At 51.3% G+C, this 249,941-nt stretch overlaps 11 protein-coding genes across 20 annotated transcripts; 5 read left to right on the top strand and 6 right to left on the bottom strand.

Moving 5' to 3' along the window:
• Positions 1-5,085: 5,085 nt before the first annotated feature.
• MRPL4 (mitochondrial ribosomal protein L4) lies at positions 5,086-12,821 on the bottom strand. Its single transcript, XM_082623933.1, has 9 exons — positions 12,488-12,821; positions 12,336-12,402; positions 12,099-12,249; positions 9,731-9,782; positions 8,480-8,597; positions 7,569-7,675; positions 7,368-7,477; positions 7,196-7,272; positions 5,086-5,920 (listed from the first exon to the last, which is right to left on the bottom strand). Exons 1-9 carry the CDS (start codon positions 12,542-12,544, stop codon positions 5,775-5,777), a joined length of 885 nt encoding a protein of 294 aa, XP_082480059.1. The 5' UTR covers positions 12,545-12,821; the 3' UTR covers positions 5,086-5,774.
• A 10,836-nt stretch (positions 12,822-23,657) lies between these two features.
• S1PR2 (sphingosine-1-phosphate receptor 2) lies at positions 23,658-32,532 on the top strand. The gene is made up of 2 exons (XM_082623932.1): positions 23,658-25,039; positions 30,069-32,532. Exon 2 carries the CDS (start codon positions 30,111-30,113, stop codon positions 31,167-31,169), a length of 1,059 nt encoding a protein of 352 aa, XP_082480058.1. The 5' UTR covers positions 23,658-25,039; positions 30,069-30,110; the 3' UTR covers positions 31,170-32,532.
• A 16,262-nt stretch (positions 32,533-48,794) lies between these two features.
• Positions 48,795-92,818, top strand: DNMT1 (DNA methyltransferase 1). 4 transcript variants are annotated; one of them, XM_082623916.1, is made up of 40 exons: positions 48,795-49,017; positions 56,811-56,847; positions 57,371-57,478; positions 57,668-57,887; positions 58,709-58,787; positions 59,920-59,998; positions 62,418-62,452; positions 62,842-62,944; positions 64,575-64,609; positions 65,532-65,619; positions 67,386-67,420; positions 67,930-68,011; positions 70,335-70,369; positions 70,691-70,739; positions 70,836-70,916; positions 70,999-71,108; positions 75,019-75,137; positions 75,419-75,511; positions 76,360-76,511; positions 76,672-76,859; positions 76,960-77,143; positions 78,629-78,726; positions 79,073-79,220; positions 80,638-80,753; positions 80,945-81,149; positions 81,226-81,359; positions 82,352-82,525; positions 84,568-84,789; positions 85,677-85,869; positions 86,801-86,885; positions 87,087-87,215; positions 87,365-87,647; positions 87,945-88,086; positions 88,674-88,840; positions 89,294-89,471; positions 90,160-90,355; positions 90,665-90,828; positions 90,969-91,085; positions 91,909-92,004; positions 92,461-92,818. In XM_082623916.1, the coding sequence occupies exons 1-40, from the start codon at positions 48,839-48,841 to the stop codon at positions 92,545-92,547; spliced, it is 5,025 nt and encodes a 1,674-aa protein (XP_082480042.1). In that variant the 5' UTR covers positions 48,795-48,838; the 3' UTR covers positions 92,548-92,818. The 4 variants fall into 4 exon arrangements, with proteins under 4 accessions (XP_082480042.1, XP_082480040.1, XP_082480039.1 ...); XM_082623914.1 differs by having other exon boundaries at positions 48,796-49,017; positions 58,712-58,787; positions 91,909-91,999; XM_082623913.1 differs by having other exon boundaries at positions 48,796-49,017; positions 91,909-91,999.
• A 16,927-nt stretch (positions 92,819-109,745) lies between these two features.
• On the top strand, positions 109,746-114,175 carry EIF3G (eukaryotic translation initiation factor 3 subunit G; the record flags this gene model as incomplete). 2 transcript variants are annotated; one of them, XM_082621825.1, is made up of 11 exons in its annotated part: positions 109,747-109,850; positions 109,990-110,036; positions 110,548-110,631; positions 110,743-110,831; positions 110,982-111,041; positions 112,039-112,143; positions 112,243-112,432; positions 113,158-113,265; positions 113,381-113,517; positions 113,604-113,710; positions 114,060-114,175. In XM_082621825.1, the coding sequence occupies exons 1-11, from the start codon at positions 109,831-109,833 to the stop codon at positions 114,073-114,075; spliced, it is 963 nt and encodes a 320-aa protein (XP_082477951.1). In that variant the 5' UTR covers positions 109,747-109,830. The 2 variants fall into 2 exon arrangements, with proteins under 2 accessions (XP_082477952.1, XP_082477951.1); XM_082621826.1 differs by lacking the exon at positions 114,060-114,175 and having other exon boundaries at positions 109,746-109,850; positions 113,604-113,714.
• A 304-nt stretch (positions 114,176-114,479) lies between these two features.
• P2RY11 (purinergic receptor P2Y11) lies at positions 114,480-117,254 on the bottom strand (the record flags this gene model as incomplete). Its single annotated transcript, XM_082622970.1, has 2 exons — positions 117,215-117,254; positions 114,480-115,585 (listed from the first exon to the last, which is right to left on the bottom strand). The coding sequence occupies exons 1-2, from the start codon at positions 117,240-117,242 to the stop codon at positions 114,480-114,482; spliced, it is 1,134 nt and encodes a 377-aa protein (XP_082479096.1). The 5' UTR covers positions 117,243-117,254.
• A 365-nt stretch (positions 117,255-117,619) lies between these two features.
• On the bottom strand, positions 117,620-121,514 carry LOC309805141 (suppressor of SWI4 1 homolog). Its single transcript, XM_082622969.1, has 12 exons — positions 121,438-121,514; positions 121,179-121,349; positions 120,589-120,690; positions 120,346-120,396; positions 120,068-120,238; positions 119,299-119,375; positions 118,976-119,083; positions 118,743-118,866; positions 118,567-118,645; positions 118,318-118,447; positions 118,082-118,245; positions 117,620-117,991 (listed from the first exon to the last, which is right to left on the bottom strand). The coding sequence occupies exons 1-12, from the start codon at positions 121,453-121,455 to the stop codon at positions 117,780-117,782; spliced, it is 1,407 nt and encodes a 468-aa protein (XP_082479095.1). The 5' UTR covers positions 121,456-121,514; the 3' UTR covers positions 117,620-117,779.
• Positions 121,515-122,468: 954 nt separating this feature from the next.
• ANGPTL6 (angiopoietin like 6) lies at positions 122,469-131,443 on the top strand. Of its 2 annotated transcripts, XM_082621557.1 has the most exons (7): positions 122,469-122,742; positions 124,641-124,750; positions 127,961-128,543; positions 129,365-129,542; positions 130,101-130,288; positions 130,368-130,638; positions 131,137-131,443. In XM_082621557.1, exons 3-7 carry the CDS (start codon positions 127,968-127,970, stop codon positions 131,325-131,327), a joined length of 1,404 nt encoding a protein of 467 aa, XP_082477683.1. In that variant the 5' UTR covers positions 122,469-122,742; positions 124,641-124,750; positions 127,961-127,967; the 3' UTR covers positions 131,328-131,443. The 2 variants fall into 2 exon arrangements, with proteins under 2 accessions (XP_082477683.1, XP_082477684.1); XM_082621558.1 differs by lacking the exon at positions 124,641-124,750.
• A 95-nt stretch (positions 131,444-131,538) lies between these two features.
• Positions 131,539-136,139, bottom strand: SHFL (shiftless antiviral inhibitor of ribosomal frameshifting). Its single transcript, XM_082621559.1, has 8 exons — positions 135,788-136,139; positions 135,198-135,321; positions 134,961-135,010; positions 133,543-133,581; positions 133,264-133,413; positions 132,677-132,780; positions 132,394-132,548; positions 131,539-131,833 (listed from the first exon to the last, which is right to left on the bottom strand). The coding sequence occupies exons 1-8, from the start codon at positions 135,806-135,808 to the stop codon at positions 131,616-131,618; spliced, it is 861 nt and encodes a 286-aa protein (XP_082477685.1). The 5' UTR covers positions 135,809-136,139; the 3' UTR covers positions 131,539-131,615.
• Positions 136,140-154,347: 18,208 nt separating this feature from the next.
• LOC309804069 (complement C3-like) lies at positions 154,348-182,335 on the bottom strand. Of its 5 annotated transcripts, XM_082621122.1 has the most exons (41): positions 182,203-182,335; positions 181,879-182,086; positions 180,233-180,407; positions 179,974-180,044; positions 179,787-179,875; positions 179,622-179,704; positions 179,310-179,397; positions 178,120-178,222; positions 177,861-177,981; positions 177,480-177,595; positions 176,672-176,812; positions 176,372-176,581; positions 175,986-176,195; positions 175,293-175,454; positions 174,897-175,026; positions 173,313-173,390; positions 171,425-171,622; positions 171,131-171,242; positions 170,726-170,811; positions 170,481-170,620; positions 169,873-170,079; positions 169,165-169,216; positions 168,901-168,987; positions 168,552-168,755; positions 167,343-167,418; positions 166,945-167,113; positions 165,185-165,280; positions 164,869-165,022; positions 163,826-163,998; positions 163,502-163,660; positions 162,204-162,263; positions 161,116-161,206; positions 159,027-159,072; positions 157,882-157,969; positions 157,476-157,562; positions 157,149-157,254; positions 156,606-156,695; positions 156,085-156,171; positions 155,911-156,000; positions 155,666-155,801; positions 154,348-155,238 (listed from the first exon to the last, which is right to left on the bottom strand). In XM_082621122.1, exons 1-41 carry the CDS (start codon positions 182,271-182,273, stop codon positions 155,106-155,108), a joined length of 4,983 nt encoding a protein of 1,660 aa, XP_082477248.1. In that variant the 5' UTR covers positions 182,274-182,335; the 3' UTR covers positions 154,348-155,105. The 5 variants fall into 5 exon arrangements, with proteins under 5 accessions (XP_082477248.1, XP_082477249.1, XP_082477251.1 ...); XM_082621123.1 differs by lacking the exon at positions 157,476-157,562; XM_082621124.1 differs by lacking the exon at positions 169,873-170,079 and having other exon boundaries at positions 154,349-155,238.
• A 9,043-nt stretch (positions 182,336-191,378) lies between these two features.
• Positions 191,379-196,635, bottom strand: RDH8 (retinol dehydrogenase 8; the record flags this gene model as incomplete). Its single annotated transcript, XM_082621689.1, has 6 exons — positions 191,379-191,594; positions 191,704-191,887; positions 192,100-192,193; positions 193,196-193,375; positions 194,015-194,176; positions 196,533-196,635. 6 exons carry the CDS (start codon positions 196,633-196,635, stop codon positions 191,379-191,381), a joined length of 939 nt encoding a protein of 312 aa, XP_082477815.1.
• A 1,969-nt stretch (positions 196,636-198,604) lies between these two features.
• Positions 198,605-237,010, top strand: COL5A3 (collagen type V alpha 3 chain). The gene is made up of 67 exons (XM_082622117.1): positions 198,605-198,723; positions 202,551-202,712; positions 202,804-202,993; positions 203,069-203,225; positions 203,901-204,005; positions 204,333-204,485; positions 206,265-206,378; positions 206,483-206,629; positions 207,862-207,909; positions 207,982-208,023; positions 208,343-208,405; positions 208,914-208,988; positions 209,089-209,172; positions 209,313-209,369; positions 209,468-209,521; positions 209,672-209,725; positions 210,657-210,710; positions 211,009-211,062; positions 211,248-211,301; positions 211,649-211,693; positions 211,801-211,854; positions 212,037-212,081; positions 212,233-212,286; positions 212,430-212,474; positions 213,443-213,496; positions 213,599-213,643; positions 213,791-213,844; positions 215,438-215,482; positions 215,590-215,643; positions 215,770-215,877; positions 216,530-216,583; positions 218,854-218,907; positions 220,272-220,316; positions 220,486-220,539; positions 220,663-220,707; positions 221,118-221,171; positions 221,266-221,319; positions 221,437-221,490; positions 221,621-221,728; positions 221,902-221,991; positions 222,225-222,278; positions 223,129-223,236; positions 223,346-223,453; positions 223,542-223,595; positions 224,045-224,098; positions 224,749-224,856; positions 224,933-224,986; positions 225,178-225,231; positions 225,342-225,395; positions 225,508-225,561; positions 226,092-226,199; positions 226,841-226,894; positions 227,079-227,132; positions 227,529-227,582; positions 227,740-227,793; positions 227,992-228,099; positions 228,271-228,324; positions 228,856-228,909; positions 229,340-229,447; positions 229,737-229,790; positions 229,871-229,906; positions 230,352-230,405; positions 230,996-231,203; positions 231,284-231,396; positions 233,161-233,229; positions 235,519-235,758; positions 235,853-237,010. The coding sequence occupies exons 1-67, from the start codon at positions 198,636-198,638 to the stop codon at positions 235,997-235,999; spliced, it is 5,241 nt and encodes a 1,746-aa protein (XP_082478243.1). The 5' UTR covers positions 198,605-198,635; the 3' UTR covers positions 236,000-237,010.
• The last annotated feature ends 12,931 nt before the right edge of the window (positions 237,011-249,941 follow it).

The following is a 249,941-nucleotide window of genomic DNA, read 5'->3' as shown; positions in this document are numbered from 1 at the left end:
GTCACCTCCATTTGTGTGAGCTCCAGAACACCAGGGACCCTCTCAGCCCCAGCAACTGAATCAATGTCTGGTCATTATAGGCAGATGGTCAATACATATATGTTGAATGAATGAACTTCTCTTATTCTCTGAACATTCTGCACATGCTGTTCCTCCAGCCCAGGATTCCCTTCCTACTGCTTTTACAAAAGGTTACCAGAGGATTTCATCTACCAGGTTGTAACAGGGCTAGGAGCACAAGGTCCAGATATCTTTTTTTTCTTTCTTTTTTTTTTTTTCCCACACAGCTTGTGGGATCTTAGTTCCCCAACCAGGGATTGAACCTGGCCCCTGCAGTGAAAGTGCCAAGTCCTAACCACTGGACCACCAGGGAATTCCCAGATGTCTTTTCAAGAGAACAACTTTGTTTCCTTCAGATAAATACCCAGAAGTGGAATTCCTGGATCATATGGTAGTTCTATTTTTATTTTTTGTTTTTAGAAATTTTTTGTTGAAATATAGTTGATTTATAATGTTATAGGTAGTTCTATTTTTAATTTTCTGAGGAACTGCCATACTGTTCAGGCCATAGTCTGAGTAATATTCCATTGTAAGGCTATATCAGTTTGTTTATCCATTCGTCAATGGATAGACATTTGGGTTGTTTCCACATTTTGGCTCTTATGAATAATGCTGCCATGAGCATTCAGGTACAAGTTGTTGTATGAACATGCTTTCATTTCTTTTGGGTGTATACCTTGGAGTGGAGTTGTTGAGTCCCATGGTAATTCCATGTTCAACTTTTTGAGGAATTGTCAGACTGTTTTCCATGGCAGCTACACCTTTTTTTTTTTTTTTTTTTGTAGTACATGGGCCTCTCACTGTTGTGGCCTCTCCCGTTGTGGAGCACAGGCTCCAGACGCGCAGGCCCAGCAGCCATGGCTCACGGGCTCAGCCGCTCCGCGGCATGTGGGATCTTCCCAGACTGGGGCACGAACCCGTGTCCCCTGCATCGGCAGGCGGACTCTCAACCACTGCGCCACCAGGGAAGCCCAGCTGCACCATTTTATCAATACATTCCCACCAGCAATGTACAAAGGTTCCAGGTTTCCAATTTCTCCACATCCTTGCCAATATTTATTTTGTTTTATTATTATGGTGATTGCCATCCTAATGTGTGGAAAGTGGTATCTCATTGTGGCTTCCCAGTCCTTCTGATCTGTCCAGTGGACAAGTCAAGCACAATCCTGCAGCAAAGGCAACTGGGGGTGTGCACGGACCAGCAAGTACCAAGGGGATGTGGCCAAAGTGCACCTGCCACCAGCTGTGACCTTGAGCAAGCCACTTCCCCTGGTGGTACCTAGATGGCTTCAGCTGTAGAAAGGGATGGTAATGCATCCCTCAAAGGGTGGGTCTAAGATTTTTCTTCTTTTTTTTAACATTATTTACTTACTTTGGTTGCACCAGTTCTTAGTTGCATCAGGTGGGCTCCTTAGTTGTGACTCGCAAGCTCCTTAGTTATGGCATGTGAACTCTTAGTTGTGGCATGCATGTGGGATCTAGTTCCCCGACCACAGATCGAACCCAGGCCCCCTGCACTGGGAGGGCGGAGTCTTATCCACTGCCTCACCAGGGAAGTCCTGAGATTTCAGTAAGACCATTCGTGTGCAGGGAGAACAGATAACAGGAGTTACAAGTTGTCTGTTTCCATAGGACCCAGCTCTGAGAATCCCCCCTCAAACTTCCTAGGCAGAAATACAGACTTCCTCCTCTGTTCCCACAGGTTAGTTCATTCTAGCATCACGGTTCCTCATCAGAGCCCCAGGGTGTAAAGCAAAAATGCATGACGTTTGGATGTTGATCAAAACATAACTTTACCTTCTCCTTTCACTCTTTGAAAGTTTATTCTGTGGTGGACTCTGCCTTGCCTCTGGCTGAGAATCCTGCCCCGGACTCAGGCCCTGATCAGCATCACGTTTAAATCTTGGGACTTGGTGTTGGATGGGAGCCCCAGGTCAGGCTTCTCCAGGCTGGAAGCCTTGGTAGAGAAGAAGGGCCTGGTCCCCCTGCTGTTGACCCTCTTTCTGTCCCCCTCACCTCCTCTCACCAGCCTGTGGGTCCCTCCTGCCCAGGTGCAAGGAGGAGGGGACAGGGCATTTCCTCTTTGGCTGGTGGCTTTGCCCTTTTGGGTACCCCAGCAGTGTGTTAAAGTGTTCTGGGGGGGCTCTCTGAGGCCTCCTCTTCCTGGAGACCCCTTCGCTGGCATGGAGGCATCTTTGATATGGGTTGTGGCTCTTCCCTCAGCCCTTGGGGTCTGGTCCTACCCTCTCATCTCTCCTGGTGGGCCTCCATGCTGACCACCAAGAAGCAGACACCCTGACTCCACCATGAGAACCGCCTACCTCTTGCCCCCTGGATATCCTGGGGGTCAGATCCCAGCCCCGTTGACTCACTTGAGCTTTCTTAAGCCACGGTCAGGCTGAGTCTTTTTGGTGTCCTGCCTTCAGGGATATTTTTCAGAGGCTGTGAAGTCACCTTCCTCCCTCTCTAGACTCTGAGTTAACCCATGTCCCAGGAGGGTGTGATAGGGCTTTTTTGTTTGTTTTGGCCGTGTCGCGCAGCATGTGGGATCTTATTTCCCCCAACAGGGATGGATGTGCCGGTAGCAACAGCTCCCCTGAAAAAATGTCATCACCCATTTCTGTCTTTCTCAAAAAAAAAAAAAAATTATACAGAATTTCAAAATAGACATCAGCAAAGAGGACATGTGATGAAGCCACATGTGCCAACTTCCACAGTCCTCATGGCCAATCTTGTTCCTTCCTTCCCCTTACACCCTGTCATGGGTTCAACTACCTCTCTTCCCCAGGGTAAAAAAAAAGTGCTAACCCCCAGGTTGTGATCTTATTTAGAAATAGGGTCTGTGCAGATGATCAAATTCAGGTGAGGTCATTAGGGTGGGCCCTCACCCAACATGACTGTTGCTCTTATAAAAAGGGGAAATTTGAACACAGACACACAGGGACAATGCCATTTGAAGATGAGGACAGAGATCAGGGTGACGTATCAAGCCAAGAAATACCAAGGATGCCAGCAAACCACCAGAATCTCGGGGAGAGGGATGGGACAGAGCCTGCCTCACAGCCTCAGAAGGAATGACATCTTGATCTTGGTCTTCTGGTTCCAAGAACCATGAGACAGTACTTTTCTGTAGTTGAAGCCCTAGTCTGTGGTACTTTGTTAAGGTGGCCTAGGAAACTAATACACATACTATGCCCTGATTATTAGCACATTCTAGACCCCGGATCATTTTTTTCTGATGTCTTTTTCCATCCTTGATCTGGCAGAGGGATCCCAGTGTCAGCAACAGGTTCTGACCTCTTCCTTCACCCTATTTCCTGACGGCTGCAGTGTGGACAACTGAGCCTGATTATGCATAGCTACGACTAGGCTGGTCACTGTCAGGACAACAGATGGGTCTTACTTGGGGCCTCAGTGTCCCTGCGGGGCTGGTGAGAGGCACAGGGAGAGGTAGGTAATGGTTTGGGTTTAGCCCAGCATTTCCCACCCGGCCTCTGCACCCCTTTTTATTTTTTTTTTTATTTTATTTTTTTTTTTGAGGAAATTTTCCTTTAAATTTATTTATTTATTCTTGTCTGTGTTGGGTCTTCATTTCTGTGTGAGGGCTTTCTCTAGTTGTGGCAAGCGGAGGCCACTCTTCATCGCGGTGCGCGGGCCTCTCACTATTGCGGCCTCTCTTGTTGTGGAGCATAGGCTCCAGATGCGCAGGCTCAGTAGTTGTGGCTCATAGGCCCAGTTGCTCTGCAGCATGTGGGATCTTCCCATACCAGGGCTCAAACCTGTGTCCCCTGCATTAGCAGGCAGGTTCTCAACCACTGCGCCACCAGGGAAGCCCTGCACCCCTTTTTAAAAAAAATAAATTTATTTATTTAGGCTGCATTGGGTCTTCGTTGCTGCGTGCGGGCTTTCTCTAGTTGTGGCGAGCGGGGGCTACTCTTCGTTGCGGTACATGGACTTCTCATTACGGTGGCTTCTCTTGTTGCAGAGCACGCACTCTAGGCGGGCGGGCTTCAGTAGTTGTAGCTCATGGGCTCTAGAGCGCAGGCTCAGTAGTTGTGGTGCACAGGCTTAGTTGCTCCGCGGCATGTGGGATCTTCCCGGACCAGGGCTCGAACCCATGTCCTCTGCATTGGCAGGTGGGTTCTTAACCACTGAGCCACCAGGGAAGTCCCTGCACCCCCTTTTTACTACTGGTTCCAAATAGCTTTCTCTTAATTAATTAATTAATTAGGCTGTGCTGGGTCTTAGTTGCCGCATGCAGGATCTTCACCGCGGCATGCGGGACCTAGTTCCCCGACCAGGGATTGAACCCGGGTCCCCTGCATTGGGAGTGCAGTCTTACCCACTGGACCACCAGGGAAGTCCTAGCTTTTTCTTTTTTACTCAGTCAAATCTGATGCTTTAAGGATCACAATTTATGTTCATTGAGGACTTCCAAAGAACGTGTTGTAAGCTCTGAAGGGACTCCCAAAACATTCCAGAGATGTTTTCAGCGAGGAGCAGCCCAGTCGATGGGTCACTGTGGCTGCCTGGTTGGGCCTGCATACCAAATGGCAGTTCTGTTTTTTTGTTTTTTTTTTTTGCATTCATACTTTTATTTTTTAAGATTTTTAAAATAAATTTTATTTATTTTTGGCTGCGTTTGGTCTTCGTTGCTGCCCGCGGGCTTTCTCTAGTTGCGGTGAGCGGGGGCTACTCTTCGTTGCGGTGGGCGGGCTTCTCGTTGCAGTGGCTTCTCTTGTTGTGGAGCACGGGCTCTAGGCGCACAGGCTTCAGTAGTGGCACGTGGGCTCAGTAGCTGTGGCGCGTGGGCTTTGTTGCTCCGTGGCGTGTGGGATCTTCCCGGACCAGGGCTCAAACCTGTGTTCCCTGCACTGGCTGCCAGATTCCTAACCGCTGAACCAGCAAGGAAGCTCCTGGCTGACTTTAAAGAAACTGACCACGTTACTTTATAGTCTGTATTGTGACAATTAGTAACAACTTGGGGGCAAATAACACCAGCAGACTCAAGGATCAGGATACCGGTTTGGTGTTTTTAAAAAATGTTTATTCACTCATTTACTGACCACGTTGATACTGACTCTGTGCTTAGGGAAAATCACTGTGATGAAAGCTCAGGTTTCCACACTGTACCCACTTGGGGAATCAGGTCCACACTTGGACTGAAGGACCATAATAAATGGGACCACAAGCCCCGTCAGGGATGCAAGCGCTCGGTGAGAGTGCTTGGGATTGGGAGACACCACGAGTGGGTTCCTAGCGACGGCTGGTTCTCTGCGTGCTCCGAGGCTGAAAAGTTGATGGTGGGTCATTTCTATAAACAGTGCCTTGAGGCAGCCGGGTACCCAGCTGTGCCCCGCACCGGGGGAAGAGCCTAACTTGCCAAATGGAATTATTCACAAAACGGCAATGAGCTGTTGTTGTGTTTCTCCTCTTTGATTAAAAAGTAAAATTTATCTTACACAAAAGAGACTTGGGGCAGAAGCTGCCCCAAGCTCCTGTCAGCGGCCCCTTCCCGGTAGTGACGCCTGCTTGGCTGCTCTGCGAGTGGCCTCAGCTTCCCACCGGGATGAGGGGTTCTGGCCGCCCTTGCAGGATGAGCGGGAGGCTCCCAAGCCCACCAGGGGCTCGGCCTAGCTCGGAGCAGGCGCACCGCATGGACAGCGAGCAAGGAGGAGGGTGGCCGATGGGCCCTGGGGGGTGCAGCGTGGGGCTCAGGGGAAGTCGCGGTAGGGCAGGCGGAAGGGGTAGAGGGGCGTGTAGCGCGAGTCGTGCCAGAGCAGCTTCTCCTCCAGCAAGGCGACGGTTGGCAGGGTCAGGACCAGGGTCTGGTGCTTGAGCATGCTGTGCACATTCAGGCCTGGGGGGTGGGGTGGAGGCACAGTCAGGGCGGGTCCCCCCTGCCCCCGACAGAAACACCAGGGTCTGGTGTAGGGTCCTGAGCCCCGTAGCCTGGGTTCAAACCCTGGCTCAGTCGCTCACCCCCAGCAAGACCCTGGGCAAGAGACTGCCCTTAGCTCATCAACTTCCAACCGAGAGCATCCTGAGTACCCAACTCTGCCCTGCGCTTGGGCACGGTTCCCACCACACCCCAGGGGGAGGCTGACGATAAACAGAGCAGATAAACACGATGTACTGAGGGAGGCCCATGGGGCTGCAGTGAGTGATGAGGGGAAGGAAGGGGAGGGCGGGGCAGGGCAGGGCATGCAGGGTCTGTGGTCCTCCGGGGAAGACTTGGGCTTTTACCCCGAGTGACGAGGGAGCCCTGGAGGGTGGTGGGCAGAGGAGGGACAGGACCTGACTCAGGTGCTCAGGCGCCCTCTGGTGGCCGTAGTGGGAGCGGGGGTGGGGAGACGGGAGTGCAGGACAGACTGTGGGGAGGAGTCGGTCAGCAGGAGCCTGGGACCAGGGCAGAGGCCACTGTGCCCTAACTGTGCCGGTCCAGGCAGATGGTGGGAGCTGGCCCAGGGTGGTGAAAAGCGGTTGGATTGTGGATGTTTAGAGACAGCGCTGACAGGGTGAGCTAACAGGCTGGAGTGGAGGGGGACAGTGTGGTTTGGGGCCGGAGCTGCTGGGAGGAAGGTCTCGTGTGCCAGGATGACTAGCAGACCCCATGTGCCGCTGTCCAGGAGGCAGCCGGGCACACAAACAGGAGACCAGGAGAGAGCCCTGGGCATTAGTCACCACAGCCACTGGTGTGACGTACTCAGGACAGCCCTGATCCTGTGTCTCCGAGCAAGGAGCCGGGTGGGGACAGCCAGTGGGCCCTCAAACTCACTCCACGCCTGGCCCTGTGGCCCAAGCTTGGACAGGTGTGACCTCAGAGTGTTTTGTGTTTTTTGGCTGCACCGTGCTGCCTGTGGGATCTTAGTTCCCAGACCAGGGATCAAACCCGGGCCACAGCAGTGAAAGCGTGGAGTTCTAACTACTGGACCACCAGGGAATTCCCCTCAGAAGTTTTCTTTAAGAAACACATCATTCTCCCAATGCTCCGTCTGGGCAAACTGAGGGTTGAGTGGGGGAGGGTGGTCACTGCCCAAGGCCACTCTGTGACCAAGTTGCAGATACAGGATTTGAGCTGGCCCATGCTGCACTCTCCGGGGGTCTGAGAGACAGAGCGGGGCCCCTGGCTCACCAATAGCAGGGATTAGGTTGAAGGTCTTCAGCCCAGAGGCAGCTGCCACAATGTTCTGGGGCATGTCCTCGTGTTCTCTGAAACAGAGGCCAAGAGGTGAGCCCCTGCCGAGGACGGACCGCCCACCCTGCCCCCCTGCCCCAGCCGCCCCTGCTCTGCCCGGCACCCTCACAAGTCCACAAGGAGGACTGAGTCGCCCCAGCGGCGGTAGCGGGCCAGCTCCATCAGGTACTGGGGGTCTGCGGTTGGCAGTTCCAGGGAGTCCACGATGTGCAGGTCGTCCTGGTGGGAGGAAAGGACAGTCTGAGACCACCCTGCACCCACAGCCCACACCCCAGGACTCCCGTGGCTCCCGGCAGGACTGCTGCTGTACCTGGGCCAGCTTGACGGTCAGCGCCACCTTGAGGCCCTGCACCCGCACTTTCATGGGCAACATGTAGTAGTAGCTTGTGGGGCCCCGGGGGCCATGTGCAATGCCTCCTGCGGGGGCAGAGGTACGTAAATAGGTGAAGGCCCCAGCTGGGCTTGGAGGTCAGAAATCTGCCCCAGTGGCTGGCACAGGGGAGGTAGGAGGGAGGCTGCCCTCGGCCAGGCAGAACCCCAGCAAAGAGGGCAGGGCCTCAGGTAGGGATGGAGAGGGGAGGTTGCATCAGGTATCACCTGGGACAGGTAAATTCACCTCACTGGGGCTTGGTGTCTTCAGCCGTCAAACCTGGGGTGAGGACAGGTCTACCCGTGTGTCCTCCCTCTGCTGGACGCTGGAAGTGCAGCAGGGAACATGCGGGAGAGGATCCCTGCCCCCACACCATTCATATTCAGCCAGAGACTTGATGCCAGAGGGAACCAGGGCCGTGCCAGGCAGCACAGGGGGTTGCAGGGGGTGGGGAGACTCAAAGAGGGTCAGGGAGGGCTTCCTGGAGGAGGCATGGCCCAAACACATCAGAAGGATGAGAGGGATTGGCCAGACAAATGGGAGATGACTCTGAGTCAGCTGTTTGGTCAGAGAGGGTGTGCAAGGGACAAGGGGGTGCGGTCTGCAGCCACCAGGGCCTGGAGGCCAAGACGAGGGGCTCAGACTTCACGCAAAGGCCGCAGGAGCTGGGAGGTTTAGGAAGAGCCCTCTGGGTGCTGTGTGAAGTGTGGGCCAGGAGAGGTGAGATGGGAAGTGGGGCAAAAGGGGCTGTGGCCATGGCCTGATGAGAGGCCAAGGCCAGAACTGCGGGGAAATGGGGCGAAGTGGACGGACTCTCCAACCTCTGACCGCACGTGGGCAGACCTGCTTACCTCCTCGCCAGATTGGGGAGCGGATGCTGCCATGCCTGGCGCGCCCACTGCCTTTCTGTGGCCAGGGCTTCCGGCCACCGCCTCGCACCTCGGCCCTGGTCTTGGTCTTGGCATAGCTCTGTGGGCGCAGAGTGAGGAAAGAGTCAGGTTCACAAGGGAGGTGCCATTGCAGACGAAAGGTGCCAGGCCCAGGAACACAGCAGTGAGCTGGGCGGACCGGCCTGCCGCTGGGGAGCCGGACAGGAGACACAGAGACTGGGGCTCCATCGGGACAAGCACAGAGTGCTCTGGGAGGAAGGGAGGGAGGGATAAAGGAATCAAGAGTTCCCTCCTGCACTCCAGAACGTCAGCCTCAGAGAGGCAGGGGCTCTGCTGCCTGACACACAGTAGGTACTTAGTATTTTTTGAATGATTTCCATGTGGTTGTAACTAAAAGGAAGCTAGGGGAATTCCCTGGTGGTCCAGTGGTTAGGACTCTGAGCTTCCACTGCATGGCGCAGGGGTTCGATCCCTTGATCCCTGGTCAGCGAACTAAGATCCTGCAAGCCGCGTGGCCACAAATAAATAAATTAAATTAAATTAAAAAATAAAAGGAAGGTGGGGCATGGGGAAAGACGCGGGGGTTAGGGAGAATCACGGAGAGGTGCAGGGTAGGGGATCATGCAAGGCTTCCAATGCCAGGCTGATGACTTCATTTCCAGGGCCACGGCGAGCCAGGGAGGGGAGGACTCGCCAGACTTGAGGTGGGCAGATGGAAGGCGGGGACTCTGATTGATAACAGCGTCATCAATGCTCTTGGCTTAAGGTCCAAACACCTCCCGTTGCCCCTGCTGACCTCCATGGCCACACTGGGCCCCTTCTGATCTCTGCCAGAGGATATGCCTGTGTTGCTCCGACGCCCTCCACCCCAGCCCCACTGCCCGCTTCACCTGGTTAGCGCCTGTCACGCACCTGAGGTTAAACGCCCCTTTCTCTGAGACAACTTCCCTAATTATACATTCACAGGCGTGACTACTTGATTCATGTTCTCCTCACCAACTAGACTGGCAGCTTGAAAAGGACAGGGACCTTGCCTGTCTTGTCCCCCAGCACAATGTTCAGGGCACAGTGGCAGTTCACAAAATGCCTGGCAAATGGCCCATCGGTGAATGGGTCAGGAAAGAGAAGATGGGGCCTGAGCCCCACAGTCCAGAGAAGACACAGCAGGGGCATCCTCTGCTCCCCTACCCCCACCCCACTCTGGGCACTCACAATTCTCTTGAAGTTCTTCTGCCAGATGGCAACCTGGTGCAGGATATCCAGCCTGTGGAGGAAGGAGACACGACAGGCTCACTTCCACTTAAAAGCCTCTCCGCCCGACTAGATGAAAACTCCAGGGCTTCCCTGGTGGCGCAGTGCTTGAGAGTCCGCCTGCCGATGCAGGGGACACGGGTTCGTGCCCCGGTCCGGGAAGATCCCACATGCCGCGGAGTGGCTGGGCCCGTGAGCCATGGCCGCTGAGCCTGTGCGTCCGGAGCCTGTGCTCCGCAACAGAAGAGGCCACAGCAGTGAGAGGCCCGCGTACCACAAAAACAAAACAAAACAAAAAAAACTCCGGCTCGTCCCCATCCACTTCCGGGGCCCTGTGTGACCTGCCCCGGTCCCTCTCTCAGCCCATCTCGCACCACCCCCAGCTCCACTCTGTGTCCGTTCTGTGGAGTCCAGCCTCCAAGCCTCCAAGCATCTGCACTTGCCGTTCCCTCTGCCTGAAATGCTCTTCCCATGGCTGGTTCCTTTTCTGCCTACCGGTCTTAGCCCAGATGGTATCTCCAAGAGGAATCCCCTTGCTAGAGGGCTTTACCTTACTCCTTTCCTACCATTACCACTTCCTCACTGCCACTTCTTTACAGACTGGTTTGCCTCTCTACCCCCGTGCTGTTCCATACAGTAGACACTGGCCACATGTGTGGCTACTAAACCCCTGAAAGGTGGCCAGTGCCACATGTTGAAATGACAAGATTTTAGATTTATCAGGCTAAACGAAATATATTATTGAAATCAATCTCATTTGTTTCTCGCTATTTGAAAGAAAACTTGGCTATTGGAAGAATTTCAATTACATGTGTGGCTCGCATTGGACAGCGCTGCCAGGCTGGTTTGCCAGGGGTTGGCAAACTATGGCTAGTAAGGCCAAATCTGGCCTGCTGCCTGTTCTTGTAAATATGTTTTACTGGAACACAGCCACGCTCATTCACTTACACACTGCCTATGGCTGCTTTTGTACTACATCAACAAAGATGAGTAGTTGCCATGGAGACGTTACAGCCTGCAAAGCCCAAAACATTTACTCTCTGGCTCTTTACAGAAAAAGTTTGCTGATCCTGGCTTAGACTGGGAGCAACATCAGCAACCTCGGTGCTCATTCACTGCTGTATCCCTGACACCTAGAATGGAATCTGGCACATAGTAAGTGCTTCATAAGTATTTACAGAATAAACAAAATATGTCGTTTTCATCTTTTTTTGTCACCATCTAGCAGACTGGGACTCTGTAAAGACAGAGAGCAAACCATACAAATAAGTAATAGTAATAGATTAATAGCACTTATGTGCCAGACACATACACGTAAGAGACATCACACACCTTGGCAAGCGAAAGCTTGGTCCTGGGAGTTGGCCCATATAGGGTTGAGGTCTGGCTCTAAAGTTTATAAGCTGTGTGACCTTGGGCAAATTTCTTAACTTGTCTGTGCTCAGTTTCCTTACCTACGAAACAAGAATAATAGAATCCATTCCTAGGGTTGCTATGAGGATCTAGTTAACTAAACTGCAAGTAGGGTGACTTTCCTGGTGGTCCAGTGGCTAAGACTGCGATCTCAATGCAGGGGGCCCGGGTTTGATCCCTGGTCAGGGAACTAGACCTCACATGCCGCAACTAAAAAGGTTCTGCATGCCGCAACTAAGGATCCTGCATGCTGCAACGAAGATCCCTCACGCGGCAACGAAGATCCTGCCTGCGGCAACTAAGACCCGACACGGCTAAATAAATATGTATCTTTTAAATGCAAATACGCCCCCCCCCCGAAAAAAAGGGAATTCCCTGGCAGTCCAGTGGTTAGGACTCTGTGCTTTCACTGCTGAGGGCTGAGGTTCAATCCCTGGTCGGGGAACTAAGATCCTGCAAGCCACGTGGCCAAAAATAAAATAAAATAAAATACAAATAGACTGTCCCAGGCACACAGTAAGGACTTAACCACAGTTAATGCTCATTTTTGCAAAAACCAATAACAGCAACAATAACCAACATTTCTACAGACCATATTATGGGCCAGAATTATCTCATTTAATCGTTTGAGGTTTGACACAATAGAGACACTGAAGCTCAAGGGGGAAGGCAGGATTTGAATCCAGTCACTCGGGTTCCAGAGCTCTGCGTCCCTAACCCTCAGAGGATGTTACCTCTCGGCCCTCACCTTCACACAACTCTGCAGCAAGAAAAACCATCATTCTCTCTCTTTTTTTTTTCATCACTCTCTTCTAACAGGTGGAGAAACTGAGGCTCCAGTCCAGGTCATCCTGATTCCTAAATCCCCGCTCCTCGTCCCTCTGCCACCCAGTTCACCATTTCGGCTCCCACTTACCTGGGCGTCGCGGAGAAAACGTCTGGGTGCAGCTCGGTCAGACCCAAGCGCTCCTGCTCGTAGCCCCGCAAGGACTCGACCCAGGCCTGCACGGGACGCCGGTGCGCGAGCACCGGGAGCTCGCACCTGCGCAGCACGGGCAGCCGGGGACCTGGAGGGATTGAGAGGTCAGGGGTCAGGAGCAAGGGTCAGAGTTTCCGGTTGCCACCCCTCCTGGGGCAACCCCAGCAACCTCACCCGCGCTCGCCACCGGTTCTGGTTTCTCCGCCGGCTGCACTGCCTCTTCTGCCAGCGCCTTCAGGCCCTGTAAACGGTGAGCAAGAGTGAGAGACGATCCCCGGACCCTCCAACCTTTGTCCTCCGACCCCGCCCTCAGTCCCCGGCCTCACCCGGCAGCCCTTGGGCCGAAGCCAGGCCCGCGCCCCAGCCCGGACTAGCTGCAGCATTGTCGCGCAGCTCCCCACGCTTAGAGAGGTCAAGGCTTCCTCTACTGGACTCTCTCGACGCCTCGCGATGACGTCACGCCCGCGCCGCCGCCGGCCGGGCTTGTATTCGGCGTTAGAAAGCTGGGCGAGCAAGAGCAAAGACGGCGGGGCCCGCTAACGCCGTCCCCACCTCCGCCCCAAGACTAACCCCAGAAGCTAATTTTCACTGCTGGCTTAAAGAACCCTCTGCAACACCTGGGAGCGCGACCCCACAGCAAGAAACCCCGCCCCCTCTTCGGTCCCGCCCCCAAAGAGCCGGTGCGGTAATCCAGCCAATGAAACCTCCCTCCTCAAAGGGCACGCTCCTTGTTCAGCCAATGAGCTCGTTCAGTCTGGAAAAGTGGCTGGGCGGTGCTAGGGCGGGCACCTAAGGGAATATGGCCAATAACAGTTACGCTTTTTTGTCAGCCACGTCCCCAGGGCCCGCCCGCTTTGGGCCTCCAAAACCCTAGCCGTTGGTTTCTCCAGGAACGTGGTTTTGTTTGCTTGTTTGTTTAAATGCAGGGCGTTATCTCTCACAGAAGGCCCTCAGGGTAGGGCCTGGCGGATCGTGCTTCTCCTCTTAAATTCCCCCAGGGCATGTCCCCCTCAAATGCGTCAGGTTAGGAGATGTGTCTCCCCCCATCTCCTAGACCAAGGTCGTGTCGCATCTCAGACTGCCAGGGCTCTCCGAGAGCAAACTGGGGAGTCCACAGATCCTGCGTTGCCTCCCTCGTCCACTCTCACCAACAGAAATCCCAACGCTCATTTTTTAGGTTCTTTGCTGCGTTCCCCGTCAGGCCTCCAGGCGGCGCCACGAGCCCATAGCAGCCTGCCCTGGCGGGCCAGACCTGAGCACTGGATTGCCAGTGAGAAATGGACCGAGTTTAGCCGCGGAGAACGTGGCCTGGGAGCCAACCTCAGTGTCCTCATCTGGAAAATGGGGAGGTGTGAGATTCGATGAAATGATGGAGGCAAAGCATGCCATGTGTAGAACATACGTAGCTTTATTATTATTATTATTATTACTTTTATTTTGAAGGTGAGTTTTATCATCAAAGCAAGGCAAGAGCCAAGGTGGGGGACTTCCCTGGTGGTCCAGTTGTTAGGAATCCGCCTTCCAATGCAGGGGACGGGAGTTAGATCCCTGGTGGGGGGAACTAAGATCCCACATGCTGCGGTGCAAGTAAGCCCGGGCGCTGCAACTGGAAAGAAGACTGCATGCTGCAATGAAGAGCCTGCGTGCCACAACTAAGACCCAATGCAGCCAAATAAAAATAAATAATAAAAGGTCAAAAAGGAAAAAAAAAAAAGCCAAGGCAGGGATGGGGGTGGACCGTGGAAGACTTGAAGGCTTTTGTTTTGTTTTTTTGCATCTGATATATAACATATGGATATTTTTGTGAAGTATTAATGAAAACTTATAATGTATTTCATTGTTCATTCTATCCTTGCAAGAACTGTGGATATGTGTTTCAAACTCCACACACTTTGCAATTTTAAAAAGTCTTTTAATTTTGTACAATTTTGTTTATTCATTTTATGTTTGCATAAGTAATTCACACACCTAGTAAAGAAAATTCCAAAAACTACAAAAAGAAAGCTAGAGTGAAAAGTCTGTCTCCACCCTCTGTTCCCTGCCCTGCCCCACCCACCTCTTTCCCTTCCCAGAAGCCACCACCACAACCAGCTGTGTGTCTTCTCCCAGAACCAGTTTATTATTTTACAGACAGATTTACATGTCTGTCCTGTGCAAGAGAATTTAGATTTTATGTGGTGAAGGATGGAACAGCACTTAGCTGCTTAATGATTTATTGGGCACCTACTGTGTACTGCTGGGGTAAATCCAGCAGACACCCTTGAGATACTCACAGCCCAGTGCAGAAGGTTGAAAGATCAGAATGGGGGAGGGGAGGTCTACAGGGTCTGTGGGAGCACAGGGAAAGAACTGCTAATCTGTGGCGGCGGGGGTCTCAGAGGCAACTTTTCTGAAGCTGCAACCAGAGAGCTAAGGCTTGAGGGTCCATCAGGAGTTTGTCCAAAGGAAAAAATGTGATCCAGGCTGAGGAAACAGCAGTTGCAAAAGCCAGAAGTGGGGACTGGAGGAGGGGGTGACTGGACTTTCCTGATGGCCACAAGCTTTGTTCATTGACTCAGTCATTTATGTTGAACCCACCTCTGGGCCTTTAGTACTGTTGTTCCTTCTGCCTGGATCATACTTTTCCCAGAGCGACACATGGCTTGATCCCTCATCTCCAATTCTTTGCTCAAATGTCACCTCCTCCTGTCCTGACCACCCTATTTCAAATTGCAATCCCCACCCTTGGCCCTTCTGACCACCTTATCCCGCCCTATTTTTTTCCATCAGTACTTATCTTCTAACATCCTATATAATTTCCTGGGTGTTTTTTTTTTAAGGATCTTTATCTTTTTAAAAATATTTATTTATTTATTTGGCTGCATCGGGTCTTAGTTGTGGCGTATGGGCTTCTCTAATTGCGGCACTCGGGCTTCTCTCTAGTTGTGGCACGTGGGCTCTAGAGCGTGGGGTCTTAGTAGTTGCGGCATGCGGGCTTAGTTGCCCTGCGGCATTTGGGCTCTTAGTTCCCCGACCAGGGATCCAAGGCAGGCATTGGAAGGCAGATTCTTTTTTTTTTTTTTTTTTTCCTTTTGAAAAATTTTATTAAAGAAAAAAATCAGCCAATGTGAGGTTGACTCAACTTTCACTCTAGGGAAAGTCACTAGGATAGCCTGCTTCAACTCGTTGGTTTTGTTCCTCATGCTATTTTGCCAAATTACTGCCATGGTCCCTTTATAATATATTTCTTTTTTTTTTTTTTTAGTTTCTGCTTTATAACAAAGTGAATCAGTTATACATATACATCTGTTCCCATATCCCTTCCCTCTTGCGTCTCCCTTCCTCCCACCCTCCCTATCCCACCCCTCCAGGCGGTCACAAAGCACCAAGCTGATCTCCCTGTGCTATGCGGCTGCTTCCCACTAGCTATCTACCTTACGTTTGGTAGTGTATATATGTCCATGCCTCTCTCTCGCTTTGTCACAGCTTACTGAAGGCAGATTCTTAACCACTGGACCACCAGGGAAGTCCCTCCTGGGTTTTTTTTTTTTTAATGCTTTTTGTCTGTCTCCCTTACTAGAGGAGAAATTCTGTCTCGCCCTCTTGGCAGAAATTTTGCTCTGTCTTGTTCCCTGCAGCCAGCACAGTGCCTGTAACACAGTGGGTGATCAATACATGTTTCTTGAGTGAATTCCTTTGTTCATCATCCTAATGCAGGGGTATTACCAGAAACAGAGCCCCCCTCTCTGTCTCTTGGGTCTCAAGATCTGTAACCCCCTGAGGTCACAGGCACATAAGGTACCCAATGAATGATTATTTACCCAATGGCACTGGAGTCACATGGACAGGTTCAAATCCAGGGGCTGCTGCTAATTGGTTGGGTGTCCCTGGGCAAGTGGTTAGCACTTTCAGAGTTTGGCCCTAGTGGGTAGGTGGGACACACACAAACTCTCCCCTACTGAGCTGTGTGGAGGATGAGTTCTCTTTCCTTCCATCCTCAATCTCCACAGTGTTTCCCACCACCCCCACAAAGGGAGCCTGTAAATATCTGAGTCAGATCCATCCCTTCTCTGCTCAGAACCCTCCATGCCTCCTACAGCAAAAGCCAAAGTCCTTAGAAAAAAAGCCGAAGTCCTCACTGCAGCTCACAATGCCCTGCAGGACCTGTCCTCACTTCCTCTCAGTGTCCCCCTCTGTCTCTCTGTGGTTTCCGCCACACTGGTCTTCTCACCAGAACCTGTCAATCTCACACCAACCTCAGGGCCTTTGCACTGGCTGTCCCTTCTACATGGACCACTCTCCCCTAAATATCTGCATGGTTCACTCCCTCATCTCCTTCAGGTCTTTACTCAAATGTCACCTTCTCAGGTGACACTGGGTCTAAAAATCACAGTCCCTTCCTACCCCGCATATCTAATCTGCATTCCCAGTATCATTGTTTCCAGAACTTACACCACATTCTAACAGATGACATCATGTTCTTATTTATCCTGCTTCTTGTCTTTCTCCTCCACTAGAGCATCAACGCTTGGAGGACAGAGATCTTTGTTTCTTTCACTGCTGGGCCCCCATGGTAAGAAGGAGAAGGGTGCCAGGCACCCAGAAGGTTCTCAATACATAGTAATTGAACAAATGGAATGTAGAGAAAGCAGTTTGCACACGGTTCCCCCACTGGCATTATTGATTGTGAGCCTTAATGAAAGGGAGGTAATGACCTCGAGACCTTCACACTGCCGAGGCTCAAAGTTTGACCGTTTTGGCCCAAGCCTGGGTGGAGTCAAAGGTCGAGGTGCCCAGCCCATTCCTGTGGATCAAAGGCTCAGTTGTAGGTGACCTCTGTCCCCAATGGGCCAGCATCAGCCTTGCAGCCCGGCGAGGGTCTTTGCTGGCCACGGGCATGATAGCAATTTAGGGAGCATATATTGGAAGCTGGAGGGCCCCCCAACATCTGGCCATTCCTAGCCCCCCATCACTGTGCCAGGGTTTTCAAAGGCCAGAGTCGAGGCTGGAATACTGGGGGGCAACCTTCAGATAGAAGATGCAGGGTATGAGTGCAGGATAGATAGGGGAGCGGTCTGACCTCTTTGGGGGAGCTGTTTAAAGTACATCCCCATCAACTGCCAAAACATCTGCTGTGTGTTTGTCTGCAGCTCAGTTTGTGGGTAACTGCCAAGCGTGTGAGGAGGAGGAGGAGTCCCCATTGAGGCATTCTCCCCCAACCCCTAGGGATGGGCCTGATTTGCATAGATGTTTCCATTCCCTTCAGTTCAGCGTCAAAGCGGGTCCATGGAGCAGAAAAAAAGGCGCAGAAACAGCCCCCTGGGTTTTGGCAGAGAGTCAGACCCCCTCAGGGCTTGAACCTCTGGGTAGGTCACATGGGCTGTCTGGGCCTCAGTCTCCCCCTCTGTAAAATGGGGGTATAATCACCCCTTCCTCATATGTTTTGTGTCAGCCTTGCACCTGTGTACCCTCAGGTCACCCATTCCCTGCTCTGTCCCTGCCCCATGGCTAAGGGCTGACCCCTGCACAGGATAGCCCCCTTGTTCTCTGCCTTCTGTGCCCAGATTTAGCCAATGGCAGGCACTGAGGGTAGATTGGAGGGCGAGAAGATGGGAGAAGCCAGGGTAGTTCTCCTCATCTGCTTCTGACAGCATCTCCCACTGGACATGGCCTCCCTATTTGTTAATTTGCAAGTTGTCTCACCTGCCCCCCCCTCCTTTGGTTTCTCATCTAGGTCACCAACCCCTGTATTAAAACCCCTCTGTTTGAGATATGTCTATTTTCCTAAGTGGACTTTTACTGATGGAAGACAGTTGTGAGGGGTTTTTGTTTAAGATACAATTAAAAATAAATAAAGTCTTCCCTTTTCAGTGTACAGTTCCACAAGTTTCCGCAAACATATACAGTCATATAAACACCACCACAGTCAAGATACAGAATTGTTCCATCACCGAAAAATTCCCCCACGCCTTTTTGTAGTCAACCCCTCCCTCCACCCTCAGGCCCTACGAATCACTGGTTGCTCACTGTCCCTATAGTTTGCCTTTTCTAGAATGGCATAGAAATTGAATCATGTAGTATATAGCCTTTTGTGTCTGCCTTCTTTCCCTCATCATAATGCATGTGAGATTCATCCATGTTGTTCTATATCGCTTGTTCCTTTCAGAACTTGAGGTTTCAAATATGCCTGAGTGGTCTTCCATGTGAAGATAAACTGCAGTGTATCTATTCATCCTTTAGTTAAAGGAGCTGTTGTGAGGGCTTCCCTGGTGGGGCAGTGGTTGTGTCCGCCTGCCGATGCAGGGGACACGGGTTCGTGCCCCAGTCTGGGAAGATCCCACATGCCGCGGAGCGGCTGGGCCCGAGAGCCATGGCCACTGAGCCTGCTCATCCGGAGCCTGTGCTCCGCAATGGGAGAAGCCACAACAGTGAGAGGCCCGCGTACCGCAAAAAAAAAAAAAAAAAAAAAGGAGCTGTTGTGAGCTTTTGATGGGCTGATATTTGCAAAGAGCTTAGGACAGTAACTGGCACATGATATATGTGTCAGCTGTTATTATTATGCTGGAGGGGGGCTGAAGTGGGCCTTTGGGGTTCCTCTCTCCCCTAACTATGTATGTCTCCCTCATCTGGAAGAGACAGCCCACCCTTCCCAGGCTCAATGGGCTAAAACTGCATCTGGTGCAGACGTGGCAGGGACTGGCCTCCACCGGCAGCCTCCCCACCCCATTCCTGAAGCTGAAAGTGGGCCTCAAGCCCATGGATGGATGAAACAAGGCCGCTGCAGCTCCGCTGCCTGCCAAGATCAGCATCTGGAAAGCTTCTCTGCAGCTGGGCCCCTCCCCCGAGCCCTAGGGTGATGTTGAGAAAGTTGGGACCTGTCTCAGACACTTCTCCTCGTGCGGTTCCTCCTGCCAAAACCTGAGAGCTGGGGGTGGGGGGAGAGTGGAGGCCCACAGTGGATGGAGGACAGTCCCAGACCTCATCAACTGGGGGGAGTTCACAAAGTTTTGGGGGGGTGTGGGACCAGAGGTCAGAGGGTTTCCTTCACCTCTGGACTACAGAGAAGAACATTCTACATCTCACCAATGACCGACGTGGTCCTCAGTGATAACCACTTCCCTTCTATTCCAAATCAATGGGGGAGGAATGGGGACGGGCGTCACTACAGCCAGACTGGGTCTGGGACTTGGGATGAAAAAGAGGGCAGAGAGCTCTAGTTCAAATCCTACCACGACTGTGTGCCTCACTTTCCTCATCTTTATTTTTTTATTTTTATTTTTGGGGTACGCGGGCCTCTCACTGTTGTGGCCTCTCCCGCTGCGGAGCACAGGCTCCGGACGCACAGGCTCAGCGGCCACGGCTCACGGGCCCAGCTGCTCCGCAGCATGTGGGATCTTCCTGGACTGGGGCACGAAGCCGTGTCCCCTGCATCGGCAGGCGGACTCTCAACCACTGCACCACCAGGGAAGCCCCACTTTCCTCATCTTTAAAATGGGGTGAGGAAAAGGCAAAACTATGGGGACAGAAAAAGATCAATGACTGCCAATGATTAAGGACGGGTGTGGGGGGGTAATGAATAGGCAGAGCACAGAGGCTTTCTGGGCCAGCGAAACTACTCTGTATGATACTATTGATGTAATGGTGGATATGTGTCATTATACATTCTTCCAAACCCACAGACTGTACAACACCAAGAGTGAACCCTCATGTAAACCATGGACTTGGGGTGATAATGTGTCTGTGTAGGTTCATCAATAGTAACAAATGTGGGCTTCCCTGGTGGCACAGTGGTTAAGAATCTGCCTGCCAATGAAGGGGACACGGGTTCGAGCCCTGGTCCGGGAAGATCCCACATGCCACGGAGCAACTAAGCCCGTGCGCCACAACCACTGAAGCCTGTGTGCCTAGAGCCCGTGCTCCGCAACGAGAAGCCACGAAAATGAGAAGGCCGCGCACTGCAACGAAGACTGGCCCCCGCTCACTGCAACTAGAGAAAACCCGTGTGCAGCAACGAAGACCCAATGCAGCCAATAAATAAATAAATTAATTAATTAATTTTTAAAAAAAGGTAACAAATGTGCCACTCTGGTAGGGGCTGTTGATGGTGGGGAGGCTATGTGTGTGGGGGGCAAGGGACATATGTGACATCTCTGTACTTTCTGCTCAATTTTGTTTTGGGGTTTTTTTGCTTTTCTCTTCTTTTTTTTTTTTTTTTCTTTTTGCGGTATGCGGGCCTCTCACTGTTGCGGCCTCTCCCGTTGCGGAGCACAGGCTCCGGACGCGCAGGCCCAGCGGCCATGGCTCACGGGCCCAGCCGCTCCGCGGCATATGGGATCCTCCCAGACCGGGGCACGAACCCGTATCCCCTGCATCGGCAGGCGGACTCTCAACCACTGCGCCACCAGGGAGGCCCTCTCTTCTTTTTCGTTTTCTTTTTTTGGCCATGCCACGTGGCATGCAGGATCTTAGTTCCCCGACCAGGGATTGAACCTGTGCCCCTGCAGTGGAAGCATGAGATCCTAACCACTGGACCACCAGGGAATTAGCTCTGCTCAGTTTTGCTGTGATCTTGAAACTGTTCTAAAAAATAACGTCTATTTAAAAAAATGGGATGATGATGATAATCATAATACCCACCTCCTAGGGTTGGAGGATTCATAGAGCCGCACCCAGCACAGTCTGTCCGTGTGAGTGTTAGCCATTATTGCCAGCGGCCCTGTAATTAGTGGAGGCTGCTCCAAGCCTCTTCCTTTTCTTCTTTTTCCCCTGCTTGGGAGCTCCCCGAGGAAAGGGCCCCATTTCCTTCCTCTTCTGCTGTTCTCTCACTCAGGGATCCCCCCTAGGGAGGGTTCACCTTTCCCCTTGACCCCCTGGACCATCAGGGCGTCTATGCCAGTGTTTCCCAATTCTCTAGCCCATTCCCTCAGCTGACCTAGTGGAGATCTCATGTTACCCCAGAAGTGGGAGGTGACGGGGGGAGGCAGAAGTGGCTTGCTGGTGTATCTGTGTATCCCTGGGGACATCACCTTTGTCTAGGAGCCATGGTCCCCCTAACAGACGGCCGGATATGTCTGCAGCCTTGATAGTACCCCCCCACCCACAGGTCCCTGAGGGGATAGCAAACTGCTGAGCCAGCCAAGGCAAGCTGGGGGGGCCACTTCCTCCCCAGCTCTCAGATCCTCACAGAGGGCTTAGATTTCCGCTCTGATAGCTCTCCGGCGAGGAGAGGACCCAGTTTTTTTAGTACTTTATCCTCTGTGGGTTGAACACCTGGTTTCTAGAGGTTGTACAGCCGCACTTCATTTGGGCAGAGGATTCGGTAAGCTTGTGCTGAGGTCTGAGTGGAACCCAAGATCTGGCCTGGAGCTGAGTGGACACTGAAATCTGGCTCAGGAAAAGGAGTGAATTCACTCTCTGGCTTTTCTTACCTTCCCATCAAAGCCCTGCTACCCTGTGTTAGAATGGTCTGGTTTCTTCGGTCTCCTCCATTGGACTGTCAGTTTTGGATGGCAGAAACCAGCGAGGTATCACCAGAGCTGGCACAGAGCATTCTATGTTGCATTATATAAATATATATGCTCTATACTTGTATGTAACATTAATATATTGATTCTTAATATTCATTTCCTTATTCATAACTTAAATATGTTTATTCTTTTTTTTTGCGGTACGCGGGCCTCTCACTGTTGTGGCCTCTCCCGTGGCGGAGCACAGGTTCCGGACACGCAGGCTCAGCGGCCATGGCTCACGAGCCCAGCCGCTCCGCGGCATGTGGGATCTTCCCGGACCGGGGCACGAACCCGTGTCCACTGCATCGGCAGGCGGGCTCTCAACCACTGCGCCACCAGGGAAGCCCAATATGTTCCTTCTTAATATAAATTTATTTCATAGCGACACGTTGAATAATAGCATAGATGTTTATTAACAATGTTATTGTTTATTTATATTATTGATACTATTTGTTATTATTATTATTACAGGAACAATTTTACATTAGAAGTCTGGCGATTTGTTACCTTCGATTTGATTTTTCATGTCTTTGTAAATTTTTTGAATTGGTAATATGAGCTACAAATTTCAGACAGTCCCCCCCCACCCCCAGGGTACACCATGAAAAGTCTGATCCCCTCTCACCTGTTCCCCTGCCCCCCCGTCCCCCTCCCTGGGGGTAACTGCTGTGACGATGTCTTGTGCCCTTCTCCTGGAGATGGCCTGTATGTCCACAGGCAAATGTGTGTGTATTTATACAGCCCTTATAAATATACCCAGAAATGCAGGCAGGCAAGCAAGCAACTGGTTTACATTGTGCTTTTTTCATCTTAACGTGTTGAATACTGTTTCATATCAAAACTACTCCAATTTTACTTGTAATTGGCATAAACGGATCAACTTTAATTTCCTTTTTCAAAGTTTTGCTTTTCAACACTGCTTATGGAGTATAATATGCATACAGAAGGGTGTGCTGAACTTTTCCCTTTTTTTAAATTGGTTGCATTGTCTGGGATTTAAGCATCCACAATTTTTTTAAATTTTCAGCTGTTCTGAGGTATCCCTGACATGTAAAATTGTAAGATATTTCAAGTGTACATCCAGGTGATTGGATATATGTATACATTGTGAAAGGATTCCCCCCATCTAGTTAATGTACACATCCTTCACCTCACATATTTACCTTTTTATTGTGGATGTGAGAGCATTTAAGTTCTAGTCTCTCAGAAGTTCCAATTGTTTGATACAGTATTACCAACTGTAGTCACCATGCTGTAAATTAGATCCCCAGACCTCATTATAACTGAAAGTTTGCACCCTTTTACTAATCTCTCCCTATTTCCCACCCCCCCACACACAGCCCCAGCAACCACTTTTCCTACTCTCTGTTTCTGTAAGTTTGACTTTTTCTTTTTTGATTCCACATAAAAGTGGTACCATGTGGTATTTGTTTTTCTCTGTCTGGCTCTTTTCACTTAGCATAAGGCCCTCAAGTTTCATCCATGTTGTTGAAAATGACAGGACTTCCTTTCTCATGGCTGAATAATATTTCATTGTGTGTGTGTATATGTGTGTGTATATATATATATATATATATCACATCTTGATCCATTCATCTGTTGACAGACACTTAGGTTCCATACCTTGGCTATTGTGAATAATGCTGCAATGAACATGGCAGTGCAGATACACTTTTTTGTCATTTTGCTTTTCAACACTCTTTACTGAAGTATCATATACATATAGGGAATTCCCTGGTGGTCCAGTGGTTAGGACTCCACGCTTTCACTGCTGAGGGCCTGGGTTCAATCCCTGGTTGGGGAACTAAGATCCCACAAGCCACGTGGTGCCACACACACACACACACACAAAAATAGATAGATAGAGAGAAGATAGATAATACCCTCTCCCTCCTTTTTCTTGCACTGTCTGGGTATCAAGCAGTCTAACTTTCAATTTAATTTATTGTTGGAATAGGGCACATGTTACAAAAGTCAAAAGGTACAAAAGGATTCACAGAGTGAAAGTTACCTCCCTCCTGTCCCCTGTCCCCTATCTTTCAGTTCCTCGCCCAGGAAATTTATCAGTTTCTTCTTCTTGCAATATTCTGGATATTCTGAGCATATACAGTAGAACATCAACTCCATTGGAACAGGGAGTTTTATCTGTTTTGTTTCCTGATCTATCTCCAGCCTTTTAGTATGGTATCTGGCACATAGCAGGTGCTTACTGTATGTGGTAAGTAAACATATAAGCAGATTATGTATTCATCTTCACAAATAGTACCCTCCTGAACATAAGTTCCATGAAGGCAAGGGCTTTTTTTCCTGTTCTGTTCACCGCTGTGCCCAGCAGGTACACCAAAAACATTTGTTGAAGGAGTGAGGGGCATATTGTCTAGTCACTGATTTCACACACACGCATCAGTAAATGAAGGTGTGCTTCATCTCTGCAGCCAGGCACCCAGATATGCCCAGGAAAAGCTGAATGAGGAAAAGAGGGAAACTAAAGAACTGGATAGGACTTCCCTGGCGGTCCAGTGATTAAGACTCCACGCTTCCATTTCAGGGGGCACGGTTTCCGTCCCAGTCGGGGAACTAAGATCCCTCGTGCCACGGCAAAAAAAGAAAAAAAAAGGGAGTGGATAGAAGATTGGGCCTCAAAACTTGAAAGGCAGGACTCAACCTGCCTAGCAATCGATTGACAGAGGCAGTGGAAGCTTCCGGGTGCTCCCAGTCTTCTAGGGCAGAGGGGCCAGCGCCTGAATTCTGGGGCCTTATCAAGGCAAAAACCAACCCATTCTTTGAGGCAGGGCCTGGCACATAGTAGGAACTTGCTTATTTGTTGGATGAACACACAATGGGCACTTAATGCCTATTTGTTGTGTTGACACTTAGTAGGTGCTTCGTGGCTCCTCGCTGAGTAAATAAAGGGGATTCCGCGCGCTCCTCCAGTTCCAGGCTCCCAGGGATGGGCCAAGAGTACATCTGCAATCCAAGACAGTCGTTTCAGGTTGAGGTCACCTGGCCAGGAGCGACTGGACAGCACGGGGCTGCGTGACGTCATGCGCCGACCGCTTCTCACGGGTGGGGGCTGGGAGGGGCAGGGCTGGAGGTGGGGGTGCGGACAAAGGGACCCCGCGCGCCTCCTCCCCACCCGCCCTCGCGCGCGCCCCGCTGGGCAGGCCACATCTGGAATTCATTGCTGCTGCCGCCGGAAAGGAGGCGGAGATAGGGCGGGGCAAGTGGGGGCCGAGGCGGCGCCTCTCCCGGTCCCCCTCCGTCCCCGGTCCCCAGCCCCGGGACGCAGAGGAGCCCGGCGGGCAGTCCCAGCCCTAGCCGCGGCCGTCCCGGGGACGCAGACGCCAAAGCCCCTCCGGCCAGGGCAAGGACCCGGGTCGGCCTAGCCAGGTGAGCGTGCGTGGCGAGGGGGAAGCAGAAAGGGCGGGCCCTGGTCCCCGGAGGTCGCGGGATCGGAGCTAGGGGCGCCGGCCAGGGGTCGGGGGCGTCGCGGGCGCGCACGCGCCGCCCGTGCTCCTGCTGCACCGAGGGAGTGGTCATCGTGCGCCCTCTCCACGACCCCAGGAGGCCCCACTGCCTCAGCCGCGAACCCCCAGACTGAGCTCCCCGCCTTCTCCAGCGGCAGGAAGTTGGCCCCGAGGAGAAGGCGGAATCCGAGCGCTTTCGGCCGGAGACTGGGAGGCTGGATGGCGTGCCCCCGGACCGGGGGTTTGGGGAGTGTGTATGGGGGAGGGGAGGACTCCCCTCTTTGCTGACTCCGGCTGGTTGAAGGCGAAAGGTGCCGCGCGCCGCAGTACCTCCAGGCCAAGGGGCGGGGCCCCAGAGGAAGGCAGTTGCCCACCTCCTCCACATCTGGTCCTCTGCCTCAGTTTCCCCGAGTGGTTCGTCTCTTCCAGTCCCCCCGCGGGGTCGTGGCTTTGTTCTGGAAGGAAAGTGAACCTGACTGCGTGGCTCCGGCGTCTCTTCTTTCCCCTGGGACCCGGGGATGGGGCGTGGGTGACGGCACCCGTGGCGCGGACCCCGCGTGGTTCCGGGCCCAGCCAAGCGTGGGAAGCTCGCCCACTCCTCTGGCACGAGTTGACTCATCCGGGGATTTCCATCCCCTCTCCCGACTGTGCCCTAATCGGACGCTCCGGGCGCCACGCGCTGAGCCCACGGCCCCCCTCGTGGTGCGACACGCGTGCGGCATTCACGGTGCAGTTGCTGCTGGGATGTCTCCCCACCTCTCCCCAGTCCTCTGGGAATATCGAGGCTGGGACCCTGGCTGGACGCAGAGGAGCCCCCCACCCCCACTTGGAGATGTGTGGGTCACCCGCGTGTGGCTGTCGCGGGAGAGAGGAGGCGCGGCCCCAGAGGCAGCGAGTGTGGATACCGTGCATTCCACCGCCAGATAAGGAGGCCGAGACTGCAGCCCGAGGGCGGGGGCGGGTCGTGGTGCCGTCTCCAAGGAGACGCCCAGCTGGGCTTCGCCTGGTGGGGGTGGCCTCCCAGCGGACCAGGGGCGTCTCCAACCTCCCTTGCTGTTGTTTGGGCCTGGGCTGAGTTTAGGAGCCTCCGCCCTTGGGGGCCCACTGGGGCCTCGTTCGTTTGGTCATCCATCTACCCATCCATCCGTCCATCCATCCATCCATCCATCCATCCATCCTACACGTTTTCTGAGCGCTTTCTGTATGCCAGGCATCATTCCAGGGAGTGAAAACAGACTTAGTTGCTGTCCTCTGACGCACATTCTACCCTGGAAACAGACAGAAAACAAGAAATACAATCATTATTGCTGAAATTGGCAAGTGCTGTGAATATAATAAAAAGATGCTGTGGTAGAAAGGGCCTAGGGAAGGCGGCTAGGATGCCTGGTGGTTAGAGGAAGCCACCAAACAGAAACCTGAAAGATGGGGAGACAGTCATTCAGGGCTTTGTGGGAAGGCCATGCCAGGTGGAGAAACAGCAGAGGCAAAAGCTCTGAGGTAAGAACGGGGCTGACACGTCAGAGGCCAGTGTGGTTGGAGTGGACTGACCCTGGGGGAGAATGGGAGGAGGGGAGGTGGGCAGGGGCCAGGCCATTTTAGGTAGTGGGGAGCCATGGAAGAATCTGGAGCTGAGGAGTGACATATTGGAGCTATAAATTTAAAAGCTCCCCCTGGATGCTGCATGGAGAATGCCAGTGTAGAGGGCAACTGAGGGGAAACCAAGCCTAGGGGGCTGCCCTAGGGCATGGGGCATGGGACCAGTGAGTGCCCAGGGGAGCAGTAACCACAGGGCCTGCCTCCATGGAACTTGGGGGAGGGGCTCCTGGAAGCCACTGAGGCTTCCTCTTGCCTTCTACTCTCCTAATCTCTCCCTGAACAGTCTTGGTCTGTCTCGCTTCCCTTCCCTCCAAACCCTGTCACTTGTCCCTCTTGCTCCATTTCAGGCCTGGCCATTCCCCAGTGCTGAGCCTAGGGATGTCTTACTGAGCATCTGGGAGGGAGTCAGGCCCTATGTTAGCCAGGCCTGGGAGCCTGACACAGGGAGGGGAAGCAGGAAAGGCCTGGGGGTGACTGTGCCAGCCCCAACCTCCAGACCCTGCTTCCTCTTTCTGGGAAGCATGAACCTGCCTTAAGCAAGGTCCTAGTGGAGAAGACGGAGGCATTGTGGGCCTCAGATTCCCCTTCTCTAATGAACCACCCACCCTGAGGCTGCCCGAAGTGAGGATCTTCCCCTCAGGGAAGAAGACAGACATTTTGGTCAGTCCCTGGGGTACGAGGACTGAAACCATTTCTTTCTTTCTTTTTTTTATAAATTTATCTATTTATTTAATTTTTGGCTGCGTTGGGTCTTTGTTGCTGCGCGCGGGCTTTCTCTAGTTGCGGCGAGCGGGGCTACTCTTCGCTGGGGTGCGCAGGCTTCTCATTGTGGTGGCTTCTCTTGTTGGGGAGCACGGGCTCTAGGCGCACGGGCTTCAGTAGTTGTGGCACACGGGCTCCGTAGTTGTGGCTCGCGGGCTCTAGAGTGCAGGCTCAGTAGTTGCTCCGCGGCATGTGGGATCTTCCTGGACCACGGCTCAAACCTGTGTCCCCTGCATTGGCAGGCGGATTCTTAACCACTGTGCCACCAGGGAAGTCCTGAAACCATTTCTTATTTCCCTAGGAAGCGGCCATAAATCTTTCTCTTGGCTGCCAGACAAGAGAGGGGTCTGAGCGGCGGTGGAGGGGGCGGCCTTGGGACACACCCTGGGCTTCTAGCCTACCAGCAAGTGTGCTTCCCAGACCTGCGATGGGTCCTTGATTCTCAATTATGATCCCCAGGAGGGGCAGTAGGCCAGGGCAGCCTGGGGGCGTCTGGTCGGGGTGACCCAGCGGTCAGGCCGTGGTTCAAACCCTCCCCGGGGACATCCACACAGTCTTAATAATGTCCTGGAAAGAAGTGAGCTCCAACCGCCTGTAAAGGACCAGATCAGTAGTGCTAGCCATAGAGCGCCCCCAACTGGGCCAATCGAATGTCGAGGATGGAAGCTCAGGCCAATAGGCGAATTGCTCAATGCCCTGGAATTGAAAATGAGCCAATCAGGGCGCGGGCTGTTTCTGGCCCGACGGCCGGTCTGGTAAGGCCCAGACTTGGGCCAAGCCGGCTGCAACGGGCAGAGGGCATCGGGGCGACCGGGGCCCGTCCGGCCGGGGAACAAGGAGCCTCTGTGTGGCGATCTGGGCGGGGCGACAGTCCCTGGGGATGTGCACAAGCCCTTCTCTGTTCCCAAACTAGGACGGATGTCCCTTCGCCCAGGGGGAGCAGCTGTCTCTATCGGGCCAGGAGCCAGGGCACCCCCTCTGAGGGGGTGTCCGGGACTGAGATGGCTGGACGACCCCGGAAGCTCCTCATCACTCCCAGGCTCACTGGGAACTGGCCTAACCAGCCTTTTCTGGAACGGTGCTCCTGGCACTCCTGGCGTGCACGTGGTCCTTGCTAGGCGTGTTTCCAGGGACCTGGGGAGGTCTCTTCCCACGGCCTCCCCCATTGAACTAAAGGCTGGTCTGGAGCTTCCTCCTGGCTCCCCTGTGCCCCTCGTGAAAGGCGGACACTGCACCAGCTCCTCTGAGACCCCGCCCCCCAACTACCAAGCTGGGGGGAGGCCATGAAGTCGGCCTCTCACCCTCTCTGCCCACGCGCATCTTCCCGCCCCTTCCCCCTACGGCTCAGTTTTCCTTGAGAGAGGGGTGACTCAGGCTTTCATGAAAGCGAATACCGTTCCCCCCTCCCCGCGGGGCTTCACGCCCCCTCACCACTCACATGGCTTCGCACAGCTGCCCCATCCTCCCAGCCAGGACCTCCCAGACGGGTCTCCTGTGGCTCCCCCACCCCATCACCCCCTCCCAGCCTCCCTGCACCGGATGTAACTGGGGAGCCGGGACTCAACCCTGTTTGTTCCAAGGGCCTCACATCTGGATTTCATCTTGGCTGGGGAGGGGGTGGTGCCAGCGCCCTGCCCACCCTGCTAGGACCCTCTGTCCCAGGGCAGGGCTAGATGGTGCTGATGAGAACAGGCTGTTGGGAATCTTGCCTGGCTGGCTCACTCAACATCCCTTACCAAAAGATTGGGAGGAGGGCACCTAGTCCCTAGCTGTGGGTGTGGCAGGAAGAGGGAAGCTAATAATATTCACTAATACTTATTGAGTGCCTGCTGTATGCTAAGGGTGCCTCGTGTATCGTTCAACGGGATTTTCCCATCACCCCTCTGAAGTGGGCTTTCTTCTCCCCACTGCACAGATGAGGCCATTGAGACTTAGAGGCCAAGTGTTGAGTGACTTGGCACAATATCCCACAGCGTGTCAGAGGTGGAGTGGGGTTGAACCTTGGATTGCCTGCAAGGTCTGAGTCCTTGAAAATGACATGACCTCTGTGATGCTCAAACTTGAGGTGTCTCCCCAAGACCTTATCTTGGGAACACGTATGGCCTCTAGGCTTAGACCCAGCCTGAAATCCAGGGCAGTGGGTGGTAATGAGCAGAGGATGCTGCTATTGGCGAGAGCATCTTACTGACCCAGGTTGGCAGGCAGCATGAGACCTGAGGCTCCAGTGTTTTCAAGAAATGAGACAATCCCTCCAGGTCCTCGCTAAGACTCCCACTCTGGGTAGGTGGGTAGGGCTTCCGGAAGTCCGTTTTGTGTCTTTCATGCCCAACCTTTGGGGGAGCTTCTGTTCCTTTGAAAGACACTGTAGCCTAGAGGTTATAGAGGCTTTGGAGTGGGTCTCTGAGGCTCTTGCCCTGACTAGCTTTGAGGCTTTGGGAAAGTGAATTGAGCGCTCCGGTTTCCCATTTGCAAAGCAGAGATGATGATCATTCTGACTTCATGTGACAGAGTTGGGACTTGAACCACAGCCGTCCAGAGTCAGCCCAGGCAGCAGCCACGGCACTGACCTGTCTATCTGTCTTTTCTCTCTGCAGCTCTGACAGCCCCATGGCCCCAGCCGGCTACTAAGCCCCACCATGGGCAACGTGTACTCAGAGTACCTAAGCTCCAGCAAGGTCAAGGAACACTATAATTACACCAAGGAGAATCTGGACACGAAGGAGACACCCTCCCGCCAGGTGGCCTCAGCCCTCATCATCATCCTCTGTTGTGCCATCGTGGTGGAAAACCTGCTGGTGCTCATCGCGGTTGCCCGCAACAGCAAGTTCCACTCGGCCATGTACCTGTTCCTGGGCAATCTGGCTGCCTCAGACCTGCTGGCGGGCGTGGCCTTCATAGCCAATACTTTGCTCTCGGGCTCTGTCACGCTGGGGCTGACACCTGTGCAGTGGTTCGCCCGTGAGGGCTCTGCCTTCATCACGCTCTCCGCCTCTGTCTTCAGCCTCCTGGCCATCGCCATCGAGCGGCACGTGGCCATCGCCAAGGTCAAGCTCTACGGCAGCGACAAGAGCTGCCGCATGCTGCTGCTCATTGCGGCCTCGTGGCTCATCTCGCTGGTTCTCGGCGGCCTGCCCATCCTTGGCTGGAACTGCCTGGGCCACCTGGAGGCCTGCTCCACCGTCCTGCCGCTCTACGCCAAGCCCTACGTCCTCTGCGTGGTGACCATCTTCTCGGTCATCTTATCAGCCATCGTAGCCCTGTACATCCGCATCTACTGTGTGGTCCGCTCCAGCCAGGCCGATGTGGCTGGCCCGCAGACACTGGCTCTGCTCAAGACAGTTACCATCGTGCTGGGCGTCTTCATCTTCTGCTGGCTGCCCGCCTTTAGCATCCTCCTCCTGGACTATGCCTGTCCTGTCCGGGCCTGCCCTGTCCTCTACCAGGCCCATTACTTCTTTGCCTTTGCCACCCTCAACTCACTGCTCAACCCCGTCATCTACACATGGCGCAGCCGGGACCTGAGGCGGGAGGTATTACGGCCGCTGCAGTGCTGGCGGCGGGCAGCAGGGGTGCAAGGGGGGCGAGACGGGACCCCGGGCCACCGCCTCCTGCCTCTCCGCAGCTCCAGCTCCCTGGAGAGGGGCACACACATGCCCACATCGCCCACGTTTCTGGAGGGCAACACAGTGGTCTGAGGGGGTGGGCTGACAACCAGGCCACCACAGCAGAGGGCTCCATGGAGAGGCACCAGGTGCCCTGGGACAGAGACATGGGGCTGCCAAGCAAGATGCCCCCATTCCACAGACCTGGGTGATGCTGAAGATATTTCACACCTGGGCTGGCTGACTGAGGCACTGACCAGTTGGATGGCACAACTGCAGCCGGGTCCTGGAGGCCAGCGAGGTGGCTGGAGTGACCTCTTCGGAACTGGATCGTGGGGAGGGCCGGGCGGGGGGCAGACCTGGAAAGAGCCCAGGTGACAGCAGGCAGGTGCTCGAGAGGAGCACAGCGCAGGGGCAGTCTGAGCCTCCGCCCTGTGCCTGACTCCCTTCTCTGAATTTAGCCCCCTTGCCACCTTCTCTTGTGGTTCCACTTCCCTAGAACCACTGTCCTGAGGGGCTGGAGACCTCCTCCCTGACCGTACTGGGCGGCCCTGGCTAACAGTTCCCGGGCTCAAATCCACAGCTTCCCCAAATTTCACCAGCTGCCACTTTGGCAACTTCTTCCCTTTCTTCTGACTCTGTGAGTAAGATGCCAGGAAAGCACATGGCGGTGGGGAACTAACACCCATTCTCAGACCTCATTGGCCAATTGCACTATTTGGGCACAGAGGAATCACCCAGGGCTGGAAAAACCGGTCTGGGGGCCTGAAGAGGGCTCTGGGCCTCCCAGTGGGGCAGGGTGGAATTGGAGAAAGTTCTAGGGGAGCTGTTGGTACAGGGCCCCAGACCCCCGAAAAACAACCACCCCCAAACTCTCTCACCTCCAGACCCAGCTGAGGTACCAGATCTCATAAGGCAGGGCAGCCTTGAGCCCGCTGTGCCTCCTTTCAGGTTGTATTGAACGGAGCATGGGGGTAGGGGTGCCAGGGACAATTATGGGATGCCCTCCTATTGCCCGCTTCAGCAGGACTTTGCTAAATTCTGTGGACAGATGGAAGGGACATTGCGGTACAAATGTATATTTATGTGTGTCTGTCAGTGTCTGTGTGTGTCTGTGTGTGTGATGTCTGTGATCCCTTCTGCTCACCCTGTTTCCCCAGAATGGATGCTATTTTGTCTCCTCACGTCTGTGTTGAAGCTGCCAAAGAGGGGTCTGGTCCCCTCACAGACTCCTTTGTAATTCCTTGCTTATATCCCCACTTGAGAGCTGGGGTGCAGCTCACCTGGGGGAAGGAAACTTCACACCTCAAAGTGATTTCTCATGACTGCAAAGGCTGGGAGAGCGGATCTCTGGGGGGGCAAGGAGCCAGTTGGGGGCTTGTCTCCCCTCATACAGCTCCCCGGATGCCCCTCATGCCTGAGACCCAGGCCCAGGCCAATAAACGGTTCAATGTCTCTTTCTGGTGGTTGTTGTCTTTTTAGGCTTAAGGTGGCAGTTCCCCCATTAGCATCCTGTGGCTGGGGGTGGATGGGACAGGGGAGGGTGGTTACTGCTCAGACAATTCATCCTTTGCCAGCCTTTCCTCGGTGCCCCCAGCCCTGGCCCAGCCAGAGACAGGATTGCAGAGAAAACAGGGTCAACACTGACTTTCTCCCTAGGGCAGTTATCTGGCCCCTCCCAGTGATTAATTAGGCCCAGGACCTCCATGCTATCCTTCAAAGAGAGAGCCTGGTGGTCGGTGGGGGCCCCCCTTCTTCATCCCCAGTACACATCCCTCCTGGAGAGCTGGAGAGATGGTCTTGGGAGACACGGGCCCAGACACCCCTCTGAAGCACAGTGTTCCCAAAAGGAATGGCCCACCTTCTTCAAGCACTTTCCAAGCAGGAAGACAGAATCCTCAGGAGGCTGGAGTTACTATAAACTGCTGTTATGGAGATGTGGGTTCAGAGAAGTTAAGTGAGCTGCTCAGGGTCACACAGCCGGTTGGGGTAGTGCCTGTCTGGATTTGAACTCAGGCAGGCTGACTCTAGATCCTGCCAGCTCCACCACTGGGTCAGAGAAAAGATCCTCAAGCCCCTCTTTGCCATGGAAGGAGTGAGGAATGTGGGCTGCCAGCCTCCACAGCATCAGCAGGATCCAGGATATGCCCAGCTGGGAAGCAGCTGAAAGGTGGGTCCCTAGCTCGGCACCAGAGTGACACTCCCTCCTTTGCCCACAGGCACAGGGCCCAGCGGCTCCTTTGAAGATAGATCTGGAGCTTTGATGGGGAACCCAGGCCCTCAAGCTGAAGCTCCGCCCAGCAACACCAGCGCAAAGCTAGGGCAGCCAGCTGAAGCGAGGAGTGGGGCAGAAGGTGGCCAGAAGCTGAGACCCACACCCCCCATCGGAATTCCCCTTCCTCCAGCAATTCAAAGACAACCTCTGGAAACCTGAGCCCTCGCTGGGACTGGGAGGAGGAAGAAGCACAGGCCAAGCCAGAGTCAATAAATTTCCCCCAAATACCCACATGCTTCCTTCACCTGCTCCTTCAGGCATCCGCTCAAATGCCATCTCCTCAGAGAAGCCTGCCCTGACCACCTTCTTCCCTCTATCTAGCCCCTCACCTTCTTACCACCTGGCGGTGTAATATACATCGGTCTACTTCTCCCTAATTAAAATATTTACTTTTTTTTTTTGGCTGCACCACACAACATGTGGGGTCTTAGTTCCCCGACCAGGGATTGAACCTGCGTCCCCTGCATTGGAAGCACAGTCTTAACCACTGGACCGTCAGGGAAGTCCCTTTTTTATTTAATTTTTTTCCTAATTAAAATATGAACACCTTGCAGATAGGACTGCATCCTATTCACCACCGTCTCTAGCATCTTTCATAGTACTTGACACGTTCCCACCAAAGGACCTTAGCACCTGCTGTTCCTTCTGCTGGGAATGATCTTCCTGCAGACATCTTTGTGACTCTTCTCTCCTCCTTCAAGTCTGTATTCAAATATCACACCCTGGGTGAGGCCTCTGGCCATGAACACAATTTTTATTTTATCCTATCTACCTCCCTTGCTACTCGCTAATACGCAACACATTTCGCTTCTTTATTTTATTCATTTTATTATTATTATTATTATTATTATTATTATATTTTTGGCCGTGCTGCACAGCATGTGGGACCTTAGTTCCCCAACCAGGGATCAAACGCGTGCCCCCCGCATTGGAAACGCAGAGTCTTAACCACTGGACTGCCAGGGAAGTACCTGTCTTGTTTATTTTCTATTTCCCCTTTAGAATGCCAGTCCCATTCTAAATGCCAGACAGCAGGAGTTTTTGTCTATCTTGCTCACTGAATGGCCTCAGTGCTCAGAGCAGTGGCCAGCTCACAGTAGGTGCTCAATAAATGTTGAATGAATGAAAGCCAAAGCGAATGGGTGAATGTTAAGTGCTGTGAAGAAAATAAAATAGGAGAAGCAACAATTTTGGGGTACTGTATTCTGTAGGGAAGGCATTATTATAGGCACTCTGACCGAGAAAGAAACTGAGGCACAGAGAGGTCAAGTAATGTGCCCAAGGTCACGGAGCATGTGAGTGAAGGGGCCTGGATTTGAACCCAGGCAGTCCTTTTATTTGGCTGCACCACTCAGCTTGTGGATCTTAGTTCCCCAACCAGAGATCGAACCTGGGCCCCCTGCAGTGGTAGCATGGAGTCCTAACCACTGGACCGCCAGGGAATTCCCCCCCTTTTTTTTTTCTTTTTCTTTTTTTCAGGCAGTCCTTGATTGAATACCAAATCACATCTCATTCTCCTCAGTATGGCGGTCTGAAGAACTGATTTGCTAATATCTCTCAAATCTCAGAGCCTAGAATGGAATGGACCAACCTGTAGGGATGCAAGGTGACTTTCACCTCCTTTTTCCCTACAGAGGCTGTTGGCTATTAGGGAGCATCAGAATCACCTGGAAGAACCTGTTAACATGCAGATTCTTACGCTCCCCAGTCAGAGATTCTGATTAAATAGGTCTGGAGTGACCCTAGTGATGCATGTTTTTCATTAAGCCCTGCCAGTGATTAGAAAAAGCATCATCTTGGGACTTCCCTGGTGGTCCAGTGGGTAAGACTCCGAGCTCCCAATGCAGGGAGCCCGAGTTCGACCCCTGGTTGGGGAACTGGATCCCACATGCATGCCGCAACCAAAAGATCCTGCATGCCACAGTGAAGATCCCATGTGCTGCAACTAAGACCTGGCACAGCCAAAATGAATAATAAATAAATATTAAAGAAAAAGCATCACCTTGGGACCATATTCTGAGAAACATCCTAGACTCCTTAATCTAGAGCAGTGCTGTCTAGTAGAACTTTCTGTGGCCATTTAGCACGTGAAATGTGGCCAGTGTGAAGCTGAATTTTAACTTTAATTAATTTCAGTGTAGTTGGCCACATGTAGCCATTGGCTACAGTACTGACTGCACAATTCTAGATTCCATATCTGTAGTTTCTGCAGCATCTGAGCAGCTGAACTCACTTAGCGTGAAGCTGCCATTTCAACAAAAATTCCTGTCTTCCACTACTATCATTGTGAATGACATTGTAGCTTCCATACATCACTTTATGATTTTTGGACTATTTCTTTTAATAATGATATCAATGATATTCTGCTGCTAATGACAGAAAACACAAAATATTCGTAACTTAAATAAGAGAAATTAATTTCTCTCTCATATATAAGCGTTTCAGAGAAAATTGATCCTGGGTAAGAAGGACGATGCCCACTTACCCGCAGTCCAGGCTCCTGTCTGTCTGTCTGTTTATCTATCTATCTATCTATCTATTCACACATACATCTACCTAAATACTTCACTGTGTTTCCTAAGGAGAAGGCATTCTCTAACATAACCTCAGTAAAATTATCATAATCAGCAAATCTACAAACCTTAATCAGATTTCACCAATTGTCCCATTACCAACCTTTATAGCAGAAGAAAATCCCAGCTCACTTTTTGCATTCAGTTGTCTTTTTAGTTTCCTTCAATCAGAGCAGTTTCTGAACCTTTCTTTGTCTTTCATGACCTTGACATTTTGGAAGAATATAGGTCAGTAATTTGGTAGAATGTCCTTCAACATGGGTTTGTCTGATGTTTCCTCATGATTAAATTCAGGTTATGCAATTTTGGCAGAAATGCCAAAGAAGTGATGCGTCTTTCTCAATTAGTTCCATCACTAGCAATGTTAACTGACCCCTTGGAAGTACCTGCCAAGTTTCTCCACTTTATTTTTTTAAATTAATTAATTAATTAATTTTTGGCTGCGCTGGGTCTTCGTTGCTGTGCGCAGGCTTCTCATTGCGGTAGCTTCTTTTGTTGCGGAGCACGGGCTCTAGGTGCACGGGCTTCAGTAGTTGTGGCTCGCAGGCTCTAGACCACAGGCTCAGTAGTTGTGGTGCACAGGCTTAGTTGCTCCTCAGCATGTGGGATCTTCCTTGACCAGCGCTCGAACCCGTGTCCCCTGCATTGGCACACGGATTCTCAACCACTGCGCCACCGGGGAAGCCCCTTTTAAAAATAATTAATTAATTAATTAATTTTTGGCTGCGTTGGGTCTTCATTGTTGTGCAAGGGCTTTCTCTAGCTGCAGTGAGTGGGGGCTACTCTTCGTTGCGGTGCGCAGGCTTCTCATTGTCGTGGCTTCTCTTGTTGGCGGAGCACGGGCTCTAGGCGCGCAGGCTTCAGTATTTGTGGCTCATGGGCTCAGTAGTTGTGGCTCGCGGGCTCTAGAGCGCAGGCTCAGTAGTTGTGGTGCATGGGCTTAGTTGCTGCGCGGCATGTGGGATCTTCCCGGACCAGGGCTCGAACCTGTGTCCCCTTCATTGGCAGGTGGATTCTTAACCACTGTGCCAACAGGGCAGCCCACATTTGTTACTATTGATGAACCTGCACGGACACACTGCAGTTTCCCATAATTTGGTACTGGCTGATGGCATCCCCTTATGTCATTTAACATGTTCCTTTGTCCCCAAATTCAATAATTGAAAGATATTCAATTCTTTCTAGGTGGTGTTGGAAACTCACCAGGAGGACATGATGTCTGGCTGTCTCTCTCTTTTACTGAGGACTAAGACTGATCAAGGGGTTCACGTGCCATCAGCCTGATCCTGTGTGTGTAAATTCCCCATCCGACTGTCCCCTGACGGTTTGATCACCCGTGGACTGTCGCTTGGACCTATCATTTCATTAGTCATCTTCAAAGGTTTTCTAATCCATCTCCCCATCCTCACATTCTAGCCTCTTTCTCATTTGTCTACAAAGCAAATGTACTTCCCCGAAGTCAGACATCCGACATCCACCACCTTTCCCTAAATGTCTTGTCCGAGAATAGTTAAATCTGTCACGAAAGGGAAGTGAATTTGGGTAGGTATGACTCATTGTCAGCGGCATTTGTGGTGTTAGTTTCAAGAGTGCATACTCTAAAGTTAAAAAAAAACCGAAAGGGCTTCCCTGGTGGCACAGTGGTTAAGAATCTGCCTGCCGATGCAGGGGACACGGGTTAGAGCCCTGGTCTGGGAAGATCCCACATGCCGCGGAGCAACTAAGCCCATGTGCCACAACTACCGAGCCTGTGCTCTAGAGCCCGCGAGCCACAACTACTGAAGCCTGCACACCTAGAGCCCGTGCTCCACAACAAGAGAAGCCACCGCGATGAGAAGCCCGCGCACCGCAACGAAGAGTAGCCCCCACTTGCCGCAGCTAGAGAAAGCCTGCGTGCAGCAACGAAGACCCAATGCAGCCAAAAATTTAAAAAATAAGTCAATAAATTTATATTTTTAAAAAATCCAAAACAATAAACAGATTTGAATCTCAAATCCAACACTTGACAACCCAAGTAGACTTTTGGCAAATCACCTGACAAGTCTAAGCTAGTTTCATCATCTGTAAAATGGTATGTTCATAATCCCAACCTCAAATGCAAAATGGCACTGCCACTTTGGAAAACAGTTTGGCAGTTTCTTAGAAAGCCAAACATAAACTTACCACGCGACCTAGAAATTGACTATAGGTATCTACCCAAGAGAAATGAACACGTATGTCCACACAGAGACTTGTCTGTGAATACTCATAGCAACATTTTTCATAATAGTCCCAAAGCGGAAACAGCTCAAATGTCCATCAACTTATGAATGGATCAACAAAATGTGGTTCATCCATATGATGGAATATAACTCAACAATAAAAATGAACGAAATACTGACACACATAATAACATGATGAAACTCAAAATAATTATGCTGGGCTTCCCTGGTGGTGCAGTGGTTGAGAGTCCGCCTGCCGATGCAGGGGATGCGGGTTTGTGCCCCGGTCCGGGAAGATCCCACGTGCCGCGGAGTGGCTGGGCCCGTGAGCCATGGCCGCTGCGCCTGTGCGTCCGGAGCCTGTGCTCCGCAACGGGAGAGGCCACAACAGTGAGAGGCCCGCATACCGAAAACAAGAATTATGCTAAGTGAAAGAAGTCAGACACAAAATATCATAAATTGTATGGTCCATTATATGAAATGTCCATAAGAGGCAAGTCTATGGAGACAGAAAGTAGATTGGTAGTTGCCTGGGGTTGAAGGTAGGAATGGGGATTAACTGGAAACAGGCATGAGGATTCTTATTGGAGTGACAGAAATATTCTAAAACTGGATTGTGATGATAATTGCACAACTTGGAAAATTTACTAAGAAAACATTGATTTCTACATTTTAAAATGGGTCAAAATTTTGTGATATATAAATTTTACTTCAATAAGCTTACTAAAAAATAATTCCAACCTCTCAAAATACTTATTGAACACTCTATTTTATTCCTACCCTCAGAGATCTTACATCCTAGTGGGGGAGACAGGCCATAAAAGTAAATATATAAAACAATGTTAGGAAGTTTCCATTATGGAAAACAGTATGGAGGTTCCTCAAAGGATTAAAAATAAAACTATCATATGATCCATCAATCCCACTTCTGGGTGTATATCCAAAGGAAATGAAATCAGTATCCTAAAGAATATCTGCACTCCCATGTTTACTGCATCATTACTCACAGTAGGCAAGATATGGAAACAACCTAAGTGTTTGTCAATGGATGAATGAATAAAGAAAACATGGTACACACATACACATATACACACAGGGAATATTATTCGGCCATAAAAAAGGAAATCCTGCCACTTGCAACAATATAGATGAACCTGGAGGACATCATGCTAATTGAAGTAAGCCAGAAACAGGAAGACAAATACTGTGTGATTTCATTTACATGTAAAATCTAAAAAAATCAAACTCACAGAAGCAGAGAGTAGGATGGTGGTTCCCTGGGGCTGGGGGATGAGGGAAAGGAGGAAATGTTGCTCAAAAGATTCAAACTTTCAATTATAAGATGAATAAGTTTTGAGAATCTAAAGTACAGCATAGTGATTATAGTTAATAAAATTGTATTGTACTTTTGAAATTTGCTAAGACAGTAATGTTCTCACTACACACAAAAAATGGTAACTAACTGAGGTGATGGATGTGTTAATTAGCTTAATTGTAGCAATCATTTCACAATGTATACATAAGTCAAATCATCTCATTGTACACCTTAAATATATGCAATTTTTATTTGTCAATTATACCTTAATAAAGCTGGGGGGAAATGCTTCTTAAACTTCCCAAGTGGGGAGGGTGTGAAAAAAAATACAGCTACCTGGGCCCTACCAGGGCCTGGAGAATCTGACTCCAGGGCCCAGGACTCTGCATTTTTTTTTTCCTGGTACGCGGGCCTCTCACTGCTGTGGTCTCTCCTGTTGCGGAGCACAGGCTCCGGTTGCGCAGGCTCAGCGGCCATGGCTCACGGGCCTAGCCGCTCCGCAGCATGTGGGATCTTCCTGGACCAGGGCACGAACCCGTGTCCCCTGCATCGGCAGGCGGACTCTCAACCACTGCGCCACCAGGGAAGCCCCGGACTCTGCATTTTTATACTGTACCCCTCCTGATGTGAACCATCCTTGACTTACAGTTTTCAAAATGCTGATTTGGGGCTGGTTTTAGGCTGTAAGATATTGCCCAGAGGAAATATGGCTGGGACGAGACCACTGCTTTGTCACTTCCATGGGTCTAAATCAGTCCTTCTCATCCAGGGTGATTCCACGCACCCAGGGGACCTTTGGCAATGTCTGGAGACATTTTTGATGGTCCCGCCTGGGGGTAGGGGTGCTACTGGCATCTAGTGGGTAGAGGTCAGGGATGTCACTAATAATCCTGCAATGCACAAGACAGTCTCACATGACAAAGGCTCATTTGGCTCCAAGTATCCTAAAGTGGTGTCCAGGCAGTGGTGCCTGTCCTTCCGGGTCCTTCCAGCTGGTCAGCTGGTTCACCTGGGAGAGTGGAGATGCCCTGACTGGAGTCTCTCTTTGCCAGATAGTTGTAATAACTTGGTGATTGCTTTTGGAGAGGCAGTTTTGGCTAGTTAGCGGTCATCTCTGGGAAGGGGGGGTTTCATGTGAAGTTCTTCGATTCAATGGCTAGGGCAGGCCCCATTCTCATCCCTGCTTAGTGTGGTGAGGACGATTTTCTTTGTAGCTCAGGAGTGGACACGGTGTGTTTTCACTTAGTGTGCCAGGAGGTGAGTGATGCCTGGAGGGCTGACCACTGTTTTTCTCTAGGGACAGGTGGCTGCAAATGGGCAGTGGCCATGGGACCCAGGTCAGTTGAAGATGGCTGGGGTGGGCTGAGGGAGGCAAGGTGGGACCTATGTGTCTTAGAAGGAAGAAAGGAACGAGGCCCAAGCTTGAAGTGGGTGACAGAACTGGGGAGAAGTACCCTGGACCAAAGCACTCATTCCAGGAGTGGAATTACTGGGTCAGAGGGCAGAAATACATTTAGCCTTAGTAGATATTGCCAAATCATTTTCCAAAGTGGCTGTACCATTTGGGGCTCTTCCAGCAACACAGGAGAGTTCTGGTCTTACTAAAACTTGTGAGCATTTCTTCTTTCATTTTAGTCATCCTGGCTTGGATGGGTGTATGTGGGAACTGTTAATCAAATTGAGGTTTCATTTTGCATTTCCCTGATGACTGATGAAATTGAGCAGCTTCCCATTTGAGTCTTGGCCATTCGGATATCCTCTTTTATGAAGTGCCTGTTCAACTCTTTTGTCTACTTAATATAAAAGAGATTGCCTGTCTTTTTCTTATTGAACTCTCTGTGTATTGTAGATACAAGTCCTTGGTTGGCAGACATATGTCTGTGGCTTGTCTTTTAGTGGTATCTTTTGATGAACAAATTCATTTTAATACAGCCTGGCATATTTTCCTTTATGATTAAAGTGCTTTGTGTCCTGTTGAAGAAACACTCACCTACTCCAAAGTCACAAAGAAGTTCTATGTCTTATTTGAAAAGCTTTCTTGACTTTGCTTTCCTATTTAGATCCGCAAGATCTGGAATTGAGTTTTGTATGTGGTGTGAGGTAGGGATCAGAGTTCGCTTTCTTCCATAGGGCCATCCAGTGGGTCCAGCACCATTTACCAAAAAGACCATCCATTCACCAATGCTTTGCCAGTTGTTTTTGTTTGACATAAATAATATGGCCACATGGTCCAGCATTCCAAAAGGGCAAAAAGATTCAGAAAAATTCCTTTGCCAATAGATTTAACCCTGCTAATTAACATTCCTTATCTCCAGGAATTTATCCATTTCTTGTTTCTTTCCCAAGATTTTATGTGTAAATAAGTAAATATACATAATTCCTTCCATCCCTCCCTTTTTTACATAAACAGTAGCACACTATGCATTCCATCCTACGTCTTTTTTTACACCCACTTACAGATAGGAAACAAGCTCTAGGATATTATATAGAAAAATATCCTTTTATTTTTTGTTGTTGTGGAGTTTGTCACCATATGAATGGTAAACAATTCCTTAATCTAATCCCCACTGATGGGGAACTAGGTTCTTCCCAGTATTTTGCTACAGACAAGGCTCAGTGAATGGCTGTGTCCTCTTCTCTCTCTCTCTCTTTTTTTTTTGGCCACACTGCCCGGCTTGTGGGATCTTAGTCCCCCAGACCAGGGATTAAACCCCAGGCCCTGGCAGTGAAAGGGCTGAGTCCTAACCACTGGACCACCACGTGCAGTCCTAACCACTGCACGTGTTTGTGAGTACATCTTAGGGGCAATTCCTGGAAGTAGAATAGCTGAATTAAAGGGTGTGTGCATTTGTTGTTTTGATGGATGTTTGCAGACTGAGCATTTTATGTGGGGGAAGAGGCATCACACGCTCACTCATGCAGGGCTACATGAGTCTTTGCTGTGTGCCAACTACATCGTAGGTACTTTGCTAGGTGCTGGCATAAAGTTATCACCTCAAAATGTGTGATCACCAGCTGAGGCAAAGGCTCTAAAAGAAAGATCTGTGGTTTTAAGAGCCTACCGAGACAACTGATCATGTTGGGGGAGGTCAGAAAAGGCTCCTTGAAGGAGGTGATGGGTGAGCTAAAATAGGAAGAATGACTAGCGACTCTCCAAGTAGGAGAAGTAGACATATGGAGCAGCAGGGCTTTCCAGTTTAAAGGAACAGCAAGTGCTAAAACCTTGCAATAATTATTTATGGCTGAATAACAAAAAGCCCCACAGTCTAGTGGCTTAGAACACTACCACCCATGTATTCTGCAAGATGCTATGGAAAAACCCAAACGAACTTTTTGGCCAACCCAACATTATCATTCAGTGGTTTCTATAGGCTGGGAAATGGGGAGCAGCAAAGTGAGCAGTTCCAGCTTGAGAGGTCTCATGAGGTTACAGTCAGATATAGGCTGGGGCTACAGTCATCTGAAGGCTTGACTGGAGCTGGAGGAACCACTTCCAAAGCAGCTCACTCACATGGCTGACAAAATGGTTCCTCTTCCCATGGGCATCCCCATGGGGCTCCTTGAGCATCCTTACAACATGATGGCTGGCTTCCCCCATGAGAACAAGGTGGTGCTGTGATGGCTTTTATGGCCTAGCCTCAGAAGTCCTGCACCTTTACTTCCACCATATTCCCTTGGCCACAGAGACTGGCCCTGATTCACTGTTGGAGAGGACTCCACCAAGGCATGAATACTGAGGCAAGGAATGTTGGAGGCACTCTAGTAGGCTGGCTTCCACAGCCCTGAGGCAGGAAGCGGTAGGGAGTGTCCAGGATGTAGCTCAGCTGGGGTGAGCCAAGGGATGAGTGGCAAAAGCTGATGTGGGCAGAGCTAGGAGTTGGCTGCAGGGGTAGGGGTTGGCTTTACCCTAAGAGCACTGAGAAGCCATTCAGGTACCTCCAGTGGGGCAGGGAGGAGGTGATACGGTCAGATCTGGATTCTAAGAAGATCCTTCCCAGTTCCTTGCAGAGAATAGGTGGTGAGAGGACTGAGTGACAGCCCAGGAAGGAGGCCGGGCAGGCATCCAGGACAGAGGGGAGGATGACCTGAGCTGGGGTGGTAGGTAGCCCTGGAGGGGCAGATCAGCTAATGGACTCAAGGGCTGTTTGAAGGAAAACCCCTCCAGGCTTGGCAGTAAGCCTCCTTTGATCCCAAACAGAAAGCTCTTCGCCCGCTCAAGGGCCCTGCAAAGGAGCAGGCGGGTTTGCCCAGCATACTCCAGAGTTGGTTTCCCCAGGTCCGCTTTCCGGTCACTTGAGCCTGGAGAGAGAGCTTGCGAGGCCTGCCCTGGTGGTCTTCCCGCCGGGCCGCCTGCCTAGAGTGAGAGTGGCAAAGTGTTCCTGTTGAACCCTTGGGTGCTGCTGTCACCGCCCGGGGCCTCTGCTGGGCTGGCACCAAGCGAGAGCTCAGACTAATTCCCCAGCATGTGGCGTGACTCAGCTGCAGCCTTCTGACTGACTGTGGCTCAGGACACGTGACCATCCCTCCACCAGCCCTGTGCTCTGGGCTGCCTGGACCTTGGTGGTGCTGACCCCTGGTCTTTCCTGGCCTCTTGAGTATGGCCCTCTAGCTAGAGGCAGGAACGTGGCCTGGGAAGCAGGGAGCTGGGGCAGATCTTCTGAGGGGTTTGTGAACACTACCGAGAGATGGGGTCGGAGTGAATGCCCACAGGAGCTGAATCTAACTTTCTGGAAGTTCCAGTTGCTTCTCTCAAGGGATGAGCCCATTTCTAGGTGGGGAAGGAGTCTCTGGTGGTCCAGCCAGTCACTCTGGAGCCTCCTGGAAGCCATCGATATCCCTTCCCCATGACCTTGACTGATATTTTACTGGTCAGGTGAGTCAAGTGAGGCAGGTGATTCAGGGATTAAAGACAGAACCTGGGTTTGCAACTGAGTTGATTTGGGCCTCAGTCTCCCTGTTTGTGAACTGGAAATCATTTTGTTGTGGGGCAGAAAACAGCTCTATACCTACCAACATTTGCATCAGGCGCCTCCCAGGTGCGATCTCCCATGTCCTATATATTTATTTAACTGATATTTGGATTCCTACTGAGTGAGCCTTTAGAGGTCAGCTGTGAACGAGGCAGACCACCAAGTCCTTGCCCTCTGGAGCTCAGTCTTTGTAGGGGTCGGCACACTAAGGCCCATGGTCTAAATCTAGCCAGCCAAGTTTTTTTTTTTTTTGTCTGTGCCACACAGTTTGCAGGATCTTAGTTTCCCCACCAGGGGTTGAACCTGGGCCCACGGCAGTGAAAGCACCGAGTCCTAATCACTGGACAACCAGAGAATTCCTTGGCTTGTCAAGTTTTTATAAATAAAGTCTTATTGGAATACAGCCATACCTATTCATCTGTGTATTGTCCATGGCTGTTTTTATGCTACAAGGGCAGCACTGAGTAGTTAAAACCGAACGTGTGGCCCACAAAACCTAAAATATTTACTATCTGATCCTTCATAGAAAAACTGCTGACCTCTCCTCTACTCTAGTGGAACAGAAGGACTACAACAGACAGAAATGAGTCTGTGACAGAGGTAAATGCTATGAAGCAACAGGATAATAGGAGAGAGAGACTGGGGGTGAGGGGTTGCTTCCAGGTGGGCAGGGGGAAGCCTCTGGGTAGTAGCAATCCTTGAACTGTGAATCTCCCAGAACAGTGGCCTGGGCAGAATTGACGGCAAAGGCAAAGCCCTGTGGCACTTAAGAGCTTGAAAGACTGAAAGTGGGTCAACGAAGCTGGAGCTCAATGAGAGGGAAATGAGCTGCATCCAGGCGGGACCCTGTAAATGGAGTTAAAGGCTTACATTTTATTTCAAGGGCATTAAAATTTTTTTAATTAATTAATTTATTTTTGGCTGCATTGGGTTTTCGTTGCTGCGCATGGGCTTTCTCTAGTTGCAGCGAGAGGGGGCTACTCTACGTTGCGGTGCGCAGGCTTTCCATTGCGGTGGCTTCTCCTGTTGCAGAGCACGGGCTCTAGGCATGTGGGTTTCAGTAGTTGTGGCACGTGGGCTCAGTAGTTGTGGTGCATGGGCTTAGTTGCTCCGCGGCACGTGAGATCTTCCTGGACCAGGACTTGAACCAATGTCCCGTGCATTGGCAGGCAGATTCTTAACCACTCTGCCACCAGGGAAGTCCCACATTTTTTTTTAAATGCCCTCTGGATGCAATGGTCTGGGAGACTGGGGAAGAGGCTGTTACAATAGTCCAGGTGAGAGATGATGGCAGTCTGGGTTGGAGCGGCAGCCCAGTCAAAAAGCAGAAAGATCTGGGTGTATTTCAGAGGAAGAACAAACAAAGATTGCCCACCTCCTGCATATGAGGGAAGGAGAGGAATTAGAGGTGGCGCCTGGCTTTTTGTCTCTGAGCAACTTGAGAGCAGAGCAGCTGGGCTTTTGGCACCAACTTGCTGGGGGCCCTTAGGCAAATCTTTTTCCCTGAGCTCTTGCTCCATCTGTAAAATGGGTCAAATCATCCCTTGGCAAAGGGATTAAAAAGAGAACCTACCTGAGAGGGAGGCTCCAGTAAGTGCAGCTGCTCTCCTGTGAGCTGAGGCCCCTGAAGAGCAGGTCAGCTCATCTATCTCCTCTTCCTTCCCTGTCCTGTGAGCGCCCCCTTTCCTAAGGTGGGTTAGGAACCCACATGCTGGCTTCTGACAGGTCTACAGGGCTTGACAGCTGGGTCACTGTTTTACATTCAGGCTTTGGAACTAAAAGCACCTGGATTCATTGTCCCTGCTGCTTACTGAGCCTGTGATCTTGGGTAAGCAGCTTCCTTTGTGACAAATATCCTAGGCCATGGGAAATGGGGGTCCTGATATCTCCCTTTATGGCGGTTAAGGATTAAATTGAATAACTCCTAGATTCTGGTACAGTAAGTACAGAAGTGTGGATTAAATATTAAATTAATAGCTATTAGTTCTTTTCCTAATATTTCAGTCCTCCTGGATCCTGCCCTGTGTGGGTAATGCATGGCGACCAGAGGGTCTGAGGTCCACTTCTAGAAGTTCTCCACCAGCTGTTGGAGGAACCTAGTTTGTGTGTGTTTACAAACATGTTCACTTGTAAATCTTAATACAAAAATGTAAATATATGCCATAACTTCTAACTCCATTCTGATGCTTTTTTTGTTGTTGTGGCAGTTAAGTACTTTTTTTTTCAACTCAACCCTATCCTATTAATGGTTTATTTCTTCTTTATTGTGGTAAAAAACACATAGCATTTACATCTTAACCTTTAAGTGTATAGTACAGTAGTGTTAACTACATGCACATTATTTTGCAGCAGATCTCTGAAACTTTCATCTTGTAAAACTGAAACTCCATTCCCATTGAACAAATCCCCTTCCTCCCCCCACCCCACTCCCAGCCCTAGGTAACAACCATTGTTCTTTCTCTGTCTACAAGGCGACTAAATTAGATACCTCAAATAAGTGGAATCATGCAGTGTGTCTTTTGATGACTGGTTTATTGCACTTAGCATAATGACCTCAAGGTTAATCCAGGTTGTCGCAAAAGGGCAGGATTTGCTGAATAATCCACTGTATGTATACGCCACATTTTCTTTATCCATTCATCTATCCAAAGACACTTGGGTTGCGTCCACCTCTTGGCTCTTGTGAATAGTGCTGCTATGAAGATGGGTATGCAAGTATCTCTTTGAGATACTGTTTTCTACTCTTTTGAATATATATCCAGAAGTGGGATTGCTGTATCATATGATAATTCTATTTTTAATTTTTTGAGGAACCTCCACACTTTTTTCTTTCTTTTTTTTAACGTTTGGCTGTGCTGAGCGGCATGCGGGTTCTTAGCTCCCTGACCAGGGATCAAACTCGTGCCACCTGAAGTGGAAGCATGGAGTCTTAGCCACTGGACTGCCAGGGAAGTCCCTACACTTTTCTATAGCAGCTGCACTATTCTAAATCCCTACCAACAGTGTACGTGGGTCCTAATCTCCGTGTTCTCCCCCATACTTTTTGTTCTGATGGTGGCCATCCTAATGCCTGTGAAGTGATCTCATTGTGTTTTGTTTTGTTTTTTAAATAAATAAATTAATTAATTGGCTGCATTGGGTCTTTGTTGCTGCAAGCGGGCTTTCTCTAGTTGCAGCGAGCAGGGGCTACTCTTCGTTGTGGTGCACGGGCTTCTCATTGCGGTAGTTTTTCTTGTTGCGGAGCACAAGCTCTAGAGTGCAGCCTCAGTAGTTGTGGCGCACGGGCTTAGTTGCTCCGCGGCATGTGGGATCTTCCCGGACCAGGGATCGAACCCATATTCCCTGCATTGGCAGGCGGATTCTCAACCACTGTGCTACCAGGGAAGTCCCCTCATTGTGGTTTCGATTTGCATTTCCCCGATTGGTCATGTTGAACTTCTTTTCATATGCTTGTTGTCCATTTGTACCTACTTTGTGGAACTGTCTATTCAAATCCCCTGCCTGCTTTTTAATTGAGTTGTCTTTGCATTGTAGGAATTCTTTATACATTCTGGATATTAAGTCCTTATCAGATATACGATTTGCAAACATTTTTCTCCCATTCTATTGGTTTCCTTTTCACTTTGATTCTTTTGCTGTGCATGAGTTGGGGTTAGGATTATTTTAATGTAGTCCCATTTGTCTATTCTAGCTTCTGTGACCTGTGTTTTTGGTGTCATATTCAAGAAATCATTGCCAAGTCCAATGTTGCGAAGCTTCCCCCCCACCCCCACATTTTCTTCTAGGAGTGCCATAGTTTGAGGTTTAGGTTTAGGTCTTTAATCCATTTTGAGTTAACTTGTATATACGGTGTAAGGTAAGGGTCCAATTTCATTCTTTTGCATGTAGATATCCGGTTTTCTCAGCACCATGTGTTGAAGAGATTATCCTTGCTCAAGTTCTGGTGTTTTTTAAAGCACACAGACTGTGGAAGTGGCCCAGGTCTCCCTACCAGTGAGATCTTTGGTGCTACCTGCGTATTTTGTGCATCCTCAACATTTTCTGGAGTAAGTGCTATTAGCCCCTTTTCACAGATGAGGAAACTAAAGCTGGGTCCAATTGACCTGCCCAGGGTCGACACAGTGAGCGAATAGGTGTAGGTGGAATTGGAACTGAGGACTTGAACTCTAGTGCCCACACCCTGGAACACCCTGAGGATCTTCCCCATTTTATCCCTAGCATGCGGGGAAAGAATGAATGAATGAATGTCGCAGGCAAAGCTCCCAGCAAACGGAGGAGCTTGGACAAGCCCACTGCTTCACGCGGGGGTGCGCTCCCGTCCCGCGCATGCGCGGCCCCTACGCACGGCCAGCCTCACTGCGTCTACCCACACATGGTACGGCCTCCCTCCGTGTGGTACGGCCCGCTTTCCCCCACGCCCGGGCCGGGATGGTACGCGCTGCCTCCGCTCGCCGCCCCTCCCCATCGGTTTCCGCGCGAAAAGCCAGGGCTGCCTGTGCTGCCGCCGCCTCTGCTGCACCTTCCAAGATGCCTGCCCGTACCGCCCCAGCCCGGGTGCCCGCGCTGGCCTCCCGGGCCTTCTCACTGCCCGACGATGTCCGCAGGCGGTAGGTGCTGCGGGGGACTGCGAACCCGGGGTGGGTTGCACGGCGTTGGGGGTGGGGGTGGGGGTCGTTTCCCCTCCGGGTAGCCCGTGGCCGCCGCTGACAGGCGGGCGCGCATGCGTGGGATGGCGCGGCGCGCGGCGGCAGTTGGCGCGGGCAGGGTGGCACTTCCGGTCGCGCGCGCCCCTGGCCGTTTGGCGCCAAAATGGGCCGAGGCCCTCTCACAGCTCCCTGGTGACTGGAACTTGGGGGTCTCTTCTGACCTCAAAGTAGAACAAGCCTTGGGTTCGCCTTGGGGATCCCCTTCCTGGAGCAGCCTCAGGCCCAGCCCCTGCCGCCAGCTTGGTCGCGCAGGAAGTGGGCAGCCCGCGGCCTCAGAATACCCCTCGGCCCGGGCACTAAGGCCTCCACTTCCGGTGCCCGGTCCTCTCGAGGGGGTCGGGCCGGCCTGGTCCCCGGGGGTATTTTGGGGGTCCCCTCGGTGCCCCCACGCCACGCATCCCGATGGCAGCCTCCAGAGACAGATATCGCCGGTCGGGGGACGGGCGCGGCCGGCTCAGGTTTGCGAGCCCCGTCTTCCTCTGGGGGCTCCCTCCATCACCTCATACGGCTAGGGTAGGCGCATTCTGCAAGGAACTCTTCACATACCATGAGGGCTAGGGCTCGGACGCCGTGAAAGCTGAGTGGTTTCTTCTAGTAAATCGGTGCCTGTGAGCCGTGGGCATCAAGGAAGCCTTGCTAGGGAGAACTGGCTGCAGTTTCGCGTGTGTGTGTGTGTGTGTGTGTGTGTGTGTGTGTGTGTGTAGTGAGGGGGCAGCAGCTAATATCGGGGACTTAGCCAGTCTTAGCTAATCTGTGCACAGGGATTGGCGGCAAGACCGTTGGGCCCAGGCTTCTTGTTCCTGAAGGGCATCAGTTTCACTCCTGGAAACTTGCAAACCTCACTTGGAGCCCTAGTCACGGGAGCCTCGACCAGCCCTGAACACTTCCAGCCAGATTTGTGAACCTGATTTTGCCATTTCCCTGTTTCCCTGTGCTTGTTTCCTAAAGTTGTGCCAGTCCAGTTCTGATTTGGGCTTTTGGGGGTGGAGAGTAGGTGTTGGAGGTATTTGGGTCTCCCTCCCAGGCGTCAGACCACTTCTTAACTACAGTTAGAGGGTGCTGTGCCTTGCTGAAGAATCCCTATCTGTCCCCCTAAGACATAACGTAACTTAAAAATGGAAATGGCATCATGGAAGTATCTGGCTTCACTTTAGACCCAGGACAGAGATGTTTGGGCCCAGCCTTCTTTAACTTGATGGTGGGAACGCTACCTCCACTGGCTCATCTAACCTTGGGCAAGTTTCATAAACAAGTTACATCTGTGGACTAGGACAGTGAACATGGGCTTTAAACTGGTATTGGATTAAATGAGAATATGCCTGGCACATAAAGGCCCCCCCCCGCGCCGTGTTAGCATTATTGACTAATCTAGCTTGCTTTTTTTCCCGTTCTGCTAATTGTATAAAACACTTTACATTGTCTCATTTAATCCTCAAGTGTTCTCAAGAGTGGTTGCCACAGGAGTTAACAGCAAGGAAGCAAAGATTCCTGCGGAAGTTTGCTTCTTGCCAAAACCTTTCCCTTCAGCTAGGGCTTTTATTGGGCCAGAGCAAGTGTTTTGTTTGGCTGAATTTGAATGTTCTTAGGTGAGTGTTACAATCCGCCATTCACCCTAGGTTCCATATTACTTTGAATGAGAATTGCTTACTGTGGGTATAGAGTCTTGGGTTTCTGCCTCAGACCATTGACGTTGTCAGCTTATGTGACCCTCTCAAGAGCTTTTCTTAAATTTTGAATTTCAGCGTATAAAATACACACATAAACATGGCATTCAATACTCCTTTTAAAATACTCCCTTACACCTCCTTGTAAACGGAGGTATAACTTTTTGATTCATGAAAATTAGGTACCTCATATTATGGATTATACTACTAAGTTCAGTAGAATGCTCTAGGAACAAAATTTAGGCCTAGTCCTCACTCAGGCATTTCTGTCACTTATGCTAACTTGTGTTTATATGGCAGCTTTTTTTTTTTTTTTTTTTGCGGTACGTGGGCCTCTCACCTATGTGGCCTCTCCCGTTGCGGAGCACAGGCTCTGGACGCGCAGGCTCAGCGGCCGTGGCTCACGGGCCCAGCTGCTCCGCAGCATGTGGGATCTTCCCGGACCGGGGCACGAACCTGTGTCCCCTGCATCGGCAGGCGGACTCTCAACCACTGCGCCACCAGGGAAGCCCTATGTGGTGGCTTCTTTTAAAACTCATACAGTTACATTAGCTATGTAACACTACTAGAAAGTATTCTTAACATTTGGGTTTTTAAGTTTAACTTTTTTTGAAGTATTTTATGTCCTAAGTCTTCTAAAAATAATGCCTTTCAGGACAAGCCACATTTTTCCATTTGAATTTTCTTACTCTGTCCAAGCCACCATCTTTTGTATAGAAAAAGCAATAGTCTTCCTACTCGTCTTTCTGTTGCCACTCAGGTCTGCTTTCTGTAAGTGGAAACTGTGATCCTCTTTCAATATAAGTTGGAGACAGAGATTTTCCTGCCCCTTACACTGCCTAATGCACTTGGCCTCAAGTCCGGGATCCCCGTCCACTTGCCTGACTCATCTTGTGCTCTTTTCCTCACAAACCACACAGGCTGCCTTTTAGGTTCTCAGGGCCTGAGAGCATGCAGAGCAACCAGTGTGAGGCTGGGTTCCACCTACCCCTTCACCATGCTGGGTATTGTCTGTTCATCCGTAAGACTGCTCAGAAAGACAGTCCCCTTTCCCTGCGATGAGGTGTTGAATTCTGTCAGCGCATCCTGCATGCTGCCTTTGCAGCTTGGGAGTTGATGATGACTTGTTGTCTGAGCATGTTTGCCTCATTCATTGTACATGCAGCTCGGTGTCCACTAGACTCGAATGCTTACATGCCAGACTTTCCCCTTCACCGAGGCCTGGATTTACATATTGATTCTAGCAACCTCCTTGCACAACTCATTTAGCCTTTGTAATTATGACAGCTTTCTTATCTGCTAGCCACTCTGATTAGATTAGGTTGGGTCATGAAGTTCTTAACTAGTCCCATGGCTCCTGAGTAGGTATGGAGGGCAAAACTGAGTTACCTTTTCTGGTTCTCCCCTGCACTAGGATTCTGGAGGTGCAGACTACTGGAGTTCAGATCCCACCCCACCACTTGCCAGCTGTATGACCAAGTCATCTAACCTCCTGGTGCTTTATCTGTAAAATGGGATGGAGGTGCCTGCTCCACTGGGGCATTGTGAGGGCTGAGCTGATAGGTGTAAATGTGGTAGAACAGCACCTGCACAGAAACCTCCTTCACTGCTTATCACGTGGCAGCTGTATGTTTCACTTCTATTATTGGGGTGGGGGGCGGTGCATAACTTAAAGTACCAACATGCAGACCTGATACTAAGGCAGATACTAATATAGCAGTGTATGTCTGCTTATCATTCCAACCTTCCCGTTTGCCTGGTTTCTTGTATTATCGTCTGGACTTGCTCTTTTTAATTTTATTTATTTATTTTTGGCTGCATTGGGTCTTCATTGTTAGGGTTTTTTCTAGTTGCAGCGAGCGGGGGCTACTCTTCGTGGCAGCGCGCAGCCTTCTCATTGCAGTGGTATGGAGCACGGGCTCTAGGTGCGTGGGCTTCAGTAGTTGTGGCTCGCGGGCTCTGGAGCGCAGGCTCAGTAGTTGTGGCGCATGGGCTTAGTTGCTCTGTGGCATGTGGGATCTTCCCAGACCAGGGCTCGAACCTGTGTCCCCTGCATTGGCAGGTGGATTCTTAACCACTGCGCCACCAGGGAAGTCCCTGGTCTTGCTCTTTTTGCTGCCACCTTAGCTTAGCTTTTGTGCCGGGTGTCCAGTCATTCTGCAGTTAAGGTGGTTTTCTATCCTTAATTCTTTGTATCCTTGGCTTTTGTGATGCTGTTTGCCAGCAGGGGACCTCTTCCCTGATTTCTGCCATATTCCTTTTCAATTTCTGGACCCTTATTTTCTTCCAGTCTTAAGATTTCTGCTTTCAGCAGTTGGGGGTGCAGCTGGAAAAGCCTCTATGGAGAGCCCGTTCTAATTTCTAGCTGCCGAATAGCCATCTAGATGGCTATTCACTGAAATGTCACTCCTAAAATTCATGGTCTGCTTACTTTCTCCCACCGAAAAGTTCAGAATTTCTGGTACTGTATTAGTTTTCAATTGCTGCCGTAACAAACTAGTCTTAGTAGCTTAAATAAAACAAATTTGCTGTCTTCTGATTCTGTAGGTCAGAAATGTGGTGTGGGTCTCACTGGATTAAAATTAAAGTGTCAGCAGGCTACATTCCGTTCTGGAGGCTCTAGGGGAGGACCTGTTTCTTACTCTTTCAGGTTGTTGGCAGAATTTGGTCCCTTGTGGTTATAAGACCGAGGTCCCTCTTCTCTTGCTGGCTGTAAGGCGAGAGCCATTCCCAGCTACTGGAGGTGATGACATCTGTTGGCTTGTGGCCTCCTTCCTCCATCTTTAAAGCCAGCAAAGCCAGTTCTCGCATCACATCTTTTTGACCTTTCTGTAGTCACATCGCTTGAAATTCAGCTGGGAAGTTTCTCTGCTCCTAGGATTTAAGTGACTCGATTGGGACCACCTGGGTAATCCAAGAAACCCTCCCCATCTCAGGGGCTGTAACCTTAATCACATCTGCAAAGTCCCTTTTGCCATGTAAGGTAACATATTCACAGGTTCTGGGGAATTAGGGCATGGAAATCTTTGCGGGGGGTGGTCCGTTATCCTTCCTACCACAAATATTATCTCTGGTAGCCCTATACCAACCACCATGCAGCCAATTACAAAAGGCAGAGTAGACGGAGCTTTGTAACTTCTCTAGCATGTTCTCAGCTCCTGCTGCTAAACCATATTACAGACCAGCATTTCTAGTTTAGGATGTTAGAGTGATTTAACATCTTATCTCTTCATGTCTAATATATTGTTTATTTCTGCAAGATTGACTTTATTTTTTCCTACTAAAAGATGACTGATACCTTGGGTTCTACCACCCCCATGACTTCCGATGGTTTGTTAACTATGGAGCAAAGTCAATGATTTTGAGCCTGACATTGCTGACCTCCCTCAGACTGGCACCCACCTCCTCTCTCTGGACTTGCCTTTCTTCCCCTGTGTCAGCTCGACTTGTGTGGGTTCCTTGGGTGAACTCTAAGCCAGCGCCTCTGCTGTGCTGCTCCTGTTTCGGACAGCTCCCTCTGCCCAGTTCCCGCTGAGCTCTCAATGTCTCTGGATCCCTCCTTCCTGATGCTGTTTATACCCTTTTGCTTCAGAAGCCTCAGATTTGAACTCTATTTGTCCACACAGTGGTTTATGTATATCTTTTTCTCCTTTAAAGAACTGCTCTGAGGGAAGCAACTAGGAATGAATTGTGGGATCTTAGACTGGAAGGGAGCTACTGTTTCCTTTTACAAGGTGGTTGCTGTTCTCTGTGACTCCTCTACCTGGTCCTTCATGTCTGCTTCTAATCCTCCTGGCTATGAACGTAAAGCAGATGTGAGGTAGTGTCACCAGTTTTACTGGGAAGGGGATGGACTCTCCAGTGAAAGCCTGGGTGTCCGGAGCGGCACACTGGCCAGCCTTCTTCCTGCCACACCTCTGGCTCCTTGGTGCCTGCCCTGGGCTCCAACCTTCTACTCTGGGGCCAAGCAGGTCAAATCCAGTCTTCACAGGGCAAGACACTTCAGATATTCTGAAGATTTGTTTCTCCCTGCCAGGCTAAATATCCCACTTCATAGGAAAGCTTCAAAGAATTCAGACCCACAGATCTGTCTCCTGGCCAGATGTAGGAGTTGTCAGCATTGTGGAAAGGGCCCTTTGATGGGCTTCAGTCTAAGTGTTATCCTTGACACCTGAGGTAACCTGGTCGAGGTAGGAGCTGTGTCCTGCCAGGGTTTTGTGGGGACAATAACTGAAGACAGGTAGGTGTGATGCTCCTGCAGCAGCATGTGAGTACCGAGTTATGCAGTTGTCCTCATCTAAGGCTCTCCCAGGACCTGAGTTGCTTTGAGGGTAGAATGACTTTTGCCTGGAAGGGGCTTCACGTGCTTCTGGAAAGCTTGACTCTGAATCTTGAGTCCAAGTTACACAACATATGTGACGTATAGTATATTACCACTGTATCTGGAGGCTGCTAAGTATTTTTTTGGCCGTACCATGTGGCATATGGGATCTTCATTCCCCGACCAGGGATCGAACCGGCGCCCCCTGCCTTGGAAGCACGGAGTCTTAACCACTGGACTGCCAGGGAAGTCCCTGCTAAGTCTTTTCTATAGAAAGACCTTTCCTGACCATCCAGCAAGTCATGTGGTCCCTGCCTGGTAGTGCCTACATCCCATCACTCAGCTTGTTGCCTGGAACAGGGCCTGGCGTAGAGTAGGCGCCCACAGATGGGAGTGGTGGTTGAAGCTAGAAGCAGGATCCACGTGCACTCGGAGTAGCCACTGTCTGTCATTAGTCCAGCAAAGCCTGTCGCTCAATTCCTGGCTGTGCTGCTTACACTTGCCCTCTGGGAAGGCCAGCCTGGCAGAGCTCTGTTCCTGCCCTCTGGGCTGCTGGTAACTGAGTACCTAACCTGGGTGCTGGAGGGGAGGATCTATAGATGGTGGAGACCCAGGCTAGGAACAGCAGCCTCCCCATTTCCTCGGTGTCTTCTAGTTTTGTTCCTTTATTCTTTTTGCTCCCTTCCTCCCCAAAGAGACAAGATACTAATCTTCAATAGTCAAATCAGGCCATGATTTTCCAGCTAAACTCATGACAGTTCTGCACTTCTGAATGACCAGGTACAAACATTTGCAAGGACGAGCTCTTGGGGGAGGCGCCAGCCAACTTTTCTAGCTTCATCTGTCTTGTGTGTGGGCACCCCCTGCTGCCTCAGATGCCTTGACTCCTCCATTTTCCTATATTTCTCATCAGAATGCTGCCACCACCCCATCCTGGCCTTTGGGAATGTTAGCTGGCTGTTCCCCACAGCATCCTGTCACCCTGGTCCACTCTTTCTAACCTCTGTATGCCCTCCTATGAAATCTTGTCAGGTCCAACTGGAGGAAGACCACCTATAGGTCAGTTAACTTGGGAAGGACCCCAACCGTGTGACCTGCTTCCCCTTTCCCAGTGTCTTTAAAATAACGTTAAAAAAAAAAAAAAGAATGTTGTTCTAGAGCTCCTATATCATCTCTTACCACCATCAGAAAACCACCCCCCAAAAGGGGGACCTCATTCATATTGAAAATAACTTTTTTTAATTAATTTATTTTAGTTTTGGCTGTGTTGGGTCTTTGTTTCTGTGCGACGGCTTTCTCTAGTTGCAGCGAGCGGGGACCACTCTTCATCACAGTGCGCGGGCCTCTCACTGTCACGGCCTCTCTTGTTGCGGGGCACAGGCTCCAGACGCGCAGGCTCAGTAGTTGTGGCTTACAGGCCCAGTTGCTCCGCGGCATGTGGGATCTTCCCAGACCAGGGCTCGAACCCGTGTCCCCTGCATTGACAGGCAGATTCTCAACCACTGCGCCACCAGGGAAGCCCGAAAATAATTTCTTAACGTGTAGGCATTACAGTAGGGCATTCTAGACACTGGGGGAGGGAAAAACCATTGTATTTTTTTCTAACATTCATGTTAAACTTATTTCCAAAGTTCTTTAAACTGTGGTATTCTTACAGGTAGACAGTGTTGCTTAACAAGTGTTTGTTTCTTCCCTTTTTCTTCCCCCAGGCTCAAAGATCTGGAAAGAGACAGTTTAACAGAAAAGGTAAGGTAATCTTCACCTTAACAAAATTTATGATCAAATGTGGCCATTTGACAGATACTGTGTAGTTCATAAAAACAAATTTAAGTGGAATTGGCTCTCTTTTCCCTAAAGTTGAGGATACCTTGGATGTTTTTGTCTAATGTGCTGTACTAATAGGCTATTATTGGTTAGCTTTTTGGTAACTCATCGAGTTTCCCAGTCTGGGTTCCGTAGCCTCAAGTCTGGATTATAACTTGTCCTGGTCACACTGTTTTTCAAAATCAGTTTTGTTCTAGTACACTGTTATGTGTCTGTTTCACCTCTAATCTTTCCATTTTTCACCACTCTGGAGATGGTGTGATATGATCTTAGTGGAAACATCACGAACATGTCTTATGAATATTTAGTTTTCTTTTTAGCTGACTCAGCATTGCCTGCTATTCAGTCATTGTTAGGTGACCAGGCAGTGTAACTATTTGTGTATTAGTCCATTAGTTCATAGCTTGGGAGTGTGGAGACTTCTAAACCTATATCCTTCCCTTAGGAATGCGTGAAGGAGAAATTGAATCTCTTGCATGAATTTCTGCAGACAGAAATAAAGAATCAGTTATGTGACTTGGAAACCAAATTACATAAAGAAGAATTATCAGAGGTAAGTCCTCAGCATCCCAGTGGCTAGAAAACGTTTCCTCCCATGTAACTTGTCTGTGACCAGGGAGGCAGAATAATCCCACCTCTCCCTGTTACCTGATAGTTACAGAGGAAGCACGTGTGTTTCCTTATTCTCTCATTGCCACTTGTTTACATTCACTACTACTTAAATTATCCTTTCCTGCTGTAGGAGGGCTACCTGGCTAAAGTCAAATCCCTTTTAAATAAAGATTTGTCCTTGGAGAATGGAGCTCATGCTTTCAGTCGGGAAGTGAATGGATGTCTAGAAAACGGGAGCCAGTCAAGTGGTGAGGACCGCAGAGTGGAAATAGCAGAGAAAAAGAAGTCCCCCAAACCTGTTTCCAAACTTTGCATGCCCAGGAGAAGCAAGTCCGATGCAGAAACAAAATGTAAGAGCGCTTGACTCATTTGACCTCGTTGGAGTCTGGTACCACCTAAGGGGAGGACAGACTTGGCGCCACAGGGTCTGTCTGTTCCCCCCACACACACAACCCCTCCACCGGCAGTACTTGTTTTTTGTGTATCTTTTTGGTTTTTTTTGGTGTTTTTTTGGGGGGGTGGGGGGTGGCTGTGTTGCTCGGCTTGTACGATCTTAGTTCTCCAACCAGGGATCGAACCCAGGTCCTCAGCAGTGAGAGTGCCGAGTCTTAACCACTGGACTGCCATGGAATTCCCTCTTGTGTATACTTCTAACTAGCTTAGATATATACTTGCAATTTGTGTCTTCAACCAAGTTATAGAGCAATAGATCCCCAAATGTGGTTGAATTTATGAGGTATAAGATAACAGGAGCTACTGATGTTTATTACGTCTAAGTTACATGCCTGTTTAAGCTGAACATTTATTCTTAGACTCCTTCCCCGCTTGTAGTCAGAGTAACTCTTCTGGAATTTTTAAAAATAAGAGCATGGGACTTGAGCTCAGGTCAGGTGCTTGGCCACTTCATCTTTTGACGAAATAAGCGGAGGTTCTGTTTCCTTGTCCGTCTCAGGGTTGGGCCCCTCATACAAGAGCTTGTGTTAAAATGGCCCAGCAGACTGGCAGGTGCTAATCTGATGACTTTATCAAGATGGTGGTTGCTTAGAATAAGAAGAGAAAGATACTTAATCCTCAGAACCTGGTCTCTGCACCAGCTTGGTAATGCTGAAGAACTGTACCTTCGCTGTGAACTCTTTATTCATAGTGGCTTTTTTGTTTCTTTTTCTTTAAGCAGCTGAAGTCTCATCTAGCCCCAGGATTACAAGGCAAACTACCAGGCAGACCACCATCACATCTCATTTCACAAGGGGGTCAGTATATAATGAATGGACAGCCCCCATTTTAGGGGCCAACTGTTTTTGGTAAAACACGTATAGAATTAGTAGGATGTAACTTAGTAATTCTGACTTCCACATTGCTTAGGTTTTCCTTTTGATATTCTGTAATTAGACATTCATGAACAGCATTTCTGAAGACCTCATCCATTTTTACTCTTAACATAGGAAACTTCAAATGTACATACACAAAATTACCAAGGATAGTAAAATGAACCCCTGTGTACCTATCACCCAGTGTGAACAACAGTTAACAGCTCCTGGCTGTTGTTTCATCTATACCCCCATATGCTCCAAGTGAATTATTCCAAATGGATTACAACTCCATACACACCCATGTCCCCCCAGTTGGATTACTTTGAAACAAATCGGACATGTCATCTTATCCACAAATACGATATTTCTAGATGACAAGGTCTCTTTCTCTGACAAGTTTTTTATTCATATTTTGCTATAATTGCTAACATCTAGCAAACAGTCTTTTGAAGAAGACAAAACATGCTTTATAAAGTGTAACAGTTCCTTACTAACAAATATATAGCAGTGTTCATACTTCCCCTTGTGTAACAGAGTTTGGTTGATTTGCTCCTTAAGCCTTTCAAGTGATAGATTCCTTAGTTTCTTGCCATTTATTTAAAGAAAATAGGTCTTTTGTCTAATAGCTTCTAGGTCTGGCTGACTGCATCGTTTTGGTGGTTAATGTGTTCCCTTGTCTCCAGTTTTCTGTAAACTGGTAGTTAGGTCTAGAGTCTTGATCAGATTCCAGCTTTATTTTGTGAGACTTCATTGACGGCATGGGGCTGTCCATCAGAGGCATGTAATGTCTCTTCGGTGATTCTAGCAGCCATTGATCAAAGTCTAGATCCATTATTTCTTAAGGTTTGCAAAATGGTGGTATTCTAAACCTGTCATCCAAAGAAACATTAAGCTCGAAGCTTCTTTTAATGTCCTGGCAGAAAGGGCTTCTCCTTGGAGGGAAGAGGGTGTCCATGCCCTGAATCTTTCCAAACAGAGGATACTCTTGGTAGGGAGGAATATGAGTTGTTTCGTGCCCACTGGAGGACTAGGGTCTAGCTGAGCTAACAGTTGGCTTTACTGTGTGTGACAGCCCTGCCAAACGGAAACCTGAGGAAGACGCTGAAAAAGCAAAATCAGATGATTCTGTCGATGAAGAAGAAAAAGACCAGGTAGGGCTCGTGTTTAAGTTTCTTAACTCTGCCTTATTTTGGTACACTTGCTGGTAGTTGTGAATTTATACTTGGTCTGCCTATGGACCGGAAGTGACTGAGAGGGTGTTAGAACACATCCCTGGACCCAGGGCAGTATGAGGTGTATTATGGTTAGACCCGAGGACTCAGCAGGCCCGTAACTTTGGTCTGTTCTCTCCTGTCTACCTTCCTACCTCTCCAGCTGTCAAGATTTGACAGTCAAACCAGCAGATGTGATGCGTTTAAAGCATTTGCTTCTGATGTCAGATAAGCTCCTTTCCCACATCTCATTTCTCTATAAAAGCAGAATTGTCGTGTTATTATGTGTATTGTAATAATGCTGCTTAGGCTTTTTAGGTTAGAAAACTGGTGGCTTGCCAAAGGCCTCCAATATAGAAAATGTCAGTCTCCAGCACTGTCCCATGTGACTTGAGGGGCAAACCTAGATAATACCAGATGGTCACATGCTATCTATTTCAGTCCTGCCATAGGATTAGCTGTGTAAGTGGGGAAGTCTGTAGGTTTACAGGTGGGTGGTAAATGCCCTGTTACCTGCTAAAGATGAGTATCCGTGGTTTGCTCTAAGGCAGGGTTTCTCAACCAAGGCATTGACTTTTGGGGCCAGATAAACCTTTGCTGTGGGGGTGAGTCCTGTGCATCGTAGAGTGTTTAACAAGGTCCCGACCTCTACTCCCTAGATGCCCGTAACATTCCCTCTCTCTCCTCCCAGTTGTGACAACCAAAATCACCTTCAGACTTTCCCAGATGTCCCCTGGGGGGCACAGTTGCACTGAGCGAGAAGCATTGGACTCAAGGCTACCAATATCATTGAGGTGGACTTGACGTCCTGTTGTAAAAGACACACTCATTCTCCTGTTTAGTCAGACTACCCACTCACAGGTGGGACACTGAGACAGAGGGAAACAGCTTGTCCAAGTCACATGGCCACATCCCTTGCCTCCTAAGAAAACATGTCACAGGTGAAAGCAAGCTGGCTCTTGTAATATTGGCAAGTCTTTTTTTTTTTAACAAGTATGCCAGTTTTAGAGTTGTTCTTTGCCCTCTAACCTTTTGGAGGGCTTACATAGCCTTCTACCTTCTAAAGAAACGAACTGGGGTACTCTTTCCCAAGCAGGAAGCAGTTTCACTGGCAGTGTGTGTGAGACCTTGGGGACTTGGAGGATGAACACTTGTCGAAACAGGGTTTATCCCGATATGCTAAAGTAAGGCTCAGTGCACCACACCAGTGTTATCAGGTGGTGGTGGTCAAATAAGTAGTACTACAGAGAGAATCTTTCTTTTGTCAATTTAAAGTTTTGAGATCTCACTATGTTTTTTAAAACAGGTATTAAATACATGCATTTGGTAAAACAGTACAAAAGGCTGTTTGGTACGTAGGGGTGGTACTCCCCCCTCTCCATCCTGTCCTTCCTTTGAGAGGCGAGCATTCATCAGTTTCTTCTATATTGTTTCAGATTATATGTATGTATATATTACTGTAGTATATTAGTATAAAATCTATCTTAGGGTTCTCCAGAGAAACAGACCCAGTGATGTCTGTGTATATGAGATTAATTTAAGCAACTGAGTCACACGACTTCAGGCTGGCGAGTCTGAAATATGCAGGACAGGCCACCAGGCTGCAGACCCAGGGAAGAGTTGATGTTGTAGCTCAAGTCTAAAGGCAGTCTGGAGGCAGAATTTTATATATGCACATACAGATTAATTCCGTATAATATAGTACAGGGGTTCTGTGTAGTTTACCCAACTTTCTCCAATGGTGACATCTCACATAACTGTAATAGCAAAACCAGAACATGGACATCGGCGTAATCTACAGACTTTATTCACTGTGCATGTATGGTCACGTGTACGCACGCATGCATTCTTGTAACCTCCACCTCAAACAAGACAGATCGGTTTCATCACCACAATATTTTTATCCCTCTTAAATACATAAATACAGATATCCTGAAGATGGCAAGTGTTGTGAACTTAGGGAAGTAGTGTACTAAGGTATTCATCAGAGAAGAGCTGGTGTCCAGTTTAGGTTGTCATCATCACTTCCTGATGTGAATCCCAAATTACTCCTTTGGTTTTTTTCTAGTATTAACAAATTCCTGACATGAGGTGGATCTTTGACTTTACATAGCGTCACTAGATGACTTCTAGTACCCAGATGTGTGCCGGGCCAGCTCCTGGGCCTCCCTTTGTTTTGAGGGTGGTGGGACATCAACACCAGGCTGAAGGGTGCCCAGATCTCCCCCAAACCCAGATTACCCCTCAACCCCTGTTTTTAACCACATCAAATGTGTTTATTTAATAGTTTGACTCATGCTTTTGGTTTTGATCTTCTTTTGAAATATTGTTTTTCTCTTTTTCCCTTCTCTCCACATAGGAGGAAAAGAGACGTAGAGTTACATCCAGAGAACGGTAAGAATAATAAATCTTTTCTGTGCAATATGTAATCTTGATGACTGAAATTACTTTTCTGAAATCTTCTAAAAAGAAGAACGTTATAGTGAGTTGCCAGGGTGACCATAGATAGCTTAAGGATGCCGAGTTTGCAGTCAGATTATTAACCTTGTGATTCAGGTAGAATTGTCTTGCAAAGAGTGAATTGGGGGCAACTGGCCGTTATCAGTACTAGATCTAAAGGTTGTATTAAATATTAAATGTTGAGGTAATATGTGCCTTTCAGGGCTCCTGAGATGAAGATTGATTTTGGGGGGTGGTGGGTAGGAAGGAAGACCTTTTGAAAATTGCTTCCATGGGAGGAGTCTGTGAAAGTCACCCTTAGGGTGTGTGATTTTGCTTGACAGAGTTGCTGGACCTCTCCCTGCAGAAGAACCGGGAAGAGTAAGACCAGGAACACACGTGGAAGAAGAAGAAAGAGATGATAAAGTAAAGCCTGGTCACCTCCAGGTTTGTCACTTCCACCTTAATCTTAGAACCCATTTGGTTCTAGGAGGGGGTGGTGGTCAGGGTGTGGGGAGCGTGTAGGAACAGAATAACTTTCACTAACGATCAAAATGACCTTGGATTTAGCTAAAATGCTCTTCAAACTCATTTTTCTGCTGGTTCTGTATGTGGAAGGTGTGTTACGTGGCTCTAATGATAGTAAATCAGCAGTAGGCCTGGAAGTCAGCTGGACCTCTGCCACTTGATCAGTCAGTCACAGAGCTTCAGTCTGTCCCCTTGCCTGCCTGCCTCTCCTGCCCATGAGGTCCTTGTGAAGGTCTCATTTTCAAACACATGAGGTGCTAAAGTGCTCTAGTATCGTCCAGGTATAAAGTTACATTCTTAACTGAGATCAGATGAGTTCTTTCCCCAGACCTCCAGCTCCTTTGTAAAATCAGAGTTTCAGATTCTGTGAAATACAGCTGTACCCACTGAACCCCCATGGGAGGGAGTAGGAATTGGGGGTCTGATACTGGAAGCTTTACCATTAGACAGCACTGCCCCATATGACAAAGGGCTGACATTGGTCAGTCACAGGTGGCAGAACAATATCAGGTCCCTTTTGGTTTTATTAAGACATTGATTAGAAGTTTCTTAGAAACTCAAATGGGTGGTGTGTGCCCTTATTGAGAGCCTGTTAAAGGATGGGTGTCTGTTATTTTGTCCTAATGGGGAATTAACTAAGATGTATAATTCTTGAATCATTTGGTACTTGAAACTAGTCTTTAACTGATCTCTTCCCTACCCTGATCCTAGCTAAAGTTAGCAGCAGTTACAGTTGGGACACATGTTGGATTGTTTGAGAAGAAGCGGTTCTAGTGGGCTAGCTTGACCACCACCCTCCAAAGAAGGATTTTAGGGCAAGATTGAAATCCGTTGTCTGTGACCAGACCCCCAGGATCTCTTCTTCCAGTAGGAAGGTCTGCAATGTGTTTCTTCTGTTAACATCACCAACCTTTGTGATCTCCTTACAAAGTGTGTGGGGTTCCTGAGGCTGAATTCTGCTCTCTGGAGAGGAATGTTTAGCTCTCTAAATTCAGGCTCAAAACAATTTGTTGTCCATGTTTGAGATGGAGCTCTTTTCCAGATTGGGTCATTCTACTTTATTTCTTCATTAGATTCCTAGTTTTGATAAAGTTTTCTATGAGACTGTCAACACTTAATAATAACAAGTGATAGTATTTTGCCCCCAAATCCCTCTTAAACATCAGGATCTGTCTAAGAGTTCTTTAACTTCCTGCCTACCTACCCCACCCAAAAAAGTGCCTTTTTTTTTTTTTTTTTAATTTATTTCGGCATTCGGGATCTTTAGTTGTGGCATGCAAACTCTTAGTTGTGGCATGTGGATCCAGTTCTCCGACCAGGGATTGAACCTGGGCCCCCAGCATTAGGAACACGGAGTCTTAGCCACTGGACCACCAGGAAAGTCCCAAAAATGTGCTGTCTTGAAAGAAGAGAATCTTTATTCCAACTAGACTGCAGGATCAGTTTAGGTATTTTATTTCCGTAAAACTCTTTAGTAGAAAGATTCAAATCAAATGGAAAAATTAACTAGTCTTTTTTTTTTCTTTGTCTCCCCCTCCCCTCCACTTAGGAAGAAAAGAGACTCAGAAGTCAAACCAAAGAACTGTAAGTATAGTTAACATGTCTTTGTACTTTGTGAAGCTTACTTGCTCAAATAAGCATTCTGGTAAAAATAACGGATTGGACAGAGCATTAAGTGCACTGATCATACATGTAATGTGTGGATGACTTCTGCTCGTGGAAGGTCAGGCCACCACAGTGAAGGCTGAGGTCAGGCGAGATTTAGCTGACCTTGACCCCAGGCCTGTTCTTAGTGGTGCTCATACAGCAAGCAGTTAGTCAGGTGGTGGTTAAAGGGCACTGAGCAGCTCTGTCTCTTCCCCACAGCTGTGCAGACGCTGTATGACAAACTGCCCCAAAGCTCAGTGGCTTACGAGAGTAAGCGTGTTTTGAGCTTACATGTTTGCAGCTCAGTGGCCATTGGCTGATCTTGGTCAGGTGGACCCGCTTCAGCCCCAAGACTTGGCCAGCCTGGGTGTGCTCTCATGGCAGTGGCAGCACCTGAGGGCAGAAAGCAGCCTCGGACAGACAGTGGGCTGAAGCAAATGTTGAGACTGGGCCTGAGTCTGGGATGGGCAGAACACCTGAACTGAGTGGCCGGGCCCTGGCGGAAGGAGAGGTGAGGACTTTCCGGACGGCACCTCAGGCCAGCTAGCAAACCTGCACAGGAATCCACCACAGGCAGGATTCCCATCAGGTTACCAGAGATCAGTGGAGCCCTGTTGTCTCTTTTGTTTTTAAACTACTGTGTGTCTCAGCAACCGTGAGGTGTAGATGGTGCTTCCAAGGTCATACTTTCTGAAGTAATAAATGCCTTTTGGGTTTCTTGCTCTGAAAACTTGCCCTTCAGATAAGAAATACAATCCATGCTCTAACTTAGGGGAGGAGACTGTGTAAACCCCTCACTGGGGTTGCTTGAAAGGGCAGTGGGCGCCCTGAGCTGACTGTGTGTTTCGTTCTGCGGCAGAACACCTAAACAGAAAGCTAAGGAGGAGCCAGACAGAGATGCGAGGCCCGGAGGAGCTCAGGCTGAAATGAATGAAGGAGAAGACAAAGTAAAGACTGACTCTGTCACTTACCTCTACCTGATCCTTACGTTCCCAGTTGGTGGGGAGAAATGGCGTGGGGTAGGGCTCTGTGTTCAGCTCCAGCCCTCCCTGCCTGTGGGGTGGCACTGGGCAGGTCAGCTGCTACCCTTCCTGGGGGTGGGTGGCTGTCACTTCATGTCAGCGCCTGATACATAGTGTTCAGTTGTCTGTGTATCATAACGGTGGGCAGGGCCTCTGTGTGTGCTGGACTAAGGTGTTTGTGGAGCCAGCTTCTCTTCAGAGCTTCTGCCCTGAGAAGGCTTGACGTGTCACCCCAGCTACATGGTGTCATCACACTTGTGCTGCTTTACCAACCAGTCAGTCTCCTGAATTCTTCTGAGCCTAGCTCCTCCCTTCCCAGCCAGCTTCCCCAGTTCAGCTAAGCGAGCACATTTAAACCCTAAAACACTACATTGATCCAGGGGTGGGCCTCTGTAAACATCCTGGGCAGCAAGGTTATCCACAGGGCTGTGAACTCCAGGGGAGGGGGATACACCTGCTGGGGGCTGCAGCACAGGACTCCTAAGCTCCTTAGCAGTTTGATCCCTGTCTAAGAGAAGCCAAACGAGGGTGGTCCCAGGATTGTCTCTGGTTTTCTGTCTGAGATCTAGAGAGCAGAGCCAGAGGTCAGACTTACTGGGTTGTGAGCATTCTCGCTTCCAGCGGGCACCCCTTGTTCTATAGCAGATGATCCTTTCAGTGTTTCCTCCAGCTTGTTCTATCTAACATCTTATTGTCTCTCGTCTTTTCGTTTCCTCCAGCTTGTTCTATCTAACATCTTATTGCTTCTCGTCTTTTCTGTCTGGATATTCATTACCTTACTGTCAGCACTCGCCTGGCACCCCTTCAGATCTAGAGAGATCTTAGCAGTGTTGTCAAACCACCAATTTTCCTCACACGGCAACTGGCAGGAGCTTTAGACCACACAGCCAGCACTTTTGCCTCACGGCAGAAAAGGACAAAAGGATCAAACATTTGACTTTGTCTAATATTGTTGACTTTTCTTCTGTTTTAATCTATGTGTACATTTCTCGCTTTATAGAGGTGAGCTGTATATCAGAAAGGTAATTTTCGTACAGAGGCTTAGCTGTTTTTAATGAGTTGGTGACCAAGTCAGGAATTCCTACTTCTACTTCTTTCCCATACTAGATTCCGAAGTTTAGTGTTGTCACCCCCTACCCCACTCCTACTGTCCCAATGCCTGTCTATATGACATCTTCACCCCTGACCAAACGACAGATGGAGCTATAGGCATTTTGGCCGACATAAGCAAAATGGCTATAATATTCCCTTTTACTTTGAGCTATCCTAGGACAGGGGTTGGTAAACTATGATCCATAGGCCAAATCTGGCCCTCTGCCTGTTTTCATAAAGTTTTATTGGGACACAGTCATACCATTTCACTTATGTATTGTTTCTGGCTGCTTTTGTGCTACAGTGGCAGAACTGAGTAGCTGTGACACAGGTCTGTGGCTTGTAAATCTGAAAATGTCTATTTTTTTGCCCTTTACAGGAAGTTTGCCAACTACCGGTCAACTCTTGTTTGTAGGCATTAGGGAACTGAGTTAACATTTTTGAAGCCTCATCTCTACCCTATAGACCTGCCCAGATTTTCCTGTTCTCTCATTCCACAGTGCTGCAATCATTAACTGATACTTCGGGGTTTTGTCTCGCTCTTGCTCAGAAATTAATTTTCCCCCCTTTATTTCTCCACCCACACTTTCCTCTCTCAGGATGAAAAGAGGCACAGAAGTCAACCCAAAGATCTGTAAGTGGTTAAAATGCTTGTGCTTTTGTGCTGTGCTTTGTGTAATTTAAATTAGCGAAATAACTGTTGGAGATCTGTGATGTAGAGGTTTACAGGGAATTGCTGGTGCTATTGGAAGATTGGATCAGTTTGGGCGGGGCTGGATAAGAAGTCAAACTCTGGGCCCCATCTTACCTGATACCCTCTGCCACGTGGGTAGCGCTCCCGTCACTGCACTGTCACGTGTCTCTTAGTTTCCAGCACCTCTCATCAGGCCCCACGTCTGAGGGTCACATGGGGCTTCTGAAGGCTTCCTTTCAGGATCACGAGTTAGTGACACACCTTGGGAGCTACTGTGACAAGGGGACTTTCTTCTTTGGATGGGAAGAAAGTGTCTTTTTGTTTGCCAGATCTATTCGGAATAGTTTGCTTTTCTGTAGGAAGGCATTAGTTTGTCATTTTTTATGTGAATTGGCAATATAGTTTTTTTTTTTTTAAGCTAACATCTGACTTATTTGTTTATCCAATAGAGCTAGCAAACGGAGACCAGAAGAAAAAGAACCTGAAAGAGTAAAACCACAAGTTTCTGATGAGAAAGATGAGGATGAAAAGGTAAGGCCTAGTTTTTTCAATTCTACTGTGTTTCATAATATCCCATTGGCTGGAATATGTTAAAGTGATTTTTAAACAATTTTTCTTATGGAAACATTCAAACATACCCCAAGGTAGGCAGAAAAGGGTAGCAAACCCTCACATTCTCATCAGCCTTCAGCAGTTATCAACCCATGATTAGGCATGTTTCACCCTAGCCTTACTCATTCTCCTTACCCTCCCTCACTCTGAAGATAAACAGATCCCAGATGTATTGCTGAAATATCTACAGAAGTCCTTCTAAAAGGAGAGGAGTCTCTTCTTAAACACCACCACTGGGCTTCCCTGGTGGCGCAGTGGTTAAGAATCCACCTGCCAATGCAGGGGACACAGGTTCGAGCCCTGGTCCGAGAAGAACCTACATGCCGCGGAGCAGCTAAGCCCGTGCGCCACAACTACTGAGCCTGTGCTCTAGAGCTCGCGAGCCACAACTACTGAGCCCGCGTGCCACATCTAATGAAGCCTGCACGCGTAGAGCCCATGCTCTGCAACAAGAGAAGCAACCGCAATGAGAAGCCTGTGCACCACAACGAAGAGCAGCCCCCACTCAGTGCAACTAGAGAAAAGCCCGTGCGCAGTAACAAAGACCCAACTCAGCCAAAAATTAAAAAAATAAATTAATTAATTAAAAAAAAATCACCACTATACCATTATCATAGCACAATAATATAAAAACCTAATCTCCGTTCAGATTTCCCTGATGGTCTCCATTGTGTGTTTTACAGTTGGGTTCAAGACCCCAGCAAAGTCTATATAATACACTTGGTTCCTGTTTGTCCTCAATGTGTCATCTGCAGTTTCACCCTGTCCTCTTACTTGCACTTGGTGGAACTAGCCAGCTTACCTGTAGTGTCTGTGGGTTCTCAGACTTGACATATCCCTCCAGCCCTGTCCACCTGCAGACCAGTAGTTAGGACCAGAGGCTTGACCAGAGGCAGGTCTCTTGTTTCCCAGAGTACTTCTGAGGTGATGCTGTGTACTTCCTGTTACATCATACCATAAGGCATGGTTATATTTTTAAGGTGTTAGGATTGATCATTGAGCTCAGGTGCCATCTGCCTGATCCATCCATTATAAAGTTCCCCATAGCTTTTCACCTAATGTTTTTAACAGTCATTGCTTAAATCCATTGTTTCACTGGGAGTTACAGATTGTGATAGTTGTGTTCTGTCATTCCTTCATTTACCCAAAATAATTCTAGAAATAAATTTTCTCTTATATTAGTCAGCAGGGGCCGCCATAACAAAATATGACAGTCTGGGTGACTTAACCAACTTAACTTATTTTCTTACAGTTCTGGAGACTGGAAGTAAAAGTTCAAAGTGCCAGCAGGGTTAATTTCTGGAGAAGTCTTTCTTCCTGGCTTGTGGACGACTGTCTTGCTGGTTCCTTACATGGTCTTTCCCTGTGCAAACACGTAGGGAGAAAGAGAGCTCTGGTGTCCCTTCCTCTTTATAAGGTCCCCGGTCCTATTGGATTAGGTCTACACCCTTGTGACCTCATTTAACCATAGTCACTTCCTTAAAAGCCTCATCTCCAAATACAGTCACATTTGGTGTTAGGGCTTCAATGTAGGAATTGGGTGGGGGGCCAGGGACACAACTCAGTCCATAGTACCCCTCTTCAATTATATACTTACTCTGAGGTACCACTTATACAGTAAAGCTGTGGTTTTTTTTGTTTGTTTTTTTAAAGTGGTCTTATGAGTCTTTTAAGGAAGGCTGGTTATAAGAATTTTGTTTAGGGGCTTCCCTGGTGGCACAGTGGTTAAGAATCTGCCTGCAAATGCAGGGGACAGAGGTTCGAGCCCTGGTCCGGGAAAATCCCACATGCCACGGAGCAATTAAGTGTATGCGCCACAACTACTGAGCCTGTACTCTAGAGCCCGCAAACCACAACTACTGAGCCCACATGCCACAACTACTGCGTGCCTAGAGCCCGTGCTCCACATCGAGAGAAGCCACCGCAATGAGAAGCCCGCGCACCACAATGAAGAGTAGCCCCCGCTCGCTGCAACTAGAGAAAAACCTGTGCGCAGCCACAAAGACCCAACACAGCCAAAAATAAATAAAATCAATAAATTTATTTTTTTTAAAAGGAATTTTGTTTATAAGACTAGACACTGGAGATGGCTTGGGTCTCACTGGTTCTCTGACTCTCTTCCTGCCTCTGACTTTTGTGATAGCCATGTACATTTTGTGATAACGTTGTACATTAAATTCTTAAGCATTATCCAGATGGAAAATACTTTTTTACCCTACACTCTCTTGTTTTCTCCATTTAGGAGGAGAAGAGACGCAGAACTACATGCAAAGAACCGTAAGAACTTATTTTTGTCTTTATACAAAGCAGATCATAATATTAAAGTGGTTGTCCTAGAAAGAAAGATAAAGGGGCTTTTAGTGAATGCTGGAGCAGCCTTAGCTTTGTATGTGATGGAGTGTGAGCACAGGACCGGGATGTTCCAATTCTGCCGTGTGAGGCAGATCCCCTCCTCGTGGTAAAGATGCTCGTAGCCTCACACCTTGCCCCTTATGCAGCATCTGGTGCTCATCTGTGTCTGGTGGATCAGGTATAACTTTGATGGCAGATTCTGATATGTTGTGAAATGACTAAAACAATCTTCTGCTTGGTTCCCAGAACTGAGAAGAAAATGGCTCGAACCAAAATGGCAGTCCTGTCCTCCAAGGTAAACATACATGTGGGAGTAAAACCAGTTGTGCACCACCAGTGCGATGGCTTGGGGCTGGCTCTCTGAGCGCCGTCTGTGTTCGTGCTTCCACAGACTGATCCTCTGAAGTGCATTGAGTGCGGACAGTACCTGGATGACCCCGAGCTAAGATATGAACAGCATCCCCCTGATGCAGTAAGTTCCAGCTGTTGTTTTCAGCCTTATGTTGATAGTTTCCTGTCTCTTGTGTCTCTAGTTAATGGTCAATGTCTCTCAGGTGGAAGAGATACAGTTGTTGACAAATGAGAGACTGTCCATCTTTGATGCCAATGAATCTGGCTTTGAGAGTTACGAGGATTTTCCCCAACACAAACTGACCTGCTTCAGGTAACTGATACGCCTCTGCTTTATCGTAACGGGGCATTTTCCTAAAGACACCTAAGTTCTTAATATCCTAGTGAAGTTTTTAACACCTAACCTGCGACATTTTAAGCTGCTCACACAAGATACGGGCCAGCAAGCTGGTAGACGTCTGGTAGACAATTGCTGGTGGTGGTGGCGGTGGCAGTGGCGCGGGTGGTGGTGGTGGTGGTGCGGGTGGTGGTGGTGGTGGCGGTGGTGGCGGTGGTGGCGGTGGTGCGGGTGGTGGCGGTGGTGGTGCGGGTGGTGGCGGTGGCGGTGGTGCGGGTGGTGGCGGTGGCGGTGGCGGTGGTGCGGGTGGTGGCGGTGGCGGTGGTGCGGGTGGTGGCGGTGGCGGCGGTGGCGGTGGCGGCGGTGGCGGCGGTGGCGGTGGCGGTGGTGGTGGTGCAGGTGGTGGCGGTGCAGGTGGTGGCGGTGGCGGTGGTGGTGCTGCGGGTGGTGGTGCAGGTGGTGGTGGTGGTGGCGGTGGTGGTGGTGGTGGCGGTGGTGGTGGCGGTGGTGGTGGTGGTGGCGGTGGTGGTGGCGGTGGTGGTGGTGGTGGCAGTGGTGGTGGCGGTGGTGGTGGTGCGGGTGGTGGCGGTGGCGGTGGCGGTGGTGGTGGTGCTGGTGGTGGTGCGGGTGGTGGTGGTGCTGGTGGTGGTGGTGGTGGTGCGGGTGGTGGTGGTGGTGGTGGTGGTGGCGGTGGTGGTGGCGGTGGCGGTGGCGGTGGTGGTGCGGGTGGTGGTGGTGGTGGTGGTGGTGGCGGTGGTGGCGGTGGCGGTGGTGCGGGTGGTGGTGGTGGTGGTGCGGGTGGTGGTGGTGGTGGTGGTGGTGGTGGTGGCGGTGGTGCGGGTGGTGGCGGTGGTGCGGGTGGTGGTGGTGCTGGTGGTGGTGGTGGTGGTGCGGGTGGTGGTGGTGGTGGTGGTGGTGGTGCGGGTGGTGGTGGTGGTGGTGGTGCGGGTGGTGGTGGTGGTACGGGTGGTGGTGGTGGTGGTGGCGGTGGCGGTGGTGGTGGCGGTGGTGGTGGTGGTGGTGGTGCGGGTGGTGGTGGTGGTGGTGGTGGCGGCAGTGGCGGCGGTGGCGGTGGCGGCGGTGGTGGCGGTGGCGGTGGTGCGGGTGGTGGTGGTGGTGGTGCGGGTGGTGGTGGTGGTGGTGGTGGTGGTGGTGGCGGTGGTGCGGGTGGTGGTGGTGGTGGCGGTGGTGCGGGTGGTGGTGGTGGGGCGGGTGGTGCGGGTGGTGGTGGTGGGGCGGGTGGGCGGGTGGTTACAGCTCTACCTGTTAGCTCTTCAGCAGGTGAGCATCCTGGAGCTCATTCAGGTGAGGGCCAGCTATTTGCTAGGTCCTGCCCGAGGTGCTACAGATGCAGCACCTCAGCTCCCTGGTCTCATGGAGGCAGAACAAAAGTTAGGCCTGTCGGGTAGTGACACTGTGACAGATGTGAAAAGCATGGGGAGCAGAGAGTGGGTGGGGGTAAGTTGTTTAGAATGGAGAGGAAGGGACTGAGCAAAGACCTCGGTGGCTTAAGAACAAGCCGAGGGGATAGTGAGGGAAAGACACCAGGAGAAGGGAGCAGCACGTGGAGGCTGGGAGGTGGGCACGTTGGCCAGGGAAGACTAGGTGAGAGGCTGTGTGGCTAGGGTAGAGGGACTGGGGTGAGTGGTAGGGGAACAGGGCTCTGGGGAGGGGCCTGGATCCTGCAGGGCTTTTTGCAGGCCGTGGCAGTGATGCCGGGCTCTTCGGCCTAGAGGTCCATGGCGTCTGGACTGTACCTTTGGAAGGGCTCAGACGAGCCTGTGAGTGAGCAGAGTCCCCGTGCTCTCCAGCCCCCTTGGTTCTGTTCTGTCCCCCTCACTGGAGGTGCTTCACTTTGCTTCTTGTGGGAAATGGCTTGGCTCCAGGACCAGCCCATGTCTTCTTTCAAGCTTTGGCATGTGCTTTTCCGCTCCTTGGACCAGAGAATAGTAGGAGGGGTGGGTGGGCCGCCTGTTGTAGCCTCAGGTGGAGTCATTTCTGGGCAGCCTTTCCGACGCTCCTGCCCCACAGTGGGTTGGGGGGCTCTGGGCCCAGGGAAACCCCAGTATGTTTCTCCTGCAGTACTCTGTACACTCGCTGTGGTTGGTGGTGTCTCCCACGCTCCACGATCAGGATGCTGATCTGTAGTGGAATGCTGGCCATCTACCAGCGATCCCCTGGCTCAACCTCTGCCTGACAGCACAGGGGAAACATGCTGTTGGCATGGCTGACATTCATGGCCTCATGCTTCCCTGTGGCATTCCTGGGGCAGAGGCTCAGGAGAACTAGGGGCCGGGGCCACTGTAGTCGGGAGTGTCAGGGCTTGGGGTCTCCTGGCCACTCCTCAAGAATAGGAGGTTGGGAAGGGGGCAGTAAGAACACACTTCCTAGGAATGACATGCCTTTGCAGCATCAGGCCATTGGAGCGAGACCACCTGGGTTAACTAGGAACTCTGTTTACCTCTGGTACTTGGGCTGAAAGTGGCAGCTGGAAACAAGTCCTTCCTGTGAACCAGTGGGTCCTGCCCCTGCCTGGGACTTGGCACTTCTCCCTGATGTCACCTCTACTGAGGGAGCGTGTGGACAGCCCGACAGGCTGGGTGCTGAATCCTCCTCTTCTGTGCATCTGCGGTGTCCTGCCCTCCCTTGGTCCATCTTTCCCACATCTTCGGGTCCTGATGGCAAGGCTGTGACCCGTGTCTGCCTACCATGCCTGGTAGGGGAACTCCAGTCAAAGTGGTCATGTTTTAATTTTTTTTAATTGTGTGAGAGTCCAAGATGTGGATTTTTGGCTTCCAAGGGCCTAGGTGGTGGGAGCGTGGTGGTGCTCTCAGACCTGCACGGATTCCATGTGACCCGCCTGGACTCTGAGGGGTAGCACGGCACTCTGGCCTCGAGACCAGCATGAGCAGGTTCATAAGCAGAACCCACCCCAAACCCGTGATTTTCTCAAGTTTGGCATTCTGCTTAATGATGCACATTCTCTCAGATGTCAAGGAGCATCTCTAGGCAGTAGATGCCCTTAAACTTGAGGCTGAACCCCCAGAGGGAGGTGGAAGTCCTTCCTTCCAATGTCCTTGATGTACCTCACCTTTTTTTTTTTCTTTTTTTTTTGTGGTACGCGGGCCTCTCACTGCTGTGGCCTCTCCCGCTGCGGAGCACAGGCTCCGGACGCGCAGGCTCAGCGGCCATGGCTCACAGGCCCAGCCGCTCCGCGGCATGTGGGATCCTCCCGGACCAGGGCATGAACCCGTGTCCCCTGCATCGGCAGGCGGACCCCCAACCACTGCGCCACCAGGGAAGCCGTGTACCTCACCTTTTATGCTGTTGTATAATGTGCTTCATTTTAATTTTTTTTAATGAGGTGAAAGTCACATAGCACAAAATTAACCATATATGAAATGTTATGAAGCAGTAAATCCACAGGAACAAAGCAGATTAGCAGTTGCCAGGGGTGGGGAGGGGATAGGGAGTGACAGCTCAGTGGGTGTGAGGTTTCATTTTCAGCAACAAGAACATTTTGGAGCTAGAGGGGATGGCTGTACAGCTGTGGGTAGGATGTGTTTGAGAAGCCATTGCTTCTCCACTAGCAGCTCACAGAGGGAGGTGTAGCAGGTGGTGCCCTTGTGAGATTTCCCGCCATCCCACTATCAGTCTCGCTGACCTCTCCACGTTGCCTTTTCAGACACTTATACTCTTGATACCCAGGTGGGCGAATCAGGTAGAAGCTGTTTGGGTGAAAGAACACTGTACTGAGCCAGTGTTCTGGCAACCAAGGAGACAACTGAGTCTAGGGACTGCACGTAGTCCACCTCGTGTCTGAGCTTGACTCTGTACTTCAACCTGCCTTTGGTCAGCTGGTAAATCCACTCTGTCGCCTGTCTAGCGTGTACTGTAAACGAGGTCACCTGTGCCCGATCGACACCGGCCTCATTGAGAAGGATGTCGAGCTCCTCTTTTCTGGTTCAGCAAAGCCAATATATGAGGATGACCCGTCTCCCGAAGGTAAGTGGCACGTTCCAGGTTGTTTGGGACAGTTTACAAACAAAACTTTGAGATGAGAGCAATATTCAACTGGAACTATTGCCTCTTAAAGTTAGGGCTTGAGACTGGGCTGTGAGCAGCTACGAGCAGACTCTCTGATGGCTCCAGTAAGGACTGCCCGGCTTGGCTGATAAGAGGTGTCGGCTCAGGTGGGCACTCAGTGCCACTTCACCCTCCTCAGTTTTTGAGAGGCGTATTCTTAGTCTACTTTCCTTTCAGGAAACTTTTTTCCCCCCTTTTAGGTGGTGTTAATGGCAAAAATCTTGGTCCAATAAATGAATGGTGGATTGCTGGCTTTGATGGAGGTGAAAAGGCTCTCCTTGGCTTTAGCACCTGTAAGTATGTGACCAATCGTGGACTCTTCTGGGAGCTGAAAGGGCCCTTCGCTCCTGTCTTTCATAGGGCTTGGTTGGGCTCTGGGAAGTGTCAGGCTCATGTGACCATGTGGAAAGCATGTCAGGTTTGAATGGAATGGGCCCTTTTTTTTTTTTAAGATTTATCATTTACTTATTTTATTTACTTTGGCTGCATTGGGTCTTTGTTGAGGCATGCGGGCTCTTCGTTGTGATGCGCGGGCTTCTATCTAGCTGTGGTGTGTGGGTTTTTTCTTCTTTAGTTGTGGCATGTGGGCTCCAGGGCATGTGGGCTCTGTAGTTGTGGCATGGGTTCCAGAGCACGTGGGCTCTGTAGTTTGCGGCATGTGGGCTCTAGTTGAGGCGCGCGAGATCAGTAGTTGTGGCATGTGGGCTTAGTTGCTCCGTGGCATGTGGGATCTTCGTTCCCTGCCCAGGGGTCGAACCTGCATCCCCTCCATTGTAAGGCGGATTCTTAACCACTGCACCACCAGGGAGGTCCCTGGAATGACCTTATATTAGCTACAACTGGCCCTGGAACTGACCCTCTGGTATAAAAGCAGGTCATGTTCTTGCAGGAAACCCAAACTGAATTCCAAAAACCAGAATCGAGCCAAAGGAAAGCCACTTGGCCAGTCTCCGTCCTCCAGCTGGCTCAGACAGGCCCCTTCTGAATGAGCTAACTCTGGACTGTACTTCATGTTTTTTGACATTTGGGTACAGAATGACTCTTAGCCTGTTATGTACGCCTCGTAGCCTCATCCCTGCCCTTTGGCCACTGTAGCTGCCATCAGGTTCAAACTGCTCTCTTAAACATCTATTCACTGCAGCATTTGCCGAATACATTTTGATGGATCCCAGCCCAGAGTATGCACCACTGTTCAGCGTGATGCAAGAGAAGATCTACATAAGTAAGATAGTAGTTGAGTTCCTGCAGAACAACACTGACTCAACATACGAAGACCTGATCAATAAGATTGAGGTAAGAGGTTAAGGTTATTCACAATATGGGATTCACACCTATTTATATGAGATGTGCTAGAAAACATGTTCAGAGTCAGCAGAAATTGTTTATTTGATTTAGACCAGTTTTGCTTAAGCCTAAGGGAAACCTCTGGTTTTTTTTTTTTTTTTCCTAAAAGACCACTGTTCCTCCTTCTATGCTGAACCTGAATCGATTCACAGAGGATTCTCTCCTTCGACACGCCCAGTTTGTGGTGGAACAAGTAGAGAGTTATGATCGGGCTGGGGACAGTGACGAGCAGCCCATCTTCCTGACCCCCTGCATGAGAGACCTGATCAAGTTGGCCGGGGTCACCTTGGGAAAAAGGTAAGGATGCAGCAGGAATGAGACTGAAGACGTGAGACAGAAGGCAGAGCATCCTGTGCGCTCTTCCCAGCCTGCTAACACCATGGAAACTCTCTCCCAGGCGAGCTGAAAGGCGGCAGACCATCCGGCATCCTGCCAGGGAGAAGGACAGAGGCCCCACCAAAGCCACCACTACGAAGCTGGTCTATCAGATCTTCGACACTTTCTTTGCGGAGCAAATTGAAAAGGATGACAAAGAAGACAAGGAGAATGCCTTTAAACGCCGGCGGTGTGGCGTCTGTGAGGTAACCTTGCCTGCTCCCCTTGTAAATCTCTGAGGAACTCACTTCTTTCTCTTTCTGGCTTGAGATTTTCACTGCTCAAATGTGACCCCTAAAACAGAAGCTAGAAGAAAGAGTTAGTGATCTGGGGGGACTTGCATTTCTTCTGGGACGGCTGTCAAAAGAGGCGTGCTCGGGCACTTTGCCGTCAGCACCACCGTTGTTGCAGAGGAGCCTGGCCTTCTGGGTGCCTTTGCTCTGGCTGCGTCCCACTGTGTCCTCAGGCCCTGGTGTAAGGGCAGAGGGAGTGACTGCCCCACAGAGGCGCTGCTTCCTCCAAGTAGGGACATCCACCCAGGAGCCTGCCTTGTCTCATGGCATCAATTCCCTGGGAAAGTGGGGACTTTGTCCAGCTTAGCTTTGAGGCCTGAAAAGACCTCTCTTACTGAATTTTTTAATATATATTTACTTCACTCTAGAGGAATTAATCCACCTAATTCCATGACCCAGGGATCAGGTCTGTTGGGTAGGCCATAAAGTTCGTTTGGGTTTCTCTATCCAATCTTTTGGAAAACCCGAACGAACTTTTTGGCCAACCCAGTGTTTTGGTATCTGTTTGACTTAATTTGGATGAAAACTTAAATACAAAAATACAGCAGCTGCCTTCAGAACTGCCCTGCATTCACACTGGCCACTGACTTCAGAGTGTCTCCTTTGTCTTCAGTGGCTGCCCTTAAATAGGAATTTGCATGTCCTCACCATTCTTGTTGTGGTTTTACTTTATTTCATCTAGCACATATGTATCCAAGCTTTAAAAAAATTTTTTAAGAAAGTATACGTAAACTGGAATCTTTCACAGCTGTTATGTGTGTTTGTTTGTTTCTTTTTCAAATTGTATTCATGCACATTTTTAATTGAATTCTCACAATACCCCAGTAGGTGAGTCAGATATCTCCCAGAGACAATGTTAACATGACATATTCAAAGACATGCAGAAGCCAGGAGTAGAAGTGAGCTGGAACACTCCTTACTGCGGTGCCCCCAATTCCGGGACTAATCTGTGTCTGCCACGTGACCTTCAGTATCTCCGCGGGAGCTGTTTGGAGGTCACACTAGTTAACACTTTAACTATTCCATAATATTTCATTGTGACTCTTCCAGCTTATCCCTCAGTGATGGGCAACCTGATACTCTAACGAGGCTTCCTGTGACTCTTCTCTACTTAGAAGCAGAATTGCTGGGGTGTAGGTCACATACTTAACTTTGATCTGGAACAGTGTTCTCCAGAGTGGGGTCACCAAATTATCCTTTGAGCAGTGCGAGTTCTCATTTCCCCACACCTGTCCCAGCACCATGTGTCAGGCTTAACCTATGCAAACCTCGTGTCTTGTTCCTAACTCTTACTTCCCTTACTTCTAATGAGGTTAAATTTACAGTTTTTAAATTCACCAAAAACTGGTTACCAGCTGTTACTAATGACTGTTTGATTACTTTTTAAATGTGTTTTAGATTTGTCAACAGCCTGAGTGTGGAAAGTGTAAAGCCTGTAAGGATATGGTTAAATTTGGTGGTAGCGGAAGGAGCAAACAGGCTTGCCAAAAGAGGAGGTAGGTTTGGCCAACGCTTGTTCTTGAAATGGAGGAAAATGCCAGCTGATGGCAAATAGGCTTTGTGTGGGACAGCTGGGTTGGCAGGTACAGAGCAGTCAGGGTCCCTTTGTCTAGCGCTGTCACCAGGCCTGTCCCTGTTTTCTAAGTAAAACACCTTCAGTTGGTTTTACTATTTTTTTTTTCTGCCTGCGCCGAGAGGCTTGTGGGATCTTAGTTCCCTGACCAGGGATTGAACCCGGGCCCCAGCAGTGAGAGCACAGAGTCCTAACCATTGGACCGCCAGGGAATTCCCAACTGGTTTTACTTTTAAAGAGGACCTTGCTTATAATAACTGACTTTGTAGGTGTCCCAACATGGCCATGAAGGAGGCAGATGATGATGAAGAAGTGGATGACAATATTCCAGAGATGCCATCACCCAAAAAGATGCATCAGGGGAAGAAAAAGAAGCAGAACAAGGATCGGATCTTTTGGGTTGGAGAAGCTGTCAAGGTAATCCAGGAGCAGGCTCTCAGTCGTTTTAGTGCTGCCCTTCTGAGAAGCCAGTTGTCTCGTGGTATCTCGCTGCCAGACGTCTTAAGCAGCCTGAGCCCTGCAGCTGAGGAACCTGCCCATTTGTCCCGTGAGCAGAGCAGAGCTGGCTGAGAGGCCGAGGCCTGTGGTCAAGCACCTGAAATGCATTTTTTTGCTTGTACGCCCAAGGACTCAGTTTTCATCACACTCCAAAATGGGCTTTTTAAAAATATATTTATTTATTTATTTATTTTATGTATTGATTTTTGGCTGCATTGGATCTTCATTTCTGTGCATAGGCTTTCTCTAGTTGCAGCGAACGGGGGCTACTCTTTGTTGTGGTACACAGGCTTCTCATTGTGGTGGCTTCTCTTTGTTGTGGAGCACAGGCTATAGGTGCATGGGCTCCAGTAGTTGTGGCACGCAGGCTCAGTAGTCGTGGCTCTCGGGCTCTAGAGCGCAGACTCAGTAGTCGTGGTGCACGGACTTAGTTGCTCCATGGCATGTGGGATCTTACCGGACCAGGACTCGAACCGGTGTCCCTTGTGTCGGCAGGCGGATTCTTAACCTCCACGCCACCAGGGAAGTCCCCAGAATGGGCATTTGATACACTTCTTGGGGTGTCAGGCTGGTTCCCCTTGCAACCTTGTTTTGAAGAGAGCCTTCACAGTCCTCTCTGGCCTAGGAGTAGGTGTTTGGGGGCACTAGCAGACCGCCTCCCGGGGGTTCTGTGGCTACCTGCCTGTCTAAGGGTCAAATCCTTTACCGAAGCTGGAGAGTGAATGTCATCTCAGTGTTGTTCCCTCGATGTCCATAAGCCAAAGATGGTCAGTTCCCTCAACAAGCGTGAGGCCTACCCTGCTGGATGCTGCTCTAGGCCTAGGCATAACTAAGCCCCTGCCTGTGACACATGTACTGTCAGGAGGGCGGGGGGCAGGAAGGGTGCTGGGGCCACGGAGGCTTCTTGGTGGGGCAACATCTGAGCTGAGACCAAAAGGTTGGAGAGTAGCCAGCGCATGAAGGTCTGGGGAGGAACCAGAGCACAGGCCCTGAGGTGGGACCAGCTTTCCTTGTGGGAGAGAAGGAAGGAGGTCCGTGTGGCTAAGGGAGGTGTGGGGAGTGGGGTGCAGTGCTATTACAATTGAATGCTAGAATCCCATTTGCTGCTGACACAAGAGGGCAAAGGAGGTGATAGAGGGATGTGAGCAGCCTTTGCTGCAGGCTTCCAGCCAAAGAAGTTGGATGTTCTCTATAGTAGCCAGGCTGGTAGAGCTCATGGCTTCTTGAAGAAATTGTTATGAGTGATACTTTCCTATAAAGTAACAGGAACTCGCAGGTCAAGCCTAGCACGGACCTTCAAACCCATCCTCACCTGAAATTAAGCTCTTGTTTTCAGACCGATGGGAAGAAGAGTTACTATAAGAAGGTATGCATCGACTCGGAAACCCTGGAAGTGGGGGACTGTGTTTCTGTTATTCCAGATGATTCTTCAAAACCACTGTATTTAGCAAGGTTTGTGTCCTTCCCTCTGCTTGACTTCAGCCCACACTTTCTGTTGAGTAAGTAGGAGTGCCTATTTTGTAAGAATAGCAGCAGCTCTTTGCCCTATACTAAAACCAAAAAATACATGTCCCCCAAGGAGACTCGGTCCAGATCTGCCGGTCAAGTTAGAACTCTCTTCCCGCCCCCTCTTCTGGCTCCAGGGTCACGGCGCTGTGGGAGGACAGCAGCAACGGGCAGATGTTTCATGCCCACTGGTTCTGTGCTGGGACGGACACGGTCCTCGGGGCCACGTCGGACCCCCTGGAGCTGTTCCTGGTAGACGAATGTGAGGACATGCAGCTTTCATATATTCACAGCAAAGTGCAGGTCGTCTATAAAGCCCCGTCGGAAAACTGGGCCTTGGAGGTGAGTGCCTGGCGCCCTTTGTGTGCCCCTCCTCAATGTGTGAGGTCATCATGGCTGACGGCAGCCTCATCTCTAGGGAGGCGTGGACCCTGAGGCCATGATGGCGGAGGATGACGGAAAGACCTATTTCTACCAGCTTTGGTATGACCAAGACTACGCAAGATTTGAGTCCCCTCCAAAAACTCAGCCAATGGAGGACAACAAGTACAAGTGAGTGCCGCGACTGGGCTCCTGGGCTACTCTGTCGGTGCTCGAGGACGCCATGCGTCTGCATGAACCCCTCGAGCTTTTCCTGTGCTTCTCTGCTGGGTTTGCTTTCCCCACGTCTTCTGATCGTCTTCCTCACCAACCAAAGACCAGCCTGACTTGGTTGCAGTGGCTGTAAGTGTGTGGACAGCCTGGTGGGGAGTGACCCCCTCATGAGAAGCTGTCCCATCCAGGGACAGGATGTGTCTTTCTGGGTTCCTCAGTGTCTGTACCACAGATCTTGTGTCTTTTCTCATAAGTGAGACCTTTGATTCCATTTTACTCGAGCTGGTGGGGGAACGCTTTTAGGGAGGCTTTTGCTTCTTAAAAAGTGTTTAGTGCTCCACATCTTCCTTTCTAACCTTGGTACCTCACTTGTTTTAACTAAAAGTGGCAGCCAACACTTCCAGAGCGAGTGGTGTGTGACAGTAAGGCTGACAGGGCCGAGGCTAGGAGGGCTCGCTGCGGTGCTTCTGGTGTTTCTCCAGTCAACCTGGGGCTGCCTTTTGGCTTGATCTGTTTTTAAGACAATCTCTAACTCTCCTTTTAAGGGTTTATTAATCAGAAATAATGTTGAATTTTACCAAATACCTCTTCAGCCTTTAGAGATAATAGTGTGAGCCTCCTCTGACGTTTTGAGTTCCTGTCTTTACCACTGTCTGCATTATCGCTCGTGGTGGATTCTTGACCATATTCTAAGTGGTTTGTTAATGTCTTAGGATCGACTACTCAAAAGTGGGGTTGGCTTGTCATTTTCCTATTGTGTGTATCTCTGGGCTTTGGTCCCAAATAAGTGCTTTCAAAGCGTGAACATAAAAATGCAGGAAAGCCAGTTCCTCCTAACATCTGTAAATTCTTCCTCTTGGTCACCAGAGTCTGGATTAAGCCAGTGGCAGCTGCTTGTAGTCACTACCAGCCACTTAAGGGCCTTTGGTTTCTGTCCTTCACTCTTTCAGGTTCTGTGCAAGCTGCGCACGTCTGGCTGAAATGAGGCAGAAAGAAATTCCCAGGGTCATGGAGCAGCTCGAGGACCTGGATGGCCGGGTCCTCTACAGCTTAGCCACCAAGAACGGCATCCAGTATCGAGTGGGCGATGGCGTGTACCTCCCGCCCGAGGCCTTCACCTTCAAGTGAGTGCCCCTTGCTGCAGTCAGGGCCAGGAGCTCTGGGCCAGTACAGAGCTGGCTCCACAGTGTCTGCCACCCCGAAGCCCAGTACCTGCTGCTGCCGAGCTGTCAGTGTCATCTGGGGTGAGCAGACATTGTCCAGCCTTCCAGTGCAGAGTGACTATAATTCTGTGGCAGTGAAGCTGTCTGTGAAAGAAGTCAGACAGAGAGCCCGCTGGCTAAGGGAGAGCGTTAGGGTCAGTGGTGGGTTCCTGCCCAGCTGGTCATGGCAGAGACCCCCCTCCCAGTTCCCATCTATCAAGTGGGGAGAGGAGTGCCTTGCCTGCCAGGCCCCTAAGGAATAAGTGAGTTAAAAGAAAATGGCTTATTAATACAGCGCCTGGCTTAAAGTAAAGGCTGACTGTGAGTTACTTCTTGGTAAATGGGAATTGCATCAAAAGACTTCCGGGACTTCCCTGGTGGCGCACTGGTTAAAAATCCACCTGCCAGGGGCTTCCCTGGTGGCGCAGTGGTTGAGAGTCCGCCTGCCGATGCAGGGGACACGGGTTCGTGCCCCGGTCCGGGAAGATCCCACATGCCGCGGAGCGGCTGGGCCCGTGAGCCATGGCCACTGAGCCTGCACATCCGGAGCCTGTGCTCCGCAACGGGAGAAGTCACAACAGTGAGAGGACCGCGTACCACAAAAAAAAAAAAAATCCACCTGCCAATTCAGGGGACACGGGTTCGAGCCCTGGTCCGGGAAGATCCCACGTGCCGCGGAGCAACCAAGCCCGCACGCCACAGCTACTCAGCCTGCGCTCTAGAGCCTGTGCTACGCAACAAGAGAAGCCACCGCAATGAGAAGCCTGCGCACCGCAGCGAAGAGTAGCCCCCGCTCGCCACAACTAGAGAGAAAGCCCACACAGCAACGAAGACCCAAGGCAGCCAAAAATAAATAAATAAATAAAAAGACTTCCACATCAGAGGATTGATGCTCTTCGGGGAAAAATCAAAGCCACATATATTGTCCACACTTGATCCATTCCTTGTTCGTTCTAAGAACTAGTGCGTGGTTGGATTTACAACCAACATTTTCTGAGCCTAGTCAGCTCAGTTTCCTGACTTGCAATTCCATTTTCCTCGAGTCCTAATTGGAGCCCAGTCCCCATTCAGTCACCGTACATTACAAAACATCGGTCCTTCCAGGCCCGCACAGTGAGTGTGCATCACGCCCTTTAGCTCCTGTTTTTGGCCTCGAAGGGGAGGACTTCCTGTAGTGCTGTCTACCAGGTGCTCCTGGCACGGCTGAAGTGAGAGCACAGGTGTTCAGGGACACCTTTGGAGCCCGTCAGACTTCAGGGGGTCTGACGGGAAAGCACAGCAGCTGCCTTCCTGAACTTGAACTGCAGTCTTCAAAGTATGCAGCCCTGCGGTCTTGGCAGCTTGGCATCTGATTTGCTGGCCTGAGTTAGCCAGTACGTGGTCAGGCCAAATTCGGCTTGCCCAGACTGCAAGTCTTCTCCCCATGCCTCTCCCGCCTTGCCTCTGGGTCGATGCCTCAGTCAGAGTGTAGGCTGTGCCATGGTAACAACTCTAAAATCACAGAAGTTTACTTCTTGCCTGTACTGTGTGTCCATTGTGGTTCAGGCGACTCGGACTGTTGTGTCACTCAGGGCGCTGGGCTGACGGAGCCCTGCCTTCTCAGGACTCGGCAGTCAGAGGCGAGGGGGAGCACGCTGGAGGCTCTCCTGGCGCTCAGAGCTCCCGCTCCAAGTGCTTGTGCGTCCCTGCTGCACACACCTGTGGAGCTGAACGAGCCCCGCGCCTGCCCTGAGGCTGGGAGCGGGGAGAACCTGAACAGCCTTAGCAACTATACCCGGAGCACAGATGGAGAGTACCCATTTTAAAGTGTGGGTGAGATTTAACTTCTGAATCTGTTCTAAGGGTACTTAGCTGCATTAGTTTAAGGTGTTTGAATTTAAGTGGTTATTGTCACTGCTCAGTCATGCTGAGACTGCTTTTTAAGGCTTCATGTTCAGTCACTCAAAACAGTTGCTTCTCTGCAGCATTAAGCTGTCCAGTCCTGTGAAACGCCCACGGAAGGAACCTGTGGATGAAGCTCTGTATCCAGAACACTACCGGAAATACTCTGACTACATCAAAGGCAGCAACCTAGATGCCCCTGAGCCGTACCGTATTGGCCGCATAAAAGAGATCTTCTGCAGCAAGAAGAGCAACGGCAGGCCCAACGAGACCGACACCAAGATCAGAGTCAACAAGTTCTACAGGTCGGTGAGGCCTCCGCCCTTCAGGAGGCTCTGCCTGAGGCGGGGTGCTAACAGCCTACACTCAGTGCTGGTCTAAGAGTTGGGTGGAGGTATCTGTTCTTCTGAGTGTTTCTGATTACCTGGAGGGTACTGAGGATGACTACAACTACATACCACAGCCCTCGCTTTCTCTCTTAAAGCTGTAAAGCTTTGTCCAAAAGAAATCCCTGAGCAGAAGTCCAGAGTGTGACAAAGACAGGTGTGGAATGTCCTGGGCTCTGCCCGAGGCGCCCTCAGAACGCTGAGTTCTGTCCGTGTGTTCTGTCTCAGAGCACTGTCCGTGTTCTGCCCCCCTCCCCGTTCCCCATCCCCTGTTCTTCTCAGGCCCTCTTCCCTGTTCTGGGGTTTCTCTCTGTCCAACATCTTGTCTTCACTCAGTCTTTTTCTGGGATCCTAATAATGGTTAGGAGATAACCTGAAACTAATCCATACCAGATAGGTCTAAGGTTGCTCCATGTCTTAGCTAATGTACGTGGAAGAGTTTTTGAAGTCTTTGCAATAATCAGTTGAGTAATGAGAAAGAACAAGGAATCTGGCTGTTATAGGCGAATGAAGGCAGCTCTAGACATGCTTTTTAACAGGAGACCAGCAGCTGGTCTTAACACAGGACAAGTCTTTTGGGGCTACACTGGGGGCATGAAGAGCAAGCAAACCATTAGTTGAGTTCATGGCAAGGAATCCCACTTAGTCTGTGGTTAGTGCCAACTAAGGGGGTTAGTAATCAAGGTGACTTGCTGGGGTGGGGAATGGTCTTTACCCACCGATCATCTAGGCACTGTCAGGAATGTGCCATTTAATTGCCTGTCAGCTCGAGGCAAAAGAACTAACAAAGACCCTCGCACTCATAGGCCGGAGAACACGCACAAGTCCACCCCGGCGAGTTACCACGCAGACATCAACCTGCTTTATTGGAGTGACGAGGAGGCTGTGGTGGACTTCAAGGCCGTGCAGGGCCGCTGCACCGTGGAGTACGGGGAGGACCTGCCCGAGTGCCTCCAGGACTTCTCCGCTGGTGGCCCCGACCGCTTCTACTTCCTTGAGGTGGGGCCCTGGGCTCACTGGAGGGAGGGAGGGCCTTGGGGTCAGACACAGCCCCCGAGAAAGCAGTTTATCCAGAGTATGAATATGTGATATTCAAGTTGTTCTGGAATTTGACACTTTGGGCTTAAAACAGAATGTCACATTTGAGTGTCCTAAGGCAACAGCAATTTTTTTTTTTTTTCTTTTTGTGGTCCGCGGGCCTCTCACTGTTGTGGCCTCTCCCGTTGCGGAGCACAGGCTCCGGACGCGCAGGCCCAGCGGCCGTGGCTCACGGGCCCAGCCGCTCCGCGGCATGTGGGATCCTCCCGGACCGGGGCACGAACCCGCGTCCCCTGCATCGGCAGGCGGACTCTCAACCACTGCGCCACCAGGGAGGCCCCCAACAGCAATTTTTGAAGACTGTTAAGTGGCCTCTGCTGGCCTGGCCAGTGCCTGTGAGTTAGGGAAAGGTTCCTCTAGCCCTGGGAGATGTAGCCCTGCCCCCAGTGCCTTCAGCCAGGGATCCGTGTCCAGGCCGGGGCCATACAGCTGAGCCTGTGGCCTGGTTATTGAGAGTAGAGTCAGCAGTTTGTTGATTAATCTAATCACTCTTAAATTGTTTGAGCATGACTTTTCTGTGATAGGCATGTATCGTTTTAAGATAACCCATGTTTCCCCCAGGTTCCAGTGTGTACAGTGTAACTGTAACATTTGCCTATTTTTAGAATGAGTAGTCCAGGTACTTCAAATAGCAGGAATTTCAGCCACATAAAATGTGTGTATTAGTAGAATTTACCCCTCATCTCTAATGTAATAAAAATCAAAGCACTTTTTGCTTATGGCCATATTTAGGGAGAAATTAAGTAGATCTTATCAAATTAACTTAAATCGTATTTGTTAGAGAGGGGACTGGTGTTTCTCTTCCAGACTGTTGTGGTTCTTTCCTTCTCAGGCCTATAATGCCAAGAGCAAAAGCTTTGAAGATCCTCCAAACCATGCCCGTAGCCCTGGAAATAAAGGGAAAGGGAAGGGAAAAGGTATGTCGTTACTCCACGGGCTTCTTTTCAAGTCCGTCTCCTATAACTCAATTCTCGTGAATCAGTCAGTATAAAAGAGCAGCCTCTGACGTTACCTCACTCTGCTGCCGCCACCTCAAAATGAGGCCCTCTCTGAACCACCAGGGTGTTTGAAGAGAGCACGTTAGGGCCCTGATCTGACTTGGGACCTGTCTTCCACAGGGAAAAGCAGGACAAAGTCGCAAAGCTCTGAGCCGAGTGAACTGGAGACGGAAATCAAGCTGCCGAAGCTGCGGACCCTGGATGTGTTTTCTGGCTGTGGGGGTTTGTCGGAAGGGTTCCACCAAGCAGGTAGGCTCCGGGTTTCTCTCCGCACAGCTGCTAAAACCAGACCGGGCGTGTTCTGCCTGGAAGACCTTTCTGGCTCTGGTCACAGTTCTGACTAAAGAGTCTCATGCTACAGGGGGTTCACAGCTCATCTTTGTCCTTGTGTCCCCCAGGCATCTCGGAAACGCTGTGGGCCATCGAGATGTGGGACCCCGCGGCGCAGGCGTTCCGGCTGAACAATTCCGGGTCCACGGTGTTCACGGAGGACTGCAACGTCCTGCTGAAGCTGGTCATGGCCGGGGAGATGACCAACTCCCGCGGCCAGAAGCTGCCGCAGAAGGGAGACGTGGAGATGCTGTGTGGCGGGCCGCCTTGCCAAGGCTTTAGCGGCATGAACCGCTTCAACTCTCGAACCTACTCTAAGTTCAAGAACTCCCTGGTGGTCTCCTTCCTCAGGTAAACAGGCTAGAATTCCCTCTGCGTTCGGTGCTGCCCCAGGGTGACTAGATGGCCGGTCCCGGGGCTGTGCCGCGGGCGTGCCAGGGCCGAGCAGTAACTGCTTTAGCCTTCGCACCTGCTGAAGGCGGTGTGCTGAGTGAGACGCCGGTCTTTGCCTTCAGGAAGTTCACGGCTGCCCCTCCGCTAGGGAGAGACCTTGAGAGTTGGCAGGTGCGTCTTGACAAACGTCAAGCATTTGGGAGTGGCTTCTGGCAGAGTAGGTCTCCTCCTCTCTCGTCTCTCCCACCTCCACAGCTACTGCGACTACTACCGGCCCAGGTACTTCCTCCTGGAGAACGTCAGGAACTTCGTCTCCTTCAAGCGCTCCATGGTCCTGAAGCTCACGCTCCGCTGCCTGGTCCGCATGGGCTACCAGTGCACCTTCGGCGTGTTGCAGGTGGGCCCCCCGGGCAGGGGCAGAGCGGGCAGACGCGTGTGGCCGGAGAAGGGGCCGAGCAGTCCCTGGACAGCAGCAAGCTGTCTCAAACCGAAAATAGAGCTCAGAGGGACAGGCCACAGGGTGGTAACCTGCAGTGCGGGCAAGGGTTGGGGAGACGGCTGCCGGGCCCCCCTCCCATTCAGCTTCCATAGTGTCTCGGCCTCACTGATCAGCCTTGTTGGCAGCCGTGTTCCTTCCCTTGTGACTGTGGGCTGCCAGGCAGGTGGCACGGCCCCTGGTGTCTCCTCTGGCCTCTCTTCTCCCCAAGTGCTCCTTCATGTGCTATTTAAAGAGCCGGCTGGGATCGCCAGCAGGGTTCACTCCCGTCTTCTCCAGGGGCTACCGGCCATCTCCTGGGATCTTTCGTCCTTTTCTCCGGTCCCCCCTCCTGTTAGGCATGAGCCCGTGGGTTAACTAGGGGCTCTCCAGTGAGCTCCACACCGGCCAGACGCCCCAGAAAGTCAAGTGCTGCGGACCCCAGCCCTTGGCCCAGCTGATCGGGGGTGCCCACTGACCATGTGTGTGTCTGGCCCTCCCCTGCGCAGGCTGGTCAGTACGGTGTGGCCCAGACGCGGAGGCGGGCCATCATCCTGGCCGCGGCCCCCGGAGAGCAGCTCCCCCTGTTCCCAGAGCCGCTGCACGTGTTCGCGCCCCGGGCCTGCCAGCTGAGTGTTGTAGTCGACGACAAGAAGTTTGTCAGCAACATCACCAGGTAGGAGCACCCGCCGTCCTGGCACCCGTGAGCCTTCCCCGCGGGGCCTGGCGCCCGTGAGCCTTCCCCGCGATGCCTGGCGTGGGTGGGCCTCTGTGAAGGGGCCCAAGCCGAGGACACAGTGTTAGCGAGGGCTGACAGCACCGCGTCCGGCCTGCCCTGCGAACGCTCTGCCACCTCTGCTCTCGTTCTGACCCCGAGTGCCCTATGTCCAGGGCAGTGGCCAGAAGCCTGGCCGCAGTCACGGGCAGAGCCCACACTATAGCCTGTCCCCTTTTCAGATGGGATCTGGGAAGAATGCTGCCCCTGTGACCTCGGGCAGCCCTTTGACCCCGAGCCGGGTTGCCTTCTCTGAAGAAGACGGTGCCAGCAGTCGGGGGACAGCAATTGTGACTCACACACACGGTAGCTATGTGTGTCCCCAGAGGTGCCACGATCTGTGCTCTGTTGCAGGTTGAGCTCGGGTCCATTCCGAACCATCACCGTGCGGGACACGATGTCCGACCTTCCCGAGATCCGGAACGGAGCTTCGGCGCAGGAGATCTCGTACAACGGGGAGCCTCAGTCCTGGTTCCAGAGGCAGCTCCGGGGCTCGCAGTACCAGCCCATCCTCAGGGACCACATCTGTAAGGTAACGTCACCTCCATAAAGCGGGGCCTCCTCCCAGCGGCCTCCCAGGAACAGCTCTGTGGTTGCAGCCCAGTGGGGCTTGCGGGGGAAGTGGGACCTGGTCTCGGCCCCCTTCCAGCTCCTTCTGCTCTTGGCCCCTCACCCAAACTCCGCTACCTCAGCTGGCCCCCAGCCTCACACCTCACTGCCTCCTGCTTCTCCTTGCACCCCACCCCCGCCCCAGTACATGGTCCTGGAAAGTGTCAATCAGAGCTTATACTCTGCCTAGAATCAGGCTAGAATGGTGTGACTGGCTATCGTCTCCTATGACTGGTCTTGTCTCTCAGCACCACTGTTCTCTGGGTATCTCCCAAACGCACCAAACCCCAGCTCTCCCCGCCGCTGGCTCCTCCTGTCCTGCAGGGCTCAGCTCCGACGTCACCTCCTCAGTAGCCCCGCACTTGCCCGAAGCCGTCGCTTCACCCGTTCCCCCGTCGTTCCACATCCCCGCTCTGGTGTCTTCATGGCACGTGTGTAACCCCCAGGTTGTCGGTTGGGGTCACTGCCTATCTCCCACAGTGGGATACAAGCCCCTTGGGGTCCTGGTCACCGTGGTATGCCCAGTGCCCAGTACTATGGCACCCAGCCCACTGCATGTGGTCAGGTGCTCCCCGAGCTCAGCGACAGCTGGGCCTGCTGTACTCTTCCAGGACATGAGCGCCTTGGTGGCCGCTCGCATGCGGCACATCCCTCTGGCCCCAGGCTCAGACTGGCGTGACCTGCCAAACATCGAGGTGCGGCTCTCTGACGGCACCTTGGCCAGGAAGCTGCGGTACAACTACCACGACAAGAAGAATGGCTGCAGCAGCGCCGGGGCTCTCCGCGGGGTCTGCTCCTGCGTGGAAGGTGGGACCCCTGCTTGTGCCCTGGCCTCCGGGGGTGGCTTCCTCAAGTTTGATGTGAAGCCCCAGCCCCCTTAGGCTCTGCAGCGGGGCGGTGGGCTCAGGGTTTCTCAGCAGGAGATGCCGGGGCTGCCGCATAGGAACCCAGCAGCCCTGGATGGGGTGCAGACTCGCCAAGCCTGGGTGTCCCTGCTGCGCACGGCTGCTGAGGACAGGGTCCGTGATAAAGCTCTGCCTGGCAAACGGGGACTGTCGGCTGCTGTATCATCCCATTCTGTCAGCACAGCCCCATCGCAGCCCTCTCTTCCAACAGGCAAAGCCTGTGACCCTGCGGCCAGACAGTTCAACACCCTCATTCCCTGGTGCTTGCCCCACACCGGGAACAGGCACAACCACTGGGCTGGCCTCTACGGACGGCTCGAGTGGGATGGCTTCTTCAGCACAACCGTCACCAACCCCGAGCCCATGGGCAAGCAGGTAGGTCTGAGGGCCGCTCGGGCCTGGGCGGGGACAGAGGCACGGGCTTCGTGGGCCACCTCCTGCCTCTGCGTCCCAGCCCGGGGTGGGTTCCCGTGGCCCCGTCTCGTTCCCACCCCCGTCGCGCCTCTCGCCCCCAGGGCCGCGTGCTCCACCCAGAGCAGCACCGCGTCGTGAGTGTGCGGGAGTGCGCCCGCTCTCAGGGCTTCCCCGACACCTACCGGCTGTTCGGCAACATCCTGGACAAGCACCGGCAGGTCAGTGGAGCGGAGTCGGCCTGGGTCTCCTCCCCGCTGAGGAGGGGCGACCGGCACCACGCACGAAGTGGCCCTGGCGGGAGAGAGACCAGGGGGTCGGGGGTCGGGGGTCGGTGGGGAGCTTGACTCGCAGTCACTTCCGAGGGGACGCTGAGCCCCCAGAGCTGGGGGCTGACTGGCCTCAGCACTCCCACGAGGGGGTGGTCAGGAAGGAGGGACCCTGTCCCTGGGGCCCAGGGCGCTCCCGTGTCAGGCGGAGTCGCCAAGTGTGTCGGGTGCCCTGGACAGCTGAGGCACGTTTCGCCCAAAGGAAAGTTCCAGTGTATTGCAGAGAGCAGACGAAATACCCAGTGGTGAAAACTCACTGTTGCTAAGGGTTGAAAGGAACCAATAATTCCTCCTGTTTCTCAGGGCGTTCCATTTGGCTTTTAATGAGATGTATTTCCAAGAAATGCAGGCGTGTGGCTGAAAAGGCCAGCAGTGCCTGGGGGTCACAGCGAGACCCTCCCATCGCGCCCCCCTGAGCCATCCTGTGTTCTGGGAGCAGAGCTGTCAGCTACAAGTGAAACATAGCAGCTTCCATATCCGGATTCTCAGATTTTCGAAAGCCCTTTAAAGGCCCCCTTCTCTGAGTGGTGCTTGACCTGCTGGTGTTTGGGGCGGGAGGGTGGGCTGGGTGGAAGGTCTGAGCGCCATCCTGAGGGAAGGACTTTGGTGGCCTGCGTGAGCCTGAGACCAGGGGCCCAGTGACTGTGGCCGAGTGGAGGCTAGCGCTGACTCCAGCCGTGCCGAACCACACATCGCCCTCCTTCCCCCCCTGCAGGTGGGTAACGCTGTGCCACCGCCACTGGCCAAAGCCATCGGCTTGGAGATCAAGCGCTGTATGTTGGCCAGAGCGCGAGAGAGCACCTCAGGTACGGTAGGGAGCGGTGGGGACAGCAGGGGTATGGCTTTAGGCTCTGAGACTGGGGCGAGTCACCCACCCTCCCTGGTGGCCTCGCGTCTCTCAGGGTTGCTCTGAGATGAGTGAGCGTGTGGGTAAGTGCAGAGCACCGGGGCCTGGCACGCAGTGGACGAGTGGTCAGATCTCGGGGCACTTGCCTCTGTCCTGCTAAGTGAGTCTGGGTCGGCTGCGCCCGCCTCAGACACTAGCCCATAGCCCAGGTGGTCTGGAAACCTTTAGGGAGCACCTGAGCAGTGTTCAGTCTCTGAATGCTGATGCAGAGCTGCTGCAGGTTCTTATGAGGTGGTCCTTTCATGTCAGCGCCTGGGCATTAACGTAGCTCCTGGTTCACGTACCTGATGTGCTTGCCTGTTGCTTCGTGTAACATGACATACGTTCCCTGCAATGACTCTCCCTTTTATTTCTCTTCAGTTAAAATCAAGGAGGAGACTGCTAAGGACTAGTTCTGCCCTCCAATCGCCTTTGTTTCTGGCACCAGAGATCCCCAACGTGCACTGATATTGTTGTATTTTTAACATGTCAATCTGTCAGTTCAGATGTGTTGTACAAGGTGTTTGTGGCCTTGGCTGACATGAAGCTCTTCTGTGAGATTTGCTTATCAACTAATTTGACTTAGTGATGAAACTGTGCAGTACTTTGTCCGTTCTGGATTTTAAAAGTTTTTTATTATGCATTATATCAAATTTACCACTGTATGAGTGGAAATTAAGACTTTATGTAGTTTTTATATGTTGTAATATTTCTTCAAATAAATCTCTCCTATAAATCACCCTGGGTGATGACTCCTGATTTACCAGGGACTTCTGGCCGTCTCTCAGCTGAGGCTGGATGAGAGTGGGCTCCTCAGTGTCGCAGGTGACCCCGCGGAGGCCTCGTCTGAAGCTAGATGTCCCACGCCTGTTTGGGGTGGGGGTGGTGGCTCAGTTCTGGCCAATACGATGCAAGTGGAACTTGCGGGTGCGGTTTCCCAGAACGCCCTTTAAAGGAAGAGTCTTGGACTCCCCGTGGCCTTGTAGCCCTTTGGTTTGGAGCGGGCTGTGATGCCTGGCAAGGCAGCAACTGTCCTGTGACCATGAGGCCAGAAGCCCCATGCAATGGATGGTGGAGCAAAAAGAGTCACTCGTAGCCCTGACCTGCCACCCCCATGCAGAGCCCGTACTTGCTTAAGCATCTGGGAGGTGGGCTCTCCGTACTTTCACACTGACTCAGTCCTACTGACTTCTGAGATGCACAACGCTTGTCTTTGTCTTTGGGAAAAGACCTGCTATACAATGACGACAAAGCAGAAGCAAAGACATGTGGCTCACCAGCACACACAGCCCACAGGGCCGCTGTTAGGACGTCAAGTAGCACCTGCCCCACCACCTCCACGCGTGCTGTTAGGAAAGCACTTGGCATCTCAACTCTAACTGTCCATGTAAGTCATGGGTGCCTTAATCATAAGACTAAGGGACTAGGACTTCCCTGGTGGCACAGTGGTTAAGAATCCACCTGCCAGCACAGGGGACACGGGTTTGATCCCTGGTCCGGGAAGATCCCACATAACGCAGAGCAACTAAGCCCGTGCGCCACAACTACTGAGCCTGTGCTCTAGAGCCCGTGAGCCACAACTACTGAGCCCTCGTGCCGCAACTACTGAAGCCTGTGCACCTAGAGCCTTGCTTGGCAACAACAGAAGCCACCGCAATGAGAAGCCTTTGCTCGCCGCAACTAGAGAAAGCCACGTGCAGCAACAAAGACCCAATGCAGCCAAATCAATCAATCAATCTTAAAAAAAAGACTAAGGGACTAGAGATAATTCAGATGTAAAATTTAAGCTCCTTCATGGTAATTAAGATGTTCTCTCTTCTCTTGTAAAATACACTGCACTGAACATCCTTGTATGGACTCTTCCATTGTATCCTTCAAGGAAATATGTAGAGAGCTTCCTGGATCACTGAGTATAAATGTTTTCATATTTCCCTTTCAGGTCATGTGGCTGACCTACCCCCCTGGAGAGGTTTTAATGCTTCTCCCACCAACAGTGCCACCTGGACTTTACCCTACCCTGGCTTTTGCCTCTTTGATCCTTGTCAATGGAATAGTGAGTCTTGTTAGCATTTTTTTTTTTTTTTTTTTTGGCCACGTGCATGGCTTGCAGAATTAGTTCCCCGATCAGGGATTGAACCCTGGCCCTCGGCAGTGAAAGCACTTGAACCCTGGCCCTCGGCAGTGAAAGCGCGTGGGGTCCTAACCACTGGAACACCAGGGAATTCCCTTGTTAGCATTTTTTAGGAGTGATTCAACGCTCCCAAGTGTCTGGTGGCCACTGGAATTTGCTCCTTATCTCCGTGGTGACACATGCTGTCACCTCCATCCTCGCTGGGGGCTGTCCCCTGCTTGTGTTACTTTCATCTTGAGTCATCCTATCTTTGCTGTAAAGAGATTTTATTTTTAGGGATTAGATTTATATTTGTCTGCTCTTCTATTTTTTTAGAGCCTATTTAGAAAGGCCTTCCCTACCCCTAAATCAAACTAGTGTTTTCTTCCATATTTCTACGACATCTTAACATATGAATCATTGTTATGTGGCGGAAAATTGACATCTCAACTTATTTTTTCAACAGGTAACAAACGCACATGGTAAACACAACAGCTCAACATGGTAAAGTTCCCCTGTCAGATTTTATTTTTTAGCTATACGTTCTGCTTTTTTTTTTAAAGCTAAAAATGCATTAAAAAGTATATTGTGAGTTCAGTGAAAAGTATGCTAAGTCTTCATTCCCAGGCCCCCTGACCAAGACATCAAATCCTTGTCTTTCCAAAGTCCTTCTGTGCCCGAGTGCAGGTGTGTGTGTCTATCTTTGCTACAAATAAATGGTGGCATCAATTATAAGCGCTTTGCACTTTGAAGGTTGTTCTACCTAGGAGTGTCTCACTGGATTCCCATTGTAAACTGAGGTCTAATATGAAATGCACAAGTCCTGGGTGTGCAGCAGTTTATTTCCGGTAAATGAATCAGTCTGAGGACCGACATCTTTATCAAACTATAGAATGTTTCCATCACCCCAGAAGTCCCCTGTGTCCCTTCCCAGTTCAGTATCCCCCCTTGCCACCACCAACAGGCAACCTCTGGTCCACGTCCATCTTTATGGATGACTTTCACCTGTTGGTGCAGTGTGGGCTTCTCTGTCTGGCTGCTTTCACTCAGCCTAATGGTTTTGAGATTCACCCATGTTGCTAATGTATAATCGGTAGTTGGTCCCTCTTTCTCACTATGCAGAAGGAATGCCCTTATTTTAAACCTCATCAGTCTGTGTTTTAAAGTCTTCATATAGATATTACAAGTTTCTTAACTCGATTCCTAGGTATTTAATCCTTTTATTACTAATGTATGCAGGATGTTATTTTCCAAACAGTGGTCCTTTGCCTACAGAAAGATTACTGACTTTGTATTTTCTATTTATATATAAATTTTTAAACTTAGCCAACTTACTGAATTCCATCATTTTTGTGATACTTTTCCAGTTGAACAGTGTTCTGTGGCTCAGCCCTTGGGTCTCAGCTGGGTGGTGGGCTGTCCCTCAGGGGTGCAGTTCCAGGGGTGACCCAGGGTATACCTGCCTGTGAGGTATACCCACCTCCATGCACCCCGAGCTCGCTGGCCTGAGCCAGACTTGTGGACCTAGGGGGTGCTGCTGTGCTTGGGCGGGCCAGAGTGAGGGGACACTGCTGCCAGCAGCTAGCTCCTGCCACCCTGGCCGACTGGAAGGGAAATTGTTCCTTCCATCAGGGTGGAAGTTGAGCCTTTTCTGGGGAGAATAGTGATTGTAGTAGATTGGCGTACATGTACTCTATTTTTATAAATTGAAGTATAGCTGATTTACAATGTTGTGTTAATTACTGCTGTACAGCAAAGTGACTCAGTTATACATTTATATACGTGCTTTTTATATATATATTCTTTTCCCTTATGGCTTATCAAACAATATTGAATATAGTTCTCTGTGCTATACAGTAGGACCTTGTTGTTCATCCAGTCTATATATAAAAGCTTCCATCTGCTAACCCCAGCTACCCACTCCATCCCTCCCCCAACCCCCTCCTCTTGGAGACCACAAGTCTGTTCTCTATGTCTGTGACTGTTTCTGTTTCATAGATAGCTTCATTTGTGTCATATTTTATTTTATTTTATTTTATTTTATTTTATTATTTTTTTTTTTTTGCTGTACGCGGGCCTCTCACTGTTGTGGCCTCTCCCGCTGCGGAGCACAGGCTCCGGACGCACAGGCTCAGCGGCCATGGCTCACGGGCCCAGCCGCTCCGCGGCATATGGGATCCTCCCAGACCGGGGCACGAACCCGTATCCCCTGCATCGGCAGGCGGACTCTCAACCACTGCGCCACCAGGGAGGCCCTGTGTCATATTTTAGATTCCACATGTAAGTGATATCATATGGTATTTGTCTTTCTCTTTCTGATTTATTTCACTTAGCATGATAATCTCTAGTTGCATCCATGTTGCTGCAAATGGCATTATTTTGTTCTTACTTATAGCTGAGTAGTATTCCATTGTATATATGTACCACATCTTCTTTATCCATTCATCTGTTGATGGACATTTAGGTTGTTTCCATGTCTTGGCTATTGTGAATAGTGCTGCAATGAACATAGGGGTGGATGTATCTTTTTGAATTAGAGTTTTGTCCAGATATATGCCCAGGATTGCTGGATCATATAATTTTTTTTAAGATTTTTTTGATGTGGACCATTTTTAAAGTCTTTACTGAATTTGTTACAATATTGTTTTTGTTTTATGTTTTGTTTTTTTGGCCACAAGGCATGTGGGATCTTAGTTCCCTAACCAGGGAACGAACCCACACCCCCTGCATTGGAAGGTGAAGTCTTAACTACTGGACCTCCAGGGAAGTCCCAAATTGTAAGTAACCCCCTAGGTAATTCTATGTTTAGTTTTCTGAGGAGCCTCCATACTGTTTTCCACAGTGGCTACAGATTAGCATACATTTAATCAATGGAAATCCACGGGTGCTCAAAACCTCATTACCAGACTTCCCTGATGGTGCAGTGGTTAAGAATCCGCCTGCCAGTGCAGGGCACACGTGTTTGACCCTGGTCTGGGAAGATCCCACATGGCATGGAGCAACTAAGCCCGTGCACCACAACTACTGAGCCTGCGCTCTAGAGCCCGCAAGCCACAACTAGTGAGCCCACGTGCCACAGCTACTGAAGCCCGCGTGCCTAGAGCCTTTGCTCTGCAATAAGAAAGGCACACAATGAGAAGCACGTGCACCGCAACGAAGAGTAGCCCCCACTTACCACAACTAGAGAAAGCCTGCGCACAGCAATGAAGACCCAGCACAGCCAAAAATAAATAAATAAAATTAACAAACAAACAAACACACACAAAAAAACTTCATTACCATTTGAGGTGACTATTCACAAATGCCCCCCTTTTTTTTTCAGCCACACAGCATGGCTTGTCGGATCTTAGTTCCCTGACCAGGGATCGAACCTGGGCCCCAGCAGTGAAAGCACTGAGTCCTAATCACTGGACTGCTAGGGAATTCTCAGAAGTTCCTTCCTTTTTTTTTTTAATAGTTTTTAAAATTATTTTTAAAATAAATTTATTTGTTTATTTTTGGCTGCGTCGGGTCTTCATTGCTGCGCGCGGGCTTTCTCTAGTTGCGGTGAGCGGGCTTCTCACTGCAGTGGCTTCTCTTGTTGCGGAGCAGAGGCTCTAGGCATGTGGGCTCAGTAGTTGTGGCTCGTGGGCTCTAGAGCGCAGGCTCAGTAGTTGTGGTCCATGGGCTTAGTTGCTCTGTGGCATGTGGAATCTTCCAGGACCAGAGCTCGAACCTGTGTCCCCTGAACTGGCAGCTGGATTCTTAACCACTGCATCACCAGGGAAGCCCCTCGTTTTTAAAACTGAATAGTATTCCATTGTATGGATGGACCACATTTTGTTCATTCATCCATTGATGGACTCTGTGGTTGCTTCCACCTTTTGGCTAGTGTGAATCATGCTGCTATGAATGTGGATGTACAAATATCTGTTTGAGACCCCCCCTTTTTTTCTTAATCTTTTGGCCATGCCGCATGGCATGTGGGATCTTAGTTTCCCGACCAGGGATCGAACCCGTGCCACTTGCAGTGGAAGCGTGGAGTCTTAACCACTGGACTTCCAGGGAAGTCCCGAGACTACACTTTCAATTCCCAGTAGAATTGCTGGGTCATATTTCTATTCTACAGTAATTCTATTTCTAATTTTTTGTGGACCTGTCATACTGTTTTCCACCACAGAAGGGGGGTTTTTGGGGTCTTTTTTTTAATGAAATAAATATTCAAGTCACAGCGGAAGCCCATTTGTGTGCCTCTCGGATCCCCGTCTGCTACTTCCCCAGACACAACCACTATGATGAAAGTGTTGGTCTGTCTCCTTCCTGTTCAGGTTTTCTCACAGTTATCACATGTCCCTAAACTCAGTTATTCTCTGTGTGTTTAGAAACATTAGGTTAATCTATTCTACCACACATATCTATCTGCAGCCTGCTTTTCTCCCTCAAGCATGTTTGCAGTTTTTAAAAAGCAAGCTATAGAAAAAAAGACACTGAATCCCACGACAGCCAAAACGAATGGTCAGCACTTGTTTCCTCTTTTTGTGTCATGAGGAAGCCTTTCTAACACCCCATCATCACCACAGTGACCATGATCACGCACATGTGTAATATGCCTGTCAGCTTTGTCCGCACTGACATGCAATAGTTTGCAACTACTAATCAGAAACTTACACAGACATCGTCACACAACCACTGAATTACCACTGACTATTCCAGTCCTGGTTCTGGGGCTGGGCATGCACGTAGCAATAGACAGACCAATGCTGCCCCTGTCTGTCTCAAGAACAAGACAGGCAGGCAAACTCCACAACGAACAAGGGGATTTGAAAGAGGGAGAAATGCTACAATCAAAATAAAGCAGAGAGTTGGGAAGGAGTGACTCTGATCTTTGCTTTGTTCCTCTCCAGATTTTATTATTAAAATGCACAGATCTTATATGTACAGCTGGATTTTTTTTAAAGGGTCTGACTCTTTTTTTTAAGGGTAGCTGGATTTTTTATATGTGTATTTGTCTGTCATCAACCGCCCAGATCAAGATGGAGAAAATTCCCATCACCTGCCTGGCACCCCTCGCAAGTGGGTCCCATCCCCATTAAGAGATGGTCACAGTTCTGATTTCTGTTACTATGCATTAGTTTCACCTGTTTGAGAATTTCACACCAATGGAATCATATGGTATCTATTCTTTTGTGTCTGTGACATGCATCCATGTCACTGTGCATCAATGTCATTTGCCCCTCTTTATTGCTACATGGTACTCCATTGTAGAGATGGAACACAGTGGGTTGAGCCTGGTACCCACGTTGAGCGTTAACCACGTCTTTCACTTTTGACGCAAACCAGCCAGCGCAGGGCTGCAGCCCAGCCCCTTCTGTACGGGGCTCCCACACTCGGGGCCACAGTCCCCCTGCGCTCATCACCCTGGGTAGGCCCGGAGCACCGGGTCATTCTAGCCGATCCTGAGCCTGCTCCTTGCCGGGGACCCACACCTCAGGCTCCAGTCCCCAGCCACCCCTCCCCTCATTGCTGCTCCTGGGAAGCCCTAGGTGACGAGGCGGGCCCCTGCCCAGAACCGTGAGTGACAAGCTCTTTCCTCATCTGCTGGCCTCACTGTTCTCTGTCCTCCACACAAACCGACTTGGTCAGCACTCACGACCACCTGTGAGGGGGTCCTCGGGTCACACACGTTGCAGAGGGTGAACAGGGACAACGGGGTCCAGTGACTGGCCTCCAGGCACCCAGCCAGTTGGTGGCAGAGCTGGGTCTGATCCCGGCCATCAAGACACGTGCAGCCACGGCGCCACACGCCCCCCACCGAGGTGACGCGCTCGACCATGGGTGGCTCACCGTGCCCGCCCCCCTCCCCACCCCACGGGGCTGCCACCCGGGAGAGGCCGGGTTGCTCATAGCCTGCCTGTCCAGGGTGCCGCAGGGACCCCATCCGGCTGGACGAGGGGTGCGAAGAGCTGAGGGCTCTGGGGTCCACGCTGGGGGCAGAGGGGTGTCAGGCAGCTGGGAGGACCTGAAGGGACGGGCCCCAGGGGGCTGGGCCCACTGGGACCCTGCAGGGCCGCAGGGCTCAGCCCAGAGAGGAGGGAGGGGGTGAAGGCGGATGCCCCGCTCGTCAGCCTCCCGTCGCCCCCCAGCCTCTGTGCAGGAGGAAGGAGATGGGGCTGGTCGCTGGCTCTGTGTCCAGGCCACGCTTTCCAGCCGGGCGGTCCGGGAGCCCCCTTCCCTTCCCTCAGCCTGGCCGCATCTGGGTTGGCCTGCCGGGACTTGATGAGCTTGTCCAGCAGCTCCTGGGGGACGGTGATGCCCGTGCGGTGGTGCTGAGACATCCTGAGCAGCAGCTCCACTTCCCACACCCTGTTCTCCAGTGTGTGCGAAGGTGCCTCCACGAAGTCCTGCTCCCTGTGGCGAACTCGGCCTGCAAAGCGGCCTGTGGAGCTGCAGGAGGGCCCCACCCTGGACCCCAGACCTGCCCCCGGGACACAGTGAGGCAGAGAGCCAGCCGTCCTGCGGGTCACCGCGCCCCCTCCCCACCCACGGAGCCAACACTCTCCAGCCAAAGCCCCGCGCCCAGGAGGCAAAGGCGCAGACACAGAGGATCCGGATGGCGGCCGTTGGCAGGTGCTCGTTCCTCTTGTGCCTGAAATTCTTCCTGAAGACACGGCGCCTGACGCAGTGCGGCTGGAACCCAGGCCCGGCAGGTGTGGGTCCACACGAGCCCAGTGACCCCGGCACGTCCTTCCCAGGCCCCAGGGAGCAGGGCAGACGCTGCCTCCTCACTCCTGGGTCACTCGACCCCCAACTTCCGGTTCCAGCCCCAGTTGCAAACAAGCGTCCTTCTCGGGGTCTGCTGAACGTCCCAATGTGTGCATTTTTGTGTTTTCGGGGTGATTTCTCTGCTCAACACGGCTCCGAGCATAGTGCTGAAGTGTTGGCCGGTGTCCCAAGTGCAGGAGGGCGGTGACGTGCTCACGGGGACAGTGCGTGTGTTAGATGAGCTTCCTTCAGGCGAGGGTTACAACCCCGCAGTGAGTGAATCAACAATTGCTATCAGACCAGGTGTCTTTAAACAGAAACACACATCACATGTGGCCGCGTGGGGATCGGTGGCGACAACGTGGTGACAGAGGGTGACCCCCAGCCTCACACCACAGACAACAACACTCCACCATAGTGGACAACAACAAAATTAAAGGCTTGATTACAAAACTTCTAGGCAGAAAAGGCAGAAGAAACTAGGCAGGAGAAACTCAGTGCCTCGGGTTAGAGACGGATTTTTTCCACAGGACACAAAACGGGCAAGAAAACAGTTAATAGACTGAACTTCAAAGTCAAAACCTTCTGCTCATAAACATACTTGTAATAAGAGGTCCCCCCACACATGGGGACGTCCCTCAGCTACACAGAAGGGTGAAGCCCTGACACTCGCTGCCATGTGGATGGACCCTGAGAACACAATGCTCAGTGAGGGAAGCCAGACACAGAAGGACACACAGGGTGTGACTCCACTGAGGGGAAACGTCCAGAACAGGTAGATGCACAGTCAGAGAGTGGGTTCCTGGTTGTCAGGGGCTGGCGAGGGGACGGAGTGATAGCTAAGGGCATGTGGGACATTTTCGGGGTGATGGAAATGGTCCAAAACATGGCAGTAGTGACGGCTGCACAGCTCAGTAAACTGTCCCCACGCGCTCCGGTGCAGCCTGTGAGAGCATCGCTCTCGGGACGGAGGGCTGACCGCAGGAAGACTGAACGAGCAGTGGGTCCTGGGCCCAGATGCTCAGCTGGGAGCCCCCCCGTGGGGAGGTCACTGGGATTTGCTGAGCCTCCACGGAGACTGACAGCAGCCCCAGGGCCTCGCTGGGCGCGGCGTTCCCGGCCCCAGAGCCTTCCCTCTGGTTCTCATCACCGCCTGTCACCAGACTTGCAGGCAATGTTCCTTTCTTTTGTCTTTTTTAAAGGCCACTCTTGAGTACATGTATTTAATATGTAGGGAACCAGCCCTGACACCTTGATCTGGGTCTTCCAGCCTCCAGAGCTTCCAGGACATCCTTTTCCATTGTTTATGCACCGAGTGCTTGGGGTTTGATGATGGAAGCTGACCCTGAGGGCGTCGCCACATGCGGGGTGACATCAGCGGAAGAATTCCGTGGTGAGGGCCTGCCTGAGGACCACGAGCGCGCCCGGACCCTCCCCGCCCCCTGCCTGCAGCCCCGCGCCCGCACCCACCTGGAAGCAGAGCTGGTGCATCACGTGCCCAAACTCGTGGAAGTAGGTCTCCAGCTCATCGTGCTGCAGCAGGGAGGGTGCGTCGGGCGTGGGCTTGGTGAAATTGGCCACCATGGCCGCAGTGGCGATCTGGCGGCTCCCGTCCTGCCACAGGAAGCCCGGCTGCAGGCCGAAGCAGGCCGTTTGCTGAGACACAAGAGGAGTTTGTGGGTGACTTTCGAGTTGGGGAGCGAGTTTGGGTGAATGGGAATAAGCCTGGATTTATCCAGTTCCTGGGAGAAACCCAGTTTGCACCAGGCCAATGGGCCGGGATCGTTTTAGATGAACCCACAGGCAAGACGATGGCTCAGTGGCAGGAGTTCGGTATTTCCAGCGCGAACCTTTAAAGGGCGTATTCACCCGACCTTCATAGTTGACGAGGAAGGTACAGGCAGAAGATGAAGCCGATGGCCTGCAGACACTTCATGCTTCCAGAGCGACTTCGCCTCTCTCCACTTCGACAGCCAGCATGGCATCCTCTTCCCCAGCCACCCCCTCAAATATTCCCCATATATCACTCCAGCCAACCGCAAAGGAACCTTCAGCTACGCCTCAGATCAGCAACCTTACAAAAACCACCGGTGAATCTATTTCCAACCTTTCGGAGGCCGGCTCAATCAAGAAAGGAGAAAGAGAGCTCAAAATTGGAGACCGAGTATTGGAGACGCGGGTTTGATCCCTGATCCAGGAACTGAGATCCCAAGTGCCGAGGGGCAACCAAGTCCGTGCGCTCTGGAGCCTGCGTGCCACAACTAGAGAGAAGACTGTGTGCCGCAACTAAGACCCGATGCAGCCAAATAAATAAATATTAAAAAAAAATACAAACAATACAAACTCGGACTTCCCTTCCCTGGGGAGGGACGCAGGGTGAGGCCCAGCTTCCGCAGAGGAGCCCCGGCCCACGGCCGACAGGTTCCCCCACGCACGCACCGAGGGTAGAGGTCCAGGTAGAACTTGCTGATGGAGGACCTTGCCCGAGGCTGCATCCTGGACCGTGTAGAGCCTCATGTCTTCGTGCCACACGTTGGCGCCCTCCTCCAGGTCGAAGGTCAGCCCCAGCAGCTCCTGGGAGATGCCCAGCAGCCCGCGCGTGACCACCTGCGTGGGGAAGGACTCATTGAGCAGGTTCTGGTCCACGTGGTAGCGCGTCTCCTCCACCTGGTTCATGTAGTAGCGCAGGTCCCAGGCGTTGCTGGGCCCATCAAAGTGCAGGCCCCGCCTCTGGCACTCAGCCTTCTTTAGCTCCAGGATCACGGCCGCTCCTGGCTCCCCGACGGGCTTCAGCTTCTGGGCCAGCTCATCTGCGGGCAGAGGGGGAGAGGCTCGGCTATGTCCCTGGGGCGACCCCCCAGCTGCCCCCCATCCCACGCCCCTCGAAGCAGAATGAAGGGTCCGGGAAGGCGACCCCTAAGGGCTGACACAGTGGGGTCTCAGGCAGCACCACGTCCAGTCAAGGTCCACCTGACCCCCGTCCCCACTGGGACTCAGGGGGAGGCCGGGTTACCTAGGAAAGTGGCCACCACCTGGCTGGTCTTGGCCATGTTCATCTCCAGCACGGAGTCGGCATGCGTGCTGAACCCCAGCAGGCGGGACTTCTGGGCCCGCAGGCTCACCAGCTCCCCAAGGATCGCGCAATTCTCCCGGAACCCAGAGACGGAAGGCGCTGGGGACTGTGGGCCGTGCCCTCCCCGCGGGGTGCCGGGCCAGGTCTCTGCGGGCAGGCAGGGCTCTCAGGCCGCTGGCGGGCACAGCCAATCCCCTCCCTCCTCCTCCCGGCCCAGATTTCTAGACACTTTGGTGCTGTCCTACCACGTGGTCTTTATAAACACAAGTCCTTTTGGAACCAGAAAGGGCATGAACCGTGATGGGCTCTAAGGCCAAGGGCAGGAAGCAATGCGGCCAGGCTCTCCAGGAGCCACCAAGGGGCCTCCCCGGGCTCAACAATACAAACTCGGCTGCCGTGCAGACAGCAGCTCATCCTCATGGCGCCCAAACACCCAGTCTCTGGACGGTGAGACACCTGTTGCTGTAGGTGGCCCATGGCTCGCGTACGCCCCCTTCTCTGGGGCCACCTCTCCGGTTCTGCGGTGAGGTTCTCCTGGGAGCCCCCAGTCACCACAGGACCAGTGTGGCCTGTGTGCAGCCCAAGAAGGTGGGGACGCAGGACTGTCCCCCGTGCTCCCCTGCATCCCCCGCGAGGCCTAGCAAGCACCAGTGGTGTCTGCGGGGAGGATGAAGGGCTCATGCATGCACAGCCCCCATTTACTGAAGATGCGAAACAGGAGAAGCACAGACTGCAGCCACACGCAGTATGGACCAAACACAAGTGTCCATGCAGGACCCGATGTCTAAATGTCAAGGCCGTGCCCGGGCCACAGCGAGAAGGCCCAGCTGCCATGCAAGGCACAGAGAGGGGATGGGGAGGCCATCTGCGCATCTGAGCTCATCAGGCATCACCCCAGAGGGAGAGGGAGAGGGAGAGAGGGAGAGACGTCTCTCCCTTCCCTGGGGGTTCTCTAGTGCAGCCAAGGCTGAAAACCACTGCATTTCGGGAGATGGGTCCTCGTGGAAAAGTTAAATAGTAGCTCATGGCATTATCGACACATATTAAAAAGGCTCAAATTCTTGGGGAGTCAGGGAGGGGAGCTGGCAGCTGCCTCATAAAGGAGGAGAGATTGGGCGTCAGAAGAGGTGCCTGGGCAGCCCGCCGCCCAGGGCCCCACAGACTTCATCTCCCAGCGGTGGTCCCAGGCTGGAGGTCAGCGGGGAAGTCAGGCCGTCCAAGCATAAATGTTTACTTCAGGGCTGATCTAAAAGGCGCCTGGTGGTTGTTGAAGCAGAAAGAAGAGAAAGCAGTGGGGAGAGGATGGGAGGGGGAGGGAGCCCACCTCCTCTGCCCCTCTCCCTCTCTCCCTCTCTCTTTGCTGTACACCCGAAATTAACACAATACTGTAAATCAACTATACTTAACTATATTTTAAAAAATAGATAAGTAAAATGAAGTCATTAGGGTGGGCCCAAACCAATATGACTGGTGTCCTTATAAGGATGATGTGAAGGCACAGGGAGAAAACAGCCATCCACAAGCCAGGGAGAGAGGCCTCAGAACGACATTTTGATCTCAGACCCCCAGCCTCCAGAACTGTGAGAAAATAAAATTCTGTTGTTTATAAGCCATTCAGTCTGTGGTATTTTGTTATGGCAGAAACTAATTCAAATTGTTCCCAGTTTTGGCCATTGTGAATAAATCTGCTATGTACATACTCTAATGCGTGGCCTTTTGTGGACGTGTATTTGTGGCTCTTATGAAGAATACTGAGAAGTGGAATTCCATGTGTGACATCCAGTGAATCCCCGAAGCTGCTGCTGAATTTCCAAGGGATGGCACACCCTGCATGTCCACACTCTTCTCCTTATGCCTTTTGCAGGGGTTGCTTCTGCCCTTGTCTTGGCTGCTGTCCTGTGGAGATTCTGGATGTGGAAAGAATGTTTGTGCCATGAGAAGGACCAAAAGAAGGGCTCGGGGACATTTTTCCATTCAGCCTTGGACTCAGGCTTCTCCCCACTGCCCTATGCTTCCCTGGGCCCCCTTCTATTATTCCTTGGAAAATTCCTGATTTTTAGAAAAAAATAATACACACTTGATGTTTAAGAAAAAGTGTTCCAGGGACTTCCCTGGTGGTCCAGTGGTTAAGACTCCACGCTTCCACTGCAGCGGGCACGGGTTCGATCCTTGGTCGGGGAACTAAGATCCCGCATGCTGCACGGTGCAGCCAAAAAAAAAAAAAAAAAAAAAAAAGAAAGAAAAGAAAGAAAGAAAGAGAGAAAAGAAAAAGTATTCCATACAGAAAGAATACTGAAAAGGAAGTACATGCATACCTCAGAGATATTGCAGATTTGGTTGTGAGCCACTGCAGTAAAGGAAATATCAAAATCAATCAATGGATCAATCAATAAAGAGAATATCATGAGTCACCGATTTTTCTTTGGTTTTCCAGTACAGTACTACTGTACTGTAGTCTATTAAGTGCACGATAGCATTATGTCTAAAAAAAAAATACATCTTAGGGACTTCCCTGGTGGTCTAGTGGTTAGGAATCTGCCTTCTAATACAAGGGATGCAGGTTTGATCCCTGGTTGGGGAACTAGTATCCCATATGCTATGGGACAATTAAGCCCTGGCGCCACAACTACCGAGCCCATGTGCTCTAGAGCCCTTGCGCCACAACTAGAGAGAAGCCCGCGCACCGCAGCGAGGAAGATCCTGTGTGTTGCAACTAAGACCCGATGCAGCCAAATAAATAAATATTTTTAAAAACCCTTAATTTAAAAATATTGCTAAAAATGCTAGCCATTATCTGACAACACAGGGTTCCCACAAAACTTCAACTGGTAAAAAAAAAAATCTGCAAAGCACAATGAAACGAAGTATGCCTGTAAAGATGAGGCCAAACTGAAACACCCAGAAGCATCAGTGTTTAGTGGTTAACGTCCTTCTGGGCAGCCAGAAATGGGCAGTTTTCCCTCAAGGGGTGGTGCTCATATGAGTGGGGTGACATTTAGCTAATCCCTTAATCATGATGGTTGTGCAGCTTTCAATTTTCCAATCCTTTAGGCCACACTGTGCTGGACACTTTCTTACAGATAATTTAGTGCACTTGGATGTGTATTTCCTTGGGCCAGTCCTGGAAGAAGAAGTGTAAGTTCCTGGATATGAAAAACATATTAAAATACATTTATAAGTTACATCTCGCATGCATTACATGAATGTGTGCTATATATTAATATACAAAGTATAATTTTATAGTTATGTATATGTTTGTATTTAAACCAAAAAAAATCACATGAGAAAAATTTTAAATACAACAGAAAAATCCAAAAATAAGCTTTTCCTTCCTTTTTTTTTTTTTTTTTTAATTTTTATTTATTCATTTATTTATGGCTGTGTTGGCTCTTCGTTTCTGTGTGAGGGCTTTCTCTAGTTGCGGCAAGTGGGGGCCACTCCTCATCGCGGTGAGCGGGCCTCTCACTATCGCGGCCTCTCGTTGCGGAGCACAGGCTCCAGACGCGCAGGCTCAGTATTTGTGGCTCACGGGGCTAGTTGCTCCGCGGCATGTGGGATCTTCCCAGACCAGGGCTCGAACCCCTGTCCCTTGCATTGGCAGGCAGATTCTCAACCACTGCGCCACCAGGGAAGCCCCGCTTTTCCTTCCTAATGGCTTCCTCTCAAAGCATCCCTTAGGAACAGTTTGATATTTCTTTTCCCAAAATAGTTTGCATATATTTACATATCTATGTGCTATTAAAGATTTACAAAAATTGTTTCCTATAGCATATGCCATTTTATATCTTGCTTTCTCTCCTTATCATATATATATATATATATATATATATATATATATATATATATATATATATTTTTTTTTTGGCCACACGGTGCTGGCACGTGGGATCTTAATTCCCTGACCAGGGATTGAACCTGTGTGCCCCGCATTGGAAGCGTGGAGTCTTAACCACTTGACCACCAGGGAAGTCCCTCAAATATATTTTTTAACATGACCACAAAGGGATCTACTTCCTTAAAGACTGCATAGCATTTAATAGATTACAGCATAGCATGTCTTAATCTATTTAAACAGCCCCATGAACGGACAGATAGGCATTGCTAGTTTTTGTTATCATAAACAATACTGCCCAGATAGCTTATTCTCACATCTTTGCATACATTTACAAGTTTTTCTCACAGGTTGAATTATTACCTAGTTCAAAGGAAATACATATGTGCATTTAAGTTTTAGCAGATGTTGTCAATATTCCATCCAAATAATTTGCATAATTTCACGTACTAACAAAGTGTGGGAGTGTCTTTTTCTCTACATCTTTGCTACCACTGGGTAAGATAAATGTTTTACAGTTTCGCCCATCTGCTACATTGTTTGGATTTTGCATTCCTTGGAGTAAACTTGAGTGAGTTTGCACAAATGTTTACAGGCTCTCTGTACAAACTTTATAATAGTTTCTTCTGTGTGGACACTCTCTTTCCTTCTGTCTGTCTTTTTTTTTTTGGTGGCGCTGCATGGCTTGCGGGATCTTAATTCTCCAACTAGGGATCGAACCTGTGACCTCTGCAATGGAAGCTTGAAGTCCTAACCACTGCATGCCAGGGAATTCCCAACCATGCTCTTTATTTACTTACTTTCCCAGCCTCCTTCCTGGACTCCTGCTAATTTATTCCTTTCCACTCTATCCTCTACAGGCTTCCAGAATAACCTTTCTCACAAGAAAATCTGGTCACATTGGGTCACCACTCAAAACATGTCAGTGACCTCACCCACACCCCGCAGCCTGCAGGATAAAGAGCCTATGCTCATTAGTCTAGTTTAAAAGTCCTTTATAATATGGTTCCTACCCCATCCCAAATGCCCATTAATTGAGCACTAAGTTCAGACACCCTGTGGGTGCTGGGGACCCAGAGATAAATGAAGCAGGCAAATGTCTACTTTCTGCAGCAGTCTACAGCAGTTTTTATTATTTTGTTCATTATTGCCTCTCTATAGGAGAAAAATGGAATTATCTTTAATTTAAATCAGTTTTAATCTAATTACATTTAATTTCTCCCTAACAACAGAAATTAAATGTTTAGGAATAAGATTTTGTCAGGGAGGGTTGGCTTTGGAGGGCCACAAGCCATTGTCATGTCTAAGGTTTTTTTGTTTTCTTTTGTTTTCGCCACCCAAGAATTAGTTTTGGCCCCCTTGGGAGCCATATCACTCCCATTGAGAATGCGTGCTCTAGAGGGAGAGCTGGACAGTAAACAAGTAAATGGAAAAGATCATTTCAGGGAGCCAGGAAGGTTACTGTGAATTCCCTGGAGGTCCAGTGGTTAGGACTCTGCGCTTCCACTTCAGGGGACCCGGGTTTGATCCCTGGTTGGGGAGCTAAGAGCTTGTAAGCCCCACGGCGCGGCTAAAAAAAAAAAAAGTTACCAAAGGAGGAAGAATGGTTGAGGGGGCCACTTGACATCTTGATCATTTGAATCAGGAAAGCTCTTTCCAGACAAGGAAGACCAGCCTTGGTTTCTTCAGCTGCAAAATGGAAGTAATAATTTCTCCCCACAGTTCCTGCAAACAGTGAAAGCTCAATAACTGAGCTTTGTTGTTATTATTAATTTTTAATTTTTTAAAAAACGTAAATGAGATGCGCTTCTATTTAGCTACCTAGCAGGGTACCAGCGCCCAGCCTCTCACACAGCCGGCGCCTCTACCTCTGTCGGTAGGGGGCGCTGTGGGGCACGGCGGTCGGGCTGCTCTAGGCAGTGGAATCGGAAGTCTCGTGCTCCTCTCACTTCCGGTCTTTGGCCCAGACTTGGGCTGCGTGGAGAAGGTGTTCCAATGCCGACCGGAGACTTTGAGTGAGTCTGGGGTCATGGAGGGAGGCTTGGGAGGCGGACTGGGCGTTCTAGGGGTTATTATGAAGGCTGGGTGTGCCGAGGCCGCGGGAGCCGGGCCTCGCCTCACCCAGCCCTCCTCCTGGCCAACTTGTCCCCGCAGTTCGAAGCCCAGTTGGGCCGACCAGGTAGAAGAGGAGGGAGAGGACGGTGAGTCTGCCCTGTCGCCCCCGATCACCACAGCCAGCCCTCCAGGCCGTCACTGATGCCTGTTCCAATCCCCCACCCTGGCACCGCCATCTGACCCTGCATCTCCCCTCACGGCCAGCCCTTGCCCCGCGCCATCCTTATCCGGGCCAGCCGATCTCCAATTCCAGATGTTCACCAGCCAGTTCCTTTTCCTCCCATGCCACCGCCCAAATCCTTGGTACCAGCACAGCTGCTCCCCTTCTCCGGGGGAGGAAGTTGTAACAGCCTCCCTCCTGCCTTTGTACTAGCGCCCGGGTGCCAGGGATCCCCTATGCTTGCCATTGCTGGAAGTTACTACAGCCAGCTTCGTGTCCCCGGACGGCTATCCCAGGACACTTCCTGGCCAGTCGTCTGCCCTTGGTCCTGCCTTCCTCAACTCTTGGTGCGGACATCATACCAAAGGTCGCTCCATTTCGGTTTGGGAGCTCCTGCCCCTCTATCTAATCCCTGTTCCCTACCCTCCCTTTCACAGACAAATGTGTCACCAGCGATCTCCTCAAGGGGATCCCTCTGACCACCGGGGATACCAGCCCAGAGCCTGAACTATTGCCGGGAGGTGAGTGACAGACTCCTCTCCATCCCTGGGCTGCCTCTTCTCCCCAGCCGCCTTCCTGCCTGGTCCCCATTCCCTGGGGCTCAGTTCCTCTTGTGTCTTCCCCTCTCCCAGCTCCACTGCCACCTCCCAAGGAGGTCATCAATGGAAACATCAAGACACTGACCGAGTACAAGATAGATGAGGATGGCAAGAAGTTCAAGGTGAGGCTGGGGAAGAGGTGGGTGCCCTTTGCTTGGGGGCACTTGGACAGGGAGAGAATGACGTGTGTCGGGTGCGTTGATGAGGAAGATCCCCTGGCCCCAGGAACCTTGAGGAGCAGGAAGCCCAGACGTCTCCCCTTCTGTCTACAGATTGTTCGCACCTTCAGAATTGAGACCCGGAAGGCCTCAAAGGCTGTGGCAAGGAGGAAGGTAAGGACTTCCCTGGCGGTCCAGTGGTTAGGGCTCTGTGCGTCCACTGCAGGAGGCACGGCTTCGATCCCCGGTCCGGGAACTAAGATCCCACATGCCGTGTAGTGCGGCCAAAAATAGAAAAGAATAAAAAAGAAAAAAGAAAAAAAAAGGGAGGAAGGTAAGACCCTTCTCCCCCTCTCTTGGGGGCACCTCCAGAGCTGACTCAGAGAAAAATAGGAATCCTTTTCCCCGGTACCTTTATTTTTAGAAGTGGGGTTTAATTGTTTGTACTTGTTTTACTGGAGCAGAACTGAGGCCTATTTGCAGTCTATGGGGGCCCTGAGAAGTCCAGCGGGTGCAGCAGTGGGTGGGCTTGATTCTTACTCCTCTTGGGTTGTCTACCAGGAGGAGAAGAGCCAAGCCTTCCCCTCAGGTGGCCGTCACAGCAGAAGAAGTGATAGCAATAAATACATTTGGCACAATTACCTGCATACTGCTTTCTCTGTGTTAGACCCAGGTGCTTTGCAGGAAGTATTTTCTCATTCAGTCCCCGTAGCGTTCCGGGGAGGTGTGGGAAGCATTGTGGTCCCTTTTTTATAGGGGAGGAAGTTGAGGTTCAGGTTGTTTAATTAGCTCAAGGCCCCTGGAAGTCTGGGTGACCTTGCACACCCCTGAGCATCACTCCATGGTGGGAGCTGGTCCGCCACCTGCACGGCCCCCACCAGGAGCTGTTGGCTGTGGAGCTGTTTCCTCCCTGAGCCTCAGTTCTCTCATCTGGAACATGGGGCTGAGAACTGCCCTTGGCTCCTGGAGCTGGCGTGAAGCTAGGGCCTGGTGGGCACTCAGGGAACAGGAACTGTCATCACCACTGCTTTGAGGAGTGTGGTGAGGGTGGGTGGTGAGTGGGGTTCAAGGCCCAGACACCCTGGAGGTGGCGCTTGTAAGTCTAGGGTGCCAGTGAGGGGCTCACATTTGTCCTTGCCCTAACCTGTTCCCTATCCCGCCCTGAGCTCAGAACTGGAAGAAGTTTGGGAACTCAGAGTTTGACCCACCAGGGCCCAATGTGGCCACTACCACCGTCAGCGATGATGTATCCATGACATTCATCACCAGCAAAGAGGTAAGTCGGCCAAGAGGCTGGGGGCCAGTGGCCAGGGTGGTGGTGGTGGTGTCGGGGTTGTGCCAGCCCAGTCTGAGCCGCTCTGACCTGCCCCACCAGGATCTGAACTGCCAGGAAGAGGAGGACCCGATGAACAAACTGAAGGGCCAGAAGATCGTGTCCTGCCGAATCTGCAAGGGCGACCACTGGACCACCCGCTGCCCCTACAAGGACACGCTGGGGCCCATGCAGAAGGAGCTGGCCGAGCAGCTGGGCCTGTCCACTGGCGAGAAGGAGAAGCTGCCCGGAGGTGCCAGGGCCTGGGGATGCGGCTGGCAGGCTGTGGGGTGGAGGACGGGGATTGTGTGCGCCTCTGGGAGAGTTGTGGGTCGTCACCTGGTGTCTGAACGGGACCGCCACTGCTGGGGCTGTCGTCTCCCACACAACAGCGTCCGCACTGCAAGGCTGTGACCACAGGCCATGTTCGTTTGTGTGAGAGAGACTGGCAGGTGGGTGCTCTGACTGCTGGTGATGTCACCTGACTCTCCTCACTGGGGGCTGTGAGAGCCGCTTGTGGGCACGGCCGCGTGTGTGACTACTTACACTGTGAGTGGTGGGGAGACGGTTCCCCGGATGTGTCTGTGAGTTTCCTGACTTGAGTGCGCTGTGTTTGCACGCCCACACCGAGGAGCAGACTCACCCAGGTGAGCAGCCACTTGTCACCTGCCCGGGGGCAGGTACCTGGCGGCTGTCCCTAACCCTGTGTACCTGTCTTCCCATGTGTTGTGAGGCTGGACGTTGCTGTCAACCCCTGTGGTTCTCTCGCTCTTCCTGTGCCACCGGCAGGGTGTTGAGGTGGTGTCAGCTTCCTGCATGTGACCTTTAAGTCGTTGTAACCACGAGGCCTTGAAGGAATCAACCGATCACCTGTGGTTTGACAGATGGTGCTTGGGCGGGGCCGTGGCTGGAGCCGCCAGCATCCTGGGGCAGGTCTGTGCCGGGGAGGCCTGACTAGGCCTTGCTTTTGGTCTCCAGAGCTGGAGCCTGTGCAGGCCACTCAGAACAAGACGGGAAAGTATGTGCCTCCGAGCCTGCGGGATGGAGCCAGCCGCCGCGGGGAATCCATGCAGCCCAACCGCAGAGGTGAGGTGGCGAGGGCACCCTGGCACTGGGCCGGCGGGCGGGCACCTCCCTGCACCCTGTGATTATCCCGCGGGTGGGGCCGGCCCCTTAAAGATGCCTCTCCTTGCCCGCCCAGCCGACGACAACGCCACCATCCGCGTCACCAACCTGTCTGAGGACACTCGTGAGACCGACCTGCAGGAGCTCTTCCGGCCCTTTGGCTCCATCTCCCGCATCTACCTGGCAAAGGACAAGACCACCGGCCAGTCCAAGGTGAGCTGGCGGCCGGGGGGCGGGGAGGGGTCCTCCATCGGTCCCAGTTGTGCCTTGAGCGTCCCTGACCCCGCCCCCTCCCCCAGGGCTTTGCCTTCATCAGCTTCCACCGCCGTGAGGACGCTGCTCGCGCCATTGCCGGGGTGTCCGGCTTCGGCTACGACCACCTCATCCTCAACGTCGAGTGGGCCAAGTGAGACCCCTGCCTTCCCCCGCCCCCCATGGTGTCGCGGCCCACAGATGCTCGGGCTGACTGCAGGCCCCAGGCCAGGTTAACAGCCACAAAGGCTGTCCTGGGGCGCAGGTCATTTACTGTCCTCCTCACGGAGGGGTGCACAGCCCACGCGCGGCAGGGCCAGCTGCTTCCTGCCGGTCTGGCTCGTCGTGTGCTCTGCGCCGCCACCCGGTCTCGTCCTGCCCCGTCCCCCTCATCCCCGTTGAGTTCCCTGTGGTGTGGGTGTAGGGGGTGCTCTTGGGATTCCCTTAGGGGTCTGAAGCCCCCATACTTCCCATCCTCAGCCACCTCGTGTTTCCCTCTCTAGGCCGTCAACCAACTAAGCTGGCTGCTGCTGCTTGGCCCCCAGCCCCGGGATCCTTCAGTGACAGAGGGCAGCATCCTGAAGCAGGGGGCTCTGAGGGCAATAAAAGGTCTCCATCACCCTGTGCTGTTCCATTTATTCACAGATGTCACTCACACTGTGGTGGGCGGGGACAGCCCCCCCCCGCCCCCCCGTTTGTGGGTTTGCTCCCTGGCCCTGCCCGGGGTTACTGCTGCCGGTGGCAATTCCTGCTGCTCTGGCTTGGGCGCTCCCTGGTCCCACTACAGGCCTTTCTTTGGGGAGGAAGTTTTGGCTCAGGGCCTCTTGGGGGATCAGAGCCAGGGGCCTGCTGTGCTCTCAGCCTCCATTCTGCTGCTGGGTCTCGGTGTCTCGTGATGAGGAGGGGGCTGAAGATGGGCCAGGTCACGGGCTGAACTCAGGGGACTGGGGCCCCGAGGTTTTGGGAGTGGCTGTGACATTGAGGGGCAGGGCTTGGCCGGAGCACTCTGTGTTCTCTGGGGCCTGCCCCTGCCTGCAGCCAGGGCAGCGTCGGCGGCAGCAGTCCAGGCTGGGCACCACAGCCATGTAGAGCAGCGGGTGTATGCAGATGGCCAGGGGAACGAGGGCCCGTGTTACCTGGTGGGCCACGTACGTCCTCCAGCCCAGCGCTGCCTTAGCCTGGGCCACAGTTGCAAAGCCTGGGCAGAGGGCTCTCCAGCGCTGCCGGGCATACACGTTGAGCACCCCTGTGACATAGTAGGGCACATAGGAACTAGCGTAGAGGGCAATGCCACTGGCCACCAGCACCATCACGCGCAGCTTGTTGGCCGCTGTCATGCCGTGGCTCTGCTGCACGGCCTGCCCGAGGCCACCGTAGGCCACCAGGCTGAGCAGCAGTGGCAGGCCGCAGCCCAGTGCCACAAGCGCCAGGCTGTAGACCCTGTAGGCCTCAAGCTGGCTGTCATCCGCTGTCCCCAAGCACTTGATGCAGGCATCAGGCCTGTCCACAGTGCATTTGCCTTCCTGCTGTGGCCCACTCAGGTGGGAGAAGCTGAGCATGGGTGCGGCCAGCAGGGCTGCCAGTGCCCAGCCAGCAGCGCTGATGGCCCAGGCGTGCTTGGGCCGCAGTTGGCTGTGGGTGAAGAAGGGGTGGGCAATGCCCAGGTAGCGGTTGAGGCTGATGCAGGTGATGAAGATGACACTGCCCAGCAGGTTGCAGGTGAAGAGGAAGCGCTCCAGGCGGCAGGCAGCCTCCCCGTAGCTCCAGTGTTTGGGTGGGTAGAAGTAGGCGGCCAACGGGGGCAGCGTCAGGGCGTAGAGCAGGTCACTGACTGCCAGCTGGGCTGAGAAGATCACGGCTGGGTGCCAAGGGCGATGCTCCTGGGTGCAGAAGCGGTACAGGGCCAGGCTGTTGCCAGCCAAGGCCACCAGAAACACAGCCACCAGCACGGGCCACAGAAAGTCTGCCTGGAAGCTGCTGAGGATGTGGTCAGCAGCCGCTGAGAAGTTGGCTGGGCAGTGTGTGGGACCTGGGGCAGAGAGCGTTGCTGCATCAGCTCTGTCCCTGACCATAGCTCCCGCCGCCTTCAGAGTCGGAAACACTGTGGCACCCATACCGACTGTGCGCCAGGAGCCCTTTGCGAGGCATACTTCCACCGAGTATTTTTCCACACCCAGGAGCAGGGGCCAACCACAGCTCCTTCGTACAGAGGGCATCTGTACGAAGAGGCCCAGAGCGGTTAGAGGCACAGAATCCTTCATTCAGGCTCTCTCTGTGTCCTGCACCATCAAGAACCAGCTGGAGCAAGAACCAGGGACGCGGGCTTCCCCGGTGGCACAGTGGTTAAGAATCCACCTGCCAATGCAGGGGACACAGGTTCGAGCCCTGGTCCGGGGAGATCCCACACGCTGCTGAGCAGCTAAGCCTGTGCACCACAACTACTGAGCCTGTGCTCTAGAGCCCGCGAGCCACAGCTACTGAAGCCTGCACGGCTAGAGCCCGTGCTCTGCGACAAGAGAAGCCACCGCAACGAGAAGCCTGCGCACCGCAACGAAGAGTGGCCCCCACTCGCCACAACTAGAGAAAGCCCACACACAGCAATGAAGACCCAATGCAGCCAAAAAAATAAATAAAAAATAATAAAAGTAAAGAAAAGGGATGCATGTAACCTGGCAGTGACCACCCGGAGCCATCGGGGCCTGAGGTGGAGGAGACGAAGCCCAGGGGAGTGTCCCACCAACTACACAACTCCAAGTCCGATCTGTCACCCCCTTAGTGTCACCCAAGTCCAGCCCCCACCATCTACCTGTTGGCTGCACTTGGGTCTCCCTGCTCTGGCCCTCACCCATCTGTTCTCTCACAGCCTCCAAAGGGCACCTAAGACAGGTCACATCCCTATCCTCCCAGCCCTCCCCGGCTTCCTCCTCACATGGAGGAAAAGCCAGCGCTCACCTTTTCGCACAAGGCCCTGCAGGAGCTATCCCTCCCACCCCACTGGCTCTCTCATTTACCACTCCCAACTCCCTGTGACCATAGTGTCCTGGCTGTTCCTTAAGGCACAGCCTGCCTCAGGGCCTTTGCACTGGCTGAGTCACGGGCAACAGGCATCCTTAAGGCTGTCCCACTCATTTCCTCCTGGTCTGGTCCTGAGAGAGGACCTGAGACCACCCTAATGTGACTGCACCCTTGGTCCCCTACCCTGCTTATTTTTTTGCCATAGCTTGTCACTCCATCTGATCACTGTAAGAAAAATCCCCAGAATGTTCCCTCCTGAGGGTGGGGCAGTGCCCTGCTACTGGCTTTCCAGTGCCCAGAACAGCACCTGGGACTGAGCAGTGCGGGCGAAAGCTGAGCTCTGCAGTTGACCCTTCACACGCCCCACTCAGCCTCAACTTTCCAACCTGAGAATTGGCCTGTTCCCAGTTGGTCCAGCAGGCTGGCCGGGAGCTCTGTGCGAGGTGCACGTACCCCTTCCCTGACCCAGTCAGCTACCCCACTCTCACTTCTGCCTTCCTATCCCATCCCTCTGCCTTGGGAGGAAGTCGGTCCAGACGTGTTTAACCCTTCTCCCCTCTGCCTTCCAGGAGCCAGCCGCCTCCACCCCCAAGGCCCTGGATGTGTGCCTGGCTCCACTGACCCAGCAGTGCCGGCTCCTCACCTGAGGTGGTGGTGGCCATGGCCCGCATGGCCTGCCTGTGGGCCTGCAGCCCGTGTGCTGTGCTGCACACGGTCCTTTGCTGAGACGCCAGCAGCGCCGTCAGTCCCTCCCCTTGCCAGCAGCACCTCCTTCAGCCTGCAGAGCGGGTCTGGGCACACGCCTCACTTCCACCCCCGATTTCCTTCCTCATGACACCCAATCCTCCAGAGCTGGCCCATCTGCTTGCGGGGGCCCTTTGTAGGCTGGGGGAGGGGCCCAGGACCCCAAGGCACCAAAGCAGGGTCAAATCTGCCTGTCACCCTTGCCTGTGAAACAAGGCCCTGCACTTCCACTGCCCAGCGTCGGGGAAATGGGCCCAGGCTTCGGGCAGAAACCAGGCCCCCCATTTCAAGCGCAGACTAAGACTCATGAGAAATCAGTTTATTAGAGGAGGAGGTTAGGAAAACAGTTCTCCTTTATGAAAGGAAACCGAGGGCTGCACCTGGAGGCCCAGGAGGTGGGGAGCCCAGGGCAGCATTTCTCAGGCCCCAATCTGGGGCATTCCACCTGCCACCCGGGCTTGGCCTTAGGCTACTCTCTTAGGTGGCCACGGTCGGCCTCGCCTGTGGTCCCGGGCAGCCCCTCTGGGTCCCACCTTGGCCTGGGCCCCCAGGTGTCTGCCCTTGGCCTTTGGAGGCCTCTGGTCACTGCCTCGGTCAGGCTTCCGTTCCTGTACCCGTCGCTTCTTGCCTGGGGGCCTGGCAGGCCGCCTCCGCTTGGCTGCCTTTGGGAACATGTCTGTGGGAAGAGACTGTGTCAGGGCCACCAGGGCACAGGGACAGACAAGCCCATGGTGCCCAGCTACACTGACCCCTGCCTGCCACTCACCCTCATCAGGCTCCTCGCCCACAGCCTGGCGGAAATACTCGGCCTCATCCTCCTCTTCCTCCTGGCTGACCCCCTGTGCCTCTGCAGGGGCCCCGGGGTCCTCTGCATCGCTGTCCCCATCAGCCTCCACCTGTGCCCGCTTCATGCCCGCCAGGCTCTTCTTCCTGGAGGAGGAGCACCGGTCAGCGTGGCAGCCCGGGCCCAGGCCCCGCCCCAGCCGCCCGGCGACCACACACCTGTGGGCCTCTCGCTGCTCTTGCTTGCGTTCAACGTTCTGGGCCTGCTGGTCCTGCCTCTGGGCCTTGAGCCGCAACTTCTCCTCCTTGGCTGCCAGGATGGCCTGCAGTTCCTCCTCTGTTTTGTGCACTAAATGGGAAGAGACGGCCACTGAGGCCTTCACCAAGATCCAGGTGAGCCCCCCAGCACCTTGAGACCCACCTTCGATCAGGCCTCAGACCCCACTGCCCCTCCAGCCCCGTCCTCACCAAAACTGTGGAACAGCACGTTCCCTTCTCCCACACCCTCCTGGATCTTGATGAGCTGCAGTGTCATCCGAGGCCCGATCTGGAGGAACGGGGGAGGGGGTTGGGGGACGGTGTGTCAGTCCCTCCTTGAGACTGGGGGAAGCCACCAGGCCTGCCCCGGGCAGGCGGGGCCTCACCTCGGTGAGCCGCACGGCACTCTGCTGGGCCCGCATGTTGCCGCGCCCCGCCACAGCCTGGGGCAGCTCCGTGATGTTGTGCTCGCCGTCCGGCTCCGCTTCGCTCTCGGACAGCCCTGCGCCCCTGTGCAGGGCACACAACGGGGCTCAGCAGGGGATCCCAGGCTCCTGGGACAGCTCTGGCGCCCGCTGGTGTGCAGTGGCCCCCCGCCCCCACCCTGAGCCCTCCTTACGTGGCCAGCAGCTCACTGACGTCCTGCAAGCGACTCATGTTGGGGAACTTCTCCTGAAGAAGTTTCTTCATCCCACGACTTGCACCCACAGGGACAACTCTGATGCTACTGCAGGGGTCAGAGTGAGGGAGAACAGAGGTCAGGAGCCATGGGGTCACGGGTCAGCTCCACCCCCCCCAACCCTTTCCACGGTCCATCAGAGCGTGTACTTTGAGACTACGCAATCACAGAGGCTCAGCAGCAGTGCTGTCATCAACCGCAGAGTGGGGCCAGACCCGCCACCCCACCCCACCCCACCCCACCCCATTCCACCCCAGACTCACTAATGGCGGAAATCCAGCTCCTGGGAGTCAGGGTTGTAGTTGATGAGAAGGCAGCGCTTGATGGTGTTCAGGTTTACCTGGAAAGGAAAGAAGAGAAGGCACGGAACCACATGAGCTGCACCCAGGCCCCACTGTGTGCTGGAGCCCATGCCAAGCCCTGGCTATGGCTGCACTCCTGAAACCTCACAGTAAAAGGGCACAGAGTGCTGACAGCACTGCAGGGATGGATGGGGCTGCAACTGGTGTCCATGGGCTACCTGGATGTTGGCTAGAAATCCTGGTTCCGAGGCCCACTGAGGCAGTCGACACTGGACTTCCTGGTGACTGGCATCTAACAAGGCTAACTTGAGATCCACTGGTGCCACGGATTAGAAGCAGGGGCTCTGCAGCCAGACAGATTTTAAAAATCTGGTCCTGCCTTCTTGTTCCTCGTCTCTGACCTGAGACTAGTGACTTCACCTCTGTCAGCCTCAGTTTCCCCCTCTGTAAAATGGAGCCACAACACATGCTACTCTACTTAAACCAGCACTCAACGCGCATTTAGGAAATAAAGCACTATGAGCATTGTTTTCCACCTGCCAGATGGGATGGCAGCTCATGGGGGAAGTCTCTTGCCGTGTCACAGAACGTTATGAGTGGGATTCGCCCTCAGAACCCGGAGCTCTCAGCCTCAGTGCTAGGAGGTGACGACTGAGCAATCAACCCAAGGGCCTGTGCATGGTAACTGTTGCCTGCCCCACCACCTGCCACCACGCCTGGCCCAGCCCACCTTGTGCACGTTGATGGAGGGGAACAGGTTCTGGAACATGGTGGCCATGAGCTTCACGTGCATGCCGTGGGGGCCAAAGCTGTTGAGCACCAGGAGAGGAGGGTGGGCAAACTGCTGCTCGTGCATGCGGTGACGTCGCAGAGAAGAAACCACATCACGCACCAAGGTGTACTGCAAGACAGGGTGACGAGTGGGTGACCGCCAAGCACACGTGGCTGGGGCAATCCCCAAACCCAGCTCCTACCCCTCGGAGGCCTCATACCACCTCTAGTCCTTACCTGGTTGATCCGGAAGGTTAAGGTAGGGCCTCCCGGGAGACGTATTAGCTTCTACAGAAAAAAAGGATCATTGAAGGTCAAGGTGTCCAACTAGGGAGCAGGGGGAATGGGAACCTCTGCCCATCTCTTCAGAGCGTTTACTTTGAAGCCAGAATCACGGCAGCTCAGAGGCACAAGGGGTCATCATGAGAGCTGGGGGAGGAGGGGGGAGTGGGGGAGTGAGGGGTGAGAGCATCCACTCACAAAGTAGACACTGGTCTCCGTTTTGCTCAAGATCAGGAAGTGTGTGACCCCAAGGGGCCCAGCCACTGCCACACAATCTTTCAGAGAGTTTTTCTTTCGAATCTGGAAACGACAAAAAGAAAAAAGGATGATCACTGATATCCCCTTATTGAACAAAGCCTATATGCTTAAGCTGTTATGCCCTTTCTTGCATTTAATCCTCGGAAGAAGGAGGGAGGAGAGAAGAATGGAATGCTCTTGGCCTCTAGAGCCAGTCAGACTTGAATCTGAGCACCGCCTCTGTCCCTAGACAGCCAACTGAGGCCCAGACAGGTTAAGTAACTTGATTGAGGCCTTTGAGAGAAGGCAGCTTTGCTGATTCCAGAGTCCCCTCTTAACCACCAACCCTAGGCACCCAGCCAAGCTGGGTGCGGTTTATCTGCTCGCCCTCGCTGCTGCCACTCAAAGCCCTGAGAGGCAGCCACGATGGTCCCCACAAGGGTTCCTTTCTCCAGCCAGGGAGACTGAGGCCTTGAGCGGTTTCGAGGATGGAGCCACCCCCGCAGAAGACGGGGCCCACGGCAGGTGGAGGTGGGCTGGGCGATGCAGACCTGCAGGCGGGTGGCGGTGAGCGGCTCCATGACCCGCCGCAAGTCCAGGCTGAGCTGTCGGACGCTGCGACCCGCGCGGCCCCGAGCGAACACGAAAGAGTGCGGCTGTGCGGCATAGGCCTCGAGGTTGCGGAGGTGCGCCTGGGCGCGCGCCCGCTTCTGGTGCCGGGACTGCGGGAGCGAGAGGCGAGAGGTGAGCACTGCGGCCACCGCCAGGACCCCGCCCGCGCTGCCCGCCTTCCCGGCCGCCGCGCCTCACCCGCCCTGACTGTCCCATGCCCCCGTCTCTTCCTCGAGGCCTCCTCTGCCGGCTGCTTCCGGCGCCGCACAGCTCACTTCCGGCGCCGGCGAGGCGACTACGTGAGGCGCCGCTGCGTGGAGACGTCACCACATGGGCATGCGCACCAGGTCGCGGGAAACCTCGGAGGGGTTGCTATGGAGACACCTGGTGCCTGTTTCTGTGGAAACCAGGGAGGGGGCACGGTTCGAAATGAGCCATGGGTTCGAATCCCGCCTCGGCCATTTCCACCAGCTGTGCGATTTTGAGGCACACGTTCTCCACTTCAAGGCTCCTAAAGTATCCCAAAGTGAGGATGATCATCATTTCCTCTCTGACTCGCGAATTAAGAGAGATGATATATGCACAGTACTTGGCACACTGGCGCCAGGCACTTGGGGGCCCGAAAAGGGGATAGCACCTTGGCAGTTACTCATTTGGGCCCCAGGTCTTGAGGACCAGCTGTCCCCCGCGGGGGCCCTGTCTGCGGACGGGCTGAGGGATGGAAATTCCACATCAGCTTCTGGAAATTTAGAGCAAGGCGGGAGTTTCGTGAATAATTCACCCCCTCCCAGTTTCCGCTCAAAGCCCCAGCCTTGGCCTCAGGCCTCTGGCTTCTTCCCCAGAACCTTCGGATGGGGGGAAGAGATCCCCCAACATCTCTCTCCCTGTTCCATCTGTTTCCTTCCCCCATCTGTCTCCCCTCCCCATTTGCCTCCCCTCCCCCGTTTGTCTCCCCACCCTTTGCCTCCCCTCTCCTGTCTCCCCACTCCAATTCTTTCTCCTCTGCCCCCTTCTGTCTCCCCGTCCCCATCCCTGTCTTCTCCCTGCCTCTGTCTCCCTCTCCCCAGCTTTGAACTTGCCAAAAATTGTCTCCTGCATCATCTGTAAGTTTCCATCTTTCTCCTCTCTCTGTCTGTCCCTATCCCCATTTCTCTCTTCTCATCTCTATCCCCATCTCTCATCTCTCTCCCGATCTCCCAGACGTTTCTCCTTCTCTGTCTCTCTGACTCTCTCTCCCTCCTGTCATCCCCTCTCCTTGACTTAGGAGGTTTCTTCTCTCTTTGCTGCCAGTGGGGGAAGCTGGGGGGGGGCCCAGCGTGGGGGGGCGCCAGCCCAGGCCGGGAGCCCAGCCTGGCAGCCTCTCTCAGATCTGGGACGACCATTTCCTCCTTCAGCCCGGGAGGCCACTCGGGTTATGAGTTCAGGACTGTAGGAAATGGAGGAGACTGCTAGTCGGGGAGGCCTTCTTACAAGTCGGAGATCCTAGCCTGGTGGGGGATCTACGTGAGTCACTTTGTTCTGTCTGCTTTCGGCCCTGCAAGACCTGACCTGTGTGAGGATGTGAGAGTGTGGGGGGGAGATAAATGGAAACTTGCGCTGGGCTGTGGGCGGGTATCAGGCGCTCGCCGTGTGCCTTGTTTGTGTCTCTGCGCTTGCCAGCGTGCGACCACGTGTACCTGGGTGTGTACGTGCCTGATGCAGATTTACAGACACGCTCAGCCCATGGGGTGGATATTTTCCTTTAAGTCATGGTGTGTGCGTGTGTGACCGCATTTTGTTTTTAGTTTTTGTTGTTGTTTTCTAAATTAATTTATTTATTTTTGGCTGCATTGGGTCTTCATTGCTGCGCACAGGCTTTCTCTAGTTGCGGCGAGCGGGGGCTACTCTTTGTTGCGTTTTGCGGGCTTCTCGTGGTGGTGGCTTCTCTTTGTTGCAGAGCACGGGCTCTAGGTGTGCGGGCTTTAGTAGTTGTGGCACGCGGGCTCAGTAGTTGTGGCTTGCGGGCTCTAGAGCTCAGGCTCAGTAGTTGTGGCACACAGGCTTAGTTGCTCCACGGCATGTGGGATCTTCCTGGACCAGGGATCGAACCCGTGTCCCCTGCATTGGCAGGCGGATGATAATTATTATTATTTTAATTAATTAATTAATTATTGGCTGCGTTGGGTCTTTGTTGCTGCACGCAGGCTTTCTCTAGTTGCAGCAAGTGGGAGCTACTCTTTGTTGTGGTGCGCGGGCTTCTCATTGTGATGGCTTCTCTTGTTGTGGAGCACGGGCTCTAGGTGTGCGGGCTTTAGTAGTTGTGGCATGTGGGATCAGTAGCTGTGGCTCGAGGGCTCTAGAGCGCAGGCTCACTAGTTGTGGTGCACGGGCTTAGTTGCTCCGTGGCATGTGGGATCTTCCTGGACCAGGGCTCGAACCTGTGTCCCCTGCGTTGGCAGGCGGATTCTTAACCACTGCACCACCAGGGAAGTCCTGTGACCACATTGTGAACACATAGTTGCTTCCTAAATCTGTGCTATTTCCAGTTGTGTCTTTTTTTTTTTTTTTTGACTGCACCACGCGGCTTGTGGGATCTTAGTTCCCAGACTAGGGATCGAACCTGGGCCCCAGCAGTGAAAGTGCTGAGTCCTAACCACTGGACCCCCAGGGAATTCCCTCCAGTTATGTTGTTGTAATTGTCTGTGCCGGGAAAATCCACGGACACACACACATACACATACACACACACAGATTCCATCTGTCTATCTTTGCTGCTTTGTGCAGTGGTTTGCATGTCTCATTGGGTATCCGTGTGTGTCTTTGTGCTCTACTGTTATGTGCACACACAGAGGTGTGTGTGTGACTGTTGTGGTATATGTGTGTGAGTTCTGGAGCCATGTTACCTGGGCCGAATCCCATTGCCGATCCTTTCTTTGGCTGTGTGACCACAGGCAAGTTGCTCACCCTCTCTGAGGCTCCGTTCTCTGCTGTAAAATGTGGCTACATACAGAAGACAGCTCTGGTTGCTAGGATTAAATGAGATACAAAATGTAGAGTTTAGAGTCATGCCTGACAGGCAGCAGGTGCCGCTGATATTCGCTACTGTTGTTCTCTGTGGGGTGTGTGTGTGTGTGTGTGTGTGTGTGTGTGTGTGTCTGCCTGTGTCTGGGGCTGGGATCCACCCAGCCTCCCTGGGCCTGCAGCCTCCCACGCTCTGTGCTCTGCTGTGGGGGGAACGTCCAGGGCACTGAACTGTGTTATCAGGCTCTGGTGGCCTGGGCAGGAGGGTCTGGCAATTCTGCCTGAGTTCTCACATGGGAAATGCTAAATATTTACAGTTGGAGCTCCTGGGCTCAGCATCACCGCTCTAGTCCCAGGCTCTGGGTGGTTACCAAGCCTCCTCCCTCCTGCTCTCCCACCAGCCTCTCCCCTTCTCCAGTTCAGAGGCCCTGCTGGACCCTCAGCTCCTCCTCGGACTTCTTGTGTCTGCTGCAGGCGGGCCTTGCTGAACTCAGGGTCTTGGTCGTGAGAGGTGAGAGCGCAGGAGGGTGGGAGGGCAGGTGGAGGCTGAATCTGTCTGTTGGGAAACCTGGGCCTTGGCTTGGCAGGGGGACTCCCCAGACCTCCTCTTTACTCCAGGCTGAGATCCTGGAAGGCAGTGGGTGTTACACACACTCTAGTTCCAATGGGTTTGGTCCATCCCTGTTGTGGAGGGCCTGATGTCTTCGGGCAGGGGGCAGCAATGAGAGGACCCTGCTCTGCCCTTGGTAGCTAGTGCTTGGGGTGTGAGTACAGTAGTGAATATGCCTTTCTCCAGCACAGAACCCTCCATGGTTCCCACATGACTCAGAGTAAAACCCCAAATCCTCCTCAAGGTTCACAAGGCCCTGCACACTTTGCCCCCATCACCTACTTGTCCTCACTTCCTCCTGCTCTCCCCCTCACTCATTCTGTTGCAGCCTTACAAGCTTCCCTGCTATTCCTTGGGCATATCAAGTAAGGTTCCATCTCAGGGCCTTTGCACTTGCTGTTCCCTCTGTCTGAATGCTCTTCCCTTTCTCTCTCTTCCTTCAGGTCTTCACTCAAGTGTCATCTTCTCAGTAAGGTCTGACTCCTCTATTTAAAATGCACCCCCCAGCTCAGGTCTCCCACCCTCTTCCCTGTTTTTCTACTAAGCACTTACCTCTGGCCTACCCACCATCTGTTTTCCCAACCTGCTCCACGAGGACAGGGGTTTTGTCTGTGTTGGTCACAGCTGTGTCCTCATCTCCTGGAACAGCTCCTGACACAGAGCAGGTGCTCAAGGAATGCTTGTAGAGTGTGTGAACAAGGCAATGTGTGTGACAATGAAGGCTGCAGGACATGCGCCTGTGTGGCCACCAGGATGTGTGGGTTTGGATATGGTGGATCTTGGCGCGGACAGGGCCACCACGTGGACATGTGAAACATTTTCTTAATGTTGGCATGTGCACGTGTGAGGGATGTGTTTCCCCATCAGACAGCCTACAAGTGTGTGAACCCCAGGAATGAAGACAATGGAGGCCCATGTGTGGATCCTGCAGGGCCACAGGTTGGTGGCCACAGTATACACCCTTGAGCGAAGACACCTGTATAAGCTCACCTATGGGAGCCAGGGAACACCTGGCAGGGGTGGGGCATGTGGGCAGACCTGGGGCATGTGGGTGTTGCGGGGTGTGTGTGACACCTGGCACTGTTTTAGGTGCTGCGGACAGAGCAGTGAACAAAACCCAGGCTCAGCCTCTTGGAGCTGATGTTTTGGTGGAGGAATTCAGATCATAAACAATGGCAAACAAACAAGGCAATTGCAGAGTGATAAATGCTAAAATGAAATAGACGGACTGTGCTAGGGTGTGCCCAAGCAGGGGCAACTCTAAATGGAGTAGTCAAAGAGGGCTTCTTTTTTTTTAAATTTATTTTTGGCTGTGTTGGGTCGTCTTTGCTGCACGGGGGCTTTATCTAGTTGCGGTGAGCGGGGGCTACTCTTCGTTGCGGTGCGCGGGCTTCTCATTGCAGTGGCTTCTTTTGTTGCAGAGCACAGGCTCCAAGCGCATGGGCTTCAGTAGCTGTGGCACGCGGGCTCAGTAGTTGTGGCTCATGGGCTCTAGAGCACAGGCTCAGTAGTTGTGGCACACGGGCTTCATTGCTCTGAGGCATGTGGGATCTTCCCGGACCAGAGATCAAACCCGTGTCCGCTGCATTGGCAGGTAGATTCTTAACCACTGTGGCACCAGGGAAGTCCCTCAAAGAGGGCTTCTGAGGAGACAGCTGAGCTGAGACCTGAATAAGGAAAGACAGGGAGCTGTGATAACTTCAGGGAAGAATATTCCAGGCTGCGGAAACAGCAAGTGCAAAGGTTCTGAGGCTGGAGGGTCCCTTGTGTGTTTGAGGAACAGCCAGGCCAGGATGCCTGAAGCAGAGTGAGCGCGGTGGGTGGGAGGGTGAATGGGAGGAGGGGAGGGCAGGGAGGGGACTGAGCAGAGCATGCAGGGACTTGTGGGCTGCAGGGAGGACTTGGGCTTTTCCTCGGAGTGAGGAGGAAGCCACAGAGGTCCTGAGCAGAGGAGGGACATGACCTGACTTGGATGTTCACGGGTATCCTCTGGCCACCGTGGCAGAAACAGAGCAGAGGTTGAGGATGGAAGCATGGAGACCTGGCAGGCAGCTGCTCTAAGGAAATCCAGATGGTGTCTTGAGCTGGGATCATGGGAGGGAGTGAGAATGGGGGGGAATGTGGAGGAATTCCGGGTCTAAACACAAGAGCTGATAGGCCTGGCTGATGGGTTCCATCTGCCATGAAGAGACAGGGATGACTCTGGAGTTTTGGTCTGAGGACATAGGAAATAGGGTGTCCGCTACTAGACTGAGTTAGTGAGACTTTCCCCTCATCTCCCCTCACCCCCCCCCACCTGTTTTCCCATGGCTTCTGCTCTGGTCTCCTCCAGGTTCCTTTAATACATCAGGCATGGTCCAACCTCAGGGCCTTTGCACTTTCTGTTCCCCCTGCCAGGGACCTCTTTTCTCCCAGATACCCCCATGGTTTCCTCCCTCACCTCTTTCAGGTCTTTGTTCAAAACTGTCACCTCTTCCAGGTCTTCCCTCCTCTCAGATTGACCCTGCACATATCCCCATATCTCTGTCTTTTACTGTTTTTTTCTTTTTGTAGTTGTTTCTTTGGCCGCGCCGTGCAGGTTGCGGGATCTTATTTCCCGGACTAGGGATCGAAACCCGGCCCCTTGCAATGGAAGCCGGGAGTCTTAACCACTGGACACCCAGGGAATTCCCCTCTGTCTTTTACTAAAAGTACCTTTTATCTTTAGTACCTAGGGCTGTCTAATACACTCTATTAATTCTAAGTTTATTTGGTCCTTGCTCACCAGGGCAGGGATTTTTGTGTTTTGTTCCCAACTGTATTCCCAGCGCGTAGAACTGAGGCCAGCACACAGTAAGCACTCAGGGAATGCTTGCTGAATGAATGGACGAGACACACTGACCCGCAGGGCGCCTGGAACTCAGTGGGGAGGCCAGAGCTGGATTCTATTGGAGTTATCTCCAGCCTCGGGGCAGGGAAAGGGATGGAGGCGGGCGTGTGTGGACCCTAATCTACGTAGGTGTACACCTGTGCATTCCCGCGTGGGACCAGAGAGGTATGGCCCAGCTTGAGAGTCGGGGGTCGAGCCTGGGTTCCGGGGCCCCCTCCTTCCCGTTCATCCTCTGCCTGCAGGTCCGCCATGTCGACACCCCGGCTGCTCACGATGCAGCTGCTGCTCTTGCTGGACGCTTGGTGGGCGCGCGCAGCCGCCCCGCGCTGCACCTACACCTTCGTGCTGCCCCCGCAGAAGTTCACAGGCGCCGTGTGCTGGAGCGGGCCGGCGACTCCGCGCCCGACTCCGGAGGCCGTGAACGCCAGCGATGTGGCGGCGCTGCGCGTGCGAGTGGGCCGCCACGAGGAGCTGCTGCGCGAACTTCAGCGGCTGGCGACAGCCGACGGCGCTGTAGCCGGCGAGGTGCGTGCGCTGCGCAAAGAGAGCCGTGGCCTGAGCGCGCGCCTGGGCCAGCTGCGCGCGCAGCTGCAGCACGAGGCGGGCCCGGGGGCGGGGCTAGGCATGGGGGCGGAGCCTGCCGCCGCGCTGGCGCTGCTTGGGGAGCGCGTGCTGAACGCCTCGGCCGAGGCGCAGCGTGCCGCCGCCCGTTTCCACCAGCTGGACGTTAAGTTCCGCGAGCTGGCACAGCTGGTCAGCCAGCAGAGTGGCCTCATCTCCCGCCTGGAACGCCTGTGCCCGGGGAGTGCGGGCGGGCAGCAGCAGGTAACTCTGAAACTATCCCCCTCCCCAAATAGCAACCACTTCTTGTGAGCATCTTCAGTAGATGGGCCTCCTGAAACCCCATGCTCTTTTTTTTTTTTTTTTTTTGGCCGCGCTGCGGGCATGCGGGATCTTCTTTCCCCGACCAGGGGTCGAACCCGTGCCCCCTGCAGTGGAAGCACCGAATCTTAACCACTGGACCGCCAGGGAAGTCCCAACCCCATGAATCTCAGTTCCGAAATAAAAATCTCCAAAAACTGACCCCTACCTCTTCCCCAGCAACTCATTTGGGTAAAAACGCAACTGGTAGCTACTTAAAGTCTTTACTTCTCTACCTAATATGAATACTCATAGAATCCTATAATCAAGCATATTATTAATATGTGGATAAAGACCAAAGACCTCGTTGGGGGTGTTAGGTAATATAAAGGTAGACCCTGTATTACTGTTTCTAACTCCTGCTATATTATTCTAAATTCTGGACTATGTCTTGCCTTAGGTTTTGAATAAGCAATTGTTGCTTTGTGACAGTACCTAACTTACAGGGTTGTTGGGAGGATTCAGTAAGTTAATACTCAATATTGGATGTACTCATATCATCCCTACTTCACAGAAAAGTCTGGAGGCACAGATCGGTTAAGCTGTTAACACCGGAGCAGGAGTTTAAGCCCAGCTCTGTCTGATTGACTACTAGAGTTAGGCTTGGGAGGATCAATACACGCCCCTGCTTGATCTTCCCATCTGGGTGCTAGGAGATTTACGAGCCCAGAGCGTCCTGGGCTAAGGGTTAGTGCGATCACATCTAACTCTCTTGGTTACCCCAGGTCCTGCCACCGCCCCTGGTGCCTGTGGTTCCAGTCAGTCTGGTAGGTGGCACCAATGACACCAGCAGGAGGCTGAATTCAGCCCCAGAATCCCAGAGAGACCAGACCCTGAGACAGCAGGGGCCCTTGGCCTCTCCTGTGCCCTCAGGGCACCCTGCTGTCCCTACCAAGCCAGCAGGTAAGACAAGGGCAGGGCGCTGTTGGGGGTGTGAGGAGCCAGGAGATTCCCAGTGCAGCGTGAATAGAGGGAAATATGAGTCAGGACTTTAATGCCAGATTCCTCTCATGCTGGGGGGCCTGGAGAAAATGATGCTTTTATTCTGATAATCGAACAGGGAGATATGGCTCTTACTTTGATAAAGACCAAAATTCTTACTATGGTGTGAAAATAGGAGAGGTACTCTTACTTTGACAAGAGGGCAGGGGATTCAGGGCTGCTACTTTGGTGAGAATTTGAGGGAATTCAGAGGGCCATGTTCAAGACCTCTGTTCTGATGAGGAGACCACAGAAGGAGAATTTAAGAATTCCAGGCTCCACATTTGCTCTAGTGAGAGAAGAATGACTTAGAGTCTTATTTAGGTAAGAAAAGGGGTATTGGGGCTCTTATTCTGGAGAGGGGATAGGAGAGGCAGTTCGACTGTTCTGGTTAAGGGGACCAGTGAGGATCAGGACTCTTACTCCAGTAAAGGGTTGACTGGTCCAGGTTGTGCCTGTCCTATATCCCTGTGCCCGTAGGCCCATGGCGGGATTGTGCAGAGGCCCACCAGGCAGGCCATGGACGGAGCGGAGTGTATGAGCTACGAGTGGGCCGGCATGTGTTGTCAGCATGGTGTGAGCAACAGCTGGAGGGTGGAGGCTGGACTGTGATCCAGAGGCGGCAAGACGGCTCCGTCAACTTCTTCACTACCTGGCAGCACTACAAGGTGGGCACAGGTGGGTGGGGCAAGGCTGCGCAGGGGAAGGGGACCTGCTTCTGACTCCCTGACTTTCCTGCCCTGCCAGGCGGGCTTTGGGCAGCCTGATGGGGAATACTGGCTGGGCCTTGAACCTGTGCATCAGCTGACCAGCCATGGGGACCATGAGCTACTGGTGCTCCTTGAGGACTGGGGAGGCCGCGGGGCACGTGCCCACTATGATGGTTTTTCCCTGGAGCCTGAGAGTGACCACTACCGCCTACGGCTTGGCCATTACCATGGAGATGCTGGAGACTCTCTATCCTGGCACAATGACAAGCCTTTCAGCACCGTGGATAGGGACCGAGACTCCTATTCTGGTAAAGAGCTCTTATTCTGGTGGTGGTGCGGGGGAGGGAGTAGGAGACTGTTAGCGAGGAAATGAAAGGGGGTGGGGTAAGACTTCCCTCTGGTAAGGATCAGGATAAACGAGATAGTGGAGGACAGGACTCTTATTCTGGTGAGGGGGTGCGGAGTCCAGATTCATTCTCTGATGAGGCAGTAAGAGTCAGGACTCTTGCCTTTGTGAAAGGTGGGGGGGGGAATAGGGGGAGCTATAAGAGCTAGGACTCTTATTCTAGGAAGGAAGTAGAGAAAGTTGTTTTCCCTGATAAAGGAATGAAAGGTAAAGGTCCTAGTTTGCAGAAAGGGTGGAGAAAATGTGACTTGTAGTTTGGTAAGGGGATAAGGAAGGAATTAAGGCTATTACTCTGAAGAAAGTATGGGGACAGAGGATGGCTGGCAAAAGCCTTGTACTAGTGAGGTGCTGGTAGAGGCTTTTATTCTGGTGAGAAGACATGGATTCTCTCTTCCCTCAGGTAACTGCGCCCTGTACCAGCGGGGAGGCTGGTGGTACCATGCCTGTGCTCACTCCAACCTCAATGGTGTGTGGCATCGTGGTGGCCACTACCGTAGCCGTTACCAGGACGGCGTTTACTGGGCCGAGTTTCGTGGTGGGGCTTACTCTCTCAAGAAGGCTGCCATGCTGATCAGGCCCCTGAGGCTGTGACCATCTGTTCATCTGTCCCCCAGGTCACAGGGGATGTGTGTCAGCAGGAGCCCAAGTTGTCCTGGCCACACCTACTTTGTGACCCAGTGTGGGCTGTGTCCCACAGACCTCTTCTCGTTGTGGATCTGCTCCCCAGGACCCTGAAAACAGCACCCAGGAATCCCCCTGCCAACATCTTGGACCCAGAAGGCTCCCCAAGGGCATTTAGATCTCCGTTTGAGCTCATATTTTATAACAACATAAAATAGCCACAGACCGTGTCTGGTTTGCATCTGCACCTGGCAGGGGTCACTCCCCGTGCCCGCCCTCCTCCTCCTCCTCTTCCTCCTCCTTCAGGTCCTCCAGAATGAGGTTGTCCAGGTCTTCCAGGAGGCCCCCCTGGCTCAGGCAGGTGGCCACAGTGGAGCCACTGCTGATGTGGAGGTTGCTGGGGTGCAGGACTTTGGGCAGGTGGTTCTGCTTCCGACTCTTGGGGTGTGCGCAGGACGTCCCAGGCACGTGGGGCTCTGGGGAGGGAGAGGTTCTGAGGTCCTGGAGCTTGAGGCCACGGGGAGCTCTGGGGAGGGGAGGGGCTCAGGCCACAGGCTCTGGGGCCAGAGCTACAGGAAATTCAGAGGTGAAAGTCACAGGTGTTGAAGCCACAGGAGACCCAGGGACATGGGCGTCACCTCAGACTACAGAGGACAGAACAGGAGCCAAGAACACAGAGACCACAGGGGCAGAGTCCACAGGACACTGGGGTGTGGGCCACCGGAGTGAAACCACAGAACTTTATGCGAGGAAACATGGAAGGTGGATGACGCCATGGGAGGTGTTAGGAGGGGCAGGGGTCCTGAGTGACCTGGAGGTGAGGAGGCTGGAGGACCGTGGAAGATGTGGAAGGAGGGGCCGTTGCAGTGGGAGATGAAAAGGCCTCCAGGACTGAGGCCTTAGGAGGTATGTGGAAGAAGCAGGCAGAGAGCTTGGTTCTTAAAAGCCTCAGAGGTGTATGTCCCAGGAGTCAGTCAAGGCCAAGTACACTGCCCGGAATGGGGGGGTAGGCCATGGGGACGCGCCAGGCCCTCACCTCGCCGATTGTAGCAGTCCTCAGCCGAGCAGGAGTGGGTGTGGGTGCTGCGGCGATCTGTGTCCCGGTCCCAGCGTGGAGGGAGGATCCGTGTCGGATACACGGGGAAGCCGCACCCGTAGCAGGGGGACCGGGATCCCATCTGTGCCCAGCCCCTGGGGGCGGGCAGGGCCGTGAGGGTCCAAGGGCCAGCTGGGCCAGGGTGGGGCCAGGGCAGGGAGGGGTAGGGCTGGGGTGGGGCAGGGCCGAGGATGGGAGGTGGGGGTGGGGTCAGCGCCCTCACCGGAAGTTGTGTCGACATCTTGGGCAGTGGAACTCAGCCACGCCCCACATCTTTTCACCGGGCACCGGCTCGTAGCGCTTCCGGCATTTCCTGCATCTGGACACCTGGGGGTGCGGAGAGCGGGGCAGGCTTGCTGTCAGAGGTGAGCAGTGATAGCCTGATGTTAGCCAGAGCGAGAAGATTTACACTATGGAAATTGGCAAACACTGTAAATCTGGGGGTGCCTCCGCCCCACGAGAGACCGTTATTAGGCATTTACCAGCAGCATACCACTGGTCAGGGGGTTCAGAAGCCAGATTTTGGGTTGTGGTTTGGGGGTCAGGTTTGATTTCTGTGGTAGCTGTCAAACTGTGTAGTCAGAGGTCAGGCTCCGGGATAAGAGTTGAGCTTCTCAAGTTGAATGTCAAGTTGAAAAGTCCAGCTCAGTGGGTTGGGGTTAGGGTCTGAGATTGGGGTTGATCTCAGAGGTTGCAGGTTCGGGGTTGGGCTCTCAGAGGCTGATGTTCTTGGGTCAGAGGTTTGGACACTGAGAGTGGGGCTTTGGAGTGGAGCTGGGACAGAACCAAGGTCAGAGGTTGGGTTATCACCTCCTTCCGCTGGGGCACGCGGCGCCACCAGACATGGTCACAGGAGGAGCAGGCGAACTGCCGGTCCACGGCAGGGATGAGGTCTTCCTGGGCACGCTGGAACATGCGTAGGTTGGCTTCTGTTAGTGGCAGGAGCGAGGTCGCCACCGCCTGCAGGATGGAGAGGGTGGTCAGCCCTCTTCTCCCCTTCCTGTCCCTACAATATCCCTCCTCCTTACCTATGAACACCCCCATGGATGTCCTCCCTGCTTACCTCCCTGTCCCACATCCTGGACTCACCTGGATGTCCCGGTCCTGCTTCATGTCCTCTGGGGGGTCCTGGGTGGAAACACCAGGGGTAGAAACTGGAGATGTGGTTCACGCCTCTCTTCTGGGGGCGGGGCTTCTGCACGGGGAGGCGGGGTTCTGGCCCCATATAAGAGTAGAGTGTCCCTAACTCAGGAGGAGTTGATTGAGCAGCATACACTTCCTGAGGGCAGGATGTGTGACCTCAGTTGTCCTTATAGTAACCCTGGGAGGTGGGCACACCTGTCATCCCCATTGCTCAGACGGGGAAACTGAGGCCCAGAGCCGGGAGAGGGCTTGCCTGAGATTACCCTGAGTGAGCATGGTGGAACAGGCTGGACTCCATGCTCCCTTCCTGCCAATGAATGCCACACACTTGCTGGCATTGTGACAGGTCACCTCTTTGAGGCCATGCTGCTTTAGGTTAAGTGCTTGAGCTCTGGATTCAGATAGATGCACGTTGAAACCCTGGCTTCATCACTTCCAGCTGTGGGGGTGTGGCCAAGCTAATGAGGGACATCTAAGAGCCCAGGTTCTGACTCTTGGTGGCCTGGGTTCAAATCCCAGCTGCCACCTGCATTCAGCATGAACCTGGTGAGTGACTTCATCACCCTGTGCCTCAATTTTCTCATCTGTAAAATGAACGTGATAAGTAATAGGACCTGTCTCACAGGACCTGTGGCAATGAAATAAGTCAACAGGTAAAATTCCTGGAGTCCTGCCACAGGGGAAGTGCTCAATCAATAATACTCTTTGCTATTTTTATCATACTCATTATATGTATAACTGTAAATATATAAATGTTAAGGGTATAATACGTACTTTATTATACTCTTTAACAACTCTGTGCTGGGTCTTTCAGGCAGGCCAACTGGTACACCAGCCACCAAAGCCATCTAAGGGGCAAAGTGGCCATGCAAAGCCTTTCATTCATTCATTCATTCATTCATTCACTCACTCACATGGACTCCCCTGCCCCTCTCTCCTCTCTGATCTCCTGCTCATCCCAGCCTGTCTGTATGTTCCTTTTGTCATGCCACCCCTCTTCCAGGAAGACCCTCTCCAACCCCTCCCCTTCCCAGAGATCACTCCTCCTTAGTCTTGAAGAACTTGGTACCACCTCCTCCAGGAAGCTTTCCCTGATCTCTTTGGCTCCTCTATAATGAAAATCCTGATTCGTTTCACTGCTTAGTTTCTTGTCTCTCTCTTCCATTTAATACAGTCAGCATGTAATGAGCATCTACTGTTTGCAGGCTCCCTGGCCAGATACATGACTGAGAGGTGCATAAGTGAATGAGGCTAGACCATGAGTTGTGGACTGACAAGGCACAGAGGGGGCTTGCCATGGATGAGCCTGACCCTTCTGTTCTCCCTCCCCTTACCACATCCTTTGAGGGGAGGGCGCAGTTTACCTGGGCATCCAGGTCATTACTCAGTTCCTGTCCATCTTTCTGCTTTACCCCTGGTGGGGAGAGTAAGTGTAAGTGAAAGGCCTTTGAAAGATCTTGTGGGAGTTTCAGGGCCCGAACCCTATACAGACCACCTCCCAAAGAGATGATCTCATCGCCTCTTCCTACCCTCAGCAGAGACCACACCCCCTCCCCGCTCCCCAGCGGAACCCCCTGCAGGCAGGACCCCCGCCTGCTCACCGTACACGATGGAGCGCCCCACTCCGGTATGGTCGCTGCCAAATTTCCTCATCAGAGTCCCCGCCTTCTTGGAGGATACCTTCCCATGAAACTTCTCCCGGAGGCGCCGGACGCTCTTCTCCAGCTGGGGTGGGCAGACAGGGGCTCAGATGGAAGAAGGAGAGGCGCGATTGCCCCTCCCCCATCCCTAGGCATCCTTTTTCACGGCCAGAACTTGACCCTTGGTTTTAGCCTCCGCACCCCACCCCCCCAATCCCTCTACTGCATTTCCTGGAAAAAGCCAAAGTCCCCACAGGGCACTGGGGGAGGGAGAGGACTAAGGCGAACGTCCCAGGCTAAGGGAGGAGGCCGGCCAGGTAACCCCTGGCCTCTGACCCTTGACCCAGCAGCCCCCGCTTTTCCTCGAGGAGGCCGCATTTCGCTCTGGGGCATGTGGCGGTCACTCTCCTTTCTGAGGGGGACGAGTGCCAGCCTGGGGGAAGGTCTAGGTTTCGGATGGAGTCCCCAGGAACTGCGAAGCCCCCTCCGCGCCCCCGGCTCCTCCCCAGCATCTCTCGCGGGCCCCCGGCCCAGTTGTAGCCTTCTCCTACCTCCACACCTTCCTGAGACATGGTGGCGGCGCAGGTCCCCGCGAGGGTCCGCACTGGGCGCTCAGCGCCCCCCTACCTGGGAGCGCCCGTCTGTCCAGATGCCTCTCAGGGCAGGGGGCGGGGCCTCCAGGCCGGTTCCGCCCTTCCTTTCCAGCCCTCCGTTTCGCTTTCGATTGGAAAGGCGGGGGGACGGGGCGCGCTGGCTCCGCCCTGGCTCCACCTCTGCTCTTGCGCCCCAAACCCAGGCTGGCGCCCCCGATCTGCACCCTGCGGCGGAGCGCGCAGACTTCGGGCGGGGGAGGCGGCGCGGCCTCTGCAGTCGGTCACATGTCCCCACGCTGCGCGGGGTCCGCGTCTTCACGTCCCCCGTGGGGGGCGGGGCCGCATCTGAAGGCCGCGGTGTGTCTCCCGGCCCCCGCTAGCTCGCGCTCCCCCAGTCCATCGCTCTGTCCCCTCCCCTCCCGTCCCCTCCCCTCCCCCAGGAATCAGGCGCTAATTAGGACCTGAACCCCTTTCTCGCTTTGAGCCTCTTACCTCGCCACGTCCCCTCTCTGAACCTCAGTTTACTCCTCTGTAAGATGGGGATGATGATAGTGGCTACATCCTGGTGTGTGTGTGTGTGTGTGTGTGCCCGCGCGCGTGCGTGTGCCAGGATTCGAGTCCCCGGGTAGAGCACTTAGTAGCTCCTGGCATGCTGTAGACATTCAATTAGTCCCTGGGCCACCTACCATGTGCAAAATATGAAGGGCAGGCAGTTGGCGGGGAGGAGGTGCTTGCTAAAAATACTGATTCCTGGTCCCTAGACATCCTGCAGAATCGGGCTGTCTAGGGGTTCTAGGGGATTTGCACTGTAAAACGTAAGGTTGAGAACCCTGGGGGGCCAGGACAATTTTAACCCAGCAAGGGGGGGAGGGGCTCTGTCCCAGCCTTGCCGCCTCAGAAATGTCTTCTTGGAGGAGTCCTGGAAGTGTGAAGTCTCAGCAGGTGAAGAATGGAGTGGGGGAAGGAAGCAGCTAGCTGTGCAAAACCCCCAGAATCAAGAGAGTCTAGCGCTTTAGGCCAGGGCTTCTCAATCTCAGCAATATTGGCATTTTGGGCTGGATGGTTCTTTGTGGTGGGGGCCTGCCGTGTGCATCGTAGGATGTTTAGCAGCATCCCTGGCCTCAACCCACTAGATGCCAGTGGCACCCCTGCCCCAGTCGTGACAACTGAAAATGTCTCCAGATGTTGCCAGATGTCCTCTGGGGGTGGCAAAATTGCATTAGGATAAATGACTCCTAAAACTGTTTTTCAACATGCACCTCTATTAGTAAAAATGTTGAAGCTCAACCCCCAGAGGGATATTTGTTTATAAATTATAAACAAATACAGTTATACTAAGAGATTCTGTAGATCACTTTATAATAATGTATTTATTACATAATGATATTCCTTAGCAAACTTAAAAAAAATTTAAAAAATGTTCTAATGTTTTCTACTTGAACCCCAAAGTTTTGTTTGTGGTGTCTATGCACCCCTCCCTGGGGTGCATGTAAACAGTTCATGGTTCTTTGTTCTGAGTGGTAGGATTTCAGGCAGGGAATGGGGGGGGTATAGGCAGCACAGAGGACCTAGGATTTTATCCTGAGGGAAGTGGGGAGACATGGAGGGGCTCTCCCAGTATAGTTGCCAATTACTACTTACCCAGTGGAGGGGGAGGTCACAGCTACGTCCCACCCCTTGGTCAGGGGGGGCACAGAGCAGGCAGAAACAGGTGGGAGTCTGATCCAGCCCCCACACAACTCAGGTCTGCTAGATTCTCATCCTAATTGCCACCACAGTGAGAGCTTACTCTGTGCCAGGCACTGTTCCACTGTGGACACAGCATCAAAGAAAACAAAGATCCCTGCCCACATAAAGCTAGCATTCTAGTGGGGGAGACAGACAAGAAACAAATATGTAATGGGATAGGAGAGAATACATGCCAGGATGAAAAATGAACTGGGGCAGGGAGATGGGTAAAGGGAGTTTAGGGAAGCCTGCAGGAAGTAACATCTGAGTGGAGACCTGAAGAATGTAGGAGAAGAGAGTTCCACGTAGAGGTGGGAGCCTGGGACTCTTGTTACCAGGTGTTGTAGTTCTCTATTGCTGCATAACAAATTATCCCCAAATGTAATGGCTTAAAACAATAAACACTTATCAGTTCATATAGTTTTTGTGGGTCAGGAATCCAGCAATGGCTTTACTGAGCTTTCTGGCTCAGGGTTTCCATAAGGTCGTAGTCAAGATGTTGACTGGGGCTACAGCCATCTGAAAGTTTGACTGGGGCTGTAGGATCTTGCTTCTGTGGTGGCTCACTCACATGACTGGCAGGTGGGTGCTGATTGTTTTAGGGATGCCTCAATTCCTCCCTACTTGGGCTGCTTGAGCTTGATACTCCCAACCTGGCAGCTGGCCTCAACAGAGCAAGCAACCCAAGAGAAGGAAAGCCAGGTGGAAATTGTATATTTTCAAGACCTCACCTTGAAAGTCACGCAGCATCACTTCTGCCGCCACATCCTGTGCGTTAAAATTGAGTCACTAGATCCAGACCATGTTTAGGGAGAGGGGAATAAAGACCCTGCCCTCTCTCCCCTCCTCCCCTCCCATCTCCTGCTGGAGCCTCTCACTGGCTGCACCAGCAGGCAAGGAAGGTAAGGGAGCCAGTCATGCAGTTAGCCTGTCAGGGCACAGAGCAGGGGGAGAAGGGTGAGAGTCAATTCAGAAGGACAAATAAAGATACAACCTGAGTATTCAATTTTGGCATTTGTAGATGATCAGAAAAACAGATTCGCAGCGAACACATGGGGGCGCTACCTACCCACCAACAGTTCTGTTTGAGCTTTGTGGCCATCTTGGTCTGTCTGGCCAGATGTAGCTTGGTTGTAGTGAGTGGTGTGAACATTTCTGCATTTTATCCTTTGTCTTAATAAAAAGGTGTGGAAAGGGAGAAAATGGATGTGCTGATAACAGTGATAAGAAGTGTAGCGTCTGACACTTTAGTATAATTGAGTCAAAGATGGAGCCCATTTGATCCATCCATTCATTACTTTGACAGACATGCATCAGGTGCCTCCTATCCGGTAGGCGTGGTGTCTGGCACCATTTCTGCCCTTCTGGAGTCATGGTCTTAATGGGAAAGAGAAACATGAAGCGGATGATATCACAAGTAGTTATTTAATTATATTTATGATATGTACCAAAAAAGAGAAATTGAGAGATCCATGAGAAAGGACAACACATGGGACCCTGAACTGGGTAGGGTGGTCAGGGAGGGCTTCATGGAGGAGGTGCCTCTTGAACTGAATTTTTTTTTTTGACCGCTCCACGTGGCTTGCAGGATCTTAGTTCCCTGACCAGGGATTGAACTGTGGGTCACGGCAGGAAAGCTCTGAGTCCTAACCACTGGACCTCCAGAGAAGTCCCAATGCACTGAAATCTTAACACTTTCTGAAACAGTGTCAAGTGTTTTGAACTATGTATCTCATTTGATCCTCATAGCAGTCCTGTAAGGGGGGTAATATTATTACAAAAGGGAAGACATGTTCAAGAACCTGCTCAAGGGGGGCCCTCCAAAGGATGAATAGGAAATAACTAGGTGAAGAGGTGCAGGGCAGAAAGAGCAGCAAGTGCAAAGGCCCTGAGGTGGGAAGCGGCAGGGTCTATTGCAGAAATCTATAGGCCACCATGGCTCGGGCTTAGCGAGCAGTGGGGAGAGTGGAGGGAGGGGAAGCTCATGCCCAAAGCAGCAAATCCTGATCTTTAGCTGAACCTTTTGAGGCATATGCTGGGTGACCAGAGGTTTATTTGTGGAGGAAATGGACCCAATTGGAGCATGTGTGTACTTTTTGCAACCTAGTCAATTTCCCCCTCAGTTTAATTAATTAATTAATTAATTAATTAATTAATTAGACCATGCTGCATGGCATGCAGGATCTTAGTTCCCTGACTAGGAATAGAACCCGTGCCACCTACAGTGGAAGCGAGGAGTCTTAACCACTGGACCGCCAGGGAAGTCCCCCCTCAGCTTAACCAAATGAAGAAATTTGGGGATGCCCAGAATTGGAGATGTTGGGAAATGGGAAATCTCCAAACCGTTGGTTGGAAAGGGCATCCCTTGGTAGAACCTTTGGAGAGGGCAACTCGGCAACACCTACTAAAGCACCGTGTGCTATTTTTTTAAAATAACAAAATATTTTTATTAATTAGCTATCAGACATGCCTCTCCAAACGTTTTCCCCACATCTTATGGCTATGTACTCGTCTTTTTTATACATTTATTTATTTATATTTTTTATTTTTGGCTGCGTTGGGTCTTTGTTGCTGCGCGTGGGATTTCTTTAGTTGTGGTGAGCGGGGGCTACTCTTCGTTGCGGTGCACAGGCTTCTCATTGCGGTGGCTTCTCTTGTTGAGGAGCATGGGCTCTAGGCACGTGGGCTTCAGTAGTTGTGGCACGTGGGCTCTAGAGCTCAGGTTCAGTAGTTGTGGCACACGGGCTTAGTTGCTCTGCGGCATGTGGGATCTTCCCAGACCAGGGCTTGAACCCGTGTTCCCTGCATTGGCAGGCGGATTCTTAACCACTGAGCCACCAGGGAAGTCCTATGGCTGTGTACTCTTTAATTGACTCTTCATATGACAATGATTTGTAACATTTTCTATAGAGAGAATACAAAAATAATCTTTTCTCTAGCATGGTTGATCAGTCTTTGTTTTTTATTATCAATAACAGAAAAAATTTTTTCATCCTCGTAGTTCATTATTCCTGTGTGTGTGCACGCGCCCATGAAATTTCAGAAGATTGTGTGCTATTTTAATTGTCTCTTTCAACTTCCATATTCTGATGCTTTGACAGCTGGGGCCTCGCTGACCCTCCCTGGGCACACACACAAACCATTTGTGTGCATTTCTGCATGTGGATCTCCACAACACCTTTACTTTCCACATGGCATATTTCTCTAACAATCAAATTTTTGGGTTTTTTTTTTTTTTTTTTGCAACAAGCATCCATAACTTGTAATGAGAACCAAGAAAATACACAATAAGACAAATCCAATTACATTTTAAAATAACACGTACGAAACCCTGGATATCTATCTTTGACGATGACACCTAAGAGATGAGAAGTAATTTGGGATTTCATAATCTGTGCAGTCCTTAGTAAATGGAATGTCCTTTACAGCACAGAAATCTATTGTTCAAGTTTTGCGAAGTCACATTCAAACACGTTTCCAAGAATGCATTATGTGCAAAAGTTGGGTAGCTTCTTTGGGACTCTGCTCAAATGAATTTGGTGAGTGGAGAAATCGCAGTAGCTAAAAGAGCCTAAGTGTACCCAGGGGCCAGCTGGGTGCCAGGCTCTCTTTAGGCTATCAAGTCATCCCTCAGCCTTCTGGCTAGGTGCCAGTGTCCCTTTTTCAGATGAAGAATCTGAATTTCAGAGCAATTAAGCAAATCATGCAGGCACCTGGCTTATAGGTGGCACAGTCAGGACTTGAACTCAGGCCAGCTGACCACAAATGCTCCTTCCAGCTGGAATTGACGATGAGAAGTATAGAGGTCAAGAGGGCACACGTTGGAACCAGACAGTCTGGGTTTGAGTCCATTCCTAGCTCTTTGAGCAATTTCTTTGCCTTTCTGGGCCTCAGTTTCCCCATCTCTGAAATGGGAATAGAGTTATTGTGAAGGTTCCATAAGTTAATATAGATAAACCATTTAGAACTGGGCTGTCTGAAAGGGTAGCCACTGGTCACATGTGGCATTTGAGCTCTTGAAACGTGGCAGGTCCTAATCAGATGTGCCATCAGCGTCAAATGCACGCTGGGTTTTGAAGATTTATGTGAAAGAACACATCACTGACTTTTTGTACTGATTTCATGTTGAAATGGTGTTTTGCATATATTGGGCTAAATAAAATTATTATAATTAATTTCACTGGTTTTGTTTTGCCTTTTTAATGTGACGACTAGAAAATTTAAAATTATGTATGTGGCTTGCATTATATTCTTATGGGATTTAGAGGATGCAAAACATAGTAACCCTCCAAGGAGCATGTAGCTATTTTTATGACCACACCACCTTGGTTATGTTGCTTTTCCTAAGGCATTAACTGTGGGAAAACAGTTCTCTGCTCCAGCCCTGGGCCTGGTGGCCCCGTGTCTGCTCCTGGCAGCAGAAATACCCACAGTTAATTATTGATCCCACGTTCCAGAAAGTTCACAGGGAAAGTATCGGGAAAGTTCATGAGGTACCCTTAGCTCTGGGAGCTGGGATGGCCAGGTGACTTCATCTCTTTATATTTCACATTTTGAAATTCAAATTTGTGGATAGCCCCCCCTAAAAAAACAGGACACTCTGCCTTTTTTTTTCTGATTGCAAAAATTAAGTGTGCTTGTTCTTAAAAAAAAAAAGTTAAACATTAAGAAATATTTGTTTTAGAAAGAGAAAGTCTTTATATACATAGGAAAATAAAACCTTAAGTTATAGTTTTGCCTGTGGCCATAGAGGTGACCATAAACTGCAGGAAAGAGGACATAGGGTGTGCAGGCAAACCATGGACAGTTCTGGTTCCTTGCTGGGGAGGGGGGATTTGGATGGGGCATCACATTTTCTTTCCCATATGCCTGCCTTTTGGGGAATCTTTTTGCTAGGTCTTCATGTATGATTAAAAACAACAACAACAAAAATAATAAAGGAAGGGATGGTAACTCTTCATTGCCCTGCTCCTAGGATGAGCCTCATTAAATTTGATGTATTGGATTGGCCAAAAAGTTTCTTCAGGTTTTTCCATAACATCTTACAGGAAAACCCGAATGAACTTTTTGGCTAACCCAATATATTCTTCCAGATCTTTTTCCTTTGAGCTACTTATTTTTCTATCTGACTTCATAATGGTGATATTTGAAGAAAAACAGTAACTTAAAAACATCCAGATTTCCAAACAGAGTTCAGAATCAAAAGAGAAACTTTGTTGTCAGGTACTCAAGGAAGATATGCGTCCTTTGGGTGCCTTCCTTTTCTCATTTAGGAAACGGGAAGAAAACAGTCCTCATCTCCTAGAGTTGCTGGGAAAAGAAAGGCATTCATGTGTGTGAAGTGCTTGGATCAGAGCCTGCACGTAATAGGTACTCAATAAATGTTTGTTTCGACTCTTGTTACAAGATGCAGGTTCAGACTGATACCGACCAGTGGTCTTGGCCTTCCCCAATCAATAGAAATTGACTAGAGGCCAGACAAAAATTTCGGGCAAGGCTTTATTGGGGCCCCTGCTGCAGCAGCGGGGGGAGCAAGAACAAGCAAGAGGTCCGCTTGCTTGCTCGCTCCCTGGAAGGGGGAAGCTTGTTCTTATATGCAGTGAGGGTGAGAGTGTGTCCAGGGGTCGAGTTGGAGGGGTGGCTTAGGTGTTTTGCCCACCCCTCTGGTGGTGTTATGTGCAGGGGGCATGCTCAGTACCGTGCTTTTGCTCCCAATGTCCTGTTTTTGGTCCAGGCTCTTCAGAAGTGGCAGTTGAGTCTTTTTAGTCTTTTCTATCTTTTTGTCCATAATTTTCCCCAACTGCGCACGCACACAGTTATTTTTCATCCCATATAGTTTCTTTGTATTTTGTTGCTCGAGCTTTGTCCAGATTTAAGCACTGCAGCAAAGGGTCCCAGGTCCCAGCCCATCTCAAGACCAGAGTCCCAAGATACCTCTCTGCCCATGGCTGACCCCACTTAAGCCCTTTGTTGGCTCATCTGTAAAATGGGATCATAGCACTCATGCCTATTGTAGGATTAAGTGAGAGAATGAGACACAGAATATACCTACTCTGCTTTCAAGGATGCCTCAGGGGCACCAGTAAAAAATAAGCAATCGTAACGCTCCCTATAGATGTCCAGGTTGGGGGAGGAGGGAGCATGTGGGCAGTATTCCAGAAGGAGGCGGTATGTGTGGCACGAGAAGCTATTGGCCCCGAGGTTGGGTGGGGAAGGGAGGAAGAGCTGAACTAGGAGTTCTCAAACTCTCCAGAGCGTCAGGGCCTCACTGGGAATTTATTAAAAGGCAACTTTCTAGTGTCCACCCCAGACCTATTAGAGGTGCCCAGGCAGTGAGAAGACACTGGTTCTTGTCTATTCAATAAATGCTGAGCGCCTGGCATTGCTCTGGGAGCAAGGAAAACAGACACACATTCCTTTCCTGCAAGGAGCTGACATTGTAATGGCGGAGAGAGTCATGTGAAAGTTTATTGTTAGTGGCTGCAAGACAATGGAGACAGTGACGGGTATGTGGAGAGTAAGAAGGAAATTATGATTATCACTCTTTTTTCGGCCGTGCCGCATGGCTTACGGGATTCTAGTTCCCCGACCAGGGATTGAACCCAGGCCCTCAGCAGGGAAAGTGCAGAGTCCCAACCACTGGACCACTTGTTATTATTCTTAAGACATGTCTCATTTTTGTCTCCTACCATATCTAGAGAAGCAAGATGCATGACAACATGACCAAACACTCAAGATCTGGAGTGAGACAGTCCTGGGATCAAATCCTCCCTTCTTCACCTACTCATTATGGGCCATTGGGTGACCGATATAACTTGACCATGCTTGAGCAGGACAGTGAAATCGGGTCTCTGATGAGAGTAAGGAGTGAGATAGGTTCATTGAGAGGTCTTAAACAACCCAGAGATGTTGGACAGGACCCAGGTGGTGGCACACTCTTTTCCAAATGTAGCCACTGTATTAGCTACCTAGTGCTGCGTAACAAGTTGTCCCCACATTTAATGGCTGAAACAACAAACCTCTATTATCTTGTGGTTTCCTTGGGTCAGGAATCTGGGCATCACTTAACAAAGTGCCTTTGCGTCAAGGTTTCTCACAAGGTGGCAATCATGATGTTTGCTGGGACTGTCATAATCTCAAAGTTTGATTTGGTTGAATTTAGGTCTACCATTTTATCATTATTATTATTATTGTTTTGGCTGTGCTGAGCAGCATATAGGATCTTAGTGCCCCAACCAGACATCGAACCCAGGCGCTGGCATTGAAGGTGCTGGGTCCTAGCCACTGGACCGCCAGGGAATTCCCTACCATTTTATTGTTTATTTCTGTTGGTCTCCTTTGTTTCTTTATTCTTCTCTATTTTTTTTTCTCTCCTGCCTTCTTTTGGATTACAGGCATACCTCGGAGATATTACAGGTTTGGTTCAGGATCACTGCAATAAAGCAAATATCACAATAAAGCGAGTCACATGAATTTTTTCGTTTCCCAGTGCATATAAAAGCTATGCTTAGGACTTCCCTGGTGGTGCAGTGGTTAAGAATCTGCCTGCCAATGCAGGGGACACAGATTCGAGCCCTGGTCTGGGAAGATCCCACATGCCACGGAGCAACTTAAGACTGTGCGCCACAACTACTGAGCCTGCGCTCTAGAGCCCACAAGCCACAACTACTGAACCCATGCACCACAACTACTGAAGCCTGTGCTCTGCAACAAAGAAGCCACCACAATGAGAAGCCCACACACCACAACGAAGAGTAGCCCCCGCCCACCACACCTAGAGAAAACCCACACACAGCAAGGAAGACCCAACACAGCCAAAAATAATTTTTAAAAAAAAACTTCTAAAAAAAAATACGGGGACTTCCCTGGTGGCGCAGTGGTTGGGAGTCAACCTGCGAATGCAAGGGGCGTGGGTTCGATCCCTGGTCCGGGAAGATCCCACATGCTGCGGAGCAACTGGGCCTGTGCGCCACAGCTACTGAGCGTGTGCTCTGGAGCCCGCGTGCCACAGCTGCTGAAGCCCGCGGGCCACAGCTACTGAGGCCCGGGCGCCTAGAGCCCGTGCTCCGCAACAAGGGAGGCCACCGCAGTGAGAGGCCCGCGCACCGTGAAAACGAGTGGTCCCTGCTCACCGCAAGTAGAGAGAGCCTGCACCTGCACACAGCAACGAAGACCCAACACAGCCAAAAATAAATAAATAAAAAATAAACTAAATTTATTTAAAAAATACTAAACAAACAGAAAAAATTACAGTAGTAATATCAAAGATCACTGATCACAGATCACCATGATAAATATAATAATAACGAAAAAATTTTTATTTATTTATTTATTTATTTATTTTTGGCTGTCTTGGGTCTTCATTTCTGTGCGAGGGCTTTCTCTAGTTGCAGCGAGCGGGGGCCACTCTTCATCACGGTGCGCGGGCCTCTCACTGTCGCGGCCTCTCTTGTTGCGGAGCACAGACTCCAGACGCACAGGCTCAGTAGTTGTGGCGCATGGGCCTCGTTGCTCCGCGGCATGTGGGATCTTCCCAGACCAGGGCTCGAACCCGTGTCCCCTGCATTGGCAGGCAGATTCTCAACCACTGCGCCACCAGGGAAGCCCCAACAACGAAAAACTTTGAAATATTATGAGAATTACCAAAATGTGACACAGAGACATGAAGTGAGCAAATGCTGTTGAAAAAATGGTGGCAATAGAATTGTTCGATACAGGGTTGCCACAAAACTTCAGTTGGTAAAAAACGCAAAATCTGCAAAACGCGATAAAATGAAGTGCCATAAACAAGGTATGCCTGTATTTGAATATTTTTTAGTATTCCATTTAAATTTAGCTCTTGAGTTTTTCACAATCTCTCTCTCCTTTTTAGAGATGGCTCTATGGATTACAATATACATACTTACCTTTCCACAGTCTACTTAGAATTAATATTTTAGCACTTCAAGTGGAGTGCAGAACCACTGTTTAGTTTCCTTTTTCCTCCCCTCTCTGTGTTGGAATTGTCACATGTATTACCTCTACATACACTGGAAAACGTCATCAATGTTTTAATTTTTGCTTTCAACCATCAAACATTTTAAAGAGAAGGAAAATAGTGTATTACCAGAGACTGATCATTTCTGTTGGTCTTTGTTCCTGAAGTTCCAACCTTCCTTCTGGTATTATTTCCCTTCTATTTGAAGAACTTCCATTAACCTTGTTTTTAAAAGAGAGGATTTCCTAGCAACAAATTTCCTTAGTTATCCTTCATTTGAGAATGTCTTTACTTCACCTTCATTTCTTCATTTTCATGGGAAATAGAATTTGGGGTTGACAATTCTTTCAGCACTTGAAAAATATTATTTCCCTGCCTTCCATCCTGTATGTTTTTTTTTTTTTTTGCGGTACGCAGGCCTCTCACTGTTGTGGCCTCTCCCGCTGCGGAGCACAGGCTCCGGATGCGCAGGCTCAGCGGCCATGGCTCATGGGCCCAGTCGCTCCGCGGCATGTGGGATCTTCCCGGACTGGGGCACGAACCCGTGTCCCCTGCATCGGCAGGCGGACTCTCAACCACTGCGCCACTGGGGAAGGGGAAGCCCCATCCTGTATGTTTTTTGATGAGAAATCCATCGTCATTCAAGTCATTGTTTCTCTGTACACAATGGATTGTCCCTCTCTGGCTGCTTTCAAGAGTTTTTCTTTGTTTTTAGTTTTCAGCAGTTTGATTATGATGTGTCCAGGCATGGATTTCTTTGAGTTTGTTGTGCTTGGGATTTGCTGAGCTTCTTGAATCTGTGGGCTTGTGTCTTTTGCCATTTGGGGGAGTGTTCAGCTATTATTTCTTCAAATATTTTTTTTCTGCATTTTACTTCTTTCTCCTCTCTTTCTGGGACTCTCCTGACAGGAATGTTAGACCTTTTAATATTGTCCCACAGCTCTGTCATTGAGACTGGATAATGTGTATTGCTCTATTTTCAAGTTCATTGACTCTTTTCTCTACCATCTCCATTCTGCTATGTAGCCCATCCAGTGAATTATTAATTTTGGTTATTGTATTTTTCAGTTCCGAAATTTCCATGTGGTTCTTTAAAAAAATACTTATTTCTCTATTGAGACTTTGTTTCCATTAGTTCAAGAGTGTTTGCTCCTACTTCCTGGGCATAGTTATAATTGCTGCTTTAAAGTATTTGTCTGATACTTCCAACATCTGCATTATTTTAGGGTTGGCATATAATGATTTTCTTTTCCTTTGTGAGTAGTTGGAAATTTCCTACTTTTTCACATGTTGAATAATTTTGGATTGTATCCTGGACATTTTGGACATTATGTACAACATATCGTACTATTATATTATGATACTCTAGGTCTTATTTAAAACCCTGCAGAGAATGTTGATATTTATGTTTTGTCAGGCAGTCAGCTCAGTTAGGTTCAGGTGGTAGGTTGCAACCCACTTTCTCCAGGCAGTGGTTCCAACATCATTTCAGTTTTCAAAGCTGTTGCAGTGCTATTTGGATCCGTCCTGTGTACGTACCACCACTCTCTCTGACTCATAGGTCCTCCTTCCTTCCCTGCTCTTCAAACCAGTAAGAAAGGGTTTTTTATTTTATTTTTTTTTTTTATTTTTTTTTTTTATTTTTTTATTTTTTTGCTGTACGCGGGCCTCTCACTGCTGTGGCCTCTCCCGTTGCGGAGCACAGGCTCCGGACACACAGGCTCCGCGGCCATGGCTCGCGGGCCCAGCCGCTCCGCGGCATGTGGGATCTTCCGGGATCGGGGCACGAACCCGTGTCCCCTGCATCGGCAGGCGGACTCTCAACCACTGCGCCACCAGGGAAGCCCAGAAAGGGTTTTTTAAAGAGCCCTTTCTGTCTACATACAGTGTGCAGTTCTGGGTTTTGGGCTGCCTTTAAGTCTAGGCTGGAAAATACCAGAGGAAAAATAATAAGGAGGGGCAGGACACCAGGTAGCTTCAGAGAAAGGAATTATTATATTTATATATGCACTCAGATGTGTAAGTGTAACCTTTTAGTGCCCTGCTTCTTATCTCCTTGGCCTACCTGGATTTCAGCTGCATTTGTTGTGGACAACTGCAGAGTGCATAGAACTCCTACCTCAAGAATGCATGTGTTTTTCTATTTTCTCCTTCAGGGTCTTTGTGGCCCCCAGCATGTGCAGCTGTTAATGCCCTCTGGAGCAACCGTCAACCCTCAGCCAGACATGATCTGGTGGGTAAATAATACCAACAAACTGAATCCAACAGTACATTAAATAGATTGTACACCATGACCAAGTGTGATTTATCCCAGGATATATTCAGGCATTGGAAAACTCAAATGGATATTTGTATGCCAGTGTTCATAGCAGTATTATTTACAATAACCAAAAGTTCAAAACAACCCAAGCATCTATCAACAGATGAATGGATAAACAATGTGGGGGACTTCTGTAGTGGTGCAGTGGTTAAGAATCTGCCTGCCAATGCAGGGGCCGCGGGTTTGAGCCCTGGGCCGGGAAGATACCACGTGCCGCGGAGCAACTAAGCCCGTGAGCCACAACTACTGAGCTTGCGCTCTAGAGCCCGTGAGCCACAACTACTGAAGCCCGCGTGCCTAGAGCCCGTGCTCCGCAACAAGAGAAGCCACCGCAATGAGAAGCCCGCACACCACAACGAAGAGTAGCCCCCGCTCGCCGCAACTAGAGAAAGCCCACGCGCAGTAACAAAGACCCAACTCAGCCAAAAATTAAAAAATTAATTAAAAATAATCCACCTCCAAAATGTGGTATCTCCCACACACAGTGGGATATTATTCAGCCATAAAAGAAACAAAGAACTGTCACATGCTATTAACTTTGAGGAATCTTGAAAACATTATGCTAACTGAAAGAAGCCAGACATCAAAAGTCACATATTGCATGAATCCTTTTTTATGATGTATCCAGAACAGGCAAATCCATGGAGACAGAAAGCAGGTTCGTGGTTACCAGGGGATGGGAGGTAGGAGAAAGTTGGGAATGATTACATAATGGGTGCAGGGTGTTTTTCTGGGGTGATGATAAAGTTTCGAAACTAGAGAGAGGTGGAGACTCCACATAGTGTAAAGATACCAAGTGCCACTGAATTGTATACTTTGAAGTGGCTAATGGTGTGTTCTGTGAATTTCACCTCCATAAAAAATAAAAACTTCAAAAAAAATAAAAAAATAAAAAAATAAAAACTTCAATCTATGGTGGAGTGGAAATATAAACTGCCCAAACTCTTAGAATCTAATTTAGTAATGTAGAGGAAAGTTTAAATGTATTTACTAGCAGCCAACTGCCAGAGCTCCCAATGGTCAAACTGGAGAGATTTGCTCATGAAAATCAAGTAGTATTGGATTATAACCCGAAGTATAAAATAAGTATTCATGAATCCATACTGACATAAATAAATTATTGAATAAATTGATAAGTGGGGGGAGAAGAGACAAATTTCTCATGGTGAATTCCAAATAATCAATGTAGATGCTCTGCCCTGGAGGAAGGGGAGTATAACTCCCCGCCCCTTTTGTGTGGACTATGCACAGAGACTTCCTTTCAAAGAGTACATTATGGAAAAGGGAGCAGGGATAATAATTTTGCAGTTAAGAAACCTAATAAACTGTACTTCAGCAGGTTGATCAAGGCAACATCAATAGTCATAAACCACGTTGATCATATATACCCTTGATAGGATATGATTAAAACAGCATTTTAGGGGAATTCCTTGCTGGTCCACTGGTTAGGACTCCGCGCTTCCATTGCAGGGGGCCCGGGGTTTGATCCCTGGTCGGGGAACTAAGATCCCGCAAGCCACGCGGCACAGCCAAAAAATAAAATAAAATAAATGGCATTTTGCTTCTGTGATATACCTCCCTCAGCCTGTAACCCGATAAGCCTAATCCTGAGAAAACATCAGGTAGATCCCAATAAAGTGTCATCCTACAGTATTCATGACCAGTCCTCCTCAGAACTGTCAAGGACATCAAAAACAAGGAGAAGTCTGAGAAATTGCCACAGTTAAGTCAAGCCTAAGGAGACATGACATCTAAATATAATATGATGTCCTGGATGAGATCTTGGAACAGAAAAAGGATATTAGGTGAAAACTAAGGAAATCTAAACTGTGGACTTCATGTAATAATAATGTATCCAAATTGATTTACTAATTATAACAAATACACTGACGATAATGATGATGTTTATAGTAGGGGAAACTGTGCAGGGGTAGATGAGAAGTTGCTCATACATGTACTATATTCTCAATTTTTCTGTAAATCTAAAACCGACCTAAACAATGAAGTCTATTTTAAAAAATTTACCCACCTTTTGCCATTGAAGGACATCTGTATATGGTGGTGAGGGCACAGACTCTGGATCCAGATTGTTTGGGTTCAAATCCCAAGCTCTGCCACTTACTATTTGTGGTTGGCAGCCTGCAAGATGGCCTACAGTGATCCCTGCCTGTTGGTTGTCATGCCATGTGTAGTCCTCACCCACACTGACTAGTGCGTCCTCATGTGACTGATAGGAGGTTGCAGAAATGATGGTGAGTGATTTCTGAGGCTAGGTCACAAAAGGCACTGTGGCTTCCTCTGTGCTTTTTCTCTTGGATCACTCACTCTGGGGAAAGCCAGCTGCCATATTGTGAGGAGACTTGAGGAGAGGTCTACATGGTGAGGAACTGAGTCCTCCCACTAACAACCATCGCCAACTTGCCAGCCGTATGAGTAAGCTACTTTGGAGATGGCTCCTCCAGCCCCAGTCGAACCTTCAGATGATGGTAGCCCCAGCTGACATCTTTTTTTTTTTTTTTAATTGGAGTGTTGTGTCCAGGGACTTCCCTGGTGGTCCAGTGGTTAAGACTCTGTGCTTCCACTGCAGGGGACATGGGTTCGACCCCTGGTCGGGTAACTAAGATCACACAAGCCCTGTAGTGTGGCCAAAAAAAAAAAAAAAAAAAAAGCAATGGTCAACAATGTTGTGTCCAGTTGACATCTTGATTATAACCTCATGAGAGACTGCTGCACCAAAACTATGCAGCTAAGTTGCTCCCTAACAGAAATTGTGAAATACTAAATATTTACTGGTTTAAGCCCCTAAGTTTGGGGGTAATTTGTTTCATAGCAATAGATAACCAATGCACTAATTCAGGGGTAGGCACACTTTTCTTTTCCATGAAGGACCAGATAATAAATATTTCAGTCATTGCAGGCCATGTACAGTATCTGTCAATCATCCTTCTTTGTTTTTTAAAAATCCTTCTAAAATGTAAAAAAACATTCTTAGATCAAGGGCTGTACAAAAACAAGCCAGAGGGCGTCCCTGGTGGCACAGTGGTTAAGAATCCACCTGCCAATGAAGGGGACATGGGTTCAAGCCCTGGTCCGGGAAGATCCCACATGCCGTGGAGCAACTAAGCCCATGCGCCACAACTACTGAGCCTGTGCTCTAGAGCCCACGAGCCACAACTACTGAGCCTGTGTGCCACAACTACTGAAGCCCGCGCGCCTAGAGCCCGTGCTCCGCAACAAGAGAAGCCACCACAATGAGAAGACCACACACTGCAACGAAGAACAGCCCCTGCTTACCGTAACTAGAGAAAGTCCGGGTGCAACAATGAAGACCCAGCACAGCCTAAATAAATAAATAAATAAATAAATAAATAAATTTATTAAAAAAAACAAAACAAGCCAGAGCCTCCCTGACATCTTTCCTTTCATCCTTTCTACTTTCCTTCCTTCCTTCCTCCCTCCATCACTCTCTTCTTTTTTTTTTTTTTTTTTTTTGCGGTACGTGGGCCTCTCATTGTTGTGGCCTCTCCCGTTGCGGAGCACAGGCTCCGCACGCACAGGCTCAGCGGCCATGGCTCACGGGCCCAGCCACTCCGCGGCATGCGGGATCTTCCCGGACCGGGGCACGAAGCTGTGTCCCCTGCATCAGCAGGCGGACTCTCAACCACTGTGCCACCAGGGAAGCCCCCTTTTTAAAAAATTTTTAAAATTTATTTATTACTTATTTTTGGCTACGTTGGGTCTTTGTTGCTGCGCGCGGGCTTTCTCTAGTTGTGGCGAGCAGGGGCTACTCTTTGTTGCAGTGCACGGGAATTTCATTGCGGTGGCTTCTCTTGTTGAGGAGCACAGGCTCTAGGCATGCGGGCTTCAGTAGTTGTGGCGCAAGGGCTTAGTTGCTCCGCGGCATGTGGGATCTTCCTGGACCAGGGCTCGAACCTGTGTCCCCTGCATTGGCAGGTGGATTCTTAACCACTGCGCCACCAGAGTAGTCCCTCTTCCTTTCTCTTTATCTCTCTCTCTCTCCCTTTATCCCTCCCTCTTTTCCTTCTCTCTCACTGTCTTTCATTCTTTTATTTATTCAGTCCTTCATTCAGCAAAATGAACACCTACTATGTGCCAGGCCCTCACTGAGCTGCTGCAATTATATCTGTGACCAAGACAGATAGCCTCCCTGCTCTCCTGGGGCTCCCAGTCCAGTAGGGGAGACAGACAGCAAAGATGTAAGTAAAGAATCTAATTTATCATTATGCACTGTGATGTTTCCTCGGAAGGAAAAAATCAGGTTGCAGAGAGAGATAACTTCAGGGGAAGGATGCAATTTCATCTAGTGAGGGTGCTTGGAGAAGGCCTCTCTGATGGGAGACTTGAAGGGTGAGGAGAAAGCAGTCAAGGGAAAAGTATTTTGGGCAGAATGAACAGCTTAGGCAAAGGCCCAGAGGCAAGAAAGAGCTTGGAGTTTCTGGGAACCACGAAAGACGGCCTGTGTGCTGGAGTGGAGTGAGTGGGGAGTTGGGGGAGTTGGGGTCAGGGAGGTTGACAGGGACACACTGCAGGGCCTTGAGTGCTGGAATGTCAGAGCAGTGGGAACCTGGGAGGGTTTTGAGCAGGGGTTGCTGTGGTCTGATTTTCTTCTCTGATTGTCGTGTGGGTTCCAGCAGCTTTATTCCCTCCCCAAGGCCTCTTGTCTGGCTCATTGATAATTAGGCCAGTGAAGGTTTATTGAATAATTCCTATGTGCTGGGTACTCACAAGAACTCTCTGAAGGAAGTAATGTTAGAGGTGAGGAAACCGAAGCACAGGAGGTGAGTAAATGGGCTAATGTCACACAGCCAGGAAGAGGTGGAGGCAGAGTTAGAATTCAGGCAGCTGCCGCCATGCTATCCTGTGGCCCCAAACCCCACCTCCTCTTCAGGTTTCTTGCCATCAACTCAGTTTCTGCCTGTCAGTCAACTGGGTCTTTCCACTTCAGAGCTGGTCAATTCCTCTCCTGCTCAAACACCTTCCATGGCTCCCTACTGCCCTTGATAATGACCAAGCCTGGTGTTCAAAACCCCATCTTTTTTTTTCTCCCTCTCACCTTCAGCCCGTCCTTGACATCCCAAGTTCAAGCCATCCTGGATGCCTTGCAGTCCCTTCAGCACTCCCTCAACCCCCACGGGCTGCTGCCTTGGAGCGGCAGTCCCCCACTCCCACTCCAGGCCACATTGATGAAACTCATTCACCCTCCCCTGCCCCTTGTCTCCTTTCTCCAGTTGTCTGGGGTTCCCTGTCAAAGCTTGCATCAGGATCAACTGCAGAGTGGGTGCTACATTCATTCATTCATTCACTCATTCATTCAACAATCATTCCTCGAACACCTACTATATACCAGCCCCTGCTGTAGGAACTGGGAGTACCGCAGTGAACAAGACAGACATGGCCCCTGGTCTTAAAGAGCTGATATTGTGGGGCAGGAGAAATACCCAATTAACTAACAATCAAACCAATAAATATCACATACAATATATTTTTAAGTGTTACTGAGAGTGATGGGAGGAGGTCTATTTTTAGGTATGTTATAAAGCAAGTATCTTTTAAAAAATTTTCTTTTAATTTTATTTTTGGCTGCATCAGGTCTTCGTTGCGGCATGCACGCTCTTTGTTGCGGCACGCGGGTTTCTCTCTAGTTGTGGCGTGCGGGTTTTTCTCTCTCTAGTTGTGGCTCGCGGGCTCCAGAGAGCGTGGGCTCTGTAGTTTGCAGCTCACGGGCTCTCTAGTTGAGGCGCGTGGGCTTAGTTGCCCCGCGGCATGTGGGATCTTAGTTCCCCGATCAGGGATTGGACCCACATCCCCTGCATTGGAAGGCGGATTCTTTACCACTGGACCACCAGGGAAGTCCCCAAAGCAAGTATCTTTGAGGAAGTGACATTAAAACAGAGTCCAAATAAGGGAAGTGTTCAATCCATAAAGACATCTGGAGGAAGGTGTACCTGGTGGAGGGGACAGTGTGTGCAAAGGCCCTGAGGTGGGAGTCAACTCAGGTGTTGGAAGGACACAAAGAAGGCCAGTGTGATTGGAATGGAGTAGGAGTGAGAGGGAGGATGCAGGTCCAAGCAATGTCAGGGCAGGTTCTGCAGGGCCCCTGCTGAATGCTGAGGCAGGAACACATGTCTGGAGTTTGAGTATGATATTCCTTGCTCTTTATTTGTGGTTAAGCCCAGGGACCTGGGCATGCTTGGAGACAACCCCCCGAGAGCAGCAGAGGCCTCAGGGTCTCAGGACTCGCAGCCATGGGTGTGCATATATTCTGAAAACCCCTCTAGCTGGTCCAGCAGTTCCTTCTTGCCCACTGCCCCATCCACTGGCCAGTGCATGAGGAACGTCTCCTTGCCCAGGACATGGGTGTATCTGTGGGCAAGAGATGGCCAGGATGGTGAGGAGAGCTGGGTGCCTTGAAGGTGTGGAGACCTTTCTGACTTGCCCCTCTGCGCTGCCTGACAGACTCTCAGAGCCACAGCTTATAGTGTCCACTCCACCAGGCCATCTCAGGTCCCCCCACCTCTAGCCCATACTGCTGGGGATTAGAAAATGCTCCCCTCCCTCTGACTCTTTCCTGCCCTCTGTTGGAAATTTACATCCACATTTACAACATCTCCTTACGAATGGTGTTCCCTGGAGTTGTGCAGTGCACAGCCTGCACCTCCATTCAGGGCAGCCCTGAAACCCAAGACTCGTGTTGACAGGTGCAGTAGAAACTTTGACACCAAGGACTGGACTGGGGTAGGGAAGGGGGCCCAGGCCTGAGTCCCCAGGGCAGCAGGAGCCCCCCACGCACTCAGATTTGACTCTCCACAGGTCTGATGTCTGGCCCATGACGAGGTATGTCTCGTGTTCTTGCAGCCCCAGGGAGTCACGGCAGGTGGCGTGAGTGACGAATTTCTTCATGGTGAGGGGCTTGGCAGAGTCCGTGCCTGGAGGAGAGGAGAACCAGTTTGTGAGCTTGCATAGGCCTGGCCCTCCTCCGCATTGGGACCCCCGGGGTAGGCCCCCACGCTCCCTCCTCTGCCACCTTGGACATACCACTCTTGATGATGGCTTGGAGCCGCATGTTGTAGTAGATGTAGGGGCTGGAGGCGGAGGTCTCCACAGACTCCAGCCTGGCCTTGTACACTGGGGAAGGGGTCCAGGAGGGTGTCGTGTTGGTGTCCAGCCTGCAGGTGGGCCGCCCCCTGCCCCGCCACTCCCCACACTCACCAAAGTCCACGCCAACCTCACAGGCTGCTGCCTGGAGCTCCTCCTGCTGCACGTGGTGGCTGTCCTTCTTTGGGGACGGGCACTGGTCTGGAAGGTTGGGGGAGGCGGGGCGGCTGTTCTAGCTGCACTGACGGAGGGGCCTTCCCCCCATCTGACCGCCATCCGGCCCCAGGCGGCAGCCGCTGGGTCTCTGGGTCTGGCCTTTCTGATCTGTAGGGTGCTCTCTCCTCCTCTGTCTCTGCGTTTGGTCTTTTTCTTTTCTGTTTCTCTCATCTGAGTTTATTATGTGTCCCTCCGTGTCTGTGTCTCTGATTCGCCCGATCTTTGGCTGTGCCTGAGTGTATGTGTCATTCGCTGTCTCTGGGTCTCCTTTTCTCTGTCTCTCTTTGTCTCTGTCTTGCTATCTCTCTGTCTCTCTCTCTCTCTGTCTAAACTCAGCCCAGAAGGCACCCAGGAAGTGATGAAAAGCTCTTGAACCCCTAGCCTGGCAGTCCCAGCCCTCCGTGTCCCCATGACCTCACCCTCGGCGCATCTGCACACGTCTCTGTGGCAGATCTTCCTCAAGGAAGCGTGCTCTGTGGGCAGGTTGTAGAAGGAGCTGCACCTCTGGGCTGCGAGAGGAGGCGAGTGACCGGGGTTGGCTTGGGCCAGTGCTCCTGGGGGCTGGGTGCATGTCTGGCTCCGCCCCCAGCAGGCCCCGCCCCACCTGACCCGCCCAGCGCCCCCCTTAACAGGTCCCTTCTCTTTAAAGAGCCTGCCCCCTTCTTGCCCACCCTTACCCAGCGGGCCACGCCAAGTCCCTTCTCAGCTCTGCCACACCCGCTTCCAGGCCCCTCCAGGGCCACTTTAACCACCAAGGAAGGCCCCGCCCCTCATCACCACGCCCCTTGGGTCCCTTCCGGCGCCCTCTTGGCCACCCCTCCCACGGAGCCAAGGACCCCCTCTGCCACGCCCCATTCCCCCTTTTTGGCCCCGCCCCTCACCCCTCCCTTTTTTTCTGGCCCAGTCCTTCTCAGGCCCTGTACCCTCCCGGGTTACCCCTCCACCCCCAGGCCCCTGCTCACAAGGCTCATAGTAGTCGTAGACCATGACCTGGGCAGCCTGCAGGAACTCCGCCTGCAGCATCCTGTGGACGCGGAAGCCCAGCACCGTGTCTGCCTTGTGGGAGAGCTGGAGAAGGGAAGTCCTGTTTCAGCTGATCAGGGCCACTGAGCATGGGGTACTGACCACAAGGCCTTGGCCATAACCACTGACCGCATGGCCCTGACTACTGAGGAGCTGACGTCAGAGGGCATGACCCTCGGGCAGTACTGGCCAGGGTGCTGATTGTGGTTTCTCCGCCCATCTGGCTGCCCACGGACCTCTGGCAGAGGACACCTGGCCTTCCTCACCTTCTCCAGGTAGAGGACAACAGTGCTGTCGCTGGAGGTCGTCTTGGTCTCATACTGGAAGGCGTACCTCTCCACGTCGCTCGTGAGCTGGGGCAGAGGGTGAGGACTGCGCGTCGGCAGAGATCCTCCAAGGCACCCAGCCCTGGGAGTTCCAGATAGTGTGAAGCAACTCTCAGAGCTCCCGGCCCTTGTCCAATCAGCCCCACTGTTGGGGAAACTGAGGCACAGTCAGGGCAAGAATTTAGCTAAGGTCATACAGGGAGTCCCTCAGAAGTGACCATGGCCGCTGACCTTGAGGCAGGGACTGTGGGGCATTAACCTGGGGGTCTTGACCCAGGTAGATGCTGTTCTGCACCCACTCAGGGTATGTGGGATGTTGCCAGGGCATCCCCGCCCTGCTCATTACCTGTTTGAGGTCATCCTGGTTGGGGTAGAAGCCGGTGAGCAGGGAGACCTCCATGATGGTCATTGTGGCCTCTCGATGACCCTGGTACCTGGGGATTTCACAGCACCAGTCTCTTCCCACTGTCCCCTTGCCCCTCTCCCACGCTCCCACTGTCATCACCTCGCGCCTGGACAAGGGCAGTAGCCTTCTCCTGTGTCTCCCTGTCACTCCTCTGCCCCCAAGAGGATACAGCTTTAGCAAACAGAAATCTGGTATGTTGCCTCCTTGCTTAACTTCCTTGCTTTACCAAAACACCTGGCCTCATCCTTTCACTTCACCTCCTTCCCCTCCGGCCTCTGATTGATTGCTCTGAAGTGTCAGTCTCTTGCCTGCCACTGGACCTTGGCACATGCTGTTCTCTCAGCCTGGAATTCTTCCTCCCTCTTTGCCCTGAAAAATCCTGTCATCTTTGCAATTTCAGCTGATGCATCACCCCCTCTGGGAAGCCTTCCCCAGCCCGCACACCAGATCATTCTCTAATTTGCCCTCCTGTGGCTCCGTGGACCTCTCCTTTGCCACATTTAATCACGGTTGTCATTTTGCATTGATTCTGGGTGATTATTCGGTTATTGTTTGTCTCCCCTGATAGTCTGTGAGCTCCACCAGGCAGGGAGGAGCTGCCTTGCTCACAGCTGTGCCCCCAGCTCCTAGAACAGAGCCTGGCACCAATTAGGTGCTCAATACATTTTTTTTTTAATCTGGGACAGACCTGGGTGAGGGTATTTGGGAGACAGAGCCAGACTGGGGTGGGGGCTGGAATGTCTGGAGAAGATGAAGAGAGGGGAGAGTCATGGGGTTCAGAGCTAGCCCTGGGCATCTGGGTCATGGTGTATGTTCACCATGCAGGAGCCCGCCTTTCTGGGACAGGGAAAGCTGGGGGGCAGGGTTGAGGTAGCAGGATGGTACATAAGCATGGAAGGGTGGGGTAGGGGGCAGAATGGGGGACAGGCAGGGGAGGACAGGAGGAGAGGTAGGGATGAGGGGCCAGGCATGGAGAGGCAAGTTTGGCTGGCTCCCTCCCTCCACTCAGGGAGAGCTGCTAAGGAGTTTGGATTCCAGGAAGTGGGTCCTTCCTCCTGCCCAGTCCAAGATCCTGGTGACCTGACCTTGTTTCCATCCGGAGCTGAAAGGTTGCTTCCCCCTTTTTATTATCTGCAGAGAGAAGGCAGGAATTTAGAGGCTGGGTAACACAGCCTCTGGAGCCAGCTTCCTGGCTTCAAATCCTGGCTCTGCTATGACTTTGAGCAAGTTGTTTAACCTCTCTGTGCTTTGGTTTCCTAAACTGTAAATGGGATCATAATATTCCCAACCCAGCTTGTTAATTTTTTTTTTTTGCGTTACGCGGGCCTCTCACTGTTGTGACCTCTCCCCTTGCGGAGCACAGGCTCCGGATGCGCAGGCTCAGCGGCCATGGCTCACGGGCCCAGCTGCCCCGCGGAATGTGGGATCTTCCCGGACCGGGGCACGAACTCATGTCCCCTGCATCGGCAGGCGGACTCTCAACCACTGCGCCACCAGGGAAGCCCCAGCTGGTTAATTTTAAGTGAGTTAATACGAGTAAAGCATTTAACATAATGCCTGATTAGTGCCTTATAGCTGCCAGTCGTTCTTACTATAGTATTCCTACCATTATCATATTGCTTCTACTACAGCTACTACTACAATTAAGAAATGGGGTCCAGGGGCTTCTCTGGTGGCGCAGTGGTTGAGAGTCTGCCTGCCGATGCAGGGGACACGGGTTCGTGCCCCGGTCCGGGAAGATCCCACATGCCGCAGAGCGGCTGGGCCCGTGAGCCATGGCCGCTGAGCCTGCGTGTCCGGAGACTGTGCTCTGCAACGGGAGAGGCCACAACAGTGAGAGGCCCACGTACCGCAAAAAAAAAAAAAAGGAAAAAAAAAAAGAAATGGGGTCCAAACCAAAGTCTTGGTCACTTTTAGTCCCTAAAAGTCTTAAGACTGGTGAGACTTGTTTCCCCGTACCCTGACAGTGAGCTGCCAGTGGCAAAGTCCTGTCTCTTCCTTCTTGGTACCCCAGACTGGAAACTCTGGAATCCATTTCTGACCATCTCCACAGCCCCCTCCCTGGTCCGGCCCCATCATTTCCTGCAGGACCAGTGCAGTCACCTCTTCCTTGGTCTCCCAGCTCCCACCTGTGCCCTCTATAGTCTGTTTCCCCCACAGCGGCCAGAGGGAGCCTGTGCGAACCTGTGCTAGGTCATGTCCTTCTTCTACTCAGAACCCTCTCTGGCTCCTATTTCACTCCAAGCAAACGCTAGAGTCCTCACCATGGCTTGTAAGTCCCTGCCCCATCTGCCCCATCACCTCTCCAACTCTTTCAACTAAAAATCTACCCCTTGCTCCTCTGTAGCCACACTGGCCTCCCTGCTATTGCTCAAACCAGGTGAGTTCATTCTTGCCTCAGGCCCTTTGCACCTGCTGTTCTGTCTGCCTGGAATGCTCTTCCCTCAGATCCTTCCTGGCTCACTCTCTCACTTCTTTCATGTTTCATCTCAAATGCCACCTCCTCAGAGAGCTTCCCCTGGACTTCCTCCAAGTCTGTAGCACCTTTTCCTACTTTATTTTATATGGTACTTATCATCACCTGCTATTATGCTTCATATTTATATTTTACAATGCAGATTCACTTATGTTATAAATAAATAACAATAAAAGTATAATCTACTGTTATTGTTTGTGTCCTACTAGAATGTGGGCTCCAGGAGAAGAAGGGATATTTTTCTTGTTCATGCCTACGTTCCCAGGGCCAAGAAACAGGGTGCAGCACCTAGTAAATGCTCAAAGAATATTTGTTGGGGAAGGGTAAGCTGGGACGAAGTGAGAGAGTGGCATGGACATATACACACTACCAAATGTAAAGTAGATAGCTAGTGGGAAGCGGCCGCATAGCACAGGGAGATCAGCTCGGTGCTTTGTGACCACATAGAGGGGTGGGATAGGGAGTGTGGGAGGGAGACGCAAGAGGGAGGAGATATGGGGATATATGTATACGTATAGCTGATTCACTTTGTTATACAGCAGAAACTAACACACCATTGTAAAGCAATTATACTCCAATAAAGATGTTAGAAAAATATTTGTTGAATGGCTGAATAAAGCAATAGAGATACTTACTGAATGATAGCTAAAATAAAGTAATAAAAAAGAAGAACTGGGTATCCCTGAGTCCAGGGTCACCTTTCGGGGCTTTGTGAAGAGTCACATTCAGGTGGTACAGGTTGCAGGTGTCCTCCCAGGACTCTGGAGACCTGTGGTACATGGTCAGGATCTGTCGGAGGGGGAGGTGTCAGAGCCCATTCACACTTACTCCTTTCCTCCTTGCTTCAGTTCCTGCCTGCCCAGCTCTCTGCCCCATGGGGAATTCACAGCGAGGTCTTTCCCGTTCAATCCATGTGTTCAGTGGCCAGAACACCCTATATAGCCTAGGCAGGCCAGCTCTGTAATAGAACTTCCCGCAATGTTGGCAATAGTCTATCTGTGCTCTCTGTGTGGCAACCTCTAGACACGTGGCTTTTTTTTTTTTTTGGTTGTGCCGTGCAGCACGTGGTTCACCAGGGATTGAACCCATGCCCTCTGCGATGGAAGCAGGGAGTCTTAACCACTGGACTGCCAGGGAAGTCCACACATGTGGCTATTGAGCACTTGAAATGTGGCTAGTTCGACCGAGGAACTGAATTTCTTATTTTATGTAATTTAAAATTAGCTGAAGTTTAAGGTGGAGCGTGACTTGCCTGAGATCACACAACAAAGGCAGGGATTCAACTGTGGCTCTGTTGCCTGAAACATGATAGTGGGCTACCTTGAATGTGGTGACAAAGAAGGCTGTCCTCCTGGGTCATAGGGCATAGGGCCAGACGATGTAATGGAGCCTTCAGATATTGTGGGAAGGGTGGAGTTGTTCTCTGGGTCTTGAGAGGCACTCTGGCGGGAGAATCTTTCTTTGGGGGGTAAGGAAAGAGACCCCTTCAGGGATTCAGCATAGGAGGGGCAGAGGGGTCCAAAGATCTCTGGCCTCTGTCTTCCCTGACTCTTGACTTACTGAAAGTGAAAACCTCTGTTTCCCCACCCGTCAAATGGAGCCCATATTTTTACCAGCTTCTCAGGGGGGTTTTGAGGTGTCCTTAGATTGATTCCTAACAAATGGTTGTGTCCTAAATGGTAGCTAAGATTATTGCTGATTTCAGTCTTGTTTTGGAGTCTATATTTGCCTCTATTTCCACCAACTGGGGGAGCCCTGGGCTCTAGCTAAGGAACACAAGACCTACCGAGATGGTGCCTCTTCCACTGCCGCTGGCTTTGATCTCTAGGTCATCCTGGGCAGAGAACTGAAAAGAGAGGGGAGGAGGATTTGAGGGGAGAAGAAGCAGCAAAACATGGCTTACACGCAGTGGGGATGGAGAGGAAAGAATGCACGGGCACTGGGGCCTCAGTTATTTCCCTAACCTGGGGTCTAGTGACTCTCCCACCTCTCTCCATGAAGAAGGATTTACTTTTCCTTCTTTTTTTTAAAAAAATTATTTATTTATGTATTATTTATTTATTTAGGCTGCACCAGGCCTTAGTTGCAGCATGCGGGATCCTCATTGTGGCACGCATGAGGGATCTAGTTCCCTGACCAGGGATCAAACCCGGGCCGCCTGCATCGGGAGCGCGGAGTCTTACCCACTGGACCACCAGGGAAGTCCCTGCATCTACTCTTGTTTCCCTCATTCATTCTTCCCTCATCGGCCAGAGCAAAATTTTACAAATTCACATCCAATCACATCACCCCTGCTTAAATCCCATTGTTGTTCTTAGAACACTCTTGCCTCAGTGCCTTTGCACTTGCTGTTTGTTCTGCCTAGATATCCACAAGGATCACATCTGCCTTTCCATAAGGTCTTTGCTCAAATATTACCTTCTTGGTGAGACCTTCCCTACCCAGCCTAATTACAACTCCTTGATGTTCCCACCCCCTCCCTGCTTAATTCTTTCCCATAGCACTTGCCATCATTTAACACATTACATATACTACTTATTCACATCGCTTTTTTGTCTATCCCCACTAAAATATAAAATTCTACAGGGACAGGGATTTTTTTTTCTGTCTTGTTCATGGCCATATTCCCAGAACCTAGAAGAGTGTCTGACACACAGTAAGTGCTCAATAAAGATGATTGAATAACTGAAGGTGAATATCACCTCCTTCATGGAGTAAGGTCATGGAGATTACCTTACTCCCCATAACCAGGTTATTATGTCTTTTACACACTTATTTCATTCCCCTGTGTTCTGAAAGCTTAAAGTGGAACGTAGAATTATATTTATTGTCTTAATTTCTTTCTAGACTGTAAGTGCTTTGAGAGTAGGGACCACAGATGTTTCATAATGTAACCCAGGAGAATGCTTGGCAAACAGTAGGTGCTCAGGAAATGTTTGTGGAATGAATGAACCAATACATTGATAGTATAGCCAACGGTGATTAGGTAATATTGGTGCGGGGAGATTGCCAGGGACATGACTCTTGGTCTCATCTCCAGTGCGACTTCCGTGTGGACTTCCCAGCTGCCCCTTAGCTCCATACCTTTGCTGACCGCAGCTGGTAGGCATTGTTCTCATCGATGAGCCATTCCATGTTCAAGGCTCTCTTGGGGGCTCTGATGTGGACGCGGAGATCCTGGACACCATCTAAGGGGACAGCTTCGCGGAAGCGTGTGAGGGCCTCTATGGCCACGACCGTGGTCTGGGTGTTGGGATGGGGGCCTCGGATCAGCACCACTGACAGCTTACCGGAGCCCCGTGGGGCACGAGCACCACGGACAGCTCCTTCCGGTGGGCCAGTAGTGTCAGCACCTCGGCTAGCGACGCCCCCCCTACCTCCACCCCCAGTTTCCGAGGCTCCAGTCACCTGGGTGGACTGGAAGCCTCCTCCCAGCTCCCGTTTCTCCAGCAGCCACTTGGCGATGGCGTGCGTCTCATTGTGCCGACCCAGCTCCAGCTTCTGCATCAGTGCATAGGCCGTGGCCTCAATGGTGTATAGGGAGTCCATGTCCAGGTCATCCACTGGCCAATGGGTTTTGTCTAGAAGATGGATGCCCACCTTGAAACGCAGATCTGAGCCCACCTACCTAAACCTGCCCCCTCCTTGTGTCATACTGCCCAGTTTTTCTCATCTGCTATTTTATTGAGCACCTACTTTATGTGTAAATCTTTGCTGAGGAGATGTGTGGACATTGCAATTTTCAGAACCACTCTAGGAGACAGGGACACTATTTAGAGCTAGGGAAATTGAGGTTCAAAGAAGCCCCTCCACATTCCTCTCAGTCCCACTGCAAATGCGTTTTTCTACCTCCGCTCCTCTTGACTTGGGGAACGGAGAGGATGGGATCAGGACCCTCAGGGCTGGGAGAGGGCGGGCCAGCAGAAGCAAACCCCTCTCAGTTACCTATGTTGTACGACCTTCTTTCCATCCTCGAACATACCAAGCACTTTCCCACTTCAGAGCATTTGCACGTGCCATTCCCTCTGCTTGGAATATCCTTGGCCTTTCACGTAGGTGAGCCTTCTCATCTTTCATTCCAGCTGAGGGTCCCCTTTTCACAGAGGCCTTCCCAGTTCTCCAGTCTATACTCCCCTCCCCTCATCATCTCTCCAACCCACCTTGTATATTATTATCTCAGCACCTGTCTCAATTAGTAATTCTCCTTTGATCTGTTTGTCTTCTACCTGCCTCCCCCAGGAACGCTGGGACTTCTGAGGGCAGGGACCACATCGGTCTTGTTCACCTTGGTTTCTCAGGGTCTGAGCTCAAGGGTTGGCACACCATAGGTGCTCATAAATGAAGAATCACATTTTGCTGGATTTGAGATCATACAATCCCCCTCTCTCTGCCCGCCCCCCCCCCGTGACTGTGGTTAACACACAGTTGGTTGAAAAGTGGCCCACACCCACCCTGGCTGGCAACGCTGTCCAGGCGGTCGTTGGCTCGGGGACTCCTGGTGAGGGCCAGAGCATAGGAGACTATGGCTATGGCAAAGGTTGTCTGAATGTGGGGGAGTTTTTTCTCCAGGAAGTCACCGGCTTGCTTCATGCTGGCCGCCAAATTCTAGAAAGTCAAGAGAAGAGGCTAGAGGGGGAGGTGATCAGAGGAAAGGGTTCTGGGAGTTAGAAGAGAGGAAAGCACTAAGAAGAACATGAGGGCAGGGGAGCTCCCTGTGTGCAGGGGGTATGGCACCCTGCAGACCCTGCCCTCATCTTTGGGTCCTACCGGTATCTTCTGGTTGCACAACTCCTTCCCCTCATTCAGAGCAATCAGGACAAGAGCTGTGAGGGATACATCTGCCTCGGAGCCTCGGTAGCCACCCTGTGGATGCAGAACCACACCCATAATCCCTTTACCATCTTGGAGACACCTTCCCCAATCCCTCCTGACTGACCTTGAAAAGCTCCCAGGTGCTCATCTCTGGGCTGGATGATGCTGAAAGCAGGAGGAGGAGAGGGGCAGAGGAGGAGGAGCTATCTTGAGATTTGCCTGTGTGGGGTCTGCTTTGCTAAGAAAAGTTGACAGCCATGGAGGGTGCTGTGCTAAGCTCTCTATGCTAGCTCAAAATATTCTTGCAGCAGCTCCATTCTCCTGATGAGCAAACTGAGGGTCAGAGGGTGAAGTGTCCCCATTGCTAGTAAATGACCGACAAGGTTCAAACTCCTCTTTAGTCTCCCAAGTTCCACCCTCAATCCCTGTACTGGACTGAATAATTTTCCCCCAAAATTCTTGTCCACCCAGAACCTCAGAGTGTGATCTTAGTAGGAAATAGGGTCTTTGTGGATGTAATGAGCTAAGTTAAGAATAGGTTATACTGGATTAAGGGGACCCTGTGTCCAGTGACTGGTGTCCATATAAGAAGGCACACACAGAAGGAAGAAAGCCATGTGAAGATGGAGGCAGAGATTGGAGTGATGTGGCTCAGGGCCTTTGCACATGCTGTTCTCTTCGCCTGGAGCTCTGTTTTCCATTCTTTCCTCTGCTGTCTCCTATTCCTTTTTCAAGTTGCTGCTTTACTGTCATTTCTGCCTGTAGGCTACCCCTGACACCCCCAGCGCTGGGCATGGCTCCTATTAAATCCTACCTCCTGCTTTTCTCTCCCATGGAACTTGGCACAGTTGTGACTTAAACAATCACTAGTTATAATTATTTGGTGAACTTCTGTCTTTCCCCCACTACCCAGCTTGTCAGTTCTACAAGCAGGGGCTGTCACTGTCTTGTTTACCTCTGTGTCTCCCCTCTCCCCAGCACAAGGCCTGGCGCACAGCAGTTGCTGGATAAATGTTTGTTGAATGAGTGAATAAATCACATCCCTAACGTGATAGGTGCACAGGACAGGGCTGGTATTCGGGGGAGACTTAGAGGAGGTGGCGTCTGATCTAAATCTAAAGAGAAAACATACTTTGGCTTGGTGCAGGGGAAAAAAGGGATGAGGCGTGACTATACCATGCAGAGAGGGCAGCCTAAGCAAAGACACGGAGGTGAGTTGGAAGGACCTGTGAGCAGGGAGTGTTGAGGGGTGAGACTTGGGAGGAGATACAGAAGAGAAGGATACAGTAGAGAGATACTGTTGTAGGTGACTGTGTTTGTCTGTAGGTGACTGCCACAGGTGTTTGAGCAGGGGAGAGACCTCCCAGGCTGTTTGAAAGCTGTTTCTGGAGGCTGGTGTGGAGGAACAATTGGTAGGGATGGGTGTGTTGGCTGGGGGAACACGGAGGACTCAGACCCAGAGACAAGTGGGCCAGGACTGGCAATTCCTTGAAGTAGGGGTGGGCGATAGGTCCCAGATGTGCCCAGCCTCCCCACATTGTAACAGAGTGCAGCCTGGTCCAGAGCAGGGAGATGTGATGCTTGGTGCCGGACCTCGGCTCTTTCCTGTTCTCATTCTACCTGGGAACACGTCAGGGGGCTGAAATTCCCCTCCCAGTGTGCAGAGCCCTTGGGTTTTGTTTGAATGGCTCAGGCGGTGGTGGGGGGGTGGGCACCTTCATGGACCCCATGACCACAGGGCTTTCCTCCAAGAAGCTCCCGTCCTTCGCCTGTCTCTGGGTGACGATCCAGTTGGCAATGGTGCAGAGAGACTCAGGGTTGAGCGCCCCCATTGTCATGGTAGGGTAGGCCAGGGCGAAGACCCGGAATACGTAACTCGTGAGCCTGTTGGAAGGGAGACAGGATGAGTGATGGCTGGCAATAATCACCAAGGGGGTTCTAGGACAGAGGCGTCTACACTATGGAGAAGTCTACCCCAGAGACCACAGCCACTTGGAATGCTGCTGGCCTGCAGGCTGCCTGCCCCAAGACCCCTCAGTGGGGATACTTCTGGGGTCATCAAGCCCCCAGGCTGGTCCCTCAGGCTTCCTCCTACCAGTGTCCTCATCCTTACCAGGTGCTTCCTGGGTTTCCCTTGCTGGTGTGGTAGGTGCTATCTGCGCTCCGGTGGGTCAGCATCCGGCTGTACCCTGGGAAAACAGGTGGATGGGAATTTACCGGGAGAGTTGGTGCTTGGGTGTGGCTGTGAAGGGGGGGGTTAGTTACCAGGCATAATCTGGGGGTCAGGGTGTGGGTGGGACTTAGGGGTGCATCATATCTAGATGTAACCTGGAGGAGGGGACTGGTCCAGGTGCATTAAGGAGGGAGCTGCGGGGCCCAGGTGTAAATGAAGGTCATGGCCACATGTGACAGTGGGAGCCAGGGTACAGCTGTATCTGGGAGTAAACTGGGAAACTGTGCCATTGGGGTGTGATTGGGAATTGCTGCTGGGGAGGGATCATGGAAGGTGAAACCCAGGAAAGGGCGTATCCTGAGGGGCCACTACCTGGGTGTTTTCTTGGGGGTTGTTTCTTGGCTGTAAACTAGAGATGTCAGTGTGTCTGGGTAGTCAGAGGATGTTACTCCTGGGTGTATTCTGGAGAGGGCACCTCTTGGGTGGATTCTGAGCCTTGCTACTTGGGTATTATCTGAAGGTTACCTGGAGGTTTCCTGTTTGGGTTTAACACTGGGGATGATAGAGTCTGGGTGTTACTTGGATGGAGCACCATCCAGAGCAGCTGGATGGAGAGGTGGCGTCTGTGTGTAACCAGGGAGATGGGGTCAGCGTCCAAACTAACTTGAGGGTCTCTGTCAGGCTGTAACCGGGATGTGTGTCTATGGTTGTTACCTGGGGGGTTTGGATGTAACCTGGGAAGGTATTAGCATTCAGGTGTAACCGGAAGGCCACCACCTGGGATTATTCTGGAATTTTCTGCCTGGATGTTCCCTGGGGGTGTAGCCCAGGGCATGGAACTGATTGGCTATAACCTGGGACAGTGTCTGAATATAACATAACCTGGGAGGTTGCTGCTTTGGGGTTAACCAGGGTGTCTGTTATGAGACCTGTAGCCTGGGAGAGGGGTCAGGGTGAAGGAATAATGTGGGGGTCACAATTGGGGGTCACCTGGGGGACTTGGTATCAGGTTGTCATCTGGGAGAAGAGTCAGAGTTTGGGTGCTATTGTCTGGGAAGGTCCAGTGGGGTACCCCAGGGGTACCTCAGCCACCCTCCCCAAGAGTCCCAGACACCCTCATCGAGGTCCCAGGAGGGGATCCACTCTCACCGCTGACAATGTTCTTCATCACCTGCTCCCTGAGCTCTACCCCAACCTTGTTCCACTGGCCCGTGCTATCCAAATAGCGGGCCAGGATGATCACGGGTGCCAGGGAGCTCAGCGTCTGTTCAGGGCAGCCAGTGGGGACCCTCAGCAGCCGCCTTGTTTCTTTGGGTGTCAGGCTGCCCAGGATGGTCTCTCCAAGGATGTCACCTGTCAGGTGGGCATGGTCTAAGCTACCATGGCTCCCCGATGGGGACCATAGGTACCCCCAGCCCCTCCTGCCCCTGTGCCCAGGCAGGCTCTGGAGTAACCAGCCCCTCTTCAGCCCCCGCAGGAGCCAGCTCTGTCTAGGCACCTTGAATGCTGACAAACACTTCTGCCTCTGTGTTGGGCATCTTGTTCAAAAAGTCCTGTTTGGGCACCAGCTCCATCTGGGTCCGACCTGAGCAGGCACAACCTTGTGTGACAAGCAGGTTCTGGGACTGGGGAGGTCAGGGTTAGACTGCAGACTCTGGGAGGATCTCAGACTGCCCCCCTCACCAGATCCCCTCATTTCAGCCCCTCCCTCCACTGGCGCATGGTCCCAGGATCCCACGTGCTCCCTGAAGCAACCACAAACCTTGGGGGTTCAGGAGGATGCTATGGGATATTTGCTGTATCTGACCCCCTGCCTGTAGGATGCAATGAAGAAGAAAGTTAAAAACAATAGTCATAATGACAGTAAGAGGAAGTATTGCTTAGCTACAAAGAGCACAGACTTTGGGACCCAGATATCTGGGTTCAAATCCCAGCTCTTTTGCTTCCTAGCTGCATGACCGCATGACCTTGGGCAAATTACTTCACCCCTCTGTGTCTCAGTTTTCTCATCCATAAAAGGGAGAGTACAGTAATTCCTACCTCATAGAGTTGTTCTGAGGGTGCAGTGAGTTAATATTCTTAAAGTGCTATATCGTAAGTGCTAAAAACTGTGTTTGTTAAGTAAATAAAGTATTAATGGTGGGTCATGCACTGGTCGTGTGTAATTTTCTCAGCTCTCTGATTATTCATGGGTATGAGGATTATTCCCATCCTGAAAATGAGGAAACAGAGGCTCAGAGAAGTTAAGTAACTTGCCCAAGGTCACACAGAAGAGACAAGGTTTGAACCCGAGCCTGACTCCAAAGTCCCGAAGTGGGGCCTCTGTGACTGAGCTTTCAAATCATTGTCTTGCACCTCACTCCTGTTCATCGATCTCGGGCCCACCTGCCCCTCCCGTGATCACACAGCCTGGAGCTCAGGAGAAGCCCCACTCACTGCACTGGCAGCAAGGGCTGGGGGTGCCTATTACCTGGACCAGGAGTGTCTTCCTCACGTGGTCCTGGACCCCAAAGCCCATGACTTTGACCTCTACATCCACTTTGCCTGTTTCAAGTGGGAGAATCACGAAGGGCACCATCTTGGAGGAGGTGGGGGGCACGACAACCACCTGGCGGGCAGGGGCTCCTGGCTTTGCCGCACTGCACAGTGACTCCTTGTGGGGGAACTCCACTCGGACCTGGGGCAGGGTGGGCAGTTAGAGGGTCCTGATGCATGAGGAGGCCCAGGACCCTAGAGTCACAGTCTCCTCCCTGCCCCCACCCTGAGAATCCTGAGTAGGTGACAGTGTAGCATAATGACTGAGAGTAAAGACCCTGCCTGGGTTCAAACCACTTCTGTCACTTAGGTGCTCTGTGATCTCAGGAAAGCCATGTAAGTTTCCTTATCTCCAAACCAAGAACAGTCATAGCATCCATCTCCTGGGGTTATTGTGAGGCTTAAATGGGAAAATGTCTTAGAAATGTTTTCAAAAAGGCCGCCATTTCACTGGCTCCTTCGAATAATGGACACACTCCATCCCCCTTATAAAACACACTGACAGACATTTTTGGGGGGAGAGGGGAAGGCTGGGGGCTTCACCTTGACCGGGTAGGCCATGAAATTGTACAGCACAGCTTGGGTCTGGACCTGCTCATTCCTGATCACGGAGAAGGGCAACTTCAGATCCACAAAGAATGATTTCATAACTGTCAGCTCAAAGGGGTCAGAGACGCAAAGACCTAGAACCAGGAGAGCACTTGACGTTAAGCAGAGGCCAACTGCCCTGGGGCTGGCCAGGGCCACTGTTCTCTCCTATTCCTTCAGCACTGGGCTTGTGGGGTCACCTTGTCCAGCCTTGACACTGACGGCCACAAACTGCCATGTGGTGATGGAATCTGGCACGGTCACACGGGTGCTGTAGTGCGAGATGCTGCAGAAAGTGCCAGGGTAGGTGGAAGGGAACATAAGTGAGTCTGTGCTGCCTGGACAGAGCCTCTGATTGAGGGTTACTGTCTTGGGCTTACCATCACTATGAAGGGGTCAGTGGGTCACCCAATTAAGGAAATTATCACTAGAGGGACATCATTTGTGTCGACCCACTGGGATCTTTATCCCCATCCAGGAAGTTTCCTGTCATGGGACAATGCTGAGAGCTCAATGTCGCTCCTGGGGGCATTGGCCATGATGGATGGCCCCTGATGCATGGACAGGCCAGGCACCAGAGGCTGGCATGGGGGCCATAGTCCTACCCCGATTCACTTTTGGGCAGAGTAATCTTCTTCCAGAACCAACTTTCAGGGAACAAGCTCCGGACAGGCTGGTCCTCCTGGAAGATGTCATCAAAGTCCTCGTCTTCATCCACTGTAGGGAGGAGATGTGGGGCAGGGTTTCTTTTGCATGTCTCCCATGACCCACCAGACTCTTCAGTGGGGTCCTCCCGCCTCATCCCTCTATGGCACATGTTACCCCTTGACCTGTCCATGGCACTCCATGTCCCTCAGTCGAGCCCCCCGACCCTGTGCCTCCTGCTGTGGCCGCCTCACTTGTCCCCAGAAGCAGCTGCTCCTCTCGGGCCTCCCGAGTCAGGGCCTCAGACACATGGCAGCAGCTCAGGAAAGCGGCGATGCAGACTGGTCCGTAGCGGACATGATGGGTCCTCTCCTCACACGACAGCCCCACTGGGCTCTCCCAGAGCCCCGCCTCACAGCACTTTCGCTCCAGCTCTGTCTTGAACTTGTTCACTGCAGGCCAGAGTTAGTGGGACAGAGGGGCTGGGTAGGACCTGAGGAAGCAGGGACCCATCCACCTCAATGCCATGTACACCTGACCTCTGTTTAGCCATATCTCTGGCAATGCTGTCCCTAGAACTTTGCCTGTATCTTTCCCCTGAAGCTTCACATTGAACTCATATGATGAGTTCTGATGAGGAAGCTGAGCTACAGAGAGGTCAATTCACTGGCCCAGGGTCACACAGCTCACAAGTGGCAGAGATGGGACTGGAATTTATACTGCTGCTATTTCTTCTCCTTCGCCTTTGTTTGGGACGGGGATTGGCAATGCCATGTTTATTTATTGAAGTTGTGATTTTGACTCCTGGTTTTCGTTGTGTGTTTTAAAAAAATGAGAACACAAAACTTGCTGTAGAGCATGATGTCAAGTTGAATGCTTCTAAATTGCGAACCGAAGGAATACACTTAAAGATAAAAAATATTATAGCAATTTAATAATCTTATTGTCTACCATATAACATGAATAGAACATCTATAGTTAAGTGATTGTTACCATAAATAAAACAACAGTTTATATTATGTACTTTTCTCAGAAGGTTAGCATGATTTTCGATATTGAAATTAGAGTTAGAGTTTTACCTCAATTTTTATTAGATTTCACTTATTTTCCCTTTATTTAGATCCACAAAGTCATTAGTGCTGCTTAAAAAGACTGGAAAATCTAATATTCATAGAATCCATGCTTCTAACAATAGCCAGTGCTGCCTCTCATCTTCCTTGAACTCTAGGCTTCTTGGTCCCGTCCACACCCTGGTCTTGGTCTACATATTATCCATCTCCCCTTTCATCTACTTTCCTGTATCACAGAAGCTAGACATCTAAAAACTACATTTCCCAGACTCCCTTGCTGCTAGGGTTCTGGATGGGATGAGATTCTGCCCCCCAGACGCTCTTGTATAGAATTTGGAAAGTGGAAGAGAGGTGGAGACCATTTCCCTGCAACGGTGGTAGCTGATGGGTGGGCTCCAGTCTATGTGTTTTTGTAACAGGCATAATTCTGTGTTTCACTATCTACCTGCCAGCTTCATGAGAGATATTGGCAGAGTTTCCTGAGATTTCATGCATTGAAACCTAGATTTCATGCATTGCAAGAACTACAATGGCGTGATCTTGAGTCTCAGCAAGCAGCCTTCCAACTTCCACTCCTAAAGTTCAGCTAATGATTTTTTAAATGTTTTATGGATTTTACACCTTTAATAGGATAGTAAGCACAGCAGAAACAATCACTTGTGAATATTTACTATAGACCGTGTATCTTTATAACTTTTTTTTTTTTTTTTTTTTTTTTTTTTTGCGGTACACGGGCCTCTCACTGTTGTGGCCTCTCCCGTTGCGGAGCACAGGCTCCGGACGCGCAGGCTCAGCGGCCATGGCTCATGGAACCAGCCACTCCGCGGCATGTGGGATCCTCCCGGACCAGGGCACGAACCCGCGTCCCCAGCATCGGCAGGCGGACTCTCAACCACTGCGCCACCAGGGAAGCCCCAGCTAATGATTTTGAAAGCACCAAACTCCCATCATTAAATCACCTCCCCTCCCCGCCCCCCGACTGGAGTACCTAGAGTGGTTTCAGTTTTCTGTTCTAAGCCCTGATGAATACAGGTTAGGGATCCAGGAGGGCACATCCAGCTTTAGCTCTGACCTGCATTCCTCTTGGTCTCCAGCCTCTTCAGGGAGCGGCGGTGACGGCTGGGAGATGGGCTCTGGGGGCATTGCCAGTCTGGGGATCAGAGGGAAGAATGAGAGGACAAGTGTCAAGATCATTATCAACATCCTTGAGATTTATTGGGTGCTTACTGCATACCCAGTGCTTTATATGCATCACCTCTTTTTATCCCACAGCCTCTTCGTAGTCAAGATTTGCCTTAAACTTAAAAGTTGTGCAGGGCTTCCCTGGTGGTGCAATGGTCAAGAATCCGCCTGCCATTGCAGGGGACACGGGTTCAAGCCCTGGTCCGGGAAGATCCCACATGCCGCAGAGCAACTAAGCCCATGCGCCACTACTGAGCCTGTGCTCTAGAGCCCACGAGCCACAACTACTGAGCCCATGTGCCACAACTGAAGCCCGTGCACCTAGAGCCCATGCTCTGCAACAAGCCACTGCAATGAGAAGCCCGCGCACTGCAACAAAGAGTAGCCCCCGCTTGCCACAACTAGAGAAAGCCTGCGCGCAGCAATGAAAACCCAATGCAGCAAAAACTAAATAAATAAAATAAATTTATTAAGAAAAAAAGTTGTGCAATCTTCAGCAAGTCACTTAACCTCTCTGGGTTTTAATTTCTCCAGCTATGTAAAATGGAATAATCATAGTTCTATCTATGAGATCATGCATATAAAAGTACTTAGCACAGGGTCCAGCTTGTAGTAAATAGAAATTGTTATTTTTTAAAACATATTTATTTATTTATTTGGCTGCACCAGGTCTTAGTTGCAGCACTCAGGATCTTCGTTGCAGCATGCGGGGTCTTTTAGTTGTGGCATGTGGGATCTTTAGTTGCAGCATGCGAACTTTTAGTTGCCGCACGTAGGATCTAGTTCCCTTACGAGGGATTGAACCCAGGCCCCCTTCATTGGGAGTGTGGAGTCTTAACCACTGGACCAGCAGGGAAGTCCCAGAAATTGTTATTAATAACACTATTTATAGCTGAAAGAAGACCCTCCTAGTTGTCCCCAAAATATCCATTCTCCCCTATCGTTTGTGGCAACTAAACCTCCATCTTTTATGTATCACTCAGAATGAAGACTACATTTCCCAGCCTCCTTTGTACCTAGATAGGGCCATGTGACTGAGTTCTGGCCAATGAGACAAGAGAGAAGTGTACTATTCTTTCCACTTCCCTTCATCCTGGTGCCTGGCAGGAGGTCCTGGTGAGACTTCATCTTGGAATATGGCAGAGCAACAAGCTAGAAGGAGCCTGAGTCCCAGAATGACCTCTGGACTGTTACTGAGCAAGAAATAAACTTCTACCTGTTTAAGCTACTGTTAATTTGTATCTCTGATACACATGGCCAAAACTATATCTTAATTAGCACATGGTAAGTTACTTATATTATTATGTACATTTTATGGAGAGATAAACTGAAAATCAGAGAGAAAATATGTCCGGCCTATGGTAAGTGGCAGGGTTCTAGATTTTAGCTCATCAGTTTCACACCAAAGTCCATGTTCCTAACCACTAGATAGCACTTCCCCCACCCCTGCCCTCTTCCTGCCCCCCTTATGTACCTGAGCTTGCCAAAGTGTCCATCCCTGTGCTCATCTTCATGTCCAATCCAGCATCCTTGAACACAGCAAGTCTGTCTTTCCCACTGCCTGCTGTGCAGCCAATGTCATGTTCCTCCACCGTATCCCAGACCTGAGGGTCAAGAGAGGAACCTGGATTTAGAGCCTGTATGACCCATTCAGGGAAGGTGCAATGGTGCACTGTAATTGCTGGTTCAATTAATAATTTTCACATAATCACCCATTTACTGAGCCCTTACTACCTGCCAATCTCTATGCTGTGCACAGGCTCCTTGAATCCTTGCAACCACCAATGTTGTTCATTTAATAGGTGAAGAAACTGAGGCTCCAGCTAGAATCTCCAGGCAATCTTTGGGTCCAAAGCCCACATGTTCTTACCTTCTTCTGTGTGAACTTGTGTTTGCTGTTCAAGATATAGACAGCCTTGTCCACGGCCACCAGCCCCACTGTGGCCTCTGCATCACCTGTCACCTTCAATTCCACCTGGCTGCTGGGCTGTACAGGCTGGAGGTATCCTTCATTCTTCATGCCAACCTTCAGCTAAGCAAGGAAAAAGAGAGATGTCAGGAAAAGAGGCTCATAGGTCACCAAGGGGCTTCCCCAAGTCCACTTTCAAGTTCATGCTCCCTCAGCTCTGATGGAGCATCTGGGAACTCCACCAGGCCAATCTCAACTCTACACATTTACTTGCATCTTCTCCGCCTCTTAAGTTGAGGGTTTTTTTTTTTTTTTTTTTTTTTTTTTTTTGCGGTACACAGACCTCTCACTGTTGTGGCCTCTCCCGTTGCGGAGCACAGGCTCCGGACGCGCAGGCTCAGCAGCCATGGCTCACGGGCCCAGCCGCTCCGTGGCATGTGGGATCCTCCCGGACCAGGGCACGAACCCGTGTCCCCTGCATCGGCAGGTGGACTCTCAACCACTGCGCCACCAGGGAAGCCCTAAGTTGAGGTTTTAAGGCCACATCACTTCTCCTTCCTCTCCTCTGCCTCCAGACTGAGAGGCCTTGAATTTGTACAGACCATCTCCCAAGCATTATGATGGTGGTGTACAACTTCAAGGAGTTTGACTCACCTTCTCCTTGCATTTGTCATTCACATCAATCCAAATGGAATCAGCTACCAGTTCAGGGTCCTGCCCTATTCCCCTTGGCAGTAAATAAAAAGCCAGGATGCGGAAGGAAGGAAGCATCTTTGAAGTCACATCAATAATGGCTGACGTGTAGACACTCCCATGACTTTTTAACTGATGTTTGGCATACACGATCTGACCCTTACTCAGGACCTTGGAGACAAGGGAGACTATGGATATGAGAAGGGTAGAACCAGCCCTTCCCCTAGGCTATCCCAGCCCACAGGGGAGCCCCCTAGTCCTTTTGCTTCAGCCCCTAGGTCTGAGTCCATCCCAGATGGTTCTTATCAGCTCAACTTATCAGTTCGTATCAGGTCCTAACCCCTCACCAGGATGGTGAAGTGAGTGATCCAGTCCTTGGTTACAGGATTTTGATGCTTTGTGTTGAGGCTCAGCTGGATGTTGCTGCCAACCTCTGTGTCCAATGTCTTCACCTCAATGTGCAGGAAGTTCCCTGACCCATCCTGAGTTGAGTAAGGCCAAGCTGTCATCCTGGCTGAAGCCTGCTCCTCTGGCTGGAGAGGTGCATCAGTTTCCACCTGGGGAGCATGATGGGCAAGTAAACCCCTAATAACCCTTCCAGCTCACACAGTCCCAGCCCCGTTCTCCCTGCCCCATAAGATTGGTACCAGGATAGGGAGCTCCTTCAGATCTCCATTTGTGTTGATGGTCAGAGTGGCCACCCCACTGGACGAAGTATGTACTTTGTGGTTTTGGCAGCGGACGAGGACTTTGGAGGCTGGGGACCCATCAGGATTTGAGACGAAGACCTGTGGTGGAATCTGGCATGAGATCAAGGACAGGCCTGGGGGTGGCCTGGTGTAAGAGGTGGGAACTAATGCAATCTGGATAGGACTGCCTTGTACAGCTGTACAAGTTGTGCACTGAGCAACACCAGGGACACCTCTCATTTAGAGCCTGAGTGGAGCCCCTAGAGTTTTGCAGAGTACAACTGTATGTGGCAGCCCTGGGTGTTGGTGTACTGGGGGGTAAGGGTGGGGGGAACTGAGGGTGAAAAGGGTAGGAAGAGATGTGGAGGGCTTGGGGAAAACTTGGAGTAGGATTGGCACCAAAGGATGTCTCCAGCTTTTCTAATGCTTATCAGACATTTCAAAGTCAACCCAAATGAATGTATGTAAAAATAGCATGCTTTCTGGACAAATGTAGCCTTAAGATAAACTTCTAAGCATCACTTTCCAGCCTGACTGTGATCCATAACACCCCCACAGAGAAATTCTGGAGCCATCACTGTGCTTTGGGGGGACCTGGTTAAGACTTGAGGGAACCTTGCGATTGGTCTGGAGGCATTATAGACTCAGCTCTCAGACAGATGAGCTCTGGGAGGCAGGTGAAACCTGTGTGGGGTTTTGTCTCCTGGGAAGGTCTGTTTCAGGGAGGCGTCCAGAGTCCCTGCGTGGAGTGAACCCAGACTCTGACCCTAAAGTGGAATGGCATCCCTGGCTTGAAATACTGGGGTGTCCTGGTGAACTTGATGTTGTATGGGCTCTGGACAATCTTCACCCCGGAGGTCTCGGCCTGGACCATCTCACCCCCTGGAGAGACAGGAGGATCGTAAGTTCTGCAGCAGAGGTTCAGTTTCCTGGGGAAAGGGCAGGCTGGTATGGGAGGCCCATCTTGGTGAAGGCAGGAAAAGACAGTAACACGATTTCAGCGCCTCCCAGCCCTTCCAGCATTTCCCCATTTCTCTGATGAGGAAACTGAGGCAGGAGGTGGCCCAAGGTCACATGGGTGGAGTGTCTGGGTTGGGAAAGGACACAGTGTCCTGACCTCAGCCAGGGGTGTGGGTGAGGGTGGCACCTGAGGAGAAGACAGTGACGTTGACAAAGATTGAGGCCCCAATGAAGTCCTCTTCCGGGCCTTGGAATGTGGCCATCAGTGTGTCCTTCTGGAGGGAGACGTGGCCGAGGCCTTCAAAGATCTGCTCTCAGCGCAAGAGAGAGGAGGGGAGATGGTTTCTTGGGAAATGGGTGATAGCAGAGGAAGGGGAGGTGGGGAAGGGGGAAAGAAGGGGGAGGAGAGGGGGAAGGAGAGACAGTGCGGGGGGGGTCTCAGTCACCTCCACCCTCTGCAGGGAGCTTTGGATGGGGATCCGATGGGAATCCTGCTTCACCCCAAAGATGGCCAGAGCGTGTCCATCCACTGGCTTGTTGAATATATATCTGGGGGATGGACAGCCATCTCACTGGCTCTGAAGCACCCACACAACCTCATGTATCTGCAGAGACAGCCTGTGTAATCTCATGGGGCTGCAGAAATGGCCTTAACACTTTGGGAGGGGCGGAATTGGCCCCTGGTAACTTAGATGTTTCCATTACTGACCAACACAAGCCTGGGAGGTGACAAATATGTCCCTTAAGGCCTTGTTGGGTTGCAGATGAAGCCTGTGCAACCTCACAAGATGGTAGAGGTAAGCTGTACAGCCATATGGAGCCACAGAGAAATCTGAACAAGGACTTCACTGGTGGCGCAGTGGTTAAGAATCTCCCAGCCAACGCAGGGGACACGGGTTTGATTCCACATGCCCTGGAGCAACTAAGCCCGTGTGCCACAACTACTGAAGCCTGCATGCCTAGAGCCTGTGCTCTGCAACAAGAGAAGCCACCGCGATGAGAAGCCCACGCACCGCAACAAAGAGTAGCCCCTGCTCACTGCAACTGGAGAAAGCTCGCACACAGCAACGAAGACCCAATGCAGATGAAAGAAAGAAAGAAATCTGAACAGCCCCTGGGATGGCAAAGGTGGCCTATGAAGCCTCGTCAGGCAGTCTAGTTGACCTGTATAGCATGATAGATCTGCAGAAATGGTCTGTATAATGTCAAGAAGTGGCAGATATGGCCCTTACAACCCTAGATGGACAATATGGCCTGTACAGCCTTGTAAAGTTGTGGGGATGGTCTGTAAATTCCATAAGGCAACATATGTGACATTTGCAATTTCATAGAACTTCAGAGATGGTCTGGACAACCTCACAAGATGGTAAAGGTGCCTATGCAACCTCGTGGACCTTTAGAGATGGTCCAAACCATGAGATGTCGTATAACTCCATTAGGTAGGTAAGGTGGCCTGTACAACCCCAGAGGCCTGAAGGGATGGTCCTTATAACCTCACGGGACAAGATTGTCTCATGGGTGGCAGAGAGTGCCTCTCCTATACCCTAAGAGCTACAGAAGTGGCTCATTTCTCTCTACCCATTCAGTTTCTTGGCATTTCTGGTCCTCTGGCCAGGCTGGGGGTAACGGAACTCACCGGGCCTGGATATTCACACCCAGAGCCTCATCGTTGAGGTAGAAGAAAGTCTTGTTTGGTGTCAGCTGGACCTCAAAAGATGGGAGCACTGGGTGCAGTAAAGAGAGAGTCACCCTCAGCGTTTCACTGTCACTGCCCCCCCGTCCCCTCCCTGCCCCACTCGCTCCTTCCTCAGTGATTCTGGAAGCCCCCAAGGGCTGGAACACATAGTCCTCAGGCCCTGGCACACAGTAGGTACACCATGAGACCTTTGCATTTCCAGCCCCAGTCCTTGCGTGATCCACCTTGTCCACCCTGGCACACCCTTCTCACCAAACTCCTTCACTTCAAAGGTAGCCTTGAACTTCTGCTTGGGTGCACTTTGGTAGCTGGCTTCGATGCTCCAGGTCCCAAGACTGAGGCACAGAGAGTTAGGAGAGATGGAGCCTGAGAAGGAGAACCTCCCTCCCTCCACCCCTAGGGTCCCCAACTGGGCACCTGATGAGCTCTGGGAGGTGGAAGGAGTTTGTGAAGACACTGTCCTTGGCCAGGAGATCCTGGCTGATCACGGTGACCCCCTCCGGGTTCTGCGGGGATATAGGGGGTGGTTGGTTCATGCCCCAGGCCTTCAGCATGTGATATAACCCCAGTGTCTGGGATCCACCCTCCCCTCAGGAGAGGTCACCTTGATGTCCAGAGTGAATGTCCTGGGCACAGGATCCATCCTGTGGTTCACAGTGTACACCCGGTATTGAACTGGAGGAGGAGGGAAGGCTCTGAGCACGGGATAGAGTGTGGAGAGGGGGTGGGTATTGTCATTAGGATCTTGGGCAGTGGGGTGACCTTGGACAGAAGGACACCCTGGGGGGTGGAACATGTGGGCATGGGGGAAACTGGGGATGAGAGTCAGCGCCTGCCCCAGGCCAAGTGCCTGGGGGCTGTACCCAATTGCTCAGGAGTGTAGATGGTCTTGTCTGTCTGAATGAAGATGTAGCCAGCGTGGGGGGCCACCAGCACCAGCTTCTCCATTAATGCGGAGGCCGAGGCGGGTGCCCAGGTTGCCTGGATGATGACATACTGCGTTCCTGGTTGTGGCGGGTAGACCAGGCTCTCGGGAATCTGGGGAGAGATGCCCACACGCCTCAGGGCCTGCTGGGGTCTACATCCCTGCGGGCAAAGCCCTGGACCAGATCTTGGAGAAGCAATTGAATGGGAGCTCTCTGGTTCTGCCCTTGGGAGCAAGGTCCCCACGTGTGCCGCCCAGGTTGCTGCTGAGCAAAGGTATCCAGCCCAGCGCAGGGGTGGGGGTGGGGTGGGGGGGTGGGGGGTGCGATCCCGTTTAGGCTCAGTTTCCCAGACTACCAGCAGAGGGCGCCTTTTATTAATTTGCACAGAGACGTTATACGGACTAATTAAGGCCTTTCTCAGAGCCCAGACCTACGGAACTTTGAGTTTCTAAATGGATAGGACATGCAAACTGGAATATATCTAGAATGGATAAACAACAAGGTCCTACTGTATACCACAGGGAACTGTATTCCGTATCCTGTGATAAACCATAATGGTAAAGAATAAGAAAAAGAACAGGTGAATGGATAAAGAAGTGGCACATATATACAATGGAATATTACTCAGCCATAAAAAGGAACGAAACTGAGTTATTCGTAGTGAGGTGGACGCACCTAGAGTCTGTCATACAGAGTGAAGTAAGTCAGAAAGAGAAAAATAAATACCGTATGCTAACACATATATGTGGAATCTAAAAAAAAAAAAAGTTCTGAAGAACCTAGGGGCAGGACAGGAATAAAGACACAGACGTAGAGAATGGACTTGAGGACACGGGGAGGGGGAAGTGTAAGCTGGGATGAAGTGAGAGAGTGACATGGACATATATACACTAACAAACATAAAATAGATAGCTAGTGGGAAGCAGCCGCATAGCACAGGGAGATCAGCTCGGTGCTTTGTGTCCACCTAGAGGGGTGGGATAGGGAGGGTGGGAGGGAGATGCAAGAGGGAGGGGATATGGGGATGTATGTATACATATAGCTGATTCACTTTGTTATAAAGCAGAAATTAACACACTATTGTAAAGCAATTATACTCCAATATAGACGTTAAAAAAAAGAATAAGAAAAAGAATGTATATGTATGTATAACTGACTCACTTTGCTGTACAGCAGAAATTAACACAACACTGTAAATCAACTATACTTCAATTAAAAAAAATGGATAGGACATAAGAGAAGCAGTAACTGCATCCAGGCCTTGCATCTCTCTCTCTCTTTTTTTAAAGATTTTCTTTTTGATGTAGATCATTTTCAAAGACCTTACTGAACCTACTACAATACTACTTCTGTTTTATGTTTTGGTTTTTTGGCTGTGAGACATGTGGGATCCTAGTTCCCTGACCAGGGATCGAACCTGCAACCCCTTCAGTGGAAGGTGAAGTCCCAACCACTGGACTGCCAGGGAAGTCCCACAGGCCCTGCATCTCTTCTCCAGTGTGCCTCTAGAGTCTGCCCCTCTCTATCCTTGCTGCTGACCCAGAGATTCCCTTGATGGCCACCCAACCCGGCCTGTCACCCACCGTCACTGGTGCCTGGTCCATAAAGTGGTTTTCTGGTGAGAGAACGAGCTGAACCCTAGCCACTGGCATCTTCTTCATGGGGAAATCCCACACGGTGAGGTTCACCTTGAGGGGCCTGGTAAGGGGCTCTCTGGAGTCCGAGTGAGCCTGCACGTGGATGTTCTCCGGGCTACCGACCCGCAGGACCCGGGGGGTCACCAGGATGTACCTGCCAGCAGACAAACATGGGGGCACCGGGGGACTCAAGAGGTGGAAGTGATGGACGGGGGTCACATGCAGGGAATCATACAGATGGCAGATATCCCCTCAGTTCTCCAGACTCACAGCGGCTCAGCATGGGCAACGGGGGTCCCCAGGAGGAGTAGAATCAATCCTAGGAGCCAGGGCACATCCATGGCGGTGGGAGGACAATGTAGGGCCACAGGCCACAGATGCCTGTCCTCTTGTCCACCCCAGATCTGGTCTGTTTGTCTTGGCTTACCCTGGCCGAGTTAATATCTAAATGAACATGGGGAGGAAATTCCCATAAATCCAATGGGTGACGAGGGGGTTACTCCGCCCTCCTCAGCCAATCCTCCGCGGGGTGGGGGGGGTGCTGGGGACAGTTGCATTGAGAAGTGTTCCAGGCCCCACCCACGCCTTTGGGGCCAGGGTGTTAGGAGGGCTCCCTTTCCCATCAGCCATGGGGTCTCGTCCTGAAGCCCTCTCCTCCCCCAGCAGGGAGCCCGGGCCACGTGGCCCTGGGCATGCACTCGAGGCTTGGTTGGGATTGGCTGGTAGGGGCAGAAGGAACAAGGACTGTCCCCTCCTCTGCCCTTGTGAAACTGACGAGAGTGTCTGGGGTAGTTGTTCCAACTGGGGCAATGCAGGCATTATGTTTTCATTTCCCAATTGCAGGCATGATCAGCCATATGGCATTTAGCCATCTGACCCCGGGGACCCAGTGTAGTGGAAGCTTCTGGGAAATGCATGGGTCAAATGCTCTTACCGGGTTTCAGATCTTTCGGGGCCCAGCATGCACTGCATGGCTTTTCTCCTTCCTTGCAGGAGCCGATTACACTTGGTAAATCATCCACTGTCTATTGTTCCTAAATCATGCCAATCTCTCTGGGCTCCTTTTCCAACAGGCAAATTATACGTATTAAACCAGGGAGGAAAACACATCTTGCTTGAAGCATTCCTGGAAGAAGGCTTTCCCTGGCCTGAAATAATTCTCACTGGCTGTTTAATATACCCTATTAAAGACGTTGAACCCAATTTGTGGTGTCTGCCCCTTTGAAGCAGGTGGGGCTGCAGACAAGTTTGTCTGTTTCTTTCTTCTTCAGTGAAGTCAGTACTGCCAGCTTGGAGAGTCTTGCCTATTGGAGGGATCCAGACCTCGCCAAACAATGATAATATTCATTTATCCCACAAAAATTCATTAAATATTTACTACAAGCTTGGCCCTACTTAGCATGCTGAGGACACAGCAGTGACCACAATAGACAAAGTTGCTGCTTGTGTGGAATAGACTTTTTTTTTTTAATGAATTTATTTATTTTATTTATTTTTATTTTTGGCTGTGTTGGGTCTTCGTTGCCGTGAGGGAGCTTTCTCTAGTTGCGGTGAGTGGGGGTTACTCTTCGTTGCGGTGCATGCGCTTCTCATTGCGGTGGCTTGTCTTGTTGCAGAGCATGGGCTCTAGGTGTGCGGGTTTCAGTAGTTGTGTCACATGGGCTCAGTAGTTGTGGCTTGCGGGCTCTAGAGCACAGGCTCAGTAGTTGTGGCACATGGGCTTAGTTGCTCCACTGCATGTGGGATCTTCCCGGACCAGGGCTCGAACCCATGTCTCCTGCATTGGCAGGTAGATTCTTAACCACTGCGCCACCAGGGAAGTCCCTGGAGTGGACATTTTTTGAGAACTTACTTTCTCCTTAAACCTCATAGCCTCCCGTGACTTGGGTTCACTGTGTGCCCACTTTCCAGACTCTATCTTTGTAGAGATTTGGGAAACTGAGTGTGTCAGACACAAAGGGGGTAGTCATTTATTCCTCAGGCATTTATCGTGCACCTACTGTGGGCAAGACACTGTTCTACATGCTCTATGTACACTCACAGAAGTCTCACAGCTGAAGTAAGGATTACCACCCATTGTACAAATGAGGAAACCGAGGCCCCGAGACGATGAACTTACCCCGGGTCAGGCAGGTGAACCATGAGGATGGGTAATGCTCTTAAGTCTATGGTAAACAATCTCTTATGAAGCAAAAAATCAACAGAATTTAATTAAAGCCTGGATCAGGGATGCAGGTGAGACCTAATTTAGAAAGTTCTAGAACACTGGTGTCCATTTGGAGTGGCATATTCCACTGTTCTCCCAGGCTCTCAGGGAACCTCCAGTGGTTCTGTTCAGCTCTCTTTTGGCTGGGGGTGAGCTCCCCCGCTTCACATCTTCATCCTTATACCAGGTGTCCACATCCCTGCCCCCATCCTAGGGGTTCCCAGGTGTCCAGGATGGGGGATATCCAAAGGTGAGGGGCTGCAGAGGTTTTATTCTCACCTTTCTCTCCGGTCTGGGCTCCTTCCTCAGTGCCAGTGTCTGTCTCCTGAGTGGGAATCTTTACCAGATAGGTGCATCCAAGCCTCTCTGCAGCACACTCAGTCCTGCAGAGGTCTCTTGAGTTTCTTTTCTTTCCTTTTTTATTTTAGCAATAAGCAGAACTTATTTATTTATTTATTTGTGGTACGCGGGCCTCTCACTGTTGTGGCCTCTCCCGTTGCGGAGCACAGGCTCCGGATGCGCAGGCTCAGCGGCTATGGCACACGGGCCCAGCCGCTCCGTGGCATGTGGGATCTTCCCAGACCGGGGCACGAACCCGTGTCCCCTGCATCGGCAGGCGGACTCTCAACCACTGCGCCACCAGGGAAACCCCTATTTATTTATATATTTATTTATTTAGGCCACACTGCAAGGCTTGTGGGATCTTAGTTTCCGACTAGGGATCAAACCCGTTCCCCCTGCAGTGGAAGTTGTTAGCGTCCTAACAACTGGACCATCAGGGAATTCCCTTGAGTTCCTATTTTGACTTGGAGGTGGGTCCAGGAAGGGAAAACTGCCCTTGGGTACCAATGCGCAGCAGAGGAGGCAGGAAAACAACTAGTGTGGGGTCCTTTTGGATATAGCCTTGCCACCCAGTGAACTGATGGATGGAGTCAAAAATGGATGCTGAGTGAATGAGTGATAGCAGGAATTCATATCTCATGCACTTGATCCCTCCAACCCACCCCAGTCCAGGTCCCCCAAAAGAAGAATGATAAGCATTTGCTCAATAATTAATAATGAAATAAATAAAATAAATTTAAGCACCTACTGCATGGCTGGCTTTGTTGCTGGGGACACAGCAGTGAACAGGATGGAAACCCCCCCTCATGGAGTGGATATTTACTGTAGCCACGTTCATCTGGACTCTCTCTTTGAATCCTCTCAGCAATCTACTGACCCATTGACCCATTTTGCAGGTGAAAAAAATCACAGAATGAAGTGTCCTGCCCAATACTGTACAGCTAGGAAACTGAGGCACAGAGAGGTTAAGTGACTTGCTCAGGGTCACACAGCAGGTAAAGAGATGGAACTGAGCTTCTGAATCCAGGTTTAAGAGGGAGCCCAAATTAGCAGATACAAACCATTATATATAAAATAGATAAACAACGAGGTCCTGCTGTATAGCACAGGGAACTACAGTCAGTATCCTGTGATAAACTATAATGAAAAAAATATGAAAAAGTATATATATATGTATATATATATATATATATATAATCACTTTGCTATACACCAGAAACTAACACAACATTGTAAATTAACTGTACTTCAATTAAAAAACGAAACAAAACAAAGAGGGAGACCAAGGAGGGTAGGAGGTCGGGAGAGTAACTATGGGCTCCACCCAGGTCGGCTGGCCCCTGTCAGTGGTCAAGTCCAACCTCTCGAACGTGGCCACGAGAGGGCGCCAGCGAACCACCGGCCAGACGCAGAGTAGCGCTCGACCTCCTCCCGCAGGAATGTCAATGGAGGAGGGAGTAGACTTTGGCCTCTAGCCTAGAGCAGCTGCTACTGCAGCTCAGATTCCGCCCGCCTTCCCCTCCCTGGGACGACCGGTTTGCAGCGAGCCCGGGGGGGTGGGGGGTGGGGCGGGACGGCCTTGCAGGGAGGTGTGCCCTCTGTTTTCACCCCCTCCTCCTGGGCTTCCAGCCCGAGGCTTCCCGGGAAAGGTTGGGCAGGACCCAGGTGTCAAGGAATAACACCCATAGCCACATAACAACGAACGTCTGTCACTGATGGTACACCTACTAAGTTCCTGCACTTACTGGGACTTTCTCTCCACCAACTCTTCCATTCTACAGATGAGGAAACTGAGGCTCAGAGAGGTACAGTTGATCGCTCTGGTAGGAGGTGTCAGGAGCTTCTTAGCGTGGACGGTATGCCGGGATGTGCACAGTTTGGTCACTTCCAGTCCCAGCCACGGCTCCTTGGGTCATTTCTTGGTTTCTGCAGGGCTTTAAGAACTGGCTTTGCTTCCAGATCCCTAAGGGAATCGCATGCCTCCTCTGCGGGTCAAAGGAGGTTTCTGAAGGCAGTGAGGGTTTTCAAGAGAAGCTTATTGCTAAAAGGGGAGAAAGAATAATTTAGCAGTCACGTTTGGGGTTGATTACTGGGTCTGAAAGCACCATGGAATTTCAATGATATGTGTCCCCACAGAGCTCACAGCCGGGCCAGGGAGAACTGCCCATAAATAAGAAGCTGCAAAGGCCCAGAGGAGCCTGCTCATCTCATCTAGCCTGGGGAGTCAAGGAAGGCTTCCCGAAGGAAGTGGTATTTAGGCTGAGACCAAAAAGTTTCAGTAAATTAAGAATAATTGGATGGGACTTCCCTGGTGGCGCAATGGTTAAGAATCCGCCTGCCAATGCAGGGGACATGGGTTTGAGCCCTGGCCCGGGAAGATCCCACATGCCGCGGAGCAACTAAGCCCATGTGCCACAACTACTGAGCCTGCACTCTAGAGCCTGCAGGCCACAACTACTGAAGCCTGCGTGCCTAGAGCCCGTGCTCTGCAACAAGAGAAGCCATGCAATGAGAAACCCACACACTGCAACAAAGAGTAGCCCCCGCTCACCGCAACTAGAGAAAGCCCGCGCACAGCAACAAAGACCCAACACAGCCAAAAATAAATAAATAAATAAATAAAATTAAATTAAAAAAAAAAAAGCACGTTCAGGGGATAGAGAGGGGGCCTCTCTGAGGAGGTGACATTTGAGTCCCTATATGAGTTGAAGGAGGGAGACATGTGGATATCTGGGAAAAGTATTCTAGGCAGAGGGAAGAGCAAGTGCAAAGGCCTTGAGGTGGAAGTGTGTGTGGAGTGTTTAAGAAACAGCAAGGAGGTCCGTGTTCTGGGAATGGAGTGACTTATAGGGAGAGAGTGGGATATAATCTGAGCTGAATATTCAGGGATCAGATTGTGTAGGAGGCCACATCGTTGTGGATCTGAATCTAAGTTAGAGAGAGAACCAGTGGAGAGTTTTGAAAAGGGGAGTGACATTTTCTTTCTGTGTTAAAAAATTAGTCTGGGGATGTCCTTTGTTCCTATGACTCGAAATCCAAAAGTAACAACGACGATAAAGATGAATAATTCCACAGCATAAAAATAAGACCAAATACCACCACAGAAAAGTTTAAAAAAAAACTGAGAAAAAGTATCTGCACTTCCTACTATAGACCCCTTAATGTTCATAATATGTAAAGAGTTTCTAAGAATTAATAATAAAATATAAATAATCCCATAGAAAAAAAATTGAGCAAAAGTTGTAGTCATAATGTCCACAAAAAATGAAACACAAATATTCTTTAATGCACTAAAAGACACTGGGCCTCACTCATGATAAAAGCAATGTAAGTTAAAATAAGAGAAATGTGAGATACTAATTTTTATGCATTAGATCAGCAAAACTTTGGGAGATCTATAATGCCCAGTATGGTGAGGCTGTGGGGAAGTAAGCATGCTAACATGTGGACATCAGTCCTCCCCCGTAGAGGTGAAATTGATGATGTTCATAAAAATTACAAATGCTTAGTTTCTTTGGCCAAGTAATCCCATGACAGAAATGCTTGCACATGTGTGAAATGAAGTATAAACACAAGGTTATTCATTTCAGTCATTTCTATCATAGCCAAAGATTGGAGAGAGCCCAAACATTCATCAGTTCAACAAGATCAGTTGCATAAATTATTGTCCATCTACACAGTGGAATATATTGCAGCTGAACCAAAGAATGAGGAAGTCTTCTCAGGCTGATGTGAGAAACTCCTAAGACGTATTATTCAAGGAAATAACCAAAGTTCACACTTATGTGTATAGTATGTTGCTTTTTGTGAAAAAGTTAAAAAAAGTGAATATTCATGCTTTTCCACTAAAAGACTCCATATTTACTTTTAAAGTTGTGATAAAATATACACAACACAAAATTTACCATTTTGACCATTTTTGAGTGTACAGTTCCGTGGCATTAAGTACATTCATACTGTTGTGCCACCATCGGCACCCTCCATCTCCAGAACTCTTTTTATCTTCCCAAACTAAAACTCTGTCCCCATGAAACACTAACTCCCCATTCCCCCTTCCCAGCCTCCTTAAACCACTATTTTACTTTCTGTCTACGAATTTGCATACTCTAGGTACCTAATATAAATGGAATCACACAATATATCTGTCCTTTTTTTTTTTTTTTTTTTTTTTTTTTTTTGCGGTACACGGGCCTCTCACTGCTGTGGCCTCTCCCGTTGCGGAGCACAGGCTCCGGACCTTGCAGGCTCAGCAGCCATGGCTCACGGGCCCAGCCTCTCCGCGGCATGTGGGATCCTCCCGGACCGGGGCACGAACCCGTGTCCCCCGCATCGGCAGGCGGACTCTCAACCACTGCGCCACCAGGGAAGCCCTCTGTCCTTTTATATCTGGCTTATATCACTAGGCATAATGTCTTCAAGGTTTATCCATGTTGTAGCACATGTCAGAATTTCCTTCCTTTTTAAGGCCGAATACTATTCCTTTGTGTGTATATACCACAGTTTATCCATTCATCAGGTTTTTTTTTCCTTGTATAATCAGAAAGAAAACCTGGATAAATAACTCGTGCAAGTTATAACAGGCAGTGGTGGGGGATCAGGAATTGGGCAGTTGAGGAAAGATGAGGGTAAGAGAATTGTTTAAAAAATATTTTTCATATATATATTTTATTTTTAAAAGCACTGTGAATGTTTTACCTCTTTGAAAGATATTTTTATATCTATAGGCAGGGAGGAAAATGCAGAAGAGGAGGAGGCTGGTGCAATATTCCAGGTGAGAAATCATGGTGGTTTGAGTAGGTTAGGGGCCAAGAAGGTGTTTTGAAGTGGTTGGTTCTGAATATACTTTGCAAGTCAGGTGAACAGGATCTCCTGATTGATTAGCTGTGAGGTGTGAAAGAGAGAAAGTAGAGATGACGCCAAGATTTTTGACTTGAGCAGCTAGGATGTAAAGATGAGGTGGTGGGGGCATGAGTGTAGAAATAAAGAGTCAGGGGTTAGCTGGTTATTATCACCTTCTGAGCTTTGGCCAATCTCTGCTGGTCACCAGTAGCATCCACCTGGAATTTAATAACAGCATCACTCCCCACACTGCATTTGTGTTTATAGTTGCCATCTGGATTGACGATGATTCTTCCTTATATGCAACAGAAACTGACTCAGTGTGATTTAAGCTGCAAAGGAATTTCTTGGGTAGATCCTGAGGGCTCACGGAATCACCAGCCTTGGAAGATTGAAAGGGACAAAGTGGCAGCACAGGGCAGCAGCTAAGATCACAGCTTAAATCATCCCCCTGAAACCAACCAGAGGCTCTGGCTTTTGCTGCCAACGCTGGCAATGCCACGCTCCTGTCCCTTCTGCTACCTCCTCTTCCTGACCCCTTCTGTGGGTGGCCAACTCTCAATTCTAAATCCTGTGCATCTGCAGAGTGGAATCAGGGTCACATGCTCACCCTCTAGCTTCAAGAGAAGCTGGGAGAGAAGGCCTGGTGTTTTCTTGCACTAAGACTCTATACGTAGGGGGTTTGGAATACTGTACGCGCCACCTGCAAATAAATATCGAGTTCAGCTTCACTCATGGTGGGTATGATGGCTTTTTCTTCTTGGTAAGGAGATAAATGTGTCTTTTAAAATAAATTATTTAAAGGAATTTTAAAAATATGTTTTCAAATTTAATTTTTATTTTTTAAATTTTTATTTATTTTTTGCGGTACGCGGGCCCTTCACTGCTGTGGCCCCTCCCGCCACGGAGCACAGGCCCGGGACGCGCAGGCCCAGTGGCCACGGCTCACGGGCCCAGCCGCTCCGCAGCATGTGGGATCCTCCTGGACCGGGGCACAAACTAGCGTCCCCCGCATCGGCAGGCAGACTCTCAACCACTGCGCCACCAGGGAAGCCCAGAATCTCCTTCCTTTTTAAGGCTGAATAAATATTCCATTGTATGGGTGGATCACATTTTGTTTATCCAGTAACCCGTTGATGGACATTTGGGTTGCTTCCACCTTTTGCCTGTTGTAGACAAGGCTGAACATGGGTATACAAATATCTCTTTAAGACCCTGTTTTCAATTCTTTCAGGTAATACCCAGGAATGGAATTGCTGAGTCATATGATAATTCTATTTCACTGTTTGAGGAACTGCCATACTGTTTTCCATAGTGGCTGTACCATTTTACATTCTCACCAACAGTGCACAGGGTTCCAATTTCTCTACATTCTTGTGAACACTTGTTATTTTCTGGGCAATTTTTTTTTGATGTAGCCATGCTAATAGGTGTGAGATAGACCCTATTGCTTTTTAATTGTTTATTTAGATGTAAGAAATTGAACTTTATTAAATACAGTGATTGCTAGTGGTTACCAATATATATTTTGTGAAAAAATATACATACATTGCTGGTGTATGCACAAACACATTTTACTGATCGAGTATGTGACCAGAAAAGTCTGGAGACCCCTTAGTCAAACCAGCTTTGGCTGTGTGTATAGGCGGGGAGGAGGGATGGTGATGTTTGGATCATCCCAGAACCCACAGACCAAAGATAGCAAAGTCCAGAGGTTGACTGAGGCATCCTTCAAGGTCCAGCAACAATGCCCCCTCCTCCAGGAAGCCTCCCTTGCCTTCCCAGACACAACTCCAGCTCTCTGATCTGGGCTCCTCAGCCCAGGGTTCCAGAGTCCCAGGGTCCCCTCTCTCTGACCCAGCCCTGACCGCAGAGGGGTCTGTGTCTAGAGGCTGAGGGCTCTCTGGGGTCCCAGCAATGCCCAGGCACAGAATGGGTCGAGCAGAGTTTGCTGAATGAATGAATGAATGAATGAGTGGAGAGTCTGTATGGCCTGAGATGAATGTGAACCAAAAGAGGCTTGGCTGTCGGGGGTGAGGAGGGTTGGGTGAGGCTCTGCTCACCGGGGCCACACTGGGGTACGGAAGCAGCTGCAGGCCAGACATCGAAGGCCAAGGTTGAGGAGGCGTGGCCAGCGGAAGAGCAGGCGATGGGAGGTTTGCACATACAGGCTGCCGGAGGGGTCCACGGCTTTGAGGGCGGTCAGCGGAGTGTAGCGGGTGTTGGTCTGTCTGCGCAAGGGTGGTCTGGCTGAGCCGATGACCTTGACAATTACCTGTGGGGTAGAGCCCTGAGTTTTGGGACCCAAGGAGAGGGGGGTTCTGTAGGGAGAGGCCCCCTCACATACCTGAGCCATGTCCTGGGGCTCTGGGCTCCCCACTCACCTTGGCCACATCCTGTGGGCTCTGTCCCATAGAGTGAAAGAGCTCCCTGGAGGCCGGGAGGTACAAATCCCGAAAGTAGCTCAGGGTGTCAGCGTCAGTGCCTGGGAACTCGGCTGTCGAAACCTGCTCCAGGAGCTTCCCTTCAAATTCGGTGGCCACCGGGCCCGGCTCCACCAGGGAGATGCTGGGAACAGGGGTAAGGGGGAGAGGGTCTTGAGCCCCAGCACACTTGCTGCCCCATTTTGCCCATTACTGTCCATCTTTCCTCTTCACGCCCCTGCTTCTCCCATCATTGTTTCATGCCTCCTTGCTCCCCCACCTCCTCGCTCCTCCCCTTCCCTTGTCTGTCCCATCACTGCCTTCATTCCCCAGTCACTGTCCAAGTGCCCGTCTCACAAGATGTTGAACTGCAGCAGCTGGACAGCCAGACCCTCGAAGAACCCCTCCATGGCGAACTTGGAGGCCGCATAGACTTCATTGAACACGACACCTGAGAGGATTACAGGAAGGTGGGCTCTTTGGGGGTCTGGGTGATGGGCTCTGTAGGTCCAGAGGGTTGGGGTCTTGGGAGACAGCACAAAGAGGATTTAGGGATCAGAGCATATCTGGGGCCAACCCGATGGGTGTGTGTGATGGGAGCATATGGGGTCAGGATGAGGTTGTCTTGGGGTGCCAGGTCCCACCTCTTCCTGGCAGTGTTCCATCCACCCTCAGCCCAGGGAACTCTCCTATTTCCCTCTATCCTCTAAACCCTTGGGCCACTTGGGCATGGGATGCCCAGGGTCCCCAAGGGCAAGCGCCATTCACCAGGGTCTTTACTGGTCCCTGTTGAGCAGTGAATGTGTCCCCCTCCCTTCCAAGATCAGGAGATTCAGCTGCAAGAGAGGCTGAAGGGATGGAGCTGAGTAAATGCAGCTTTTCCATGACAGGGTAACAAGTAGGGTGGATTCCTTAGGGGACTGCTGGGGAGGGGGGCCGATCCGAGGAAATTTCCAGGGAAAGGAAGGGAGTCTAGAGAGGTTCAAGGAGGAAGGGCCCGGGAGAAAGGATGACAAGTAGATGGCCTCCATAGTAGGCCCATGGCAGACATCATTAGTCGATCTCTGCTCTTTTCCCTGCAGAACCTCAGAGTCCCAGATCTAGACATCTCTGGAGCCTGGTGGGAGGTGTTTGGCCAGAAGGAGCCTCAGGAGGAGTGCTGATGGTTCCTTTGAGTTTTGTGGGATGGTTGGAAGAAATTTTGGGAGGTTTCCAGAAGTGGGGTTGATAATGGATATGGATGGCCTTTGGCAGCATCTGTACCACCCCTGTCTACTCCTGTACCATGATAGACATAGTTAATCTATCCCAGAACTTTTTCCTTCTGAGCTGCAGAATGCTTCTCAATGCAGGCATATTTAGGGAATGTGAGCTAAAACCTAATTGCCATCCTTCCAGCTGGGAGAGGGTCAGACGCTGGGAGGATTCCCAGGGGTGCAGCCCCAGGGCTCACCTTGCAGCCCCATGACACTGCTGACCACCACGATGTGGCCCCGTCGTCTCCTCTTCATGCCAGGAAGTACAGCTTTGACCAGACGGACGGCCCCGAAAAAGTTGGTATCAAAGACGGTCTGCATGGCAGCTAGGCTGAGCCCCTCCAAGGGCCCCACCAGGCCCACTCCAGCATTATTCACTAAGGGGGTAGGGCTGAGGGTTACTTTGAAGTCCCCCAACTCTTCTAGTGTCACTCCCCCAGGGACACTCCCTAAATGATCCCACCCCTCCCCCACTCCAAGTTCAGGGGTAGTCCAAGGTATCTTGGACGGACAAATGTGAAGCATTGATAATCTTTAAATATAGTTCAGCATTTGTTATAGGGGACTCTGAGCCCTGGGTAGGGAAGAGGGCTGCTGGGAACAGCCTCAACTTTAATGCATGAGCAATTCAGCTCTGACCCCAAATTGCATCAAAACAGCCACACCCTCCTTAGAAGACCGTTTAGGGACCATGAGTTGCTTCTTCATCATGCTCCTTCCCCACAATGACTCATCAAATTAATTTTCCCAACCACATATGGTTTTCTCCATATGTGAGAATTTCTATTTGATAAAATCCACCCTATCCCCAGGTCTCAGTATATTTCTTATATCTCTAATAAACTGAATGGTATCCTGGGCTCTTAGCCAACTGATCTACCCTTTCTGTCCAGGGTCAGATGTTATTAGGGAAACAAGAGAGTTAGTGCCCAGACACTGGAAAGAACTTGCTGTGATAAGGATCTATGCTTAGGCCAGGGAGGGGGCGAGTGACCCCAGGGGATGCTCAGACTCACCCAACACGTCCACTTCCCCTCCCTGGATGCAGCTGAGACACTGGGCCACTGACTCATCACTGCACACGTCCAGCTGGGCCACGGTGAGGGTCTGACCCAGAGCCTCCCCAGCAGCTGCCTCCAGTGTCCCCTTCTTTCCCAGGTCCCTCATAGTGGCCACCACTGGGGACAGAGAACAGAGTTGGAGCAGGCACTAGGTTCCTTTACCCTGTGTGTGGACTTACATGTTCCTGTGATATTTTGCATGAGTAGTCACAGAGGAATGGAGATCCACAGATTTATACACCTACATTTGTCATACAACCACAAATGCATTCTTGTGTACAGATATGTGTATATACTTCCATCCATCCATCCACTCATCTAGCAAACATTTATTGAGCATCTACTACACCCTATGCACTATTCTAAGTGCTGAGGCTATTGCATGAAATAAGATAAAGTCCCTGCCTTCACAGAATTCAAAACCAGTAGGTAAGACAATAAAATGAATAAAGAACAGATGGCTTGAGAAAAGAAATGCATGCACACCTAAAGTCAACATATGTGCAAATATGCACATGCAAGTGTGAATAGCCCCATTTACATCATCAACATAGGTTCCAATTTATTGAACACCTATTATATGCCAGATAATATGCTAAACACATTTATAAACACTAACTCTAATCCTTACAAGAATCCTATGATTAGGTCATTGACTTATTTTCCAAAGATGGCCTCAACATCTTTTATCACACATGCTCTTCTAAAACCTAGCTGCTCACCCATCAGCCCATGAAATCTGATTCCTCTCCCCTTGAATCTTGTGGCTAGTTGGGAGTCAATAGACTATGGTAAAGGTAACCCTGTGTGGCTTTTGAGATTAGGATGGAAAAGATGTTGCAGTTTCTGCTTTGCTTGCTGGAATACTCACTCTTGTAGGTTTCAGCCACCCTATAGCAGCCCAGCTGTCCTGAGGCCACCATGCTGGGAAGAAGCCCAAGCTAGCCCAGATAGAAAGACCACATGTTCCAGTCTCCTCTGAGCCCGAAGTGCCCAGCTGAGCCCTTCCAAATTCATGACCTTTGTAGACCATGAGACATAGATGATTGCAGATATTTTACGCCATACATTTTGGCATACAGCTGTGTATGCCATACACCCCATACATTTTGGGGTGATTTGCTTTTAGCAATAGTAATCAGAACACGTAGGTAATATTATTATCCCCATTAACACACTGAGGCTTAACACAGTGAAGTTTCTTGCCTGCTCCACCCCTAGCAAGTGTGAGAACTGAGATTTCAACCTGGGTTCGTCTGAATGCTGATCTCATGCAGCTGTACACGTTTGCACCCGCCCCCCCCCCAACGCCTGCACCCACAATCACACACACATTTGCATGTTGTCTGTGAGCCCATGTAATTCACAGGTGCTGCACACATGAATGGGACCACATGCATCTACATATAGTGACAAGCATGGGCCCAGGGGCTGGGCTACCTGAGTTCAGATCCAGACTCTGCCAAGTTCCAGCTTGGGCAAGGACCTTTGGCAGTCGGTGCCTCAGTTTCCTCATTTCTAAGATGGGGCAAATGAGAGTGTCCATCTTTTCGGGGTGATGTGGGGATTAAATGACTTTCTATATGCAAAACACTTAGATGGAAGCCTGGCACATTGCAAGCAGTCAATAAGCATCATCTTTCAGCAGTTTTAGACACTCATCTGCCAGCCCACAGGGACACACACTGCACAACTACCTCTCTGCACACTGGCACCCAGACTGTCACACCCAAAGCTGTGCGTGTCTCTAAGACAGAGGGTAGAGGGCTGGGAGAAGCAACTCTGCCAACTGGGGCAATGCCCTCACCCCTGCATCCTCCTCTTAAGTAATGGCCCTTTGCTTACTTCGACTCCAGTGTGCTCTGGGTCAGAGGTTCCCATGGGCCATTGATCCCAGAGTGGCAGGGGGTCGAGTCTCTAGACCTAGAGCCCCCTCCTCCTTAAACCCTCAAGGTCAGGGTCACTTAAGAGGCTTATCTTGGAGTATTAATCTGGGGATGAGTGGGGGTGGGGACTCTTAGGGACTGACTAAGTGAAACCTCAGAGAAGCCCTCCCCAGCCAGCCCTTCTAAAAATAAATATCACCCACACCCACCCCACTTGTTTTATTTTGCTTCTGACCACTTATCTGCACTAGCCACATCATAGGATTTAAACATCTGTTTATTGTTTGTTCTCCCTCACCTCCCCCACTACATCACTACCTAGAACAGAGATTTTTGTCTATTCTGTTAGCAGCTGTGTTTCTAGCACCTAGAATCTGGCACCCAATAGGTGCATTAGAAATATTCTTTGGATGAGGGGATGATTCACAAGCAGAGGTGGGAAGGGGGCCTCCGTGTGTCCAGGGTCCTCCCCAAGCCCACAAATGCAGTCGAAGTCATGGACTAGTGGAAATAGTGCTGGGAGAGCTAAGGGTCTTGGGAAGCCATGCCCACCCCTGTCCTTCCCAGCCTCACCCTGGTCCCCTTACCCTGGTAGCGCTGCCTGGGGTCTCGAGCCAGCTGCGCTGCGAGCTCCAGGCCAATTCCCGAGGAGCATCCTGAGATCAGTACAGTCCGCGGTGCGTCGGCCATGTTGATCCCTTCCTGGACGCGTGACCTCTGCTGGCCAGCACCTGACTCCCGCCACCCGTCCTCTGCTCATCTGTCCCCTCCTAAGCACGCCCCACCTGCAGGCTGAAAGGGCCCTGGGAGCCCCCAATTATGAACGGACTTTGGGCAGGCAGCTGGGGGGAATCCCTTCACTTCAATATAGTTCCTTCCGGGCTTCCCTGGTGGCGCAGTGGTTGAGAGTCTGCCTGCCGATGCAGGGGACACGGGTTCGTGCCCCGGTCCGGAAAGATCCCACATGCCGTGGAGCGGCTGCACCCGTGAGCCATGGCCGCTGAGCCTGCGCGTCCGGAGCCTGTGCTCCGCAACGGGAGATGCCACAGCAGTGAGCAGCCCGCGTAACGCAAAAAAAAAAAAAAAAAAAATATATATATATATATATATATTATATATAGTCCCTTTCTTTTATATGTCAAAAATGTCCTCTCGCTGCTACACTCAAAACTGGGGGCTTTTGTTATGATGATAAATTATCCAGGGCTGGGAGGAGTTTCAGGCGGTGTGGGGAATAAGTGGAGGTGTTCTCTTGCTGTCTCTACTCTGGGCAAAGAATCTGTGATTGGAGAGAGGGGACCAAGAGTGTGGTCCCAGAAGGGTCCGTTCAAAGAGAATGGGCAGAAATGTCAGAAGGTGCGATTAGACTATAGGAAGAACTTCCTAACAGAGCAAGGCAGAGCAGGAACTTTATGAGTGTTTTAGCTAGGAAAGTCTTAGTCTCTGATGTCCCTGGAGAGAGAGGAGGAGCAGCTTGGGGAGATTCCCTCTCCTCCCCCTCCTCAGGGCCCCCCTCCCCCTCAGGCCAGATGGGGCCCCACCCCCTCCTCCCTAAGGACACAGTGTCTCTTTGTCTGAGGAACCAGAGGCTGGGAGGGAGACACTGCCGGCTTCTCCCTCTTGGCCTGGGGGCGGGGAGAGTGGGCAGTTCAGGGCCCGGGACATGCCCCTTGGGTTCCTCCCTGAGGAAGCTCCTTCAGATCCAGCATGTCTGTGCTTGTTCAATTGTACAGACAGCTCCACCTGACCTGACCCGCTGGGGCCCCCTCACATGGGGGTGGGGGCGTCCCAGTGGGGTGAGGGGGGTTCCGCCTCACCCCCGGAATGGCAGGGGTCCACCCCTCCCTGTGGCAGTGCCCTGCTTAGGGTAGGGCCATACTCCCTGATTTAATGGGCCATGTGTGAGAATGGAGCTGGGGCATCCATCTGGGGCCTGAGACAGGCAGAAGAGGGCTAGGGATGGAGGTGGGAGCCTTTATTTGAAGATTAAGAGTTTGGGGAAAAGAAAGAACTGTGAGAACTGTGTTTTGGAATCTGTGGTGAGGGTTTGGGTGTGGGGCTAGGGACCCCATTTTGGAATCTGGGGTGAAGTTTGAGGTGGGGTGAAGATCCCTTATTTAGGGACCTGCAGGGAAAGTATGGAGTGAGGTCGGTACCTCTTATTGTGGGACCAGGCAGGTGGGTGAGAATTTGGCATCAGAATTTGGGGCCCTGGCTGAGCCAGAAAGGATCTGGTATAAAGCCGTACCCCCTAATTCCAGGGCCTGGATGGAGGCTGAAGGTTTGAATGGGACTAAGATCTCCTTTGACGAGGCCTGTTAGGAGAAAAGGGTTTGGGCTAAGGCTGGGACCCCGGATTCTAAGGGTGAGTGGGAGTGACCCTCCTCCGACCCTGTGGGGCGAGGCAAGAAGGGCCCAGCTCCCGGCCCGCGGCTCCACCCCTAGCTGGGCAATCAGAGCTCAGCACAAACTTTCCCAATTCCACCCACCAGCTGTCAGCTACCCCCCCTTCCGCGAGCTCCGCCTGGCCCCGAGCTGGAGCGCAGGGCGAGGCCAGGGCGGGGTCTCGGGCAGTCTCCTGTGGATCCCGAGTGGAGCCGGCCGCCGCGAGAGTGCCCCGAGCCCGTGGGGTCGCCGCGCCCCGCAGCCGCCCCGGCTGGTCCCCCGCCTTGAGTGTGGGTCCCGCGGGAATGGGGAGTCGCCGGGGCCTGGGCCAGCCGCGGGCCGGCCTCTGCCTGCTCCTGGTGTCTCTGCAGCTTCTCCCCCGGATGCAGGCCGGTGAGCCGGGAGGGGGAAAATAGGACCCGGAGTGCAGGATCCACCGAGGCCCCCAAAGACGGCGTGCAGTCGGGAGTCGGGGGCGTGCATGGGGGCCGTGCACGTTGCGCGTGGCTACAGTGCGGTGTTGGGGGGCGAGTGTCTGACTCTGGGCGGTTTGTGAGTGCGACAGCTTGGGGGGGGTCGGGGAAACGTGTGACCCTGTTTCCTGGGGGGTGCGTGGCAATGAATGCAATTTATAGGTATACATGTGTGTAACAATGTGCATGCGGCTATTTGGAGTGAAACTCTGTGTGTGCTGGGTGTGGGAGATGACGATGATTGTACGGACCTGGGTGATGGGATATGGCCCCTGGGCGAGTATGTGATTGAGTTGTGGGTAGGGGAGTGTGTGTCTGTGTTGGGGGCTGATTTTGAGAATAACCGTGTGTGTGTTATGCGTGTGATTGTGTGTCTCTGGGTGACCCTCTGAGGGTCTGAGGACTGTGGTTGTGGTTTGGGAGGCTAAATACTTGCCCATGAGGGTGATTCTCAGGGGGATGGTGGATGGTGAGCGGGGACTAGTAGGGAAGAGGGTTGATCTGGGATTCAGAGCTCCCTTTGCGTCTCCCCAGATAGCTTCACCTTATTCCCCTTCTTTCTCCCCTGCCCCTAATTAGCGCGCGCCCACCTCCTTTCCCCCCATCTCTGCCCCCCTCCCCCCTCCCCGCCCTCCCCTGAGCCGGGATCAGCACCATGGACAGGGCCTCGGGAGGGCCTCGGTGAGGGGCGAGGCGGGGCGGGGCGCGGGGCGGGGCGGGGCACGGGCGGGGTCGGGGGGAGTGGAGGTTGCTTCCCCAAGCTGAGCGAGCCTCGGGTGTTTTTTCTGAGGAATTTCTCAGGGGCCCCCCAGGGGTCCCGGGGGCCGCCGGACGGGTGAGTCAGCGCTGACGCACGCCCAGCTGCGCGAACCTGGCTGGACGCCGCGCCCCGCCCCGCAGGGTTCTGGGTCGGGGGCGCCCCGGGGTTCGGGAAGGTCGTGGTCCCTCAAGTGGTGATTGAGGGGGGCTTCCCTGGTCTGACCCCAGGTCAGGCCCTCCCCGTAATCCCTCCCTAAGGTGAACTCAGGACCCCAACACACCCACCCCCACTTTCTCACTTTCTCCTTTTCTCTGCAGTCCAGAGAGGTGTGTGTTTATGCGGATAATCCCAAGGTGGCCTATGCCCCACTCCCACGGTCACACATCCCCACAGTCGTGCGGTCTCAGGCGTGCACTCAGAATATAAGGCCCCTAGGACACGAAGAACGTTGAACACCTGGGGCCCACGCCAAGGCAACCCCATCAGCCACCCGCCACACGGTCACAGCTTTTGTCATCCACCTACACTTTCAAACTCTCCCACATGCTTCCACTGGCATCCATACGACGCAGTCGACGTTCTCAACCAGTCACCCACTCGCTGACTTGGCCACACTCTCACATATAACCACACTCCTCCATCTCGAGTCTGAGCTATTACTATCACAGACTCCCGTGCATCACCTGCAGGACCTCGAGCTCACTGCCGGGACCCCAGGACAAGTCCAAGAACTGCACCTAATTCCTCCATCACAGGCCAAACCCTCACAGACATCGACACGCCACAAAGCACACACCCAGCTAGCCCCTGGTCCCTACAGAGTCACACACATGCTTGCACAGACTCAGGCATGGACACAATCGTGCATGTACCTATTTGCACAGACACTCACACCTAGGCTCTCCTACTCATCTGAGAGGGTCCCAGCCATGTCCCAGCCCAGTCCCTGCCTGCCTTCTTCCACATCCTAGACCCCACTTAGCCTCTCCCTGGGGTCCTGACCAGCACAGGGGAGAATCTGTGGGGGAAGGGCAAGCCAGTTACTTGACAGACTGCCGCCCCCTGGCCCTGCAGGCAGGACTCAATGCCTCTTGTGTGTCTCCTTGTCACAAAGCCAGCCATGGAAAGAAAGGGCAGTTGGTTTCTGAAAGGACATTACAGAAGGAACACAGATTGAAGCAGGAGACATTTGGGTTAGATGCTGGGAAAGACTTTTAAAATGTTAATGAGCAGTTGGTCAAGGAGAGACCCCTTCCCAGTGCATAGAAAGTGGAGTCTGGGTGAAAGGAGAGCCTGGGAGAGCCACACTGGGTGGAATCATGGACCTCAGCCCTCCCCTGGGCCCCCGCCCGGAGAGGGGGCAGCTGGGATGATCATTCCATGGGGGAGTGACCCTTGTGGTCAGCAGAGCCTGGGAGCCCAGATTTTAGCCCCAGGGGACTGTAACCCAAATACCTCTTAATAACAACCCAGCCACAGAACAGGCAATTAGAGATTAGAGATGGGGCTGGTGGAGGCAGCAGGGTTGGGGGGGTGGGTGCCGAGGGGGAGAGAGAGAGAGATGGAGGGAGTAATCCACACACAGAGATATAGAGAGGCACGGAGATAGAGGTAGGCAGAGAGAAACAGATGTGAGACCGAGGGAAATACCAATAGCAGAGACAGAGAGCTAGAGGGTGAGAGAGAACTGGGAAGTAAGAGAGGGAGGGAGAGAGAAAGACCGATTCAGAGTTGGACACAGAAAGTGGGACAGAGAGAAGGCAGGGAGGGGGAGAGAAGAAAAAAAGAGCAGAATGAGGTTGGGGGCAAGAGAGAGCTGAGGTTGAAACAGGGCTCTGGAGAGTCTGGAGACTGAGGGGTCTGACCCAGGAGAAGCTGGGATGGGGGTGCCCTCATCCAAACCCCTGTCTCCCCCAAGTCTGGACCCCCACCCTGGATCCCAATGGTGAGGTCAGTAGAGCCGCCCCCCTGGGGTGAGGTCATGGCAGAATCTGGCTCCTGCCAAGAGGCTGGGTCAGGGGGTCAGTGGAACAGTCTGCTGTGGGGGAGGGGAGATCAGGCAGGAGTTTGGGGCTCAGGGGAAGACCCCGCCCACCCTTGCCCAAGCCATGTGGTTCCACTTAGCACTGGCCAGGCTGCACCGGGTGGGGCTGGTAGGACGGCCTGGGTTAGGATCTCACTGGACCAGTCCCTTCCTTTGCTGGGATGAGAGGGAGAGGGTCAGAGGGAGGAGGTCAGGAGGTTATCAGAGAGAGGTGATCAGAGGATAAGGTCAGAGACGGTGATAAAATGGGGAGGTCCACAGGTCAGATGGAAGAAACTGGGATAGGAAGAGGGAAGAGGTCAGGTGGTAGTCAGAGGGAGGTGGTCAGGGTGAGGCAGAGGAAGATCAGAGCGGGTGGCCAGGAGACATCAGCGGGGATCAGAGAAAGAATGGTCAGAGGGAGGAGGCCACGAGTGATGAAGGTCAAGGAGGAGGTCAGAGGGAGGAGGTCATGGGTGATGGTGGTCGAGGAGGAGGTCAGAGGGAGGAGGTCACGAGTGATGAAGGTCAAGGAGGAGGTCAGAGGGAGGGGAGCCCAGGGAAGAGGTGGGGAGAACACACACAAGGAGCCCCTCCTCTCTAAGCGGGTTTCCCCTGGCAAGGGGGCTTCAGGCCTGGGAAGCAGCCCCAGGGAGCTGGTGCGGGGGAGTGTGGAGAGGGGGACAGTTTGGCTCTGGGGCTCAGGCCAGGAAGCTTTGATTCATCCCAGAACTAGGTCAGCTTTTTTTTTTTCTCACTGAAAACCAAGGGAAAAAAACCGGAGTCAACAGGCCGATGAGGCTGGAACAGCTGTGGAGTGGTGAGGGGGGTATGCTTCCCAGGCCTGCTCCTTCCCCCTGACCCACAAACATAGCTGGGGGGGGCTGACTCCCCCCAACCCGAGCCACTCAAGCAGAGTGCTGGGCTTGTTGTGACTGCCCCGCACCCTGGCTTCTTTCCGTAGCAGACCCTGTGGATGTGCTGAAGGCCCTGGGCGTGCGGGGGGGCCAGGCTGGACTCCCTGAGGGTCCCGGCCTCTGCCCCCAGAGGGTGCCGCAGGGCGACCGGGCATTCGGGGTGGGCAAGGCCAGCACTCTCGGTGTCCCCACGTGGGAGCTCTTTCAAGGTGAGTCAGGGTGAGAGGGGCTGTGGTTCATCCTGGGAGCACAGGTCCCAGTCAGGCCATCTGAGCTGCCCCTTTCTCTCTGCCCTCCCAGCTGGGCACTTTCCCGAGAACTTCTCCGTGCTGATCACTCTGCGGGGCCGGCCAGCCAACCAGTCTGTCCTGCTATCCGTCTACAATGAGGGCGGTGTCCGGCAGCTGGGCCTGGCGTTGGGGCCGGCTCTGGACCTCCTAGGTGACTCCTTCAGCCCCCTCCCCCAGCAGGTCAACCTCACAGATGGCAGGTGAATATGGGGAGGGTGGGAGTCCCAGGAGAGGTGAGATGAGAGCACGCCCCCACTGAGACTGTCCCCTTGTAGGTGGCACCGTGTGGCGGTCAGCGTGGATGGTGGGATGGTGACCCTGGTGGCTGACTGTGATCCTCAGCCCCCCGTATTGAGCCAGGGACCTCGATTCATCAGCACAGCTGGACTTACTGTGCTGGGGACCCAGGACCTCGGGGAGGAGACTTTTGAGGTAGCACTTCAGTGATGGGGGAAACTGAGGCAGAAGGCAGGAGGGAGATTTGTCCACAGCCTGAATCTGGAGAAGAGAACGGAGAAGGGAACTATCCAGCTTCAACTCAGCACCAGGAAGCTGAGGAAGGGAGTGCCAGGCATCATGGTTTATCTTTGTGGCATGTGCCTGTGAGACTGTGCAGCCATGAATTGATCATTTGTGATGGTGCACACTTGGCTTATGGTGGGAGGATAAGGGTGTGATGTGTGACGGCGCTGTTGGCTGTGTTGGTGTGTGATTCCAGCAAGGCAGAGAGTCGTGTGGCTCTGTGACAGATGTGTTTTCGATGTGGTCATGACAGTCCAGGGAACTCATCATCTTGTTTCCCTCCTTATACCTTGAAGGGCACCTGGCACACAGTAGGTGTCACCATGTGCCGTGAGCGAAGGAACAAATGTGCCTCTGATGGGACAGATGTTGTGGGGTGTGGCTTGTGGTTGTGGTTTGGTGTCACCCTGATAGAATCTTCCTTCTCTCAGTTTTTTGGGGCAGAGGGATTTCTGGGGCTATGGTGGGGCTACCCCCTCCCTATACTTAGCCTGCTTTGGGTGGAAAAACACCAGACCTTGATGCTTGGAATGGGGGTCAGAGTCAGCCTGCAGACCCCTTCCCAGACCCCCACTCTCTCCCCAGGGAGATATTCAGGAGCTGCTGATAAGCTCAGATCCTCAGGCTGCCTTCCGAGCCTGTGAGCAGTACCTTCCTGGCTGTGACGACCTGGATCCTACAGCCACAGGGGTGAGTAAGGGGCTTGTCCTGAGGTCGCTGGCTGAGTCATCCCTGGCTCCAGGTCTCAGGAATGAATGAATTCTGAGCCCTATCCAGGGGGCTGAGTGACCCCTGCCCTTAAACTGTTCTTAGGCATGAATGACCTTGACTTCAGGTCACATAACTGACCCTTGGCCCCTCATCATATGATTTACCTTGACCCCAGGTCCCAGGGCTGAGTGAGCCCTGGCTTTAAAACATAGGACCAATGGACCATGTGCCAGCATGACCCCAGGTGATCTGAGTGATGGGGCCTCCACTCAGGGAATCTGGACCCGACTGGAGTCCTCTTCCCAGGTACACCAGGGGGAGCCAGAAACCCCTCCCCCTCGGCGGAAGGGGAAGGGAAAAGGGAAGAAAAAAGGGCGAGGTCGTAAGGGGAAGGGCAGGAAGAAGAAGAACAAGGAAATGTTGGCCCTGAGTCCACCTCCTGTCTCCCTGGAGAACCAGGTAAGGGGTCTGCGATTTCTCCCTTCTGTTCTTTGACCGCCCTGCTTCTGGCCTCTGATTCCCACTGATCCCTTGTGTCTCATCCAAGGTCTCTTCTTCTTGTCTCCAATAACTGACCTTTGACTTCTCTCAGCTGACCAACCACTGTCGAGGGGTCTGGTCCTGTCTTAGGTGTTCTATCATATCTCCCTCCCAACTTCCAGGTCTGCAGGGGGACTAGAGAGAGGGGGCGCACCCAGTTGAGTACCTTATGATTAGGGGGCTCTTGATGAGGGCTACTGCTTAAGGGGAACCACTAGCTGGGGTGAATGATGGGCTCGTGAGTTAGCGTGTCATTGTTTGGGGTTGACTGGTTGGGGTCATGGGTGAGGGTTACTCATTGGGGGTCGCTAACTGGGGGGACACTATTAGGCCTCCCTGATAGAGATTGCTGGTTGCGGGGATCGTTGTAGAGAGACGCTGACTGAGGTTGATGTTTGGGGGCTTCCTAGTTGGAGGTCACTGTTGGTGTTACTGGTGTGGGGGGCTCATTGCTGAGGATCGCTAGTTGGGCACGTCACCAGTGGGGGACCACTGATTAGAAGGCACTAGTAGAGTCACCAGTTGGGGTCACTAGCTGGGGGAGTGCCTTTCAGGGGATCATGGATGAGATAGTTTGGGAGTCCCCGATGGGTAAGTCGTTGGGAAGTCATTGATGGGTCACTGGTTAGTGGAATTACTGTTTGGGGGTCGTTGATCGGGGAGCACTAGTTGAGCTCACTCATGGATATTCGTTGTCGGAGGATCTCTGGTTAGGAGGAATGATTGGTTAGGGGTCACTGGTAGGGCTTATTGGGGGTCACTAGTTAGTACTTATTGTGGGGGGGTCATTTGTTGGAGAGGTCTCTGGTTGGGAGAGTAACTGGTTGGAGTCATTGATGGGGGTCATTAATTGGGGGGCCACTGATGGTTCACTGGTTATAGAAATAACTGGTGGAAGGCCAATGATTCGGATTATTAGTAGGTGTGTATGGGTCATTGCTTAGGTCCCTTAGTGGGGATCACTTGTCATGGGTCATTAATTGGGGGTCATTAATGGGTCACTGGCTGTAGGAAAAATTGGGGGCCATTAGTTGGGGGTCACTGGGTAGGTGTCCCTGGTGTGGGCCACTGGTCGGGGTCCTTGGTTGGAGGGTCACTGGTTGCACTACATCTGCTCGCCGCATCAGTGGGGAGAAAGAGGGTTATCACTTCAGCCTAGAACAGAGACCCCAGGAGTAGCCTACCCTTTCTCAGCCCCTTCTTTAGTCTTCACCTGGGCCCCCATCACCTGCTGTGTGCCCTTGACCCAGTTCCTCTGCAGCTGTCCAGACCAGGAGGACCTCCCACTCCTTCTCTGACTGCGGCCTGGCCGGCTGACCGACTGCTGAGATCTGCCTTGGGAGAGGACATATGGGATAGGCTTCCAGGAGTCTGGCCCTGAGTGGTGGACATTGACCCTGACCCCTGGGCTTTGGAGCCAGCCCCGCTCTGCCTTCCAGGCCTTCCAGCCCTGCCAGCCCTGCCCCTCCTCCACACACAAGGGCTCTCCCTGCTGGCTGTCCTTGTCCAGCCAGCACACCTTCGCCTGCACTGGCCAGCCCCCTACCCCATACCCCTCTGATGTTTTTTTGGGAATCCTCCTCTGACCCCCTCCCTAGACTGGGTGCTCTGGGAGAGAGAGTCTGTCTCCTCCTTCGTCTCCCTTTTGTCTTGGTTGTCCTGACCCCAGACCTGGTACCCTCTCTGTCCTTCCTCCAGACCTCCACTGACATCCCCAAGACAGAGACACCAGCTCCAAATCTGCCTCCGACTCCCACGCCTTTGGTCATCACCACGACTGTAGCCATTGGCAGCAACGTCACCGTCCTAGAGGTTGTGGGAAGTGGACAAGGCTGGAAGGGAAAGTCCTGGGACAGTGGTGGTGGCAGACAATGAAGAGGTCAGGGGTAAACTTTGGTCTGTCCCAATGTCCTCAGGAGAGCTTGGACCCTGACAAAGGAACTGAACTGGGGACCGTGGAGACTGAGTTAGCCAGAGAAGAAGAAGAAGAAGGTGGTCCCACCATGGGCCCCCACTTCCGGGCAGCAGAACAGTCATGGAGGACTGAGCTCCAGATCTTCGCTGTGCGTCTGGGTGGCTGGGTTAGGTGCAGGGGGAGGGACTCCTACCTGGAGCCACACATAGCTGCATTCTCTTTTTTGCTTTCTTTTTATCTTGCCTAGAATGCCTTCCCACCACCCCAGTGCAGTTGACAAATATTTATCTACAGATACTATGCTAATGTGACAGGCATTGTGCTAATGAATGGCTCTGTGGGTAGGGTGATTCATTTGGTTTTTAGCCTAAGCCTGATGAGAAGCCACTTGAGATGGAATACAATCTGACTTGGGAGTTTTCAAAGCTCTCTCTGGCTGCTGAACAGCGTATGGGCTGTAGGGGGAGCCAGAGGGGCAGCAGGGAAACCAGCAGTCTAAAACAGAGTGGTGACCTGGATGAGGGTGGTGGCTGTAGTGGTGGCGGTAGGGATAGAGAAAAGTTGGACAGACTGGGGACATGCCCCATTTTGCTCTTGCTGCTGTATGTGGAGAACGATGCAGAAATGACTGGGTAGATGCACGGTGGCACCACTGAGTAGGATGGGGAAGCCTGATGGAGGAGCAGGTGGAAAGTGACAAGGATCTCATTTTGGATGTGCTAAACTGGCAACCCTTGTTTGATTGTCAATGCGAGTGATTGGTTAGAAAATTCTGGAGTTCAAGGAAGATGGTCTAGCCTGGAGATAAAGACTTGGAACTCATCAGCGGAGAGATGCTATCTTCAGTCAAGGGATGAGATTGCCTAGGAAAATAAGGCAGACGGAGAAGGTGTCTAGGTTCTAGCTTTGGTGTTGGACAGGGGAGAAGGTGAATAATCCTAACCATCTTGCTCTGAGTGCCTGTTATGTGCTAAGCATTGTTTTAGCTTCTTTATCTTCCCGTGGGATATATACAGTCGGCATTCACCCACACACTTTGCAGGTGAGGCCATAGGAGTTGGATAAGTTGCCCAACATTGCTCAGCTATTGAGAGGCAGCTCCAGGATTAGGACTCCACACTATGCCCCAGGGTTCGTGTTTTTCACCTTGCTGCAGCATGGCCAGCTTGAAACTGGAGGATGAGCTGCTCAAAACATACTGGTTGAAGAAAGGACAGCAGAGACAGCTCAGAGGGTGGACTCTCTGCACGCATGTGTGCCTGTGCGTGTGTGTGTGTGTGTGTGTGTGTGTGTGTGTGGTGAGTGGGAGGTAAGTTAGCTGAGAGTTCTATGTCTCAGTTCCAGGGCTCACACCTCTTCTCTTTTCATCCCCTGCCCCAGGGCGCTGGGGAGAAGGGAGAAAAAGGAGAACCCGCCGTGATTGAACAGGTGAGGGGCCTGGGGCTGGAGGACGTGGCGGGGTCTGTGCTAGAATGGGGGTCACACTTATTTCTCCCCCAGGGACAGCAGTTTGAGGGACTTCCAGGAGACCCAGGACCCCAAGTGAGTCATGGCTGCATTCCCCTCTTCTTGTCTTTTACTTCCAGTTGGGGTATTTTATCCTCTGGGGTGGGGAGTTGGGGTGTAATGTTGCCAGATCATTTGAAGACGATTGGATATTTGAGGCTCAAAAGATGAGTAAAAATAGGGGTTGAGATGTAAAGTTGGGGGTTTATATGTGTCAGTATAGTATTGAGGGGCCAGGGGTGGCTCGGTGATGGGGTAGGAAGGTCAGCATGGGGTCAGTGTCAGTGGTGGTTTGGAAGTCAGCCTGGCTCAGACTTTGCATTTGTCATGACCTCTGTTCCTCTGTCCCCAACAGGGGGTGGTTGGCCCCTCAGGTCCTCCTGGCCCCCCAGGATTCCCTGGGGACCCTGGTCTACCGGTAAGAGACTTCCTCTGGGGTGTAAACTCCTGGGGGAGTGAGGTTTCAAGTTGGCAGCATGGCTGCGACTGGAGCTGGCTCTGACCCCGCCTCTTCATCTTCCTCGCCATCTGGGAATTATCATTCTGGCTCCTCTTCTGTCTCTGGGAGGGGGGGCTATCCCCTGCCTTTCTCCTTCTGTCTCTATCCCTGAGTGTCTTTCATCTCTGTCTTTCTCCCTATGTCTCTGTGCCCGTTTCCTCGTCTCTCTTTTGTCTGTCTGTCTCTTTCTGTTTTTGTCTCTTCCACTTTTTATGACTCTTTCTCCTTCCCTCCATTTCTCTTTCTCTCGCCTTCTCTCTCTTCTCTCTCTCTCTCTCCCTGCCTCCATCTTTCTCTCTCTCCCTCCTTTCCTCTCTCCATCTCTCTGCCTTCACCTCTCTCTCTCTCTCCCCTCCCCCCATTTCTCTCTGTCCCCTCCTCCCTCCATTCTTTCCTCCATCTCTCTCTGTCTCTGTCCCTCTCTCAGGGCCCCGCTGGCCTCCCAGGAATCCCTGGCATTGATGGGATCCGGGGTCTACCAGGCACTGTGATCATGATACCGGTAAGAGGCAGATAGGATGGCCCAGCCTTGGGGAGTAGAATCCTGACCAAGGAGGGGGGGCCTCTCCTGGAGGCTCCCCTCACTACTAGTTGCCCCCTAGTTCCAGTTTGCAAGAGGCTCCCTCAAAGGACCCCCAGTCTCCTTCCAGCAGGCCCAGGCTCAGGCAGTCCTGCAACAGGCTCAGGTGAGTGAAGGATAATTGGGAGACTGTCAGGGGGAGAAGGGAGGACATTGAGAGAATGCCAGAGATGGGAGTTGGTGAGTAGTCAGGAGACAGGTGGATATTTAACTTCTGATGATGGCTTTGTTCCCCTGTCTCTTCAGCTCTCTATGAAAGGCCCCCCTGGCCTGGTGGGGCTCACTGGGCGCCCAGGCCCCGTGGTGAGTAAGGAGGCTGCGTGGAGTGGGGAGTGCATCAGTGGAGATGACTCTAACTCAAACTCCCTCTAAATGCATTACCTTATCTTTCTTCCTCCAAGGGTCTCCCTGGGTATCCAGGTCTGAAAGGAGAGATGGGAGAAATGGGGCCACAGGTGAGATTGGTGGGGGTGGGGACAGGGTTGATGGGAAGGGTCTTCTCACAGGGCTACAGGATAAAGTGCTAGCTGGGGAAAATGGCAAAGGGGCTGGGGTTACCCTTGCAATTACTGACATTTTTCTTCCTCCTTTCCTTTCTCTTCTAGGGCCCCCGAGGACTTCAGGGACCTCTTGGACCCCCTGGCAGACAGGGAAAGATGGTGAGTGACTCCTAGGTCCTCAGCTCATCCCTTATCCATCTCCCAACACCCAACAGGAGCCTCAGCTCTGTGCTCCCAGGGTCTGCTGGTGTCATTGGTGGGATAAGAGCACTGAGGACAGGGAATGACAGTACACTGAGGGTGTGACAAAGGAGTCTGGCCAGGTCCCCGAGTCTGGGAGGACTTGCAGAGGAATGATGCTTGAACTGAGATCTGAGGTATAACCAGGGAAAAAGGAGAGGAAGGGCATTCCAAGTAGAAAGAACAGCACATGCAAAAGAAAAGACTGCCACATTGGGGGAAATGATGAACAAGATAATTCCAGATAGTTTTTCTTTTAAATTTATTTTTTGGCTGTGTTGTGTCTTTGTTGCTGCGTGCAGGCTTTTCTCTGGTTGCGGTGAGCAGGGGCTACTCTTTGTTGTGGTGTGCGGGCTTCTCATTGTAGTGGTTTCTCTTGTTGGGGAGCACAGGTTCTAGGTGTGTGGGCTTCAGTAGTTGCAGCACACGGGCTCAGTAGTTGTGGCCTTCTGGCTCTAGAGCACAGGCTCAGTAGTTGTGGCGCATGGGCTTAGTTGCTCCGCGGCAGGTGGGATCTTCCCAGACCAGGCACCGAACCCGTGTCCCCTGCATTGGCAGGTGGATTCTTCACCACTGTGCTACCAGGGAAGTCCTCCAGATAGTTTTAAAGTGCCATGAGGAACATACAGCAGGGAAATTAATGGAGACTGAAGATGAGTGTTCTTAATTTTTATGATGATGATAACTTGAACTAGAGAAAGGGCACTAGGGCTAAAGAATAATGGATGGGTTTGAGATATATTTAAGAGGTCAAATTGGTACATATAGAAGCCCTCAGCATAAGACACTGCATGAGGAAGGTGCCCGATACATAGTAGTAGATATCTTGATGATGTCACTTCCCCCATAGGGCCGCCCTGGAGCAGATGGGGCTCGAGGCCTCCCAGGGGACACAGGACCTAAGGTAGGTGATGGGGCCAGGACTGGGACTTGGAGGGACTGTCAGGGCAGAGGATTCAAAGCTCAGCTGGCGTTTCTTTCTTTCTTTTTTCTTCCAGTTTATTTTAATTAATTTATTTTAAAATATTTTTTATTTAGTTATTTATTTTGGCTGTGCCGGCATGCAAACTCTTAGTTGCGGCATGCATGTGGGATCTAGTTCCCCGACCAGGGATCGAACCCGGCCCCCCCTGCATTGGGAGCATGGAGTCTTTCCCACTGGACCCCCAGGGAAGTCCCTCAGCTGATGTTTCTTTGTGCAGGGTGATCAGGGCTTTGATGGCTTGCCAGGGCTGCCTGGAGAGAAGGGCCAGAGAGTGAGTGTGTGAGACCCCTCCCCCATATCCAAGCCCCCTCCCGATGTTCATGACACCCTCCCCACCCCCAGTATCAGAGCCTCCATTCCTGGGTCTGAGTCCTTACCCCTCATACCCCATCTCCTTTCCTGGGGGCTGGTCTCCACTTTTTGACTCTGAACTGCCCTCTGTGTTCCCCACTCCAGGGTGACTTTGGTCATGTGGGGCAACCTGGCCCCCCAGGAGAGGATGGTGAGAAGGTAAGTTTGGAAGAGAGTTAGGGGGTGGTTTGGAGGCTAGAAAGCCAGAACAGGAGCCTGGGGGAGGGGTGAAGGTCTGCACTGGAGAGTCAGGAGACCCCAGTGGGGCTCAAAGAGACAGGCTGAGAGTTGTGGGGTTAGGACTAGAGTTAAGAGGTTAAACCCAGGATTGCAGGTCCAGGATTGGGGTCAGGGGCCTGAATCAAATCACATATACGCAGTTGGCTGCATCCAGCCACACACTCTGACTCTGAGATCCCCTGGAAGGGGCTGCTGATATGAGAGAAGGTGATCCTCTGAGGGTTATATATACCTCCTCCCTCCCCAAGTCATATGCTTTCCCACAGGGAGCAGAGGGACCTCCAGGGCCCACCGGCCAGGCTGGGGAGCCGGTGAGTATCAGGGACCCCTGGGCCCCTCGCCTGGCACAGGGGAGGGAGTCAGGACTCATAGGACCTCAGAGCAGTGATGCTGGAGTAACATTCCTACCTCCTTGCAGGGCCCCCGAGGACTGATTGGCCCTAGAGGCTCCCCTGGCCCCTTGGGACGCCCGGTGAGAATGTCACTGTCTCTCTACATCCCATTTGTCTTTTTCTCACCCTTCTCTCCTCTGCGTGTCCATTTCTGTTGCCTGGGTCCTCTGCCCACTCACCTTTTCACCTGTGCTTCTCAGTGTCTCAGACGCAGGCTCCTGTGCATGGGTCTGCCCTGGTCTCACACCCTCTCCTCCCCCAGGGTGTAGTTGGAAGTGATGGTGCTCCAGGTGCCAAAGGAAATGTGGTATGTGTTCTGATCCCGGACGCGTTCTGACACTCTGACCCTAGGACCACCCATATCCTTGTCCGCTCCCATGATCCCTCCATTTCAACTTCCCTGACACCTCAACACCATAATCCCTTTCGGCTTCACAGAACCCTCACTTTCTCCCCAGGGTCCTCCAGGAGAACCAGGCCCCCCAGGACAGCAGGGAAATCCCGGGTCCCAGGTTTGAGCTTTCTTTCCTGACGGAGGGGGCGGGTTGTAGTGGGGCTCAGCCGAGGTCATAGACCACTCCTGGCTTCCCCAGCCTCTGCACTTGCTGCCGCTTTCTCATGCTTTCTTTCTCTCTTTTTAAAAAAATGTTTCCAGGGAATCCCCGGCCCCCAGGGACCCATTGGCCCTCCTGGGGAGAAGGTGAGTGACAACTCTCCCAACCTTCCCTCCCCTCCCCCAACATCTTTTCCCTTCAACTCTGCCTGCAGGAAAATCTTCCCACCAGGGCCCCTTTTGTAAACCCTGGATAATGATAAATTGCAACATTCCCTAAATAAGCTCAGAGTTACCAAGTGTCATTACTTGGGAGGGGTTGATGGCCAGAAACAGAACCGCACCAAGGCTAGATCAGAAGGGGATATTGTCAGGAGAGAGGGGAACCCTCAGAAGCCAGTCATAGGAAATATTACCAAGACTCATGGGCCAGGAAATTCCTTTGTCTCGGGTCTTGTGGTGTCATCTTTCTTCCTCTGCACATCTGTTTCCATCTCGCATGAAAAACAGGCTTCTTTCTATTGACATCTTAGTCTGTTCTTACCCCAACTTCTGTTTCTACACACACTCTTGTGCTGCGCTGTCACTGTTTCAGTCCCCAGTTCCTTATGACCTTACAGTTTCTTTATCCAAATCTATCTGATCATAGTTTCTATGAGGCAAGATATCCCTTACCTCAAAATTTCAGGAGAGAATCTGATTGGCTTATCTGGGCCAAGTGCCCGCCTCTGGACTTGTCAATGGTTTGCAGGACATAGTGGGTCACCTCATGCCTGCCTAGGCCCACACCTCTTCAGGTGGAGCTGTGGGTTGGAGGTGCTTCTAAAGGAAGAGGTGTGGCTGGGGAGTCCCCCACCCCAGCACGTCTCTCACACTGTTTTTACATCCCTTGTCTCAGCCCTCCCAGAAGCAGAGGATTTCTGAGGCACAGAGAGGGAAGAGAGCTTGTCCAGGGTCACACAGCAAGTTTGGAAGAGCGGAGGATAGGTTTCCTGGCCAGTAGCATCTGTTTTTTCTCTAAGCTTGAGGTAGCTGTATGTCTGAGTAAGGACGTTCCTGGTGGAATGCCAGGCTCTGAGACCCTCTGTCTCCTCCTACTATTCATCTTCTTTCAGGGTCCCCCTGGGAACCCAGGAATTCCAGGCCTCCCAGGATCTGATGGCCCTCTGGTGAGAACTAGGTTCTGGGAGAAGGAGGAAGGAGAAGTGGGGAGGCTTGGGAATTTGGATGGCATATCAGGTCTCTGACAACTTAGAATGTTTATCTCCTAGGGTCACCCAGGTCATGAGGGCCCAACAGGAGAGAAAGGGGCCCAGGTGAGTGACCTGGAGAGGGGCTGATTTGGGGATGAGGGTTGGCAGGCAGGGCCAGGAGTCGGGGGCTATTAAATGAGAAGAGAGATGAGGGCACTGGGAACATGGAGGGGGAAGAACAGGATGGCACTCATCTTATGTCCATCTCAGGGTCCAGCAGGGTCGGCAGGCCCTCCGGGCTATCCTGGACCTCGGGGTGTGAAGGTAAGTGATACTTGGGGCCTGCAGAGTTTTGTTTTGTTTTGTTTTGTTTTTGCCTGTGCTGCGTGACTAGTGGGACCTTAGTTCCCCGACCAGGCATCAAACCCAGGCCCTCGGCAGTGAAAGTGCGGAGCCCTAACCACTGGACTGCCAGGGAATTCCCTGCAGATAGGGTTGATTCATCAGCATTGACTTCTGGAAGCCAGCTCTATCAGAAACTTCTGTATGTGTGATGAGAGGAATCAGTCTGCCAGGCAAAGTGTGGTAGAAGTGACAATATATAGCTACTTTGGAGCTGAAAAGCCAAAGGGTAACAGTACAGCATGGTCGTCACCTTGTAGCTGAGAACAGTTAAACCCATTAGAGGCTGAACCCATTTCAATGTAAGCACACACATCACATCCAGGTCCAGGTCAGCACACTGTAATCAAGCAGAGGGTTGTTTTAAAGCTCAACCCCAGAGCCATACAATCTGCAAGCCCAGAAATGCTAAGACAAGCTGAGAGCTGTACTGAATAGAGATTCACTGTTGACCAAGTGCAGGGACATTGGAATTCACATCTGTATGGTAGCTGAGTCCAGTTACATTGTAGCCAGGTACAGGTAGCCATTACCTGTAGTCTAAAAACAGAGTTTGATGGTAGCCAAGAGCTGGCTCCTCATACTTTTGCATTATAGACAAGCTTAGTTACACTATAACCAAGGAGGTGGTTATATTGTAGCTGGCCACAAAATCCTGTGGGTGTCCAAACTCAGCGTTCCATTGTAGCCAGGCATGGTTTTCTATATATAGTTGACGGCTATGTTGCTGAGTCTAGTTACATGGTAGCCATGGCCAGAGAACAATTGTAGCCAAGCTCAGTTACATTGTGGTCAATGAATTGCCCTGTGGCTAGAGACAGCCATGCTATTGTCAAAACACACAGTTATATTGTATCCAAGTATAATTTTGTTGTAGTCACTGAGTTTGGTTAATATCGTGTCTCCCTGTGGCTGGAAACAGTCATGCTATTGTGAAAACACAGTTGTATTGTATCCAGGTACAATTTCGTTTTAGTGGCTGAGCTCAGTTACACTGTAGCCAAGTGCAGCTTTTCTTGTGGCCCAAGCCCAGAATTTGGCGTGAGCAGCATCTGGGCTTGCACTGAGCAGTCTTGCTGTAGCCAAGCACAGACTCCCCTTGTTGCCAGGCACAGAGTCGCATTGTAGCCAGCACAATGGGAAACATTCCTTTGCCTTTAGAATGCAGCCGGCGCCTGGAATGTTCATCCTCTTTCTCCTGCCAGAAGGAACTGTGGACACAGTGTCCCTGGGAGATGGGAATCAATTACTTGGAAATTTGGCCTTCCCTGCACACCCCCACACAGATGACTTTGGGAGGCTGCCAGTGGGAAGGGGCGGGGGAGAGGCAGCCTCTTGCACACAATACTAGCAGACTTTGGGGAAAGATAATTTCCTCTGGGGCTGACCCTCACCCCCCTTCCTCCAGTCTGACATCCTCTTGGGACTCTCCTGGCTGTTTCAGGGCAGGGGACTGAGTCTGGGGCCCTTCTTAAGTGGGGGGAGGGGGGACCTGAGAGCTTTTATATTTTTCAGGGTACCTCTGGCAACCGGGGCCTCCAGGGGGAGAAAGGAGAGAAGGTGAGAAGGGAGGGGATTCCTTGAGGGGGGAGCCCTAATAATGGGGCTCTGGCTGTGTCCCTTCCCTGAAGCCCTGACATCTGATCTCTGTACTATCTTCCACCCAGGGAGAGGATGGCTTCCCAGGCTTCAAGGGTGACGTGGGGCTTAAAGGCGATTGGGTAAGATGACCTCCAGAGGAGGGGTCTGGTGGATCTGGGGGACTTGGGAAATAGAAAGAGGGGGTGAACTGGGACAAAGACAGGAATGACAAAGGGACTGATGTCAGGAGTTCTTTTCTATTCCAGGGGCAACCCGGACCCCCAGGTCCTCGGGGAGAAGATGGTCCTGAAGGTCTGAAGGGGCAGGTGGGGCTTGTTGGTGAGGAGGGGCCCCCAGGCTCAGCTGGGGAGAAGGTGAGTGGACCTGGTCACCCCCTCCAGTCTATACCCCAGCTTTTAGCTGCAGGCAAGGTGTTCCCTGGCCCTTTGCCTTCTGCCCTCTGCTTTTTTTTTTTTTTTTTTTTTTTTTGCATTTCGCGGGCCTCTCACTGTTGTGGCCTCTCCTGTTGTGGAGCACAGGCTCCAGACACGCAGGCCCAGCGGCCATGGCTCACGGGCCCAGACGCTCCGCGGCATGTGGGATCTTCCCGGACCGGGGCACGAACCCATGTCCCCTGCATCGGCAGGCGGACTCTCAACCACTGCGCCACCAGGGAAGCCCTGCCCTTTGCTGTTTTATCTCCAACTTCAGGAGGCTCTCAGCTCCTTCAATTCCCCAGCTCAGCATTACAGAGCAATTCCATGCACATTATCTTATTTTTATCCCCATAACCACCACAGGCAACAGACATTTTTACCCCCATTTTACAGACAAGGAAACTGAGATTTGGAATTGTTGAATGAGTTGCCCAAGGACATACCCCTAGCAGGCAGGGGCCAGGACTTGAACCCATGTTTCCCTGAATCCCCCCCTCCTACCCCTGCAACCATGCCCCAGCCTTCCTGCCCCTCCCCCACTGACCTCCAAGTTGCAGTCTCTGACCTTTGTCCCATAATCTCTCTGCAGGGCAAGCTTGGGGTGCCGGGTCTCCCAGGTTACCCAGGACGTCCAGGCCCTAAGGTCAGAAGCTAGCAGGAGGGTGGTGGGCAAGGGCAGGGTTCAGAGACTGATTAACATCTGGGGGTCCAGGCTGTGGTCTGAGGGTGTGAGCTGTCCACCCCATGGGGCATTGAAAGTGTAAGATGTGGGCTTTGGCATCAGAGAAACTTAGGCTCAAATACCCAGCCTTATCTGCTAAGTGACCTTGAGTAAGTCACACCTTACCTGCTAAATGATCTTGAACAAGTCTATTGAACCCATTTTCTCAGTTGCGAAAGGGAGATACCAGTAGTATCTACCTCATCAATTTGATTATGATAAAATTGATGATTTTGGTGGTAATAAAACTGTAGGATCCTTCTTATTTGGTATGATTGAGGTTGGTTCAAACAAAAAGTCAGTAAGGAGGAGAATCATAAAAAATACATATTTTACATATCTTGAATTATAACTTAGAATGTACTTATGTAAAACTGTACATTTGGCTGCCAATGTTTTGATGAATGAGGCTATTGGTAAGACACGTCTTTCTGCCTAAACCACACCCATATTACATCACTGATGATTTATAGTTTTTTGTTACATAAAGTGGAGCAGAAACGCAAAGACACTTGGGAAGAAATCTGAGTACAGAATCCTCCTTGAATTCCACACTTTTGGTATCTCGATCTAGCAGTTATCTTGCCCATGCCTAATTTGACAGTGTTTTTTTTTAGTGACTTCCCTTTACACTGAGTCTTTTCCATTTAACCTAGATTTTACAGATATCTTTCTTTTCCCTTTCTACATTTCATCAGTTTTTGTAAGGTTTCATCAAGTCACATGACCCCAATAGCAAGGGCAACTGACATAAACAGGTTTGGGATTAACTCAAGGTATCAAAACTAAGAGCAGAACTCAGTCTGTTGGAACAGAAATTCATGGGAGTTAGAACAAAGCCTCCTAGCCAAGACTGATCAGTGCATCTTGGGCAACAAGCAATGAATACTTTACAGGAGGCCTGATATGTTGGCTTAGTTGAGGTCAGTGTCTTCTTCAGCTTGGGTTGCTAGAATAAAAATACCTTAGACTGGGTGATTTAAACACAGAAATTTGTTCTGGAGGCCAGAAGTCTGAGATCAGAGTGCCAGCATGGTTGGATTCTGGTAGGGCTTTTCTCCTGGTTTGTAGATGAACATTTTCTGTCTTTGTCCTCACATGGAGAGAGGGAGAAGAAGAGAGAGAGAGAGAGAGAGGGAAAGAGAAAGAGAGAGAGAAAGAGAAATCTAGTCTCCTCTTCTTCTTATAAAGACACTAATCCCATTCACGAGGGCCCCACCCTCATGACCTACTTACTTCCCAAAGGCCCAACCTCCAAATATTATCACACTAGGGACTGAGGCTTCAGCATATGAATTTTGAGAGGACACAAACATTCAGTCCATAGCGCTTACTAATAATCAGCATGAATAACAAAGACAGCTAATATTTTTTGAGCACATACTATGTGCCAAGTACCTTTAAAAAAAAAAACAACCCACTTTCTATACATATCCCATTTAATCCTAACGAAAACCTTGTGAAGGAGGTATTGTTGGTATCCCCAGGCTACAAAGGAGACTGATGCTCAGAGGGGTCAATCCATTTGTCCAGGGCCACACAGTTAATTTAGTGATGGATCTAGGATTCAAAACACAGTTAGGGGTGAGAGGGGATATCAGAGCATATGATGTTTTCCCCCAGGTCAAGGGACGATGGGCAGGAAAGCAAGTACTGGAGGCAGTTAATTAACAAGTATTGAGTAAGCCACCACCATGTGCCAGGCAGTAGGGAATAAGACCAGAGCATTATGTCCTAGTCATTGAATAAGTAAACAGATGAGCAAGGTCATTTTAATACAAATATTATAGGGGGAACAAAATAGGACATGATAAACAGAGCATGACTTGAGGATGTGGTGGTCAGGATGATGGCGAAAGGCTTCTCTAAGGAGGTGATGTCTGAATGAGATTTAAATGATGAGGAGTAGCTGGCTTTGTTGGGATCTGAGAGAAGAGCATTTTAGGCAAAGGCAGCCAGTGCAAAGGCCCTGAGGCAGGAATGTACTGGTATTTGAGTAGCATTAAAGAGGCCAGTGTGGCTGGAATGGAGTGAGCAAGGGAGGGGCTGCTCACTGGGGCTGGAGGAGCCAAAGAACTTTCTGGAATCCCTGGCCTGGAAATGCCTGAAAAGAGGGGGTAGCTGAATGGGGTGAGGGGCTAACGTCACCCACTCCTCACACCCATGTCTTCTCTCTCATTCTCTTTACTCAGGGATCTATTGGCTTTCCCGGGCCCCTGGCACCATTAGGAGAAAAAGGGAAGCGGGTGAGTCGCAATCCAGGGGTCAGAGGAGAGGGAAGGGCTTGCATGAGAGGAACAGAGTGTATGGCTGTGCGTGATAGCACATGGGGCCCTAGGTGACTGTGTCTATGCCTGGCAGCACTTGTGTGCACACATATTGCCATGTGCAATGCAGGGCACGTGTAGGTGATCCCACCTGGCATTACAGCAAATGTGCCTGCGTGTCTGTGCATGCATGTGCATCCCGTGTGCCTTTCAGTGCAGATTAGATGGGGTCTGGGTGCTGCAGCCTAGGGGCCTGTGACTAGGTGAACGAGGGCACCAGTTGCACGTACATTGTGTGACTATGGGCGTACATGTGTGAGGGGGTATGTCGAAGTGTGTGGAAGAATAGGGAAATACACATGTGTGTGTTTCTGCACACCTGGGGGACTGTATATACATAGGGGAGTACACATATGTGTGTGTCTCTGCACACCTGGGGGACTGTATATACATAGGGGAGTACACATATGTGTGTGTCTCTGCACACCTGGGGGACTGTATATACATAGGGGAGTACACATATGTGTGTGTCTCTGCACACCTGGGGGACTGTATATACATAGGGGAGTACACATATGTGTGTGTCTCTGCACACCTGGGGGACTGTATATACATAGGGGAGTACACATATGTGTGTGTCTCTGCACACCTGGGGGACTGTATATACATAGGGGAGTACACATATGTGTGTGTCTCTGCACACCTGGGGGACTGTATATACATAGGGGAGTACACATATGTGTGTGTCTCTGCACACCTGGGGGACTGTATATACATAGGGGAGTACACATATGTGTGTGTCTCTGCACACCTGGGGGACTGTATATACATGCATGTGTTGTTTCGCTATGTGTGCACTGTAGCTGTGTAAATGGACATTGTGTATATGCACATGAGGGTTTGTATACTGCTGTGTTTATCAGGACCGTGTCCTCACATGAATCCATGCACATACGTGTTTACACTGGATAGACACATGTGCAAGGGACATATTACATGACAGGCTCCAAGTGTCATCTCGAAGCTGCGGTCACCCCTTGCATGCTGCGATGGCATGCAGTCCTGTGTGCATACCATGCCGCTGTGATAAATAGGTGTCTGTGTGAGCAAATGTGCTTGTATGTGTGAACCTGTAGGTGCAATCATAATATAATTGGGTGCCTGTGATCTTTGCGTAGTTGCATGTGTAAGCTGTACTTATGCATGCGTGTGAATGAAAGGCTTGCAAGTGAATGTGGGGCAGACATCTTTCCAGGTCTCTGACTGGGTGCATTTGTGTGTTTGTGTCATGTATTTGCACCATCACCTTCTTCTGCTTCCCCCTCATCTAATTTACGTTCCAGGGGAAGGCTGGGCAGCCAGGCCTGGAAGGAGAGCGGGGACCACCAGTAAGAAAATGGGGGCAGGGCTGGAAGGAGGGGCTGCGAGAGGAGAAGTGGGCGGGAAGAGGGTTTGGGTTACTTCAGGTAGTCATGGTGGGGGGACCCAGAGGACTCATCCTCATCTCCTAGGCTCCCCCACCCTCTCACTTCCAATGTTTGCTTCTTTTCTATTCAGGGCTCCCGTGGAGAGAGGGGGCAACCAGGTGCCACAGGGCAACCAGGCCCCAAGGTATGGGGTGGGTGGGTGGTCAGGCCCCCCAAGCAGGCCCTCTGCCCCAGGCTCACCAAGTCCCCTCCAGTACCTCCCTGTTGAGTTTGTTCTGCAGTCTGAGTCTCATTCATTCTATCCTAGGGTGATGTGGGCCAGGATGGAGCCCCTGGGTTCCCTGGAGAAAAGGTGAGTGAGTGAGTGAGTGAGTGAGTGTGTGTGTGTGTGTGTGTGTGTGTGTGATTCTGGGTAGGAGACAAGCCCAGAAGGTGGGGAGACATTATAGTGCAGAATGCAGAAAAAGCACAGCCTCTGAAGTCAGAGAGCTGTGAGTTCAAGTCTTAGCTCTGCCATTCACCTGCTGTGTGACCTTGGGTGAGTCACTTAACCTCTCTGTGCCTCAGTTTCCAACTCTATCAAATGGGAATAACCACAGTCCCCATCCCAAAGGGCTGTGGTGGTGAATGAAATGACTTCCTGTGCATAGCATGCTTGACCTCATGCCTGGCCTGCAGGAAGGATCCAACAAGCTGTTGTCATTATGTGGGACTCAGGGGCAGGCGGGAGGGATGAGTGAATGATTTCTGCTTTCATTTCAGGGCCTCCCAGGTCTGCAAGGCCCTCCTGGGTTCTCTGGACCAAGGGGTCCCCCTGTAAGTGAGCTCACCCTGCTGGGGGGGAAGGGGGAGCCAGGCAGTGGGGGAACTCCTTGTTTGTGCCTCAACTCTCTCCCACCTTGTCCCTCAGGGCCCCCAAGGGAAGGACGGGCAACGTGGGCACCCTGGACCTAGAGGAGAATTGGTGAGAAACCCTTTGATCTCTGACCCATGACCCCATTAGGCTCTCCATTTCTTCCCCTCCATGACACCTCCTTTTTTTTTTTTTTTCATGACCCCTCCTTTTAACGTTTCTCCTCAGGGCTTCCAAGGTCAGACAGGCCCACCTGGACCAGCTGGTGTCGTGGGTCCTCAGGTCAGAGTGGACCCCACAGGTCTCCCTAGTTTTGCACCAGTTCGGGGATATTTGGGGGAGGGGGAGGTGATCTCAGGCAGACCCCCACCCCAGGCCACCTCCATTCAAGATGAGCCTTCTTCCTCTCCAGGGAAAGACCGGAGAAGCAGGGCCTCTGGGTGAGAGGGGGCCCCCAGGCCCCCCTGGATCTCCTGGTGAACAAGGTCTTCCGGGCCTGGAAGGCAGAGAGGGGGCCAAGGTGAGACCCTGCCCCACGGGAGATCTCATCAAGTGACCCCAAAGGTCCCTCAACGTCCCCACGGCACCTCCAGGCTCAGAATCAACGCCATGGGGCAGGGGGCCCAGACTCACAGATTGAGGGGAGACGCCCTCCTCTCTGGAGTCTGACCTCCCTCCTCTGCACTCCTCCAGGGGGACCTGGGACCACTGGGACCCTTTGGGAAGGAAGGGCCACCTGGACGCAGGGGCTTCCCTGGTCCCCAAGGAGCCCCTGGGGACCCCGTGAGTATCGTTTGGAGCCCCTCCTGAATGTGTCTGGCTGGGCTGTGAAGCAGAGAAGGAAAGGGGGGCCCAGGGGAGGGGCACATGTGATAGTAAAATAATGGCTGCAGGAGGGACAGATCTGTGAACCTCAGTGGCCGGGAAGCGGGTGAGAACTCTGAGCCCCCCAGAGTGAAGACAGGACCCGGGGGCACCTCTGGGAGTCTCTCAACTGTGAATCATCCCCTCCTCAGGGACCTACTGGTTTGAAGGGTGACAAGGGCCCCCCTGGCCCCGTCGGGGCTAACGTAAGTGTAAACCCATCTGCTGTGTGTGGGGCAGGGGGCAGGGGTCTCAGGGTTTCTGGGAAGCTGGGTATGGTCCTCATCAAGTCTGCTATTTGGGGAGCCAAACAGGTCGGGGTCACGGCCAACTCTGCCGCTCACTGGCTGGGCAGTCATGTCACTGCACGAGCCTCAGTTTCCTTGTCTGTAAAATAGTCCCATCTCCTAGATGATCGTAAATCTGAATGAGATGATCCGTTGGGCACATACTTACCTGCGTGCCAGACATCAGCGTTTAAAAACCTTCTTTCTCCTGGAGTTTACTGCGATCTAGCCAGGGAGATAAGGGATCAGCCGTGATGAATGCCACAAGGCAAAATAGCGCAGAGTAAAGGGGAGAAGGGGAGAGCCGTTGAAATAGGCAGGCCAGGGAAGGCCTCCTGAGAAGGTGACATTTGAGCTGAGACCTGAAGGCGGTGAGGCAGGGGCCATGTGGGTGTCTGGGGGGAAGAGTGTGCCAGGCAGAGGGAACGGCATGTGCAAAGTCCTGAGGCTGGAGGAAGCAGTGAGCAGGGCCGTGTGGCTGGAGGGGAGTGAGTCTAGGAGATGAGAGCATAGTCGTGCAGGACCTCGTGGGCTGCCAGGAAAACCTTTTTTTTCAACAAGTGAGGTGGGAGCCCCAGAGGGATGTGGGCGGGGAGGGGAGGCACGTGCGCTGACTCAGGTGTTCACAGCGCCTTCTGGCTGCTGTCTGGGGGAATAGATTGGATGTGCTGGTAACCACCCGACTCAGGGCCTGACTGCTTGAAAACCCTCCAATAAATGAGAATCACCACTACTGCTCTTATCCCTGACCCTTCACCCCTGTTTTCAGGGCCCCCCTGGGGAGCGCGGTCCTGTAGGCCCAGCAGGGGGCATTGGGCTTCCTGGCCAAAGTGGAGGCCAAGGCGCTGTTGGCCCTGCAGGCGAGAAGGGGTCCCCGGTAAGTGCCTGCCCCCATCCCCCAGGCATCCCCCAGACCCAGCCCTCTACATATCAGGAGCTCATTTCTGCCCTGGCCCCGACATACCCCTTTCCACTCCGCCCATCAGGGTGAACGCGGCCCCCGTGGTCCCACTGGCAAAGACGGGATCCCAGGGCCCCTGGGGCTTCCTGGATCCCCTGGAGGTGTGGGGCCTTCTGGCGAGGATGGGGACAAGGTGAGAGAGAGTTCATGGAAGGGGAGGGGCTGGGGGAGGAAGGGGGTAGAGGGAGGCGTGGTCCTCCCTCATCCTGTTTCCTCTGCAGGGAGAAGTGGGACCCCCGGGTCACAAGGGCAGCAAAGGCGATAAGGGAGATGCGGTGAGTGGGGGGCCCCAGTGAGGGGGGTGGTCCTCGGGGAGGGGAGAGGGATGTGGAGGATGGCCAGGGGGAGGTCACGGAGCTTCCTGCCTTCATGAGACCCATCTTGACACCTGCAAGTATGAGAAGCCACTCAAGCTACCTGGAATAAAGGGGCCAACTGCACCCCCAGTTTCCCTCTGGAAATTCAGCTGCAGCGCCCAGCATCAGGGAGCCAGCTCAGTCCCTGGGTCCTGGTAGGACTTTTGGGCAAACGTCCTGATGGGCCAAACTTAGGACAGATGCTCTGTCTGGTCCCATGAGTTGGTAGCTAGGAAGACAGGGTTGGGGGAGGGAAATGCAGCTTCTTGGTGAGGGGAGTGGACAGGGGTGCAGTGACTGACATCTCTAGTGTTTCCACTCCCCCAGTCTTGAACCTGAGGGGTTTTTGACTCTATTCCCTCCTCCAGGGCCCACCTGGACCAACAGGGATACGGGGTCTTGTGGGACACCCAGGCTCCCCGGTGAGTGCTCCCAGTTTTGTGGCCATCCCCTGGATCCCCAGTGGGAAGGGACAGTGTTCTCCATGGTGACTCAGGCCCAGACCCAACCCTGACACTGACCTACCTACCCCTCCATGCCAACACTCAATATGAGCTCACCCCAGAATCTGACTCAATCCTGACCTCACCCCCTGAACCCATCACAACCCTAATCTCAACACTGCTTGTGACCTTAACCTCAATCCCAACTCAGACCCAATCTTCACATCCAACATTAGCCGAACCTGACCCAGTCTTACCCTTAACCCCAGTCCTGACCCACCCTCCAATGCAGACCCCAAACCCGGGCTCAAACTCTGATTCTACCTTGGCCCTAACCTCAAACCCTACCCTACATCTCCACCCCATCTGGACCTCCCCCTCACCACCTTAACTGACCTCAACTTGACCCTGACTCACCGCCCAGTGCAAAGTTTTTAGAAAAACTTTGACTCAACCCTTGACTTCATTCCTAATCTCTGACGCTTAACCTGCATCCCCAACTTCAAACCCAGTCCTGACCCTCTCCAAACTGAATCCCAACCCTGAGCCTTAATCCTGACTTTGACCTTGAGCCTCTCTCCAACCCTTGACACAGACCCTAACTGTGCCTTGCCCTGTCCTCCTCCCAGGGGGCAGATGGGGCTCAGGGACAACGGGGACCTCCAGGCCTCTTTGGGCAGAAAGGAGATGATGGAGTGAGAGGCTTCGTGGGGATGATTGGCCCCCGTGGCCTGCAGGTAGGTGTCTGAGTTTAGGGGTACAGCCTCTGGTCCTTCCCACTTTGTGCCCCAATTTTGCTTCTTTGTTCCACAGGGGATGCCAGGCCCTCCTGGAGAAAAGGGGGAAGTTGGAGATGTAGGGTCCATGGTATGGACAATGGGGGAAAATGGGGTGGTGGTGGTAGGGCAGGGGTGGCCATTAAACCAATTTGGGGGGGTCACAGATCACATTGTCATTTTAAGGATCATGTGGGTTACCAGCATCAAGGGTGGTGTTTGTGATTAGTGGAGTTTTGAAGGACCATGGGGTCACTGGATACTCTTCTGACTGTCCCACAGGGTCCCCATGGAGCTCCAGGCCCTCGGGGTCCCCAGGGTCCCAGCAGATCAGAGGTGAGGACTCTGGGGGAGGGCAGGATGTCTCAGAGGTGAGGACATGGCTTGCCCAAGAAGGGGTCGTTGGGATCGCACAGTCCCAGCTGTACCCCTTGCTGTCTCTCCAGGGTCCTCCAGGGCTGCCTGGGGGAGTTGGTCAGCCTGGAGCAGTGGGCGAGAAGGTGAGAGAGAAAGAGAACAGGAGTCTGCCTGGGGTGGGGAGGTACAACCAGTCCTGCCTGGGGGTGGCTGCCAGGATGGGAACCCTCCTCACCTTCACTTTGCCTCCTTCAGGGTGAGCCAGGGGAGCCTGGAGACCCAGGACCCCCAGGAATCCCAGGCATCCCTGTGAGTGACTTTGTCCAGTGTCCCTGCACCCATCTCAGGGAATCCCTGACCCCTGGGCATCTAGGGCCACCATGATCTCTGCAGCCCTAGGTCACCCACTGACCCAGGACCTACAGGCATCCCCCGTTATCTTGATGACAGAGCCCTGAAAGGTATCAGGGTTGCTACCCAAAGTTCTCTAGGTTGTATACTGCACAAGGGTGTAGGGCTGAGGAGGCAGGTGGGGCTCAGGTCTAAACCACAAGCCCTGGCTTGGGGATGAGTTGCCCATAGGGGATCCCTTTTCTGATTCACTCCAGAGTGGCACATGGGCTAGCCCAAATTTGCCCATGACCTCTGGGCAACTAGACCATCCTGACCCCTGACTCCTATAAATCCTAGATTCCTCTGACCTCTGACCCTTGGGCAGTCTAGGCTACTCTGACCCCTAACCCCAGGAAAGCCCCAGGCCACCCAGATTCCTGAGTCCAGGTATGCTAACCCTTGACCCCTGGAGAGTCCAGGCGCCTCTGAACTCTGTTTCTGCAAAGGGGCCCAAGGGAGAAATTGGTGAAAAGGGGGATGCAGGCCCATCTGGGGCAGCTGGACCCCCGGGCAAGAAAGGCACCCCCGGAGAGGATGGAGCAAAAGGGAACGTGGTGAGTCCTGGGGGACATGGAGGGAGAGACTCGGGGAGGAGCACATGTGCCACCTTGAACCTGCTCCCCAACTTCCAGCCGGCGGGGGGGGTCCCATCCTCCAGTGTGCTGATTCCACAAGCACCCCGGAACATGGCTGAGTGAATGAATGGTTGAATGAAAGAATGAATCAATATAAAAATGGAGTGGTTACATGTCATTGCAGTAGGGGAAACTTGGTTCCACACTGAGTTGTTCCAACAATGCTGGAAAGGTCAAGGTTGAGACTCATGCTGGGTCAGAGTTGGCTGATGAAGGATTTGCCATCAGGGCAGAGGTGGAGCCCCTCCCACCATGGCGATGGGGCTCGGGGTTAGGAGGGACCTTGATTTGAATCTCACCACCCCACCACTTGCCGAGTCCTTTCTCTGAGGTCAGTTCTATCTGTGAGTCCTAAGCCTAGAGGATGCAGTGAGATGATGCATGGAACATACTTAGCTCACGTTAAACACGAGAATGTTCCTTCTACCAGGGCTGGGATTTTGTGTTTTGTTCACCAGTGTATCCCAGCAACCAGAACTGTGCCTGGGCACAGTTAACTGAATGAATGAATGAACACTCCATCATTCAGAGATATAATTATCCATCATTCTGTGTTCCAGGGCCCCACAGGGCTCCCAGGAGACCTAGGCCCCCCCGGAGACCCTGGGGTTTCGGTGAGTGTGACCCCCTCCTTATTCGAAAGCCCAGCATATTCTCTATTCTGTTCCCATCTCCACAACGCCCCCACACACCTGGGCAAGGTCGATGGAGAAAATAACCTTCACTTTCCTCCAAACCTCACCCCTAAATTCTCATGTACCCCCATGACCCCTTCCGACTTTGTTCCTCCCGCCACAGGGTCAAGACGGCCCCCCAGGGGAGAAGGGAGACCCTGGAGAAGTGGGGGGACAGGTGAGTAGGGGAACAGGGGATGTGGTGCATGAAGAAGGGGGTCGGGGCTGGTGGGTGGGTGAATTGGGGGGGTCAGGAGAGTGGGTTAATGAGGTACCCAGGGCCCTTGTAGACGCACCTGCTTTGCCTCTCTGGGGCCTCACCGTGAATGTGAGTAGCTTGAGGGTAGAGGCGGGAGATGGCTGGTGCTGGGTCATATGTGGGGAAGGCTGTCTTCGCATCACAGGCAGCCTGATGGGGACGTATGTATACGTATAACTGATTCCCTTTGTTATAAAGCTGAAACTAACACACAGTTGTAAAGCAATTCTACTCCAATAAAGATGTTAAAAAAAAAAAAAAAAGGCATCCTGAAACCGTCATCCTCAACTACCCTGCTGGTTATAATCTCCATAGGGTCCACCTGGTGCTTCTGGGGAACCCGGTCCCTCTGGGCCCCCTGGCAAAAGGGTGAGTGATGAGTACCCCACCACCACCTCCTGGCTGCCCTGGCTCCAAATTTGTTCCATTCACTCTCACAGCCCCCCGCTCCCCCCTACAAACGCCCCACTCTTCCCCAGAGCACCCACTCACCTCACAGCCCCCCACTCACACTTTCTCCCCTAAGGGTCCTTCTGGTCACATGGGTCGAGAAGGCAGAGAAGGGGAGAAAGGTACCAAGGTGAGTGCCCCTGCCAAGGGGTGGGGGGTCCTTATCCTGACCTGTCAGCCAACAGTTGGGCCATCAGAATGGGGAGAGGCCTGGGACACCATGGGTGCTCCAGTTCCGCCCCCCTCCCTGCTGGTTCTTGGCTGGCGGGTCGGGAGGCAGCCACCCCCTGACTCTCTCTGCCCCCTCCCTTGCCCCTGTCCTTTTCAGGGGGAACCAGGTCCTGATGGGCCCCCAGGGAGGACAGGCCCAGTGGGGACTCGAGGGCCCCCTGGGCGTGTTGGGCCTGAGGGTCTTCGAGGGATCCCCGGCCCTGTGGTGAGTGGGGTGGGAACAGGCACAGGGTGGGGGGGTGGGATACTGCCTTCCTTATGTGCTCCCATCCTGTAATTTCTCACCATAGTTAGGAGGAGCTGACCCTGGTGGGCAGTGGGACATCCACATTGAGTTCTGGCAGAGTTCAGCCCCCCATGTTCTGCTTTGCCCTAGGGTGAACCAGGCCTCCTGGGACCTCCTGGACAGTTGGGCCCTCCTGGCCCCCTGGTAAGAGACTTCTTTGTCCCTGAGGTCCCAGCCCTGGGAACCACACTGGGCATCCAGTGATCGTCTAGTGACCATGGGTGCTGATGCTGCAGACTCACCACTCATTGACTATCCATCTGATGGTCAACCCTGACCATCTATACTAACCATCTCTTCTGATCACTCATCTCAATGGTCTACACTGACCATCCACACTGACCCTTCGTCTTGATGGTCTACACTGACTATCCACACTGACCCTCTATCTTCATGGTCTACATTGACCAAACAGACCACCTATCTTAATAGCCTACACTGACCATCTACATTGATGTTGACCACTGACCATCCAAGTTGGCCATCTTCCAACAAACCCCTTCATTCATCTCTCATCTTCCCTCCTCTTTCTTGACCATCATCCCCATGACCACTTCCCTGGTAATTCCATTTGAAACCTGGGTAATTTCCCATGTGACCATCCCCCAATCACTCACATGGACCTTGAGGCTTTCTGTTTGAGACTCACCAACTGACCCCTAACTCTCCTTTCAGGGGCCCTCTGGCCTCCCAGGGCTGAAGGGAGATGCTGGCCTCAAGGGGGAAAAGGTAAGGATACCTCCTTCCATTATTCTCCTCCCCCACTTACTCCCCTCTCCTGCACCCTTACCTCCCTCTGTAGCCAGAGGGCTAGGAGATCGGAGTCTCCTCTGTTCCCAAACTCACTACTCCAAGGCTCTAGGAGAAAAATCTCCCAATCCCCCGCCTGCACTTCTTCCCCAACATGTGCCTCTTTTTTTTTTTTTTTTTTTTTTTTTTTTGCGGTATGCGGGCCTCTCACTGTTGTGGCCTCTCCCGTTGCGGAGCACAGGCTCCGGATGCGCAGGCTCAGTGGCCATGGCTCACGGGCCCAGCCACTCCGCGGCATGTGGGATCTTCCTGGACCGGGGCACGATCCCGTGTCCCCTGCATTGGCAGGCAGACTCTCAACCACTGCGCCACCAGGGAAGCCCCCACATGTGCCTCTTTTATCCTCCAGGGCCACATCGGATTAATTGGTCTCATTGGCCCCCCTGGGGAGGCTGGTGAGAAAGGGGATCAGGGTTTGCCAGGAGTGCAAGGCCCCCCTGGCCTCCAGGGAGAACCTGTGAGTGTGTGTCCTGCCTCGAGTGGGCAGATTGTGTTCAGAGGGTGGTGGGGAGGCAGAAGTGGGGCTTGTTTGGAGACTGTGGGTGTGGGGATTTGGGAAGCCTGGGTCTAGAATAATAGGGGTTGTGTCTGGAGAAAATGGGGGACTCTCTCTGGGGACTTGAAGGTTGAAGTCTGCATCTGGGGTTTGGGGTCTTCTTTGGATGGAACTGGAAGCCTGTCTGGGGGATGTGTCTGGACCATAGGGATGAACCCTACCAATGATGACTCTGATGTCCTTTCTCCAGGGTTCCCCTGGTCCCATCGGCTCTCCGGGCCACCCTGGACCCCGAGGTGTGGTGGTGAGTATGAGGGATTTGTGGGGTGGGGTCACCTTGTTGGGCCAGCCAGGACTCCGGCTCTCCCTGTCTCTACCCCACAGGGTCCTCCAGGACAGAAAGGCTCAAAGGGGTCCCTGGTGAGTACTCACTGTTCCCTTGGGCTCCCACATGCCAGCTTCCCAGCTCCCTTCACTGCGCCAGAACCCTCAGGGCCTTTGCATTCATTCATTTATCTATTCAGTCAGGCAGGCATTCAACAAGTATTTCTTCAACACCTACCATTGTATTTCATCAAATCTAAGATGCCATCCAGTGTAAGATGAGCCATTATTTTATAAACTGCTACGGAAGAAAACAGTTCTACCAAGTAAACTATGACTTGTCACAGATGTTAAGATGATGACTTCAGAGATGTTCACATATAGAAGGAACATTTGCAGTTTATGCTTGGTGCTGAAAATTGCATGTCCTTGCCCCCAGTGCTGTGTGTGTGTGTGTGTGTGTGTGTGTGTGTGTGTGTGTGTGTTGGCAGGCAGTGGTCTCCATAGACAGAGTTCACACCCAAATGACTTCTCCCTACAGGGATCCCAAGGTCCCCGCGGAGACACTGGACCCCCAGGTCCCCCTGGCCCCCAGGTGAGTTACCCAGGGACTATGTTGGAGTGTGTCCCCCTTGGGTCCCTCAGTGCCCAGAACTGGGCGGAACACCAGGTGTTCAGGGGGTGCAGGTGGGGTGGGAGGTGGCCCAAAAGCTGAAGGAGGATCTGGGCTGTGTGTAGGGCGTTGGGGGGGACATCCATGGGGGCTCTGACCGTATCTCGTATGTCCATCTCTCCCGGCCTTTCTCTGTCTCTATCTCAAACACTTGTTTCACTATTTTATCTTCGTTTCTCTCTTCCGGGCGCCCCCTCTCTCTGTCTCTCTCTGTCCTTGTCTCTCTCTCTCTCCTTTGCCTGACTTTGTGGTTCTGTCTCTTTTTATCCTCTCTCCACTTCGGTCTCTCCCCATCTCTGAGCCTTTCTGTCTCTCTCCTTCCTGTGTCTCCCTCTGTTTCTGACTGTCTATCTCCCCCTGTCCCTGTCTCTATCTCTCCCTCCCCTTTCTCCTCTCCCCCTACCCCTGTGTCTTTCTGCCCCCCACGTCTTTCATTTCTGCCCCTCTCTCTCCCTGTCTCTTCCTCCTGTGTCTCTGATCTCCTCTTCTCCTCCATCCCCACCTCCACTCAGGGTCCATCTGCGGAGCTGCACGGGCTGCGCCGGCGCCGGCGCTCGGTCCCGGGCCCAGGAGTCCCGGAGGGCGGCCTGGAGGAGGTGCTGGCCTCGATCACATCGCTGAGCTTCGAGCTGGAGCAGCTGCGACGCCCTCCGGGCACGGCTGAGAACCCGGGCCTCGTGTGCAGCGAGTTGCACCGCAACTACCCGCATTTGCCCGACGGTGAGGTTCTGTCCCTCCCCCGGCGGGTGGGGAGCCTTGGGGTCCGCCCGGCTCATCCGCCCTACCTGGCTCTGCGGCAGGTGAATACTGGATTGACCCCAATCAGGGCTGCGCGCGGGATGCACTCAGGGTTTTCTGCAATTTCACGGCGGGAGGAGAGACCTGCCTTTACCCAGACAAGAAGTTTGAGACCGTGAGTACCTCTGGGGGTGAAGTGGGAGGTGGTGGTGGTGGAAGGAGGGACCAGACTCTGGAAACCGTTTCATTCATACCCTGTCCACACACACACACCAGGCGTTGACTGGGACTTTATTTTTCCTTCAACTAACATCTATTGAGCACCTACTGTATGCCAACTCCTTGAAATGCTGGGGTTATAGCAGAGAATCCAAAAACAAAAAAACAAAAAAACAAACTGCTTTGCTTTTATGGAGCTCATTTTCTATGGAGAAAGACAGATAAGAAAATCTAGTAAAGAAATCAATAATGATGGAGAACCTTGAAATAGCAGGTATGTGTGCCAGCCCTAAGTGCTTGGCTGCATTAACAACCACCAATGTGGCCATTCTGTTATCATCCCTAAAATAGATAACCAACAAGGACCTACTGTGTAGCACAGGGAACTATACTTAATATTTTGTAATAACCTATAAGGGGAAAGAATCTGAAAAAAATAGATATGTATGTATATATAACTGAATCACTTTTCTGTAACCTGAAACTAACACAACATTGTAAATCAACTATACTTCAATTAAAAAAATACAATTTTGTTATCATCCCCCAGACAGGGAAACTGAGGCACAGAGAGGGACAAGATTACCCACGACAGTCTGGCTCTTGTCCCAGCCCTTATCCACGCTCTATTGTGCCTCCTAACCTGCTGTCTTATAGGCCCCATGGGCTCCCTGCCCTCCACCTGGTTCCCCAGAAATCCTGGGGTTCTCCATCAGAGAGCCCTGAGCCTAACAGCCTCTGACACCAAGCACCAGGCTTAGCTATAGAGGGCAGTGGGTGAGCAGTGAGCTTCTGGACCCTGGACTGATCAGACTGGAATCCAGATCTGTCACCTCAGTTTTTTCATCTGTAAAGTGGGGTTCAAGAAAATATCTACCTCATAGGGTGGTTGTGCCATTGAGGTGCCAATGAACATATCAGGGGACACTGATTGAACACTGGCTATGTGCGTCGCTGTGTTAATACCTCTACTGCAGGTAAAACACGCTGTCAGCACAGGGCCTGCAAAAGTACCCAATAATGTCCTTCTTATTTATTCTTATTTTTTACTGGTCAGAGCCCTGGTTTAGTGGGAACTCAGATACCCTAGTGGATGCAAATTTAGACGAGCTCACCCCCACCCAATTTATGGGGGCTTGAGGGCAGGGCTTGATCTCTAAACAGTTGCTGACATCTGAGGCCTGATCTCTCACCAGCTCATCTTCCTTCTGCCCAGAGAGAGGCTGGGGCAGGGAGTGAGGAACATTCTTGGTTTGTGTTCCCCAGACACAGACCCTGAGATGAGGGTTTGACAAGGGCAAGTCATTTATTTAGGAGGTGATCCCAGGAGGGGTAAGTGAGAGGGGCCAGGGGAGGCAGCCAATAAGGGGTGTGCTGTTAAAACATCACCATTGGACAACCAAGTCTCAGTTCCACTGGGGACTTCCAGGAGACAGTGTAGGCTAGGCTCCTGGGAGTTGTCCCCCACCTCGGGGAGAGGGAGCCGGGGCATTTATCCACCAGCTCTCATCAATCATTGGTGGAGGCTGCCTCAGAAGGCGGGAACCACCCAGCCTCTTGGGTCTGTCCTGTGCACCAGCCAAGTCCAGTCCAACAGTCAGAGAACAGACTGAGAGTCCCTGATATTTACAGTCAGTAGATTTCATTGTGGGGAGGTAAATGCAGAAAGGACATGGTGGCCCCCTGGGGCACCTGCTACACCCTCCCCTCCATCCCCCAGGTGAAATTGGCCTCCTGGTCCAGAGAAAAGCTGGGAAGCTGGTATAGCACATTCCGCCGAGGGAAGAAGGTGAGTTGCCCTGGAGGCCAAGGTGGGGATGGTATAAAAATTGGTGGGAACCAGCATGGGAATTGGAGGAAGTGAGATGAATAGGATAGAATCACTTTGCCTTCCTGATGATCACAGCATCAGATGTATGATAGGGCAAGCACAGGTCATGGTGGCGATCCAGAGGCAGTGCTGGAAGGACCTGAAGGCTTCCCGGTAGAAGTCACAGCTCAGCTGAGGTCTAAGGAATAAATTGGGTTGCAAGTTTGGGAGGACAAGGCATAGTGTTCCAGGCAGATGGAACAGGATATACGAAGGCCCAGAGTCAAGAGAGGGTCTGGTAACTATAAAGAAAAGGTGACTTGCTCTGCTCTAGAGAGTGTGGGGGGGGATGTGGTAGGAGAAGAGGCTGAGGAGGTGGGTGTGAGCTAGACCCACTTTCTCAGAAAGATCTATGAGCAGTAGGGGGCCATGGAATGTTTTTAAGTGAGGGAGGCACCGAGATTAAATCTCTGTGATAGAAAAATGCCTCTGAGCTGCTGGTGGTGGTGATGGGGAAATTGGAGGCTGGGAGACCCAGAAGACTGATGTGTTGGTCCAAGAGAGCAAGGAAGGGACCAGGCTGGAGCTGGTGCTATGGGGATGGAGAGGAGGGCATGGCTTAGAACAACCTCTAACAGGGCAAGTCAGTACGACCTAGTAATTGATGAGATGACAAGTCAATAGGACCTAGCAACTGATGAGATGGCATGTGAATAGGACCTATCAATAGTAATTGATGAGGTCAGTAATTGATGAGATGAGTAATTGATGAGATGGAGGGGAGGGAAGAGATAGGGATGACACCCAGGTTCCTGGTTTGAGGGACTGATGTCTAGTAAGGTTCTGAGATATGTAAATGGGAAGAAGGTCAGGTTTACGGGATGGAGTGGAATCTTGGGTTCATTTGAGATTTGTTTATGTAACATATATGTGTATGCTAAACATTGGGAACATAGCACCAAAGAAAAGCTCCTAACTTCATGAAGTTGATATTCTACTGGGAATATGACCAAGGAAGCCGACAGACAATAACCAAGGAAACAAAGCTATAATATAATGTCAGGGGGTATCTTGGTTTGGGTTCCCCTGAAACAGACCCTGAGGCAAAGACTCAATTGCAAGGGATTTATCTGGGACGTGATTCCAGAAGACATCAGTTGTGGAACATGAAATAGTATAGGGAAGAGAAGGAAGCCAGGACACGTTACCAAGCCAGTTATCTCAAGCCAGTGATAAGTTAATAATATATTTTATGTAACCCAATATATCCAAAATATTGTCATATCAATATAAAGATTATTGAGGCATTTTAAACTTTTCCCCTCTGAGTTCTTCAGAGTCTGGTGCATATTTTATATTTATAGCACATCGTAATTTGGACACTAACTTTCCTTAGAAGTACTTAGGTTGCATAAAACCTGCAGTTGAAAAAGTAGATTCACATCCTCAAGTTGGTCCAAACCTCAGTTTTCTGATAAATGGATTGAAGCTCAGTCATTAGTTATCAATTAACATTACAAGATTTAAATTAAATAATTAAATAAAAAATTAAAATTTAAATGGATGGACCTAGAGATTATCATACTAAGTGTAGTAGGTCAGACAGAGAAAGACAAATATATGATATCACTTACATGTGGAATCTAAAAAAGAATGATACAGATGAACTTATTTACAAAACAGAAATAGACTTACAGACATAGAAAACAAACTTACAGTTACCAAAGGGGAAAGGGGAGGGAGGGATCAACTAGGAGTTTGAGATTAACAGATACATAATGCTATATATAAAATGGATGAACAATGAGGACCTACTGTATAGCACAGGGAACTATATTCAATATCTTGTAATAACCTATAATGGAAAAGAATCTGAAAAATAATATATATATGAGTATATGTGTATATATATATACACACACACAAATAACTAAATCTTTTCACTGTAAATCTGAAAATAACACGACATCGTAAATCAACTCTACTTCAGTTTTTAAAAAATGAGTGCCAACAGAAAAAAATTAAAATTTAAATAAAGTTTTGAAAACTTTCTCGGTCTCACCGGCTGCATTTCAAGGGCTCAGTAGCCACACGTGCCTAGGGGCTGGCAAGAGAACCATGGATGGCCGGATGGCTGGTGGGGCTGATAAAGATGAGGACATGGCAGGGCGCGCAGGTCTGCAGTGGGTGGAGATCCTGGGAGGTGGGTACCTCAGAAAGAGTAGAGGCGAATGGAGCACCCTCACCTCCCCTTTGTCCCACCTCCAGTTCTCCTACGTGGATGCTGATGGGGCCCCGGTGAGTGTGGTACAGTTGACCTTCCTGAAGTTGCTGAGTGCCACAGCCCGCCAGAGCTTCACATACTCCTGCCAGAACTCGGCCGCCTGGCTGGACGAAGCTGCAGGAGACCATGGCCGCTCTGTCAGTTTCCTTGGGACCAACGGGGAGGAGCTGTCCTTCAACCAGACGGCAGCAGCCACCATCACTGTCCCCTATGATGGCTGCAGGGTAAGGTGGGGGGAGGTGAGGGGCTGGCCAGAGCAGGGCGGGAGGCTGTGGCTGCCCTCCCCCTGACTCAGCATCCGTGTCTTCCCACGGTCAGCTCCGGAAGGGACAGACGAAGACCCTCTTCCAGTTCAGCTCTTCCCGAGTGGGATTTCTGCCCTTATGGGACGTGGCGTCCGCTGACTTTGGCCAGACGAACCAGAAGTTTGGGTTTGAACTGGGCCCCGTCTGCTTTAGCAGCTGAGAGCTTCAGGGGTGGGAGGGACAATGAGGGAGCCCCAGGTGGGGCACATTTGGTGCTGAGGCTTTGAAGCCATCATATTTATCGTCTCCTGGGACTGTGGAGCCAGGGGAGAGTCTGCTCATCACGGTCAAACCGTATTCCTTCTCCATTTCCGGGGGTCTGGAGTCTGGACTCCCCTGGCCCATGAGTCCCATTTCCCTGCACTTCACCCCAGCTGGCATAACTGTAGTCTGGCTCTTTGTCCCCTTGATGCTCACCCGATGCTCAACTCCCTCCCCCGACCCCCATGCAATGAACTTCTAACTCAGAGCTGATGAATGCCCCCCCCATGCCTGCCTCCCACCCCTCAGTCAGTGCTCTCAACAAACACCCTTTGGTGCTACCTTCTGCATAGTTAAGCACTGGATGTCTCCTGATCCCAGGCTGGGACCCCTCCACTCATTCCTATTTTCAGGTGGGTTCACAGTGAAGGAACTGAAGTCAGACTACAGAGGGAAGTGGGACTTCCCTGGACTGAGCTGTGTGTTCCTTCTGCTGCCTCGGCCCAGCTAGCTCTGAATACGGCTTCCCCCCAGTATCTCCCCAAATGCACCTTGCCATGCCAGATGGTTTGGGGACCACGATGGTGGGGGGTAAATCAGGATCCTAATGGTGCTGCCCTATTTATACCTGGGTCTGTATTAAAAGGGAAAACCCCCTCTGTTGTCTATTTAATCTGCTTCTTCCTTAGGGAAGGCTGGGATATGATGAGAGAGATTCTAGCATGATCCCCATGCCGCCCCCCCCTGCTCCGCCCCAGGCCATAGGGCATAATTGGCATCTCAAGTCTGAGAATAAACCAGTGAACTGTGTCCCTGTCTGCCTTTCATCTGATGCTGGCCATATCTCTCTTAGGGTCAGGCTCTTGTCTCACCCAAGGAATCTGCCACCACTTGTCTTAATAATTGAGTCTTTTGGTAGAGGTAGCTTTGGGGGTCGGGGAACCTAATTATAATGGGATTCACTGGAAGTGATGGGCCTGTTTATTAACTTAGGCTGCTGGAGGAAAAGTTGAAAAAATAGCCAGATCTCTAAGAGAGCAGATCTTAAATGTTCTCAGGACAAAAAAGAAATGGTAAATATGTGACGTGATGGAGGTGTTAGCTAATGCTATGGTGGTAAATCTTTTTGCCATATATAAGTGTATCAAATCAACATGTTATATACACTTTAAACATCCACAATGTTATATGTCTATTATATCTCAATAAAGCTGGGAAAAATTGTGAACCTATTAGGAAGACATTTAACTTTAAAACAGAAAATAGCCAGATCTCCATGTTGACCTTGATTGGTCTTGGAATCACTGCCTGAGCTGAGGGGATGTATCAAGAGGTGACATGGAATGTGGTTTTGGTTTGAGATAAAATTACTAGGGGTCAAAGGTTTGGGTGGCAGGTCAAGGGAGTGAGTTGGGGGTGAAGAGAATTGAATTATGAGTTGACCCTTGTGGTGAGTTGGAGGTTAGGTGTTAAGGGTAGGTTAAATTACATTGAAGTGGGTTGAAGATAAGTTGAGTTGGAGGGTGGTTTGAAGTGTGTTGAATCAGTTTGGGAATCTGTTGAATTGGAGGTTGGGATGATGAGTGGATTGCATTAAGTGTTTGGAATTGGATATTGGGTTGAATTGAATTAGGGTTGATTTAAGAAGTAGAATGAACTGAGTAGAGGTAAAGTAGGGGTTACTATGAATATAGGGTAGGGATTGCCAGTGTGGTAAGTTAAGATGTGATCAGTTAAGATGAGAGTTGGGTTTGGGGTGACTTGAATTTGGGGTTAGATGTTGGGTTGAAGGTTTTAAAAAACAGATTTATAGAGATATAATTCACATACCATATAATTCACCCATTTAAAGTGTATAATTAAATGGTTTTTAGGGTATTCACAGACTTGTGCAACCATAACCACAATCAATTTGGAACATTTTCGTCACCTCAGAAAGAAATCCCATATCTGTTAGCAGTCACCCATCATCTCCTCCAAACCTCTCGGTGGTAGGAAACCACTAATCTTTCTGTCTCTGTGGATTTGCCTATTCTCCACATTTCATATAAATGGAATCATACAGTATGTGGTCCTTTATGTCTGGCTTCTTTCATTTAGCATAATAATGTCACAGTTCATGCTGCAGAATGCATCAGAACTCCATTCCTTGTTATTGTTGAATACTATTTACTGCATTTTTGTTTATCCATTCAGCACTTGATAGACATTGTTGAGTTAGGAGTGATGGAGGGCTGGTGTGAGTTAAGTTGGATCAGGTGGGATTTGTGGGTAGAGGTAGCAGGTTGGAGTGAATTGCCTCCCTCAAACCCAGGGCTTGGGACTTCCCTGGTGGCGCAGTGGTTAAGAATCCACCTGACAATGCAGGGGACATGGGTTTGAGCCCTGGTCCCAGAAGATCCCACATGCCGCGGAGCAACTAAGCCAGTGCGCCACAACTACTGAGCCTGCGCTCTGGAGCCCGCGAGCCCCAACTACTTAGCCTGCATGCCACAACTACTGAAGCTCGCGTGCCTAGAGCCCGTGCTCCGCAACAAGGGAAGCCCGCGCACCACAATGAAGAGTAACCCCTGCTCGCCGCAACTAGAGAAAGCCCGTGCGTAGCAACAAAGACCCAATGTAGCCAAAAATAAATAAATAAATTTATTTAAGAAAATCCCCAAAACCAGAGCTTACTCTGCTATTCCTGCCAGCAGCCCTCTAAGGCCACCTGAATACTTTCTCTGGATTCCTTTATTCATTCCATAAATGTTACTAAGAGTGCTAACTCTGTGAAGAATATTGGTGCCCAGAGGTTAATCAATGAGTTCATCCCTTTATTCACTTATTCATTTGTTTAGCTCTATTGAGTGTGTACTCAGCACTAGGCATTGCTCCAGATGCCGGGGATAGAAGAAGGATGCTGTATCTGCCCCTCAGGATCTTACTCCTGAGGAAAACAGATTATACACAAATCTCTATGTAATGTGACTTCAGGTAGTATTAATTGTTGTGAAGGAAAATCAAAGTTACATGGAGAGTGATGGAGTCGGGGGCTTATTTGAAATAGGTTGGTCAGAGGCTTTGCCGAGGAGCTGGTGTTTTAGCAGAGACCTGAAGGATGAGGGAAGAACCAAGTGGAGTCTTTTTTTTTTTTCCCGTACGCGGACCTCTCACTGTTGTGGCCTCTCCTGTTGCAGAGCACAGGCTCCGGACGCGCAGGCTCAGTGGCCATGGCTCACAGGCCCAGCCGCTCCACGGCATGTGGGATCTTCCCGGACCGGGGCACAAACCCGTGTCCCCTGCATCGGCAGGCGGACTCTCAACCACTGCGCCACCAGGGAAGCCCCAAGTGGAGTCTTTCTTTTTGGCCGAGTGGCTTGAGGGATCTCAGTTCCCTGACCAGGGACTGAACCCAGGCCACAGCACACAGCAGTGAAAGCCCAGAATCCTAACTGTTAGGCCACCAGGGAACTCCCCATGTAGAGTCTTGAGGAAGTATCCAACACACAGTGAAGAACCCAGAAACCCTCAAATACCAATGAGGGCTCTTGAGGGGGTGGTGTTTCTCCTGGTCATCTCTTCTCCAGATGTGTTGCTTTTGCTGATTTCTTCACCCTGGGTTGACGTCTATCAACCCAAATGTAGACCTGAGCCTGCCTTCCTTTTAGTTCCTCTCTCAAACATCTTTAACTCAAGAATGCATATGGTAACACCAGTGCTGTGCGTTACTTTTCTCCTCCTGGGCACACGTGATTGAGATCACATCTCCCAGCCTCCCTTGCAGTTATGTTGGGGACATGTGACTGGGTCTTGGCCAATGGGATATGAGTAGCCATAAAACCTCCCGCATAGCCCTCCTTGCTCTTTCTCTCTATTCCATGAAGACCTTGGAGATCACGTGTGTAAGATGAGCGTGTCATACATGGAACTAGTAAGGGGCCTGCTTCCATGAGTTACTGCAGTTGACCCTTGAACAATGCTGGGGTTAGGGGAGCCAAGCCCCACACAGTCAAAAATCTGCACATAACTTTACAGTCAGCCCTCTGTATCCATGGTTACAAATCTGTGGGTTCAACCAACCCCGGATCATGTAGTAATGTACATATTTATTGAAAAAAATCCACAAAGAAATGGACTTGCACAGTTCAAGCCCATGTTGTTCAAGGGTCAACTGGACTTGGAAGAACACTGCCAAGAAGACATTCATTAAACATGACCAAGAAATAACTTGATTGTTTTAAGCCCTTGAGAGTTTAAAGAATTGCTTGTTACAGCAGCTGTCATTAATTATCCTGACTAATACAGTGAACAAATCCAACTTTTACTGAAGGCCAGCATGTAAGCGTGTGTGCAAACCAGGATGTCTCATTGTAGGAAAATCAACATGTTAAAATTTACTATTGAATATCCTTATCCTCAAAAGTGCCCACCACTGTGAAATTGTCACTGGAGGTGTGCTCTTCTCAAGTCCAGGTTTCCTACCATTCTGCTGTCCTCTCCCATCTTTCCCTCCTTGACATCTCTTCTTGCCTACCCTCTTCACTCCCTTCCTCTAAGCCTTTCTGCTCTTTTTTTTTTTTAATTTAAATTTTTGGCCAAGCTGCATGGCTTGTGGGATCTTAGTTCCCCGACGAGGGATCGAACCCGGACGCCCTGCAGTGGAAGCTCAGAGTCCTCACCACTGGACCTCCAGGGAAGTCCCAAAGGCTTTCTGCTCCTAGATCAAATTTATCTCACTTTCTTATGAAGAACCATCCCCTCAACCCTTCTTACAGACCCTGACTTCACGCCCACATGATCCATGATTAGTTCAATTGATTGTCTGCATGCCAGACACCATTCATCGAATGTTTTCCTGAATTAATTTATTTATTCCTCATCACAACCTTTGAGGAAGATTCTGTCACTACCCTCATTTTGCAGATAAGGAAGCTGAGAAACAGAGAGGTAGAGAGTAACTTGCCCAGAGCCTAGAGCTGAAGATTTTGCTAAACAAAAAAGCCATCTTCTCCCTAAAGGGAATTATTTCCATCGTAATTTTAAAAATTACATCCAATAACAGCCCAGGGTTTGAATGCAGGTCAGCTGGCATGCCCTTTTGCAACTTCAGTCCCACGCTGGTACAGGTATTTTGGAGGGGAGGAACAATTAATAGTGTAATGAGGGGGCTTCCCAGGTGGCACAGTGGTTGAGAGTCTGCCTGCCTATGCAGGGGACATGGGTTCATGCCCCGGTCCGGGAAGATCCCACAGGCCGCGGAGCGGCTGGGCCTGTGAGCCATGGCTGCTGAGCCTGTGCGTCTGGAGCCTGTGCTCCGCAACAGGAGAGGCCACAAAAATGAGAGGCCCACGTACCGCAAAAAAAAAAAAAAAGTGCAATGAGGACTCTTTAATTAGGTAAAAGCTCATTAACGAATTAGAAACTCGGCCCTGCTAAATTAAAGGTAATTGACAAAGGTGTAAGGAGGGAATTTTAGGCCTTGCACGCTCAGCTCTGTGTATTTACCCAGCATCATCACCAGCACCCTGGCGGCTGCTGGGAAACTCCTAGCTGATTTGCATATTCAGCAGCCATAATTAATCACCCTGCTTGTGCTTCAGGAGCAATTACTCCCGAGCTGGGGGTGGGGCAGGGCGGCCAGCGTGGGGGCACGGCTGCGGTTGTAGGGGGTGGGTGGAGCAGGGGATGTTACACATACACACTCACAACATTGTCGGAGATACAAACAATGACATACGCAGACCAAGGGCTCATGGAATCGGACCCTCATCTTGTCACCTCCTTCCATCCCCCGCTGCTACCACAGCTTCAAGTCACTTCCCGGACCCACAAGCAGACTCAGGCAGACCCGCATCACACACTCCCCTACACCCTCAGACAGATCCAGATACACTGACACACAAAGGCCACACAGACAGTTGCACACACCCAGTTGTGTCTGGACATACACCTAGAGCTGCCCTGCAAAAACAACCGTGTTCACAAACCCACCCTCAGAGATGGAGCCACATCTGGAGGGAGATCCCCATTGTCACACATAGAACTACTGTATCCTGGGGCCTGACACATGCTAGGAACACAGAGGAACACACAGCCCCACACAGAGACATGCCACCAACACACAAGCCACAGATGTGGGCCCAGGTGAACTCCATCATGGGTGATTCAGAGATAACCCTCCCTCTGCTCACACATTCATTCATTCATTCAATCAATCAACCAATCTTTGTTAAACACCTACCATGTGCCAGGCACTATTCTAGGCTCCGGGGACCCAGCTGTGGATAAAACAAAGATCCCTGCCCTCGTGGAGTTAACAGTCTAGTGGGGTTGACAGGCAGTAAGCAAATACATATATGATATGTCAGGTGGTGCTATGAAGAAAAATAAGGCAGGGAGGAGGACTAGAGGGGTGTTCCTTGAGACAGAGTAGTCAAGGAAGGCTTCCTGGAGGATGCATCCCTGAAGTGGTGGCTCATACAGAGAGAGAGGGAGGGAGCCATGTGACATCTCACACAGCCAGGCCCAGAGGCACTGACCCATGCAGAACCATGGCGATCCACACCTGGCCATGCAAAGAGATCCTGACCCCACAAGGACAGACGTGTGGCCTCCTGTGCTGAGTCCCCCAGACACCAGAGCTTCCTTTCGAGAGGACGGGCCTGGACCCTGAAGGTGACAGTGCAGCACTGGGAAGACGGGTGGCTGAGCAGACAGAAGACCCAGATTGACACCAAGAGGTTGTCCTGTCTTTCCATGCTAGATGCTAGTCTAATCTCTTTTATACACGCTTTTTCCCCCTTGGTAAATTTCTTATTTTATTTTATTTTTGTGGTGAAAAACTGCATAACATAAAATTTACCATCTACCATTTTTAAGTGTACAGTTCAGTAGTGTTAAGTATATTCACGTTGCTGGGCAACAGATCTCTACAACTTTTTCATTGTGCAAAACCGAAACTCTATACTCATTAAACAACTCTCCATGCCCTCCCACCTCAGCCCCTGGCCCCCACCTACTTTCTGTCTCTATGGATCTGACTCCTCTAGGGACCTCACATGAGTGGAATCATGCAGTATTTGTCTTTTTGTGACTGGCTTATTTCACTGAGCATCATATCCTCACGGTTCACCCATGTTATAGCAGGTGTCAGAATTTCCTTCCTTTTTGAGGGTGAATGATATTCCATCGGATGGATGGACCACATTTTGTATATCCAGTCATCCACTGATGGACACTTGGGTTGCTTCCAGCTCTTGGCTACTGTGAATAATGCTGCTATGAATACGAAAGTGCAAGTATCGCTTTGAGACCCTGCTTTTGATTCTTTTGGATCTATCTCCAAAAGTGGAATTGCTAGATTGAGTATTATTTCTTTCTTAGAAATTGTTTTCATCCAGGCACACATTATGTATAATAAAATGCACTGATCTTAAGTGTTCTGTTGGAGGAGTTTTGACAATTATCTACAGACCCTAAACAAGATGTAGACTGTTTCTAGCACCCAGAAAATCCTGATGCCCTTTCCCATGCCCCCACCCCCACCTCCGGAGACACACCCTCTTCTCGGATCCATTCCAAGTGTGGCAAAACCGATGAATGAAATATGGAAGGTGTATGGAGGTGGTGTGGTGTAGTGGTTAGAGCCAAGCCGCCTGGTCCAAGTTTCAGCTCCTTTGCTATAACAGATGTGACCTTCACCCCTCTGAACCTCAGTCTCCAGAGCTGTAAAGTGGGGTGAATAATAGCACCTACAGCGTCAGATTGTGTGAGGATTAAAGTAGTTAAAATAGATCACATACTTAGAACAATGTCTGCCATGTGGTAAGTGCTACAAAAGTGTTACATTTTAAGTGATGCATATATAAAAATATGCATACATATGCAACACTTAAAATGCAACATACATATAAATATATGGGGAGAGAGAGGGAGAGATAGAGAGAAACTTTATAATGAACACTCATGTGCCCACCACTCAACCTAAGAAATAAAGCATCATACCCGCAATTGATGCCTCCTGTATACATTTCTGCCATTGCATTCCTCTCCCTTCCCCGGCAAGGGTAGATGAATGTGGAGAATTAAAAACATGGGTACAGGGGCTTCCCTGGCGGTCCAGTGGTTAAGACTCTGTGCTTACACTGCAAGGGTTGGGGGTTTGATCCCTGGTCGGGGAACTAAGATCCTGCATGCCGTGCAGCGTGGCCAAAAAGAATACATAAAATAAAATTTAAACCGTTTACCCATTTTTAAGTGTCCAGTTCAGTGACATGAAATACATCCACATTAGTGGGCAACCATTCCCACCATCCACCTCCAGAACTTTTTCATCTTCCCCAACTGAAACTTCGTCCCCATGAAACCCTAGCTCCTTATTTTTTCCTTTCCCTAGGTTGTGGGAATTTTTGACCTCAGTTTATTTCCCCATGTTTACTGCTTACAGGAAGCTGTATCCAGGGATGATGAACAACATGATTTTGCAAGTTTCTAAACTATCTCGCACTGGTACAATATTGAACATGTTTTTTTGTGACTTGCTTTGTTAGTTCAGCCAGAGATTTTTTCATCTTCTCCATGTAGGCACAAGTATTTCTAGTCTTGTCTTTTTAATTGCTTTGAAAACGCTCACCTCAGCAGAGTTAGCTGTTCTCCTACTCATAAACTTTTAGGTGTTTCCCATTTTGTTCCTCTTCAAACATCTGGGCATGTGTTGCACATGGTAAGTATCTCTAGGATGTATAAGTATATAAGAAATTAGGAAATTCTGGGTTAGGGAGAAGGTGCATTTTCATCTACCCTGAGTATGATCTTCATGCTGGTTGCCCAAACCTCACTATGTACCTTTCAGATCACCACTCTCCTGAGACTTCCTTTTAGCCCTAAGACAAAGTCCAAGTTCTTCTACCTGCGGTTCTGGCCTCACTTGCCACCATACCTCATCAGGAGACCTAGCCTCCTGCACCTTGTGGCCTCAGGGCCTTTGCACCTGCTCTTCTTTCTGCCCACCACGCCCTGCCAGCTCTTACTCATCCCTCGGATTGCAACTCTGGTGTCACTCCCTGATGCTGACCCCTCAGGCTAGATCTGGACCCCCCAGTCACACTCAGTGAACCCTGCCCATCTGTGCAGGCACCCCACTCCTAACTCTCAATTACTTGAAAACGGGGCTTCCCTAAAGCCAGTGCAGGCTGGGCCTGGATTGAGTGCCCGGTCTCTGCTTGTGGATAGATGGAGGAGTCTGTACATCTGCCTTGGGGCTGGGGTGGCAGCTGCACAGAGACCTGGGCTCCAATCCCAGTTCTACCACTTGCTAGCTGTGTGGCCTCAGGCAAGTGGCTTAACCCCTTTGAGCCCCTCACTTTCCTCTCCTGTGAAACCCTTCCCAGGGCTGTTGCAGGGGTTGAAATGAGCCCCAGCCAGGTCTGGCTCGGGGTAGACCGCTCTTGGTAGGAGCTGCTGTGGTTCTGAGCCAAGTTCCGGCCCCATAACCTTGGATTAGGGCTTCGCTCCTTCCTGGCTTGGCAGGGCTGGGAAGTGATGCTAGGTCTCCTTGTCCCGCCAGCTCATTCCTCAATTCCCAGGCCTTTAATGAGAACCATATGCGCTGGACGCCTGCCTGCCCACCCGCCCTCCCTCCTCCGTATCCTCCCCCAGAGAGGCCTCCTGAGTCATCTGGTCCCCCTCCCCCTCCCCTGCTTCTCACAACCTCATTCCCACACTGCTCCAGCCTGGGGTTCGCGTGTCGTGGGTGTCTGTGCTGTGTCATGGGTCCCTGTGGGTGTGTGTGAACTGTCTGCCTGTACTTTGTGTTTGTGACTGTGTCTGAACTGTGGGTCTGTGGGTGGGTTTTATACAAACGGTGTGCCTCTTTTGTGTGTCTGTGTGTTGTGCTTAAACTACCTGCCCTGTTTTGTGTGATTGTCTTGTGAGTTTGTGCATGTTACTGTATGAACGATATGTCTGTTTTATAGATCTCCACATACATGAATCTGTGTGTGTGAGCTCTGCGTCTGAACCGTGGGGTTTGGGTGTTTTTTGTGTCGGGGGTCTGTGTGTGTGTTGGATCAAATATATTTGTGAGTGCTGGTTCTTGGGTAACTGTGGTTGGTTCACCTCTGACGTTCTTCCACCATTTGATGGGTGTGTGGGTGGGTTTCTGTGGGCTCTTCTGCCTGGAACGTGTATGTGGCTGTGTGTTGCATGTGGTTGTATGTGCTGGTTCTGGGTGACACTGTTCTGTCTGAGCATGGCATTGTGCCTGGACCATTTATCAGGGTGCAGTGTCCCTGGGTGACTCTACGTCCATGTTGTGTGTTTGTGTGTCAGTTCACTTGAGGCCAGGCCTGTGCAACTGGGGGACAAATTCTCATTTTCACATGGTCATTGTGTGTGTGTGTGTGTGTGTGTGTGTGTGTGTGTGTGTGTGTGTGTGTGGTGCCTGGAGGGGAGGGAGTTCCTTTGGTGACTGCAGCTCCATGGTGAGAAATGCCCAAGAGAAGGAAAGAATGGGGCTGAACAGTGGGGCCAGTCTGTGGGGAACCCCCAGGCTCAAGGGCTGAACTTAGGAGCCTCTCCTAGGAAATGGAAGGAGAGCTGGGCTCCATTCTGAGTGAACAACTGGAGGACCAGGATTGGGAGCCCTGGACCTGGAGGGCGCCTGGAATGATCGCCATAGAGATGCATGTACAAGCCGGGGAGGGGAAGAGGTGATGCTCAGCTCATCTGGGATGGACCAGATCTTCTGGATGCCACGTGAACAGATATCCCCTGCAACAACAGCGTAAAAAGCCTCATGTCTGGAATCCGACATGAACCAAATTATGGTCTTAGTTCTGCTGTACACCCTCTCTGTGGCCTTGCTCAAGTGTCTTAATTTCTCTGAGCCTCAATCCCTCCATCTGAAAAGTGGGACTGAGGCAGATGATGTCGGTGTCCTGCCTGTATCCCCCTTGCCCTCATGGGTACCTGTGCACACTTTAGCCTCAGGGCTTTCTCAACTCATATTCTGGTCAAACCAGAAATGCTGAGGAGCTGAGGCCCCTGGGAGCAGGCCTCCCGCAGTGACACGTGGGTCTTGGAGAATAAATACCTGCCTCCCTCACCCTCTGGTGGGACAGCTATGAAGGGCAGCATCTACGCTCTCTCCAAGGGGTCTCCAGGAGGACTGACCCTCAGTTGTCTATGTGGATTTGATAGGAAAGGAAAGATGCAGAACAAATAACCCAGTATAATGCTACAGAGGTCAATAGGTTGGCTTTGAGTCAGACAGAACTGGGTTTGAACCCAATGTCTGCTGTTTGTAGCTGGGTGGCCTTGGTCAAGTTAGCTAACCTCTCTGAGCCTCAGACTTTTCATTCTTAAATTGGGGATAATAATTCCTACCTCATAGGGTTGTTGTAAGAATTCAAGGAAATAGGGACTTCCCTGGTGGTCCAGTGGCTAAGCCTCCATGCTCCCAGTGCAAGGGGCCCAGGTTCAATCCCTGGTCAGGGAAGTAGATCCCACATGCTGCAACTAAGAGTTCACATGCCGCAACTAAAGATCCAGCACGCGACAACGAAGATCCCACACGCGGCAACAAAGATCCTGCATGCTGCAACAAAGATCCCATGTGCCACAACTAAAAAAAAAAAAGAAGAATTAAAGGAAATAATGCATGGAGAGGACTTCACCTGGTGTTGAGTCCTTAGTGGGAGCTCGATGAGCGGGGATGGTTGTTATTAAAGAGATGTAGGGAATTCCCTGGTGGTCCAGTGGTTAGGGCTCTGCGCTTCCACGGCAGGGGGCATGGGTTTGATCCCTGGTTCAGGAACTAAGATCCCGCAAGCCACATAGTACAGCCAAAAAAAAAAAAAAAAATGTGTGTGTGTGTGAGAGAGAGAGAGAGATGCAGCCCTGAGTAGGTGGTAGCACACAGCCTGGGGTATTAGGACTTCATGAATGACAAGGTTTTCTCCAAACAGGTAAGGGGAATGAATATTCCAAGAACATATCAATCAGGGTTTAGCTATAGGAAATAAGGACCAAAATCAGGGAACCTGGTGCTTACAAAACTGTTGGAAGGCAGAAGGATGGGGCTCTAGGCTAAGCCTATTGGATGACTTACTACAGAACATGGCTTCTGAATTGACCCTTCCAGGAGCTCCTGCCTCTGTTATTCACATAGGAAGTCACTGGGAACCACTGACTTCAAGAATACATCACCATAACAAGAATGAATATATGTATATGTGTAACTGAATCACTTTGCTGTACGTCTGAAATTAACACAACATTGTAAATCAACTATATGCCAATAAAATAAAAAAATACATCAGCATAATGCAAAAGCAAAATCTGGTCCAGCCATATAATGGAATATTATTCAGCTATAAAAAGGAATAAAGTTCTGATACATGCCATACTGTGAGGTTTTGATAAACCTCAAAAACATTATGCTAAGTGAAAGAAGCCAGACACAAAAAGACAAATATTGTGTGACGCCACTTATATGAAATATCTTAGATAGGCAAATTCATTGAGACAGAAAGTAGATTAGAGGTTCCAAGGGCTGGGGATGGGAAAAATGAGGAGTTATTGTTTAATGGTTACAGAGTGTTGGGGAGATGAAAAAGTTGTGAAAACAGATAGTGTTGATGGTTTCACAACACTGAAGAGGTAATTAATACCACTGAATTGTACCCTTAAAAATGGTTTAGGGAATTCCCTGGTGGTCCAGTGGTTAGGACTTAGCAGCTTTCACTGCTGAGGGCCTGGGTTTGATCCCTGAGTTGGGGAACTAAGATCCCACAAGCCACACAGTGTGGAAGAAAGAAGGAAATAAAGAAAGAAGGAAAGAAGGAAAGAAAGAAAGAAAGAAAGAAAGAGGAAGGAAGGAAGGAAGGAAGGAAGAAAGGAAGGAAGATGGAACTTCCCTGGTTGTACAGTGATTAAGACTCTGAGCTCCCAATGCAGGGGGCCCAGGTTCGATCCCTTGTCAGGGAACTAGATCCCAAATGCATGCTGCAACTAAGAGTTCACATGCTACAAATAAAGAGTTGGCGAGCCACAACTAAGGAGCCCGCCTTCTGCAACTAAGACCCAGTGCCACCAAATAAATAAATAAATAAAATATTTTTTAAAAAAGAAATAGTTTAAGTGGCAAATTTTATGATACTTATATTTTACTACAACTTAAAAAATTAATAATGTAATATACCAAAAGCCATTGAAGTATACACTAAAGGGTGAATTGTATGGTATGTGAATTATATCTTGATAAAACTGCTTTTTAAAAAAAATACATCTCCATGGTTGCAATTTAGAGATTTGGAAGCTACCATCATTGTCATTTGCAACTGCCTCTCAACAAAAGCTAGTGACACTGGTGACTGAAGACAGTAATATCTCTGCAGGAAAACCCACAATAGAAAGATGACCTTCATCCAATTCCCCCACCCACATCTCAATCTTCCAATTAATAAAATCTCATTGCCATACAGAAATCTAGCTGCAAGGGAGTCTGGAAAACATAGTTTTTAGCTTTGCAGCCTCTGTAGTGTAGGAATGCACACTAGGAGGTTGGGATGGTGCTGAGAGTCAATTCACTGTCTTTTGGTTTTGCTTACACAAGAGTTTTTCCCTCTTTCAATGGTAAAAGTTCCATATCTCCGCCCCCCCCCACTTTGCTCCCTTGTTTTCCATCCAATATAGGTTGAATGAGGCTAACTCCACCTTCTGGGTCCAGAGGGGTGAACTATGAGCCAGGTCTGGTCAAGCCACATAATCAATTCCTCTGAAACCATGATTGGCTCAGGGATGGGCACATGACTTGGGATGGACCAATGAGAGATATTATTTTGCAAACTCTCTTTTTGCTGAAGTTGCTGCGCTTGGAAGATGAAAGCTCCTGGGAATTATCTTTAACACCTCCTGGC

This window comes from Mesoplodon mirus, assembly GCF_964341445.2.
Source record: "Mesoplodon mirus genome assembly, chromosome: 5".
Classification (NCBI taxonomy): domain Eukaryota; kingdom Metazoa; phylum Chordata; class Mammalia; order Artiodactyla; family Ziphiidae; genus Mesoplodon; species Mesoplodon mirus.
This window is presented reverse-complemented; position numbering and strand designations above follow the sequence as displayed.

Excerpts from the sequence above, each read along its gene's own strand:
- COL5A3 (XM_082622117.1), top strand. The coding sequence starts at position 198,636 with ATGGGGAGTCGCCGGGGCCTGGGCCAGCCGCGGGCCGGCCTCTGCCTG. Across the intron at positions 211,855-212,036 it reads CTGGCCCCTTGGGACGCCCG|GGTGTAGTTGGAAGTGATGG; the intron begins GTGAGAATGTCA and ends CTCCTCCCCCAG. Across the intron at positions 215,644-215,769 it reads TGGGGCTTAAAGGCGATTGG|GGGCAACCCGGACCCCCAGG; the intron begins GTAAGATGACCT and ends TTTCTATTCCAG.
- LOC309805141 (XM_082622969.1), bottom strand. Across the intron at positions 120,691-121,178 it reads TCACCGCCACCCGCCTGCAG|ATTCGAAAGAAAAACTCTCT; the intron begins GTCTGCATCGCC and ends TGTCGTTTCCAG. Across the intron at positions 117,992-118,081 it reads GGGCGAGGAGCCTGATGAGG|ACATGTTCCCAAAGGCAGCC; the intron begins GTGAGTGGCAGG and ends CTCTTCCCACAG.
- MRPL4 (XM_082623933.1), bottom strand. The coding sequence starts at position 12,544 with ATGCTGCAGCTAGTCCGGGCTGGGGCGCGGGCCTGGCTTCGGCCCAAG. Across the intron at positions 9,783-12,098 it reads GTTTTCTCCGCGACGCCCAG|GCTGGATATCCTGCACCAGG; the intron begins GTAAGTGGGAGC and ends CTTCCTCCACAG. Across the intron at positions 7,478-7,568 it reads TGACCGTCAAGCTGGCCCAG|GACGACCTGCACATCGTGGA; the intron begins GTACAGCAGCAG and ends TCCTCCCACCAG.
- LOC309804069 (XM_082621122.1), bottom strand. The coding sequence starts at position 182,273 with ATGGATGTGCCCTGGCTCCTAGGATTGATTCTACTCCTCCTGGGGACC. Across the intron at positions 162,264-163,501 it reads ACCAGCTGCGGTCAGCAAAG|TTCTCTGCCCAGGATGACCT; the intron begins GTATGGAGCTAA and ends CTCTCTTTTCAG. Across the intron at positions 157,255-157,475 it reads TTGTCCTCTACCTGGAGAAG|CTCTCCCACAAGGCAGACAC; the intron begins GTGAGGAAGGCC and ends TCCCTTCTCCAG.
- DNMT1 (XM_082623916.1), top strand. The coding sequence starts at position 48,839 with ATGGTACGCGCTGCCTCCGCTCGCCGCCCCTCCCCATCGGTTTCCGCG. Across the intron at positions 62,945-64,574 it reads TAAAGCCTGGTCACCTCCAG|GAAGAAAAGAGACTCAGAAG; the intron begins GTTTGTCACTTC and ends CCCTCCACTTAG. Across the intron at positions 67,421-67,929 it reads AGAAGTCAACCCAAAGATCT|AGCTAGCAAACGGAGACCAG; the intron begins GTAAGTGGTTAA and ends TTTATCCAATAG.
- S1PR2 (XM_082623932.1), top strand. The coding sequence starts at position 30,111 with ATGGGCAACGTGTACTCAGAGTACCTAAGCTCCAGCAAGGTCAAGGAA.
- SHFL (XM_082621559.1), bottom strand. The coding sequence starts at position 135,808 with ATGTCTCAGGAAGGTGTGGAG. Across the intron at positions 132,781-133,263 it reads GCGTGCCCCAGCGGAAGGAG|GTGTCCAGATGCAGGAAATG; the intron begins GTGATAACCCAA and ends CCGCACCCCCAG. Across the intron at positions 131,834-132,393 it reads GGACTGCTACAATCGGCGAG|AGCCCCACGTGCCTGGGACG; the intron begins GTGAGGGCCTGG and ends CTCCCTCCCCAG.
- ANGPTL6 (XM_082621558.1), top strand. The coding sequence starts at position 127,968 with ATGTCGACACCCCGGCTGCTCACGATGCAGCTGCTGCTCTTGCTGGAC. Across the intron at positions 128,544-129,364 it reads GTGCGGGCGGGCAGCAGCAG|GTCCTGCCACCGCCCCTGGT; the intron begins GTAACTCTGAAA and ends TGGTTACCCCAG. Across the intron at positions 129,543-130,100 it reads TGTCCCTACCAAGCCAGCAG|GCCCATGGCGGGATTGTGCA; the intron begins GTAAGACAAGGG and ends CTGTGCCCGTAG.